This window comes from Leucopleurus acutus (genome assembly GCF_964270905.1).
Source record: "Leucopleurus acutus genome assembly, chromosome: 9".
Classification (NCBI taxonomy): domain Eukaryota; kingdom Metazoa; phylum Chordata; class Mammalia; order Artiodactyla; family Delphinidae; genus Leucopleurus; species Leucopleurus acutus.
Genome location: NC_139144.1, coordinates 18,057,023 through 18,345,380, shown reverse-complemented (window position 1 = coordinate 18,345,380; position 288,358 = coordinate 18,057,023). Strand labels below are relative to the sequence as shown.

General features: G+C 40.7%; 5 protein-coding genes across 9 annotated transcripts; 3 read left to right on the top strand and 2 right to left on the bottom strand.

Annotated features, from left to right (window-relative positions):
• Positions 1-99,002: 99,002 nt before the first annotated feature.
• PNPLA8 (patatin like domain 8, phospholipase A2) lies at positions 99,003-233,470 on the bottom strand. 5 transcript variants are annotated; one of them, XM_082846901.1, is made up of 11 exons: positions 161,422-161,562; positions 153,012-153,654; positions 152,500-152,666; positions 152,198-152,347; positions 140,841-140,992; positions 131,421-131,515; positions 128,401-128,572; positions 117,834-117,891; positions 115,560-115,754; positions 107,109-107,304; positions 99,003-101,217 (listed from the first exon to the last, which is right to left on the bottom strand). In XM_082846901.1, the coding sequence occupies exons 2-11, from the start codon at positions 153,562-153,564 to the stop codon at positions 100,943-100,945; spliced, it is 2,013 nt and encodes a 670-aa protein (XP_082703027.1). In that variant the 5' UTR covers positions 153,565-153,654; positions 161,422-161,562; the 3' UTR covers positions 99,003-100,942. The 5 variants fall into 5 exon arrangements, with proteins under 5 accessions (XP_082703027.1, XP_082703026.1, XP_082703024.1 ...); XM_082846900.1 differs by lacking the exon at positions 161,422-161,562 and adding an exon at positions 233,116-233,470 and having other exon boundaries at positions 152,500-153,654; XM_082846898.1 differs by having other exon boundaries at positions 152,500-153,654.
• Positions 184,147-185,527, top strand: GPR141 (G protein-coupled receptor 141). The gene is given in 4 exon segments (XM_082846567.1): positions 184,147-184,622; positions 184,626-184,664; positions 184,668-184,696; positions 184,916-185,527. Coding segments are annotated over 4 exon segments (882 nt in total). The 5' UTR covers positions 184,147-184,376; the 3' UTR covers positions 185,484-185,527.
• Positions 197,870-225,756, top strand: NME8 (NME/NM23 family member 8; the record flags this gene model as incomplete). The annotated part of the gene is made up of 15 exons (XM_082846247.1): positions 197,870-197,902; positions 197,981-198,038; positions 198,237-198,343; positions 200,955-201,026; positions 204,575-204,691; positions 210,970-211,036; positions 212,384-212,457; positions 213,917-214,009; positions 215,105-215,292; positions 218,802-218,974; positions 219,617-219,761; positions 220,442-220,549; positions 223,879-224,030; positions 224,575-224,719; positions 225,469-225,756. The coding sequence occupies 15 exons, from the start codon at positions 197,870-197,872 to the stop codon at positions 225,704-225,706; spliced, it is 1,770 nt and encodes a 589-aa protein (XP_082702373.1). The 3' UTR covers positions 225,707-225,756.
• A 2,871-nt stretch (positions 233,471-236,341) lies between the features above and the next one.
• Positions 236,342-245,025, bottom strand: SFRP4 (secreted frizzled related protein 4; the record flags this gene model as incomplete). Its single annotated transcript, XM_082847065.1, has 6 exons — positions 236,342-236,527; positions 238,472-238,535; positions 240,911-241,109; positions 243,031-243,096; positions 243,196-243,276; positions 244,581-245,025. 6 exons carry the CDS (start codon positions 245,023-245,025, stop codon positions 236,342-236,344), a joined length of 1,041 nt encoding a protein of 346 aa, XP_082703191.1.
• A 4,012-nt stretch (positions 245,026-249,037) lies between these two features.
• EPDR1 (ependymin related 1) lies at positions 249,038-283,594 on the top strand. Its single transcript, XM_082846907.1, has 3 exons — positions 249,038-249,550; positions 280,601-280,809; positions 281,949-283,594. The coding sequence occupies exons 1-3, from the start codon at positions 249,246-249,248 to the stop codon at positions 282,140-282,142; spliced, it is 708 nt and encodes a 235-aa protein (XP_082703033.1). The 5' UTR covers positions 249,038-249,245; the 3' UTR covers positions 282,143-283,594.
• The last annotated feature ends 4,764 nt before the right edge of the window (positions 283,595-288,358 follow it).

Genomic DNA, 288,358 nt, shown 5'->3' with positions numbered 1-288,358 from the left:
CAAAGAGTTTGCCCTAAACAACCCCCTCCAGCGGAATTCTGTATTCTACCCACAGGGTAGAAGGAAGGCAGTCTTGAATATTTCAAAGTCTGAGTACTTTTAAGTGGCAACTCCAAAGCTCACATAAGCGCTACCCATTGCTTTGCTGGCATAATGGTATGTGAAATACTCATTCTGGAATCTGAGCAGGAAGCAGCCACCCAATACTGCTGTCCACAGTAAGATGAGCTCCCACGAAGCCAAACAATAGTGGTGAAAGCTGACTTGCCCTTTCCCAGCCATCACACCTTCTTCTGTTCACTGTCTACAGAAGCTTCCACACCTGTCCATCTCTGTTCATGTCATCATTCTGCTCAAGGTGGCCAAGCTACGCAGAGGGCAAACATGTCAAGACAACGTCTCCCCATGGCTCTCACCCGTTACCAAGCGAAGGGTGATTTCCCTATTTCCCATCCACGATATATTGTCTCCACTCCTAGTTCCATAAACACAAACTGCCAAGTGTCTCCTGTTTTGAAAACATCGTATTAGTCTGTGTCTATCCCACAAAGACTATGAGTGAGACAGGAAGGCAGAAAAAGAGACAGACCAAAATGGGGAGACGTATTTCTTGGGCTCTGCACATAAGCAAATGGAAACTCCTTTTGTGACTGGCAGCTCTCAGGAGAGTGAATCACGTCGTGTACCAGCACCCTGATGACTTACAGCCCACTGGTTTCACGGCAATGACTGACCATTCTGTGAATTTCAGAGAATAATTCATTGTCCTTCAGACCACCTACAACTTGCACTCGTGTGATGTCATTCTAAGATACACCAACTCAGCATTTCCATGGATTCATCTTCTATACATGAAATCCACTGGGTCTTGCGATGTCTTTGACCCAAACTGAAATAGCTTCTGCTTAAAAGTGTTGTCTTTAAAATACATGAGGAGTGCCTTTTTTAATGTATGAACGCTATCGCTTATTAAAAAAGGGGAAATAAAACTGGAAAAAAAAATAGGATGTTTCAGAAAACTGGGCTGTGTGGCCAGTGCTTGCCGTGTTAGTTAATGTGCCTAACACATTGGTACTGCAAGTACCTACTTGGAAAAAATTGACTTGATAATGAATTGAGATGATAGCCCTTTTTTTAACTGGAGTTTAAACATAGGTGATTTTGATTCTCTTTCAATCCTTCCTTTTAGCAGTGGAACCAGTACAGAGAAAATAAAGGCCGCCAAAAAACAAAATCCATGCTAAAAAACTTTTAGGTACAAAAATAAAAAATAATAAAACCTTACAGAGCCTAAAACAGTAAAGCAAAATCTGTTGAACATAGAGTGATTAACCAAAGCATATGCCATCAGTGTGAACTGATTTACTGAATTCAATTTCCTATTTTAAGACACATAGGTAATCTCACGGTTCAATAAAGATTTGGAAGAAGAAGGAAAATACTAAAGTGGAAAGGACAGAATGAGTTCCAAGAGGCCAGGGCGCCGGCTCCAGCTGTCAACACTGAGCAAGTTACTTAATTTTGCTTCAGATGAATTGTCTTGTGTATAAAAATGGAAGTGACATTAACTGATCTTGAAAGTTTCTGGAAGCATGGTAGAGAAGTGAACTAGAAGCAGGAAAAAAGGGGCATTTTGTGATTTTCCAGCAGGTCTTAAGGAGAAAAAAAAAATCAGTAAATTAATTAAGGCCATGGTAATCAAATCAAATTCACTCAAAATAGCACTATTGTAAGTATTATTTGAATTTAAAATTTTTACCCATGACAGTCCCTCAAAGAAGGCTCTGAATAATGTACTTCAAAAGTCTAACTCGGATAGACTTGACCTCAAACAGTGCAGCCTCTGTTACAACAGTCTTCCTTAATGACATTCTGGGTTGATGCCGGGAAGACCCAAAGGCTGGGACCCTGGCACCCCCCCCTCTGGAGAATGCAAGAAAGATCCTACTCAGTCTTCCATAAGCAATGCTCAGATCCTGGGCAGAGCAATGAACGTGAGGAATTGACAAGAAGCCTCGATGTATACAGAAAACGAACTAAACTTCGGAAAGCCAAGCACTTTCCTTAAATTATTTCTATAACCACTGTGAATTAAAATGGAGAATGGCACTCGTTTGTAAGTCTCCCACATTTTAGGGTTTACAAGGTTTTTCAAATACTGGTTGAAATTTCCTTTCATCAAACTCAGAAGGTCACAACATTTGTCATGAGGAAAAATCCTAATTTATCATGCCAAGAAAATAAGGCCAAAAAGTACAGATACAAACGAAATGATAGGTAATGGCAAAATAAAATGAAAATTGAGAATGTGGTGAGTTGTGTGTGTGTGTGTGTGTGTGTGTGTGTGTGTGTGTGTGTGTTTGGCCGTGCCACGCAACCTGTGGGATTCTTAGTTCCCTGACCGGAGATCGAACCCATGTCTCCTGCAGTGGAAGCATGGCGTCTTCACCACTGGACCACCAGGGAAGTCCCATGAGTTGTGTTTTAAGTGTAAGAATGAATAATAGTAAGGGCTTAAGTACAAAATCAAATTCCTATTTTTAACTATTGCCTGTAACTCCCAAGCCAATGTTGCTAGCCCTGAACCCTCCCCTAACCACCATACTTAAACTTCCAACTGCCTGGTGGATATTTCAACCTATCTTTGAAATTATATGTCCCAAGTATACCTCAACGTCCTCTCCTCTCCAACAGTAAGTCCGCCTCCCTCCTAATCCCCTTGATGACATCATCATGCTTCGGTCACCCAAGTCAGAAACCTGCCAATCCCAAGTCCTAACGTGTTCTTGCTTCCAATGCCCAGACTATCACCAAATCCAGAATACTCTAGCTCTTTCAGATTTCACTCTCTCTATTCCTCACTGCTTCTACTCTAATTCTAGCCCTTCCATCTCTTCCCCAGATCATTACAAAACGGATCTTCCTTCCTTCAATCTGGCTCACCTGCAACTCTTTTTCTATACTTTCTCCAGGGTAACACACCTAAAACGCCGATGACTGCCAGTTTAAAACCCCTCAGGGGAAAAGGGAATCCTCTTACACTGCTGGTGCAGCCACTATGTAAAACAGTATGGGGTTCCTTAAAACACTAAAAATACAATTACCATATGATCCAGCATTCCCACTCCTTGCATATATCCAGAGAAAACCATACTTCGCAAAGACACATGCATCCCAATGTTCATTGCAGCACCATTTACAATAGCCAGGACATGGAAGCAACCTAAATGCCCATCAACAGATGAATGAATAAAGAAGATGTGGTACATATATACAAGGGAATACTACTCAGCCATATAAAAGAATGAAATAATGCCATTTGCAGCAACATGGATGGACCTAGAGGTTATCATACTAAGTGAACTCAGACAAGGAAAGACAAATATCATACGATATCACTTATTTGTGGAATCTAAAAAAAATGATACAAATGAATTTATTTACAAAACAGAAACAGACTCACGCACATAGAAAACAATCTCATGGTTACCAAAGGGGAAAGGTGGGTGGGGAGGGATAAATTGGGAGTTTGGAAATTATCAGATACACACTACTATATATAAAACGGGTAAACAACAAGGTCCTAGTGTATAGCACAGGGAACTATATTCAATATCCTATAATAAACTATAATGGAAAAGAATCTGAAAAAGAATATATCACTGCTGTACACCAGAAACTAATACAACATTGTAAATCAACCATACCTCGATTTTTAAAAAAACCCTCAGTGCTTACACACACACACACACACACACACACACACACCCCACACCCATACCTGTGGTTCAACAATCCTGAAAGCGTATTACTTCCACATGTGGGTTTCACACACCTATCCCACCGCCCCCGCCTGCAATGCCCTCCTCGACCCCACCCTCTCTTTACCAGGCTAACTCCTAGTCATCTTTCAAGGGCCATTTGAGGGGTCACCTTCTCTAGGAAGCCTGCTTTTACACACACAATCTTCCAGCCCCAGGCTGCATTTGACGCCTTTTCCATTTCCATTCCTTAGTGTACTCTCGATATATTTATATCATATTGGAGTTGGTCACATTTATTTATGCATTTATCTCTGCAACTTACAGATATTCCTTGAAGGGTAGGACTTATCACCTTTGCTTTTCGAGATGCTAGCAAAGTTTACTGAATCGAAATAAAAATGAACCAAACTATAGAGGAAAACGGATTGCAGCGTATGAGGGTATTTTGGAGGGTTATAAATGTTCGGAAATAGTAATTGTTTTTCTTACTTATGCAAATAATACATCATGGTTTACAAAGTGCTTTCACATAAGTTATATTGTTTGATTCTTAAAACAATTCTAGAAGGCAGGGTAAGGCAGAAATGAAGGCTGAGGGAGACCCTAAATGCATAAGAAATTTCTCTGGGAGAAGAAACATTACTAATTTTTTTAAGGGGTGTGTGTGTGTGTGTGTGTTCAAGTAGGTCTTCATAGATCTTCATTTCACAGCTCCAAACTTTAAATAAATTCCTGTTCAGTCAAAATAGCCAATTGATTTCCTTCACCACTACTAAAAAAAAAAAAAAAATCTCCTGCAAAACAAAAACTCTCAATTCTTTACCAAGAATTATCAATAACCTATTCCTTTACTCACTCTTTTCCAAGAAGCAGATCTCGGAAGACAGAACAGCTCATTTAGACTTCTAAAGACAAAGAGAAAACTGTTTCACTCTTACCTTCAGAAGATCCACTGGGCCTGGAATCTCCTGAAAGTTTCCCTGATTTTGGAAGCCGTCCTTTTCCCGGGATGCCAATTCCCTACAGCAGCTTTGGTCAAGGTCTTCAGCACACAGGTGTGGAATATCACGAAGATTTCTGAAAAGGAAAAAAAACAGAACAGTGTAAACTGTTTTGGGTTAGCTAATTCTATTAAGCTGAGATTTCGTTCAACTAGCCTACTGAAACTGACAAGGGGAACTTAATACGTATTCAAGTCCATGATGAATTTTAACCAAGCCTTACTGTAGTTACAGACATCAATGTCTAAGAAACTTTAGGCAATTTCATTGCAACAGGTAATGAAAAAAGGTAACACAATTCCAGTTACATTTTGGTACAGGATAGTAGTCTGAATGACCCCTAAATAGAAACAACTGCGCACACAAATCAAAGAGGGAAAAAAGGCACTTGATCTTATTTTACTCGAATACTTCATGGGAATACATGGTGCTTCACAATCACAGCAACAAACAGGCCGCAGCTGGGGAGAATCTAATACAGATTGAAAAGAACAAAAATGAAGAACGAAGTATTTGACGAAGGCTGACGATCTCAGTGAGGAGCGCAGCTATGCAATTACATTTCAGAGATGGCTTTGAAGGTGCTGAGAAAAGAAAGCATCTGAGAATGAAGGTTTCAGAACACATCGTCGTAAGAAAACAAGCAAAAGGTTAAGGTAGAAGAGCACAGAATGAAACTTGAACTAAACGGAAGCCAACTAATAGTGTTTGAATAGTGTGTTTATTTAATACCTCACTTTTATGAGAAAGAGTGAAAAAAAAAATCACAGAAAAAAATTGTTCAGAAGACCTCTTTTAAACCAGAACTTGGGGGCGGTATACAGGGAGAAACGAGGAAAGCAGGAAGTCTAGACCTGCCTTTCCCATTCATAGTCTGACCTCAGGCTTGCTCAGTGCTTCTCAACCTTGTGGGCACCTTTGCACCACCAGGAGAGCTTTTTAAAAAATATCAGTGGGGCTTCCCTGGCGGCGCAGTGGTTGAGAGTCCGCCTGCCAATGCAGGGGACACGGGTTCGTGCCCCGGTCCGGGAAGATCCCACATGCCGCGGAGCGGCTGGGCCCGTGAGCCACGGCCGCTGAGCCTGCGCGTCCGGAGCCTGTGCTCCGCAACGGGAGAGGCCACAACAGTGAGAGGCCCAAATCAGTGACTCGGCCCCATGCAGCCAAAGAAATCCCTGACCAATTACATCAGAAGATCAGGTAAGATGGAACCGAAGCACAGGCATTTTTTTCAAAGGAGAGAAAGTCAGAGACATTCTTTGATGACTCATTCAGAGCTAAGAGTGCTGTCTTCTCTACACAATTTGAACCTGATCACTCAATTTGCTTTTAAAACAAATACGGTTTAAATTAATAGTATCCAAAATTTTCAAACCCTAAAAAATTAAGCAGTTCCCCCTTTCGAATTATAGTTTTCTCCAGATATATGCCCAGGACTGGGATTGCTGGATCATATGGTAACTCTATTTTTAGTTTTTTGAGGAATCTCCATACTGTTTTCCATAGGGCTCCCTTTCCTCCACACCCTCTCCAGCATTTATTTGCAGACTTTTTAGTGATGGCCATGCTGACCAGTGCGAGGTGATACCTCACTGCAGTTTTGACTTGCATTTCTCTAATAATTAGCAACGTTGAGCGTTGTTTCATGTGCCTGTTAAGACATGGAAGCAACCTAAGTGTCCACTGATAGATGAGTGGATAAAGAAGATGTGGTACAGATAGATAAATACATAGATAGGTAGGTAGACACACAATGGAATATTACTCAGCCATTAAAAAATGAACTAATGCTATTTGCAACAACATGGATGGACCTAGAGATTATCATATTAAGTGAACTAAGCTGAAGACAAATACCATATATCGCTTCTATGTGGAATCTAAAAATAGCGTACAAATGAACTTACCTACAAAACAGAAATAGAAAACAAACTTATGGTTACCAGGGGGTAAGGGCGGGAAGGATAAATTGGGAGATTGGGATGGACATATACACACTACTATGTATAAAATAGATAAGTAATAAAGACCTACTGTATAGCACAGGGAATTCTACTCAATACTCTGTAATGACCTATATGGGAAAAGAATCCAAAAAAGAGTGGATCTATGTATGTGTATAACTGATTCACTTTGCTGTACACCTGAAACTAACACGACACCGTAAATCAACTATACTCCAATAAAACATTTTTTTTAAAAGATAAATACATAAATAAATGAATAGTTCCCCAATTTTCGGGAGGAGGGAACTAGGGCTCTGAGAGATATACTGACTTCCGCAAGGTCCAAGGGAAGCAGCAACACGAGGATGGAATCAAGTTTCCAGGGAGGATAAACGCAGACCCTGAGCTGGGGCCCCACCCTATTTCGGGCTGGGCTGGGTATGACAGGACCACATGGGGCCACACTGTTGACGAGGGCCTGATGCTATGACTTGCTAGGCACAGGAGAGCATAACCTCAGGGTTCCCACCCCTTACGGACTAATGAAGACAAAAATAATCCTAGGAGCTAAATTACTGAGCACTTTGTATGAACCCTACATGGTGCTAAGTGCTTTAATCCTCACAAGAACTCTCTGACCTAAGTACGATTATTATCCCCAATTTATAAATGAGGAAACTGAAGCTGAGAGTGCTTTGTCTTCTCTCCAAAATGGTGGAACTGGAATTGTAACAAAGCTGTTCTTTCCCCCAACCATGTACTGCCTCCAGGGAATGCAGTAAACAGGCAGCTGGAAGCAAGGCTACTGTGCCCTGTATCTGCCCTATCTTCTCTTTGTCACAAGGCATTCTCACACTAGAAAATGGAAACAGAAGCACCCTGGAGTCTTCTCAGTGCTTTCAGATTTTCTCCGATTAAATAACTAGTTTCTGTTGTTTGGGAAAGGATGAACATTGTACGGAATGATTTTTCTTCTCCCTACACACACACACACACACACACACACACTCTCTCTCTCTCTCTCTCTCTCTCTCTCTCTCTGTCTCTCCCAAATTAGTAGAAGCTGAATGGTGAGATTTAATGCCACTATTTTGGGGACTTCAGCTCAGACAACTGTCAGAAGAGTCACCACTGAAATCCGTCCTAAATGATTCAGCCCATCATGACATGTGAATTTAAAAGCTTAACTGAAATCTCTGGAACATCATTTACAATTCCTTAGGAAAAAAATGTGTGAAACATTCTTATACTCATCTTCAAAATCTCAGAGAAGTATCTTTGTTGCAGTCTGCTGGCCCAGTACATTTACATTATGTAAATGATTTCCTTGCTTTAAACAGCACTGTTATTGGCTATAATAAAATCTAATTTACGAATATTCCACATATTAAACATGTTTTATTTCAGAGGCTAATGCAAACGCATTACTGCTTCTGACACCTTAGGCAGATCCCAATTACACTGTGGCAAAATCATCTTCATAGCTCAGTTAAAAAATAACGTGAAAAGTTGGTTTTCACTATACACTTCTGGGAAGAAATAAAAGAGTGACAATAAAAATGAAAACACAATTTTGCGAATTGGAAGGGGCCTGGAAGGTATATCCAACCATCTATCTGCCTACGGCCTATTCCATTTTCAGGGAACTCTGTATGGAGTCGAATCTCTTCCTCTGTAGCTTTCACTCCTCGGTCCCAGTTCTGGCCCTTGGACAGATCCAGATTCACGTCCTAGTGTAAACTTCCCCAACCTCAGCTCATCACTGTTCAGAAAAGCAGGGATCACCTGCTGTTTTAGCAGAGGTGGCCACTGATAGGACCAGGGGTAAGGACCTGCCTCAAGGGCATCCACAGAGGCTGGTGGATGACAGATGAGGTCGCTTTGCGCCAAGGTCTCTACCCTAGAAAAGAGAAGATAATCAAATTAACTCGCTCTGGGATCTGGAGTGGATATTGGGAGTCAGAAGAGAACCTATTGAATACGCAAAGGTGAGCAGAAAGGCCAGTAGAGAGACGACAAGAGATAAGACTCATTCCCTGCAGTAGCCTCCAACCCTGATAACGTCCCACTTCCCATATCCAGACAGACATCAGTCCCTCCTCTTAAAGGTGCCCTGTTCTCAATACTTATGGACTAATACTGGGGTGCCTCATTTACCAGCCATTCTTATAGCTGCATATCAGGTTGACAATATCTCCATTATTTTTTTGTAGGTATTTTTGTTAGAACCAAGAGAAGCCTTTACTTGCACCCCATGAATATTTCACCTTTTCTTCTTACACTGGAGGGTTTTTTTGTTTGTTTGTTTTTATTTTTTTGGCCATGCCACATGGGATGTGGGAACTTAGTTCACCAACCAGGGATTGAACCCGCACCCCCTGCATTGGGAGTACAGAGTCTTACCCACTGGATCATCAGAGAAATACCCTATGTCACCTTTTTAGAATGGAGTTCATCATTACAACTTGCCAAAAACATCTGACGTCTCAATTCTGCCCTTCCAAAATACGTTACGGCTTTCACCTCCGTGTCATCCACAGATGAGACCAGCATGCCATTTAGAATGATGATCATGCTATGACACGATACGGAATTGGACACTATTTCACAGAGCCCACGGTGGTATAAAAAACAGTGAAGGGCTTCCCTGGTGGCGCAGTGGCTGAGAGTCCGCCTGCCGATGCAGGGGACACGGGTTCGTGCCCCGGTCCGCGAAGATCCCACATGCCGCGGAGCGGCTGGGCCCGTGAGCCATGGCCGCTGAGCCTGCGCGTCCGGAGCCTGTGCTCCGCAACGGAAGAGGCCACAGCAGTGAGAGGCCCGCGTACCGCAAAAAAAAAAAAAAAAAAACAGTGAAAACCAAACTGTTAATAAATTAAAATGAATTTATTTTAGTCTCGAGGTCACTCTTTAAAATTAATAATTACCAATTCTCCAAACTGACTGCAAATCATCCTGAAGATATAAATAGTTACATAAACTGACATGACCAAGCTGTTCATTTAGCTGGATAAAGGTTTTAACATGTACTTGGTAGAGACTGCAAAACCCAGAAGAATTAGGCTTTAGCATCATTGGGGAAAATTAGGCCACACTTGAGATAACTGGCAACTTGAACTTTGTGGTTATAGAGTAATTACCCGTGCAGCAGACCAAGAAGTTATATTTGAGAAACATACTGTGAAAACAGAGCCAAGCTTGCCTCATCCTTCCCTGAGGCAATCATGAAAATCAGCAGAAGCTGTCATTTTAGGTATCTGGTATACCCCTGTCAAAGTGAAATTGTTCTCCAAAGATCTCAACTGCTTTCTCTAACTTTGGTTTCAGTAAGTCACATGGGATTTCTCTTTACAGTAAAAAAAAAATCCCACACACATCTGGGCACCTAATTTACTACAAAGGAGGCAAGAACATACAATGGAGAAAAGACAGCCTCTTCAATAAGTGGTGCTGGGAAAACTGGACAACTACATGTAAAGGAATGAAATTAGAACACTCCCTAACACCACACACAAAAATAAACTTAAAATGGATTAAAGACTTAAATGCAAGGCCAGACACTATAAAACTCTTAGAGGAAAACATAGGCAGAACACTCTATGACATAAACCACAGAAAGATCTCTTTTGACCCACCTCCTAGAGTAATGGAAATAAAAACAAAAATAAACAAATGGGGGCTTCCCTGGTGGCGCACTGGTTGAGAGTCCGCCTGCCGATGCAGGGGATGCGGGTTTGTGCCCTGGTCCGAGAAGATCCCACATGCCGCGGAGCGGCTAGGCCTGTGAGCCATGGCCGCTGAGCCTGCGCGTCCGGAGCCTGTGCTCTGCAACGGGAGAGGCCACAGCAGTGAGAGGTCCACGTACAGCAAAAAAAAAAAAAAAAAGAGACATGTACCACAATGTTCACTGTAGCACTATTTACAATAGCCAGGACATGGAACCAACCTAAATGTCCATCAACAGATGAATGGATAAAGAAGATGCGGTATGTGTACACAATGGAATAGTACTCAGCCATAAAAAGAAACGAAATTGAGTTATCTGTAGTGAGGTGGATGGACCTAGAGTCTGTCATACAGAGTGAAGTCAAAAAGAGAAAAACAAATACTGTATGCTAACAGTATTCTAAAAATAAGAGAAATCTAAAAAATGAATCTAAAAAAAGAAAAAAATGGTACTGATGAACCCAGTTGCAGGGCAGGAATAAAGAGGTAGACATAGAGAATGGACTTGAGGACACAGGGTGGGAGGGGGAAGCTGGGGCGAAGTGAGAGTAGCATCAACATATATACACTACCGAATGTAAGACAGATAGCTAGTGGGAAGCAGCAGCATAGCACAGGGAGATCAGTTCAGTGCTTTGCGATGACCTAGAGGGCTGGGATAGGGAGGGTGGGAGGGAGGCTCAAGAGGGAGGGGACATGGGGACATGTGTATGCATACGGCTGATTCACTCTGTTGTACAACAGAAACTAACACAGTACTGTGAATCAATTATACTCCAATAAATAGATCTATTTTTTAAAAAAATCTCACATTAAAGGGCTTTTAAAGTTCTTGTGTCGGCTTTCCTTAGTTTTTTCCGTCTCCACCATGACTGTCAGGCTTTCAAGCTGTAGTTTCTCATGGTGGTCAGCATGCCTGCTTAGAGCAATCAAACCCATCCTCATGGCTCCAGCTGGATACTTCTGGTCCTCCCAGGGCCGACTCTGCATAAAGGAACACTAGAAAGCTTCATGGGGAGGGCCTGATGGACCCGTCTTAAAGAAAGCATGAGTGTATGTGTACATTTCATGTCATCTCTGTTGACCAGGCAGAGGCCCTCTTGGTGTGCTGCTTTTTTTTCTCAGATGTGTTGAATTGTTAAACTGTTCACTTGACAATCACTGTCAAGGTCCACCAGGGGCCAGGTACAGCCCTGGGAGCCACAAGAAACGCAAAGGTGACTTGAGACTAGACAGCTTCTGCTCAAGGACAGAGATGAGAGGCCATAATACCACCTTGGGTTGTATGGCACTCGGTGGTTTATTTTCCACAGAAGTAATCTCGCTTAATACAGAAAAATAAGTATGCTGCCTGACATTTTACAGATAAAAATAAACTAAGAGCAGGTGACTTCTCAGTGATTCACCGCAGCCAGTAAGCGGCAAAGCCAGGACTCCAGAAGCAAGCTGTGTGATTCTGAGTCGCGTTACTTCCACCAACTCACAGGTGCGATCATGGCTTACGCGGATAAAATGACTACATAAGCAACATATATTGCATGCTTATTCCACACTGGGTATGTCTGTAACTGGCTGGCAGATATTTGATCTTCATAATAACTTTACGAGGTGGGCAATCTTATGCTCCCCAGAGGGGAAAACTAGGCACAGAAAGTGGAGTCATGGCCCGAGTCTGCAGGGCCAGTCGGGGGCAGAGAGTGATAAACACCAGAACGGTGCCACCCAGAAGAAGTGTGGAGAAAGTCATTGGATCTGTTGCTAGGAAGGATGCTAAGAAAGTTCTGGAACGTTTTCTAGCATTTCCAGAACAGTGAGACTTTTCTTCTCTTGTAAATCCTGTGAGAAGACACTGGCATCAGAGATAAGAAAAAAGATGGCAAATCCAAGAAAAGAAGTGTGGCGCTCCCCCTCCTCCACCACGGCTATGGTCGTGCGAGGGATCTGCGGGCGCAGCCAGCTTCTAGCACGTGAATACCATCTGCTTCTTGAATACTCGCTATGTCTAGTTTCTGTTATTTCAGATTCTTTGGACAGATCACACCGCTTGAGCAAAGCAGGAAGAAGAGACCCTTGGCATCCGTGACCTTCTGTTTGTGCTTGGTGACTTTACAGTGACTGCCTGGGAGGCGCGTGATCTGACAGTTTGCTGGGACACCAGTTTGCATCACGCAAAGCTGCCGTGGCTCGGCACTCGCGCCTCAGTGGGAACCACCGTGCTCAGGTAGGAAAGGAGGGAGCCAGTGAGAAAGAAGCCAGTAAGAAAGAAGTGCTTCAGCCTTCTTTTGACATGTGAGTGACTTCTGACATGTGAGTGAGGGCCACATGTGGGCTAAGGGCCTCCCAGACAGTACTTCTCTTAAGCCTATAAATAATCCCATAAGGTGGCCGTTGTCATAGCAACTTCCTACATGGGCATATTGAGGCCCAGAGAAGACCAGTAATGCACCCCAAAGTCAGAGAGTTTGTCCATGTCAAATATGGGATTGCACCCGGACTGTGTGACTCTGTGCAGTGGCATGCCTCTTCTATTTCTGCTGAAGTTATTAAACAAGCAAACAAAAGCTTTGTGAGGAGGGGAAGACACTAGGTGAGAGAGTAAACTAGTTAATGTTGGAGAGGTAGTTCACTTTAGATGTGAGATTTATGCAAAAAAGAAACCACAGGGCACTTCTTCCTGTGCCCTGGAAGAATTTCCTGGGGGAAATTCTTCCACGGAAAAAGCCAGGAGCCTCTACAAACATTTCTATACTGTTGAATTTATTATTTTTTTTTAATTTATTTATTTATTTTTGGCTGCGTTGGGTCTTCGTTGCTGCGCGCGGGCTTTCTCTAGTTGCGGTGAGCGGGGGCTGCTCTTCATTGTGGTGCGTGGGCTTCTCATTGTGGTGGTTTCTGTCGTGGAGCACAGGCTCTAGGCGCGCGGGCTTCAATAGTTGTAGCACGTGGGCTCAGTAGTTGTGGCTCACAAGCTCTAAGCGCAGGCTCAGTAGTTGTGGAGCATGGGCTTAGGTGCTCTGCAGCATGTGGTATCTTCCCGGACCAGGGCTCAAACCCATGTCCCCTACATTGGCAGGTGTATTCTTAACCACTGTGCCACCAGGGAAGTCCCTTGGATTTATTTTTTTAATTTATTTTATTGAAGTATAGTTGATTTACAGTGTTGTGTTAGTTTCTGGTGTACAGAGAAGTAATTCAGTTATACATATATATTCTTTTGCATTATGGTTTATCACAGGATATTGAATATAGTTCCCTGTGCTATACAGTAGGACCTTGTTGTCTATCCATTCCATATATAATAGTTTGCATCTGCTAACACCAAACTCCCACTCTGTCCCTCCTCCACCTCCCCTCCCCCTTGGCAACCACAAGTCTGTTCTCTATGTCTGTGAATCTCTTTGTTTCATAGACAAGCTCATTTGCGTCATATTTTAGATTCCACATGTAAATGATATACTATGATATTTGTCTTGCTCTTTCTGACTTACTTCACTTAGTATGATCATCTCTAGGTTCATCCATGCTGCTGCAAATGGCATTATTTCATTCTTTTTCATGGTTGAGTAGTATTCCATTGTATGTATGTACCACATCTTTATCCATTTAGCTGTCGATGGACATTTAGGTCACTTCCACGTCTTAGATATTGTAAATACTGCTGCTGTGAACATAGGGGTGCATGTATCTTTTTGAATTACAGTTTTGTCCATTTCTGCCCAGGAGTGGGATTGCTGGATCATATGGCAACTCTACTTTTACTTTTTTGAGGAACCTCCAAACTGTTTTCTACAGTGGCTGCACCAATTTACATTCCCACCAACAATGTAGGAAGGTTCCCTTTTCTCCACACCCTCTCCAGCATTTATTGTTTGTGAACGTTTTAATGATGGCCATTCTGACTGATGTGAGGTGATATTTCATTGTAGTCTTGATCTGCATTTCTCTAATAATTAGTGATGTTGAGCACCTTTTCATGTGCCTATTGGCCATCTGTATGTCTTCTTTGGAGAAATGTCTATTTAGGTCTTCTGCCCATTTTTTGATTGAGTTGTTTGGTTTTTCCTTATTGAGTTGTATGAGCTGTTTGTCTATACTCTTTTTAAAAAAAGGGCTTCCCTGGTGGCACAGTGGTTGAGAGTCGGCCTGCCGATGCAGGGGACACGGGTTTGTGCCCTGGTCTGGGAGGATCCCACATGCCGCGGAACGGCTGGGCCCGTGAGCTATGGCCGCTGAGCCTGCACGTCCGGAGCCTGTGCTCCGCAATGGGAGCGGTCACAACAGTGAGAGGCCCACGTACTGCAAAAAAAAAAAAAAAAATTAAAAAAAAAATTTATTGAAGTATACTCTTCAAATTAGAGATGCCCAGAAGTCTCAGAAATCAGTCCCCATAGGGCCTGCTGTGTTCCTAGGAATTCAGAGGTGGAGGGAGGACCGTGTCAAAGGCAGGAATATACCTGGTACAGTGCTGGGGATGTGTGTGGCCGACAGGAATACTGTGAAGGGCAGGTCAAGTGCCTGGGGCGTCCAGAGGAAGAAAAATGTTCTCCTGGCTGGGATCAGGCAGTAAATACTGACAACCTCATTGAGAAGCTGGCAGTGAAAGAGAGGGAGGAACAGAATGGTACCTCTAGGGAGCAGCAGAGATGAGAAGTGGGTTTGGCCAGAGGAGATTTGAGGTCATTTATAGGCTGAGGAGAAATGTAATTAGGAGAAACTGAGAGAGAATGAAGCTGCAAGTGGCAAAAGCAGTGGACAGCGCCAAGGCCAAGGGCAGCGTGCAGGGACACGCACTGGGAGGCGGGGACTTGCTATCACACTGCAGCCACTTTACCTCCATCTAAGTGGTGGGTGCACTCATTTCATGTCTCCTCCCTTGTTGGAGAGAACACTCCTCAGGCTGAAGCACCTCGGGAAATGAATTTTCTAGAACCAATGAGACAAGCCCATATGCAGAAACCTGCTAATTTGCATACTGCCCCGCCCTCTTGCTAAACAATAGTTGGAGTCAGTCGAAATGAAAGGAAATGCCCACACGCCTCAACAGTAATACACATGTTTTGCAACCTTGCACTTGAATTTAATAGAACAAATCAAACAAATCTGCTTGGGTGACTGTGAGATGCAACTGAACTCGTTCCAACTTGACTTTATTTATTTTGCTTAACGCCAGTCATTTATGCAAATCGCTTAACAAACATGGAGTGAGTGCCCGCCTACGTGGGAACGCACCCCACTTCCAAGCTGGGACGCTAACGGTGTTTATTTTTGCCCCTCATTTTGACTGGATTTTATTTTATTTGGGGAGAACTTCTGCAGGTGCTTTTAATAGTATGTTTTTCTAATTAAAAATGTCTTTTCATTTTCCAAAATATGAAAAGTTTTAAAATATTAAAACCAAATGTTATCTTCCACCCCAGAAATAAAAAAGTGGCAATGTTTTGGTGTATGTCTTCCAAGTGTTTTATTTTTCCTAATGCATGTGTGTGTGCATACACATTTTTCAAATTAGAAGTGGAATCATACAGGATGCACTGATTTAGTAACCTGCTGTTCTAACTTAATAATACAAAATGAACATATTCTACAAAATCATTTAATGTCTGCATGATATTCTAGCATATAAAGAAATCATTTTCATTTAACCTATTTCCAAATATTGGCCATTACTGCTCTTCCATTTGGTTGACTTTTTTATATCATTTTCTAAAGAGATACTATTTTACCAGCACTGGCTGAAAAACAATCAGTAAAACTCTTACCGTTGATATGTGGAGCATTATTAAAAGTTCCATTTCCTTCATCAGGATTTGTGATCAACTGAACTGAGAGGGTTTCAGGTTGGGTGCGGGCTCAGAGAAGCAGCAGCCCACGTTCCCACCTGGCTCCCACTGTCCCCATCACAGCCCTGCTCTGGCCAGATTTTCGATACATCTGCAGTTTGGCAATGGGTGGTCTGCTCAATTACATATGATCAGAGGCACTGGCTGACTCTTAGGTTATTATTAAAAGCTTGACTTTTCCAATGAACATATCAGAGCAGGAAAGGCGGACACATCGGTCCCCAATCCCTGACTATGTGTGGAGACAGTCCTTTGTGGGATGGAAAGAAATTTTAGGGGAAACACTGTTAATCTGACATAAAAATGATAATGTTTCTTCTTGTCTTAACATGGTCAGATTAGGCCTCAAAAAGAGACATATTATATCTCAAGAGAAACAAAGGGCTAGGTTGTGAACTTATAACTATTTTCATTGGTGTTACTATTATTAAATATTAGACGAGAACAGCTGTAACAGCTCACGATTCTGAGTCTCATCTGTAGTAGTTCTCCACCTCCCTGGCACTTAGGAATCCACAGATGATGTGTTCACTACCGTGACTGTGGCTATGGTTTCACACATATGTTAAAACTGATCAGATTGTTCATTGTAAATATGTGCAGTTTATTGTAGGTGAACTGGACCTCAATAAAGCTGTTAAAAAATTAAGACCCCAGGTACCCCAAACTCACACCTGAGATGCTGATTTAACTGGTCTTGAGCAGTTCTCCTAATGTGAAGCCAAAAAATCATTGATCTAATATAAAACGAATCTTCCCAGAGCTAATAAGATGCTAAATTGATATAACTGACATGAAATGGCAAGAGAATTTTTTTTTTTTTTTTTTTGCAGTACACGGGCCTCTCACTGTTGTGGCCTCTCCCGTTGCAGAGCACAGGCTCCGGACGCGCAGGCTCAGCGGCCATGGCTCACAGGCCCAGCCGCTCCGCGGCATGTGGGATCTTCCCGGACCGGGGCATGAACCCGTGTCCCCTGCATCGGCAGGCGGACTCTCAACCACTGCGCCACCAGGGAAGCCCAAGAGAATACTTTTAAAGAAATGATTCTATCATCTTCAAGTACAAGACTATATATCTGCTTTTTTCAAAGTGCTACCCAGCTAAGAAATTTAGCCTTGCTTTATTAGACTTGTAATAATTAATTAATCAAATTTTAAAGAGCCTACTGCGTACTAGGAACTATTCTAGGCAGATCACAGATCATGTAGAACCGATACTGTTAAGAGGCCAACATTCTTTTAGGTGGATTTAAACTAGATTAAATCCACAAACTAGTTGAAACATTGATTCATCTAGGAAAAACTAAATACACAAGACGTCAAAATGAACCTGTTATGGCCCCAAAGGTCGATCACGGATTCTCTATGACAGCAGTTCAAATCCAGGAGGCTTTGCTCTATTTGCCAAGCCACTGAGCTGGGCACAGGCTTTTTAGCAAGAATGTGGGAAAAGCCGTCCCAGAAAATTGGAAGCTTCCTGCCAGAGGGCACCACCATCCCCTCCGGACAGCAGAGGCTCCATGCCAGGTTCCATCTATAGATCCCAATATAGCTTCACATCCATAATAAAAGAGCCAAGCCCTCTTATTATGGAAAATTCATATTCAGTATTCACTCACATATGTCTTTACCCTGTTATTAACGTGAAACTTTGAAGATAATTAGTGTTGGCTCTGAGCGCAGTTTGGAACTGCACCCAGCTGGAAAGGGGCCATGGAGCATAGGGTCTCACTCCTCACCAAGGCTGAGCACGCTCGGAAAGGGATTAGAAGAGAAAGGAATGGAACCAGTCCTCATTCAGAAAGAAACAATCTCCTTGAGCTAACCGGGCTGACTGTGGGTGGTGGTGAAGACAGAGCTGTGGTTGTCACAGGCATGGCCCTTCTCAGTTCCTGGTCACCCCCAGCCTCCATAAGACACAGCAAAATGAAATCAGATAAACGAAGCACCCTGGGTCGGGGAAGGAACGAGAGTCGTGGCACGTCCGGGGAGCTGCTTGTGATGAGGCAGGAACACCTGAGCAGCTGAAAAAGGTGGACGAGGGGCAGCAGACGGTCCCAAGAGAACACGACCCCTTTAGTCAGAGAACGAATGAATGAACGCCAGGCAGGAGTTCTAGAACAAGGCTGAGGAGTGTGCAGAGTACCGACAGAAATGTAAACTGGGAAAAGGTATGGGTGCCAGGCTGCTGACCACTATCACCACTTCAGCTGAAAAGAAGCAATACTGACGTTTTTTACTCAGCAGAAATGGATGAAATATTTTATATCCCTTACAGGAAAAAAAGCAAGAGCAGCTTGTAAATTACCATCAATAACCAGCTCGATCGCCTTTCACGGCTCCCTCCCTGCTAACAGCCTGCTACACTCATACTAAAAACTGGGGCTACGGGGCTTCCCTGGTGGCGCAGTGGTTGAGAGTCCGCCTGCCGATGTAGGGGACACGGGTTCGTGCCCCGGTCCGAGAAGATCCCACATGCCGCCGAGCGGCCGGGCCCGTGAGCCATGGCCGCTGAGCCTGCGCGTCCGGAGCCTGTGCTCCGCAGCGGGAGAGGCCACAACAGTGAGAGGCCCGCGTACCGCAAAAAACCAAAAAACAAACAAAAAAACCTGGGGCTCCTCTTGACACTTCCCCCCCCGAAGGTCCCCATCTGTCTGACACCCCCTGTTGGCCTCTGTGCTGAGTCTCTTTAGATCCATGCCTACATCACTCTTCAATTCCCTTTTCACCCCTGACATTTCTCAGGTCACCCCAGACTCCTCCAGGTACCATGCCAGAGGACCAGGTCACCCCATCTTCATCCCAGTGCCCAGCTCAGGGGTCCAGGAACCCAGTTTTATTTTGGGGGGGGACATGAAGGCTTAGTCACACCCCCTTCCAATGCTCTGTGTGTTTGAACATCACATTATGAGGGACCTGTGATGGACCCTCATTACAGTGAGAAATTGAACTTTAACAAAACTTCCCCAGGCAAAAACAAGTCTCACACCCCATAGAAACTGTGAACACAGGCCATGTTTACTTCAACTTCCTAGATAAATAATAGGCATCGACTTATGGAGGAAATCTGGATTCTAACACGATGCATATCAAAATTTCTAGTTTGCAGTACCAAACTTGAACCCCCCAAATTTATATTCTGCCTATTATATCCTTCTTTTTAAAAAGCTATACTTGATTGATTGATTTCCCACTCAATCAAGATAGGTACGTGTCCCACCTTTGGCTTATTTCTGCCACTATCCTTGGTTGGTTTTTAAATCACAAAATAGAGTCACAGATGTAGAAATCAAACTTACGGTTACCAGGGGGGAAAAGAAAGGAGGGAGGGATAAATTGGGAGATTAGGATTGACATATACACACTACTGTATATAAAATAGATAACTAATAAGCACCTACTGTATAGCACAGGGAACTCTACTCAATACTCTGTAATGGCCTATATGGGAAAAGAATCTAAAAAACAGTGGATATATGCATACGTATAACTGATTCACTTTGCTGTACACCTGAAACTAACATGACATTATAAATCAATTTTACTCCAATAAAAATTTTTTTAAAAAATCATTACAAAAAGCAGAACACTAAGCCATGAAAAAACAGGCAGACTCAAGAGAACCTGTTCAGCACATAGATTTCTGACTCACGAAACTCTCAAATCCAGATTCTTATGTTGCATGTTAGTCCCACTGCTGCAACTGAGTAGCCCTTGAATTTCAAGTTAGCAAATGTCATTAAAGTATAGATACAAAAACATCAGCCCATGTGTATAAACTAAATAGCCCAGAATCAAATTTTGATCTGTTTCCATGTAGTATGATTTTTATCATCACACATGTATTTCACCAAATTTCTTAAAAAGAGCAACCCCGTAATAGTGATTTCAGCGTAACTTAATACTCATCATACAGACCCTTAAAACATCACAAGCCATTTCACATGAAGCCTGGAGGATAATTTTGGAGAAGAGATGAAGGTGAAACATGAGAGTGCTCTTTAGTAATCTGATGGGTTTCCAGGAGTAGACAGGTTGGCAATCCTCACCGCCCACGAAACTCCCAGGGGCACTTGCAGAAATGTGTTGATGCTTGGGCCCCATTCCCAGTGACTTAATTGGTCTAGGCTGGGAACTGGGCTTTGATCAATTTTTGAAGCTCATTCTAATGTATATTACAGTCAAACCTTCCCTGGAGGTAGATGTTACCTCAATAGAAAACTAACAACTTTGTAACAAGCAGAGCTGTCCAAGGAAAGAACAGGTCACCTCATGGGGGACGAGTCTCCCTGTCATAGCAAGTGTGGATGAAGGGGTTACACATCTGAGCCCCTCTCAGGGACAGTGGAGAAAGGGGACCTAAGATCTCTGAAACTGATTTTTTTCTTCTGTACTAGTTCAACCTAGGGTCATTATTTAAGTGAGAGCAGGAAAGAAAAATGCCTCACTTGCAACACCATCTTTGGAACAAAAACAGTTTGTCTTAAAATCTTTCATATTGTCCACATAAGACTTGTTAATCTGTACAATAATATCAATTGTATTCTGTTTTAGTATTATTTTAAGGAAATTTCCTTCCACACTGAATTATTATATTCTAATTTTTGATACTTTTTTTCCAACTTTCTACTACTTCAGCCTATAAAAGATCTCTTTTTAATAGTTGGCATTTGTTTTGCTTCAATTCATAAAAAAGGATTCCTCATCCTAAATGTTCTGTGAAACATCACTGGTACAGAACTATCTGTGGCTTCTTTACAAATATCTTTCCTTTTTTTTTCCTTTTTCATTCTTAAGCATTAACATGAAAATTTCCTCTGACCCCTTCTGAGAGATGAACTTTGGTTCTTATTTTACTTGTTTATTTTTCAAAATTTTATTTTTGGCTGCGTTGGGTCTTCGTTGCTATACGCGGGCTTTCTCTAGTTGCAGTGCACAGGCTTCTCATTGCGGTGGCTTCTCTTGTTGTGGAGCACGGGCTCTAGGTGCGTGGGCTTCAGTAGTTGTGGCTCGTGGGCTCTAGAGCGCAGGCTCGGCAGTTGTGGCGCATGGGCTTAGCTGCCCCGCGGCATGTGGGATGTTCCCGAACCAGGATTGAACCCGTGTCCCCTGCGTTGGCAGGTGGATTCTTTGTTTTTCTTGGCTGCGTTGGGTCTTTTTTTGTTTTTTTTTTTATTATTTTTTAAAAAATTCTTTGTACATCTTTATTGGCGTATAATTGCTTTACAATGTTGTGTTAGTTTCTGCTTTATAACAAAGTGAATCAGTTATACATATACATATGTTCCCATATCTCTTCCCTCTTGCGTCTCCCTCCCTCCCACCCTCTCTATCCCACCCCTCCAGGCGGTCACAAAGCACCGAGCTGATCTCCCTGTGCTATGCGGCTGCTTCCCACTAGCTATCTACCTTACGTTTGGTGGTGTATATATGTCCACGCCTCTCTCTCGCTTTGTCCCAGCTTACCCTTCCCGCTCCCCATATCCTCAAGTCCATTCTCTAGTAGGTCTATGTCTTTACTCCTGTCTTACCCCTAGGTTCTTCATGACATTTTTTTTTAATTCCATATATATATGTTAGCATACGGTACTTGTCTTTCTCTTTCTGACTTACTTCACTCTATGACAGACTCTAGGTCTATCCACCTCATTACAAATAGCTCAATTTCGTTTCTTTTTATGGCTGAGTAATATTCCATTGTATATATGTGCCACATCTTCTTTATCCATTCATCCGATGATGCATTGGGTCTTCATTGCTGCTCATGGGCTTTCTCTAGTTGTGGTGAGTGGGAGCTATTCTTTGTTGCAGTGTGTGGGCTTCTCTTCTCATTGCGGTGGCTTCTCTTGTTGTGGAGCACGGGCTCCAGGTGTGTGGGCTTCAGTTGTTGCAGCACGCGGGCTCTAGGGCACACGGGCTTCAGTAGTTGTGGCACACAGGCTCAGCAGTTGTGGCTCGAGGGCTCTAGAGCACAGGCTCAGTAGTTGTGGCGCACGCGCTTAGTTGCTGCACGGCGCATGGGATATTCCCAGACGAGGGCTCGAACCCATGTACCCTGCACTGGCAGGCAGATTCTTAACCACTGCGCCACCAGGGAAGTCCTGGCAGGTGGACTCTTAACCACTGCGCCACCAGGGAAGTCCCAGTTCTTATTTTCAAAGATGATACCTTTGGAGTTTTCCCCCCTTAAATTTATTTATATATTTACTTTTTTTTTTTAGAGTGAAAGCAGATTTATGTAGGGAGATACACACTCCACAGACAGAGTGTGGGCCATCTCAGAAGGCGAGAGGCCCAGAAATATGGGGTGGTTAGTTTTTATAGGCTGGGTAATTTCTTTTTTTTAATTTTTAATTTAATTTTTATTTCATCCTGGAGTATAGTTGATTTACAATGTTGTATCAGTTTCAGGTGTACAGTCCCCCCTTAAATTTAGACAAGGGAACAGATGCAGAAGCAAACAGAATACAAAAAGGAAGTCCCTTCATGTCCCAATCCTTAGTTGGATTTTTTTTTCAGTTTTGCTCGTTATTGTTTCTTAAATCACTGGGATGACAATTATACATGCTCTTTTATAACTTACATTTTCAATGTCTTGAGATCCTTCCATGCCAGTACACAAGGGTCCCATTTTTAACAGCTACATAACACGATGTGCCTTAGTTTGTTTTCCATTTCACTGTTGATAGATATTTAATTTGAAGCCATTTTCACTATTAGAAACAAAACTGCAATGAAGAATCCTGTAAATATATTTATGTCTATATAAATTCCCCTCAAACTGGAATTTCTGGGTCAATAATTTATTTGCCTTTCAAATTTTGATTAAAAAGTATCCCAAAAGGCTGTGATTATAAGAATGTATAAGAAAACTGTTTCTCCACCTCTTTGCCAACACTAGATACCATCAACTTTAATTTTTCCAATCTCAGAGGCAAAACGCCAAAGTTTGGAGTATAAGCCAAAGTATAAATAGCAATTTTCTAGATTGGTATTATATTTTTCTTTTAGTTATGAAGCTAAAATATCACAGCAGATATCTAAAATCTACCCCAAAACCTGGAATTGTACTCAAGATTCTAAGATCCCAAAAGACCTTTGCAGACAACATCTTCCTCTTTATCAATCCTTACCATTACAACCTTCAAAAGACTATTCAAAATTCACCTCCTCCAGGAAGCCTCCCTTGATTACTTCCCTGGATCTTGCTTTTATTCTTCTACTCTGATCCCTCAACACTTATGTGTTTAGTTTGTGTTGATTCTTAAATCTCCCTTTGTATCTCCCAATAATACCAGTAAAGTAGAAACATAGGAGGCAATTAACCAACAGAAGTGAATGAAGATTTGTTAAATATTTAGTTATTCAGCCAATATCTATTTATGGGGTGCTGCATTGGACCTGGCCTGCCCCTCCCCACACTGTTCCTCTGGCTGCTTGCTCCATATACAGTCCCTGCCCCTGGGGCCATCTTGTCTCCCTACACCACCAGCTGTCTCCGTCTCCCTGGGAGGTGGGCAGGGAGGGATGGCTCTGGCTCAGCCTCTGTCACGAGCACCGTGACTGGTGCTACAGAAGCTCTGGCACCCTAGTGCACCCTAACTGGTAAGGGGCTACCAGCTGCCACCACTTCAGGATCCCCAGGAAGCACCATGCTGTGGGGTATAGGGTCTGGCTTCCCCACAGGCTGATCAGAGGGGCTGGGCCATACAACCTGGAAACAGGGACTTAAAACCCAATGGGGTGACCTTGGTCAATGAGAGACAGGACAGCAGAAGGAGCTGGAAGATCAATTCCTTGCCCTTCCTTCCCGTGACAGACTGCCGTGAGGTACAGTGGTTCCAAAGACCTGTCTGCAAGACAACGTAAGTCACAGAGCAGCCAGCTGTGCTTTCCTGAGAAGCTACAGACAGCGTGGTAACAGGTTATTGCGTTTGTGTTTTGCTTCCCCTATCCCCTCACTATTGCTTTTCTGGAATTGCAGCTCCTCCCAAAGCCCTCCCACCTAACTTTCACCTCACACTCTGTTTTCTAGAGAACTCAAGCTAAGCCAACCCTACTAGCTCCACAAACACTGCACTATACACTACACTAGCCTGGGAAGGGGTACAAAAGATAGAAAGAAGAAACCAAACCTGCTTGGGGAAGCAAGACATCTCCACAGGTAACAATAAGTGAGAAAGACGAAGTGAAGGAAGGGAATAACCAGAATGAATGAGATAAAGGGACAATTTGTGCAGAGGATTAGGAAATGGGAACTACTTGAATACTATGCAGTATTCTTTGTACAGTAAGTCCCCTAAATACGAACCTTCAAGTTGCGAACTTTCAAAGATGTGAACGCATTATAAACCTATTACAGTACAGTTCTATATAGCCGGTTGTGTTAGTTGGGTACCTAGGCTAACTTTGTTGGACTTACGAACACACTCTTGCAACAGAACTCATTCGTATGTAGGGAACTTACTGTATGGTGCATACAATAAATACAGAAAGTATTCACAGAGAAAAGCAAGAGCATCAGCTCTCACCTACAGCCAACTGCTCGGGAAGAGGGGGAAGGGGAAGGTGGGAGGGTGACCCCTGGAGAAGATCCCTAGTGAGCTAGGATGGTACAGCTGCAGCAGCGGGTATATGCTGGCGAGAAAGAGGAGAGAATGCTAAGAAGTGTCTCCCTGGAGCCAAGAGCTTGGTGGGGAGAAACAGGACCAGTGCCACATTCAGAGCAGAGGGCTGTGGAACACGGGGCACCGGGAGGGGTTCTGAGGGTGAAGGGCATTCCTCACTCTGCATATTCCCAGAGAAGCAATCAACTATCCACTCCCTTTGTCTGGAAGGTAAAGCATATGTAGAACCTATCCAGCTTCTCCCTACTCCCTCCTTCACACCTGAGTCATCAGCATGCAGAGTTTGGGAGAAGAAACTGTGTCTTTCTGGCCACTCTTTGGATCCACCACTGTCAACGAGAGTGCCTTTTCTGCTCTACCTCTAGTGGGACCGGGAGGGTGAGAATGTCTAAAGGGGTACAAGTACCAGGAAGCCCTTTGTGGCCGCATGTCTAACCATTTCTCCAATCAGCTTTCAGTGGAATAAAGCTAGCATCACTCTGTCTCCACCTATCTGGTTTCTGTGTTGTATTTCTCAACGGGTATAAACTCAGGCTGGGAGCAGAGGACAGGAATATTACGACCTCCTAAAACCTCAAAAGGAGACTCAGACCTGAGAAGCATGATGCACACAGAAACCTGACAAAAGAGGTAATAGATGCTTCTTAAATTAAGTGGTTGTCCTGCATCCTAATTTCTGCCCACAGAAAGGAGATAAGAGAGCTCTGTGCCTTCCAGCAGTTTCTCTTATACGGCTCTTCTTATCCTCGAGGGTTTTTTTTGCAGGGGACTGCTATATTTCTGCCATGGAGTTTCTTTTTCCTCTGAGAGACACCACAAACATTTCAGAAACGTTTCATTTGTTTTCTCCACCCCAGAAGAATGACTCTTCCAGGACAGAACGGGGCCAGCAGCGCACGAGAGCCCATCCTCTATACCAGTGTGACCCAGATATTCCTCCTCGTCTCACAAGGATGACTGCAGGAGATTTAAACACCGTATTTGCCTTAAACAAAACTGCAGATGCAATTCTAGGAGCAAGACAGAGACACAGAAAAGACATCACATTTCTTTGAGAGAGTACCATCGTGTCTATTTGAATCAGTCCTTTATAGATGTTTTGAGACATTCCAGTAAAACTGACATGGTTGACAACACTAGATGGAATTGCCTCTGGGAGGAAAGAAAGAAAAGATTAAACCTTAAGCATGTGGCAAAGCAACCTGCTTTATCAGATCTGTGCTTCGTTGTCTTGTCTCTGATCAGAGAGATATTTCTATGGCAGCAGGTCACAAGTTCTGGCCAGAGGGCAATCATATAGGGATTTTTTTTTCTTTCATTTTATATCTAACTGCCTACCCCTTTGGGAAAAAAGCGAGTAATAACCAAAAAAAAAAAAAAAAAAAAGAAGAAAAAGAAAGTCTTTCTTTACTGGACAGATTAATACCCCAAGGAAAAATCTTGGGTTTGTATAATACGCTTTTCAAGATTTGAATTTCATATCCATTTAGTTGAGGGCCTGGGATCTCCTCCCACAAAGCAGAGGGAAACCAGTTAAAGAGAAAGGAAACTTGAATGAAATTTCAGTCACCGCAGAGCAGTTCACACATCCTGTTAATTACTATCGCCTTTCATAATTAAGGGAGTTTCCTTGTGGACCTTACTAGCTCCACTATCAAACAGCACCTCATTTTATGAACTGTGAAAGAGGCTGCGGGTTATGACATCCCCTCCCATTTCAGTACCATGCTGTTAATTTCTCGGCTCAATTAACTGACAACATCACAAACACACATCCTCCAAAGACGATTCCTAGTTTGGGGCCATCCCTTTTCAGGTGTCATTATTTGTTGTCATTGGCCATTTATTCCCATTTCCCATCTTCCCTTAAAGAGTACCTGACTGCTCAGCCATAAAAAGAATGAAATGATGCCACTTGCAGCAACATGGATGGACCTAGAGATTATCATACTAAGTGAAGCAACTCAGAAAGAGAAAGACAAATACCATATGATATCACTTATATGTGGAATCTAAAATATGACACAAACGGACTTATGTACAAAACAGACTCACAGACATAGAGAACAGATGTGTGGTTGCCAAGGGTGGGGGCAGGGATGGACTGGGAGTTTGGGATTAGCAGATGCAAACTATTATACATAGAATGGATAAACAACAAGGTCCTACTGTAGAGCACAGGGAACTACATTCAATATCCTGTGACAAACCATAACAGAAAAGAATATGAAAAGGAATATACATGTATAACTGACTTTGCTGTACAGCAGAAATTAACACATTGTAAATCAGCTATACTTCAATAAAAAATAAAAAAAAAGAGTAACTGACTGAATGCCTCGTGAGTCTCTGCTTTGGCCCACAACATGTTTCCCACAATTTGATCAAATAACTCTGGGGGTATTTCTAGGGATACTTTAAGATAACACCCAACTGTAGCCTACTGTAAGCGCTAAGGAGAAAATAAATAATTTTCTGATAACTGGGGTACATATGCTAGCAATTCAACTGAGAGTTCACAGCACAGTCACCTATAACATTTTTTTCTTTTTACTCGGACATCCAGACATCAACCCCCAAACCTGTGGGCACCAGACAAGTGACTTCTCTTCTTCTTTTACAAGTTGCAGAGGCGACACATCTGCATGTTTCTGGTTAAACACCACCAGCTGAACAGTCACTCATTGCTCATCTTTCTGATATTATGGCAGCCTTGAGCCAAGAATGTGCACAGAAAGACGGGAGCAACCATCAATGTCTTACACTGAACTGTAACCACAGCCTTTTAGCACCGAAAGCTGCTGTCACTAATGCTGGGCCAGTGGGTTCATGTTGATATCAGGAGAGAAATAAAAGGATGACCCTCTGGAAGCCACATCCATAGAAGCTGTGACAGACAGAACAAGAAATAACCTCCAGGTGGCTGGGAGAGGTGCAGTCACCTACTGCCTTGAGAGGGGTGGTACCAAACATCTGCACTTCCTTGGTCTGCCCCAAAGTTCAAGGCCAGTGCAAGAGGACTTGCTGACATATTTCTGAACTAAAGCTTCGCTCACCAAACAAAAGATTTCTGTGCTTCCATTAAGCACACACCCCCAAAGCATATTTTGAGAAGAAAGACAGGCCCACTCAAAGAATAGATGCAGGGGCTTCCCTGGTGGCGTAGTGGTTGAGAGTCTGCCTGCCGAAGCAGGGGACATGGGTTCGTGCCCCGGTCCGGGAAGATCCCACATGCCGTGGAGTGGCTGGGCCTGTGAGCCATGGCCGTTGAACCTGTGCATCCGGAGCCTGTGCTCCGCAACGGGAGAGGCCACAACAGTGAGAGGCCCGCGTACAGCAAAAAAAAAAAAAAAACAAAAAACAATAGATGCAGAAGGGCCTCTGCATTGGGGGCACCAATGGCTGGTGTGATCATAGGAACAGAGGTCTACTGAAGAGTATGGTAATAAGTGGAACAAGGGATGACACTCCATCTTGACGTGTTCCACTCCTCAGCCTGAGCGATAAAACTTGAATTGGTCCAATACATTGGCTGGGAAGGGAGATTTTTATCTAGTACATATCTGGTACGTACATTCACCCTTGTGAAAACACTCACTAATACCTAAGTACTTAAAAAGTACACCACCGTCTGCATTTTCAAGTCACAGTCAAGGTCAATACTTAATTTCGTTGGTTAAAACATTTAATATAGAGATTGGTTCAAGATCTGGGAGTAGAAGGACGTGCACTCACTCCCTCTGGCGAGAGCACCGCCAGAGTGTTCACAACTACCTGCTGAACAATCGTCAGCAGGAAGACACTGGACTCACCAAAAAAGACACCCCACGTCCAAAGATAAAGGAGAAGCCACAAGGAGACGGTAGGAGGGGCAAGATCGCAATAAAATCAAATCCCATAACTGCTGGGTGGGTGACTCACAGACTGGAGAACACTTATACCACAGAAGTCCACCCACTGGAGTGAACGCTGTGAGCCCCACATCAGGCTTCCCAACCTGGGGGTCCATCAATGGGAGGAAGAATTCCCAGAGAATCAGACTTTGAAGGCTAGTGGGATTTGATTGCAGGACTTCGACAGGACTGGGGGAAACAGAGACTCCACTCTTGGAAGGCACACACAAAGTAGTGTGCGCACTGGGACCCAGGGGAAGGAGCAGTGACCCCAGGGGAGACTGAACCAGACCTACCTGCTAGTGTTGGAGGGTCTCCTGCAGAGGCAGGGGGTGGCTGTGTATCACTGTGGGGACAAGGACACTGGCAGCAGAAGTTCTGGGAAGTACTTCTTGGCGTGAGCCCTCCCAGAGTCCACCATTAGCCCCACCAAAGAGCCCGGGTAGGGTCCAGTGTTGGGTTGCCTCAGGCCAAACAACCAACAGGGAGAGAACCCAGGCCCACCCATCAGCAGAAAAGTGGATTAAGGTTTTACTGACCTCTGTCCACCAGAGCAACAGCCAGCTCTACCCACCACCAGTCACTCCCATCAGGAAACTTCCACAAGCCTCTTAGATAGCCTCATCCACCAGAGGGAAGACAGCAGAAGCAAGAAGAACTACAATCCTGCAGCCTGTGGAACAAAAACCACATTCACAGAAAGACAGACAAGATGAAAAGGAAGAGGGCTATGTACAAGAGGAAGGAACAAGATAAAACCCCAGAAAAACAACTAAATGAAGTGGAAATAGGCAACTTTCCAGGAAAAGAATTCAGAATGATAGTGAAGATGATCCAGGACCTCGTTAAAAGAATGGAGGCAAAGATCGAGAAGATGCAAGAAATGTTTAACAAAGACCTAGAAAAATTAAAGAACAAACACCTGGAAGAATTAAAAAACAAACAAACAGAGATGAACAATACAATACTGAAATGAAAAATACACTAGAAGGAATCAATAGCAGAATAACTGAGGCAGAAGAACGGATAAGTGACCTGGAAGACAGAATGGTGGAATTCACTGCCTCAGAACAGAATAAAGAAAAAAGAATGAAAAGAAATGAAGAGAGCCTAACAGACCTCTGGGACAATTAAACACAACAACATTCACATTATAGGGGTCCCAGAAGGAGAAGAGAGAGAGAAAGGACCCGAGAAAATATTTGAAGAGATTACAGTCGATAACTTCCCTAACAAGGGAAAGAAAATAGCTACCAGGAAGCGCAGAGAGTCCCAGGCAGGATAAACCCAAGGAGAAACACGCCAAGACACATAGTAATCAAACTGACAAAAATTAAAGGCAAAGAAAACTTATTGAAAGCAACAAGGGAAAAACGACAAATAACATACAAGGGAATCCCATAAGATTAGCAGCCAATCTTTCAGCAGAAACTCTGCAAGCCAGAAGGGAGTGGCAGGACATATTTAAAGTGATGAAAGGGAAAAACCTACAACCAAGATTACCCTACCCAGTAAAGATCTCATTCAGATTTGACGGAGAAATTAAAACCTTTACAGACAAGCAAAAGCTAAGAGAATTCAGCACCACCAAACCAGCTTTACAACAAATGCTAAAGGAACTTCTCTAAGTGGGAAACACAAGAGAAGAAAAAGACCTCCAAAAACAAACCCATAACAATTAAGAAAATGGTAACAGGAACATACATGTTGATAATTACCTTAAAGGTGAATGGATTAAATGCTCTGACCAAAAGACACAGGCTCGCTGAATGGACACAAAAACAAAACCCATACATATGCTGTTTACAAGAGACCCACTTAAGACCTAGGCACACATACAGACTGAAAGTGAGGGGATGGAAAAAGATATTCCATGCAAATGGAAACCAAAAGAAAGCTGGAGTAGCCATACTCATATCAGATAAAATAGACTTTAAAATAAAGAATGTTACAAGAGACAAGGAAGGACACTACATAATGATCAAGGGATCAATCCAAGAAGAAGATATAACAATTATAAATATATATGCACCTAACACAGGAGCACCTCAATACATAAGGCAACTGCTAACAGCTATAAAAGAGGAAGTCGACAGTAACACAGTAATAGTGGGGGACTTTAACACCTCACTTACACCAATGGACAGATCATCCAAAATAAAAATAAATAAGGAAACAGAAGCTTTAAACGACACAATAGACCAGATAGATTTAATTGTTATTTCTAGGACATTCTATCCAAAAACAACAGATTACACTTTCTTCTCAAGTGTGCACAGAACATTCTCCAGGATAGACCACATCTTGGGTCACAAATCAAGCCTCAGTGAACTTAAGAAAATTGAAATCATATCAAGCATCTTTTCTGACCACAACGCTATGAGATTAGAAATGAATTACAGGGAAAAATAAATTTAAAAAAACCCCACACACATGGAGGCTAAACAATACGCTACTAAATAACCAAGAAATCACTGAAGAAATCAAAGAGGAAATCAAAAAATACCTAGAGACAAATGACAATAAAAACACGATCATCCAAAACCTATGGGATGCAGCAAAAGAAGTTCTAAGAGGGAGGTTTATAGCTACACAAGCCTACCTCAAGAAACAAGAAAAATCTCAAATAAACAATCTAACCTTACACCTAAAGGAACAAACAAAACCCAAAGTTAGCAGAAGGAAAGAAATCATAAGGATCAGAGTAGAAATAAAAACAAAGAAAACAATAGCAAGATCAATAAAACTAAAACCTTGTTCTTTCAGAAGATAAACAAAATTGATAAACCATTAGCCAGACTCATCAAGAAAAAGGAGAGGACTCAAATCAATAAATTTAGAAAGGAAAGAGAAGAAGTTACAACAGACATCACAGAAATACAAAGCATCCTAAGAGACTACTACAAGCGGCTCTATGCCAATAAAATGGACAACCTGGAAGAAATGGACAAATTCTTAGAAAGGTATAACCTTCCAAGACTGAACCAGGAAGAAATAGAAAATATGAACAGACCAATCACAAGTAATGAAATTGAAACTGTGATTTAAAATCTTCCAACAAACAAAAGTCCAGGACAGGATGGCTTCACAGGTGAATTCTATCAAACATTTAGAGAAGCACTAACACCCATCCTTTTCAAACTCTTCCAAAATATAGCAGAGGCAGGAACACTCCCAAACTCCTTCTATGAGGCCACACCATCACCCTGATACCAAAACCAGACAATGAAACGACAAAAAAAGAAAATTACAGACCAAAGTCACTGATGAATACAGATGCAAAAATCCTCAACAAAATACTAGCAAACAGAATCCAACAACACATTAAAAGGATCATACACCATGATCAAGTGGGATTTATCCCAGGGATGGAAGGATTCTTCAATATACGCAAATCAATCAATGTGATACACCATATTAACAAATTGAAGGAGAAAAACCATATGATCATCTCAATAGATGCAGAAAAAGCTTTTGACAAAATTCATCACCCATTAATGATAAAAACTCTCCAGGAAGTGGGCATAGAGGGAACCTACCTCAACGTGATAAAGGTCATATATGGCAAACCCACAGCAAACATCATTCTCAATGGTGAAAAACTAAAAGCATTTCTTCTAAGATCAGGAACAAGAAAAGGATGTCCACTCTCACCACTATTATTCAACGTAGTTTTGGAAGTTCTAGCCACGGCAATCAGAGAAGAAAAAGAAATAAAAAGAATACAAATTGGAAAAGAAGAAGTAAAACCGTCACTATTTGCAGATGACATGATACTATTCACAGAGAATCCTAAAAATGCCACCAGAAAACTACTAGAGCTAATAAATGAATTTGGTAAAGTTGCAGGTTAAAAAATTAATGCACAGAAATCTCTTGCATTCCTATACACTAATGATGAAAAATCAGAAAGAAAAATTAGGAAACATTCCCATTTACCATTGCAACAAAAAGATTAAAACACCTAGGAATAAACCTACCTAGGGAGACAAAAGACCTGTATGCAGAAAACTATAAGAGACTGATGAAAGAAATTAAAGATGATACCAACAGATGGAGAGACATACCATGTTCTTGGAAGGAAGAATCAATATTGTGAAAATGACTATATATTACCCAAGGCAATCTACAGATTCAATGCAATCCCTATCAGACTACCAATGGCATTTTTTACAGAGCTAGAACAAAAAATCTTAAAATTTGTATGGAGACACAAAAGACCCTGAATAGCCAAAGCACACTTGAGGGAAAAAAACGGCACTGCAGGAATCAGACTCCCTGACTTCAGACTATACTACAAAGCTACAGTAATCAACACAATATAGTTGATTACAATATAGTTGATTACAATTTTGTGCCACAATACTGGCACAAAAGCAGAAACATAGACCAATGGAACAGGATAGAGAGCCCAGAGATAAACCCACACACCTATGGTCAACTAATCTATGAGAAAAGAGGCAAGGATATACAATGGAGAAAAGACAGTCTCTTCAATAAGTGGTGTTGGGAAAACTGGACAGCTACATGTAAAAGAATGACATTAGAACACTCCCTAACACCATACACAAAAATAAACTCCAAATGGATTAGAGACCTAAATGTAAGACCAGATAGTACAAAACTCTTACAGAAAAACATAGGAAGAACACTCTTTGACATAAATCACAGCAAGATCTTTTCTGATCCACCTCCTAGAGTAATGGAAATAAAAACAAACAAATGGGACCTAATGAAACTTCAAAGCTTTTGCACAGCAAAGGAAACCATAAACAAGACGAAAAGACAACCCTCAGAATGGGAGAAAATATTTGCAAATGAAGCAACTGACAAAGGATTAATCTCCAAAATATATAAACAGCTCATGCAGCTCAATATTAAAAAACAAACAACCCAATCCAAAAATGGGCAGAAGACCTAAACAGACATTTCTCCAAAGAAGACATACAGATGGCTAAGAAGCACATGAAAAGCTGCTCAACATCACTAATTATTAGAGAAATGCAAATTAAAGCTACAATGAGGTATCACCTCACACCAGTAAGAATGGGCATCATTAGAAAATCTACAAACAACAAATGCTGGAGAGGGTGTGGAGAAAAGGGAACCCTCTTGTACTGTTGGTTGGAATGTAAATTGATACAGCCACTATGTAGAACAGTATGGAGGTTCCTTAAAAAAGTAAACATAGAATTACCATATGATCCAGCAATCCCACTACTGGGCATATACCCAGAGAAAACCATAATTCAAAAAGACACATGCACCCCAATGTTCATTGCAGCACTATTTACAATAGCCAGGACATGGAAGCAATCTAAATACCCATCGACAGACGAATGGATAAAGAAGATGTGGTACATATATACAATGGAATATTACTCAGCCATAAAAAGGAACAAAATTGGGTCATTTGTTCAGATGTGGATGGATCTAGAGACTGTCATACAAAGTGAAGTAAGTCAGAGAAAGAAAAACAAATTTCATATATTAACGCATGTATGTGGAACCTAGATAAGTGGTACAGATGAACTGGTTTGCAGGGCAGAAGTTGAGACACAAATGTAGAGAACAAACGTATGGACACCAAGGGGGTAAAGCGGCAGGGGGGGTAGGGATGGTGGTGGGATGAATTGGGCGATTGGGATTGACATGTATACACTGATGTGTATAAAATTGATGACTAATAAGAACCTGCTGTATAGAAAAATAAATAAAATAAAATTCAAAAATTAAAAAAAAAAGATGTAATTGTGACTGATGATGTAATCAGATATCAGAAAGAGTTGAATCTCTCCTCAGAAGACTGGTTTGAGATGACATAGTGCTATAAGCACATGAAATAGCAAATATAAAAGATACGACGTGATGGTCGGTGCAGGAAATAGGTTGATGGACCTTCCTTTTGGTATATTTGACTTTTGTTTCGTTTAAATGACAGGATGTGTTGGGGTTTATTATAACTTTGCTGTTTAACTGTTCACTTTATATGTTATAGAATAAAGCTCACTTCTCTGGAAAAATAAAAAAATAGAAAAAATAAAATTAAAAAAACAGGGCTTCCCTGGTGGCGCCGTGGCTGAGAGTCCGCCTGCCGATGCAGGGGACATGGGTTCGTGCTCCGGTCCAGGAAGATCCCACATGCCGCGGAGCGGCTGGGCCCGTGAGCCACGGCCGCTGAGCCTGCGCGTCCGGAGCCTGTGCTCCGCAACGGGAGAGGCCACAACAGTGAGAGGACCGCGTACTGCAAAAAAAACAAAACAAAAAAAACAAATGTAACTAAAACCTATAAACTCCAGATCTTCCAAAGATGAACTGAGAAAGAATGCGGAAGCATTCTGTAAATGGAAAATCATTATTCTTGTTATTTTAGTTATAAAATCACTTGAAGAATAAAAAAAGCAGGACACAAAATTAACATACGCTATGACTCCAATTCTTTTTTTTTTTTTTTTTTTTTAATAAAAGACTTAGGAGTCATTCCCTCTGTACTGCAGATTGGGACCTGAAACTAATCAATTCACAACTCAAAGAAAATCAGTGGGGTAGTAACCACTGACAGAGTAAATCACTCTGCTCTTCGATCACCTTGCTTTCGGACCAGTCTGCACAGCTTATTATGAGAACTCCGTGGCTTTAGTTACTGTTAGCATCTTAGGAGTTCACAGAGCCTTCTGACCTGCCCTATGGAGATTAATGACATTGAATCAATCACATTCCATCCAACGGGAGGAAAAAGATCTGACGAAATGACAGCAGCCCCTCCACCGAAAACGGGAGGTAAGTTTAAGACAGGCTGTATCACACAGAGTGGACCAGCAGCAAGAACAGGTCTATGGGAAGCAGGGGTTCCAACCTCCTCTGCCGTAACAGGACCTTTTGTAGATAACGCCCCCTCCAGGGCCACTTCACGAGCTCATATGTCTGCAGGGTCAGAGACTGCTTCTCGCTTCTCTTTTCTGAGCTGCAACAGTACCAACACAGCCTTCATACACTCCCTTCCATCCTCACGTCAGTGCTTCAAATAAATTGTATCTCGACTGAATGTTCTAAGGTCAAAGTCCTATGTCACTATAGTTAACATACATTTATTTAGTGCTATATGCCAGGTGCTGCAATGAGCACTTTACACGCATTGTCTCATTTCAAAGACAGCTTTGAGAGGCAGTACCATCATTATCCCCAGTGGTGCAGCCACTACGGAGAACAGTATTAAAGAACTTCCGTTCTTCAAAAAATAAAAACAGAGCTACCATATGATCCAGCAATCCCACTCCTGGGCATATATCTGGAGAAAACTTTAATTCGAAAAGATACACACACCCCAATGTTCACTGCAGCACTATTTACAACAGCTAAGACATGGAAGCCACGTAAATGTCCACTGACAGAGGAATGGATAAAGAAGATGTGGTGTATATATACAATGGAATATTGCTCAGCCATAAAAGGATTGAAATAGTACCATTTGCAGCAACATGGATGGACCTAGAGATTATCATACTAAGTGAAGCCAGAGAGAGACAAATATCACATGATATCACTTATATGTGGAATCTAAAAAAGAAAAGAAAAAAGATACAAATGAAGTTATTTATAAAACAGAAATAGACCCACAGACATAGAAAACAAACTTATGGTTACCAAAAGGGCAAGAAAGGGGGGAGGGATAAATTAGGAGTTTGGGATTGACATATACACACTACTATACGTAAAATAGATAACCAACAAGGACCTACTGTATAGCACAGGAACTATACTCAATATTTTGTAATAACCTATAAGGGAAAAGCATATGAAAAAGAATAGATATATATTTATGTATAACTGAATCACTTGGCTATACACCTGAAACTAACACAACATTGTAAATCAACTATACTTCAAGTAAGAAGAAACCAAGGCTGAGGGAATCTAAGCTGAGCTGGGGTCTAGCCAGGTCTGTATGCCTCTGGCCCAAACTCTTTTGTGTACGTGAAATATTTCACATGTACTGAGAAGCAGAGTATATAATACACATTGCCCAGCTTGACACAAATATACTTAAATGATACAGGTAATCCTTGACATAAAAATACATTTTAAAGTATAATGGAGTTTCTCTATCCAAAAGAAAGGGGCAATAGGGAGATGAAGATGGAAGGGAATCTATAACCCCAAAAACAAAGTCCCGTAAGTGCCCTCAGTGCCATCACTGAGAAGGCGCTTCCTAAAAGTACACTGGACACATAACAACATTTTCTTATTCAAATATGACAGAGAGGTCAGGAAAGATCAACTGATTAAAACACGACTCTCAGAGGGGGCGTTATTCGGCCATGCTCTGTAGTGAAAGAGCTATCATTCAGCCCCTCTCCCTGAGCCCGGGGAGGTCCTCTCCATTCAGCTCCCTTGTGCCCCACTCCCAGGCTTCGCCTTCAGCATCCAAGACAGGATGCTGTTGGAGAGACTGGAGTACTGGGGACAGCATCCTTCCTCCTGCCCGGCAATCTGAATAGGGTGCAAAATAGAATGTAAGACAGTAGTTGGCTATGGACAGGAGTGCGGAGGATGGAGTTGGGAATAGGAATTCAACTAAATTGGTGATGCTCTGCTTCCTAAACTGGGCAGAGAGGATGGTGAGGCTCACTGTAACATCCCTTATCTTTTTATATGTATGAAATAATTATATATACGTAATACACAGGGCAGAGGTAGCGGAAGGGAGAAAAAAGTTTAGGGTGAGTCGGAAAGGGGAGTAAATAATAGCATAAAAAAGATGCAAGTTAAGAAGGAAGAGACTATGAGGGGAAAAAATCGGGGTGGAGTGGGTACAGAGGGAGGCTGAGGCAAGAACACAGCCCTCAGTGGGGATCTTTTTTTTTTTTTTTTTTTGCGGTATGCGGGCCTCTCACTGTTGTAGCCTCTCCCATTGCAGAGCACAGGCTCCGGACGCGCAGGCTCAGCGGCCATGGCTCACGGGCCCAGCCGCTCTGCGGCACGTGGGATCTTCCCGGACCGGGGCACGAACCCGTGTCCCCTGCATCGGCAGGCGGACTCTCAACCACTGCGCCACCAGGGAAGCACAGTGGGGATCTTTTAACAAAACTAGGAGAAAATCACCAGAGTGAGACAAGAGAAAAGGACATAAAGACATCAAAATGAGAAAATGATGAGCAAATAATGGGATCAAAATAAAAGGGAATTTCAAATGTGACTATATGCTTTGAGCTTGCTTTAAAAGGGAACTTCAGAAGTTCAAACATGAACATTCTGATTGATGAGGCGCCAAAATAAAATCAAAGGGTACCTCAGCCATTGCATGAGTCAATATTCCAGATAACACACTTGTCACTTTAAGCTCTGAACCTGATTTTTGGTGGAAGTCTTGCTAAGACATGCTGAGCTTCACGGTCTTCTTAACAGAATGTAACCTTTGCTTTCTCACTCAGCGTCACCAAAGACATCAGGAATACACTCAGGGGCTACTGCTGTCTACAGCTGGACACTTCTCTCACCAGGCAGGAGTGGGAAATACCAGAGAATAAATACACTTAGTTACAGGGAAGCCATATAACTGAGACATGTCGACATTGGAGTGTAGAAATCGCCCGTCTGGAAGTCAGTCTTCAAGTTTTCTCCTACTAAACGGAGTGACAAGTCTTACATCTAATTAACTGCTGTCACCACCTCTTCTCCACATGCTTTTCCCTCCTTTCCAAGCCACCAGACGTATCCCAAATGTGCCCCAGGGCAGTTGTTCTGATTACCAATCACATGCCTCTGAAAGCCCAGCAACCTTACATCCGTGCACTCGTGTAAAAGACAAGCATCACCATCCTTCACAGTCACAAATCTGAGGACCCCAATTTAGCCCAGTGTGGACTGACAGTGGTTAAGAGCATGTCATGTTTCCTACCAGGAACGGAGCATCAAACAGATTGTGGGAGAAGGGAATGAGCTAGAAATTGCCACTTCAGCCCTGCCTGGGCTTCTCTGCAAAGCAGCCAAGATGGCAGCCTTTCTGTCCACTGAGAAAGATGGCGTATTGGGAAAACTGCCTGTTCTGTGGCTTCCTGGAAGCCCCAGAGAGAATGGAGTCAGTCGCATACACAGCTGGCATCTCAGACTGACAATTACAGCGTGTCTACTAATCATCTGAATAAAGGAAGGGTAGCCTGTCAGGCAAGAAAACAAAGACGTGTGGAAGCAGAAGGGGACCCTTCACATAGGACGATGAAACACATCATTTTCAAACTTCTTAGCTTTTGTTGGTGGGGTTTACACTACGATTCCAGATTTTTAAAATTGAATGTACGATAGTACTATCTATAGCAAGTGTGCAATGGTTCTCAAAGGTGCCAAGGGTTTTCAATGGTTCTCAAAGCAAACAGTCATTCCAGTGAAACTGATCATGATTTATTCTAACACGAAAATATCAGGGGAAAGGGACATACCGGAAATCGATTCTCCTTTGAGACATATAATTGTTAAATCTCAAACTCATATATTATTTTTAAGCAGTAGGATGACTACAAATGTAGCATATGTACTACATTAGAGTTTTTGTTTTGTTTCACCCACAGCCTTCCTCAGTCAGTGTTCCACTTAATTCTGAGAGAATTAAGTTCTATAAAAAATGATTTGCATGATTATTTTCTCAGTCCTCTGGAGGATGGTACCTAGCTAGGGCATAGATGGTAAGATAATACATTACATTCAAAGAGTGCCTTAAGACCTCAGGGTTTGACAAAGTCCACAAACTCCCCCCCAGATTTCATGGAAATATTTTGTAAGCATGTGCACAGGAGCAGTTTTCTGGGGTGAGGGGTCATAGCTTTCACTAGGTTCTAAAAATGATCATGACCCAAAAGGGTAAGAACCAGTATCCTAGAATATTAGCAAGATTATAAGAAAAGGTATGGTAGAAAATAACTCAGCAACGTGAAACATTCAAAGATAAAGTTGTGGGGTTTTTTTTTTTTTTTTTTTTTTTGCGGTACACGGGCCTCTCACTGTTGTGGCCTCTCCCGTTGTGGAGCACAGGCTCCGGAAGCACAGGCTCTGCGGCCATGGCTCCCGGGCCCAGCTACTCCGCGGCATGTGGGATCTTCCCGGATCGGGGCACGAACCCGCGTCCTCTGCATCGGCAGGCGGACTCTCAACCACTGCGCCACCAGGGAAGCCCCCAAAGATAAAGTTTTATTTTCCAAATGTATATTTCATGTACCTTTCCAAATTCATTTCTGATTAGTTTTTCCCTATGCATATGGGGCTTGAGACCCCTGCACAACTCTAAAATCCTCTCCTACGACTCAGCAAAATGGGATTCTAACCCTGGACGAGGTGACATGGGCGTGTTTTTTTAAATCAGGGGGGTTTACTTGTGGCAGTTCGGGAGGCTTCTGGGTTCAAACTCATAGGGTGTTTATTATCCTCACAATTTATTAAGTGAGTCTGTCAAGATATGTAGACATATCACAGCCTCAAGTTATTGCCCCAGATTTTACAGTTCTTAGATATATTTAAAGCAAACACCCTTCCCCTAATAATCACATCAAAATTCGAGGTTATAAAATAAAACAGAGGTGCTTCCCTCGTGGTGCAGTGGTTGAGAGTCCGCCTGCCGATGCAGGGGACACGGGTTCATGCCCCGGTCCGGGAAGATCCCACATGCCGTGGAGCGGCTAGGCCCGTGAGCCATGGCCGCTGAGCCTGTGCGTCCGGAGCCTGTGCTCCGCAACGGGAGAGGCCACAACAGTGAGAGGCCCGCGTACCGCAAAAAAAAAAAAAAAGAAAAGAAAAGAAAATAGTAGCCACACAAAGATGCAGAACTGTCACATCAGCCTGCCCGGTTCCACTGACGCTACCGGCAAAGCATGTGTCGTTCTCACTATCAAGACAAGTTAAATAAACTGTTGATACTGTACTTGTCCAGGCCTATCATGGGCAGAAATGGGTGGAGAGCAGACCAGGCCTCAGGGAGCAATGCAATTCCCAAGGAATGCCTCAATTTCCCTGCAAAACCGAGCAGTGCAAAGCTCTGAGCTTTCCCAGTGCCACTCCTGCCCCTACTTTTCTTTAGGATCTAGATTAGGTGGCTTAACCTGTGGTCTTCTTTATTTACGATGAAAAATTTTAAGCTGTCTACTGCACAAGGATGGCACGACTGCATTAATTATGTTCAAGAGTGAAGTGAAATCTTCAAGGAGGTATGGTGGATGACTCCAATCATGGTGATGATTCTGTGTCTCTCTAGCAAAAAGAGGGGTGTTATTTCGGCCATGCTCTGTAGTGAAAGAGCTATCATCAGGACTAAACATGAAGCAGAATGTGTACATTTCTAGTTGTATGTTCCCTTTGTGATTTGAAGCTACATGACTATTTCCCATTTTATATTCTCTTATATCTGTGCACCCGTCTCCCCCGAGACTCAAGATGCCACCTGTGGACAAGGTAACATACTTTAGTCACGGTTACACCCTAGACAGAAGGTTTAAACAGAGTGAGCACTTGACACTTTTTCCTTTTCATTTTAATTGTATGAAATATTTAACCAAATGCCCTTACAGTTGATAAAGCTTTCAAGTGCATGGTGCCCATATGGGAAGGCCATTTTACTCTGACCCAATGAAATTGGCACTGTTTTTCTTTCTCTGAGCGGAAGCTTCATTCAGGGTAGGGCTGAAGCCCTCTACCTTCAAAACCAGAAAGCCCACAAAGCGGGCACAATACCAGCTACCTGTTGATCAAAGGAGGACCGGACTTTTTCCCCATCAGCAGATTAAGACCACCTGTCATCTCATCTAAACAAAAGGTACACAAGCTTATCTCATTAAGCAATCAAAGCAGGACATTATTGCCATAACCCAAAATAAATACTTTTGATTATTTGCTGTTTTAAAAACATCTGTAAAACAAGACTGGACTTCAAAACCCAGAAGTATGGATGGCGGGGGGTGCAAAGAATATGCAAAACACTGTGGAATGTTCAAATTATATACGGATCCTGCTTACACATGGCAGTTTAATATTCCTTAAACTACACTTTTATCGCCTCAGTTATCTAATCAAAACCTGTTTCCTAGGCATATGATCTGGAGAAAACCGTAATTCGAAAGGATGCATGCACCCCGATGTTCACTGCAGCACTATTTACAATTGCCAGGACATGGAAGCAACCTAAGATGTGGTACATATATACAGTGGAATATTAGCCATAAAAAGGAATGAAATGGGGTCATCTGAAGAGACGTGGATGGACCTAGAGACTGTCATACAGAGTGAAGTAAGTCAGAAAGAGAAAAACAAATATCGTATAATATTGCTTCTATGTGGAATCCAGAAAAATGATAGAGATGAACTCATTTGCAAAGCAAAAACACAGTCACAGATGTAGAGAACAAACTTATGGTTACCAAGTGAGGGAAGGGAGGGTGGGATGAACTGGGAGATTGGGACTGACATATACACACTACTCTGTATGAAATAGATTACTAATGAGAACCTACTGTATAGCACAGGGAACTCTACTCAGTGCTCTGTGGTGACCTAAATGGGAAGGAAATCCAAAAAAGAGGGGATATATGTACACATATAACTGATTCGCTTTGCTGTACATCAAGAAACTGACATAACATTGTAAAGCAACTATACTCCAATAAAAATTAATTTTAAGAAATCTGTTACTGCTCCCCATTGCCTACTACTATACCAACTTTGGACTAACGAAGTTTATCACAATTCGGTCCCCCCCCCGCCCCCACCTCCAATCTACTAATCCAATCTACTCTGTATTCCCGGCACGCAAGCTCTCGCCTACTCAGGTTAACCTTCCTCACTGCTTCCCAAACTTACCCTTCTCCTGGAATTCCCACTCTCCAGCCTCCTCACTCGAAATCCTAGGGCACTTCGAGGCCCAACTACATTTCGTTTTCTTCCAGGAAGCCTTCTCTAACCATTGCCACCTCCCGGGATTACTCCCTTCCCTGAAGACCTCCAGCATCTATAGCTCCGCCCCCATGACCTAGCACTTAATTAGTGAACAGTATAGGCACGTGTAATTGTCTCAGGGGAGCTGGTCCTCTCTCCTCAACTAGATGAGTTCCTAGAAGGCAAACAGTCCCTGTGCCTCCCACAAGGCAGCTCTAGTGGATAAATCATAGATTTATCTATTAAATGTGCCTCAGCCATATTTTTACTGACAAAGAAATATATTATATTGAGGTCCGTGCTTCTCAAACTTGAGTGTATATCAGAATCACCGGGAGTTTGTTGAGCACAGATGGAGTGGCCCCGGCCCCATAGTTTCTGAGTTAGTAAACCTGGGGTGGGACCTGAGAATTTGCATGTCTAACAAGTCCCCATGTGATGCTGATGGTGCGGGTCCTCCAACCACACTTTGAGCACTACTGGTACCGTTCACTCAATGGAGCAGAAGATTCTAAGAGGCAGGAAAGGAAATGCAGCATCAAATCATGGGAAAGGCACAGGATCGGAAGCCAGAAGAACTGGCTTCTTGGCTTGTTCTGTCACTAGCCACTTTCTGGCCTTGCCAAGTTCATGGTTTATACTCTCTCATCTGTAAAGCTGGGCTAATGCAGTTGTCATGAGGACCAAATGTGATCAAATGAGAACGATGAGGCTCAAATACACGTGAAGCACATTGTAAAGTAAGTTACTTTACAGATGCACGTGGCATATAACAGGAATTCAGTAGATATGTGTTGCCTTTAGTTACTCTTTGGCCCAAGATTTCAATTCTAAATGGAGTTTCTTGAGGTATATTTTGATTTTGTTCTTGAGTACAATTTCACAGGTTGGAGAGAAATTTTCATGAGAATTACTCATTATAAGGACCACGAATTTTACCTTTGAGAGAAATTTATTTATGATTTTCATGCCCTCTTCACTCAAAATACCTAAACTCCTCTATATTTTCTGTATAAATATATATGTATTCAAAAAAGAGATGAGAACAATGGGATCCTTTACTCAACAGCAAGAGATGGCCACTAGTGCAGAAAGTTTGCCAATTCTCTGCCCAGAACGAAAACATTAGCTAGCAATGAAAATGATTATTTTAAAAATAAACAAGCCTGAAAAATCCTATGAAACGTAGTTAATCTGATCTTGCTCTAGACTGATTGTTTTAACCGTTTTACTGCCATATCTCATTTTATTTGAGCAATTAATCATCGATCAAATTTTAAGATTCCCCTGTGGCCTCCCAACCGGCAAATTAGGAAAATGATATGCCTCCTTTACCCTTTTAAGACCCATGACCCTCTTCAGCACGTCTAATAAAAAGGGGTCATGGGTCATTAATGACAAATGGGCTTTGTGATGGGTGGCTATAACCAGAGAAAGGACAAGACAAAGCCAAAAGAAAGACATTCTAAAACTTCATAGAAATAGAAAGTACATAAAATCCCTAGGTATCCTGCTAACATTAGTAATTGCTCCATGCTACTACACATATAAAAAAAATTCTACTTTTTCTGCACAGAGGAAAAGTGGCTTTGAAAAAATTTGGATAATATCACTAGAATTGCAAAAATTAGTTGATTAAATAGCCTGCATCAGTTCTGCCTAAATATATTAATAAAAGTATATAAACACTTGTGCTTTTGATCTCTTTATTTTCTCCATGACACATGCCCTAATGTGTCCTAATAAAGAGGAAAAGCATCTGGACCAACCTGCTGTCCTAACAGGGTAGAGAGCCAGGGCTTTGCACCTGTGACCTCTTGGCTTGGGAAAAGGCTACACATTCTTGCCAACAAATCTTTCAAAGGCTGCAAATAAAAAGATGCTGAGGTCTTTGGACCAAAGAAGGACAGAGGAGGAGAGAGGGTAAGAGAAATGAAAAAGGAAACAGAATTAAGTAACAAGATCCTTACGCACTGTGAGAGGCTCACCAGACAGGGGTCCCCACCCTGCAGGCAAACGTGCCATACACCAGAAATAATCGCTTTTACAGAAATTGTCCTTGATATCAATGTAAATGATTTTATGTAGTCTTCCGTAAGCACGTTTTTAAAATATACATATTTATTTATTTAGGCTGTGCCAGGTCTTAGTTGCTGCACGCAGGATCTTTTCGGTTGCGGCATGCCTGCGGGATCTAGTTCTCCGACCAGGGATCGAACCCAGGTCCCCTGCACTGAGAGCGTTGAGCCTAACCCATTGGGCCATCGGGGAAGTCCCATTGGGCCATCGGGGAAGGCCATCGGGGAAGTCCCATTGAGCCTGTTTAAAATAGTATAGAACACCTTACCTTTCAGATTTTGAAATTTTTCATCCTCTTTATTTCTCATCCATCTCACTTCATTTACACCTGTTATTCAGTTCCTTTTTGGTTGGCGGAAGAGAAGAGTACAGAATGGCAGAATACGTGCTATCCTTTTTTTCCCTTTTACAATCACTCTTGACAAAGACCAAGAGTAAGAAGGAAAATTAGAATTTCGACATGCCATTCTGACCTAAAATTTTATTTTTCTCGCTCTCTCTTTTTTTTTGGAAAAGGGGTTCTCAGGATTATCAAGCAACTGAGTCCTCCAGACTAAAAAGGAAACTTGGTGGCTCCACGCCAGCTTTATTTTGTTCAGAGGGCCTAGTGAAACAGTCATCATGTTACAGGTGCTCAACTAACAACATTTAATTTTTTCAATTTTGAACTGCAAAACAAGACCAGGGAGTCGACGTGAAGGAGGCATCTCTTTCACTCAATATTTATTTTTCTTTTTTAAAAAAAATTAATTTAGTTAATTGATTTTTGGCTGCATTGGGTTTCGTTGCTGCACGGGGGCTTTCTCTAGTTACAGCAAGCGGGGGCTACTCTTCCTTGCGGTGCGTGGGCTTCTCATTGTGGTGGCTTCTCTTGTTGCAGAGCACGGGCTCTAGAGCGCAGGCTCAGTAGTTGTGGCACACGGGCTTAGTTGCTCCACGGCATGTGGGATCTTCTCGGACCAGGGCTCGGACCCATGTCCCCTGCATTGGCAGGCGGATTCTTAACCACTGCGCCACCAGGGAAGTCCTCATTATCTTTATTTTTAGGGGGCATTACTATCATTATTATCATTAAAACATTATTCTATAGCAAGGAGTGGCAAACTACTTCTCACAGGCCCAATCTGGCCCGTGGCTTGTTTTTCACAGGTCATTCTATAAAAATGGCGGATTCTTAACCACTGTGCCACCAGGGAAACCCTTATTTTTCAAATACACATTGCCCACACAGAAGACCTGAATTCATTTTTACTTCCCCTCATTACAGACCTTTTATGATTCTCTCAACATTGCAAACAATCCAAGAAGGTGCCCATCATGTTTCCTCACATAGAAACCTTCCTCCATGGCATACCCAGTTACTTTTTCATTTATTGTTTCAACCAATATTTACTAGGAACCTAATGTGTACTGGGTACTACGTGCTTGGGATACGAAATCTCTGGTCTTCTGAAGCTTACATTTCTTTGGGGGGGAAAGCAGATTAAATAAGCAAATTATGTAGTATTTAAAAGGTGGTAAGTACTATGGAAAATGAAAAAAACTACAGCAAGTTAAGGGGAATCAGAAGTAAGGGGTGGGAAGTTACAGTTTCAATAGGGTAACCAAGTTAGACTCATTCAAAGAGGATACTTGAGCAAAGATGTTATAGAGATGAGAGGATGGAGGATGGACATGTAAACCCAGGGAAAGATGGTTCTGGACCTAGGACACAGCCAGTGCAAAAGCCTAAAGCAGGAACAATACCTGGAGAATCTTGTGTTTACTCTGAGAGGACTGCGTTGCTATTGGAGATGACACAATCTGACTTTTATTTTAAGAGGATCCTATGTTGGCTATGTTGAGAATAAAATGTAGCAGGCAGGGATGGAAATATAGCAGGAGGAGGTTCTTGCAGTAATCCAAACAGTGGCTTGACCCCAGGTAGAACTGGCGGTGGTGGTGAGAAGTGGTTGGATTCTGGATATATTTAGAAGGTAGAACACACAGGATTTCCTGACAGATGAGATGGGGCGTATGGAAGAAAGAAAGGACTCAAGTGTACCTTCAAGGATTTGGTTTAAGCAACTAGAAGGATCACCGGAGATGAAGCAAGCCTGGGGTGGAGAGGAGCAGGACATCAGCTTGGGATGTAGTGGGTTTGAATCACTTATTTTTTTAATCTATCTAGTACCTAGGACACAAGTGAATACAATTACTCCATCATCCAAAACACTCATTTGTAAATCTCTGACAGCACGAAGCTCATCTGCCTTATTCTAGTGCCAAATAGTGGAAAACTAAAAAACTATCTGCTGGGCTTCCCTGGTGGCGCAGTGGTTGGGAGTCCGCCTGCCGATGCGGGGGACGCGGGTTCGTGCCCCGGTCCGGGAAGATCCCACGTGCCGCGGAGCGGCTGGGTCCGTGAGCCATGGCTGCTGAGCCTGCACGTCCAGAGTCTGTGCTCCACAACGGGAGAGGCCACAACAGTGAGAGGTCCGCATACCGCAAAAAAAAAAAAAAAAAAAAAAAAAAAAATCTGCGGAATGAGTGTAGTAGGCTGAATAATGGTCCCCCCGAAAGATGTTCCCAGCCTAATCCCTGCACCTGTGACTATGTGGCGTTATGTGGCAAGAGATTTTCTAGATGTGATTAAATTAATGTGATTTTGTAATACGGAGATTATCCTGGATTATCCAGGTGGACCCAATGTAATCACCAGGGTCCTTATAAGAAGAAGGCAGAAGGGTCAGAGTCAGAGAGAGAGAGAGATTGAAGATGCTACACCGCTAGCTTTGAAGATGCAGGAAAGGCCGTGGGCCAAGGAATGTAGGCAGCCTCTAGACATAGGAAAAGGCAAAAAAATGATTCTTTGCTTTGCAAAAAAATGGTTCTCCCCTAGAATCTCCAGAAGGAACACGGCCCTGCTACCACCCTGATTTTAGAACTTCTGATCTCCAGAACTGCAAGATAGTGTATCTGTGCTGTTTTAAGCCATCACGTTTGTGGTAATTTGTTACAGCAGCGATAGGAAACTAATACAATGAACAGATATCATTTTATTCATTATTGTTTCCCCAGCTCTTAGCAGTCCTAGAGGAGGGTAGGTACTCAGTGAATACCTGTGGGTTAATTTTAATTTGATGATGCTTTATGTACAGTCGCACCTCTATGCCTTGAACATGCTGGTCCTTCTGCCTAGAATGCCCTTTTGCCCCCTTTCAGTTGGGTAAACTTCTCATTTTCCAAGAGGTAGATCAAAACCCACCAGCTCTGGGAGGAAGTCACCAACCCCCTTGGCAGAGTTAGCCGGGACCACCTCTGTCCCCTAACAGCATTCCGTAGCTGCTGAAGCTCTATCGCCCAACGACGCAGCGCTGTAAGGATGCGCTGTCGGTCCATCTCTCCACTGCCCTGAGGACCCACAGGTCCAGCTCATGGGCCATTTAGGTGTCCTAATGGGGATAACCTGGGCCTGGCACATACAATGTTTGCTGAATAAATAAAGTACTAATATTAGCCATCGTTTTTCGCCTTCCCAAGCCACTCCGACTTATTATCTCATTTTATCTCAATAATAATCCTGAGAAGAGAGGGCAGCATTGCCTCTGTCAATGGAGAAAATGCATGACTCATCCAAAGTCACGTCATCCGCGGCAGACTGAACTCCAGGCAAAGCCTCCTGACTCTTCGCGCAGTGCTCTTTCCACCGGCTTGTGCTGCTTCCCCTGCCACGGGGTCTGACTGGACTACCAACGTAAGCACCCACTTTGTGACGTCCATATTGGGTTGGGGAAACTCAGACCTTGTGTGGCATGGTGGCCAAAGGCTGCAGCCACTCCTCAACAATTGGCTACTGTCTTGAGTTTTGATCCTGACTCATAAGCCCTGTCAAAAGAACAGTGTACAGGAGTAACATGAAATCCACAGGATTAAAAAAAATAAAGAAAGCCATCACCAAAATCTGGGCAAGGTAATACTGCCAAACGTTAGCCTTAAAAGATCTCTTCAGGGCTATCCTAAGCCATGCCAAGAGGTGGAGGTTAAGGTAACTTAGCTTTAGTGAGTCGAGCTGTTTCATATACCTGGCGCTTCTCGGACTAAACCGGCAATTTGGAAGTTGGTTGCTGGCTGCAAGTTTTGGCAGATGGTTAGAAAGGGAGGGAAGGAGACAGGCAAGGGGAGGAGCTGCTAAGAAAGGTATTTAGAATCTTAGTGGATGCCCCTGGTCTCAATTGCTACCTCTGTTTGGAACACTGTTTTGTGTGTGTTGCCTTTACAGAATGTTTACTGTCTCAAACATTATTGTTTGGTGGGGGGAGGGATAAATTAGGAGGCTGGGATTAACACATACACACTAGTATATACAAAATATATAACCACCAAGGACCTGCTGTATAGCACAGGGAACTCTACTCAGTATTTTTTAATAACCTGTAATGGAAAAGAATCTGAAAAAGGATAGATAGATATGTACATAGATACAGAGATAGATATGTATAACTGAATCACTGTGCTGTACATCTGAAACTAACACATCATTGTAAATCAACGATACTTCAATAAAATTTTTTTAATTAAAAAAATTTTTTTAATTAAAAAATTATTCTCTGTCTCATGTCTACTAAGTCAGCTTTTCTACAAATTTTAGAAAAGAATAAGAAACGTACTCTTACCATACAATCTGCCAAACACACTCCTTGATATTTACCCAAAGGAGTTGAAAGCTTATGTCCACACAAAAACCTACAGATAGCTGCTTTATGCTTAATTGCCAACACTTGGAAAGCAACCAAGATGTCCTTCGGTGGCGAATGGATAAATAAACTGAATGGATACATCCGGACAATGGAATATTATTCAGCGCTAAAAGGAAACGAGCTATCAAGTCATGAAGAGACACGGGGGCACCTTAAATGCCTATTACTAAGTGAAAGAAACCAATCTGAAAAGGCTACGTACTGTATGGTTCCACCTAGTAACATTCTGAAAAGGCCCAAATTATGGAGACAATAAAAGGATCAGTGGTTGCTGCAGGTGGAAAGGGTGGGATGGACAGGCAGAGCCCCAAGGGTGTTTAGGGCAGTGAAAATACTCAGTACGGAACCATAATGATGAATACATGTCATTAGACATTTGCCCAAACCCACAGAAAGTACACCACCAAGTGTGAGCCCTAACGTAAGTAATGGACTTGGGTGACTACGATGTGTCAAGGTAGGTCCATCCTTGGTAAAAAATATACCACGCTGATGACTGTTGTTGATAAAAGGACAGGCCAAGCATGTATGAGAGCCAGAGGTAAACTGGAAATCTCTGTACCTCCCTCTCAATTTTGCTGTAAACCTAAAACCGCTCTTAAAAAAGTCTTTAAAAAAAAAAAAAAGGAGGAGGAATGAAGAAAAGGCCAATGGCATTGATCCTCTAATACAAATTGCTTCCAATGCAACTAATGGCAATCATTGGCTATTTCCACCCAATTTTCAGACAACGTAAGAATCCATTAAGTTATTTCAAATGATATACTGCTTTTTGTTCAAAGAATTGATATAACAAGACCATCAATTTCCACCAAACAGTAAGCATACGATAAGATACATCTTTGCACCAGCACTAAGTGGCCAGCTAGAAAAATGGAGGATTCTCAAAGTTGTCAAGAACACAATGAAAGAACCCGCTGAAAATTTGTTGACACACTTCCAGTATTCAGTGTGCACCATGAAAGGAAAATAAAAGTGTTCTCTCAGACTGCAATAACAACATGAAGAAAAAAAGAAAAGGAAAACGGAATCTGTCCATTTAGGTCCAGAGATCAAATTATAAAAATTATGATAGTGAAATAGAATCACAATAAAAGGATTTTAACCCAATCTTTCCTGAGGTAGCCACGAGCAGGCCTACTCCTAACTTGGAAAAAGAGTACACATGGGGGGTCCCGTTTCCTCCTACCCTACCTCAGTCCTGCAGCATGCGGGGCCTTATACTCCTGTGTACAACATCCCAGCCTGAAGGTCCAAGCTTTGTCTTCCAATCCCACGCTCCCCGCCGCTCCGTGAACATGCACACAGCTACCTCCTAGCTACCCCTTGGGCCCATGGGTGTGCACACCTAACCAGTCTGTCCTCAGAGACCCCTCCAGGTCTTGCATATGGCTCTAGCTCTCCGGACAGGGAATCCTATGGTCCATGGTACCAGGAGAGAGGTCTAGAACCTTGGTACCCAAAGTGTGGATGGGGGACCAGCAGGGTTCTCATCATTTGGGAGCTTATTAGAAATTCAGAATCTCAGGTGCCACCCTAGACCTACTGAATCTGAAGGATTTGAATAAGATCCCCAGGTGATTCAGGTACACAGTCAAGTTTGAGAAGCAAAGTAGACATCCACTTGGCCTTTGGATCTCTCATCCTTCATGGGACAGCAGACTCAAAGAGCAGAAGAGCAGAGCCCACCAACCACGGGCCAAGGGTAGGACTCCTGGCTGCCTGAGACTAATGGCTGTAAAGCCTGCAGAGGATTTCCTTGGGATATGCACTAGTGGTCTATACATGCCATTTAGGCAGAAGAAATAGAACAGACTGCTCGGGAAGTGGCAGGATGGGTAAATTCCATGTTATTTATTATCTGGGGGAGGGGAGATGGGTAGTACTTGATCCTTGACCTGCTGTTCTAATCCATACTCAATTCAATCCACATTCGAATCCCTTTATTGAGCTGGCGTCGAAGCAACCTCCGTCAGTCACGTTTATTGACTGTCTAGTCAGTGTGTCTGAGGCGCTATAATTCTCTCCTAAATTAGACTATCCAGGGAACCAGACAGTCTATTTAGTTTTAATTATCTGAATCCTTTTTGTTCCAACCCAGAGACCCATTCCGGACTGGGAGAAATGCCCAAGGAATGAGAAGGAAGATGCGGGACTGGAGCCGCCTCTCACGGTGGTCAAGTCAGAGCACCGGCCGTGAGCACAGCAGTGCGCACGGCGGTGCTAAGGAGACAAAGTTGTAAAATAGTCCTCGTTACCAGCGTCCCTCCATCCTAGGTGAGCTACAGACCTAATGGCAGAGATGCGTTACTGGTCTCTCTTCTTCGTGTAGGTTCTCTGTTTTTTTTTCCAATCCAATGTTCATCTCATCAGCATTTCTCTACATTTCCTAATTCAGCATCCTTTAATAAGTTTAAGTCTCTCCCTGCTTTCTGTTCTTTTGGTGACTCAGTTCCAATTCCTTTAACCTTCTTCTAAGAGTCTAATTTTCCAATTGTTAAAATATAGGTGCCAGACTCTCGTTCTTTAAAAGAAAAAAAAATCTATTCCATAAAATTCAGTGTTAATCACTTGCCGACTCTGTACAAGGGGAACTGGCTTTTACCTAAGTACTAAGCCCTATCCTCAGTATTTTTAATTATCTCAATTAATCCCCACAACTACATTATAAGGTAGGTATTATAATCTCTACTTTACTAAAGGAGAAATTGAGGTTCCTAGGAGTTAAATAAGTTATATAAGTAGTAGAAAGCAGCGGAGATGGGCTTGAACCCATGTCTACCTACATTTAAAGTCCTTTTATCTCTATTCCACATCTCCCATGCCTAGAAAAGTGCATTTTAGAAACAAATCTATCCTTTAAATAACGTGACCATATAAGTGTCTCAGAGTTACTCCTGGGTCCATTAATTCTGATGAAGGAGGCATCAAAGAACAAACAGACAAGCAGTAATGATGAGGACACTTAGGAGGCTGACAAATTCTCTCCCCCAAAAGCAACTATAAAACTGGACAAAACTGTCAAACAAACCACAACCATTTCAGTGCTCTGGAAACTGACCCAAGGCAGCCAATAATTGGAGCATTTATTCCCGACAACTTACTGAACTCAGGGTCAGGAGAGTGAGTCTGAGGCAGTATGGTTGCCTGGATCTGCTTCCATCCCATGCCCCCCACTCTCCACACCGGCTCTGACACTGAGGTAGTTCATTTAACCAGGGCAGAAAAGACTGTGAAAACCAGCAGCTTCACTGAACCTTCCAGAGCAGGCTCGATTGGAGCATTCACAGTCAAAGTGGACATTCTTACTGGAAAGTGAAAGGCATACGAACAGTTTGGACAGCCTGAGGTTGAAGTCCTGTTTGGGGCAAAGAACTGGGGGACCAATCATGGATTTAACAGGGACTTCAGTAGGTGAAGCAGACATACGGGGGTTAGAAAAAGCCCTTCATATATACTACGAAGTATATATATTCCTAGTATATATATATACTAGGCTGGTGAAGGCTGTGCAAATGCAGAGCAGAAACCAGAGGGATCCAAGCCACCCACATACCCATGGCCACTGGCGCTTGCACACCCACATGGTAGACATAAGGGGATACAGCAGAACGTAAAAGTTAGGGTAAGACTTGAAAGTGGCATGAAGTTTGAATGAATTCCCCAGGCACAGATAAATCCATCAGCAGAGAGTGGAAGCCTTATTGGCTGGAAGTGTTTGAGCACAACTTCCAAGCAATCATTGCTGACTACTAAGCTACACAGACACAAGAGCAAACACTAGGGGCTTCCCTGGTGGCGCAGTGGTTGAGAGTCCGCCTGCTGATGCAGGGGACACGGGTTCGTGTCCCGGTCCAGGAAGATCCCACGTGCTGCGGAGCGGCTGCGCCCGTGAGCCATGGCCGCTGGGCCTGCGTGTCCGGAGCCTGTGCTCTGCAACGGGAGAGGCCACAGCGGTGAGAGGCCTGTGTACCACAAAAAAAAAAAAAAAAAAAAGAGCAAACACTAGGAAGCTGGGCTAAAAAAAAATGTTTTTAAATAGAGAGAAACTGAGTGGAGACATCAGCAGTTGCACATTGCAGGGGAGACATCCCACAAATTTAATACAAATAAGTTACTGAACAAATAAACAACAGCTACAAATTCCTCAAGGGGAAAAAAGGCAGAATCCCCCATGGCTACTACATATCTAAAATGTGAGTATTCAACACAAACATTGTAAGACATGCAAAGAAAAAGAAAGTATGATCCATATACGTGGGGGGAAATTATCAATAGAAAAATGTCCCTGCACTGTCCTAAAAGTTGGGATCAGCAGACAAAGACTTCAAAGCAGCTAGTAGAGATGTGTTCAAAAACTAAAGAAAACAATGTTTAAAATATAAAGGAAAACATGATGACAATTAATCAACTGATAGAGAACCTCAATAAAATAAAAGAAATTATAAAAAAAAGAACCAAAGGGGAATCTTGGAGTTGAAAAGTTCAGTATCTGTAATGAAAATTTCACTAGAGGCACTCACAGCAAATTGAGAAGATGGAAGAATCAATGAACATTAAAGCTAGTCAATAGAAATCATTCGATCTGAAGAACAGAAATAAAGATGACGAAAAATAAGTAGAGTCTCAGAGACATGTGGGACATCAAGCATACCAACATAAGTACAGTGGTAAGTCCCAAAAGGAGAGGAAAGGGGAAAAAATAGAAAAAAAATTTGAAGAAATAGTAGCCAAAAACTTTCTGACTTTGATGAAACATATTAATGTGCACAGCTAATAAGTTTAATGAACCGTAAATAGGATAAACACAAAGAGATCTATATCTAAGAACATCATGGTCAAACTTTTGAAAATCAAAGGCAAAGAAAAGATCTTGAAAGCAGCAGGAGGGAAAAATGACTCATCGCTTGCAGTGAAACAGCAACTTAAATAATTTATGACTTCTTATCAGAAACAACAGAGGCCTGAAGGCAGCAGAATGACATAATCAAAGCACTGAAAGAAAAAAAAATTGTCAACTGAGAATATCTCCCACAAAGTCGTTTTTCAAAAACAAAGCAAAAAAAAAATAGATATTTCTAGATAAACAAAGATTTTATGAAGCAATAATTATACCACTGAATGAAGGATTTATAACACATATTAATGTAATCTAAATGATGATAATAGCACAAAGGAGAGAGGAGGAAAAGGAGATATATTGAAGCAAAGTTATATGTTTTACTAGAAGTTATCTTTATTCTGAAATAGGGCATAATATGATGCATGTATCTTATGCATTATGGAAATAATTCAAGAAAAAAGTAAAAGCTTCAATGGAGGAATTAAAATGATACTTTAAAATTACTTAAAATAAAAGAATCAGTAAAGGAAAATCAGTGAAACAAATAGGAAATAAATAGAAAATAAAAAGGAAATAAATATCATACATAAACCCAAACAAATCAATAATATCGAAATTTAAGGAATGCAACTAAAGTGAAAAATGTATGGGCTGCAACTAAAGCAGAAAAAAAGTTGGAGGATTTATACTACCTAATTTCAAAAGTTACTATAAGCTACAAACATTAAAACAGGATGGCACTGGCATAAGGATAGATAGATCAATGGAACACAACTGAGAGTCCAGGAATAACTCCTTACGTTTATGGTTAATTCATTTTTAACAAAGTTGCCAAGATACTTCAATGAGAAAAGGATAGTCTTTCAACAAATGATGCTAGGACAACTGGATACCCATATGCAAAATAAAATAAAGAACTTAGACCCTCAACTTATACTATGTACAAGAATTAACACAAAATAGGTCATAAATGTAATGTCTAAAACAATAAAACTCTTAGAAGAAAACATAGGAATAAATCTTTGTGACCCTGGGTTAGTAAATGAATTCTTAGATATGACACCAAGAGTATAACCAACAAAAGAAAAAACAGATACATTGGACTTCATCAAAAATAAAAATTTTGTGCTTCAAAGGACACCATCAACGAAGTGAAAAGTCAATCCACAAAATGGGAGAAAATATTTGTAAATCACATACTGATAAGGGACTTGTATCCAGAATATATAAATTTTAAAACTCTTATAAATCAATAAGATAAATGACTCAACTGAAAAAATTGGCAAAACACTTAAATAGACATTTCACGAAAGAAGACATATCGATGGCTAACAAACACATGAGAAGATCCTCAATATTATTAGTCATTAGGGAAACGCAAGTAAGACTACAATGAGATACCTCTACATACCCTCTAGAATGGCCATAATAAATATGTATTGACAGGTAAGGATGTCAGGAAACTGAAACCCTCATACACTGCTGATGGGAAAGTAAAATGATACAGCCATTCTAGAAAAGAGCTTGGCAGTGTCATAAATAGTCAAACATAAATATACCATACAACACAGCAATTCCACTCCTAAGTACCTCAAAGAAATGAAAACACCGCTACAAAGACTTACATGCTAATGTTCACAGAAGCATTATTCATAATTGCCTCAAACTGGAAACAATCCAAATGTCCATCCACTGCTGAACATATAAACACAATGTGGTATCTCAATACAATGGAATTCCACTGATACATGCTACCGTATGAAGGAACCTCAAAACATTTATGCTAAATGAAAGAAGCCAGATGAAAAAGATTCCATATTGTATGATTCCATTAATATGAAAAGTCCAGAAAATGCAAATTTGTAGAGCAAGAGAGCAGATCAGTGGTTGCCTTGGAGTGAGAGAAGACTTTGCAAATGGCTTCAGGGAAATGTGGGGGGAAGTGATAAAAATATGCAAAGCTGGATGGTGGTGACAGTTGCTGTATTAGTTTCCTATGCTACATGACAAGTTACCACTAAGTTAGAGGCTTAGAACAACACATATTTATTATCTCACAGCTTCTCATAGGTCAGAAGTCTAGGCACAGCTAAGCTGAGTCTATCAAGGTGTGGGTCAGTCTGCTTTCTCATCTGGAGCTTAGGGTCCCCTTTCAAACTCACTCAGTTGTTACAGAACCCAGTTCCTTGTGGCTGAAGGACTGCAGTCACTCTTCCCCATAAGTAATTCACAATATGGATAGAAGCTCCTTCAAGGACAGTGGGAGAGGTTCCCCTTCAGAGGCTTACACCTGATTACATCAGGCCAGCCAAGATCATCTCTCTTTCCATTAACTCATAACTGACTGACTTGGGACCTTGACTACGTCCGCAGAATCCCTTTACCTTAGCCATATACTGTAACCTAATTATGGGAGTGCCATCCCATCATATTCTCAGGTCCCACCCACACTTTCAGGGAGGGTATTTTACAGGGGAAAGAATCTTCGAAGCCAGTTAGAAATCTGCTTACCATAGTTACACAAGTTATACATTTATTTTAAAATTCACTGAATTGTATACTTACTATGGGTAGATTTTATGATATGTGAATTATATCTCAATACAACTGTAAAAAAAAATTCCCATGAAAACAAAAAGTTGTCCATAGTGCCATAATTCCAATTTTTATTTGGGCCACTTTTTTTTTCATTAAATAAACTAAACCTTAGGATTATCTTGTCTAGGAAATGATTCAAGAGAAAAAAGATCTGCATTGATTTATCATGCCCTTTATAATTTGTTACACCAGTTGATTCATAGTAACCACTTCACAGGGACACTGCAGTCAACTTTTCCCCTAGTTGGGTTTTATTCCTCTGTCAGCTTTCTTAGTAATGAATGGAGGCTCACTCAATTCAAAGACTTCAGATTTCCAAAGAGAATAGGGTTACCTCACCACAAGAGTTTCCACTCTCTGATTTCTCCACCAGGGAGTGGTTCCATTTTGAGCTTCCCTCAAAGCAAAGGCAACAATGTTTGGTCACATGAAGGCTCCATTTTGCCAGCTGCAGACTTCCTAAAGTTTCATTCACCCAGAGGTCAGGAACTGTGAGTTCTGGAACTCTTCCTGGTGTCCCAGGAACGTCTTTGAAGTTTGGCCGCTCATGGTATTTTGTGTGCGCTGAACCTGCTGCCTAAAACCAAATGTTTCTTAACTTCAGTCTATTCCGAGAACCTTCAGTGTCTAAATAAGAGCTTGCTCTACAAAACACACAGCAAGCCAGTGTAATTCTACTTCAGGTGCTATCTAGAGCCCACGGAGCATTTCAAATTCCCCAAGGGATGCCCAACAATGTCACCTGGATGGTTATCTTGTAGGTGTGTTGTTCTTCAGTCCAAACTTAACTGTTACCATGGAAATAAAATACAAAAGGAGCTGTCCATCCTGGAAAACAAAAACTGCTGAGAACTCTCATTCAAGGGCTTTCTATTGAATGTGGAAGGAACTCTTCTACATAATTTGTTGTTTATAAAAATAAAAATCTTTCTTGGGAATGGGCCAGAGTTATCTGCCTATATAACACATGGACCACCAGTGTTTAAGCAAATTTTTAGAAGTAATAATTTACATATTTTTAAAAATTAGGGCAATTTGCCATCTGCAGTCCTATTGATGAAAATGACCACAACATCAGGTCATTTGGAGAATCTTAAAAGCTTTATTCCATTATTCGAAGGCACAGTCCCATGACTTGAATATGCTACAGATTAGACTTTCTACATTTACCTAAATAGCATCTTCAGGACATGAACTGATATCTTCTCTACACAAGGTTTCTAAGGGAAACGAAGGTTTCTCATGGAAGTTTGGGTCATAATCTATAACTCACAATATGCAGAAACTAAAATTCCATTCCTTGTTGTTTCTCAAAGCAGGATAACATAGTAGCTCTTAGGAGGTAAAACTATGGGACAGGGATCAGACTCCTTGGGTTAGAATCCCAGTTCCACAACTTAACAGCTGTGCTATTTTGATTCATTACTTAAACTCCCTATGCCTCAGTTTCTTCATCTATAAAACGGGTTTAATAACATAAATCAGGGGGTGGCCAAATCTGGCCCACTGTCTATTTTTCTAAAAAAAGTTTCATAGGAACATGAAAATGCCCACTCATTTACATATCATCTGTGACTGTCTGGGGAGAGACCTCCAAATTCTAAAATATTTATTACCTGGCCCTCTACAGAGAACATTTGCTGGTGTCTGACATAGAATGCTACTGTGAAGATTAAATGAGATCATTCATGTAAGGTGCTCCATATAGATGAGCAACCAATAAGTGTCAAGGATTACTGTTATTTATAAATGGTAAAAAGTTGTAAAATCATTGTGCTTTCGTTTCCTACAATTCAGGGAGGCATCTTTCTATATACCACCTCAGGAGCAGGCTGCCCGCGAAGCAATGGCTCGGGACGAACAGGCTCAGCCCCTTTCATTGACTGGGGCCGAGGTGCTGTGATGGCAGGATGTGAGCTGCAGCTGTCGGGCAGGGCAGGGAGCCTGTGGGCCACAGACAGCAGCTGCCGCGAGTCATCCGTTTCAAGTAACTGATACGCTGTCCTTCCTTGATGGAGGATCGCTTGGTCACAGGTGTGTGACACATGCATATTCATCACTGGCCCCACTCCCAACTGGAGAGGGGATTGGAGGAGTGGGAAGAGCTGAAATTATGCTTAGATGATGATCAGAGACAGCCCTTTCCATTTTCCCTGGCAGTAACTGCTTTCCCAAGATGCACTGTGCTTGTCCAGAGTTGGAAATAAGGAGCGTAGTCCTGCACATAATATTTTAAACTGTGAGTTTAGTGTAACAAAACAATTCAGAATAATAAAATGGATCTAAGGCTGATAATTTATCCTAGAACTGGCACTGCTAGCCCTGTATTAATACACTTACAAATAAACTTTGGTCGACGTCAAACGTTACAATGGTTCCCATAAATCTTTCAAACCACCTTCACTAAATTGTCTTTCAGGGCAAATATTGAAAAGACCTAAAGAGTTTATACCGAGAGAGTGATTTTCAGAAACAAACCACCGTCTGCCCTCTGCTCCTTCTAGAGCCTTGGACATTTCACTCCATCAATTTGTGCCTCACTGTCCTGCATGGAAAAGAGAAGCTGTAAGAAACTGCAGGACTAAAACCAGCCATGGTTCCAAATTACTTCCTGCTGGATGCTGGTGGGTTTTCATTAGTCTCTCCTAACTCCAGGAGGGAACCACAAATTGGCAAATGGTTTACATATTAAAATGGAATTACGGAATCACACAAATGCAGACATTTTAAAGTTCTTGGTGCTCATCCCAAGATCCTTCCTACCAAATCATCTCATTGATATGATTTAAAACAACCCGGCCCTTCCATGGATGAGGCAGCTCATTAAATGCTGTACACATGACACTAATAATTAGGGTCACTGCCGTGCGGGAACTCACCATCCAAGACAGACAAGGCTGGCGCTGGTGGAAATGAGGAACTCACACCAAGCCGCCAGATGTCATGAAGGACTAGCTAAAATGGCTTCAGAGTTTCCAATTCATTCCAACTAATATTCATGTTGATTAAAAGAGCTTGGCCATCCCGCTGCCTCAACTAGACAGAAGGGCTGCCTGAGTACAGTGAGCTACAGAGTTCTCCCCAGGACCATCCTTCACCCTGTCCCACTGAAGCAGGCTGGTGGCTCGGCCAAGCCTTTGCGTTCCTCAGCAGGAGGAAGTATCAGCCCCCATACTGTGTTTTTCAAGTCAAGAGACACCTCCCGCTTGGCAAGGCGCAGCCAGGGCACCTGCAGAGACTTCAACAAAATACGCCGGCGGAAGTTCCCAGGTGACGGCAATTTACGCGAGAAAGGCAGCCAAGTAGAAGTCCACTTGATTACAGCCAAAAAGAATAATCGAGGGCTTCCCTGGTGCCGCAGTGGTTGGGAGTCTGCCTGCCGATACAGGGGACGCGGGTTCGTGCCCCGGTCCGGGAGGATCCCACATGCCGCGGAGCGGCTGGGCCCGTGAGCCATGGCTGCTGAGCCTGCGCGTCCGGAGCCTGTGCTCCAAAAAAAAAAAAGAGTAATTGACTGATTAAACTACCAACTTCATACCTTTGTCCAGTTAATCAAATGAATACTCTGCCACCACCACTCCCAATATTTCTGTGCTTTAATTCAAAGTACAGAGCCTTTCTAACTGACTTATATACACATACTCCTTGGTACACGAAGTAGACATTGACAGATATAGATACAGACATATGAACATAGAGATGTGAAGGGGCTATATTTTCACCCTTTCTTTTTTGTAAGGGATAAACTTAGAAACAGGTGACCTTATTATTGCATTCTGAATTGGTTTCCTAGGGCTGCCGTCACAAAGCCACACACTGCGTGGCTTCAACCACAGACATTTATGGCCTCACAGTTCTGAAGGCTAGAAATTCAAGATCAAGGTGTCAGCAGGGTTGGTTCTTCCTGACAGCTGTGAGGGAGAGTCTGTTCCATGCTCTCTCCTGGTTTCTGCTGCTTTGCTCGCAATCTCTGGCACTCCTTGGCTTGTAAGGTCTCTGCCTTCATTTCTACAAAGCTTTCTTCAACCATGCCTGCCTCCAAGTTTCCTCTCCTTAGAAAGCCACTACTCAGGGCCCACTCTAATGACCTCATTTTAACCGCAAAGACCCCATCTCCAAATGAGGTCACATTCTGAGGTACCAAGGGTTAGGGCTTCAACATACGAATCTGATGGGGGACACCCTCTGACCACCTTCCCATTCCTAAAGCTCTGTGTCTACACCCAGGTCAATGATGACTAGTAGTTTTTCAGCTTTACTGAGGTATAATTTGACAATAAAACTGTAAGATATTTAAGTGTGTATCGTGGTGATTTGATACATGTATACATTGTGAAAGGATTCCTCCCATCTTGTTAATTAACACACCTATCACCTCACATATTTCCTTTTTTGTGTGTGAGAACATTTAAGTTCTACTCTCTTAGATACAATGCCGTATTGCCAACTACAGTCAGCATGTTATACGTTAGATCCTCAGACATCTTTTAGCTGAAAGGCTGTTCCCTTTCACCAACCTCTCCCTATTTCCCACACCCCCGGCCCCTGGCAACCACTGTTCTACTACGAGTTTGACTCCTTTTTATTAAATTAAAGATTCTACACGTAAGTCATATCATGCAGTATTTGTCTTTCTCTGTCTGGCTTATTTCACTTAGCATAATGCCCTGCAGGCTCATCCTGTCACAAACGGCAGGATTTCCCCCTTCCGCATGGCTGAATAATATTCCATTGTGTACATATACCACATCTTCTTCATCCATTCGTCTGTTGATGGACAGTTAGGTGGTTTCCATCTCTTGGCTATTATAAATAACTCTGCAATGAACATGGGAGTGCATATATCTCTTCGAGATCCCGTTTTCACTTCCTTTGGATAAATACCCAGAAGTGGGATTACTGGATCATATGGTGGTGCTAATTTTAATTTTTGAGGAACCTCCATATTGTTTTCCATACTGGCTATGCAGCTATTATTTTTAAATATCTATTTCTTGTCTGAGGTACAAAGGCACAGAGTAAATACAAACAATGATATACATACAAACGCGCTCAAAAGCCTCATTGTATGTGTCTCTCTTTATATCAAACCTCTAAGCACATGCACTTTGTGAGCTGGTTGAATTTAATATATTAAAATGGTTTCATGCTTTATCGATTTGTGGTATTGATAGTCATGGCTGACAAAAAAAATTACTGACTGTCCTCTTGAAAAATATGAATAGAATATGGCTTGGGTAAAACACGATTAGATTTCAAAGACTATTACGGACATTGAATACAACTGGAAAAAATGTATTTGCTGAATTTACACCTTTTTTACCATATGGACTCAATCTGACTTTCACATATATATTATCATTTGTTGAAGGTTAAGAATATAGTTTGTGTTTTGCAAACAGTCCCACCATGAAGCACCAAAAACGGTACCCATCTCACAAACTGAAGCACGAGACCACTTCATTTATTCAAAATCAAGTAGACAGGGTTGTTGCTAAGGATGTATGAAACATACATATCTCTGAAGCAAATCTGGCAAAGTATCATAGTGAACAAAATGGCTACTGTCTACCTAATAAGAACACAGACCTATGTTGTCTTTCAGCACTTTCCTTTTCATCATCATTGGTCCTAGTGACATACACTCATGAGGTAGGGTTGATGATGAGAAAATTTATGTGGTTTATCTTCATTTTCCAGCTCAAGGAAAAGAAGTACTTAAGCAACTTATCCAAAGCCACACAGTAAAGCAAAGTTTCCTAGTCTATACAGAGTAGCCCAGTACTTTTCAAAATTTAATTAATTACAAATTTCAAGAAAAATTTTCACTCCGGTATCTCTCAAACATGGACCCACTGCTTCAAACCCAATCACTCACTATAATCCACTAACTAGTTGGGAAGGGCCATGCTTGCTATAACTCAACTCACATCTTGGAATATAAAGAAAAGTACAGGTAGGAGTACTCAATAAACAACCAAAAAAGGGAGAAAGTTCCATTTTTAAAGCTGCAGACTGAGGTCTCCTGATGTGTTTCCCACACCAGCCTTTTTCTACTTTGCATGTCAGTCCTGTATGCCTCACTTCTGATTTCTTCCCATTCAGATGGTGGAAAGCAATCTCAGAAAGTGCTCCAACTCAATCAGTGTGCACCCACCCAGACACCTCCGGAGGGAAATGAGTGTCAGCTTCGGACTTGAAGGAAAGGAAAGCCTTGTGCAAACCTGGAATCAGCAGCTGCCGGCAAAGGTAGAAAATGACAGAGGAGCTCTTTGGCGTCACAAGGATGCCGTTTAGGGCTACACAGTGGCAATTTCAAAAATGGTACCCTTCTGGATGGAGTGATTTCACCTGCCCACTCAAGTGTCTAATTGAGAACCAGGAAGCAAATTATAATCAGAGAGAATCCAGGCATGAAATTATGAATGTTGGATTTTCCACAGTCTAGACTTTGTCTATGTCTTCAAACAGGGCTGGGGACAAAATTCCCCAATGTTGTCCAACCAAAGATCCACTTGATATTTTGCAATATTCATGGATTCAGTCATTCATTCTTTCATCAAACATGGGGACTCGTGCATATACACCACCATGCATGAGAAATGCAGCTGAGGTTTCTAGTGGAACAGTGCAAGGGCTGGGTTTCCACGCCTAAAAGCCTGAGGAAAGCTGACGGAAGTCTCTTATGAGCAAAGCCAAAAAATGCCTATCCTGCGTGACTATTTTGTTAGTGGCTTTCCTTTATTGGCCTCTCAATGTTATCTAGAGCCAATATAAAATATTTTCATACAACTGGGGCACTTCTCCTCACCTACCACGTGTCCACCTCTTTACTGATTTTTATTTAGCCATATTTGCTTGAGTTTCACTTGGTATCTATCATGCTCTTTATTCATCTACTTAGACATCCTTGAAAAATCATTCCTGAATTGAACTTTGATGCGTTATAGAAGCTCACTCATCATATCACCCTTGTGCAAAGTGAAGAATCCTGTATAACCTGAATAATCACCCTAAAATGTGCCTGGCAAGTTCCCGTTTTCATATATCTGATTTTCTCTACCCAGAGCCATCTGTATATAGAGGAACAAATAGCTGGTGAGAAGAGATGATCTCACTGAGAATTTAACTGTGTTATGCTGAAAGAACTTTACCTTTGACTCCTCGTAAATTCTTGTCAATGCCTTTCTTTTCAACATAAATAACGTACCATCATATTTTGTCTTTGCAGAGTGATTTATGAGTTATTTCTATTCTCTGATGTCAAGTAACTTCAATGACCTAATGTACCACAATAAAATCTTTAAAAAATATTTAGAAGTGGGGGGGGATAAATTAGGAGCTTGGGATTAAAATATAAGCACTACTATACATTAAACAGATAACCAACAAGGACCTACTACTGTTTAACACTGGGAACCACACTCGGTATCTTGTAATAACCTATAATGTAAAAGAATGTAAAAAAAAGAAAATGTATGTATCACTGCATCACTTTGCTATACACCTTAAACTAACACAACACTGTAAATCAACTATATTTCAAAAAACTTTTTTTGAATATTTAGTATAGGATGCTATGGAAACTAGTCTCCATTAGCTGAGCAACTGCCGCAAACATTTTTATTCTCCGCCCATTCTCTTCTTTCAGATTTTGTTATTACTTTTCCAGCACTCTGTTCTTTACTCTCTCCTCATTACTTAAAATGCCTCTCCCTCCTTCTGCCATGGGACACTTCACCAGGATGTCACAATTTTCATTACCCACCTGAGTCTTCCTTCCATTTGAATCCTTCACTCTCCCTGATCTCGACTCTCCCAACCCCAGTCCAAGCAAATAAATCTGACTCCCTCCCTCCCTACTGTTTACCGAGTCCCCTCAGAGCCCTAGGGCAGCAATGAACCCTTGATGTATTTTACCATCCACTATGATTTTGCACCACAGTAACTGTAACTAGAAACAGAGACGGAGCCATGGAGTTTTTAAACCCTATTCCAAGTATGAAAATGCAAGTTACCTTAAAATCTATGAGACACGGCAAGTATCTATCATGATTTATGTAAAACACAACATGTGATGTAAGTTATATAATCAAATCTGAAGTAAAATCACTTGTTTTTATTACAGTATTAATTATCTCTGAATTTTTACTTTACTATTTAGTTCGTATTATCGCCCTGTCAATGTTACTGCCCTTACAGTAGAACTATTCATCTGACTGTATTACATGTATATAAATAAGGCTTTTCACTACCATGCCACTAACCATCAGAACAAAAGACTATGTCATCAAGTCATTTTAATGGTCAAAGATATCAAAGCAAGATTTTTCTAATTGTAGTTTTTATGGAGTACCAGGAAGTGTTTCAAATTACCCCAATGAGTTTGGGATTGACATATACACACTGCTATATTTAAAATAGATAACCAACAAGGACCTACTGTATCGCACAGGGAACTCTGCTCAATACTCTGTAATAACCTATATGGGAAAAGAATTTGAAAAAGAATAGATACATGTATATGTATAACTGAATCACTCTGCTGTACACCTGAAACTCACACATTGTGAATCAACTGTAATCCAATAAAGGAGAAAATTTTTAAAAACCCGCAAATTACCCCAAATTATTGCATTTCAATAACCCTGACTTCCCAGTAGCTATCTCATTATTCTAGTTATACACACAGCCAACTTCTCCTTCGGAAATATTTTAAATCAGATGCTCCCAACCAAATTGAATGGGGAAACCATGTGCCGTGTTAAAAACTTCAGTAGGAAATATAACAGTGATGGCCTACCACGAGAAGCAGAAAGCTGAAATCACGCTGCATAAATACACTCATACAGGAAAAAGCACTGATTAGTCCATATTTAGGACAGACTGATCTTGTCATACACCAAAACAATCAATATCAAGACACTGTAATGACATTTTGCAAGGGACGTTGATTGGGCATTTCTGTGTTTATTTCACTGAAGACTAGAGGGGGAAGCAGCAAAACAGTCAGAAGAGTATTTGCAATGCAATTAGGGGGGGACCAGCACATCTGAGTGTATGCCAGACGCAGGGGCCTCCCCTAATTCACACAGTCCAGCGTCTTAATGGGGCGCACAGCATCGAACTGCACTTCCTACAGTTTGAAAACTTTTGTCAGTTAACTAGATGTTTACCGAGGGCCTCGCTTCGGCACTCAACATCCCGGGTACGCCATCCAGCTCTCTGGACGCACTTCCAACACCATCTGTCACTTAAGCTTCCCCGGATTCAAAAATTTCAATTCAAACTAATCTACTCGGCACTCAAACTGGAGCTATAATTCAAACTTCGACATGAAGCTTGAATTCCCTTTCAGTGTTCTTCAACTTTGACCCAGCTCCCCCCGCCCCGCCTTCACTGAAAAGGGCCAAGACAACAGCCCAGCAAGTGGGGCAGGCAAAACAGACCTCCTTTGTTCACTTTTGTCCTTTCAGCTCCCTATTGAGGTGAGGGACTGAAAAGCCGCACAAGGCTTTGGAAGGCAGCAGTGCACCAGCTCCAGCCATCCTTCCTCAAAGACCACAAAACTCCAGGACGAAACTCTTGGACAAAACACAGTCCATTTTTACCTTAAGGCATAATGAATGGAAGATTAGTACATTTCCCTTCCCTTTCCCTTGAGAGAGAATCTGTTAAGGGTGTTTAACAGGAGTTTATAATGCTCGTCCAAAACGAACGCTGTAAATCACACCATTCAAAAAGCCAAGGGCATTGGAAAGTGGCATGAAATTAGCTTTAAAGTTGAAATTCGGAGAAAAGATCACTCCGCGCTGAATGCATCTACTGAATTTTTTGAATGCTCTCAGCCCACTTGAGAAAGACAAATCAAATTCATTGCATATTACACAGTAGAAGACCTCCTACAGGATTCCCTCAAATGGCCTTGGGAATATATTTTCCTGGTGACAGAGGGTTTTGAACCAATACACCACGCACATCAGAAAACTGAAATATACATATGAATATGGATGTATATTCAAAATATTCTTTCCAGCTCTTCCTATCATTTAGTAAGAACAATTTTTTGGACTTTTCTGGCGGTCTGGGGGTTGAGACTCCACGCTTCCATTGAGGGGGGCTCGGGTTTGATCCCCGGTGAGGGAACTAGGATGCTGCATGCTGCGCGGCATGGCCAAAAAAATTTAAAAAAAAGAATTTTTGAAAGCATCATTTTCCTCTGACAGTAACTGTCATTTTCATTCTCATGTGAATTAAACAATGCCTTAGCATGGGACAATATGGAACAAAATCAGGGAACACCTAAGACAAGATAAGGTTTATTTGTCATTCCTGTTTTTAAACTGAATAAGCCACTTGGACAGTGTGTGCAGCAGATGAGCATTTGTAGATTCCCTTTATCACTGGCATTTCTTATATTCACTAGGTTTTCAGTCACTTGAAGGAAACCCTGTATCAGACTTTTAAAAATTACCTTTTTCTCGTTTGAAATTCCAAACTTGTAGGCCAGTAAAATAGGTCAATGAAGCTGACACCGTATCTTTTTTATTAGCTCAGCTAAGCAATTATAATTGGGTGGTGAGAGTTTATGCTGTCATCTTTGAAGATTCTGTGGCGGGGAACAATGTCCGATGCAGACTTGTAAATGACAACTTGGGCACATCCCTAAATAGTCAATGTACCATATTCCTATCTGTTCCCAGATATGAGGCAAATGTGCTCTTGGTCTGGGTTAAAATAACAATGTCAAATTTTCCGGTAAAATAAAAGCATACTAATATGTAATCTAACCTCCAAGCAAAATCACTTAGCACAAGAGAACTACAGACATACATACTGTAATTCCACTTTTTTTTTTTTTTTTTTTTTTTTTGCGGTACGCGGGCCTCTCACTGTTGCGGCCTCTCCCGCTGTGGAGCACAGGCTCCGGACGCGCAGGCTCAGTGGCCATGGCTCACGGGCCCAGCCGCTCCGCGGCATGTGGGATCTTCCCGGACCGGGGCACGAACCCGTGTCCCCTGCATTGGCAGGCGGACTTCTCAACCACTGCGCCACCAGGGAAGCCCTAATTCCACATTTTTAAAAATATCACATGAATGTGTGTCACCAAGGCTGGCTTCTCCCGGACTTTGCACAAAGTATGGGGTCAATTAACACTTGTTAGGAACCACACATTTCCTTATTAATAAAAATTAAACCAGTAAATTAGAAAATATTGTGAATGGCTTATTCATAATATACACAGTATATTAATTTATACCTTTTAAAAGTAACAGCTACAGTTCTTTACACCCACAAGGATGGCTATTATCGAGAAAAGAGAAAACAAGTGTTGGTGAAGATGTGGAGATACTGAACCCTTGTGCACTGCTGCCGCAAATGTAAAACAGCACAGCTGCCATGGAAAACAATGGTGGTTCTTCAAAAACTTAAAAGTGGAATTACTATACGATCCAGCAATCCTACTTCTGGGTATATACCTAAAAGAGTTGAAAGCAGTGATTCAAAAAAGGTATTTGTACACCCACATTCATAGCAGCAAAAAGTGGCAGGTGCCCAACTTGACAGATGAATGAATTATAAAAACATGGTGTGTCCATACAATGGAATATTCTACAGCTTTAAAAAGGAAAAAAATTCTGACACGTGGATGAGCCTTGAAGACCTTATGCTAAGTGACTTAAGCCAGTCCAAGGACAGATACTGCATGATTCCATTCGTATGAGGTATTCAGGGTAGTCAAATTCATAGAGACAGAAAATAGAAAGGTACTCAGCAGGGGTTGGGGGACGGGGGTGGGGGGGGAACAGGGAGTTACTGTTTTAATGGGCGCAGAGTTTCAGTTTGGGAAGCTGAGAAAAGTTCTGCAGATGGACAGGGGCGATGGCTGCATAACAATGTGAAGTACTTGATGCCACTAAACTCTACAGCTAAACATGATTACAACAGTAAAGTTTATGTTATATATATTTTGTCACAGCAAAAACAGTAACAGCCAAAAAAAAAAAAAATCACATTTTCTACAAATATATTGCACTTGCTTCCCCATTTAGAGACAACCTGATACTAAAGATGTCAGAGCTGCTATAAACCTGGAAGCAGAGCCATTCCCATGTCTTCCTCATGTAGCCCTCTCCTTCACATTTTAAGAGGGAAAATAAACATTCATCAGTTCCTTCTGGCACATTTTCTTATTCTTAGAAACTTCAGCCTCTGATGCCAATAAAGACTCTTTCAAACTAAAGGGGCTTTTCATTTGCCTGGGTGGACAAAGGGTTAAATAAAATAAGCCACTGGATTCTTGCCCCTAGCATCCCTGGAGGCTAGGAGTGTCCTACCTGCTCCTCGGTCCTTACCTGGCAGAAAAATTCTGGGTTCCTTCGGGAGGAGAAGCATGAAACAGAAAAGGGAAAATACATCTAACTGTATTTAGTAATTTCCAATCATTTGCAAATCACTTCCTTTTCAGCAACCATCTCAGCATTTGAAGGCTGACCTAAAGCAGTCTTTGGATGCAAACAGACAAAACTTCCTACAGAAGAATACTTTAGGAGCTCTGTATTCTAGCTACATTTGTTATGGGTTACCACACTTCTCAGATGGGAAACGTTCTTTGCAAATGGGGATGAGGCTGCAAAGGCTGCTGGCAGAGGCAGCAAATCTGTACTGCTATGGACTGAATTGTTTCCCCCCAAATTCATATGTTGAATCCCTAACCCTCCATGTGACTGCATTTGGAGATAGGGCTTTTAGGAGGTAATTAAGGTTAAATGAGGTCATAAGGGCAGGGTCCTAATCCAACAGCATCAGCGGCCTTCTAAGAAGAGGAAGAGAAGGGAACTCTCCAAAGATACAGGCTGAGGAAAGGGTATATGAGCACACAGGGAGAAGACGGCCATCAGCCAGCCAGGAAGAGAGCTCGCACCAGAACCCAGGCTGATACCCTGATCTCAGACTTCCAGACTCCAGAACTCTAAGAACATAAATGTCTCTTCTTTGAGCTACCCAGTCTATGGTATTTTGTTATGGCAGCCTGAGCTAACTAAGACAAAGACCTTCTGATTTCAAAGTGAGAACATCAGAGGGAAAAAAAGACTGGCATCTCGGTGGTTACCCTTAGGGGAGAGTAATGACTGGTGGAAGCCACAAGAGGGCTTTCTCTGACATTCACAATGTTCTGGTCCTGGATTTGGGCACAGTTACGTGGTGTATTCAGTCTGTGCAAATTCATCAAGCTGTACATTTATATGTGGAAAAAAAGAATCTGTGTGTGTAAGTGTGCAACCATAAATGATAAAACTGGAATTAATCTCCCCGAGGGCAGGAACTCTGCTTTGCTCACCACTGCAACCCCAGTGCTTAGAACAGCAGGCCATGCACTCAGTAAATATCTGTGAATAAATGAACGAATGAATAAAAGTATCTCTATACCAGAAAAGCTTCCTGAGGGGTTCCATTAAATAGGTCCTTTGTACATACACTACATAATATCTGCAGATTCTAATTATATTCAATCAATTAGGCAAGGAAAACTATCCTACATGAAAGAATTATTTGAAATGAGTCTTAAGGAAATTTCCTACAGCCCAAGTGTACACGTTCTCAGCACGCGCTCCCCCTTCTGAAGCACTCACAGCCAATGTGTTGTCACATCTGCCTCACCGGAAGTACCGTTTCCAAAGATGACTTGCTTTTCATTTACTGTGGCTACTCCAATAACAAAAATGATGTGTATTAAGGAGACTGGCCTACAGTCCAAGCACCTCATCACTACCCTGCATAAGACAGCTGGGTGACCTCTCTGAGCCCCAATGTATTCATTTTGAAACCCAAAGATTTAGGAACAATGTTTTCTGACAGCTCTAAAATTCCTGGATTATGTGAAATGTTTAGCACCTTTCCTGTAATGAAGTAGAAAGCAAGCTGAAAGAAGACCATGAGTCAGCAGGATTAAGAAAGGAAAATGAACTCATTTTTCCAACCGGTCAGTCAATTACAATCATTCCAAAAGCTATTCCAGGAAGAGCTGATTTCACTGTCATTCACACTCTTGTTTCTTTTAGTTAACATCTTTATAAATGCGCCCCAGTCATATACTTAGGATAGCTAATGCTTTCCTAAGATTTTATACTAGGGTCTTATTCAAATTCAACATCCAATTGGAGGAGTAAAGCTGCTGCCGTCAAAAGAATCTACAAAGGAGATTCAGGGCTGGGGACCTGCAACAGGAATGTTTGCCAAATGGAAATATTTGCCTTTTCTTAAAAAATAAAAAAGAAGACGTTCTCTCAAAAATTGTGATGTGCCAGGAACCTCTCAGCCTCTCTGGAATCGCAGGTGGCTCTAGTCACTAAGAAGAGCCCAGTGACTGTGGTTGGATTGTGGGTTAACAGCCAAGTACTTAAAAGCTAGCAGGGATAAAGGAACATGTAAAGGAACTGAAGGGCAATACAGGGCAATCAAAAGGCTATTCCACAATACAATTCGCTGAGTTACAACACTGCCTGCTACTGTGAGGTCTGCAGGGGCCACAATTAAATGGGCTCACAGTATGTCCCTGATTTCTGAGCACTGGGTGGTTTGAGGCTTCCTCTAAACTAATGATAAGCCTCCAAAAGGCCACATTTTCACAGCCTTGTTTGGCCAAAAAGCTAATCCTTGCTTCCTCACTTCCTAGCTATGTGGCCTTGGGAAAGTTACTCGACGTAAGTCTCCGTCTCCTAATTTTTAACATGGGGTTGCTATGGAAACTGATATGATAGATACATGTAACATGCACAGCGGCCCAGCACCTCTGACGCGCTCAGAAAATGTTGACTATCATTACCATTAAAGTAGAAAGTATCCAATTGCCTAAATCCACTTCAGTACTTCTGGAAGGTTTCATTTACTTCTGAGGTATTATTACAATATTTTAATAACAGGGCATGGTTAGCATAAAGCAGTGGCAGCCAACGCAGCCTAGCCTCCTTGTGTACGTTTGTATTCAGTGGCTACCTTGTTCCTTTCCGGATAGCCCCAGGGGGAGCTCCTGCCCCAGGAGAGTTGCTTCCTGCCCCATTACACTCTCCTCCGTCTCTGCTTGCTGAAGCCTCGGGCGGGGAAGGGCCCTGCCCCGGATACTCGCACCTCTGCGCCTTAACCAAGCGGGAAGGGGACGAAAAGAACGCTTCGCTCCTAGGACAGAGTGCTCCGCGCCGGATGTAGCCTCTGGCTGCAGCTGCTGGTGCGAAAACGACAGGAGAGAGGCGGAGTGGTAAAGACACGCCACCGCTCGGCGGCCCCCCTCCTCGCCGGCAGCTGCACAGGGACGGCCCCCTAGCGTGCGGGGAACAGAAGATGCTGCCGCGGGCCGGGAGCCGGGCGGGAGGGAGGCGACCCGGAGGGGAGGACAGTGGCCTGCTCACCAGCCCCTCCGGACCCAGGGAACCCTCCAGCGGTGCTTGCTGCCCAGAGTACACGGCTCTGGGAGAAAGAGCGCTCCCGGGCTCCCAAGACCACGGCACCCCGGTTCCCCCTCTGCGCACGGGCAGATGCGGGCAGGGAATGCCTGGACTGGCTAACCGCCGCGGACCCGCGCGCTGCGGCGCCCACCCACACGGCGTGCACGGGGCCGGAGGCAGCGCGCGGCGCAGATGGCGCTCGCCGGGAGATGGATGCGCCTGAGCCGGCAGTGACGGGCGGCTCAACACAACATCCCCGGGAGAAGCTGTTGCCAGATCCCACCGTTGGGAGCCTGGGAAGGGAAGGGGCTCTTCTGAGTCAGCCTCAAGCCGCGGCGTGCCAGTCCCAACAAGTCCCAGTCCCGCGAGGCCGGGCGGGGCGCCGGGACCCCGGGGACCCGCACCTGTAGGGCCGACAAAGACCCCGGAAAGCCCCCTACCTACTGCTTTCGGGGTCTCTTCCGTCCTCCATCCCTTGTTCCCCGAGTTCTCTCCAGGCCGGAGAGAGTGGAGGTCGGACCGCCCCTGAACTCCGGCGATCCGCGCAGGTGTGAGCGCATCCGAACAAAGCCCACGCCCAGATACGTCCTCGGGGACCGGAACATGCACACGCCGGAGCGCGCTGCCCAGGCACCTGCGCTACTCGCCCCGCCGGCCCTGCGGCTTGACAGCCCGCGCCCTCCGCCTCCCTGCCCGGGAAGCCGCAGTGCCGGGCCCCAGCAGCCTCTCCAGGCCCAGTTGGCCCCAAAGCCACCTCCAGGCAGGGCCTCCCGGAAAGCGGGGGGCACGGATGCACAAGTTGGCCAAGGGCTGGGGAGGTGAAGGGGGCCCGCCGACGCCGCTGTATCTCAGCCTGGCCCGCACAGGGCTGCGGTCCCCTCCTCCCGCCCGGAGCCGGAGGGGAAGGGAGTTGGCTGCCAGGTTGCCCCTGCGGCAGGGAGACCTGGAGGGGCGCTGCGAAGCCAGGGTGTTCCGGTGTCCCGGCGACAACACAGCCGCCCCCCGCGCCTTCCTCCGCTCGAGCCGTCGCCCCCGAGCTGGACCGAGTGTCACCGCCAGCCGCGCGTGCGGAGCTACTCACGTTCTTACGCCGCGCCCACCACTCGGCCCACGCGCAGCTGCCCGCGACCCCGAGCACCGGTGCAGTCCGTCCCCGACGCAGCTGTGGCCACCAGCAGCCCCGCGCCGTCCCCTGCGCCCGCGCGGCTCAGGCTCCGACTGCGGCGCGCGTCAGCCGTCGACCCGAGCGAAGCAGGGCTGGCCCTGCGCCCGCGCGCGCCCCCGCCGCAGCGCCCTCCCCGCGCGCGCCGCTCTCCCTCCGCCCGCCCCGCCCCTTCCCCTCCGCGCCGCCCCTGCTGCTGCTGCTGCTGCGGCGGCGGCGAATAGGCTCCGAGCGCCCGCGCCTCCGGGGTCTGGGCGGCCCCTCACCTGAGCGGCCGCGCCACCACCAACCACGTCATCCAGCCAGCGCGTGAGGGACGGAGGGCGGGAGCGTGCAGGGAACGAGGGTGGCTGGGGTCTGGAATTCGGCTACAAGAGATGTTCCAGAAAATGGGTGGTTTTGAAATGTCACTCTCGTGGTGCTGGTTTCTGTGTGATGTCTGTGGTCTCCCACCGCTACACCTTCTTTTAAAGCATTTAATTTCGTCGAGACTCACCAGTTGGGATGGTTGAAATTGACGTCTTTTTGTTTTGCTTTTAATTTTTTGGCAACTCTTCTTTCCAGGCAGCCTCCAGAAAGGGAAGCTTCAGCGGTCTATGCGCGGTGGGAGTTGGATCTCTGGTTCCAGAGAACAGGATTAGTTCAGATTTGATTATTTTCAGATTTGGGAGCGTTATGGAGAATTATTTGAAATGTAAAAAGAGAGTTAAGATTTTCTAAATGTGTAGTATTTTAGCAAACACACTGGGGCCGCAAGTTTCAGGCTCCGGAGTGAGGTCTGCGCTGTATCCTAGCTGATGTCCAAGATCGTTAGCCTGATAACTCATCCTCAGTCATCTACTCTGGTCTGCAGCCTGACCTTCCAGGGCTTCTTCCCAATCATCAGGCATCACCTGACTTGATCATTTGACCATTTACTGCAGGCTCCAACTCTCCCTCCCCTCTGCTGGAGCCTTGTTTCCTTCCTTTCTCTAGTTCAATTCAGGAAGACTTCTGTGGAACCCCGCATCCCCTCTCCTCATCCCCAGGCTCCAGGCCCTGTGTTAAGGCGGGGTTCAGGAATAAAAAAGGCACAGGGTCATCCTTCAAGGCGCTGACGACTGCTCTGCTCTGCTCCGACTTCAGTGTGAACTTGCCACTTCAACCCACAGCTCCATGCATGCCGGGGAGCAGCCTTCTTTTCTGGCTCTTGCAGACGCCATCATCCTCTCCTCCCACCAGTTCCTGAAACAGTATTGGGATCTCTGGCTACTGGGTCTTTGCACAAGTTGTTTCCTCAGTCCCATTACTCTTCTGATCCGGGTCCTCAGCCCACCTCCTGGGTACCTCTCACCTCTCAGTTAATTTTCCAAATCCCCCTCTAAATTATTTTTATTAAAAAAAAAAGAATGTGATCATGATACCCTTACTTAAAAGTCTGGTCTGGTCCTCTGTTGCCTATAAAATGAACTCCAGATCTTCTGGCACATTCCCTCACAATCTGCCGGTAACTTACCTGTCTGTCCTCCAGTGAAAAGAATTTTCATAACTCTATTGTCTCTGCATGTGAGATTTCTCCCATCTAGAATATTCCTCCATCTTTTGTTCATCTGGCAAACTCTTGTTCGTCCCTCGGGGCCTCGCTCAGCTGATACCTCCTCTGTGAAGTCTTTGCCGAGTCTCTGTTTTTTACTGTAAGAGTACTTGCCACATTTGAATGATGTTTCCATGCCTGACTCCACAAAATTTCACTTTTTTTGTTTGTTTGTTTTTTGCGGTACGCGGGCCTCTCACTGTTGTGGCCTCTCCCGTTGCGGAGCACAGGCTCCAGACGCGCAGGCTCAGCGGCCGTGGCTCACGGGCCCAGCCGCTCCGCGGCATGTGGGATCTTCCCGGACCGGGACACGAACCCGTGTCCCCTGCATCGGCAGGCGGACTCTCAACCACTGCGCCACCAGGGAAGCCCAAAATTTCACTTCTTAATGAGGATCATCTTATTTTTGTGTGACCTCATTTCCCACCAAAAGAAATGGAGCCACGGATAATCATAACTCCATTCTCACCGCCTCATCATTCCCACCTGTGTAAAGGGCTTCGGACCCCTCCAATCCCTCCTTACCTCAGTAACCGCTAAGAGTCCTGGGTTGTCCTGCGTGTTCTTCTGGCCGGTAATCGGGGGGATGGGGGTGGGTGTGGGGGGCAGTGCTCAAGGAATGCAGACATGAAGGAATCTCGGGCAAGGGACAACTTCCCCAGGGACAGTTTTCCTTATCTCTACAAGTGTAATAGCAGTACTTAATACTCAGGGTTATCGTTAGGGTCAGTTTAAAGCATTGCACAGTGTCTAGGACATAATAGGTACTCAGCAAATTCTAGTTTGAAAAGCAATTGCGTGATCAGATGTCTGTCAAGTGAATACATACTTGAATAAAAAGAACAAAGACAGAAGAGGAAAAAAGTTCTGGAGGAAACGGGAACCACAGTGACAGCACCACAGATTAAGTAATTTTGATACTGCAAAATACTTGTAACAATATAAAATGATTATATAGTTTTAACTTCCAGTTTATTCAACTGCATTGCAGCTCTGCAGGGAGAACCTAACAGCTGTTACATGAGGAGCTGAAAGGAAGGGAGCAAGAGGGGAAAGAGGAATGATCTGGAAAAGGATGAGAAGGATGCCTGAGTGGGCAACAGGACTCTCCACCTGATCTGCTTGGTGATGCAGGAGGCATTCTGCTTCGGCTGATACCCACAGAGATAACGCACAACACACCTCCTTACCTTAACTGCCACCCTTTATTCCATTCCTAAGCCTCACCCTGTCCTGCACCCCAAGCTTCACTCCATCCTCAAACCCAGGTGAGGGCTGAGAATAACGTAGACTGTCTTCCCCACCACTTGCTGATAACAGAAGTCTCCTTGTGCCCTGCACTACTTAAGCACTGTACATTTATTAACTTAACCGATTCCACGGCCATCGCATGCAGTGTGTACTATTATCCCCGTTTTAGAAAGAGAGATTAAAAGTAAATTGCCGAGGTCACACAGCTAGTGGCAGAGCTGGGATTCGAGGGTGGGCATTCTAGCTCCAGAGTCCAGAGTCTAAACGACTGCACTCTGTTTCCTTTCAATGAAAGTTACGCTAAAATTTGTTTCGATGGATGCATCAGAACGTTTGTACGTTAGAGCAGCTACATGGGCATGTCATGGAGCCCCCCAGTGGTACCTGCGGTGAATAAGCTTTGAGCCTTTCTCCTTCCCCCCTCTTTTGCTGTCCTGTTTCTCTTTTCTCGGAATTCTCCCTCCCCTTTATTCCTCTTCCACTTTTTTTCTCCCCTCACCTTATTTTCTATCCTAGTTTTCTTAATCCCCATCCATGCCTCGGTTCTCCCAGAGGTGGCAGTGCAATTGGCCCTGCCCAAAACCCAACAGTAAGTTCACCAAAACCTAGCGTGGACCCGACCCCAGTCCTGAGCTGTGAGTCCACCAGCAGGTTATTTCCCCTCTCAGTCTGTTTCCACACCTGAAATGAAGGAGTTGGGCTAGGTAAGAACAAAAAAAAATTAACTGTGTCATTTGATGATTCTGGTGGTAACCAAGCGCATTTCTTAGACTCCTATAGGCTGAACTCTAGGTTAAAAAAGAGTGGAACTCTAAAAAAGTGTTCTGTAGTAGTATAACAAGGTTGTTCGCCAAGAGTGGCTTATACCAATGTCATCATTGTCTTAATCTACTCTGGTTGGGCAGCACGCATAAGGTTTCTGACGGGGATGTGGTGAACCAAGTAATTTTAAAGCCCTTCTATTTGAAAGAGTATTATCATCGATTATGGTCAAAAAGCATAGATGTCATGGCGGGAAGCTTCTAAGATGGCTCCCAGTGACTGCTCCTCCTGGTGTGTATGTCCTACTATAATCCCCTCTCCTTCAGGGTAGATGGGACCTAGTGACTCACTTCTAACGAATAATATGGCAAAAGTAGCAGGATGTCACTTTTGCTGTTAGGTTACAAAAAGACCCTGGCTGCTTCTTCCTTGCCATCTTTTTCTTTCCCTTGTTTGCTCAGACGAAAGCCAGCTGCCATGTTGGGGGCTGCCCTACGAGAGGTCCACGTCCAGGGATCTGAGGGAGGCCATCAGTCCAACACCTCAGGAAGACCAGAATCCTGCTTCAGCCATCTGAGTGAGCGTGGGAGCAGCTCATCCCCCAGGAGAGCCTTGAGATGACCCCAGCCCAGGCTGAGCCATGACTGCAGCCTTGTGAGAGAGTGGCCCAGTTCGTTCATCTGCCCCTGGCTTCTCAACCCCCAGCAGTTGGGAGATAAGCAATGTTTCTAGCTTTAAGCTTCTAAATTCATCCCTGGTACAGTCAGTGAAGTGCATTTTAGAACTCTGACTTTGCATCTGACCACACACATCTATTTTGGGGATAGGAGAGGGTCAAATGAATTAAACGGTAGCACATAAGATGTGCACACGGTGCCGGGTAAAGAAGGAACTGTGGAAAACAGATGAGACATCAGTGAGTTCTCTGAGGCTAATCTCAGCAGCTCCGATTTCCACACCCCGGAATCACACTTTGCTTCTACAGCCAAGCCTGAGTTGGCCATCCACGGTGCCCACTCAGACCTGCTCCTTTCTGCTCTTAGACACGAGCCACAGTCTCAGCTGGACCACATCTCCTGTGCTTCAGAGTGGATGATTACCCACCACGAATAATAATAGGATGTGCCTTTATTTCATCCATCACCTGACCAGTGAGCAGTGCTAAGTTTCCACAGATGCGAACACACTGAGCGCTGTCATGGCTCTCCTCACCATCTGCCACACGTAACCACAGAACTCTGTGTGCCTGTCTGGTGCCGCTTGGGCATGTGTCAAACAGAACCCAGAAAGTTTCAACCCATTCCTTGCCCGGTGCTTAGCAACACAGCATCCCTGCACCTATGTCGAGAATGCAGTGCACAAGCAATGCGAGGAAAATGTGACCTCAGTGGTTGCCATATGTGGATTTCTTCCCTGGAAGCTTGTGAGTCACTAGGGCCTTCTGCTCGGCTCAACCCGCCCCCATTCTTGGGGCACCAAGTCGGGAGAAGGGAGGAACATTTTCAGGGATAATAAGCATGTTTCGTGGCCAACTCCTCCATCTGTTCCTCCGGCTTCTGTCTACAAGAATGTACACAGGTTCTGCCGAATGGATGTGAGACTAGCCAAGGGCAGTGTGCGATCAGCCATTGCAGATGGGGTCATCGGGGACTGGGAACTGTCACTCTGCAAACAGTGATGCTGAGAAGCACTCTTGATACGGACCCTTCATTTCTGGCCTAAGAGGGAACAGATGACAAGTGATGAATTCACTGTGGAGGAAAGAAAGGAAATGGCTTCAGATTCAATACTCTGGGGTCTCAATGAATGGTTGACTCAAAGCCTTTCTCATTTGGTGTTTCATGGGGGTTTTTTTAGAAGAATAAAGCTGTTAGGTTAATAAACACTGACACTGTACTTCCGTTAATATTTTCTTTTAAGCCTCAATTTAGATTTTACTGTTCCCTCTGGCCTAAGAGGGAACAGATGACAAGTGATGAATTCACTGTGGAGGAAAGAAAGGAAATGGCTTCAGATTCAATACTCTGGGGTCTCAATGAATGGTTGACTCAAAGCCTTTCTCGTTTGGTGTTTCATGGGGTTTTTTTTAGAAGAATAAAGCTGTTAGGTTAATAAACACTGACACTGTACTTCCGTTAATATTTTCTTTTAAGCCTCAATTTAGATTTTACTGTAAGGTCTTTCAGTGTTTTTAAATGTCAGATATCCATAGGACGTAAGCAAGTCCAGTACCATCCTGCCCTGGGCCTTGCACTTTAGGAAGTCCTGCTCTGGCCTCTGCAGGAGCAGATGTCACCCTGTCCTCTCCCCTGACCTCCTCTGGGTACCCAAGATCCCAGGATCCCCACAGAACCTGCAAAGGCCTCCTTCTCAGGCTCCTAAAAGAAAACTGCTCTGCTGGTATGCAAAACCGGAGGCCTGAAGAGTGTAGATCTTAAAAGTTCTCATCACAAGAAAAAAAATCTGTAATCTGTAATGTGTGGTGATGGATGTTAACGAGACTTATTATACTGATCATTTCACGATATATACAAACATCAAGTCATTATGTTGTACACCTGAAACTAACATAATGTGAGATGTCAATTATACCTCAATGGAAAAGAAAGTACCAATGGGAGGTGATGAATGTGTTAACTAATCTTGTAATCATTTTGCAATATATCAAATCATCTCATTGTACACCTTAAACTTACAGAAGGTTATATGCCAAATATATCTTAATAAAACTGGAAGACAACAACAAAAACAAACAGCTGGAGGTATGGTAAGTGGCTGATGCAGGACTGCGCACAGAACTTAGACATGTACTTTGGGGGGTTCACCTAAGTATGCTTGAGCCCTTAAGGTTCAGGGCTAAGCCAAGGGTGGGCCAAGGGCTGGGGTCTGGGGCTGTTCTCCCTACGCCACCGCATCCTGGCACAGAACTTCAAGAATTTTTAAAGTTCAAATGTGGATGTCAAGACTTTTATGAAAGGGCTTCCCTGGTGGCAGAGTGGTTGAGAGTCCGCCTGCCGATGCAGGGGACACGGGATCGTGGCCCAGTCCGGGAAGATCCCACATGCTGCGGAGCGGCTGGGCCCGTGAGCCATGGCCGCTGAGCCTGCGCGTCCGGAGCCTGTGCTCCGCAACAGGAGAGGCCACAACAGTGAGAGGCCCACGTACAGCCAAAAAAAAAAAAAAAAAGACTTTTATGAAGGTGTTTGTCAAGGTAGGAAGATAGCTTATAACTTTTCAATATTTGGACGTCCAATTGTATTCTTTCCCCACACTGCACACCCCTCGTGAATCTATTTCTTAATGTAATGGATATACTGATGTACTAAAACATTGTTAGAATAATAAGGTTACTTCTGGATTTAAGTAATTTTGGTTTAATGATCATTTATTTTGCACCAAATCTTAATTCTTTTTTTGAGGCAGGGGTTATTGTTACAATAAGATTTTCTTGAAATTGACTAATGTTGCTATAGTACAGAAAGCGCCTTCCTACTATTCTTCCCTAGCTTGAAAAACTCACTGGGATTTCATCCAAAGCCTACATTTAAAGGTAAATGTGTTTCTACCCTTCAATGTTTTGATTATTCAGTTTGCTTGATTGTCCAGGACTATTGTTCATCTTGTTGTCCTTGTTGTTTTATTTGTTCTAGTTATTTACCAAGAGTTACTTTGAGACAGGAAGAGGAGGCAAAAATCAAATCACTTCACTTCCTGCTTGATTCTACTTGCTAAAATAAGAGGACCTCTGTATTAATAGTTTAAGAACTTATGGTGTAACACATGAAAATATGCTAGAGTTTGAAATGATAATTAAGACTGAAAAATAAGGAAAATATTTATACGCTATATTTTAAGTGAAAATAGTGCAGCACGGAATGGTATGTGCACTATTATTGCAACTCTAAAATGCATACAAGAGAAGAATAATATGCAAATGAAAATAGTTCTAATAACTATTGATGAATGTTCATTGCAGCCCTGTTTACAATAGCCAAGACCTGGAAGTGACCTAAATTTCCACTAGCAGAGGAATGGATAAAGATGTGGTAGATATATATACAATGGAATACTACTCAGCCATAAAAAAAATGAAATAATGCCATCTGCAGCAACATAGATGAGCCTAGAGATTATCATACTCAGTGAAGTAAGTCAGAAAGAGAAAGACAAATACCATATGATATCATTTATATGTGGAATATAAAAAAAATTATACTAATGAACTTATAGACAAAACAGAAATAGACCCATAGACACAGAAAACAAACTTACTGTTACCAAAATGGGGAGGGAGGGATAAATTAGGAGGTTGGGATTAACATATAAACACTACTTCATATAAAATAGATAACCAACTAGGACCTACTGTATAGCACAGGCAACTATACTCAATATTTTGTAATAACCTATAAGGGAAAAGAATCTGAAAAAGAATAGATATGTGTATGTATAACTGAATCACTTCGCTGTATACCTGAAACTAACACAACATTGTAAATCAACTATCTCTCAATTAAAACAAAAGCTCTGTTAAGATGACAATTATGGAGGATTTAAAAATCACTTGTCTAAAGTTTGACTAGACTTATCTATTCAATAAAACATTTATTTAAAATCTGGGGCTATTTTCTCATTATTTTTTCCTTGGCATCCCTTCTCTACTGTCATGCCCTAGACCAGAGTGGTACCTGGTGGGCTTCTGGACACTGCTTGGCCTTGGCACTGAAACTTGGAGCTAAGGCAGCTAATGTTCTTACTCCAGAGCCCAGGGATAGTGTGTCCCATGAATACAGGACTTGGGGCAAAGGGGCCTCTGCATTCTGGTGATCTTCAAAACGTGGTCCAGAAATAGAATATGCATACTAGTCATTCAACCTTCCAGCAAGACAGGCACACGTCAATAAGGCAAAGACTGTACTTGCTTAAAGAACTCCCGGACTTTGGCCCTTTGGTGATTCTCTTTAGAAGTGCATGGTATTCTGAAATAGAAAAACCTGAAGGCAGAAGTAAAAAACAAAAATGCTGAACACTTCGATAGAATTCTGCTCATCACTGCATACTGCTATGTAAATGCATAAAAGGTCTATGCAATACAGAAGGTATTTCTGATTAAAAATTGATATGATTGACTCAATCTTTTAAAATGTCCAGAGAGATTTTTGTCAATGTCACTGATCCCATTTTGGATTAATTTAATAATGATAAATAAATCTTCACAACCGTATGATTTTTCCATTGTTCATCCAGTCTTACAGGTAAAAAACCTGAGCCTTGGAAAGGTTAAATAACTTCCTGAAAGATCATGTATTCAGATGCATTGGTTTTGTTCCAGAGTTTACTACAACAGTAGTAGTAAAGAAGTTAATTATATAAAATTAAACATATACATATGTATAACAGAAATTATATATTTTGTATATAACAGAAATCACATGGTTATATACATAAGAGAAATTTTATGTGTGTATGTATGTATACGTGTGTGTGTGTGTGTGTGTGTATATATATATATATATATATATATAAAACTGAAGTTATTAGAATATACACAGTATATATACAAACATACATGTACTGGCTCAGGAATAAAGTTCCAAAAGAGAGATGGGAAAATCATTGATAAAATTGTAAAGCAAGAGGGCAGACAGCAGAAGCAAGAAGAACTACAATCCTGCAGCCTGTGAAACAAAAACCACATTCACAGAAAGATAGACAAGATGAAAAGCCAGAGGGGTATGTACCATATGAAGGAACAAGATAAAGCCCCAGAAAAACAACTAAATGGAGTGGAGATATGCAACCTTCCAGAAAAAGAATTCAGAATAATGATAGTGAAGATGATCCAGGACCTTGGAAAAAGAATGGAGGCAAAGATCGAGAAGATGCAAGAAATGTTTAACAAAGACCTAGAAAAATTAAAGAATAAACAAACAGAGATGAACAGTACAATAACTGAAAAGAAAACTACACTAGAAGGAATCAATAGCAGAATAACTAAGGCAGAAGAATGGAGAAGTGACCTGGAAGACAGAATCATGGAATTCACTGCTGCGGAACAGAATAAAGAAAAAGAATGAAAAGAAATGCAGGCAGCCTAAGAGACCTCTGAGTCAAGAGTAAACGCAACAACATTCGCATTAAAAGGGTCCCAGAAGGAGAAGAGAGAGAGAAAGGACCCGAGAAAATATTTGAAGAGATTATAGTTGAAAACTTCCCTAACATGGGAAAGGAAATAGCCACCCAAGTCCAGGAAGCACAGAGAGTCCCATACAGGATAAATCCAAGGAGAAACACGCCGAGACACATAGTAATCAAACTGGCAATAGAAAAACTACTGAAAGCAGCAAGGGAAAAATGACAATATACAAGGGAACTCCCATAAGGTTAACAGCTGATTTCTCAGCAGAAACTCTACAAGCCAGAAGAGAGTGGCATGATATACTTAAAGTGATGAAAGGGAAGAAGCTACAACCAAGATTACTCTACCCGGCAAGGATCTCATTCAGATTCAATGGAGAAATCAAAAGCTTTACAGACAAGCAAAAGCTAAGAGAATTCAGCACCACCAAACGAGCTCTACCACAAATGCTAAAGGAACTTCTCTAAGTGGGAAACACAAGAGAAGAAAAGAACCTACAAAAACAAACCCATAACAATTTATAAAATGGTAATAGGAACATACATATCGATAATTACCTTAAACGTGAATGGATTAAATGCTCCAACCAAAAGACACAGGCTTGCTCAATGGATACAAAAACAAGACCCATCTATCTATATGCTGTCTACAAGAGACCCACTTCAGACCTAGGGACACATACAGACTGAAAGTGAGGGGATAGAAAAAGATATTCCATGCAAATGTAAATCAAAAGAAAGCTGGAGTAGCAATACTCATATCAGATAAAACAGACTTTAAAATAAAGAATGTTACAAGAGACATGAAAGGACACTACATAATGATCAAGGGATCAATCCAAGAAGAAGATATAACAATTATAAATATATATGCACCCAACATAGGAGCACCTGAATACATAAGGCAACTGCTAACAGCTATAAAAGAGGAAATCGACAATATAGTAATATAATAATAAAACAATAATAGTGGTGGACTTTAACACCTCACTTATACCAATGGACAGATCATCCAAAATGAAAATAAATAAGGAGACAGAAGCTTTAAATGACACAATAGACCAGATAGATTTAATGGCTATTTATAGGACATTCCATCCAAAAGCAGCAGATTACATATTCTTCTCAAGTGCTCGTGGAACATTCTCCAGGATAGATCACATCTTGGGTCATAAATCAAGCCACAGTAAATTTAAGAAAATTGAAATCATATCAAGCATCTTTTTCTGACCACAATGCGATGAGATTAGAAATGAATTACAGGGAAAAAATGTAAAGAACACAAACACATGGAGGCTAAACAATACGTTACTAAATAACCAAGAGATCACTGAAGAAATCAAAGAGGAACTCAAAAAATACCTAGAGACAAATGACAATGAAAACACGACGATCCAAAACCTACGGGATGCAGCAAAAGCACTTCTAAGAGGGAAGTTTATAGCAATACAAGCCTACCTCAAGAAACAAGAAAAATCTCAAATAAACAATCTAACTTTACATCTAAAGGAACTAGAGAAAGAAGAACAAACAAAACCCAAAGTTAGCAGAAGGAAAGAAATCATAAAGATCAGAGCAGAAATAAATGAAATAGAAACAAAGAAAACAACAGCAAAGATCAATAAAAGTAAAAGCTGGTTCTTTGAGAAGATAAACAAAATTGATAAACCTTTAGCCAGACTCATCAAGAAAAAGAGGGAGAGGAGTCACATCAATAAAATTAGAAATGAACAAGGAGAAGTTACAACAGACACCTCAGAAATACAAAGCATCCTAAGAGACTACTACAAGCAACTCCATGCCACTAAAATGGACAACCTGGAAGAAATGGACAAATTTTTAGAAAGGTATAACCTTCCAAGACTGAACCAGGAAGAAATAGAAAATATGAGCAGACCAATCACAAGTAATGAAACTGAAACTGTGATTAAAAATCTTCCAACAAACAAAAGTCCAGGACCAGATGGCTTCACGGTGATTTCTATCGAACATTTAGAGAAGAGCTAACACCCAACCTTCTCAAACTCTTCCAAAAAATTGCAGAGGAAGCAACACTCCCAAACTCATTCTATGAAGCCACCATCTCCCTGATACCAAAACCAGGCAAAGATACTATAAAAAAAGAAAATTACAGACTAACATCATTGATGAATATAGATGCAAAACTCCTCAACAAAATACTAGCAAACAGAATCCGACAACACATTAGAAGGATCATAAACCATGATCAAGTGGGATTTATCCCAGGGATGCAAGGAGTCTTCAGTATATATAAATCAATCAATGTGATACACCATATTAACAAATTGAAGAAGAAAAACCATATGATCATCTCAATAGATGCAGAAAAAGCTTTTGACAAAATTCAACACCCATTTATGATAAAAACTCTCCAGGAAGTGGGCACAGAGGCAACATACCTCAACATAATAAAGGCCATAAACAACAAACCCACAGCAAACATCATTCTCAATGGTGAAAAACTGAAAGCATTTCCTCCAAGGTCAGGAACAAGACAAGGATGTCCACTCTCACCACTCTTATTCAACATAGTTTCGGAAGTCCTAGCCGCGGCAATCATAGACGAAAAAGAAATAAAAGGAATACAAATCGGAAAAGAGGTAAAACTGTCACTGTTTGCAGATGACATGATACTATATATAGAGAATCCTAAAGATGCCACCAGAAAACTACTAGAGCTAATCAATGAATTTGGTAACGTTGCAGGATACAAAATTAATGCACAGAAATCTCTTGCATTCCTATGCACTAATGATGAAAAATCTGAAAAAGAAATTAAGGAAACACTTCCATTTACCATTGCAACAAAAAGAATAAAATACCTAGGAATAAACCTACCTAGGGAGACAAAAAACGTGTATGCAGGAAACTATAAGACACTGATGAAAGAAATTAAAGATGATATCAACAGATGGAGAGATATACCATGTTCTCGGACTGGAATAATCAATATTGTGATAATGATTATACTACCCAAAACAATCTACCGATTCAATACAATCCCTATCAAATTACCAATGGCATTTTTTACGGAACTAGAACAAAAATATCTTAAAATTTATATGGAGACACAAAAGACCCCCAATAGCCAAAGCAGTCTTGAGGGAAAATAACGGAGCTGGAGGAATCAGACACCCTGACTTCAGACTATACTACAAGGCTACAGTAATCAAGACAATACGGTAATGGCACAAAAACAGAAACATAGACCAATGGAACAAGATAGAAAGCCCAGAGATAAACCCACGCACGTATGGTCAACTAATCTATGACAAAGGAAGCAAGGATATACAACGGAGAAAAGACAGTCTCTTCAACAAGTGGTGCTGTGAAAACTGGACAGCTACATGTAAAAGAATGAAATTAGAACACTCCCTAACACCATACACAAAAATAAACTCAAAAATGGATTCGAGACCTAAATGTAAGATGGGACACTATAAAACTTTTAGAGGAAAATATAGGAAGAACAGTCTTTGACATAAATCACAGCAAGATCTTTTTTGATCCACCTCTTAGAGTAATGGAAATAAATACAAAAATAAACAAATGGGACCTAATGAAACTTCAATGCTTTTGCACAGCAAAGGAAACCATAAACAAGACAAAAAGAGAACCCTCAGAATGGGAGAAAATAATTGCAAACAAATCAATGGACAAAGGATTAATCTCCAAAATACATAAACAGCTCACGCAGCTCAATATTAAAAAACCAAACAACCCAATCCAAAAATGGGCAGAAGACCTAAACAGACATTTCTCCAGAGAAGACATACAGATGGCCAAGAAGCACATGAAAAGCTGCTCAACATCACTAATCATTAGAGAAATGCAAATCAAAACTACAATGAGGTATCACCTCATGCCGGTCAGAATGGCCATCATCAAAAAATCTAGAAACAATAAATACTGGAAAGGGTGTGGTTAAAAGGGAACACTCCTGCACTGTTCGTGGGAATGTAAATTGATACAGCCACTATGGAGAACAGTATGGAGGTTCCTTGCAAAACTAAAAATAGAATTACCATATGACCCAGCAATCCCACTACTGGGCATATATCCTGAGAAAACCATAATTCAAAAAGAGTCATGTACCACAATATTCATTGCAGCTCTATTCACAATAGCCAGGACATGGAAGCAACCTAAATGCCCATCGACAGACAAATGGATAAAGAAGATGTGGCACATATATACAATGGAATATTATTCAGCCACAAAAAGGAATGAAATTGGGTCATTTGTAGAGATGTGGATCGATTTAGAAACTGTCATACAGAGTGAAGTAAGTCAGAAAGAGAAAAACAAATATCGCCTATTAACGCATATATGTGGAACCTAGAAAAATGGTACAGATGAACCACTCTGCAGGGCAGAAACAGAGACAGAGGCAGAGAACAAACATACGGACACCAAGGGGGGAAAGTGGCGGGGGTTGGTGGGGGTGGTGTGATGAATTGGGCAATCCCAAGTGATTGGGATTGGCATGTATACACTGATGTGTATAAAACTGATGAGTAATAATGACCTGCTGTATAAAAAAAAAAATTAAAAATGCCAAAAAAAAATTGTAAAGCTTCCCAGAGTGACAGCTTTGTTGTTGTTTTTATAATTAATCAGTTAATTAATTTAGGCCCTTGACCAGGGATCTAACCCGTTGCCCCCTGCAGTGGCAGTACGGAATCATAACCACTGGACTGCCAGGGAAGTCCCCAGAGGGACTGCTTTAAAGGCCAAACAACTCTCTTTGGGATGCACAAGGTCTGGTACTTTGGTGTTTCACCACTCTGCCTCACTCTTCTATCATAATTTCTTAAATATGTCTGGCGCATATAGGCGTTTAACCAATATTCACTCAATGAATGAATGAAATGTCAGTATAGGGAACTCATAGGTCTCAGGAACCATGGTGTGTGTATATTAAGGGGAGGGGGACTGTATAATGGGAGGCACCATGAGGATAGTCTATTGAATAACAGTGAGTTTAAAGACACTCTAAGCATAAAGTGCAAAGAACATCTTTCCTCAGCTGCAGAGTAAGATTAAACCCCCAGATCCAGGACAACAAAAATCAATGTATTCTCTGGACACTGTTCTTCCCCTGCCTGCCAAAACTGCTGCCACGTAACCCGGACTAAACTTGAAGTACCTCCCTCTTCTCATCTCTTGATGGGCGTAGTCTCTGTGCGAAGAGTAGACTCTGCAGTCAGGGTTTGACGTGGTAAGGACAGTCAGGCCCAGGATACATTTCTTCACAGCTAACTGGTTTCATTTCCAATTGTATGACCTGTACAGTTAGTAGCTTCTGCAACATAAGGGAAATAACAATTTGCTGCGCATCTTAAACTATCTTTTTTTAGCATAAATAAAATATGTAAGGTCTACAGTTTCTAAGTTCATGCTTGTTTTATTTTTAAATCAATTTTAGAAACAAGGGCATTGAAAACTGTTGAAAATGATTTGGCAGCAAATAACACGGGATGCAATAATTCACGTGCAACAAGATCATTTGACTCCAAGGTCGATAACATTATTTTTACATAAACAAGAGTGGGCATTATACATATCCTCAATATATAACCCCAAAGTATAATACTGTTAGTAGTGTTTTTAGCAATGCATCATATGGTACAACAGAATAGAGTAATAAAAGATAATGCAGAAAAAAGAAGAAGAGGTCGTATCAAATGAATGCACGATCCTTTCAAGGACTGGAGGGGAGGAATGTTGCACAACGTAATTCTGTGACATTGAGAAACAGAACCCTGTGATTTTAAAGCTATATAACTCAATAAAAATTACTAACTTAATGTACTTTCCCTCGGAATCTTAATTTCCCAGAACACAAAGATAATTGCTATTATTCAGTATATACTGGTGTAATATACATTCGTAGTTAGTGTAATATACATTACAAACATGTAGCTATTGAGCACCTACACACTATATTCCAGGCACTTTAACCTACATTATTCTTAGGGCCCATAACAACTCTGCATTTTTCAGGTAGGGAAACTCTCAGGACAGTGAACTTGCCTAGGGCCTCACTTTGAGCCCATTCAAGTTTCGACAAAGACCTTCATCTTAACACAAAACCTATTACCTCCCTGGGGCTATGATCAGGGACTTGAAACTAGACCCAGAACTGGACAACACTGCACTGACCTTGTTCCATCTGCGCACTTCCAAAGTGTGTAGGATATCGCTCACTGTATTTATTTTTCTGACATCCAGATCTCCAGAGAATCGTTCAAGGACACATTCCTTTAATATACTGAAATCTCATTCAGAGTCAGGTTCACGATACAAATGGGCGTTTAACACATGTCATTTATGATGAAGTATTCCCACTTTAGAAAAATAAAAGCAAATCCCCCAGAAGTGCAAATCTTGTGCAACACTGGGAAAGAATACAAATTCCCACTATGACCAGAACCCGTTTATTGCAGCCAATACTCCCACCGCCAGTGATTCTTTGGAAAGTAGTGCAAAGAGTCCTGGGCTGGGAATTCACTGGCTCAAACCATCATATTAAACAGAGTGAAGTCAGACAAGCCTTTGGGTATTTCAGTGCTATACTTCATACATTCCTTGTGGGATAACAATGCTTGCCTTGCCAAGCCGCGAGACAGCTGTTATAATAAAATGAAGAAATACACTTGAAGGTGTTTTGGAAAGTATATAAATGCTGTAAGCAATTATAAATAAGTGCTGTATGCAAATGTATGACTATAGTTTATTGTTCACTGGAGGTACAAAGGTCCCCACCTACAGATTTATTAAAATAAGTTGTGTCTTTAAGGATCTAGGCAACAAGGCAGTTGTGGTTTTAGAATGAGCAGATACGACAGTAAGAGGTAGAAAAAAGCTCACATTTCAAACAGAAGAAACCTTTCTTCTGTGCCCAGAAGGGTTGTATTTGAGTCCCTGTCAAAATATAAGACATGCAAACAGTTTGAACAGTGTTTACCTCGGGCACTAGGTGAGAGAAAATGACAGGCTTTGTAACCTGTGCGATTTTTATTGTCTGGAAAGGGTCCCACTCACACTGAGGAAAATGATCCCAGCCATGATTCTACCCACCAGCACTGGGAACAAGCCTCATTTTCAGATTTTAAAAGTAAACTGTTTCAGAAAGTACCTTTTAAAGCATATTCATTTTCCCCATCTCCTCATAATGGTGTAAGGCAGATAGGTCATTTAATTAAGCCCAACTTAAAAACATTAAGGGCCTATAATCTATCTAGCAGGATGCTAGAAGCTGTGACATAGTCGTGAGAAGCATATGACAAGTTGAGTTGGGAATGCATAATATAATTAGATAAATAAAGCAAGCTACGTTATTGCAATTATTTGTTGACTGAGAATTTTCCTTTCTCTCTCCTGCTTTATAAAGAAGCACATATACTTCTATCTACATGTTTTAAGCTTGTAATCATGACTTTTGAAGATGTTTTCAAATGACTGCAGTGCACATAAGATATATATATATATTTTTTAAAGTAGCTCTCTGGTGAAAATTACTCTAAAGAAAGTTGGAGTTGAAATATTATTCTGTGAGCTGATGATTATACTTGTGATGAGATGGATGTAGCACTATTGTTCCACACACTATGGCAGACACCTGGGATACTATATCTGAAGATCAGGACATAGTCACTCACCTATGCTCAAAAAATGACAGTGGTATAAGCCTATATCACAAAATTCTATACCATCTAACCTTCATCATATGCTTTGAAGCATGTATTTCTTTGTTATACACTATACACATATGTAAATATATGTGCATGATATACTAAGCAAACAGTGTAAAGTTCCATCATTTCTACAGTTTCTGAATGTTAGCATTGGGTACTTATCACATAATTCAACAAAGGAAATGGAATTCAGCACAGGAATTCAACATGTTTAGATGTATATGGATTAATTGTATCCTGATACCAAACATGTTCATTCAAACTTAGTAAAATAACAGCACCTGTGATTTACAAGCTGTGGCTTTAATGATTAAGACAGAAAAAAAAATTGTGAATTTTAAATGGCTCTTAATTCAATTAGTATTATTTTTTTAAAAACATGTTTTTAAGACCAAATCTGAAAGACAGAGAGAGGTGCAAGTTACACTGGTTTTACTTAACTTTTTTAATTTGAGGGACTTCTAAGAATTCTTTAGATTATTCATACCACAAACACAAAAGCACAATGACTATGTTTTTGAAATGTGGAACATTTGTTTTTGAAAATGTGGTCCAACTGTACAAAACATAATGAAACATAAGATTTTCTTTTGCAAGATTCCTCGAGTGAATCCTAAGGATTTTTATGCCAAGTGTATTTTGGCATAAAACATTTGATGACTTTTTCTTTTTAATATTCTGTTCTATTTGGCCAAGGTATGGGTTATTTGTAATTGCACTCACAGTTCTTTTAAAATTATTTTGATATGTAATTTAATTAAAACGTACATTAAATACTATTTTAGAGCAAGGAGTGTTGGGAATACAATGTCATATAATTAATATAAGATGACATAGTTTTCCTTTCGTCTCAGGTAACTGGATGGACTTCTGGATTGCTGTTATCACTTTGTCTTCTACAAACACTGTCAGTAGTAGCACATGCTATAAAAGGAAGAGTGCTACCAAGTCATAATTGTTAACTTACCATTTTATTCTCCTATAAGATGGGTAGTACACTTATCTTGGTGTGATCCTTGAAAACTGTCTAAAAATACAAATCAGGCGTTTAAAAATACAAATCAGGCATCTAAATGTGATGTAGATGAGAAAAAAATATGTGAAAGGATATTAAGGTATTTGTTATTTTAGATCTATAATTTAAGAGAGACAGCTATCCACCCATGTTCACATTACGATCTATTATTTCCCATTGATAATGAATATTCGCTTCTCTTTGGGGAAGGATACAGAGTCTGAATTTAATAGCAGGCAAGAAAAATAAGACTTTTCTCACCATCATCATCAAAACAGTGCTAGTATAAAACAGGGATAATGATAGCACCTTGTTATGAAGATTAAATGGCAATAAATTAGCTACAACTATTACTGGAACTCTCAACCATTTTGGACCATGTAATCTGTTCATATTCAATCAGACTGAAATCTTTAAAATACAATTCAGAATATATATATTGTCTAGAGGCAAGGAATGAATCTGTGTTAAGTTAAACATTTTCATCAAGAACGTGAGTCAACATTACAATCAATACTTTAACAGACTAAACTAATAATACATATCTGTGGAATGTGATGAATTTCAATTGACTTGTATCAGTTGAATAAAGGTTTATAATGAACAAGGCAATCAGTGTGACTCTTGAGAGACACACATTTATCAAACCCTTGGCCTAGCACATGCAAACCGTTTAGTCCAGGGCCATCTGTACTCTACGAATCTTTTTTTGGATGGTGGATAGCTCTGCCAGGAACAGAACAAACTGTTTTTTAATGTGATCTCCTTCCTTCCTATTTCCTAGTCATGAAAGAATAACTGCCATAGATTTGGTCCAGAAAAGTAAGATTAAGTGAACAGTTCAGTTGTATTTAAACTTGGCCAAAAAAAAAGATAAAAAAGGGACAACTAATGCAAAAAGAATTCCTCTTGAGATGGAATCAAAATGGAATTTTACAAATGGTTTATGCACCCTAACTCTGGGCAAAGTATACCCTCAATTTCTCGTGGAAGAGACTCATCATTTATATTGTGTGGACAGCACCTCATGCTTCTGAAAGGGAGCAACGTTGGTATTTTGGGTGGGAGAGTTCATTACGAGAGGCTGCTCTGTGCCCTGTGCCATGCCTAGCATTTACTATCTCTGCCTCCTGGGGTACTAAATGCCAGTAGTTTCCCCAGACAATCTCCCCTCACTCCCCCAGATTTTCAAATCCTTCCAGGGAGAGGGATAATACACTTCTAGTAGAGAACCACTGTGGTAGACAAGGACATAAGAAGTATTCACACAATTTGATGTTGGAATTATACTTCTTCCCTGATTAAACCCAAGAGTTTACAGATTCAGTTTAGTAATAAACTGGATCTGAAATCTCTTTACAGCATTTCAGGAAAGGACAGTCTAGGGACGAGGTATAGAAAGAGTCGTGGTTTAGAAAATGGATTCATCTACCACGTCCTAGCTGTGATACCTTGGGCAACTTTTTCTTTCTAAGAAAGGGGTAATTATGCTATTCACCTCATAGGCTTACTGGGAGGATTAAATGTGCTATAATACATGTAACCTGCTTAGCTCGGTTCCTGGTACTTAGCAAACACTCAAATGTCATGGCTGTTACGCATAAAGGTAGTAAAGTGGAAGCTTATACATTTAATGGCTGTCATTCACAAGGAGCATGAAGCTGTCAGAATAACATACATTGGAATGAACAAAGGTAAATTACGGCCGCCTCAGAAACAATTAAAAAATAAGACAAGCGGCCAATTCCCACTACTAGAAAGGTCTTATTTCTTGTTCTGCTAACTGGTAAAAGAAAAAGAAGACAGCGTACACTTTCATAAATTCACAAAGCCTGAGATGAGCTTTCATGTTTATTGTTTTGTGCCATAGTTTAAATTCATCACTGACTCCTGTTTTAAATATATGCATTTCAGGAACTTCTACATTTGAGAGTTCACAATTGCTCAGCCTATGTCAAAATATTTTTTTTATGAGTTACTACTCAGCACAGGAATCTACAATGAAGAAATATGAAAATAAGGAAAGCAAGCGAATTCCTAAATTCTGAATCTAATGAATGTATTGAGCACCTACCATATTGATCTTATCTAAAATACTAATCTATAATTAATGTTTTTACTGATTGAGGGAATTCCCTGGTGGTCCAGTGATTAGGACGTGGGCTTTCACTGCTGCGGACCTGGGTTTGATCCCTGGCTGGGGAACTAAGATCCCACAAGTCGTGCTGCGCGGCCAAAAAAAAAAAAACCAAACATGTTTATATTTATTGAGACTAAATGCTAACCCAACTCAACATACTTAATCAGAAATAAATTTAAAACATTTTACGTACGAATAACGTAAGACAAAATGTTAAAATGTAATTCAGTAACTCACCAGTTACTGAGCACCTACAACAATAAAATATCATCTAATCCAGAATCCAGGACCTGATTTTTCTAAATCAATATTATTTCCGGAGATTTAAATACCTTTATGCCAAAATAACACAGTAATGTAAATGCAATATTTAATGTATATACATATTGTTGAATAATTAGATTTGAACACTTAAAATAGGTGTTCACTGCCCAAATATACAAAAACACAGAACTATCATATAGTCATGAATTACCAGTGAGACCATTATATGCTGCAATCATTTTTCACAACCTGTAGCACCCTGTCCATACTTCATAGATTAGGTCATTGCGACATTACTAACTGGATAATTCATAAGATGGAAAATCATGCTATCACCAGAGTTGCAATCACTGTACATATTGCTCCATACTAGGAACAATCAGAAAATGAAATTAAAAAAAAATTCCATTCACGATTGCATGAAAATTAATAAAAATACTTAGAAATAAATTTTACGAAAGGAGTGTACACTGTGTACACTGAAAACTACAGAACACTGCTTAGAAAAAAAATTTTTTTTAATCTAAATCGAGATAGTCCATGTTCATTGTATGCTTCAAAGGACAGACACAACTGAAATACTCAATATTGTTACTATGTCAGTTCTCTCAACTTTATACATTCAATGCATCCCTATCAGAATTCCAGCCAGCTGTGTGTGTGTGTGTGTGCGCGCGCGTGCATGCTGACAAGCTGATTCTAAAATTTATGTGGAAATGCAAAGGAACCAGAAAAGCCAAAATAAATTTGAAAAAGCACAAGCTGGAAGAATTATACTGTCTGATTTTAAAAGTTATTATATAGCTATAGTAACCAGGACAGTGTGGTACTGGTATAGGATTAATACATAGATCAATGGAACAGAAAAGAGAGTCCAGAAACCAACTCACGAATATAAAGATAACAAATTTCTGACAAAAGTACAAAGACAATTCAGTGGTGAGAGGATTTTTTTTTAACAAATGATGCTGGGACAACTGGTTATCCTTATGCAAAAAGAGACAGAGAGAGAGAAACTTGACCCTTATTCACACCATAAACAAAATTAACTCAAAAGAATAAACTGATAAACTGACCATCAAAATTAAAAACTCATATGTCTGCTTAAAAGACATTACAGAGAAAATGAAAAGACAATGCACAGACTGGGAGATATATATATAGCTGGCAAAAGACCAGCATCCAGAATATATAAAGAACTCTGGCAACTCGATAAAAAGACAAAGAAACCAATTTAAAAATGGGCAAAAGAGTTGAATGGATATTTCACTGCAGAAGATGTCCAAATAACTAATAAGCACCTAAGAAGACGCTCAACATCAATAGTTATTGGGGGACTTCAAATCAAAACCACAATGTAATACCATTACATATCCCCTAGGATGGCTATAATCAAAAAGACAAACAATGCCCAGGGCTGGAGAAGATGTATCGAAAACTGGAACTCTATGGAACTGCTGATGGGGATGTAAAATGGTATAGACACTTTGGAAAACTGGCTGTTTCTTCAAAGTTCAACACACACCTACCATACAACTGTTACAGTCACTCCACTTCCAGATATGTACTTGAGAGAAATGAAAACATACGTCCTCACGAAGGCCTGTACGTGAACCTCACTGCAGCATTATTCATCATAGGTAAATACTAAAAATTCAAACGATCATCAATTTGTGAAAAGATAAAATGTGGTCTATCCATACAGTGGACTACTACTCAGCAATAAAAAGGAGCCAACTACTGATACATGCTACAAGCTGGATGAATCTCAAAAACATGCTAAGTGAAAAAAGCCAGATGCTTTTTCACAGATTACATACTGTATGATCCCATTTTTAGAAATATCCAGAAATGGTGAATCTATACAGACAAGAAAGTGTATCCGTGGTTGGAGCAGGGAATGGCTACAAATGTGCATAAGAGAACTTTTGCAGATGATGCAATTACTCTAAAACTGGACTGCTGGATGGTTGCACAACTCTATAAATCTACTAAAAAGTACTGAATTGTACATTTACAATGGATGACTTTTTTGGTACATAAATTACACTTTGCTCAAGCTGTAAAAAAGAAAAAAAGGCACTTCCTGTGAAAGCAGAAACTGATGATCAAATATGGGTGATGCAGGGGGTGCAAGCGGTCCTGGAAGAAAGATGGCGCCAGTAAACGTCTGCACGATGAATAATGAACTTCTGAACCTGGCTAATTGGGAGAGACCAAAGGAAAAGTTTAAAATGTTTATGACTTTCCTCTTTACTTCATTATTATTTAACTTTCTATAACCTTGGTATTCTTAACTGAAAACTAGGAAGAATAATAGTACCTCTTTCACAGGGACATAAATAATATAATGAGATAATGAACATAGAGCTCTCAGTATAGTGGTTGGCCTGTAAGTGCTAGATATTAGCTATTAACAATCATAAAAATACTCACGTTTCCTCTACAGACGTGAAAGCACTTAAACACCTTTAAAGTGTTCCTCTACTTTCAGAGTTATGAGACTTCCCTTAAAGTAAAAATGGAACAATTTAATAACTTTACCAGTTAGTTGTAATAAAACTATTAACAGTGGATAAATTTTGGTTTTTCAATCATTTTTCAAAATATAGCCACTTGCAAGGCACATATGGCTCTATTTTTAAAAATCAAAAATTTAAAAATTAGATATAACCATTAGCATGAATGAAAACTAGTTGATTTGAAAGAATTTATCAAGAAGCATAAACTGTTTGCCAAAGACATCAGTTAAACCTTACAGAATGAGTGATACGAATGAACAAGGAAGACTAACTGTCCTAATTTCTTCTTTGACTGACAGACATTTCTTTTAACTCAGTTGATCACTGTTTACTTTGATAAATTATCACAGAATTATTGCGTTGGAAATAACCTAAATAGGCCATTTATCTGTCTTTAAAAGATTTTTCTCATAAAGAACTGATCCTACTTTGAAAACAGTCCAACGAAAAATCCATAACCTACTTGGTAGTGAGTCTTCATGTTTCAGAAGAATATTTATTTTTTTTAAAGAAGATGCTGGGGGTAGGAGTTTATTAATTAATTTATTTTTGCTGTGTTGGGTCTTCGTTTCTGTGCGAGGGCTTTCTCTAGTTGTGGCAAGCGGGGGCCACTCTTCACCGCGGTGCGCGGGCCTCTCACTATCGCGGTCTCTCTTGTTGCAGACGACAGGCTCCAGACGCGCAGGCTCAGCAGTTGTGGCTCACGGGCCCAGCTGCTCCGCGGCATGCGGGACCCTCCCAGAACAGGGCTCGAACCTGTGTCCCCTGCATTAGCAGGCAGACTCCCAACCACTGCGCCACCAGGGAAGCCCCCAGAAGAGTATTCTTTTACTTCTCTTCTTTCCTGAAAAGAAATCCACTCTGCTTTTGGACAAAGGAAAGCACTGGCTTCACTGTTAAGTGAAGGTTATCTCAGGTGAATTACACAGTTCTTCAGATAATCAGTTTCAAGTACAAATGGGGACAAGAATAATTGAAAATGGGTGCACCACCCAACTGGGTGTACCTTTGTTAGAGTGAAAAAAGCTACAGGGACAGGGACATGGGAACATAGTTACATGCCATGCTGTGTGGTTTAAGAAAAAAGCTATGGCCAGAGTACACTCGTACCTTGTGCTGTTCAAGAGGGAAATAATCAGCCAAGCAACTGTAAAACAGACGAACTGCATCAGGTTTGGACAAGAACGCAACTTACATACTTGTGATACTTCATTGTACTTGAAATTTGCTTTATTACAATGAATACCCAGAAATATTCTGATCTCCAATTATTTGAATTTTTCTTACATGTACAAGTTGTTCTAGTTGTATATGAATATGCAGTATTTGTGGTCTGAAAGGACTATTTTACACTATCTTTAGAAATCACTGATACTTTCATAGTTAGTTACACTGTGTCTAAAAACTGTAATTTGGATGTTACAAATTGATGTTTTTAGTCACATTACTAGCACTGATACCTGTGAAATATTTAAAACTGTAACTAGAATTATTTCTGGAGTATAGCAGGTTAGGTAATATTTTGAGCATGGAACTTTAGGGGTCCCAGCCCTTCAGTCATTAGCAATCTTACCCTAAGTGAAAAGGGGAGGCAGCTGTCAGCAACTGCTGGGGGGCACCCTATCCCCTCAGACTGCATGCTCACGTTTTGTGACTTCCTTCCTTCTCAGAAGATTCCTTTGACATCTACTTTCTCCTGGATAAAATGTGGTGTGGGAGAAGAAGAGGTACAGAGTGTAATTATAACCCAGGCCAGGCTCTCTCCACTCCCTAGGAGAAATCCCTAGCAGAAACCCCATCCAGCCAATATGCCTCTAGGGACAACTCTATCTGAGGTACTATTTTTCAAATTCTTTTTTTTTTTTTTTTTTGCCATGCCACACGGCATGCAGGATCTTAGTTCCCCGACCAGGGATCAAACCTGTGCCCCCTGCAGTGGAAGTGCAGTCTTAACCACTGGACCGCTGGGGAAGTCCCGAGGTGCTTTGTTTTTCTTTTAAATAAATTTTATTTATTTATTTTAATGTTGGCTGTGTTGTGTCTTTGTTGCTGCGCGTGGGCTTTCTCTAGCTGTGGCGAGTGGGGGCTGCTCTTCGTCGCCGTGCGCGGGCTTCTCATCGCGGTGGCTTCTCTTGTTGCGGAGCACAGGCTCTAGGCGCACAGGCTTCAGTAGCTGTGGTGCTCGGGCTCAGTAGTTGTGGCTCACGGGCTCTAGAGCGCAGGCTCAGTAGTTGTGGCTCATGGGCTTAGTTGCTCCGCAGCATGTGGAATCTTCCCGGACCAGGGCTCGAACCCATGTCCCCTGTGTTGGCAGGTGGATTCTTAACCACTGCGCCACCAGGGAAGTCCTGGTGCTATTTTTAATAAACAATAACATCAGCAGCAAGAACAGAACTGAAATATTACCACCACAGCATTTATTACAGAAATAAGAAACACCCCAAAAGGACTGAGCTACAAAATAATTTTTATTTTCTATGTTTAAAATAACTGATAAGTTGGATAATTTATTACATTTTCTTTTTAAAACAGACAATTCTTTGCTTCTTTGAAAAGAGCAGATATTTTACCTGTGTAGGACTGAAAATTCATTTTCACACTTCTTCCTATCTTTTGCTTGTACATTTGCAGAATTTACTTTTCAGTTGCCGTAAGAGGAAATAAAATTTTAGAGGCAGCTCTTCTCATTTTACAAACAAAATATCTGAAGGCCAGAGAGGCTGTCCACCCTCCTCCAGGTCACAAAGAGAAGGGCTCTGCATTGGAGCCCGAGCTGCACCCAGACACTCAGCTCCCCCAGCATCTGTGAACCATGCCTCACTGCCTCTTCGCATCAGTGTTGCAAAGACACAATATGACAATCCCCGTAAGGGGTTTAGCTCTAGTTTACATGTACAAAGCAAAGGACACTCACCTTTTTTCATTTCTCTTCACAAATCTAAACATGGTGAAAGATTTACATGGCAGATAGATAACACAACAAGGATGAATCTGATTAGCATAAACAATGATTCGGGTTGGTGTATATGTTGTTAACCTCTGTGAAGTCCAGATGGTTAAAGGAGTTAAGGTAAAACAAGCCTGACATTTTTTTAAAGCATACTGTTGACAGGTATATTCAAATGCTACAAAGAGAAGAAGGGCTACATTATGAACAATAAATAATTTAAAAATGACATTAACATAGATTATTTCAATAGTTTATTTTTGTTAATGATGGGGCATTTTCTCAGTAAATTCAAATAATTACTTTCATAACAGTGAATGCTAAGCTAGAGCTAGAAAAGTTAACATACAGCATTACCTTGAAATTTCAGGGGGAAAAAGTGGTTGGTTGGAACTTCACCTATCTTTCGGAACCAAACGATGTTGAAATAAACACATTTGGAATAGAAAACTGTATCTAGCTCTTTCATATTTCAAATGTATAAGTCCTCTGATAGAGAGAATCCCATTTTTTCTGTATCTGTTTAGATGATATGACAATAGTGGAAGGCAACATTTGGAATGCAGAATGTAGCTAGTGAAAACCTAAGTGATGTTTAAAGAGATGAATTATTTTAAGAAATTAGCTTTCCACATGAAAGAAAATCAATCATCGAATAAATTTAAGTTGATTATGGTGACTAAAGTAAAAATACCAAGTATAATATGACAGCTTTCAGTCCTTGTTTGGCACATATATTAATAAATTTTCAAACATCAAACCATACAACACCAATATGTACTAAAACCAACGGGCACAGTAAGATTCCTAACACGTGGTTAATTATTAACATCATAAAAACCTAATTCCCAGATGAATTCTGTAACCACGCACAACCTCTCTGTACTGTGCAAGCTGGTCCGAACACTGTCTTTTCAGGATTCCCCAGAATTCTAAGCATTTCAAAGGTAGTCATGCTGAACCCCACAATTCCTTATTGAACTCTGTGGATCTTCTGAACAGGCCTTCAGTTAGGAGGCTAAATGTGCACACACTCATCACAATTTTGAAAAGAACGGAAGGCCTTCATACATGTCAGTTTTTAGTTTTATCCAATCATTAATTTTCTGCAGAGTTGTTTTTTCTTGACTTAATATTTTTGCAAGTTTTTTCATTTTTTCTTCATTTCTTTCTATGTACTTCAACCCCTCCAACTGCAGCTGATCCAGCTTTTCATTTCGACTTTCATCTAGAGGTATGTTTTCACAAATAACAGGATTAAATCTAAAATAGGTGTCAGGAGGTAACAGACCATCAAGCATTACGTGGACTTCTGTTAAAACAAACAGAGGATAGGGTGAATTAAAAAATCGAGTTATTCTGCAATGATCTAATTTTACGTTATTTACAATTATCCAATTTTAGGCAAATTACAAAGCCTTGCTTACTTCCACACTCCAGCTAAATAACAGCAGGAGTAAAGAATCCATAATATATATATATATATTTTTTGGCGGTACATGGGCCTCTCACTGTTGTGGCCTCTCCTGTTGCGGAGCACAGGCTCTGGACGCGCAGGCTCAGTGGCCATGGCTCACGGGTCCAGCCGCTCCGCGGCATGTGGGATCTTCCTGAACCGGGGCAAGAGCCCGTGTCCCCTGCATCGGCAGGCGGACTCTCAACCACTGCACCACCAGGGAAGCCCAGAATCCATAATATTGAATATAACTATGAAATGAAATTCATCTCCCAAAATACGCCATATAATTCTGATAAATTAGGACCCCTGCTTCAGGACTCTCTTCTCTGTTTTCAGTCATACTGTTAGCCACTGCTGAAATGCCTTTCCAACCTTCCTTTTTTGTTTTTTAATTTCTTTTTTTATAAATAATTTTTATGGGAGTACATGTTTTTTAATTTCTTGAGATCATCTTTATTGAGGTATAATTTACATACAATAAGATTTGCCGATTTTAAGTGTCTAAATTGACGGGTTTCGACAAACATATACACTGTTACCACCCCAACAATCATGACATAGAACATTTTCTGTCATCCCAAAAGCTTCTTCATGCCTTTTTATGGTTGGTCCTCCCTTACCCTTTGCCTTTTCTAGAATTTCATATAAACAGAATCATAAATATATACAGCGCTTCTGGGTCTGGTTAGCTTCTTTTACCCAGCAAAATGCTTCTGAAATACATGTTGCAGCATGGATCAATAGTTCCTTCCTTTTTATTGCTAAGTGGTAATCCACTGTACGGATATAACACAATTTGTTCTCTCCGGTCTGGTTCTCTTCTGTTTTTAGCTATTAGAAATAATCCTAAATCATTTTGTAGATATATGGTTCCATTTCTTTTGGGTAAATACTCAGAGATGATATTTCTCATTCATATGGTAAAAGTTTATTTATCATATTAAGAACCACAACACTGTTTTCCAAATGGTTGCACCATTCTGCACGCCAACCACTAGGATATCTTAGTTCCCACTGTTCCACATCTTTGCCAAGACTTAGTACTGTCGGTCTCAATTTTAATCATTTTAGAGGATATGTACTAGGATCTTGTGGTTTTAATTTTCATTTCCCTAAGGACTAATAATGTTGAAAAGTCTTCCATGTACTTCTTAGTCAACTGTACATCTTCTTCAGTGAAGCGTCTGTTCAAATAGACGCTTGGCCATGTTTTTCCCCACTGAATTTTTGTTTTCATCTCTGTATATTCCTTATATTATACAATGTAAGCATTTTCTATATATATTGCATCTGATTATACATTTGGTTCTGAAGCTGGATCAAACATATTTTACTAATATTTTATTTCAGTCTATAGCTTGTCTTCATTTTATTAAAAGTGTCTTTTGAAGAACAAAATTATAACTTGATGAAGTCTAATTTATCTATTTTTCCTGTTATGTCCACATTTATTGTGTCCTATCAAAGACTCTTTACTTAACCCAAGGTTATTAAGATTTTCTCCAGGGTATTCTAGAGGATTTGCAGTGTTAACTCTTGTATTTAGGTCTGTGATCCATTTCCAGTTAGGTTCTGTGTATGATGTGAAGGGTCAAGGTTCAACTTTTAAAATACAGTTATCTAACTGTCGCAGTACTATTTGTTGAAAAGATTATCCTTTCCTCATTGAATTACCTTTGTCAAAAATCTTTTGAGCATACATGTCTGGATCAATTTCTGTACTATTAGGTATCACTGATCTTCTGTCTGTCCTTATGCAAATACCACCCTTGCTTACTGTAGTTTTATAGTCTTGAAATCAGGGGGTCTAAGTCCTCCAATTTTTTTTTTTTTTCAAAATTGTTTTGGTTATTCTAGGTCCTTCCCATATCCATATAGATTTTATAGTCATCTTGTTAATCCCTACTCCAGAAAAAGTCCGTTTTCATTTATATAGCAGTTGCATGAAGTCCATAGATCAATCTGTGGTCTGCCACCATAACAATACCGAGATTTTCAATTCATGAGCACGGTACTGATATATCGATTTATTTAGGCCTTCTTTAATTTCTCTCTGTAGTGTTTTGTAGTTTCTCCTGCTCAGGTCTTGTATATAATTTGTTAAATAGTTTCTTAAGTATTTAATATTTTGATGCTATTATAAATAATATCTGTGTATATATTTAATTTCAATTTCTAATTGTTCATTGCTAGTATGCAGAAATACAATTGATTTTTATTGACCTTATATTCTTCAACTTTGCTAAACTCACTTATTAGTTCTAGTAGATTTTTATAGATTCCTTAGAATTGTCAGCATAGACGACTAGGGTGTCTGTAAATATTTACTTTTCATTTCTAATCTATATGCCTTTTATTTCCTTTTATTGTCTTACTGCACAGAAAAGGACCTCCAGTACAACACTAGCTGGAAGCGAGGAGAAACATCTTACTCTGCTCATCATCTTAAGTAGAAAGGATTTGGTCTTTCACCACTAAACACGATGCCACCTCTAGCTTTTTCATAGAGGCCCTTTATCAGACTGAGGAAGTTCCCTCCTGTTCCTAATCTGCTGAAAGTTTTTCTCATGAAGAGTTGATGAACTTTACTAAATGCCCTTTCTGCATCTATTGAGATTATCATAAATTTTTCCTTTTTTTGGTCTGTTCATACAGTGAATTATACTGATTTTTTGGAATGTTAAGCCAAACCCATACTCCTGAGATGTACCCTATTGGATTATGCCGTATTCTCCTTCTTAAACACTGCTGAATTCAATTTATTAGTATATTTTAAGGACTTCTGCATACGTATTAATAGGGAATATTGATTGGTATTTTAATATTTTTAATAATGTTTTTGCCAGGTTTAGGTGTCAGGGTAATGCTGGCTTTAGGAAATGAGCTGGTAAGTATTTCTTCTTCTTCTCTTTTCTCCATGTTTTTGTACAGAATTGCTGTTAATCTTATCAACTGTATTTTTCATTTCACACATTACATTTTTCACTTCTACAGATTTGATTTGAGTCCTTTCTATATCATCCATTTCTCTCCTCATCATGTTCAAATCTTCCTCTATCTCACTGAACATGGAGTATACTTAGAATAGCTGTTGTAACATCCTCTGTCTGCCAATTCTCTCATATGTTTCATATCTAGGTCTGTTCTCACTGATCGGATTTTCTCCTGGTTAAATGTGTCTTTTCATGCTTCTCTGTATGCCTGGTAATTTTTTAATTGCATGCCAAACATTGTGAACCTTACATTTTTGTGTGCTGGAATTTGTTGCATTCCTTTAAATATTGCTGGCTTTTATTCCAACAGTGGATGCTGTTAACTGGAACTCAATTTGATCTTTTTGAGAATTGCTTTGAAGCTGGGTTAGGGTGGACCCAGAGCAGCCTTCAGTCTAGAACTAATCTGATGTCACTACTGAGACCATACCCTTCTGAGGACTCTACTGCACATCCCACACATTACAAGGTCTTTCTAATTTAGGTGATGGAAATCTGAGCTGCCTGGTCCCGTGTGAGCCCCAAGCATTGTTCTATTTAATCCTTTCTGGGGTAATCTGCCTTGGGTAGTTTCCTCACATGCTTGCACACAACACAGATCAGTACTCAAGGGGACTCCTCTGCACAGCTCTAGAGCACTCTCTCTATGAAGCTGCCTTCTCTGTAGTATTTTGCCCACAAATTCTAATTTCCTTGGCCTCTTTGAATCCCAAACTCTGTTTTCTGAGAGCCTGGGACTGTCCTGCTTGAGTTCCCCACTCCTCATACTATCACCTAGAAACAAGCTGGGCAATCATGTGATTACTTCATTTATTTTCCTTCTCTCAGGAATCAGTGATCTTGCCATCTGTCATCTAATGTCTGAAAACCATTGCTCTGTACAGTTTTCTAATGATTTAAGGTAGGAGGAAATATATGGCTCCTATTATTCCATCATGGCCAGAAGTTGAAGTCTGAATCCTCTTTTAAAATGTCCAGACCCTAACTATCTTTTAAGATCCATATCGAGTCTAATTTGCTTCTTGTAAATTGTCTACAGCAGTCTAGTTTAGTTTTCTCATAGGCTTAACCTTCTACATCTATTCACCATTTATTCGGCAACTGATAATATATTAGACTGAACCAAATGACACTGCTGTTTCTGTACATCGATAACCATCTAGTATCAGCAATTACATATGTTTCACTCTTAATTCTTCATTAACTAGAATGCAAGTGAATGAAAGCAGCATTTCATATTTCCTGAAAATTTCAAATGAGCCCATCACATGGTTTGCACAAGGTATACATGTAAGTATTATGAGACTGGGTGATCAAAGCTATTTTTTTCTAAGACTGCTTACAGTAAGAATATTTTATTGATTTGACAACAAAATTTCAGATAGTGAAAAATCCAGAATGTCACCTTTTCTTGGGTTATCATTTAATAGATAAACATCCTTAGTGGGGAGTTTAAGAGCCTCATGTAGGCTAATGACTCACTCAGTAACATGACAATATAAAAAGAATGAGATTCAGAAGCAAGGGGCTGTTAACTGGGAACAATAACTTTTAGAAATTTAATAACAGATTTCACATAGGACTGAAAAATAATATAGTAAAATAAGGAGATCTAGACCTCAAGGCCCAAACTAGAAAGTCAACAAGTACTGACTGCCTACTATGTGCCAGGCATTGCAGTCCACACAGTGAACAGCAGAAGTTCCTGCTTACATCCTGGTGGGCTACAGAGACCATAAGCAATTCAACAAGCAAACATGTAATATATTGGGTTGGCCAAAAAGTTTGTTCGGGTTTTTCGTACCACCTTACTGGAAAACCCGAATGAACTTTTTGGCTAAACCAATACATCCATAATGAGATAAATGCTCTAAGAAGGAAAAAAAAGAAAGAAAGAAGCAGGATAAGGGGTTACAGTGAGTGAGATAGTGACGGGTTTAGAAAGCGATCAGAAAAGGCTCTCTGGGGAAGTGATACCTCAACAGAGACCTGAATGAAGTGAGGGTGGGAATCAAGCATGTATCTGGGGGAAGGCCTTACAAAGAGAAGACAACAATTCCCTGAGGCAGGAGCCTTCCTAGCAAGTCTGAGAAACAGCAAGAGTTATAGTGTAGCTGGACACACTTTATACAGGAGACACGTCTTGAGAGAGGGGGAAGACGCATTCAAAGGCCAGGTCCTTCCAGGGCCTGGTGAATTTCAGTGAATGAGGCTTTTGGATTTTGTTCTGTGATGGGAAGCCTAGATGGTTTTGATCCCGGTAAAGATGTGATTTAATTTAGATTTTAAAAGGACCACTTGGGCCTTTATATGAAGACTAGATTACAGAGGCAGCCAGAGTGGAAGTAAGGACTTATTCCAGTTTGCCGCCACATTACTAAATAATCGAAATTCCATAAGTACTCTGATTCTCTCCCTGTTACCATGTGTTTATCTAAACCAACCTGACACCTTTCCTTTTCCCTGTTTCTTAAGAGTCTCCAACCAAGCCTTTGTGCTATTCCTGCTTCAGCTACTTCTCCAGCTGTAAGGAGGCCAAGGTAGCTCTAGCTCCCACACGGAGAAATCACTACTGCAGGGTTACTGGGAAGAAATGAGTGACGAGAAAGAGAAACGACAAACACCTGCTCCCATGTGCTTCCTAAGCCTACGACAGAGACATAACAACATACTCTTTGCAGTGAGCATCAGCATATTCTATCAGAAACCGAATTCTAGAAGTACGTTAAGGCAGCAAATAAACAGACTAACCTTCTGTGTCTGTAGCACTGTTGATAACGTTAGACAGCTTGGTTTTCAGGCTCGTGTGTGTCGCGGTGTTTCTCACGTCACTCTCATAACGTCCAGTGCCCAAGGATACTATGCACTCTAATGGGATGTCTGGCCAAAGACATTTACACTCATGTATTGCTAACGCTGAAGGGTTATTCAGGAGCAAACCTCCATCCTGCAAAACATAAGTCAAGCAAATACAGGACAGAACTCTTCAAAGTGAAATTCTCTTTTACAAATATGAAAACAAATTATATTTTCGACAGTTTGAAATTTACTCACCAGGAAAGCTGAACTATGTAATAAACTGAACAAATTATTTAAAAACAAGAGATTCCTTTCAAGTGAATTTATTTTATATACTACAGGCGCAAAAGAAGTCATGTGAAAACTCACTGGCCTCACTGGCTTTACTAAACTTTCCCTTCCTGTTACAAAATTCTCTGAACTTCTCCTTGGATTGCTCTGTATACTTTGCTCAAAACTACGGAAATGAACTGAATTAGTTTTTTAAGATTTTTATCCTTGTTTAGTGGTTAATATAGATTCTGTACAAAATCTAACAAAAGAATTGTGGTTCTACCAAACAAACAAGACCAGTTCTTTCACAAGTCTAATATAACCAAATTTATTAATTTAAGTTGAAATTTTATTAACAATACAATTTCAAAGTACCAAATTCATTTACTGCAGGTATAACCTAAACAAAGCAGGCAACTTTATAGTTCTAAGCACTTATCAATGCTTCAAAGTAAGCACTGATTTCGAAGACTCCACAGGGCAGGAAGGGTAAAATATGCTGATAGAGTGCTCTAAGAATGTAGCAGAATAAAAGTATGTAACCAAAGACAAATATCATATGATATTGCTTATATGTGGAATCTTAAAAAAAAAAGATACAAATGAACTTATTGACAAAACAGAAATAGACCCACAGACATAGAAAACAAACTTACAGTTACCAAAGAGGAAAGGGGAGGGGGGAAGAACAAATTAGGAGGTTGGAATTAACATATACACACCACTATATATAAAATAGATAAACAACAAGAACGTACTGTATAGCACAAGGAACTGTACTCAGTATTCTGTAATAACCTATATGGGAAAAGAATCTGAAAAAGAATAGATTTATATAAAAATGTATAACTGAATCACTTTGCTGTATACCTGAAACTAACAAGACATTGTAAATCAACTATACTTCAATTTAAAAAAATTTCAAAAAAAAAGTATATTAACTAGTCTCACATTCCTGGGATAAACCTCACTTGGTATTAGTATATCCATTCAATTTTGAAAAGCTATAAACTGTTAGAAATTATTCCTTCTAATAAGCCCAAATCTCCCTCCCTGTAACCTGTACCTACTAATTCTAGACTTGTATTTTGAAGCTACATGAAATTCAGTATCTTGTAATCCTACGGTCTGGCCATTCATGAATTACTTGCAGTTTTCAGAAGGAGTCACATTCTCTTGCCTTCAGGGCTCTGCACATGCTGTCAACTCAAAATTCTCCTTCCCCAGCCCCCTTCTTAGCTCAGCTCCCACTTATTCTTCAAAACATGGTCCAAGAGTCATTATTCCCGCAAGAACCTAACTGAAATAATCCTAACATACTTAGTAGAAAACAATCCATTTCTACTGGAAGATAAGACAATGCTGAATTCTGTACCAGTACATTAAAAAAGAATTTTGAAAAAACATGCTTTCTGCAAGAATGGGAAGAGAAATACAACCTTAAATTGTCATGCAGTAATGCAGTACATATTTTAAATGAAGACACCTTTATTATAGTAATTCAAAGAGGCCAAAAAAGATGTAGTGACTATAGTTTTGGGGACCACTATCCTTGTGTGTGCTGAGTTTGACAGCAGATGAACTGAGACTATATCTGCTGGAATGGATCACCCGCTTGCCTCAAAAAACAAGTAGGAACTAAATTCACATGTCATTTGAAACTCCACGTGCCTTGTTACTGTAATGGCATTTAATTCTCTGAGTTTCCTGGCCACCGACACAGTCCAATACTCCTTCCCCGCATCCTAAACCCTTCCACTGTGCTCTGTGGAATTGTTAGAACTCCCAACGTAGCCTCACCTACTTCTGAAAGTACTCTCTTCTTCTTCTTCTTTTTTTTTTTTTTTTTTTTGCGGTACACAGGCCTCTCTCACTTGCTGTGGCCACTCTCGCTGCAGAGCACAGGCTCCGGATGTGCAGGCTAGCGGCCACGGCCCACGGGCCCAGCCGCTCTGCGGCATGTGGGATCCTCCCGGACCAGGGCACAAACCCACGTCCCCTGCATCGGCAGGCGGACTCCCAACCACTGCGCCACCAGGGAAGCCCCTCTCTTCTTTGACTTAGCAGAAACACAGCTCTTCCCTGACATTATTTCTCAGGAGGTGTTGATTCTTTCTTATCTCAGTGGCTAGGAGGAAGGATGATGTCTTACTTGTTTTAGCATCCCTTCCAGACCATTATTAGTCCTAATCCACTTGGGAAATTCATGCTCTTTAAAGGCTCTGCTATTCAGCCAAGCCACCACTTCCTCATCACTGCTGTCACCTAGCAACCTCCCCAGTCAACTAATTAAGTCAGCACCTGGCTCACAGACTTTCTATCTATCCCATGTAGAAAGGGGTGGAAATTCTTTTTACTACCCCATGTGACTTCACATCTTTGTAACACCTTGAACTCTCAGTTCTCAACCTTATCTTCAAAAAATATTCTTTTATCTACTCTCCAAGATCACACATTAGCTCTTGTTATTAAAATAAACGGAATCATGCAGTATGTGGGTTTGGGGTCTGGGTTCTTTCACCTAGAATAATGCTTTGTGAGATCCATCCGTGTCATTGTATATGTCAGTAATTAATCCCTTTTTACTGCTGAGGAATATTTCATTATTCAGATGTATCACAGTTTGTTTATCCATTCAGCAGTTGAAGGGAACTATTTTTAAATTTAGCTATCTATATATCTGTTGAAAGTCATGAATTGGTTAGGCATTTGTATTATTCAACTGCAAAAATCTACTTGGACTCATTAAATGTGGATAGTAATAAGTTATTTCCTAAAGGCTTTCCCAAGTACAAATTTTAATTTAATCCTTTCAACTATTTCCTTTGTTCTCAATTAATATGAATGATACCCATCCCATATTTCATTTCTAATTTAGCAAAAAAGTTATTTCTTTATTGTATTATTTTTATCTTAAATTCTATACTTATACTCTGTGTAACTTCTAATCATCTGGGTATTTTCTATTATTTTATTTATTTTTAACATCTTCATTGGAGTGTAACTGCTTTACAATGGTGTGTTAGTTTCTGCTTTATAACAAAGTGAATCAGCTATACATATACATATACATATATCCCCATATCTCTTCCCTCTTGTGTCTCCCTCCCGCCCTCCCTATCCCACCCCTCTAGGTGGTCACAAAGCACCGAGCTGCTCTCCCTGTGCTATGCAGCTGCTTCCCACTAGCTATCTATTTTACATTCGGTAGTGTATATACATCCATGCCACTCTCTCACTTCGTCCCAGCTTACCCTTCCCCCTCCCCATGTCCTCAAGTCCATTCTCTACATCTGCATCATTATTCCTGTCCTGCCCCTAGGTTCTTCAGAACCCTTTTTTTTTAGATTCCATATATATATATATATATGTTAGCATAAGGTATTTGTTTTTCTCTCATCTAGGTATTTTACATGAAACACTTCTTCATTATTATAAAAGCTATAAAGAAGGATTAGAGAAGACAAAAAGGGGAGAAAAGAAGGGACAAACAAGGTTTACCAAGAATTGATAATAGTAAAATTAATCCCACATCAAAAGTTGCCAAGTTTTCAATAGTTTTAATAGCCATGCTTCAAATTAAATTCCTGTTCCTTAAACTTTACTTGCTTTCCATCAAAAAAAGTGCAGAAGTTAACATTTCTGGCACTCACTTTAGTCCAGTGGTGAGGCACACCATTCCTTAAGCTCTGTTTAGTTAGCCTACTCTCCTCAGACGCCTCTGCTGTCAGCAAGTCCTTAGGCTAACGTTATGTCTACGGGATCTCCTGAAGCCTTTCCATTCATTCCAGTATTCATACTCACAGTTAGTTACTGTGTACTTGGTGTTTGTCAGCCACTGCTCATGCTAGGTGCTGAGGTAAAAGAGACTTGAAAAATAAACTTATTAAATAAATTGATGCTTATCTTTTAGAACTACACACACGATTGTATTTTAACTGCAGTACATCATGCATGTACTTAATAGCCTAATATTTAGATACTTTTTATTGCTTTTAATGTATATTTAATCATTTCAAATCATAAATCAGAATTTATACCAGAAAATAACCACTGGGCAACACGAATGCCTCTTGATCATCTCATCTTATTTTTTAGGGTTTAATATTTTTATTTTATTTTTTAAGAAACTCTTTTTTTTTTGGCCACGCTGCGCAGCTTGCAGGATCTCAGTTCCCCAACCAGGGACTGAACCTGGACCATGGCGATGAAAGCACCAAATCTTAACCACTAAACCACTGGGGAACTCCCTATAGGGTTTTTAAAAAATTTGTTTTTTATTAAGTTAAAAAATATATAAAATTGGTCCTTTTAACCTTTTTTAAGGTTACAAGTCAGTGGCATTAATAACATTCAGAATGTTTTACAATTATCACCACTATTTATTTTCAAAACGTTTTTATCACCACAAACAGAATCTGCAACCATTAAGCAATGACTCCCCAACCTCCCCTCCCCATCCTATTTCTATCCTAATCAACTATTCACTCTTTATACATAAACTCAGAAGAAGACTTCTTTGTAGAGCCAATCCTGACAAAATAAATCACATCTTTTACACTACTTCTTAACCCTGTACGTATTTTTATTATTGAATTTATCATCTCATTCTGTAACTCTGTTTGTATTCTCCTGGTTTGAGCTATTTGAGGGTAAGATCCAGGAAACACAAACAATATGCTAGCAATTATTAAAAACCTTTATATTTTTTATGGTTAACATAGGGCCTGGCACTGAGTAAGCACTCACTACATTTTTGTCCAGTTATAATGAAAATTATTAGTTGTGGCCTGGCACAGGCATAATTTAGCACAGAAAATGCTAGGCAGGCTCTTTCTGCTAAAAACACTCTTTATCTGGAAAGTTTATATGAAATATCATAATTCATTTTATGTTAATGTATGCTGAGCTCTGAACGTAACCTTTTAAAATGTAAATAAAGTCTAAAAGAAATAATATATTAGAATCTGCCATCAAAACCTTCAGCGCAAGCTAATTTATCAGGATCTCTCTCCAAAGATAGTGAATAAATGATTTAATTTTGGAAGTTGAGATGGAAAAAGATAAGAGAGAAGGGATATGCATATGACCAAACTCATCAGATTGTATATATCAAATATGTGTAGTTTTTTTAAATCAATTTTACTTCAATAAAGCTGTTAAAAAGAGAGAAGGGATAATTTTGTGTAAAAAGTATTATTTGATAAATATGATGCTACTTGGATGGGGTAGAGAAATAATACATTGGAAACTACTCAAAAAGAATTCTTCCTACTTTATAATTTCCTAGGACATCTAATAAGCCTTGTAATACTGTAATAACACTCTTCTCTTTACAAAGACAAATGAAATCTACCCATCTACTGACTCATACCTCTTAATTACTTATAGCAGTGCTTTCAATAACTGTTCAAATAGAATATAAATGTATAATTTATACTTTACCTGATAAATGTATAATTTATACTTTACCTGAAAAAGGATACGAACTTTCATTAAAACGTATGTCAGACATGACAGTTAAAAAGGATTTTAAAAATGAGACTGGAAATACTGAATATAATTATTCTAAGAACTAAGGATAAGAGGATTGTAATAAGTAGCGTATTTTAGTTTTAAACTTCTTGGCAACTTTTGAAGGGTTGGAAAGGAACTTTGCTCGAATGTTTTGTTTAAGCAATTAAGATCATTCACACCTTAGAATACTCTAATCAACCTTTCATGGTGTCTTTAGAGAAGAAAAATATCCCTCTTCCTCAAGTATCCTGAAAAGGATACGCAGTAAGAAAAATATTTGCTTAAATAAGATTTGCTTAGACTCCAGCTTCCTTCTGAATATTCTTAAGTTAGATGTGCCAGTCTTTTTGGAATCAAGTCACTGATTTACATGAACGTATATTCTCTGTATATGTGGTGACATGCATTATTTTTTAATTTTTTACTTATTTTATTTTATTTATTTTTACTTTTGGCTGTACCACACATGTGGGATCTTAGTTCCCTGACCAGGGATCGAACCTGCACCTGCTGCAGTGGAAGCATGGAGTCTTAACCACTGGATCACCAGGGAAGTCCACACTTTTTAATTTTTTTAAATTGAAGTATAGTTCATTTACAATATCATGTTAGTTTCAGGTATACAGCACAGCCATTCAGTTTTTTATATATATATATTCTCCTTCAGATTCTCTTCCCTTATAGGTTATTACAAAATACTGAGTATGTTTCCGTGTGTAGTTATATGCTTTAAATAAAATTTATGTAAGAAGTTATTTTAATCTGTAGATCAGCCTAAGTTCAAAGATTATAGTCATCAAAATAAAAATTGCTATGCATGGAAAGGAATATCATTAGCTTATCTGAAATGGAAGAAGAACCACTGAATTACTCTGGTTTGTTATTTGTATTCTACAGGACTGAATTAAACCTTAGAACTACTTCCTCTTAGATAAAGAATAATGAGCAAATGAGATAACTTCTTTGGGAGTCTGGGAACATATGGTCCTGAAATGCAGTAACTTAATTGAGACTTTCACTAGTATTTGGCGTAACTGCAATTTTGTAGCATGACAACCATCTTAAAGTCGTAAGTTACAAACCTAAACTATTATATTCCCAAATACACTGTTATTTCTCCATTTATGACATGGTGAAAATACTATGGAATATGGAGACACTGTTGTTACAAACAGCAAGATACATATTAAAATAAAATTTTCATTTTGACCAATAAGTCCTGAAATCTATGTCAGAAAGAAACTCTACAGCTAGCACTTTCTGCCCTGAGGGGGTGGGAATAAAGCAGACAAAGGCAGGAAGGGGAAGTGCCTTACATAACTCTGCAATGACTGATCTGACCAAGTGGGAAATAGTCTGCATTGACTCCAAAGATGAAAGGAACCCATTTTCATCTCCTAACTACTAAGATTATGACATTACTTCTGGTAAGACAGAAAGAAAATGGGATAGCTGAAAATGGGATAACATTTAAAAATATATCTAAGCTGTTACATAAAACTATAGGAGAAAATAAAATTGATAACCACATTTTAGTTATTATAATATTGACACATGTAAATTAAAATTATATAGTTGATATGTAGTTTATATAGCAGATCTGTGAGCTTTTGAACATCTAAAAATCCTTGGCAAAATATGTTTTCTTCTCAACATATATGTGAATACCAAGTGCATACCAGTGAATAGAGAGGAGAGTTAAGGTTATTGACTCCATCAAAGGAGAATGCAGTGGGATACCATATAAAAAATTAAGCATATGTTAAAAACATATATTTTGGAAGTATCAGCTCAAAAGCTCTGTTGACTTTTATCATTTAGTATAAGTTATGAGTTCAGATTTCCAAAAATAGTGGAAAAACTTGACAAGGAAAAAATTTATGATAAATAAATGAGTCTATGTCAGAGAAAGTATACATCATTCAACATCATAGAAATAATGTTCAACTTAATAGATCATTTAGCCATAAATTTTAAAACAGTGTAATTATAGATAGCATCCTAACTCTGTCACTTAACAGCTGCAACCCTAGTCCAGTTACTTAGCTTTTCTTAAGACTCCAATTTCTCATCTGCAAAATGGAAATCACTCTATCTGCCTCATAAGCAGTGAGGATTGTATGAGGAGATGCACACAAAGGACTACATAGGTGTCTGGCACCTAGCTAACCTAATGAGAGTTTACTATTATTATTTTATTACATCATCTCCTTCCAACTACATCCACCAAAACTGTCAAACAGACGGCATTCTGCATTTTCAGTGACTGTGTTTCACTTTTAATTTTTATTACATTTGGAAAGCCAAGCATACATACTACTTCATTTTCCTATCATATTAAAATTATCATAACTGGCCATGAATCACATTACAGAAGATACAAATAAATCTTTCCTAAAATATGCTCTCAAGCCAGAAGGCTTGTTAAGTTAATTTAAGAAAAACAAACAAGAAGTACAACTATCTTGTACCGCACGCACATCTTTTGCCACATGGAGACACGAGGAAAGTCTCCTTGGTTGATCCCTCTGTAAGTTCAGGTGATATTTAATAAGCGCTGACTCTTTCTAATTATGTAAAGTTTTAGAAGATAAACCACATTAGTCAACTTACCTGATGAAGATCATTTCCCAACACATACTCTGCAAAGTAGCCGGGAGCAGCAGATGAGGCTCTAATGGCCTGCCACATTTTATACTGACAGCCTCCCAAATAGTGAGAGTTGACTCCAGGAAAATGTCCATAGTTTCTGAACACAAAGGCTTTTGGCGTTATCCCTCTGTTCACTATGGTACTTACTGCAGCTACCTAGTAAATTAAAAAGTGAACAATACGCACTGTAAGCAGCAATATTTGGGCACTGTAAAAATTAAATATTATTTAGTAGTATGAACAATCTACAACTCCACCCATCAAGATAAATGTATAACATAACTATAATATTAATCAAAGGGAAGCAGATCCTTTTAAATAGGTATTTCTTTACAGGAAAATAGATACAAGGGCTGAGACAATTTTGAGAAATGCATTATAAGAGAACAATAATAAAAGATATTTTTTGACTACATGATTTGAATAGTTATTGAAAAAGACATTGAAGAAAGCATAAATTTGCAGACCTTTATATAATAATTGACACTGCAGTAGTAGCAATGAATAAAAACTACTTAAAGATGAATAAATATACTATTTTCATACCATTTATAAATTAGTCATTGTTTCTGTGCTCTTTGAAAGCATTATGACTTTAGTAACTGAAACTCTGACACTAAACAAACTCTCAAGGCTTTCTGATTGTAGTTAATAAGCGGTAGCTGGAGAATTTTTTATTGAAAAAACCAATGTTTATCACCCAGGGTCTCAGATTTTCTCAGTGTCAGCTGAATTTATGTAAAATGTGATGTATCCTAATGATCTGCAATATAAACTTAAGAGGCTGAAAGGCAATGGTGAGGGCTAAATTGTTAGGTCTCCATGCCAAGCCGTCAGGGGCCTGCGTGCTTTGCTATTTTATAAACCAAAAGTCACATTCCAAGTTCCTGTGAGTGACCCAAGTGTGTCTCTAGGCCACTGTGGACAAGAGCTGGCCCTACACTAAAATCCAGAGGGTCTTTCCATTAATTGGTATACAGGCAGGCTCAATTAAGAAACGTGTCAATGGCTGCCTCATTTATCACGAGTGAATTATTTTTTGAGATTTCTGCAGTTCCCCCACACCCACTCTATTCTTTTTTTTTTAAGTTGGCAATTCTCACAATTTAAGAACAAATAAACAAGAAGCCCTGAAGATACAAGAGAATAAACAAGAGGTGTAGTGTGCATCTTAGGGTCCTCTCCAATGAGCTAGTGCATTTCATTATCATGGCCTCGCGTGGTCTGACGGAGCTACCCCTCCAGCCTCACTGCACACGCTGCCCTAGGATCCTTAGGCTCCAGCCTTCAAGAACTCTTTCAGGGCCTGCATTTCTCCATGGCTCCTTCTGTACACACGGTTCCCTTTGCCAGGAACACTCATCAGCCTTCACACTGAGACCGCAAAGCCCATTTCCTTAGAGCAGTCTCCCTCACGTCTCTGTAAATATATGCTTTCAGAGAACTGTTTTTGTGCTCCATAACACTTATTTTGGGAAAACTGTATCTCATTTGTGTGATCATTTGATTAATGCTTACTTTGCCCTACTGGACCGTAAACTCCATGTCTGCGTTCACTCACTAATGTATCCAAAGTCCCTAGCATTATGCTGGCACATGGGGTAACATAATTAATATCTAAAGAATGAATAAAAATATGTGTAAGCAAGAGTGAAAGAGCAATAGAGGGAGCTGTATTTGATTTTTTCTGGTTACAGCTTGTCATTCAAGAATAAACACAACCTGCATGGGATTTCTGCGTACATAAACCCTTATTCCTTAATCAAATAATGAATTTTATTAAAGAACACAAAACTCAAGCAATACTCAGATCACTGGGTTTCAAACAAAGTAAATAAAAGGAGACGCCGAACTGAGACCGATTCTAGTGACATTAACATTTAAAAAACTGGGATTCCATTTGTATATTAATTTAATATTTATCTAAGAGGCACATAAAGTTTCTTTAAAAAAATCTGGGAGGAAATGCTACAATTTTCCTTAAATACCTAGATTTGATTAACCCTATAATAAAATAATTCTTTACCTTTAGTCCCAGTCTTCCATGTTCTTAAACTTTCGTTATACTTTTACTTGATCTAGAAAAGGTCCAATGATCACATTCTGTACCTTCACAGAATGAGCCAATATATAAGGAATCAATATAATCTACTAAAAGAGCTTCCTTCATAATAAATCCGTTCACCTGATCTTCAATTCCAATTACGTGTTATATTTAGGAGACTCTAAACTTACCTTAGGGCACATGGGGTTTCTTGCTGTTTCAATCATTAGAGAAGATCCCATTCTATCCCTTTATTAAAGGAGAAAAATTAAAGTATATCAATTTTATTTCCCAACATCAGTGAACATACACTATGCAATTACTGTTGGCTCATGGCTTGTCAAAACCATGCAGGACATAAAAGTAGTATACGAATCTCCTCTAGGAAGCTTATAATCCAACTAATGCACCTAAAACAATACATAGTTATCCATTAACCTCTGATTCAAACTGCAAGTATGTACAATTCTGAGGGGGGCAATCAATACAGGCTGCAGTATCTGGAAAAGATGCACAGAGGTGTAGCTTAAGAAGGACACCAACGATGGCAAGAAAACACATTAAAAACCAGGACATATCCAGAGTAAAGGCACAGAGGCAGAACAACTTGATGTTTTCAGGGTCCTCCTGACAGGATAAAGGAGCTGTGTTGAGATAAGCCTGCAGAAGTATGGCAGACTAGTTGCAGAACAGTCTAAAAACCAGATCAGGACACTCAGACTTCAAACCTGCTTTAGCAATATAGAGCCTATGCCACCCCCAAAAAATGCTTTTTAAATCATCTGAGTTGACATTTGAATTACTGCAACATAATAGAAATTGTCCGTGGGTAGCAATTTTCACAACTCCATTATAAGGTAATTTTATTTCAGTGCAGACTTGTTCCAGACTTAAAAATTATGTATTCTCCCCCTGTACTGAATACAAAGACTATGTTTTTTGGCCAACCTGCCTCAGTAAGGAAAAACATTTTTCTAATGACATTTTTTCAAGTGACACTCATGTTTCACAAATAGAATATTACTGAATTTCACATATTTACAAATTAGGTAGTAATCTACCCATTATTATCTTTTATAAATACAATGTAAAATGCTTTCTAAAACAGACAGATCTTTGTCTTTCCCAACCTGATCTGTGTGTTTCCTTGGAATGAAGATCAACGCAATTTTATTCTCCTAAGGGTCTTTTCACTTTATCTTTTCATAGAAATCTTGCTGTAAAATTGGGACAGAGATACTAGGAGCATGCTGCTTTCACACTTAAAGCACAGTTCACATTTATTTTTTGTTTAAACCTTGATTTTATAAAAAGCTAAAATGCTTTAGTGAATTGTTATGAATATAAATGGGAAGAGAAAATCACAAACATTAATTGGTCACTTTAGAGAGATGTCAAAAAAAAAAAAATTCTCAACATTCCCAGATTCTACTGATGCTATAATTAAAAATAGCATCCCTACTCCCTCTTGTGAGAGCACCGGAATCACAAGTAACTGCTGAACAATCATCATCAGGAAGATGCTGGAACTCACCAAAAAAGATACCCCACATCCAAAGACAAAGGAGAAGCTACAATGAGACGGTAGGAGGGGCACAATCACAGTAAAATCAAATCCCATAACCGCTGGGTGGGTGACTCACAGACTGGAGAACACTTAGACCACAGAAGCCCACCCACTGGAGTGAAGGTTCTGAGCCCCACATCAGGTTTCCCAACCAGGGGGTCCGGCAATGGGAGGAGGAATTCCTAGACAATCAGACTTTGAAGGCTAGCAGGATTTGACTGCAGGACTTCGGCAGGACTGGGGGAAACAGAGACTCCACTCTTGGAAGGCACACACAAAGTAGTGTGCTCATCGGGAACCAGGGGAAGGAGCAGTGACCCCAGGGGAGACTGAACCAGACCTACCTGCTAGTGTTGGAGGGTCTCCTGCAGAGGCGGGGGCTGGCTGTGGCTGACCGTGGGGACAAGGACACTGGCAGCAGAAGTTCTGGGAAGTACTCCTTGGAGTGAGCCCTCCCAGAGTCTGCCATTAGCCCCACCAAAGAGCCCGGATAGGCTCCAGTGTTGGGTCGCCCCAGGCCAAACAACCAATAGGGAGGGAACCCAGCCCCACCCATCATGAGACAAGCGGATTACAGTTTTACTGAGCTCTGCCCACCACAGCAACAGCCAGCTCCACCCACCATCAGTCTCTCCCATCACAAAACATGCACAAGCCTCTTAGAAAGCCTCATCCACCAGAGGGCAGACAGCGGAAGCAAGAACTACAGTCCTGCAGCCTGTGGAACAAAAATCACATTCACAGAAAGACAGACAAGATGAAAAGCCAGAGGGCTATGCACCACATGAAGGAACAAGATAAAACCCCAGAAAAGCAACTAAATGAAGTGGAGATAGGCAACCTTCCAGAAAAAGAATTCAGAATAATGATAGTGAAGATGATCCAGGACCTCGGAAAAACAATGGAGGCAAAGATTGAGAAGATGCAAGAAATGTTTAACAAAGACCTAGAAGAATTAAAGAACAAACAAACAGAGATGAACAATACAATAACTGAAATGAAAAATACACTAGAGGGAATCAATAGCAGAATAACTAAGGCAGAAGAATGGAGAAGTGACCTGAAAGACAGAATCGTGGAATTTACTGCTGCAGAACAGAATAAAGAAAAAGAATGAAAAGAAATGAAGACAGCCTAAGAGACCTCTGGGACAACATTAAACGCAACAACATTCGCATTAAAAGGGTCCCAGAAGGAGAAGAGAGAGAGAAAGGACCAGAGAAAATATTTGAAGAGATTATAGTTGACAACTTCCCTAACATGGGAAAGGAAAGAGCCACCAAAGTCCAGGAAGCACAGAGAGTCCCATACAGGATAAGCCCAAGGAGAAACATGCTGAAACACACATAGTAATCAAATTGGCAAAAACTAAGGACAAAGAAAAATTACTAAAAGCAGCAAGGGAAAAACGACAAAGAACACACAAGAGAACTCCCATAAGGTTAACAGCTGATTTCTCAGCAGAAACTCTACAAGCCAGAAGGGAGTGGCACGATATATTTAAAGTGATGAAAGAGAAGAACCTACAACCAAGATTACTCTCTACCCGGCAAGGGTCTCATTCAGATTCAGTGCAGAAATCAAAAGCTTTACAGACAAGCAAAGGTTAAGAAAATTAAGCACCAACAAACCAGCTCTACAACAAATGCTAAAGGAACTTCTCTAAGTGGGAAACACAAGAGAAGAAAAGGACCTACAAAAACAAACTCAAAACAATTAAGAAAACAGTAATAGGAACATACATATCAATAATTACCTTAAACGTTAATGGATTAAATACTCCAACCAAAAGACACAGGCTTCCTCAATGGATACAAAAACAAGACCCATCTACATGCTGTCTACGAGAGACCCACTTCAGACCTAGGGACACATACAGACTTAAAGTGAGGGGATAGAAAAAGATATTCCATGCAAATGCAAATGAAAAGAAATTGGAGTAGCAATACTCATATCAGATAAAATAGACTTTAAAATAAAGAATGTTACAAGAGACAAGGAAGGACACTACATAATGATCAAGGGATCAATCCAAGAAGAAGATATAACAATTATAAATATATATGCAACCAACATAGGAGCACTTCAATACATAAGGCAACTGCTAATGGCTATAAAAGAGGAAATTGACAGCAACACAATAATAGTGGGGGACTTTAACACCTCAGTTACACCAATGGACAGATCATCCAAAATGAAAATAAATAAGGAAACAGAAGCTTTAAATGACACAACAGACCAGATAGATTTAATGGCTATTTATATGTCATTCCATCCCAAAACAGCAGATTACACTTTCTTCTCAAGTGCACATGGAACAATCTCCAGGACAGATCACATCTTGGGTCACAAATCAAGCCTCAGTAAATGTAAGAAAACTGAAATCATATCAAGTATCTTCTCTGACCACAACACTATGAGATTAGAAATCAATTACAGGGGAAAAATAGTTAAAAACACAAACACATGGAGGCTAAACAATACGTTACTAAATAACCAAGAGATTCACTGAAGAAAGCAAAGAGGAAATCAAAAAATACCTAGAGACAAATTACAACGAATACATGACAATCCAAAACCTATGGAATGCAGCAAAAGCACTTCTAAGAGGGAAGTTTAGAGCAATACAAGCCTACCTCAAGAAACAAGAAAAATCTCAAATAAACAATCTAAACTTACACCTAAAGGAACTAGAGAAAGAAGAACAAACAAAACCCAAAGTTAGCAGAAGGAAAGAAATCATAAAGAACAGAGCAGAAGTAAATGAAATAGAAACAAAACAATAGGAAAGGTCAATAAAACTAAAAGCTGGTTCTTTGAGAAGATAAACAAAATTGATAAACCATTAGCCAGACTCATCAAGAAAAAGAGGGAGAGGACTCAAATCAATAAAATGAAAAATGAAAAAGTGGAAGTTACAACAGACACCGCAGAAATACAAAGCATCCTAAGAGATTTCTACAAACAACTCTATGCCAATAAAATGGACAACCTGGAAGAAATGGACAAATTCTTAGAAAGGTATAACCTTCCAAGACTGAATCAGGAAAAAACAGAAAATATTAAGAGCAATGACAAGTAATGAAATTGAAACTGTGATTAAAAATATTCCAACAAACAAAAAGTCCAGGACCAGATGGCTTCACAGGTGAATTCTATCAAACATTTGGAGAAGAACTAACACCCATCCTTCTCAAACTATTCCAAAAAATTGCAGGGGAGGGAACACTGCCAAACTCATTCTACAGCCACCATCACCCTGATACCAAAACCAGACAAAGATACTACAAAAAAATGGAAATTACAGACCAGTATCACTGATGAATATAGATGCAAAAATCCTGAACAAAATACTAGCAAACAGAATCCAACAACACATTAAAAGGATCATACACCATGATCAATTGGGATTTATCCCAGGGATGCAAGGATTCTTCAATATACGCAAATCAATCAATGTGATACACCATATTAGCAAATTGAAGAATAAAAACCACATGATCATCTCAACAGATGCAGAAAAAGCTTCTGACAAAATTCAACACCCGTTTACAATAAAAACTCTCCAGAAAATAGGCATTAGGGAACCTACCTCAACATAATAAAGGCCATCAACAACAAACCCACAGCAAACATCATTCTCAATGGTGAAAAACTGAAAGCATTTCCTCTAAGATCACGAACAAGACAAGGATGTCCACTCTCGCCACTATTATTCAACATTGTTTTGGAAGTCCTAGCCACGGCAATCAGAGAAGAAAAAGAAACAAAAGGAATACAAATTGGAAAAGAAGTAACACTGTCACTGTTTGCAGATGACATGATACTATACATAGAGAATCCTAAAGATGCCACCAGAAAACTACTAGAGCTAATCAATGAATTTGGTAATGTTGCAGGATACAAAATTAATGCACAGAAATCTCCTGCATTCCTATACACTAATCACAAAAAGTCTGAAAGAGAAATTGAGGAAACACTCCCATTTACCATTGCAAAAAAAAGAATAAAATACCTAGGAATAAACCTACCTAGGGAGACAAAAGACCTGTATGCAGAAAACTATAAGACACTGATGAAACAAATTAAAGATGATACAAACAGATGGAGAGATATACCATGTTCTTGGATTGGAAGAATCAATATTGTAAAAATGACTATACTACCCAAAGCAATCTACAGATTCAATGCAATCCCTATCCAACTATCAATGGCATTTTTTTACAGAACTAGAACAAAAAATCTTAAAATGTGTATGGAGACACCAAAGACCATGAATACACAAAGCGGTCTTGAGGGAAAAAAACGGAGCTGAAGGAATGAGACTCCCTGACTTCAGACTATAATACAAACCTACAGTGATCAAGACAATATTGTACTGGCACAAAAACAGAAATGCAGATCACTGGAACGGGATAGAAAGCCCAGAGATAAACCCACGCACCTATGGTCAACTAATCTATGACAAAGGAGGCAAGGATATACAATGGAGAAAAGACAGTCTCTTTAGTAAGCGGTGCTAGGAAAACTGGACAGCTACATGTAAAAGAATGAAATTAGAACACTCCCTAACACCACACACAAAAATAAACTCAAAATGGATTAGAGACTTAAATGTAAGACTGGACACTATAAAACTCTTAGAGGAAAACACAGGCAGAACACACTCTGACATAAATCACAGCAGGATCTTTTATGATCCACCTCCTAGAGTAATGGAAATAAAAAGAAAAGTAAACAAACGGGACCTAATGAAACTTCAAAGCTTTTGCACAGCAAAGGAAACTGCAAACAAAATGAAAAGACAACCCTCAGAATGGGAGAAAATATTTGCGAACAAATCAACGGACAAAGGATTAATCTCCAAAATATATAAACAGCTCATGCAGCTCAATATTAAAGAAACAAACAACCCAATCCAAAAATGGGCAGAAGACCTAAATAGACATTTCACCAAAGAAGACATACAGATATCCAAGAAGCACATGAAAAGCTGCTCAACATCACTAATTATTAGAGAAATGCAAATCAAAACTACAATGAGATATCACCTCACATCAGTTAGAAATGGGCATCATTAGAAAATCTATAAAAAGAAAATGCTGGAGAGGGTCTGGAGAAAAGGGAACCCTCTTGCACTGTTTTGGGGAATGTAAATTGATACAGCCACTATGGAGAACAGTATGGAGGTTCCTTGCAAAACTAAAAATAGAATTACCATATGACCCAGGAATCCCATTAGTGGGCATAAACCCAGAGAAAACCATAATTCAAAAAGGCACACGCACCCGAATGTTCACTGCAGCACTATTTACAATAGCCAGGACACGGAAGCAACCTAAATGCCCATTGACAGGCGAATGGATAAAGAAGATGTGGTACATATATACAATGGAATATTACTCAGCCATAAAAAGGAATGAAGTCTGGTCATTTGTAGAGACATGGATAGACACAGAGACTGTCATACAGAATGAAGTAAGTCATAAAGAGTAAAACAAATATTGTATATTAACGCATATATGTGGAACCTAGAAAAATGGTACAGATGAACTGGTCTGCAGGGCAGAAATTGAGACACAGACGTAGAGAACAAATGTATGGACACCAAGGGGGGAAAGTGGCAGGGCGGGTGGTGGTGGTGGTGTGATCAATTGGGTGATTGGAATTGACATGTATACACTGATGTGTATAAAATGGATGACTAATAAGAACCTGCTGTCTAAAAAAAATAAATTAAATAAAATTCAAAGAAAAAAAGAATAAAGCTACTATAATCATCAAAAAAAACAGCATCCCTATAATAACACAAAATCATTACCACAGGAAAAAATATAAAAATGTTCTCAATAAACAAAGAAAAAAAATGACAATAAAGGCCAGGGAGTGGGCATGGTAAAGCGTAACAACAAGGCCCCCACTGAATCAAACTTGCTGATTTCCATATCCTTGTATACAGTCCCTTTCCACACAGACCCTGGGTTTGAGTGGCTTTGGTCAATGGGACATCAGCAAATATGCCACTAAACTGAGGCTTGGTTAAGTCCTCATGCACCGAGGCTGGCCCTGACTGGAACTCTGAGGCCACCATGATGGGATGAAGCCCAGGACAAGAGAGACCAGCTGTCCCAGCCATCTCAGCTGAGCTGCCTGCTGGCTGCCAGTAACCATGAGTGAGTTTATACAAGACCAGAAGAAATGTGCAGTCGAACCACAGAATCATGAGACTTAATCATGACCTAAAAAAAAAACCTTAATTAGGCCTTAGGACTAGAAAATAATATAAAGATTTACCTGATTTCAAGGTAGAAAAGACTTTCTAAATATTAAAGCAAAGTTCAAAATTAAAGAAAAATATCTGACAAATGAAGACTTCAAACTCCTCCACATTAAAAAAATGTTTTTAACTAAAAACGTTTTCAATATATCAACAAACGGTTAATACATTTCCAATATAGTGAGCAATGCCCTGGTAGGAAAATGAGCAAATATTATGCTCTTGAAATTCACACACAAAAAGGAAATAAATAAAAAAACAAAAAATGTTTAAACTCATCAATAACCAAAGTGATGCAAACTGTAAACACCAGTTTTAAAATCTCTCAAACTGAAAAAGTTCTAAAAATTAAAATGTTTGGTGTTCATAAGTATTTCATGAAATGGAAACACAAACTGATGTTGGTGGGTCAGCTGGGACAACTGTGTGGAAGAACAATTCAGGTATATATATCTATCTATCCATCTAAAAAATGATTTCTTAAAACATGTATACTTTCTGACCCAAAATTTCACTCAAGAAGTTTACCTTAAATATATAACCAGAGACTTAAGTAGAGACGTAAGATATCCACCTAAACTTTACTTTGAACAGGAAAAATATCTGAAATATCCTCTTTTCCCACTAGGGAATTTGTTAAATAAAAAACAGTACATCCATAAAATGGATAGCGAACCACCATTAAAACACGTCTCAAGGGACTTCCCTCGTGGTGCAGTGGTTACGACTCTGTGCTCCCAATGCAGGGGGCCCAGGTTTGATCCCTGGTCAGGGAACTAGATCCCACATGCATGCTGCAACTAAGAGTTTGCATGCCACAACTAAGGAGCCTACCTGCTGCAACTAAGGAGCCCACTTCTGTGAGTAAAGGAGCCAGAGAGCTGCAACTAAGGAGCCTGCTTGCTGCAACTAAGGAGCCCGCGTGCCACAACTAAGACCCGGTGCAACCAAAGAAATTAAAAAAAAAATTATCTCAAAAAATATTTAAGAACATAGGAAACCAATCACAATAAAATGCTAAGTGAAAATGCAAGATACAAAACTACACGTGCATTATCATCCCAATTTTGTGAAGGGGATGAATACAAACTCACATTCACAACCCCACATACACATATACTTATTTATCTCCAAGAAATTCCAGAAAAACGTACAACACCATGTTAATAGTGCTTTTGTTCTTGGTAGGATTATAAGCTATTTTCACTGTTTTCTTTATATATTCTCTATTTCCTACATAATGATTATTTTTAAAAGCCATCAACATTGACCTAATAATTACGTTTCTTATAAACTGACCTACTGATACATTCTGAAGTGTGGGCAGAAATGTAAATTTTCCTACCATAGCATTGTTCAGGATCACAAAAAACCAGGAATAACATAAATGTCCCAAATATAAGCGATTAAGAAAATACGGCACTGCAGAATGCAGTGCAGTCTTTTAAAAATTTGTCAAGAAATTTTCATAAAGTTGAAAAAGGGGAAAATGTAGAAAATTATAACTGCAATATAATTTCCACCATATGAAACATATATGAAAGTGTACATAGTCTAGGAAAAAAAATTAGAAGAAAACATACTGCAAAGTCTACAGTTCTAAACAAGATTGTGGGTGATTTTAAGTTTCTATTTTATGCTTATATTTTTAGAAAGTGAGTATAACAGCTTTGTAATATTTTGGAAGAAAATGTTTAAAAATTAGTAAATCTTTTAGAAGAATATTTGTTAATGACTTAAGAAAGACTAATACTACTACATCATTTTAAATAAGGCCCTCAAGCACCTGTGGATTTTGGTACTCTCGGAGGTCCTGGCACCAATCCCTCACGGATACCTAGGGCCAAATGTATGTTAAGGAAAAACAACAGGTGCAAACATGTCCTATATATAATATGGTCTCAATTTTTTAAAAGAAAACTGCAACTTTTACATGCAAATCTCAAACATGTGAACCCAAGAAAATAGTGAAAAGAATACAATTCACCAAAACAGTAGTTATCTTTAATTAGTGAGATCAATAATTTAGTATTCTTCTTTATATTTTTCTGCATTGTTCAAATATAAATCAAGACATTTTAAAAAAGATTAAGTATGTGGGCTGTGCTCAGAGCAGGGTGGTATGAAGAAATGGCTTGTTTATAACGCACCCGACAGGAATCTGGGTTCACTGTGACAAAGGGCACAAAACCTGTGGCCTTCCTATGAACAAATACCCAACACATGTCCCCATGCACCTCCACGTGGCTGCTGGGCAGGACCAGTGGGACAGGGCTCAGTACTGGAAGGAAAGCCACAGTATTCAGTGGGGGAGTTTGCCACCTAGAGCCTGTCTGGTCCATGTGTGTGTGACCCATGAGTGGTCTTATAGGCATAAAGGCTTTGAACCCCTCTCTTCAAGGAAAAAAGAAAAACAGATTCCAACTATATGCCATTCTGGAAAAGGCAAAACAATGGAGACAATAAAAAGATCAATGGTTGCCAGGAGTTTGGGGGGAGAGGGGAGATGAATACATATAGTACAGAAGTCTTTATGAGCAGTGAAAATACTTTGTATGACATTATAATGATTTTATGTCATCATACTTTTGTCCAAAGCCATAGAACGTGCAACACTATTCATTTTATAAAGTGAACCCTAAGATGAACTAGGGACTTTGGTGATTGTGATGTGTCAGTGCAGTTCAGCCTTGGTTAAAAAAAAAAGTCTTAGAATTAACACTCGGGGTAGACACTTTTGGCAAAAGTTTTGTTTTATTTTTATACATGTATACATATTATATGTGTGCTTGTTGGATTGTGATGTAAAATCTACTTTTTAGATTAAAAAAATTTGCAGGCTACTGTAGTTATACTGGCAAATAAAAGCACAAATTAATCTCAAAAAAATAAAAAAAGAGTAAGTACAACTTACTTAAGAATGTTTTCCCATGTTTGACTGTCATAAAATGCATGGCTCCAACTCATTTTGACTGTTCCAACAATGACATTCTGTGAAAACACATCTGATCCCAGTTTTCGATAAAGTTCCTCACATTCATCCAGGGGCATATGAAACAATCCCAACATGAATGCTAATATAGCACCTGAAAGAAAGAATCCTTAGTTTTTATCAGCCCTGCCATTATAGTACTTATAAAATCTCCTGAGTCACAGACTTGGTTAAAATTCTAGCTTTGATACTTTTTAACTGTGTCACCTGAGACAAACTACTGAACCTCCCAGAGCCCCAATTTTTTTCATCTATAAAATAAGGATAATAACAGTAACTAAAATTTACATGTTTTTATACCACTGGGATAACACACGTAAAACGCATTACCAGGCCTCAATGAGGATTCAATAAATACTAACCACTGATGATGATGATAATTTAAAAATATATTAAAATGTGTTGTTTTGCATTAAATTAAATAATATATAACTAAGAATTAATAAATTCCTTAGTTTTAGTCAGAGAATACAGTATATTTGACAACTTACCAATTCATTAAAATGATTACTCCTTCAGGTTGGTCCTGGGAACCAATGTAATAAATAAAGAAATTAGGTCTCTGGGATGTCTTTTTAAACAGCTGACTGCATACCCTAGCTGCACTTGATAGGACACACTGCCACCTAGTGTACCTAACTGGCATAGCCCTGAACTAAGGAGGAAAAGGGGAGAAAAACGCTTTAAGTGACAGGGAGAGGGTGGTAAGGGCGAAGACCTGTGGAGTATCACTGCTTACATTAAGATAATGAACAAAGTAAAAAGCAGGAAATCACTATTATAATGTATTTAAAATATTTTATGTATTTTATTATTCTTAGTCTTATTCTAGTAAAAGACAAGTCAGCTTGTTTTAAAATACATTGTATGGCATAACTATATGATAGAAATTGTTACTTATCAATTTGCAGAAAATGTTTAATTAACACAAGAAATAACTTGCCAAAAAAAAATTAAGTTGCTTTTAAGAAGAGCTACCATAAAGATGAACAGATATTAAGAAACTGAATTTTACTGAATGGTTAAGGACATTACCCTTAAACTAAATATATATTTTTAACTTTATAAAAACTAAATGTGTAGGGACTTCCCTGGTGGTCCAGTGGTTAAGAATCCACCTTCCAATGTAGGGGACGTGCGTTCGATCCCTGGTCAGGGAACAAAGATACCACATGTTAAGGGCCAACTAAGCCTGTGTGCTCTAGAGCCTGTGCGCCACAACTAGAGAGCCTGCACACTGCAGCTACTGAGCCTGCACGCCACAACTAGAGAGAAGCCCACATGCCACAATGAAGAGCCTGCAGGCCGCAACTAAGATCCCATGGGTTGCAACTAAGACCCAATGCAGCCAAAACAAACAAACACTAAATGTGCAAACAAAATTTCTACATTAGAATATACAAAATGGTTAAAAGAAAGGAAAATTATAAGCATTATATTATAAGTTAAGGTTAAGTAAGCTAGAAGACACAATGGAAAAGATATACTGTGATAAGTGCAGAAACGTACATATTACATAAACAAATACTGTATTCGGTAGATGAATCTCTGGTTTAAAATTCTCTTCATTGAGCACCCACCTACTAACAATGGTGCCAAAGCAAGAAGTTAGCTTGTAGATATGTTTCAAGGTTTAAATTGCTAGGACCATTCCAAAATTTAACAGAAATGGCCAGGGTAACAGCTTCAGGAAAAAATACCAAGAACACTTGCAATGTGAAGGTCTCTCTTAATTTCTGTAGTTATATCAATTGGGGATATACATATTATTTTCCTATCCTGAGAGTCACAAGGCATTTTTTAACATGCTAGAAGACCTCAGAAGTCCCTCTGTAAAGAAACCTGCTTTAACTTTCTTTAACCCAACCTTTTCCGAATCTGCTATCATCTTGAGGAATCACTGTTCAGTGGAACATCACAGGAATCACCGATTCCTTATACTTCTGCATTATCCCTACAACTGCTCACATTTAGTTTTCATAATGGAGCATCAATTAACGTGCCCTTTGGGAATATGTCATACTTGACACAGATAACGTAGAGAAATCATTTGATTTTGTTGCTGGTAGTCTTTAGGTCTAGTATTATAATTCCGAAGAATGAGAAAAAATAGAAAAGTCTATGAAGATAAACTAATGTGAAGTGAGAAATTATCAGGCCAAAAAGTAAAATGTACAGCAGGGATCTGCAATGCTAACAGTCCTTGAGTGTTACCTGGGAGGTAAGCAATAGCTATAGGTACCCTGAGAAGGCTTCATGTACACCCTGGAGGATGGGGGTGATGCATGGGTGAGAGAGTTGAGGTAAGAAACAGAAAAACAAAACAAACAGAAAGCAAAACAAAAATTTATCTGTTGGTGAGTCAGTGAAAACTAGAAAATTATTCAGAAGCTATCATATTCTAAGTTGCCAATTTCTTCTATACAAGCATGAAACTAGAATTTTAAATGTACATTAACTAGCAATATTAAAAGGCTTTTAAAAAACATAGATTCTCACATTTATCCGTTTGCTTTCAAACAAGCAGATAAAAAAGGATATAAGAAGCAATTTCCTCACAGAGGGATACCTTTCAAAAGAAAGTAAAATCTTATCCATCCTTAATGTTCTGTTTGTTCAAGCACAATTTGAGCACCTATCACTTTGCTACTTTCCTTCAGGTGACTATACCATAAGGAGATAATTCATAATTTATACTTGTCACTGTGGCTTATTCAAACCGTATTAGAAAAGCACGCTAAAATCTACTTCTGAATATTAACTTATTCCCAATAAACATTTTAAAAAGTTCATTAAGCAAATCAAAGGTCTATTCATCATCAAAACATGAAACTAACATCCATCATTTCAGGAAATGACCAGGATCTTAAACTTGAGTGCTTAATGTTATTTTTCTTAATGCACTGCTGGGATGCACACTTCCACACGATAATAACAATCACCTGTGCTTACACCACAAATGTAATCAAAGAGTTGATGAACTGGCTTCTGAGTAAGTTCAACTAATTTTCGTAGGGTCTGAAGAGCAACCACACCCCTGTAGGAAAAATAAAAGGCAAAAATGAGAATTCTTGTTTTAAGGAAAGTTAAACTATTGAATAAAACAATCTTTGGTTTCCTAGCTTATATGCTAACATGAAAACTAACAATATAAATTATCATCAGTTAAAACTGACAAAGGTTTCTGGATCACTTCTGAAAATCTATATCTAAATAATGGTATTAAAACCTGTGTCATGGTACCACATTTTGAATTTACACTAGTATCTCTTTAAATAAGACAACAAAGATATGGCAACGTAAAATATTTCATCAAACACTCCAACTGTGGAAATTTCTTCAAACTTCCACTCGCCAGTTTTGGGGTGCCACGTACTGGGTTTCTCCACTTAGCAATGTGGTTGGTTACCTGTGCTTCTATACATTTCATGTATTTTACTAGTCATACTTTTAAGCTTTCTTTTATTTATTCATTTTTAAAAACTTTCAACTACCTCAAAACAAGGCTTTGCACTAAGAATGTATGCATTTATGTGCTGACTTTGTTCATTTCTGGACTCTTGCCAAAGGCAGCAAGTAGCTTCATGACGGAATGTGAAAGATGAAACAGCCTAGGAGGTGCAGGAGGTGCTGGAAAATCCTTAATACTAGGGGATATACAGATGTAATGAAAAGTTCTAATCCCAATACAAGGTGTGGAGCAGAGAACACAGTATCAGGCACCACAAAATAAAATTTAGAGTCTCAAATTGTGCTTTGATACTACGAGCACAAAGTTACTAGAAAACATTGTCAAGACGTTTTCATAGAAGACGAAAGATACAGATTTTTTTTTTTAATTGCCAGAAGTAATGTGGATTTGAAGAGCGGTCAGAGAAGAAAAGATGGCTTATGAGGACAATACACTGTGAATTCAATGTATTTTTAATGTGAGACATGAAGAATTAAAGGTCATGCTAGATAAAACATATTTAACAGTGTGTCCTCCATTATCTTATGAAAAGGAAATAAAACATGCACATATATATATTCAAAGAGAAAAAAATATTTGAAGAAATAAATCAAAATAGTAAAAATAACCTTGGAATTGTGAGCTATGATTGTTTTGTTTGGTTTGTTTTTCTTTATATTTTTCTTTTTTTTTTTTTCCTCCCAAGTTTCACTTGTATAAGCCAGAAGGGAACTATTTTAAAATGTAGTATTTATAAATTAATTCAGGACAAATTTAAAAATAAGTATTATTGCTAGGTTGACTCTACATGCTTAACTCTCTACCAGGCTCTCGTAGACAAAAGAAATGTTAAGATATGGGTTCTTTTCTCACGAGCCTTCTTACCTTACTCCTTTCAGTACCAATTTCCCATTCTGGCTGCTTTCTCACAGTCCCCTAAACTGAGGTTTCCCAACAGCAACGCCACTGGCATTTTAGGCCAGGCAATCTTTTGTTGTAGGGACTGTCCTAGGCATTGGAGCATATTTAGCACAACTGGACTCTCCTCACTACATGTAAGTAGCAATCTCCCAACTGTCACAACTAAAAATGTCTCCAGACAGACAAATATTCTCTAGAGGGCAAAATCACCTCCAGTGGAGAATCACTGATCTAACCCCACCTTCATCCTAACCAGCCTCTAGATTTTCCCAAATATCTTCACTCTAATTTCCTCCCCATATGACTAATAAAACCCCTATTCTATGAAATCAAGTATTACTTATTGATCACAGATCCCTTTTCACTATATAGCTCCCTCACTCTAAACAGACATTTGAATGTTCTTCCATGTTCTTATTTCAGATCTCTTCTCAACTGTTATTTATTCAAAAACTCATAGCCATGATCACTCTTCAGAGAGTAACAGCACTGTTACTCTCTATCCCTTTACTTTGCTTTACACTTCTTCACAGCACCGATTACTACTCAATAATACATTTTTGTTTTTCTAGCTGTTGTCCTTAAGGGAAGAGCACAGATGGCAGGGAACTGAAACACAAGCTAGAAATTTTAGGGGGAAAGGTTCATGAAATGAAGCCAAAGCATCTGACCAACAAATAAGGAACTAGACGAACTAAGACCGAATAGGAAGCATGGATGGATTGCGATTAGTAAGAAGGGAGCCTAATGGTGAAATTATCTCCTTCTGAGCTTGGCATCTGTGAGAAGATGTAGGGAGTCAGGAAGCTACTCCCATAGGCTCCTTTTCTAACACTCACTTTATTACTAGTTGACTGATACATGTGGGTAAGATAAATACAATAAAAGAAAACGAATATTACAGAACTCTGCCAAGATTTTAAGAGAATCACGGTTGATAAACTGTCCTAAACTACCAAAAATGTCTGAAAAGACCAAACTAAAATATAAATACTAGGTCACATTAAAATCAGAGGAAGGGGATTTGCTCATGGCTCCTCATGGTTACAGATCCAGAAATGTAATTCTCTTCTGATCCAGAAGAAACCTATCTTAGCTGGAGAAATAACTGAGAGTCTGCTCGTTTTAGGACAACAGTATCCGTGTGACTGACAGGGTCTTGGTGCTCTGGCCGGGTATCAGGTCTGTGCCTCTGAGGTGGGAGAGCCGAGTTCAGGACACTGGTCTGCCGGAGACCTCATAGCTCCATGTAATATCAAACGGCGAAAGCTCTCCCAGAGAGCTCCATCTCAATGCTAAGACCCACCTCCATGTAACAACCAGCAAGCTACAGTGCTGGACACCCTATGCCAAACAACTACAAGACAGGAACACAACACCACCCATTAGCAGAGAGGCTGCCTAAAATCATAAAAAGGTCACAGACACCCCTAAACACACCACTGGACACAGTCCTGCCCAGGAGAAAGACAAGACCCAGACATATCCAGCAGAACACAGGCACCAGTCCCCTCCACCAGTAAGCCTACACAAGCCACTGAACCAACCTTAGCCACCTGTGGGCAGACACCAAAAACAACGGGAACTACGAACCTGCAGCCTGCGAAAAGGGGACCACAAACGCAGAAAGTTAAGCAAAATGAAAAGACACAGAAACACACAGCAGATGAAGGAGCAAGGCAAAAACCCACCAGACCTAGCAAATGAAGAGGAAATGAGCAGTCTACCTGAAAAAGAATTCAGAGTAATGATAGTAAAGATGATCCAAAATCTTGGAAATAGAATGGAGAAAATACAAGAAACGTTTAACAAGGACCTAGAAGAACTAAGGAGCAAACAAACAATGATGAACAACACAATAAATGAAATTAAAAGTTCTCTAGAAGGGATCAATAGCAGAATAACTGAGGCAGAAGAACGGATAAGTGACTTGTGGAAATAACTACTACAGACCAGAATAAAGAAAAAAGAATGAAAAGAATAGAGGACAATCTCAGAGACCTCTGGGATAACATTAAATGCACCAACATTCAAATTACAGGGGTCCCAGAAGAAGAAGAGAAAAAGAAAGGGACTGAGAAAATATCTGAAGAGAGTTGAAAACTTCCCTAATATGGGAAAGGAAATAGTCAATCAAGTCCAGGAAGCACAGAGAGTCCCATACAGGATAAATCCAAGGAGAAACATGCCAAGACACATATTAATCAAACTAATAAAAATTAAATACAAAGAAAAAATATTAAAAGCAGCAAGCAAAAACCACCAAATAACATACAAAGGAGTCCCGATAAGGTTAACAGCTGACTTTCAGCAGAAATTCTGCAAGCCAGAAGGGAGTGGCAGGACATATTTAAAGCGATTAAAGGGAAAAACCTACAACCAAGATTACTCTACCCAGCAAGGATCTCATTCAGATTTGATGGAGAAATTAAAACCTTTACAGACAAGCAAAAGCTAAGAGAATTCAGCACCACCAAATCAGCTTTACAACACACGCTAAAGAAACTTCTGTAGGCAGGAAACACAAGAGAAGGAAAAGACCTACAATAATAAACCCAAAACAATTAACAAAATGGTAACAGGAACATACATATCGATAATTACCTTAAATGTAAATGGATTAAATGCTCCAACCAAAAGACACAGGCTAGCTGAATGGATACAAAAGCAAGACCCATATATATGCTGTCTACAAGAGACCCACTTCAGACCTAGGGACAGATACACACTGAGAGTGAGGGATGGAAAAATATATTCCATGCAAATAGAAATCAAAAGAAAGCTGGAGCAGGAATTCTCCTATCAGACAAAATAGACTTTAAAATAAAGACTATAACAAGAGACAAAGAAGAACACCACATAATGATCAAGGGATCACACCAAGAAGAACATATAACAATGGTAAGTATTTATGCACCAAACATAGGAGCACCTCAATACAGCCATAAAAGGGGATATTGACAGTAACACAATCATGGTAGGGGACTTTAACAACCCACTTTCACCAATGGACAGATGGTCCAAAATGAAAATAAATAAGGAAACACAAGCTTTAAATGATACATTAAACAAGATGGACTTAATGGATACTTATAGGACATTCCATCCAAAACAACAGAATACACTTTCTTCTCAAGTGTTCACGGAACATTCTCCAGGAGAGATCATATCTTGGGTCACAAATCGAGCCGTGGTAAATTTAGGAAAACTGAAATCGTATCAAGTATCTTTTCCGACCACAACGCTATGAGACTAGATATCAACTACAGGAAAAAAATCGTAAAAAATACTAACACATGGAAGCTAAAAAATACACTACTAAATAACCAAGAGATCACTGAAGAAATCAAAGAGGAAATCAAAAAATACCTAGAAACAAACGACAATGAAAACACGACGACCCAAAACCTATGGGATGCAGCAAGAGCAGCTCTAAGAGGGAAGTTTATAGCAATACAATCCCACCTCAGGAAACAAGAATCATCTCAAATAAACAACCTAATCTTACACCTTAAACAATTAGAGAAAGAAGAACAAAAAAACCCCAAAGTTAGCAGAAGGAAAGAAATTATAAAGATCAGATCAGAAATAAATGAAAATGAAGGAAACAATACCAAAGATCAATAAAACTAAAAGCTAGTTCTTTTAGAAGATGAACAAAATTGATAAACCATTAGCAAGAGTCATCAAGAAACAAAGGGAGGAGACTCAAATCAATAGAATTAGAAATGAAAAAGGAGAGTAACAATGGACACTACAGAAATACAAAGGATCCTGAGAGATTACTACAAGCAACTATATGCCAATAAAACAGACAACCTGGAAGAAATGGACAAATTCTTAGAAAAGCATAACCTTCCAAGACTGAACCAGGAATAGTAAATATAAACAGGCCCTGAAATTGAGACTGTGATTAAAAATCTTCCAACAAACAAAAGACCAGGACCAGATGGCTTCACAGGCGAATTCTATCAAACATTTAGAGAAGAGCTAACACCTATCCTTCTCAAACTCTTCCAAAATATAGCAGAGGGAAGAACACTCCCAAACTCATTCAACGAGGCCACCATCACACTGATACCAAAAGCAGACAAAGAAGTCACAAAGAAAGAAAACTACAGGGCAATATCACTGATGAACATAGATGCAAAAATCCTCAACAAACAACTAGCAAACAGAATCCAACAGCACATTAAAAGGATCATACACCATGATCAAGTGGGGTTTATCCCAGAAATGCAAGGATTCTTCAATATACACAAATCAATCAATGTGATAAACTATATTAACAAACTGAAGGAGAAAAAACATATGGTCATCTCAATAGATGCAGAAAAAGCTTTTGACAAAACTCAACATCCATTTATGATAAAAACCCTCCAGAAAGTAGGCATAGAGGGAACTTACCTCAACATAATAAAGACCATATATGACAAACCCACAGCCAACACCGTTCTCAATGGAGAAAAACTGAAAGCATTTCCTCTAAGATCAGGAACAAGACAAGGTTGTCCACTCTCACCACTATTATTCAACATAGTTTTGGAAGTTTTAGACACAGCAATCAGGGAAGAAAAAGAAATAAAAGGAATACAAATTGGAAAAGAAGAAGTAAAGCTGTCACTGTTTGCAGATGACATGATACTATACATAGAGAATCCTAAAGATGCTACCAGAAAACTACTAGAGCTATTCAACAAATTGGGTAAAGTAGCAGGATACAAAATTAATGCACAGAAATCTCTTGCATTCCTACACACTAATGACGAAAAATCTGACAGAAATTAAGGAAACACTCCCATTTACCACTGCAACAAAAAGAATAAAATACCTAGGAATAAACCTACCTAAAGAGACAAAAGACCTGTACGCAGAAAACTATAAGACACTGATGAAAAAATTAAAGATAATACCAACAGATGGAGAGATATACCATGTCCTTGGATTGGAAGAATCAACATTGTGAAAATGACTCTACTACCCAAAGCAATGTACAGATTCAATGCAATCCCTATCAAACTACCACTGGCATTTTCCACAGAACTAGAACAAAAAATTTCACAGTTTGTATGGAAACAGAAAAGACCCCAAAGAGCCAAAGCAATATTGAGAAAGAAAAACGGAGCTGGAGGAATCAGGCTCCTGGACTTCAGACTATACTACAAAGCTACAGTAATCATGACAGTATGGTACTTGCACAAAAACAGAAATATAGATCAATGGAACAGGATAGAAAGTCCAGAGATAAACCCACCATAAAAATATGGTCACTTTACTTTTGATAAAGGAGACAAGAATACATAATGGAGAAAAGACAGCCTCTTCAATAAGTGGTGCTGGGAAAACTGGACAGCTACACGTAAAAGAATGAAATTAGAACACTCCCTAACACCATACACAAAAATAAACTCAAAATGGATTAACGACCTAAATGTAAGGCCAGACACTATCAAACTCTTAGAGGAAAACACAGGCAGAACACTCTATGACATAAATCACAGCAAGATCCTTTTTGACCCACCTCCTAGAGAAATGGAAATAAAAACAAAAATAAACAAATGGGACCTAATGAAACTTAAAAGCTTTTGCACAGAAAAGGAAACCATAAACAAGAGGAAAAGACAACCCTCAGTATGGGAGAAAATATTTGCAAATGAAGCAACTGACAAAGGATTAAAATTTACAAGCAGCTCATGCAGCTCAATATCAAAATAACAAAAAACCCAATCCAAAGATGGGCAGAAGAGCTAAATAGACATTTCTCCAAAGAAGATATACAGATTGCCAACAAACACATGAAAGGATGCTCAACATCACTAATCATTAGAGAACTGCAAATCCAACCTATAATGAGGTTGGATTTGCACCGCACACCAGTCAGAATGGCCATCATCAAAAACTCTACAAACAATAAATGCTGGAGAGGTTGTGGAGGAAAGGGAAACCTCTGGCACTGTTGGTGGGAATGTAAGTAGATACAGCCACTATGGAGAACAGTACTGAGGTTCCTTGACAAACTATAAATAGAACTACCATATGACCCAGCAATCCCACTACTGGGCATATACCCTGAGAAAACCATAATTCAAAGAGTCATATACCACAATGTTCATTACAGCACTATTTACAATAGCCAGGACATGGAAGCAACCTAAGGGCCCATCAACAGATGAATGGATAAAGAAGATGTGGCACATATGTATAATGGAATATTACTCAGCCATAAAGAGAAACGAAATTGAGTTATTTGTAGTGAGGTGGATGGACCTAGAGTCTGTCATACAGAATGAAATAAGTCAGAAAGAGAAAAACAAATACCATATACTGACACATATATATGGAATCTACAAAAAGAAAAAAAGGTTCTGAAGAACCTAGGGGCAGGACGGGAATAAAAACACAGCCGTAAATAATGGACTTGAGGACACAGGGAGGGGGAAGCGTAAGCTGGGATGAAGTGAGAGAGTGGCATGGACATATATACACTACCACATGTAAAACAGACAGCTAGTGGGAAGCAGCCGCATAGCACAGGGAGATCAGCTTGGTGCTTTGTGACCACCTAGACGGGTGGGATAGGGAGGGTGGCCGGGAGACACAAGAGGGTGGAGATATGGGGATGTATGTATATGTTTAGCTGATTCACTGTTATACAGCAGAAGCTAACACACCATTGTAAAGCAATTATACTCCAATAAAGGTGTTAAGAAAAAAAAAATCAAAGGAAATTCAGGTATATGTTCAAAATAAGTTCTTAGATTTATAAATTAGTAAATTAAGAAAAATGATTTCATGTTTTATTTCAAAAATTTGACTTTATAATGATATAAATACACTGAATCAGCTTAAAAAATTCCTACAACTGAACTAGATGTATATATTTTTTTGAAGTGTAATTGCCTATGACATTGTGTTAATTTCATGTGTACAACATACGGATTCAACATTTGTATGCATTGCAAAATGATCAGTCCAATAAGCCTATTAACCATCTATCACTATAAGTCATAAAATTTTTTTCCTGTCATGACGACATTCAAGATTTACTTTTTTAAGCAACTTTCAAATTTGCAATACAATATTACTGACTATAGTCCCTATGCTGTACATTACATCTGCATAACTTACTTATTTTATAACTGGAAACTTGTACCTTTTGACCCCCTTCCCCATTCCGCCCACCCTCCAATCCCCCTTCCAACTGAAAACCACCAATCTGCTCTCTGTATCTTTGAGTTTTGTCTTGTTTTGTTTGCTTTGTTTCTTAGATTCCACATATGAGTGAAATCATATGGTATTTGTCTTTCCCTGTCTGACTTACTTCACTTGGCACAGTAACCTCAAGTTCCACGCATGCTGTTGCAAATGGCAAGATTTCATTCTTTTTTATAACTGAGTATTATTCCTGTGTGTGTAGTACCTATATGTGTGTGTGTGTATACTTAGCCCTCACATATTCTTTATCCATCACATATTTATCCATGCATCCATCAGTGGACACACATTGTTTCTATATCTCGGTTATTGTAAATAATGCTGCAATACACTAGAGGTACATATATCTTTTCAAATAGTGTTTTGTTTTCTCTGGATAAATACCCAGAAGTGAAATGGTTGGATAATATGGTAGTTCTATTTTTAATATTTAGAATCTATAGTTTTAAAAAATCATTTTTTCTAACAGACTCACAAACATACAGAACAGTCTTGCAGTTGCCAAGGGGGAGGGGGCTGGGGGAGGATGGAGTGGGAGGTTGGGGTTGGCAGATGTAAGCTATTATATATAAAATGGATAGACAACAAGGTCCTACTGTATAGCACAGAGAACTATATTCAATATCTTTGATAAACCATAATGGAAAAGAATATATAAAAAAAGAATATGTGTATAACTGAATCACTTTGCTCTTCAACAGAAATTAACGCAACATTGCAAATCAAGTATACTTCGATAAAAAAAAATTTTTTTAAATCATTTTTCTAGCCTTACCTTGTTCCTCCACCATCAATTGTGAGAATCCGGATTCCTCTTCCTTTCACTGGATCCACGTAGCCAATTAAGGCCAAAATTTCTCTAACTGCAGCCTGAAGAGTTTCATCCTTAACTTGTCTCAATCGTAGTAAATATGGAATAATTTTTTCCTATATTGAGAGAAAAAATATTTTGTTGCTTTTGTCAAATCAAGAGTGAAGATGTAAGATTATTTTTAACCAACACATACAGATCATCACAGGATAATATCTTTATGATCTCAGAACAGGCAAAGATTTCTTAAATAGGACACGAAGTGCTAACCATAAAGGAAAATATTTATAAACTGGACTATATTAAAATTAAGAATATCTACTCATCGGGACTTCCCTGGCAATCCAGTGGTTAAGACTCCGCGCTTCCACTGCAGGGGGCATGGGTTCCATCACTAGTCAGGGAACCAAGATACCACATGCTGTGCAATGCGGCCAGGAAGAAAAAAAAAAAGGATATCTACTTGTCAAAAATGATTAGAAAGAGTGAAAAGGTAATCTACAGCCTGGGAGAATATATTTATCAGACATGTATATGTGTGTGTGTATATATATATATATATGTGTAATATATACATGTTACAATACATATAAAAAGACTTACATCCATAATACATAAAGAAATTCAACAAATCAGTAAGAAAAAGCTGGTCAACCCAATAGAAAAACGAGCAAGACCTGGAATAGGCACTTCATGAGGGCAGTATACAAAAGGCCAGTAAACACTGGAAAGTTGCTGAACTGCATAGTTACCAGAGAAATACAAATGAAAGCCACAATTTAACATCACTAAACATCTAACAAAATGGCTAAAATAAAAAAATAATGATATAAAACATTGGAGAGGAAATAACACAACCAAGAGGCTCATACAGTTCTGGTGAAAGTATCAACTGGTATAAGCACTTTGTAAAAACATTTGGCAGTATGCACTAAAGGTGAGAATAGGCATACTCTATAACCAGGACTACTACTCCTTGGTATATATCCCAAAGAAATGAAGACTTAGGTTTTCCAAAAGATACATTTGAGAAGCACTATTCCTAAATATTCCCAAACTGGAAACTATCCAAATGCCCATCAGTAGTAAAATGGATAAATACATTGCACTATATTCATACAATAGAACACATAACAATGAGAATGAATGTTCCTTAACTACACCCATCAATATAGAAGGTTCTCACAAACACATGTTGAGTGGGGGGAAAAAATAAGACATAAAAGAGCACATGTTGTATCGTTCCATTTATATAACACACAGGAAGAGGTACAACTAACGTACACTGCCAGAAAATTGGTCAATCTTTTTAAAGTTAATGACTGGAAGGGGGCATAAAGGGGTTTTTGGAGTGCTTTGGGTAACATTCTGTTTCCCAGTTGGGTGGTTGTTATACAGATGTGTTCAATTTTTGAAAATTCATGGAGCTGTATACTTATAGTATGTATATTTTCTTTTCTTTCAAATTTTTATTTATTTTATTTTGGCTGTGTTGGGTCTTCATTGCTGCACAAGGGTTTTTCTCTGGTTGCAGCGAGCAGGGGCTACTTTTCATTGCGGTGCGTGGGCTTCTCATTGCTATGGCTTCTCTTGTTGTGGAGCGCGGACTTTAGGCGTGCGGGCTTCAGTAGTTGTGGCACGTGGGGTCAGTAGTCGTGGCTCGCGGGATCTAGAGCGCAGGCTCAGTAGTTGTGGCACACGGGCTTAGTTGCTCCGCAGCATGTGGGATCTACCTGGACCAGGGCTCGAAACCATGTCCCCTGCATTGGCAGGCGATTCTTAACCACTGCGCCACCAGGGAAGCCCTACATTTTCTACATATAATGTTTTTTAAAAAATTTTAAAAGAAACATGAATCAGCTTGAAGGGACTCCTACTAGTCAAAGTTAAGACAAATTCAGCGTTTAGAAAAAAGGGAGGTGGGGAAAGATTACAGAAACACAATTTATGAAAAACTATGAGGGCACAATGATAATAAAAAGAAAAAAAGAAAAAAAATGCCAAAAATTCATCTCACCGTTGAGGCAGGTTTTAAAGCAACTCTTGAAGTTGGAGGCGTGGGAAGATGCAGAGTTTGCATCTCCCCACAACTAGCGCACCTGCCGGACACTGGTGGGGGAATCCAACACCCAAGGAGATGGGAAGAACCCCCAAGCGAACAAGGAGGATGTGGAGGGACTGAGGCGGGAAGAGAAGTGGAGGCCAGGCCAGGCACCCTCAGGGGTGCCTGAGAGGGGGGAGGGGTTCCCACGCCTGGAGGGACCCTCGGGGCCTTGGATCAGGGTGGAGCAAGCCCAGCGTTTCTCCTGCCCAAATGGCTGGGGAAGTCTGCCCTCAGAGGTCCTACGCCCTCAGTGGTCCCCTCCGGGCCGGGTTGGTCCTGGGGGCACAGGAGGGAGGCCGGGAAAGAACAGGAGAGGCAGGCAGGACGGGCCCTCCAGGACCAGAGGAGAGGGAAAGGAGCAGAGGGTGTTTGCCCCATCCACTCAAGCTCAGGAAGCCTGCTGGGCTCCCAGGTGGGTCCTTCGCCCTCTGAGACCACAGGCGGGAGGCACACCTAAGCCCCTTCTGTTCTGTTGAGCTTAAGCTCCCATGTCCCCCCACCCTGGGCCTTTTCCAGCCCTGTGGGTCTTAAACATAGGTCTCACACACCGCCCAAACCTCGCCCTTGCTTAGGCCCCGCCCTCCACAGCCAAGGCCTTTTCCACCTTTTCACCTCCTCTTTTCTTTCATCTATAGTTTTATTTTTATATTTTTTCTAACATAGCTGTTAGTTTCCTAGTCTCATATTATTGTTTACTTTGTTATTGTTCACCCCTTTTTTTTTTTTGCCACCCCGCACGGCTTGCGGGATCTTGGCTTATGAGCCGGGGGTCAGGGTGAAGCTCTTGTGGTGGGAGCTCTGAGTCCGAACCACTGCACTAAGAACCTCAGACCCCAGGGAATATTCATCGGCGTGAGGTCTCCAAGAGGTCCTCATCTCAGCACCAAGACACAGCTCTACCTTACAGCCTATAAACTCCAGTGCTGCAAGTCTCAGGCCAAACAACCAGTAAGACAGGAACACAATCCCACTTGTACAAAAAATGAAAAGAAAAAAAACGAGACGGCAAAAAACTATGTTACAGATGAAGAAGGTAAAAACCTACAAGACCAAATAAATGAAGAGGAAATAGGCAATCTACCTGAAAAAGAATTCAGATAATGATAGTAAAGATGATCCAGAATCTCAGAATGGAGGCACAGACTGAGAAAATACAAGAAATGTTTAAGAAAGATCTAGCAGAACTAAAGAACAAACAAACAGAGATGAACAGCACAATAATTGAAATGAAAAATACACTAGAAGAAATCAATAACGGAGGCAGAAAAATGAATAAGTGAGCTGGAAGACAAAATGGTGGAAATAACTGTCAAGGAGCAGAATAAAGAAAAAAGAATGAAAAGAACTGAAGACAATCTCAGAGACCTCTGGGACAACACTAAATGCACCAACATTCGAATTATAGGGGTCCCAGAAGAACAACAGAAAAAGAAAGGGTCTGACACAATATTTGAAGAGATTATACCGGAAAACTTCCCTAACATGGGAAAGGAAATAGTCCAGGAAGCACAGAGGGTCCCATACAGGATAAACTCTAGGAGAAACACACCAAGACACATATTAATCAAACTAACAAAAATCAAATTCAAAGGAAAAATATTAAAAGCATCAAAGGAAAAACAAAAAACAACATACAAAGGAATCCCCATAAGGTTATCAGCTGATTTTTCACCAGAAACTCTGCAGGCCAGAAGAGTGTCAGGATATATTTAAAGTGATGAAGAAGAAAAACCTATAACCAAGATTATTCTACCCAGCAAGGATCTCATTCAGATTCGACGGGGAAATCAAAAGCTTTTCAGACAAGCAAAAGCTAAGAGAATTCAGAAGTCCACCAAACCAGCTTTACGACAAATGCTAAAGAAACTTATCTAGTCAGGATACACAAGAGAAGAAAAAGACCCACAAAAACAAACCCAAAACAATTAAGAAAATGGTAATAGGAACATATATATCAATAATAACTTTGAATGTACACTGATTAAATTCCCCAACCAAAAGACACAGAGTGGCTAAATGGATAAAAAAAACAAGACCCATATATATACTGTCTTGTACAAGAGACCCACTTCAGACCTAGGGACACACACAGACTGAAAGTGAAGGGATGGAAAAAGACATTCCACATAAATGTAAATCAAAAGAAAGCTGGAGTAGCGATACTTGTACCAGGTAAAACAGACTTTAAAATAAAGACTGTTACAAGAAATAAGGAAGGACACTACATAATGATCAAGAGATCAATCCAAGAAGATATAACAATTATAAATGTTCATTCACCCAACAGGGGAGCACCTCAATACATAAGGTAAATGATAACAACCATGAAAGGGAAAACTGACAGCAACACAATAATAGTAGGGGACTTTAACATCCCACTAACACCAATGGACAGATCATCCAAACAGAAAATAAGGAAAGAGAGCTTTAAATGACACAATAGACCAGACAGATTTAATTGATATTTATAGAACATTCCACCCAGAAGTGGCAGAATACACTTTTTTCTCAAGTGCACACAGAACATTCTCCAGGATAGATTACATCTTAGGTCACAAATCAAGCCTTGGAAAATTTAAGAAAACTGAAATCATATCAAGCATCTTTTCTGACCACAATGCTATGAGACTGGAAATCAATTACAGGAAAAAAACCTGTAAAAAACACAAATACATGGAGGCTAAACACTGCGATACTAAATAACTAAGAGATCACTTAAGAAATCAAAGAAGACATAAAAAAATACATAGAAACAAATGATAATGAAAACACAACAACCCAAAACCTATGGGACGCAGCAAAACAGTTCTAAGAGGGAAGGTTATAGCAATGCAATCTCACCTTAAGAAACAAGAAAAATCTCAAATAAACAATCTAACCCTACACCTAAAGCAAGTAGAGAAAGAAGAACAAAGAAAACCCAAAGTCAGTAGAACGAAAGAAATCATAAAGATCAGAGCAGAAATAAATGAAATAGAAATGAAGAAAACAATAGCAAAGATCAATAAAATGAAGAGCTGGTTCTTTGAGAAGATAAACAAAATTGATAACCCCTTAGCCAGACTCATCAAGAAAAAGGGAGAGGATGCAAATGAATAGAATTAGACATGAAAAAGGAGAAATCACAACTGACACCACAGAAATACAAAGGATTATAAGAGACTACTACAAACAACTATATGCCAATAAAATGGACAACCACAAAGAAATGGATAAATTCTTGGAAAGGTACAATTTTCCAAGACTGAATCAGGAAGAATTAGAAAATATTAACAGACCTGTCACAAGTAATGAAACTGAAACTGTAATTAAAAATTTTCCAACAGGGACTTCCCTGGTAGCGCAGTGGTTAAGAATCCGCCTGCCAATGCAGGGGACACAGGCCTGGCCCGGGAAGATCCCGCATGCTGCGGAGCAACTAAGCCCATGCGCCACAAATACTGAAGCCTGCTCGCCTAGAGCCCATGAGCCACAACTACTAAAGCCCGTGCCTAGAGCCTGTGCTCCACAACAAGAGAAGCCACTGCAACGAGGAGCCTGCACATTGCAAGAAAGAGTAGCCCCCGCTCACTGCAACCAGAGAAAGCCCGAGCACAGCAACGAAGACCCAACACAGCCAAAAATAAATAAATAAATAGATTAATTAATTAAAAAAGAAATCTTCCAACAAACAAAAGTCCGGGACTACATGGCTTCACAGGTGAATTCTATAAAACATTTAGAGAAGAGCTAACACCCATACTTCTCAAACTCTTCCAAAACATTGCACAGGGAGGAATACTCGCAAATTCATCCTACAAAGCCACCAACACCCTAATACCAAAACCAGACAAAGATACTACACAAAAAAGAAAATTATAGCCCAATATCACTTATGAACATAGATGCAAAAATCCTCAACAAAATACTAGCAAACAGAATCCAACAACATATTAAAAGGATAACACCTCATGATCAAGTGGATTTATCCCAGGGATACAAGGGTTCTTCAATATACACAAATCAATCAACGTGATACACCATATTAACAAATTAAGGAATAAAAACCATATGATCATCTCAATAGATGCAGAAAAAGCTTTTGACAAAATTCAACATCCATTTATGATAAAAACTCCCCAGAAAATGGGCACAGAGGGAACCTACCTGAACATAATAAAGGCCATATATAGCAAACCCACAGCAAAATCACACTCAATGGTGAAAAACTGAAACCATTTCCACTAAGATCAGGAATGAGACAAGAGTGTCCTCTCTCACCACTCTTATTCAACATAGTTTTGGAAGCCCTAGCCATGGAAATCAGAGAAGACAAAGAAATAAAAGGAATACAAACTGGAAAAGAAGTAAAACTGTCACTGTTTGCAGATGACATGATACTATACCATAGAAAATCCTAAAGATGCCATCAGAAAACTACTAGAACTAAGCAATGAATTTGGTAAGGTTGCAGGATAATGCACAGAAATCTATGGCATTCCTATACACTAACAATGAAAAATCAGAAAGAGAAGTTAAGGAAACAATCCCATTTACCATTGCAACCAAAAGAATAAAATACCTAGGAATAAACCTACCTAAGGAGACAAAAGACTTGTACTCAGAAAAGTATAAAACACTGATGAAAGAAATTAAAGATGACATAAACAGATGGAGAACTATACCATGTTCTTGGATTGGAAGAATCAACATTGCGAAAATGACTATACTACCCAAAGCAATATACAGATTCAATGCAATCCCTATCAAACTTCCAACGGCATTCTTCACATAATTAGAACAAAAAATTTTACAATTCGTATGGAAACACAAAAGACCCCGATTAACCAATCTTGAGAAAGAAAAACAGAGCTGGAAGAATCAGGCTCCCTGACTTCAAACTATACTACAAAGCTACAGTAATCAAGAGAGTATGGTACTGGCACAAAAAGAGAAATATAGATCAATGGTACAGGATAGAAAGCACAGAGATAAACCCATGCACCTATGGTCACCTAATTTACGACAAAGGAGGCAAGAACATATGATGGAGAAAAGACAGCCTCTTCAATACGTGGTGCTGGGAAAACTGAACAGCTACATGTAAAAGAAGGAAATTAGAACACTCCCTAACACCATACACAAAAATAAACTCCAAACGGATTAAAGACGTAAGACCAGATGCTATAAAACCCTTAGAGGAGGGGCTTCCCTGGTGGCGCAGTGGTTGAGAATCTGCCTGCCGAGGCAGGGGATGCGGGTTCAAGCCCTGGTCTGGGAAGATCCCACATGCCGTGGAGCAACTGGGCCCATGAGCCACAACTACTGAGCCTGCGTGTCTGGAGCTTGTGCTCCACAACAAAAGAGGCCGCGATAGTGAGGCCCACGCACCGCGATGAAGAGTGGCCCCTGCTCGCCACAGCTGGAGAAAGCCCTCGCACAAAAACGAAGACCCTTACACAGCCAAAAATAAATAAATAAAATTTAAAAAACAAAACAAACAAACAAAAAAACCTTAGAGGAAAACACAGGAAGAACACTCTTTGACATAAACCACAGCAAGATCTTTTTTTGACTCACCTCCTAGAGTAATGGAAATAAAAACAAAAGTAAACAGATGGGACCTAATTAAACTTCAAAGCTTTTCCACAGCAAAGGAAACCATAAACAAGACAAAAAGAGAACCCTGAGAATGGAACAATATATTTGCAAATGAAACAACAGACAAGCGATTAATCTCCAAAATATACAAACAGCTCATGCAGCTCAATATCAAAAAAACAAACAATTAAATTAAAAAATGGGTGGAATGGGCTTCCCTGGTGGCGCAGTGGTTGAGAGTCCGCCTGCCGATGCAGGGGACACGGGTTCGTACCCCGGTCCGGGAGGATCCCACATGCTGCGGAGCGGCCGGGCCCGTGAGCCATGGCCGCTGAGCCTGCGCGTCCGGAGCCTGTGCTCCGCAACCAGAGAGGCCACAACAGTGGGAGGTCCACGTACTGAAAAAAAAAAAAAAAAAAAAAAAAAGGTGGAGGACCTAAATAGACATTTCACCAAAGAAGACATACAGGTGGCCAAGAGGCACATGAAAAGATGCTCGACATCACTAATTATTAGAGAAATGCAAATCAAAACTACAATGAGGTATCACGTCGCACCAGTCAGAATAGCCATTATCAAAAAATCTAGAAACAATAAATGCTGGAAAGGGTGTGGTGCAAAGGGAACTCTCCTGCACTGCTGGTGGGAATGTAAATTGATACAACCACTATGGAGAACAGTATGGAGGTTCCTTAAAAAACTAAAAACAGAACTATCATATAACCCAGCAATCCCACTACTGGGCACATACCCAGAGAAAACCATAATTCAGAAAGAGTCATGTACCACAATGTTCACTGCAGCTGTATTTACAATAGCCAGGACATGGAACCAATCTAAATGTCCATCGACAGATGAATGGATAAAGAAGATGTGGCACATATATACAATGGAATGTTACTCCATAGAAAGAAACGAAATTGAGGTATTTGTAGAGAGGTGGATGGACCTAGAGTTTGTTATACAGAGTGAAGTAAGTCAGAAAGAGAAAAATCAGGTATGTCAACACATATATATATATATATATGGAATCTTAAAAAAAAAAAAAGGTACTGATGAACCTAGTGGCAGGGCAAGAATAAAGACACAGACATAGAGAATGGACATGAGGACACGGGGAGGGGAGGGAGAAGCTGGGGTGAAGTGAGAGTAGCATCGACATATATACACTACCAAATGTAAAAGAGATAGCTAGTGGGAAGAGGCAGCATAGCACAAGAAGATCAGCTCAGTGCTCTGTGATGACCTAGAGGGGTGGGATAGGGAGGGTGGCAGTGAGGCTCAAGACGGAGGGGATATGGGGATATATGTATGCATATGGCCGATCCACTTTGTTGTACAACAGAAACTAACACAGTATTGTGAAGCAATTATATTCCAATAAAGATTTAAAAAAAAAAGCAACTCTTTACTTTGAAAACTGGTGACTAAGTAGAAAGAAATTAAGCATTTCTTTTGCTTTTCCTGCAACACTGATCTTTGAGAGTAATCAAATAGCTTTAGTTGGTGAAGTAAGCTCTAGTTTTACAGGAGAATGTCAATTATAATGCAGAAGGAATGAGAGAATTAGAAATTTATCATTCTGCAACCCTAATGAAATGACTAGTTCTAGAAACAATTAGGTTAATGGTTGATGGTTAATGGTTCTAGCCTAACTGTCCAATGCAAAGATCAGACTAATGAAAATATCTCCCTAATCCAGTGGTCAACCTTAGCATTACTAACTGCTGTTCAACCAATTATATGTGTTCTGACACAATGCAATATGAGGTGCATGTCATCTACAATGTGTCCTAACAAGAAAATGCTTAACTCAATCAGGTCTTTATATTTAAATTCCAATGTGCAGGAAATAAAAAGGAAAGAGGAATACATCAACTATACCAACGAGGAGGAAGCCAGGTAAATCCAGAAGGTGAGCCATTCTATAGGAAAACACATATCACATTTCTCCTTGGTACTGAAGGGTCCCTAGATTTGGGATCAGTTATATAAAATAAGACTTCTCAAAGTTCCTATTAGCAAAACCAGTCATAACAGACTAAACTGAAAACTACCCAGAAATCCAACAACACTACAATGAAGAAATAAGCTGTGATACATTCACACCATGGAAGACAAAAGCAACAAGAATAAATTATCTACAACTACCCACAACAATGTGAAAGGTTCCTACCAGCATGTTGAGTAAAAGAAGCCAATCATAAGAGTTTACATAATGTACAAAAACAGGTAAAACTGATTTGTGATTATTCTGGGGGAGATTGTGACTGAAAGGGGGCCCAAGGGAGGCTTCTGAAGTGCTGACAAATTCTGTTCTTCATCTGGGTGCTGGTTACGTGGATATATGTGAAAACTCACTGAACTCGACACTTAAAACTGCATGTGTATTACACTTCAATAAAACGTTTTTTAAAAGTTCTTTAAAGTATGCAATTCTGGGCTTCCCTGGTGGCGCAGTGGTTGAGAGTCCGCCTGTCGATGCAGGGGATGCGGGTTCGTGCCCCGGTCCGGGAGGATCCCACATGCCGCGGAGTGGCTGGGCCCGTAAGCCATGGCCGCTGAGCCTGCGCGTCCGGAGCCTGTGCTCCGCAATGGGAGAGGCCACAGCAGTGAGAGGCCCGCATACGGCAGAAAAAAAAAAAGTATGCAATTCCATCTTAGAGTTCTACTTTCAGTGTATCACCAACATGTTAAATAACCTAAAAGCACATCTATATTTGGAAATTTTATCTTTTAAGTAAGAGATTACATATATATGAAAGATAATCCCAAATTCTATGAACATGAAATTCTAAAGTTTAGCTATTATAATGTATGTATTATACAATATAAAACTACAGAGGATAAATAATTTAAAAACATAACTTTTCAGCAAGATGGTTATCAAAACGTTGAATAAATACGAACTAAGTTAACTTATAATTTTCTGGGTGGCAGGTTAAAAGTAAGCACTAACGGATCTCTAACGAAACGTTAACACTGTCTATTCATTATATGATATTTCCAAATTGTTCATTATGTATTACAAATAACCTTGTAAAGGTGTAAAGAGACTCAGCCGCATCATTCACATTTTATATTATTTCTCTGAAAATGGTCTATTTAAATGGGTCTAAATTATCTCCACTGTTTTATACTTGAAAACACTGAGGCAAAGAAAACCTAATTGTTTTAGTAATAGGATCACAAGTTCAATTATCGATAAGATCATGAAAATTTTTAGACTTTCAAGTACAGAAAGATCATGAAATAAAAATTAGCAATGGTTTTACTTATGAATTACGACTCCTGTCTCCAGAGTAGTTACACAGCATAAATACCTACACTGCATTTAAGAAAACCGTGGCAGCTAATAGGCAATTCAACTAATATACTGAGATTTATCCTCTATTTTCAAATGTTTAATCTTAAAGTATAGGTATGAGTACTAAGCATAACATATCACAGAATTAAAGGGAGCATCTAGCATAATGCATATCATAGGGCAATTACTAAATATATAACACATCACATGTATGATAAAACCACAAAAATATTTAAATATAAAAATGAAATGCGTTGCCTTCTCCATTTTAGAAGGTTTATTAGTATTTTTATTCCAAGATAAAACCAGATTACAGGTAATCAGAATTACCTTGACAGCCACTCCTTTTCCTTCAGGAAATTCCAGAAGATGGAACGTCAGTTCTTCAACTCTATTAATGCAGAGCCTTGGGTCAGTTGTTCTTCTTAACGCTTGAACTAACGCCCGGGTTCTGTTATCAATACTCACTCTGGCAATAATCTACAAAGACATGTTAAAATATGTATGATTTGAGTATGCAACTGCTCCAGTGATTCTAACAGATGATTAAAGTTTCTTAGGTCCCATTAGGAAACGAAACTTAGAAATCTGACAAAAATTAAAACTTAAAACCACACTGAATAACGACTTGCCTTTTCTCGCTGAAGAGATAACCGCCTTTTCTCCTCTGCATTTTTGTCTTTGCTGATGGCCTGCTCAGCTTTCATTGCCTCTTCCTGCTCTTCTAACTGACTCTTTGAATCATACTTTAGTTTGGGGACAAGTCCACCAATATAACCGCCTACCAAAGCTTGTACACCTTCAGTGGGACGAGAAAGAAAGTTAGCAATACTTTGTTTAGTAGAAATGGGAAGAACCTCAGGCGTCCCACTGGGACTTGCAGCATCGTCCTCAGAATATAAAGAAGCTTCTGAGCCCAGCTTCTTATCAGTCAGGACGCCAGGATCTGGAGAACTGGGTTTCTCGTCGTCTTCAGTCTTTTTAAGCTCAAGTTCTGATTTGTCCTGGAAATGTTTATTTTCCTTTTGTTCAGACATTTTTTCCTCACGCTTGAAGTATGAATTAATATGACTTGATAAAAGGTAGAATGACTCTCCAAATTTCGTGGTTAGAATATTCGTGTAATGAAAAAGGCTTTGCTTACCTGTATCTTCTTTCTCCATAACGTGACTTTCCTTTGCTGCAAAAGAATCCTTTTCTGCTAATTTGTTGCTGTATTTTTTCAGAAATGTGATGGTTTGTTTAATGTTTTTCTGTTTTAACCAGCCACTATCTGACAATTTTCTTAATATTCGAGAACTTGGCTTAAGTTGAGCTAAACGAGAGATCATTTCATTCTGCTTGCCAAAAACAGCCTTCGAAACAGCGTTCAAAGTATTTTTAATACGGGACATACGAAGGCTCGCTTTTGTAAGTCCCTTGGGAGCAGAAGTGCTAAGTTTCAAAATTCCAAAATGTAAACCATGGTTGCTTGGAGAGTAACAGTGCTTACTGCAAGAATGAGCTTCACTTTTGGTCCATTTACATCTTATTTTGCTTGTATGAAAACCTCTCTGCAGACTGCTGTGGCTTATCCTCCAGTAATGTTTAGGCGAGCACAAGAAAGGCAGTTGCTTGCTCCTCTGCTTCCCACAAAGACTTCTCGTATTACTAAGGAGGTAAATATAATATAGACCTACAGTCAAATTAACAGACATAACTTAAAAATCATTTATTTTCTATACGTTATGACTTTCACTTCATTCCTGAATGCTTCATTTAAGAAATGCCATAATTCATGGTCTTACCTGAAATGCAAGAAAAAAAAATTAGGATTCAAGGTAAATTACTACTTGAACTAAACTCAGCAACTTGTCTCAAAAGAAGACAGGATGATAATATTTTCATTATGGCAAAATAGATTTCACTTTAAGCAAACAGAAAATCAGTCATCTTTTATTACGGAAGTCAGTGAAAAAATAGTGAGTAGTAGGATGTTTCATGAAAACTAATTTAGAGAAGCTACCCAATAGATAAGGTTTCCTACAGCACAAAACTGAACATGCAATTGTGAAATAAAATTCATATTTATGGCAAGACAAGAAAACTTTAAACAGAAAAATTCTTCTCTGCCCTTTGGCCTCCCCTCTCCCCACGCTGTGCATGGTGCATCTGTATCACGACTTGACCAGAACTCCCCATCAGCAGGAATACCTGCTCAATCATAAACAGCAACATTCTCCTAGCATCATGAAGACAGAGCATTCCTTCTTGATCCACCACGATGGCACTTAAATCTGGATTACGTAAACTGTCAATATACATCATTTAACATACAGCCTTCTGTCTCAAAAAACTTCAACTGTGTCTTGACTTCTAACTGGCAGAACAGTTCTCAGAGCTTTCTGAGATGCTCTTCCCAGGTTATAATCCTCAAATTTGGCTCAAATAAAATTTTCCAATTCTTTCTTAGATCTACTGATTACTTTTTCGTTGACACAATTTAGATATTATGCTGCTTTTCTTCCTTCCTATGCTATTTAAAGTGTTGACAGTTTATGTGACACTAGACTGTAAGTTCTTCTAAGACAAGAGTCAAGTCTTACACTCCTACTCACTGCAAACCGTTTGTAGAATATTTAATCTGAGACTGAGTCCCCCTAAAACCCAGGTCCTATGCTGAGTTTATGATTAACCTCTCTATCCAAAATGTTATTTTCCTTTCCAACAGCTGTTCCACTCAAGACTGAGGCATATCAAAGAAAAGCGGGGCTGAAACTGAGCAGGACCCTCCCAGGCACAAAAGCCTTTGTGTCCCCAGGTTCTTGTTTGTAGGAAAAAGGCTTTCAGCCTCCTAGACCTTCCCTGAGTTCCAAAGGGCAGATTCAAACAGTTACTAATTAAGGGAATGAGGTGATGCAGAAAGAAACAACAGTGCAGAGATGGGGCAGGGTCCTGGTTCCTCCTGGGGGGATGTACAGAACAATCTGGTACATATCTGAGTTCTTCTACAGGAACTCAGGCCCCCACCCAGGTGGAGGATGGTAACTTCAGGCTGAGCACACGCACTAGGACCCCAGACTGGTTGGAACCAGAAGACTGATGGTTGAGATTCCTGGAACACCACCCTGTTACCTCAACCAATCAGAGGAGGGGCACACACCCTGCAGACCTCCCCACAAATTTTGCCTATAAAAGCTATTTCCCGAAACCCATCAGAGCTCAGGTCTTCTGAGCAGGAGTCACCCGTTCTCCTTGCATGACCCCTGCAATAAACCTTTCTCCCACTCCAAACGGGGACATTTCAGTTTGTCTGGCCTCACTGTATGTTGGGCACGCGTTCAACGACAACTCTACACCGGACATAGTGCTAGATGCTAAGACCACAAGCAAGATACCAAGAAACTTTCAGACTAGAGCTCGAGATAGCCTTGTAAGGAAGATTTTGCTGTCTAGTACAAAGTGCTTATTTAATCAAAGAAGTCAGACTAGAATAAGCTGTGTGCCACTTCTAACAGACAAGGGGCTCATAACCACAACATAAATGCTGTTTAAAACAGATTATTTTGTTCTTTCAGTTGGTAAAATATAAATGATTGATAATATCCGGTACTGATAATACCTGGGGAAATGGGACACAGAGGGCTACCTGACAGTATCTAATGAAATATCTGACAGTATCTAATGAAATTTTAAATGCTATCTATCAAAATTTTAAAGGCACATATTCTTTGATTAGCAATTCCACTATTAAGAATCTATCCTACAGAAATAACTGCATAGGAGTAAAGGTATATACACACATTCCCTGCCACACTGCTTGAAATAACAAAACACTGAAAAACAACTCTAAGTTTCTTCTAGCAAGGGATGGTTAAATAAATTATGGTACATACATACAATAAACTGAGTTACAATGTACTGTTACACAGCAGTTAAGGAGAATAGATGATCTGCCTATATATCCTTCATATCACAGTACAGTGCGAAAGGCAAGCTGCGATATCATATATACGATACACACGAGGATACAAAGACGTAAACACGAAGATATTATGTAATAGAAGAAAACAAAAACCTATATATGCAGTTTAAATCTGTGGCTACACACACAGATTCTGAAAGGGTAAGTACCTGTTTATTAATTCCTGTGAACTGAGAGGTGGAATCAAAAGAGAATGAGAAGGGCTTTTACTTTTGGACAGACTCAATTACTTACAAAGAGCAGGTATCACTTTTGTACTTAAAAAAAAAAAGCAAACACTTTAATGCACTTTAACAGATGGTGCTATGTGAATGGAAGACACAAGGTAAGAGTAGGTACCCAGGTAAGTCTGAAAAAAGAAGCTGAAAACTGAGCAAAAAAGGAATTCATTACATTGTAAAAGATAAGAGGGGAAGGAGAGAATTCTAGATAATGGGAAAAACAAACACAAGGAAACACAAAAAAAGCATTTAAGAAAATATACACAATATAAGCAAAAATTGCAAATTGTTGTTTTCATTCCAGGACCTGGAGAGAATGATGAGCGAGAGGTATACGGGGATACTGCAAAGACAGGGTGGACCAGGTTACGAAGGGTCTGATAATCTTGCCAAGGAGATTAAAGATCGAACTGTCAATGAAGTATGATAAGCAAAGGAATGACATTAGATCTGCTTCCAGCAGATCGCTGACAGATGGAGTAACGGAACAAGACAGAAACCAAGAACCCATCGTGACTCTTCAGAAGGTGACAGTCCAAACTAAAATCTGTCTAAATAGCAATGTAAGCATATTATTTTAAAACACCCAATTTTATAGAGGGAAGGAGAGAAAAGAAGCATACTATCTGCTTTCCTGGCTCTTCTGAACCCCTCAGGACTTGCAGTCAACGTAATAAGCCGAATTAATAAGCCTCACAATCCCCAAGACAGAAACAACATGATAATATACAACTAAAGTACTCGTGGATAAAAAGCCATACTCAAAACCAATAAGGGACTCCTACAACTCAACAACAAAAAAATCAAATAACTCAATTAAAAAGTGGGTAGAAGATTTGAACAGACATTTCTCCAAAGATGACATACAAACAGTGAACAAGCATATGTAAAGATGAATAACATCACTGATCATCAGAGAAACACAATCAAAGCCAAATGAGGCATCGCCCCACACTCATCAGGGTGGCTAGCATAAAAACAAAACAAAGCAAAGCAAAAACAAACAGAAAATGCCTGAGAAATAAATTCTGTTGTTTAAGCCCCAGAAAGAAAACAAATCACCAGAAAATACCAAGTGATGGCAAAGATGCGGAGAACTTGGAACTCCTGAGCACTGTTACTGGGAGGGTAAAACGGCGTGGCTGCTATGGAAAAGAGTATAGCAGTTCCTCAAAATATTAAAACCAGAACTACCATTTGATCCAGCAACCCTATTTCTAGATATATATTCAAAGGAATTGAAAGCAGGGCCTCAAAAAGATATTTGTACACCTCTGTTCATAGCAACACTATTCATAACAGCAGAGGTGGGAACAACCCAAATGTCCACGGACAGTTAAATAAACAAAATGTGGTCTATGCACACAATGGAATATTATGCAGCCTTAAAAAGGAAGGACATCCCGTCACATGCTACAACATGCATGAACCTTGAGGACATGAGCTTAAGTGAAATAAGGCAGACACAAAAGGACAAGTACTGTGTGATTCCACTTACATGAGGTACCTAGAGCAGTCAAATTCAGAGACAGAGAGTAGAATAATGGTTACAGGGGGCTGGAGGAAGGGGTCAGAGGGGAGCTGTTGTTTAATGGTAGGGTTTCAGTTCTGCAGACTGAAAAAGTACTGGAGATTTGTTTTTACAACATGAATGCACTGAATGCCACTGAACTATCACTTCAAAATGGTTAAGGTGGTAAATTTTATGATATATTTTTTACCACAATAAAGTTAACAAAACAAAACAAAACCAACAGTGGGAAATCCACAGTTGAAGAGGAATCACATGCCTGGATCTGCAGTCACATTACCTTTATGGTGCAGAAACCCTAAGCAAATGAAAACTAGTCAGAGCTAGTGAACTCCATGGGGCCTCTGCTGAGTCCACTGAAACTACCATGGAAGGACACTTCCAAAGCTCACGGCAAGAGACTCCCACACTCAGCAACCACCACTGAAGATTAACTCACAGTCAAAGAAGAATCACTTCAAGGTAGTACCAGCAAGTATACCTAACAGGAAAACGTGTAACCAAGATTAGAAATAATAGAAAAAAATTCAGTAGGTTTAAAACATTCAATGATAGAGGGGACAAAAATAAGGAAACAAAAAAAAGAGAACTGTACAAAGAGTGTACAGGAAGAGCAAATTTTAGAAATGAAAACTCCAGCTACATACTAGTTACTAGACACTCCTGTAATATAATGATAAAGAAAGGTTAAAAATAAAGGAATAGGGGAAAATATATACCAGGCTTATATTACCAAAAGAAAGCAAAAAGCCCTTTAAGGCAAAAGCATGAAATAAGATTAAAAAGGGATACTATTTCATAGTAAAAGGAATAATCCATTTACTTATTAAACCTCAGGTAGTCTCCTAGGTCTTGGAGAAAAAGACAACTTATTAATAAACAAATAACTAATATAATGTATAGCAACAGGTCGAGAAGTGCCATGAAGAAAAATAAAGCTGGAGGTTGGGGAGAAAGGGCACAGAAAGTGCTATTTTAGTTGATGTGTTCGGGAGAAGAATTGAGTTGACATGTTGCTGGAGACCTCAATGAAGCGGTACCTAAATTATTAAAAGTTTCTGGGTAAAAAGCATTCAAGGAAGAGGAAGAAGCAACCAAGGCTTTGGAGACAGGAATAAACTTTGTCTATTCAGGAATAGCAAGAATAAGGTAGTTAAAGGAAAGTAAGAAGTGGGAAAGATGGTAGACATGGGCCTAAGAGTCAAGCAGAGGACAGAGCTACATAGCTTAGAGGTAAGGGATCTGCAATGTTTCTTTCCGTTAAGAGATAATCCCCATGACCAATTATGAATACACCTATCGACTTGGCATTGAAATACAGCATATAAAGCAAATTTGGAAAAGGGAACAATTAAAGGAAAACAAGACGATCTCATGATCATACTACTTTAATACACCTGTCTAGAAACTACAGTTGTCAAGTAAATATTACTCAACAGAGAGAGCTGTCAACAAAATCAACAAGCTGAATTTAACTGCTCCCAAATCACAACACTAGTAAATGCAGACAAAGGTTTGGAGAGCAAATTCAGCTGGGGCGAAAGTTAGATTGCAAACAGATAAAGAAGGTAAACTGGGAAGTGCCATCTCAACTGAGAAAAGAGCAGGGAGGACCAGACTCCCTATTTACAGGGTAGCACAGATACAAGGGAGATACAAACAGAAGAGTGAGGCTTAGACCCCCCACTAGAGGACGGAAGGACGTTTTAACTAGAAGAAATAGGTTAAGAAATAGGTGGAGGCTCCACTGACGATGGAAAGAATGAATGTATGGAGGACTTCGCCGAGTTATTGCAATAATGCAGACACGAAGTGACAAGGGTTTGAATTAAGGTAAAGGTACTATAATGGAAACGAGGGTTACTTTGAGCCACACTTTGAAAGTGGGGTAAACAACAAAACACAGGACTTGGCGACAGGAAAGAATGGGGTAAGGAGAGGGAGGTGTCATGACAACTTAAGTGTTTTTAAACCGAGAAACAGCAAGAGTGCCATTTGTGAATACGAGATAACTGGGAAGGGGGCCAATTTAATAAAAATCTCTTGGACTTACAGGATGCAGTTAACAGTGGGATATTCAAATGAAGATGTACTATAGGAACACAGGCTGTGGAATCATGTTTGGAGTTATTACCACAGTGACAGCTAAAACCATAGGACTGAATTTACCGAAGAAGGGTGTACAGTAACACTTCTTGAGAATGTAGGGATCCCAGAACTTGATAAAAGCTCCTCTTCTTTGAAAAATGCTTATTTGCATATATACACTTTATTTTCCAAGACATTTCAGGATATTCATGGAACTACTAAAATACTCCTCGGGTTTCAAATTTTAACACTCTGGCGTAGAGAGAACGAGGGTAGAGCCTTGACTGCCATTCAAAGTTAGGAAGAGGTAGTCTTCCAAGAAAACAAAAAAAGCACAGGACAAAAGATATCCTGAAAAACTCAGGGCAATGGCACTTCTAAAAAGCAAGGATAATGAATAAAGTAAAATATAAGACATGGGAAAGAAAGGTTAGAACTAAGACATGATAGGAAGATGTTGGGCTAAGAGTTCTATGACCTTTACACAAATTAATGTTTCACAAGCAAGACAGTATGTACCCTTTGGCCCAAATCCTGTCATTACTGCTAAGCAAAAAAACAACTCAAGGTACACTGAAACAAGTAAATATACAAGCTAGTGAAAGTGATCTTTTCAGCCGACATCACTTGTTAAAAGGACAATACTTTCAAGGTTTTAATTTAGATCTGATACAGAAACAGAAAAATGAGCAACCCTGAGAAAAAGTTTAATAAAAATCCCGAAATAAGAGCACGTTCTTATGTTCAAAGTACAACTAATTTGCACAAGCCATTTAACACAATAACTGCAATGGGTTTGAAACACCTGCCTCATAAGCGGCATTAAACTCTCGGTTCACAGTGTAATATACTTTTTTTAAACTCCCGGATTTCAAAATTATTAATATTTCACTGTCTTAATAGCAGTTTCTCGATACACTAAAACCTACTTTTGTCATTTTTGAAAGCTCAAGAATTGGTACTGTAGATTGGGATGCAGTCCAACTGGGATGTTACTGGAACTAAAAACTTCACTTTAAATAGGATAATGTGATAGTTCCTCATGCCACATCCAAGTTTTTCCTAGGTGTCACCACTTTCATTGAAAGTTATTGTATTGGGCGTAGAAATCAGGTTCCTCCCGGCATGATGGCAGACACGACAGCGGGGGAAGCACTCCAACACATTGATCCACACAACTTCACCTTTCAAAAAGCACGGACCTCAATCCGCCTGAAGCAACAGCAGCCAAGGGCAGAATTCAACGTGGGTAGGGTTACAAAGAAACTGCTGATAATTAAAAACAAGGAGCAGCAGACAAACCAGGTGCGCCGACAATGGAGAATGATGTAGAATAGGGACATCGCTTTAACAGGTTCCCGCGAACTACTGGAGAACCTACTACCCAGGGGAAGCCAGGCCGACTCGGAACCTAGGCTGGGAGGCTTGCGGGGTGGGACAGGGAACGCGGGGCGGGACCAGAGAAACCAAAACAGTCTGCGCGTCTGGATCAGCAAAGCCCACGGGGTCCGAGGAGGCGGAGAGCGTCGTGCACCCATCAGGCCCGGGACCCGAGGGCTCCTTCCGGTGCCCGGCCGCCTCCGGAGCCCGGATCCGGGGACGTCCTCGGGGCCGGGCGTCTCCCCGCTCTCTCGCCCTGGAAGCACCTTCCGGGGAGAGATAAGACCTGGAATCCCAGACGAGTGCCCGGGCGACCCGGCTGCCCTCTCCCGTAGCCTACCGTCCCGCCGGCCCCCCACGGGCAACTTACCGGGATGCAGGCCGCAACTACTTAGGCGGCAGTGGCGACGCTCCTCTTCCGGGCACGGGCGTCCCCTCGTCCGGCCGGCTGCCATCAGCTGAGCGTCCAGCACAAACAGCAGCGCGACAGCCGGGACGCCACCCTCCCCCAACTCCGTCCTTCCCCGACGGAAGTGACGCAGGGCGGCGCCTGTGTACCCGCCCACCGGCGAGGAGCTCCTCAGCCTCGCTGGAACCTCGGCCCACCCATCAGTCGCCGCTCCGCCCCCTTCCCAGACATGCGCAGTAGAGCCCGGCTGAGGGCGGGCCGGAAACGTGCGTGCGTGCACGTGCCTGCGGACACCCGGAGAGGCGCTGCCTGGCGGCCGGCCGAGGGAGTTTGTTTTGCTCTGTTTGCGGGACTCCGTCCGACGGTCGGCTGAGCTAAACCTCCATCTCTGCGTCCCTGAAGATGCTGTCCACGCTCTGTCCGGTCCTCGAAGAGAGGACTGCGTCACCAGCCGCTTGGAGGGTGGTGAGCGGCCTGGACCGCGGTCCCTACCACTCTGCTGTCACCATTCCTGGGCTTGGCCACTTGGACTAAAAATCAGTGGAAACTGTTGAATCCCGACATTTTATGACTACCAAGTCTGCAAACGACCTACTACAGCTCATAAGGCAAATGCAGCCCACCGCCTGATTCTGTGCGCCTGTAAGCCAAGAATGGTTTTTACATTTTCAATGGTTAAAAAAATAAAAGTCTGTTTTGGGACACATGACAATGACATGAAATTCAAATTTCAGTGTTCTTAAAAAAAAGATTTTTTTACAGCATAGCCATGCCCATTCCTTTATTTATCAAGAAGCTTGCATGCTACACCAGCAAATTTGGATGGTTACAATAGCTTCCTTTAAATAAGTTGAGGTTAGAAACGGAAAAGTAGTCTTTACTAGATCTCAACCTCAAAGTGTTCCCAAGACTGTTAGTCCCTCTTTCCTCTAGGCTTGCCGGGTCTCACAGGAGTGTTGCTGCTTTAGCCCCCTGTAAGATGACTGTAAAGTGTTTAAGGAAGGAATTGTATGAGCTGCCACATAGTGGGTGTTAGACTGCCAGTTTTTTTTTTTTTTTCCTTTTTTTTAATCAAGGGGAGGAAGCCAGCTTGCTAGGTTCTTGGGGCATAAATGGCTGGACTGTGTACAGCATAATGCCTGATAAACCCCTGCAGTGCAAGACCTAGGCATGTTATTTAGCCATACGCTAGTTAGAAGGTGTATGCACAAACTAAACTTTAGAGGCATATGGAAGTAACTAGTTCCAGAGAGATTTTCCCCATTGTTAAAGAAAAAATTGTATTTGTTAAAACGATAAGGAAGACTTTACTCAAGACTTTTACAGTGGGGGAGAGAGATTGGGCTCAACTGCAAATACAACAAAGGCAGCTGGAGATGTGTAGCCCAGGAGCAGAGTGAGAGGGGCCAGTGTACGGAAAATTACTAAGAGGGGACACCAAGGGCACGGGTGATTCTTGCTAAACTATTTTCACAGGGTTCCTGCTAAAAACTGATTACTGTGATTAGACACTGAGGGTGATCAGATATCAAGGGAGGGAGATTCTCTCTAAACTGACGCAGCAGGATTCTTGCTAAAACTGGACTTGGCAGACCCAAGACAGGGCCCGGGCAGGAAGCCTTGACAGAAGAGGGCTCAGAAAAACCAAATTAAACTTCTACCAATGAGAAAGTCTTTGTCACCCTCCAACCATCCATCCCCTGCCCTTGTTTTCCTTTATTCCCTAAGTTAGTCAGACTTTATCAAATATCCAGATTTTCCTCCCTTGCCAGAAATTTGTTTAAAACTCTCAAGTTCTCCTTCTCCTTTGCTCTTCCCTCCCCGCCGTGTCCACCCATATACATTTAACCCCCAGACCTTTAACCGCCCTGAAGTCTGACGATCTTACTTGCAGAATCTCCCGCATCTTTCCTTTGCTCTACATCGTTTCCACTGCCTTAGTTTAAATCTTGTCTAAAATGGTTTTCCAGCCTGTAACTGACCTCTGACCCAGAGTTATTCTCTTCTGTGCAGCCAAGGCAATCTTTCTAAAGTGCAAATCCAATCATATGATGTCCCTGATTAAAAAGTTTATTCTGGGGCTTCCCTGGTGGCGCAGTGGTTGAGGGTCTGCCTGCCGATGCGGGGGACACGGGTTCGTGCCCCGGTCCGGGAGGATCCCACGTGCCGCGGAGCGGCTGGGCCCGTGAGCCATGGCCGCTGAGCCTGCGTGTCCGGAGCCTGTGCTCCGCAACGGGAGAGGCCACAGCAGTGAGAGGCCCACGTACCTTATCAGAGTATAGTTGACTTACAATGTTTTGTTAGTTTAGGTGTATAGCAAAGTGATTCAGTTATCCATATACATATACTTTTTCAGATTGTTTTCTCATATAGGTTATCACAGAATATTGAGTAGAATTCCCTGTTCATTCCATTTTTGAATATTCAAGTTACAAATGTAATATGGCTGTAATGGCAGAAGCTATTAATTAATTCAGATTAATCGGATTAAATAAATGAACAAACAAACGATCAAAAACACTTGAACACCTTGAGAAGAAGAGGAAAAGATCTGTCTAAAAGGAATGGGGGCGACTTCCCTGGTGGTCCAGTGGTTAAGACTTCGCCTTCCAATGCAGGAGGTGCAGGTTGCATCCCTGGTCCGGGAGCTAAGATCCCACATGGCTTGTGGCCAAAAACCAAAACATAAAAAACAGAAGCAATATTGTAAAAAATTCAATAAAGGCTTTAAAATGGTCCACATCAAAAAAAATCTTTAAAAATAAAGTAAAAGGAATGGGAAATTAGTTCTCTCTAGGAAAATTAATTACTTAGATATGTGAGTCACAGACTTTAGAGTAGGCAAAGCAAGACTGTATGCAGTTGAAATATTCAGAAACTATGATGCACCTTACGAATCCCCAAAGAGCAGGAAGCGAAATGATTCAAGGGAATCCCAAAGTGTGAGTCAGGAGAGAATCTTAGCTCATCAAGGAAGCACAGATGAAAAAGCTTCCCTCCTTTTTTTTTTTCCCCCAGCCAAACACGTACAATGCCAGGAATTAGGCAGCATGAGTGAAGGAAATGCCTTGCTAGCTGGTACGCCAACCACTATAACTCAAATGAATGGTTTTGAGTTAATCAGACTGTAGGGGAAAAAAATTCCTAAACAAAAGTAAAATAATCCCCCAAATGTGATGTGGGCAATGGGAAGAGATGGGGGACATGCTACGCCGATAACACCCCATAACACTAATCACCCGCTGGAAACCACCTAAGGATATTGGTGTTACCTTCCTCTACCTCCTTCAACATTACAGAAGTAATTTTAACTTCAAAATGTACTTGCTGTACAAATAGAAAGAGGAAGTAAAACCTGACTCCAATCTCCTTGAAAAATACTATTTCAAATATCTTCAAACTTATTAAACAATTTTGAAAGTTCCAAAAGGCACATTTTACACCATTTTCTATATTTTAAAAAATGGCTTCTTGACAAACAGGTGGGCTACAGGCACGTGAAAAGGTGCTCAACGTTGCTAATTAGAGAAATGCAAATCAAAACTACAATGAGGAATGACCTCACACCGATCAGAATGGCCATCCTTAAAACGTCTACAAATAACAAACGCTGGAGAGGGTGTGGAGAAAAGGAAACCCTCCTACACTGTTGGTGGGAATGTAAGTTGGTGCAGCCACTATGGAAACCAGTATGGAGGTTCCTCAAAAAACTAAAAATACAGTTGCCATATGATCCAGCAATCCCACTCCTGGGCATGTATCCAGACAAAACTATAATTCGAAAAGATACATGCACCCCAATGTTCATAGCAGCACTATCACGATAGCCAAGACATGGAAACAACGTGAATGTCCATCGACAGATGAATGGATAAAGAAGATGTGGTACATGTATACAATGGAATACTACTCAGGCATAAAAAGAATGAAATAATGCCATTTGCAAGCAACATGGATGCAAATAGAGATTATCATACTAAGTGAAATAAGTCAGAAAGAGAAAGATAAATACCATATGATAACACTTACATATGGGATCTAAAATATGGTAAAAATGAACCTATCTATGAAACAGAAACAGACTCACAGACATAGAGAACAGACTTGTGGTTGCCAAGGGGGAGGGGGGTGGAGGAGGGTAGGAGTGGGAGGTTGGGATTAGCTGTAAGCTATTAAATATAGAATGGATAAACAACAAGGTCCTACTATATAGCACAGAGAACTATATTCATTATCTTATGATAAACCATAATGGAAAAGAACATAAAAATTAATGTGTATATATATATATATATATATATATATATCTGAATCTCTTTGCTGTACAGCAGAAACTAACACAACATTGTAAATCAACTATAGGTCAGTTAAAAAAAAACAGCTTCTCTAAATAACAAAAGAAAAGACTAGCTGCACTATATAGGTGTGACTATATAGTCTATATAGGTCATTGTATTTATAGATTTACAAAAATCTACACCCAAATGTCTTGGCTTTGCTTTACGCCCAGTAGAGAATCGAGCTGTATATATCCCATATAATGGATCTTAAATCTAAAGAACTCAAGATACTCTGACTAGAGTGATTTTGTTAGCTTTATGATACTTATATAGGTATCCTAAAATCTCTTTTTAAGCATAATAATTTAAAAATAACATTTATTACTGATAAATAAATACAGTAAAGACTGAATCATTTCTCAAAGGCCAGCCAATCAACTAGAACTCCTTGGTACAGTTCTAATGTTTGATTCAAAAACAAAGTCTAGGGGATATTGGGATTCTTCATAAACTCAACCAATTCCCACTAATTCCAAAACAATTTGTACAACTAGATGTAAAGCTGGGTTGCCTCTACACATCTCTTCCAACTGATAGTACTGTGGTGCACAAGAGTGCCAAATTGTTTCAGAGTGGGCTTCCTGGGGATGCAAAATACAGTCTTCAAATATGTGTATTTAAGAAACCAGTTTTATAGCTTCAGGTATGATCAGACTTTTAGAAAATGAATTAACTCTAATCAGACTCATAAGAAGTTTTTTTGTCCCCCCAAGTAGCACATCTTAATTACATTTGTCCTATAACACCTACCGGGCAGCATATCCGCTCACTGATAAAACATGTTCACAGCATAGAAAGTCAGTAGAACCCTTTATTACATGTGTTCTCTCTCCCACCCCAGTTTTATTGAGATATAATTGAAATATTACCTTGTATAAGTTTAAGTTGTAAAACGTGTTGATTTGATACACTTACATATTGCAAAATGATTACCACCATAGTGTTAGCTAACATCTCCATCACCTAATTATCATTTCTTTTTAATGATGAGAAAGATACAGCCTCTTAGCAACTTTCAAATATAGAATACAGTGTTAACTATAATCACCATGTGGTATATTATATCCCCAGAACTTAATTCATCTGGAAGTTTGTACCATTTGACCAAATCTTCCCATCCCTCCCCACCCCCTTCCTGGTAACCATTACCGTTCTACTCTTTGTAAGAGATTTTGATTCATGAGAATGCCAATGTATTTTTTTTACAATTGGAGGTAGGTAGCTTTTTCTGGATATATGCTATCTAGAACATTCTCTTTCAAATTAAAAATCAAAGTACCCTAGGAAAAAGAAAAAAAAAAGAAATCAAAGTACCTGGCAAAGAGAGGCTGGCGTAGCAAAGTGATGGGGAGAGAGTGTGGTTACAGAAAACTTGCAAACAGTAAGAGTACGCTTTTCTACAAGAGGTCCCTCTGGGTACTTCTTTATTTTTACGTCATTTTATGTTATTTAACGCTTGTGAGTGAACTTAGTTACGGCTTCTATGTGTGCTATAATATCCTCCAGGTGGGGACATAGAGAGTGGCCAAAAGTAACTGGAAAACAGAACATGCTCAGCTGGCCTTGAGAAGAGGGAGTCTAGCAGCTTTAGGAACTTGACCTGGTTGCGTTTCATAGCTGTCGGCCCGGAGAGGCACCACTGTCAGGACAGAGGAGATGGACGAGGGGCGGGATATGCCAGAGCAGGACCCTCACCTTCTCCCCTCTTTCAATGGTGCGTGTTCCGCTTGCAGCAGGACAATGGGACCCCACTGGAAACTGACTAGTCTTCACCCCGCCCCCGCACCCAGGGGTACAAAGTAGCTCTCCCATCTCAGCGGGACGTCCTACCTTAACTTCCAACAGATAATGCCTCACCAAGGCGTGACGGGGCTTGGTGTTTCCAGCAGCACAGCTTGTTCATCCACAGCGAGAGTCCGGGCAATGGCTGTTTCTGGTGACTTCTATGCCTGCATGGTGTCGGATGTCTCAGCAGGGGTCCCCAGTCTGGCATATGGGGCAATAGGCCCTAGTGTTGGATCACTCAAATGTAATAAGCCTGGGACAGTACTTTAGTCCACCTGGCCAAAGTGGTTTTACCTATTAGTAATTTCATCTGCTGCTTTACGAGTCCATTCTTTCTTTTTACCAACCCTGCGGTTTGCAGGTTACAGGGGAGGTGGAACCTCCAATCAGTGTCATGGTCTTTTGCTCAGGCCTGCCTATCACGACCTTTGAAATGTGACCACTAATCACTGTCTATTCGATGAGGGCATCCACCCATGGTACTCAGCTCCTCTAACCCCACAATGGAGGTAGCCTGGCTGGCTTGGCGACACGGAAAAGCTTGTGTTAAGTCACACAAGGTATCCACACAAACTAGGGCACATTTAGAATCCTCATTTAAGAGGGGGGCCCGATATAATCCATTTGCCAATCCCTTACCAGGTGCGGTCTCCAGAGGATGCCCCCGAATTCCTTTGGCACTTGCCTTGGACATTGTTGAGAACACCCAGGACATCTTGTTACATCTTGCTACTGCTTTAACTGAGTCACTGTCTTCCAAGGACAACCCAGCATCCTTAGCGATATGGCATCCCACCAGGGCGCTCCGGTGGCCACTCTTTCTTTGCACTCAATCTGCTGTATTTACTGAAGGATCAGTCGCTAGGGGTCCTACCCAAGCTAGGGCATCCGTTTCCTGATTACCAAGGGGGTGTCAGTGCTTTACGAGCTGGGACATGGGAGACAGTGAGGACTCAGGCTCTTGCAGGCAACATCCTGACCCCACAAGGGCTTATTTATATCATCCACCCCTTGGCTCTCCATTGTCCAAGCCATAGGGTTAATCTCTTTAGAACAGCCCAATTGTCAGTTCAGAGGGTTAATGGCCAGGGCTCCTGGGTTATCACCAGCCAAGCTGCTCTGAGCTCAGCCCACAGACTTCTGCTGTTCCTGTTTCTATCGAGATGGTGTCAGTGTTGGGCTTAAGAGCTACTGCAGACCCTGTGGACCAATTGCCTCCTTTAGATCCATTTGTATAGCAGGCATCTGGGGAATCTTACTTTTTCCCTTTCTACACGCTGTAGGGACCACCGTAAGTATAGGGGCGGAGCATTTATAAGATGTTCTCTTCCAGCTCCGGGAAGGCAAGTGGAGTGTGCATTCCAAGGAAGGGGAGGGAGGGAGGAGTCTTCAGTTGCCTGGGTCCAGGGTCCAGCTCATGGGGCAACCACCAGTGGTCACGTCCTCTTTCTTTTCTTTTTTTTTTTTTAATTTTTATTGGAGTATAGTTTCCTTACAATGTTGTGTTAGTTTCTGCTGTACAGCAAAGTGAATCAGTTTTATGTATACATATATGCACTTTTTTTAGATTTCCTTCGCATTTAGGTCATCACAGATCATTGAGTAGGGTTCTCCGTGCTACTGAGGGCTCTCATTAGTTATCTATTTCATACATAGTCGTGTATATATGTCAATTCCAATCTCCCAATTCGTCCCACACCCCTCTTCCCCCCCTTGGTAACCGTAAGTTTATTCTCTACATCTGTGACTTGATTTCTGCTTTGCCAATAAGTTCATCTGTACCATTTTTCTAGATTCCACATATAAGCGATATTATACGATATTTGTTTTTCTCTTTCTGACTTACTTCACTCTATGACAATCTCTAGGTCCATCCACATCTCTGCAAATGGCACTATTTTGCTCCTTTTTTATGGTTGAGTAATATTCCATTGTATGTATGTACCACATCTTCTTTATCAATTCCTCTGTCGATGGACATTTAGGTTGCTTCCATGTCCTGGCTATTGTAAACAGTGCTGCAATGAACATTGGGGTGCATGCGTCCTTTCGAATTATGGTTTTCTCCAGATATATGCCTAGCAGTGGGATTGCTGGGTCATATGGTAACTCTATTTTTAGTTTTTTAAGGAACCTCCATACTGTTCTCCATAGTGGCTGCACCAATTTACATTCCCACCCACAGGTAGGAGGGTTCCCTTTCCTCCACACCCTCTCCAGCAGTACTTGTAGATTTTTTGATGATGGCCATTCTGACTGGTGTGAGGCGATACCTCATTGTAGTTTTGATTTGCATTTCTCTAACAAGTAGTCATGTTGAGCATCTTTTCATGTTTGTTGGACATCTGTATGTCTTTTTTTGAGAAATGTCTATTTAGATCTTCCCCCCATTTTTTGATTGGGTTATTTGTTTTTTTGATATTGAGCTGCATGAGCTGTTTGTATATTTTGGAGATTAATCCCTTGTCAGTTGCTTCATTTGCAAATATTTTCTCCCATTCTGAGAGCTGTCTTTTTGTTTTCTTTATGGTTTCCTTTGCTGTGCAAAAGCTTTTAAGTTTAATTAGATCCCATTTGATTATTTTTGTTTTTATTTTCATTACTCTAGGAGGTAGATCAAAAAAGATCTTGCTGTGATTTATGTCAAAGAGTGTTCTGCCTATCTTTTCTTCTAAGAGTTTTATAGTGTCCGGCCTAACATTTAGGTCTCTAATCCATTTTGAGTTTATTTTTGTGTATGGTGTTAGGGAGTGTTCTAATTTCATTCTTCTACATGTAGCTGTCCAGTTTTCCCAGCACCACTTACTGAAGAGGCTGTCTTTTCTGCATTTCTGTATATATTCTTGCCTCCTTTGTCACGGATTAGGTGACCATGGGCGCTTGGGTTTATCTCTGGAATTTCTATCCTGTCCCGTTGATCTATATTTCTGTTTGTGTGCCAGTACCATACTGTCTTGATGACTGTAGATCTTTTCTTCCAGCTCTTTACAAGGTCTTTATAAGATCTCCTCTTCCAGCTCCGGGAAGGCAAGTGGAGTGTTCATTCCAAGGACAGGGGAGGGAGGGAGGAGCCTTCTACTGCCTGGGTGCAGTTTGTGGGCCAACCAGTGGTCACATCCTCTTGATTACCTCCTCCAACAGTTTAGATTGTCTTGATATTGAGATCATGTTTCATTTCTTTATTTTAATGTTGGAAAAGGAAATGGAGAGAAGGAATACAAAAATCAACTAAGACATCCTTACCGCATGTATTTATCTTCTTGAAATAGCTTTAAAGCACAAACTAGATGATAAAATTATGAATCATCACTGGAATCAAGCAGGAAGTCTATGGGTTTCTAAGTTGCATGACTCACAGAACTTATCAGGCAAGACATTTTCATGAGCAGGCAGAAGAACACAACTTCATCCCATTTCAAAAACAGAACCCAGCCTACCTTCCCACAGCACTTTTTAAGAAATGTTTCTTCACTTTCCCTTGAAGGAGGAAGTACATTAGAGTTGCAATATCTGAGATGAGTTTGATTAATATGAAATAAAAAGGAGGTTGGAAGAAGGAATCTTTGTTTTCAAAAATGGAAAGTGAGGGGCTTCCCTGGTGGCGCAGTGGTTGAGAGTCCGTCTGCCGATGCAGGGGACGCGGGTTCGTGCCCCGGTCCGGGAGGATCCCACATGCTGCGGAGCGGCTGGGCCCGTGAGCCATGGCCACTGAGCCTGTGCGTCCGGAGCCTGTGCTCCGCAACGGGAGAGGCCACAGTAGTGAGAGGCCCGCGTACTGCTTTAAAAAAAAAAAAAGGAAAGTGAGAAAATGCCCAAGTTAAGAAGTATAACTCTGTGCTTCTCAACACAAAGGTTGAGATGACCCTGAGAGAAGGCTCGCAGGGTCCTGCACAGGAGGGTGTGTGCTGGGAATTTACATTGTGTCCTAGAGGAGGATGAATGAAGGATTGGCAGTGCTCTGAGTTATGTGCAAAAGCTTAGTTCCTTAACGTGAACTTTACTGCCATCATTTGATAACAGACAGACCATAAGGAGTTCATGCAGTAAACCGTACAGGGACCTTTTCCCAGCATTTAGAATCCTTTAATCATGTTTCTGAGAGGAGTGATGAAGACACCACTGATTGCCTCCTGAGGAGACCTCCCTGCTCCCTCCCGGTACACTGCACCACAATACTTTCAGTAGTGGGGGACAGGGAAGGGAGTCCTTTTTCCGGCCACCGGATATAAACCATGGGGGTGTTAAGATGGGTGGAGGGGTCAACAAACAACCCTTTCTGGCCGAAAAGGTGTAAAGATAGGTCTGCTGGAGAGCTTCCAGAAATGTTTTCTTTCCTGATAATGAGTGACTAAGGGGATACAGTTCTTTTTTCTTCCTCTCCACAAGCCTGTGTGAGGACCTGAAAACTGCAACAACAGCTGCCATCCTGTAGCCTTGAGAAGAAAGCCATGAGACTCACGGGGAAACCAGCAGAGTTCTGCCAGCTCTGGGTGCTTGAGAGAAACCCACCCTGGATCTCTTGTAACGTGAGAGAAGAAATTTCTCATCTTATTCAAGACACTTGTATTGGTATTGTTACTTCAAAGCAGAAATCACTTAGTTAGAAACACACAGTGAGGCTAATTTAGATGTGGTGTATCCCCACATCCCAGACTTTGATCTGCCTGTAAGCCCTGCCTCTAAGGTCAGAGCTCTCAGACCATAATCAGGACAGGAAATGGGGCAGGATGTTTTGCCAATATGTATGCAGTGGGCCTGGCCACCAAGTTAGTTATTTTCTACCTACCTGTCTGTTGCTTTGCTCCATAAAGCTGTGACTCTGCCTCAGTTTCTTCTCTAGAACTTCAGCTTCCTTCTAGGGATATGGCCCCAAAGTAAACTCCAGCCCTTTCATGTGCTCCCCTCACACCTGGAAGGATGAGGCCCACTCTCACCCTTCTTGGAAGTGGTCCTCTGAAGGACAGCATCAGGATAAATCAGGATGACCTGGCGGCTTGTTGAAAGTGTGGACGCCTGGCCCCATCCACAGGTTGTCAGGAAGTGCTGTGTTAATAAGCTGCCCAGTTAACTCTGATGTAGGTGAAAGCTGAAAACTCTGCCTTACCCTCTGACTGTCCTTTCACTGCGCCCATGTGAGAATAAGAACACCACCAGGTTCATTGCCTCTATCCTCCCGGATTTGGGTTACATCCAACCGCCTGGATTTCCTCCCGCCTCTTCGTCCTTCACACCAGGTTGAACCTGCCAGAGTCCGTCACTTCCTCTGGATGGGTCATTGGACTGCCCACCTGCCCTCAGGGGCAAGCCCCTTGGGTGGAGTCCATTTCCTCAGTCCCATCTTTCCTGGCTCCATCTTTCTCCCCAACGCCCATCATTAAGCCAAAATTAATTAATCATGACAACACTAAGTCCCCACTGAGCCAATGTCCGCATGACTGAAATCCACTAGTTAATCATCAGAAACTCAGATTTTTAAAAATTCCTGAAAAGAAAAATCCCAGCCATGAACTTAGAGAACGGCTGCAGCATCAGCTAGGTCAGCACTGCAGAGCTATCTTATGAAATCAAGATGCTTTGGATTTATCTGTCAGTTTTGCATTTCGTTCCTTTAAAAACAGCTTCTTAAGACAGGGAAAAAATTATATGCTGCCTATTTTATTTATTGATTTTTTTTTAAAGAAAAGCCAAAAACTTTATTCATTTTTGGCTGTGCCATGTGGCTTGTGGGATCTTAATTTCCCGACCAGGGATCGAACCCGGGCCGTCAGCAATGAAAGCCTGGAGTCCCAACCACTGGACCGCCAGGGAAATCCCAAGAAAAGCCAAAAACTTTAATTTTCAACATGAGCTACATGGTCATGAAGACTATGTAATGTGACCCGCTCCAACTCAGGGGCCCCAGAAACCCTCCCTCCCTCAAAGCCCAAGGGCTTCCTGCTCCCAGAAGGGGAATTGGGGAAAGGCGAGTGAGTGAAGAGTGGGCCTGAGACCCCAGGATTCAGATCTCCACTTTGCCCTCACAGAAGCTATCAGTCAAATGGGCACAGTCAATATGCTGCCTATTTTAAAAATAAAGGGATTCAAAGATTCTGTCTTGCCCAAAATGACATGGTGCCCACCTGAGTCCAAACTCCAGTGTCCCACAGGTCCCAGGAGTCCAATTCAAGTGCCGGGTCAGCCTTCCTGTGCCACCAGGTAACGCAATGACACAATGGTCTGTTAGCAATTTGGAGCAATCGGGAAGGCAATATTCTGAGAGTGTCACAGAGGCCCAACACTACTCCTGGAGAGTCAACCCTGTCCATCCTCAAGTGTAATGCATGCCATTCTCCTTGAAAGGGCTTTTCTGCTGTAGTAGCAGGAGAATGTAATCAGCTGTGCCCACCACCAAGTTCTATCAGCTTTTGTATTCTTTTTTTAAAATTTACTAATAATAGGGAAATGAATGTAATTTCTGAAAAGGAGGCTGGGCTGAGCGCCGAATTAAAACTGGTCTTCACACTCTGAACAAGGTGTCAGATTTTGATTGACAACATCCCTTAGGGCTTGGCCTTTCCTTGAAAAGAGAGTTTATTTTTAAGGGTCTTGTGAGATTTTGAGTAAAAGGTGATCGGTGAAATTGCTCTTCATCCTAACTGGAGCCCACAAAGAAAGCAAAGAGTTCTGTAATTACTGGTGTAACAAAGACAAAGTTATTATATTTTTCTGCTTAGCCGGAAGGAAATCTGAGGTTTCTTTGAAGGCTTGAGATGTGCTCCTCGGAACTGGAGACTCTGAAATCTCTGATGGCTAATGGTATTTATTTGAGTTCTCTGAATAGTCAAAGCATGAACTAGGTTACCAGAGGGCCCATTTTGACTTGAAAATTCAAAACCAGTATATCCCCATGGCCAGTCTCTCCTTTGTGGTCCAAGACCAGCATTTAAAAATTTTACCATGGAAATAAGCAAAAAGCTTCCATCATTAACAACCCTAGTTTTTTTTTTTTTTTTTTTTTTTGCGGTACGCAGGCCTCTCACTGTTGCGGCCTCTCCCGTTGCGGGGCACAGGCTCCGGACGTGCAGGCTAAGCGGCCATGGCTCACGGGCCCAGCCACTCCGCGGCATGTGGGATCTTCCCGGACCGGGGCACGAGCCCGCGTCCCCTGCATCGGCAGGCGGACTCTCAGCCACTGCGCCACCAGGGAAGCCCCAAAACCCTAGTTTAATCCTATGTTCCATCAACTACTGCCGCTTCCTCTGCCCATGCTGCCACAGTCGATGGGCACTTCTCAAACCTTAGCTTATTTGTCCTCTTGGCAAAATCGGAGCCTGTTGGCCTCGCCCTCCTTGAAATACCTTTATTCTTGGATGCCTCAACAACTCTTCGCCCTGGTTCTCTTCTGCCCCATCTCCCCCAGCTTCAAACACACCTGCTTATCCAACCAATGCTTGTTATTCTCCCAATAAGGCAGCCTACAGCTGGGAAAGAGAGGCGGCAAGATCGTGGCGACTCGGAATTATTTAATACATCGTGTTTTCCTTAGTAAATCTGTTCAGTAGAACTTTCGAGCTCTTGAAATGTGACTGAGGAAGTGAACTGTTTTAACTTAAGTTCATTGAAATGGCCACAATGTGGAGAATGGCTACCATATTGGACAGTGTAGTGCAGAGTCCTGCAACACCGAGGGTGGTCCATGGTGCATGGTCCATGGGACCAGCAGCTTGTGAAACACCTGGGTACCCGTGAGAAAGTCAGACTCTCAGGTCCTACCCCAGACCTAATGAATCAGAATCTGCATCTTAACCAGATCGCCAAGTGATTCATAAGCACAATAACATTTGAGAAACATTGCTTAGAATGTTTAATTTTAAAGCACTATAGTGATAGACACCTGTTTATATCCTAGTACATTTTGTGGATATTACTATACCCTGAAGAAGGTTCCTTTGGTGAATTTTTGCCAAGTCCTTCTTGACACATCAATCAGATCCTTTGTTAATCATATCTTGATTGAAGTCCCTCTGGATATCAAAATACTAAGATAATTCTTTTATTTCAGAAAGCAGTTGAGTTTAATCTATCGATCTGAACTACAGCTCATTCTTCCGTCTAGCGTGTAGCATGTGTTAGTAAAACCACTACTCCCTTTCCTTTGTTCTGAGGAAGTATTATCTTCCTTTCATAAAGGAGTAGAATACAGAAGAGAAAAAAAAATTAAACCACATTGTACGGTAACCTCCAAAGAGGTAAACAGCTTGACTGGGAAATCAGATCACTCCCTGAGGTACGTGAGAAGATTCATACAAAGATGTAAAGATCTGAAGCTAAAAAGAAGATCAGAGGAAAAGTTTATGTTGAACAAAATGTTTCCTCATTCTTGATTGAATGTCTCCATGCTCTGGGATGCTTCCAAGTGTTATGCGACTCAATCACCTAAAAAAGAGACAAGACTCTTTGGAATATGGTAAAGCTTCCAGATGTAGTGGCCTGGGAAATGGTCACTTCGGGCAACAGGGCAGGTCAAGAAAGGAGGGTGGGCCGGGAGTCACAGATGCAGGGCATCTGTGTGGCCTCTACTCAGGCTGCCTCTTTGGCCTCAGTTTCTTCTGTAAAATTTAGCACTTGGGTTTGTTAGACCCTCTTTTAGGTCAATTCCAGCTCTTACGTTCAACCCTAGTCCCTGAAAACTTATAAGAATGAAGTTAAAATGATTAAGTTGTTATCTCCAAAAGAAGGATTATTCCACAGCCACTTTCAGAAAATCATGTACATTTATACATTCATTCAACAAACATTGAATTCATTCAACAAGTATGCGCTGCACACTGATCTGGGCACTGGGAAGTGACAATGACAGTGCAGTTAGGGTCAGTGAAATCCATCTTAGGAAAGGGGTAAATAAATCGGTAACTGCTAATTCTCAAACCCTGTTTACATGCCCAAGCCACTGACTGAGACTCTGAAATGCCAGGCAGTGTTCTCTGTTTGATCTAAGGTCCAAAAACTAAGTACACAGCGTATCCTTATATATGTTAGAGGGGGTATATCTCAGCGGAACAGAAGGCAGGCGATAGACCGATAACGAACAATTAAGAAATTAAAGCACCTCATGGAAAATCACATGCAAAGACTTCAACCAGGGCAATGTGGTGGTCCCTGAGCAGTTGCCTAACCCTGTGGCAGTCAGAGAGGGCTTCTCAGCGGTGGTAACACCAACGCTGAGAACAGAATGACAAGAGGCAGCCTGACATGTGGAAGTGAGAAAAGCACTCCGGGCAGAGAGACCCACAGATGCAAAATACACAATGTATTTGGGTGGGCTCGAGCAGCAAAAAGAAACCAGAGAGACGGAGCATAGCATAGTGTGAGCTGAGGTCAACAGAGGGCTTCACAGACCAGCATGAATCCCTCTCTGCCTTTATTAGAGTTTTTTCCTTAATGTCTAATCTTAATCTCTCTTGTTTTACTTAAAATCGGTTATCCTTTTATCAGATGTAGGGAACACTGTGTCAGGACAACGTACACATTTATACATGTTTAAAGACCAATATCCAGGGCTCTCGACCATCCAAGGCTTTTGGGTGCCAACTCTGGTTTCATTATTTGAGACCATATCTATACTAGAAAATAAATGCCAGAAAATATTTAATTTAGAAAAAACAGGTTTCCTACAACACGCTTGTTTGATATGCTTCAGTTTGTGTGGCGTCTGAAGATGCTCAGAGATGCTGCCCTGGGTCACCTTCCTCAGGGGGAGAAGTGGGAGGGACAGAACGGCCTCCGGGGCCTCCATCTCCCATCTGGGAAATAAGGGGAGGGCTGGAAGGCGCTGTCCGGACTCCTCTCATTTCAAATCTCACTGTCTCCATGAAGGAAAGTTCCATTGTATCTGAGAGAGACCAAGGGAGCTAGACATAATCACAAAGGGAGAGAACTGAAGAGAGGAACTAGAATGCAGGTCCTAGAGTGAGGAGAGGTCCAAGGCACAGGTGCTGCCTTGAATATCTAGGTCAGCTGAGCCTTTGTGTGTTTTGGATCAGACAGGGCACCAAGCCTGGCATTTCAGTGTCTTGGCTAATGACTTAGGAGTGTAAACAGCTTTGAGAATTAGCAGTTGCAGATTTTATTACCACTTTCCTAAGGACATTTCACAGTAGCAATTTAACAACTCTAGAAAGACAAGCGACCCTCACCCCATTCTTTCAGGAGCAGAGACTGCCCACCAAATGGCCATCTCAAAGGGCACCTCCCATGAAGGGGGAAGATGGGGCAAGATGGTGACATCTCCAGCAGCATCTGCTTTGGACCTTCTCCTGCAGAGGACAGATGAACTTTTCCTTCTGAAAACCCACTTAGGCTTATCACCAATGCTAATGTCTTACTTTAATGGTTTGTCTGAGGGGCAAGCTATATTTAAAGAAGAATTTTAATTCTCTAGGATTTTAAAATATACTTCTATTTAAAGATTAAGGTCCATTCCAAAAATAAGATTCCAGATATCACGGAGAAGTAGATGGAAAATTAAGCTGTTGATTGTTAATGTGTCTGCAAGAGACAATCTCAAGTTTACCACGCATGCATCATGCAGTGGACATGAAGGCTTGGAATGGGGTATGTATTTTTCATCCTTATCTGCTTTCTAAATAGGCCTGTGACCTTGTGGTAATTTTCTAAACCTCTGAATTGTGGTGGTTTCCTCTGTTAAATTAGAGGGTCATAAAGAAGACATACAGATGGCCAAGTGGCACATGAAAAGTTGCTCAACATCACTTGTTATTAGAGAAATGCAAATCAAAACTACAATGGGGTATCACCTCACAGTGGTCAGAATGGCCATCATCAAAATGTCTACAAACAATAAATGCTGGAGAGGGTGTGGAGAAAAGGAACCCTCATGTACTGTTGGTGGGAAGGTAAATTGGTACAGCCACTGTGGAAAACAGTATGGAGGTTCCTCAAAACACTAAAAATAGAGCTACCATATGATTCAGCAATCCCACTCCTGGGCATATATCCAAAGAAAACCATAATTTGAAAAAATACATGCACCCCAATATTCACTGCAGCACTATTTACAATAGCCAAGACACGGAAGCAACCTCAACCTAAATGTCCATCAACAGATGAATGGATAAAGAAGATGTGGTACACATAACAATGGACTATTACTCAGCCATAAAAAAGAATGAAATAATACCATTTGCAGCAACATGGAAGGACCTAGAGATTATCATACTAAGTGAAGTAAGTCGTACAGGGAAAGACAAATATCATATGATATCACTTACATGCAGAATCTAAAAAAAGATACAAATGAACTTATTTACAAAACAGAAACAGACTCACAGACTTGGAAAACTAACTTATGGTTACCAAAGGGGAAATAATGGAGGGGAAGGATAAATTAGGAGTTTAGGATTAACATATACACACTATTATATACAAACTAATCAACAATGACCAACTGTATAGCACAAGGAACTCTACTCAGTATTCTGTATTAACCTATTTGGGAAAAGAATCTGAAAAAGAATAGTTATATGCATATGTGTAACTGACTCACTGTGCTGTATACCTGAAACTAACACAGCATTGTAAATCAACTATACTGCAATAAATCATATCTTCTCTAAGAAAAAAAAGGTTGTACTGTACTGAACTGGGTAATGTCTAAGCTCTCAAACTAAGGTTTTGTTATTTTCTTAAAAATCTTGGTACTCCTGAATGAAAAGAGCTGAATTCTGAGTGTAGTGAGAAAAAAAATTAAATACAAGCATTCTTCTAGATGTGTTTTAAACATAATATACACACATTTTAGTACTTTGAATTCCTTATGTTGTCAGTGTGAATGCTATCAATTTGTGTGCTGGCTATAGTTCTGAATTATAGCCGATTTTTATTTTTAGGCTCCACTGTTGGTCACATCTATCTTGTTTCCCAGTTAGTCCTTCGTCAGAGAAGCAACCTCTAAATATAGCATGGTTTCTATGGGAACATACTTTATCCCAAAGATTCCAGGAAACACATTTTATCTGAAAAATGAGACCTGCCAGACAATATGTCAAAATCCAGGCCTACAACCCAGATTTCGTATTTTTGAAATAATTTGATTTAAGGCGAGATGTTTAAAATGGGTTGAAAAATTGGTTCCATGAGAAATTTCCCAGCTGAGTTGAATTGGTACAAATTTGCTTTTGACAGTAAGACTTGGAAATCCCATCTTATATTGAGCGTTTTTCTTGAAATAATTAAGCATATGGCTCTATTAGGTTTAGATTCTGTTGTTTTATATCTCTGTGGCTACAAGCACTTTTGGATGATCATCTAGCAGATGGCGTAGGTGGAGATGATATTCATTCTTTCCGAAGCAAATGAAAATTTTATCAAGTTGTTACCTATATGTAGTCATAATGAGTTTGCTTTACAGTTGACAGAGTTTTGGTCCTTTTGAATTCCTGTAGCTGAACCGTAATATGATTTGGGGCTGAATTTGCCCACAACTGTTGAAGGCATGTTGGTCTCTTTCATCTTTAGGTGTACTAAACCCAACTTCCTTAAAATTATGCTTTGAGGTCTTAGCACAGCTCAAGGTGACTATGAAGTTAGAACAGGAAGTGAGAAGACTGATGTAAGAAAATTTACTTTTGAGAAAAAACGTGCCCTCTTGTGGAAGTTACATCACCAGACGGTCGAGCTTCAAAAGGAACCATATCTCCAAATGGCAGTTACTGAGGGAAGGGAGTCTTGGAAAGTGAAAGCCAGAGATATAAATATGTTGAGTTTACTGTTGAGAATATAAAAATCTCACAGAAAGTACTCCACTCCGTCATTCTTATACTGAATATGAAACATTTTGGATAAGAAAGAGCATTGGGAAAAAAATTCTAAGTTTTTCATGTTAATAAGAAAAGTTACTGCAAATAAGTCATTGATAGTGAAAATGAAAGTCTTAGAATACTTTGAATCTGTCTCACCACTAGCTGCAGCGCTACACATCCGTTTGTGGCCCAGACGGTTTATCTGGGTCCTCCATCTTGACTGTTTAACTTTGGAAGACCTCAGTCTAAAGCTTGAGCTCTTTGCCAGTTCATTATTCATCCCATGACCTTTCTTGACTGGAGACTTGATTCTAGCAAACCGTTCTTATTACCTGTTCTGATGTAGATCACCAGCAAATGATCAAAGTGCCTTGTGTCTTCCACCAGCAGCAGATCATAAGAGGAAAACAACAAGTAAGTAGTTTGGGTGTTCATTTAAATGTTTCTGCATAGGAAACAGATCTAGAAATTTCAGTACTTGCTTTTTTTTTTAATTTATTTTTATTGGAGTATAGTTGCTTTACAATGCTGTGTTAGTTTCTACTGTACAGCAAAGTGAATCAGCTATATGTATACATATATCCCCTCTTTTTTGGATTTCCTTCCCATTTAGGTCACCACAGAGCACTGAGTAGAGTTCCCTGTGCTATACAGTAGGTTCTCATTAGTTATCTATTTTATATATAGTATCAATAGTGTACATATGTCAATCCCAATCTCCTAATTCATTCCACCACCCCGCTTCCCCCCTTGGTATCCATACGTTTGATCTCTACGTCTGTGTCTCTTTTTCTGCTTTGCAAATAGGATCATCTATACCATTTTTCTAGATTCCATATATATGTGTTAATATATGATGTTTGGTTTTCTCTTTCTGACTTATTTCACTCTGTATGACAGTTTCCAGGTCCATCCACATCTCTACAAATGACCCAATTTCATTCCTTTTTATGGCTGAGTAATAGTCTCAGTACTTGGTTTTTTAAATTAATCTATTTATTTGTTTGTTGAGTTTTTTGGTTTTTTTTGCCGTACGTGGGCTTCTCACTGCTGTGGCCTCTCCCGTTGCGGAGCACAGGCTCCGGACGCGCAGGCTCAGCGGCCATGGCTCACGGGCCCAGCCGCTCCGTGGCATGTGGGATCTTCCCGGACCGGGGCACGAACCCGTGTCCCCTGCATTGGCAGGCGGACTCTCAACCACTGCGCCACCAGGGAAGCCCGTGTTTGTTGAGTTTTTGAATTTTATTTTTTTATACAGCAGGTTCTTATTAGTTACCCATTTTATACATATTAGTGTATATATGTCAATCCCTATCTCCCAGTTCATCCCACCCCCCCGTCCCCCCTTGGTATCCATACATTTGATCTCTACGTCTGTATCTCTTTTTCTGCTTTGCAAATAGGATCATCTATACCATTTTTCTAGATTCCATATATATGTGTTAATATACGATATTTGTTTTTCTCTTTCTGACTTATTTCACTCTGTATGACAGTTTCCAGGTCCATCCACATCTCTACAAATGACCCAATTTCATTCCGTTTTATGGCTGAGTAATAGTCTCAGCACTTGGTTTTCATGAGCAAAAGTTTCCAGGGGATGGTGGTCGTAACGGTAAGGTCCTGAGAGCAAGGAAAGTGATGATCCAACTCCTCCCTTCCCTATGAGTTTATCTCAATGCATTTAAATATTTATAGCATGATTCTGAGAGGTAACTAAAAAAGGATGGCATTGTATGTTTATGATATATCTTTGTGTACATTATATAGGTAGAAGTGGCATTGACGCTTTGATGACCTAGTTCCTGTCAGGGAATTTGTTGGGTCTTTAGACATGCAATTTAACTTACTTCTCATAACATCCTTACAAAATAGATCTCATTCCCATATTTGCGACTGAAGAGGCAACTTCAGTGTTAATTATTTGTCCCATTATTAGCCAGCTAATAACCTATTTCCAAACGTCACACTGCCTTGGCAGTTGTGTCCATTTAAACCAGTGGGACCTGATAAATTATTTAAGTTTTCCTTTCTTTAAGGTCATATCAAACTTAAATCTTGTCTGCTTGGACTTGAGGACTACCAAAATTTTAAAACTAAGTCAGTAGTATCTCATTTGTTGTTCATAAGTCACATAAAACTATTTTGTTTCATACAAAAAGTGTACAGGCATTATGCATTATATATATATATGTGTGTGTGTGTGTATACATATATACGTATATATATATATAGTTTGCTAAAATGCATATTTCAGCACATAAAGCTTAGATTGTTATGCAAATTATAATTCTAAGTTACAATAAAATCTTATTTGAGGGTAGTCAAAGAATGTGACAGGTCCAATATAATTTTTCATAAATGAAAATTTAGTTATTCTAAGAAGATTCCATAGCAGCAGAAGAAAAATTCTAAGATATTTAGACGTTCACTGTGGAATAACTTCTCCCTCAGATACAAACGCTCAGACTCTGCTTCTGGCCAGGTGGGCAGCAGATACGTGAGGAAAATGGACACAGATCCTTCCAGAGAGAAAAGTCTGACCTGTTGATGCCTGGGTCTAATACCATCTGATCAAAGGTCTGAAAAAGTTTGCTTTTAATTGTAGGATATTTATTAAATGCTTAATAATGCAACAACAATTTTATGTCACATAACTGTGTATCTGCCCTATGTAGACTAAGGAGAAAGCGGTAAATAATGTCTTTTTGCTTTTGTTGTTTCGCCTTAAGAATCATAACTTTATGTGGCTTTTTTTTTTTCAGTTATAGAGCTGTCTCAAATGCACTGGCTCATTTCATTTTCCAGTGACAAAGGCAGTGTGACCCTTTGCATTTCATAGCCAGAGCTCCGTGAGGCCAGGAGACTTATACACACCCTAAGAGCAACCAAATGGCCAAGTGACACTTAGATGCAGGAAAGCACATTGCCAAGCAGTCTGCCTCTCTGCTATATGATCACTGTCCCTTATGCATCCGTACCTGAAAAACTTAAGTGAAAACTAAACAGAACCCACCCCCGAACCCCAACTTTTTACCAAAATGTAACATACCAGTCCAGGAAAAGTTTCAGAGTTTGGAAGAAGAGTGCAGGTAATATGTATATTATATGCTGCTCTTTCCCCCAAAGCTGTTCACAGGAAAAAAATATATATATATATATTTTTTAATTTTAATTTTATTTTTTTTTTGCAGTACGCAGGCCTCTCACTGTCGTGGCCTCTCCCGTTGTGGAGCACAGGCTCCGGACGCGCAGGCTCAGCGGCCATGGCTCACGGGCCCAGCCGCTCCGCGGCATGTGGGATCCTCCCGGACCAGGGTACGAACCTGCATCCCCTGCATCGGCAGGCGGACTCTCAACCACTGCGCCACCAGGGAAGCCCAGGAAATATTTTAAAGTGTCTGATATACCTTCTTCCAATAATTACATGTGATTTACATGGTCTTCTCTGTGGTATCTCAAACTGGATTTTCTGACAATAGGATGGACGGCTTTTACAGATCTGAGATAAACGAGTGTTGGGTGTATATGGACCCTGCCTTTATTTAAAATTTATTTTGTTCATCATCAATTTTGATTTTTTAAAAATATCGCATTAGACTACTATTTATTTTGATGACCGAGTCTCTAGCCGTTCCTTAAACTTTATGCCAGAGGGTAATATGTCTTATGCTCATCCCCGCCCTGGTATGTGAGTTTAGACATATCTGTGAATAGAATGCCTGAGTGCAGTTACAAGTTTTATATACAGACAGTCTTATTTTTGTCATTTTGTTTCACTCTCTCTGTCTCTTCAATATCTTTGGGTAATTAAGACGAGTCTCTGACAATACTTATTGGGTACCCAGTTTTAGGCTTGTAAACAGTGGGCTGGGATGGCAAAACAAGACTATTCATGTGCAGTTGCTGTGCAGTTTCAATATATCCATTCTAATTTTGTAAAACTTTTGATTTAGGGGTTTATGGTCTTCTAAGCATTTTGTGGTGAAATATGGAGCCGATCAATACAACCGCCCTGTCAAACGCTTCCAACATAGACCTGGGCCGCTGCGACAGTCACTGCAGGATGATTCTCATAACACTCTACGGCGCGGTTCTGCTGGGAGGTGCTGCAGGAGCTATTACGATGTCTTGTATGACGCCAAGAAGGAACAGCCAATCAGTGATTGCCACCATCGTTCTCAACATCATAGTGCTACACTCCATCCTCCTGGTCAGCCTTCCCTTTCGCCTCAGCTAGTATATATCAGTCGTCTGGGAGTTTGGATTCTTCACCTGCTGATTGGTTAGCAGCATCATATATGGTCATATGTACTTCACCTTAGCTTTCTTTCTTTTTTATTTTTGCAGTACGCGGGCCTCTCACTGTTGTGGCCTCTCCCGCTGCGGAGCACAGGCTCTGGACGCGCAGGCTCAGCGGCCATGGCTCACGGGCCCAGCCGCTCTGCGGCATGTGGGATCTTCCCGGACCGGGACACGAACCCGTGTCCCCTGCATTGGCAGGCGGACTCTCAACCACTGCGCCACCAGGGAAGCCCCCACCTTTGCTTTCAATGTGGCCATCATCATACTCCGATTGCTCATGTATTTTAAGAAACTCCAAATGCAGCAGTTCCAAAAGTACCATGCGGTGGTTTTAAGCATGATTATTTGGATGGTGGGTGGTGTCATTTTTTTGCCAATATGTTTTTTACAATATGGCACCCATCCAAGTTACTCAGAACAACGATGCTTTGAGTTCTACAGAGACCTCAACCACAGGGAATGCATTATCTTGAACTACTCTACGATCATCATTACGATGACAATGGTTGCGACCCTCTTTCTGATACAGATGGGGGTTATCGTTCAACTGGTAAAGACTCTTTGGACCGACATGTGGGCCCTTCAAGGATGCAGAGCTCAAATCCAGAGCTTCTTCTTCCTCCTCGTAACAGTGGTCTGTTTTGTACCCCACCATGCCTTCTGGGTACATTTCATTCAACATTATTCAGAGATAGAAAATTCCGAGTTAGTTCTTTATAATGAAATTTTTGTTGCTTTAACTACTGCTTGTTGCCTGGATATGCTGTGTTTCGTAGGGGGTGTTATCCACTAAATACTCCTATGTTACTTGCTTTGTAATCAGTTTTTCGCTATTGTGATAAAATAGTTTTGATTTAGTGGGCGCTTCCATGACTTCGAAATGTTTCAAATTCTTGCTCTTAATCATCATCACAATTATTTTTCCATGAAAAGGTAATGAAGATTGATTGTTTCCCTCTTCTCAGAGAACTGTTATCAGTTCTTCATTAATGAAGAACATGTTTGATCACCTTAACTCTACACAAGTTGACCCCGACCATCCAGACTCAACCCCTACCTCTTTTTCTTGCGATGTTTACTTCCGCTAAGCACAGCCATTGCCTTTCCCCATGCACTCTCCAGGCTGTTCTCCTCTTTGCATTTACTCCCACTGAGCTTTGATTGTAGAATGTTCTTTCCCTCTATTGCTAAATTATTCTTCAAAGTCCAGAGAACCTGAAGATAAAGACTCTACAGAAGACTTAACTTATTCAACTTATTCTCAACTTCTTGAAAATTTCTGATAGCCAGGAAAGCTATGGCCGCTGGCTGTGGTATGTGTAGGAAAGGATTAGCTCAGATAGTCAAGAGACGTAGAGGAAATTCTTTCGGGACTGACGGGGTATTGATGTGGTTTGATTCTGATTAAGGTATAGTAGGTAGTCAGGAAGCCGAGGTTACGTCCCAGATCTACCTTCCCAGACATGGATCCGTGAAGCAGGAAAAGAAATAGGAAAAAGCGGAAGCCAGCTGAACTTAGTTTAAGCATGATGACAGACTGTATTAGAGCCATGCCTTTCAGACTGTGGGACTGTCCTCAAGCTGGTTCAAGGCATCCTATATGACCAAGTGGCTTTATACAATTAAAATCAACACTGGTATCAGTTAAAGTCAATAAAACAACCAAGAAAACCAACTCAGAACTCAGATTCTACTTAGCAAGTACAGACATTGATACGCCCTTATGCTTTGCTTTGCGTATAATTATGCTCCATAAAGAAGACTTCCCACTTCTTCCAACTCATTCTGGATTTTGGAGAAAACTGAAAAAATGCACCAATGATTACAAATGTACATGTATCTTGAAATTGGCTTTTGAGTTTCCATTTCCACATGATTTTCTACTGGGTCTATCAGGCAGAAAGTCAAATAGATTACTTGAAAAGGAGGAAAAATGGTACCCGCTGCACCAGGGAGAAATGATGAAGTATCTAAAGTTCACCATACTGTAAGGTCAACATCATAAACCTGTTATATGGCAACAATCTTCTTTTTTTCTTTTCTTTTCTTTTCTTTTTTGGCTGTGTTGGGTCTTCGTTGCTGCGAGTGAGCTTTCTCTAGTTGTGGCAAGCGGTGGCTACTCTTCGTTGCAGTGCGCGGGCTTCTCACTGTGGTGGCTTCTCTTGTTGCGGAGCTCGGGCTCTAGGTACGCGGGCTTCAGCAGTTGTGGCACACGGCTCAGTAGTTGTGGCTCACGGGCTCTAGAGTGCAGGCTCAGTAGTTGTGGTGCACGGGCTTCGTTGCTCTGTGGCATGTGGGATCTTCCCGGACCAGGGCTCGAACCCATGTCCCCTGCATCAGCAGGCAGATTCTTAACCAGTGCGCCACCAGGGAAGCCTGACAATCCTTTTTTTTTAATGCATTTGCTTTTGAGCAGTAGTCTTCAGAGTGTGAGTGGGAACAATAATAATTTAGTGGAATGCAGAAATAGTAGTAGAAATTTATTTCTATTTATTTTCTATTAAAATATAGTATGTTGTGCTGATATTCATAAAGGAACTATAGCAATGCATGGGTATAAACTATGAATATTACTTTATGGGGATGTATACAAATTTTTTTTAATGATAAGGATGTAAGATCAAAATAACCTGAAATCCACTGTTCCTGAAGACCATTCAAGCAATGACAATATTCTCTCTCAAAAGGTTTTTCTCTTAGGGATAAGACTACTCTTTGTTTAGTGAAGTATCTTGATGAAATGTAATGAAATGTAACTATCAAGATAATATAGAAAAACAACATATCAGGTATTACTATCAGATACCTGATGAATGTATTTGTACAGACCATCTATTATTGCCCTTGTCAAACTGCCTTATAATTATTTGTCTGTAAGTAATTATCTCTTATACTCCCCACACTTCAGACCATGAGATACCTGAGAGCAAGGAATGGGTCTTATCTGATTGTATATATTTAATCCTACCCTACAAATCAAACCACTCTTGAAGCTAGAAAAGGGTGGAATCAGATACTGGGGGCTGGATATTGTGAAATCTGGAATTGTGAATTCTGTCCTCAAGTAGTAATCATCTGTTCATGAGCCCTCTGCCTAGGGCGGAAGCTGCTCACACAACAGATAATAAACCAGTGACCTCAGAAATCTGGTCAGATGGAGGTGTGTGCAAGTGTCTCCCAATCTGGATGATGATAAACATTGATATTTCAGAGTGAAAATTATTGAGATGGAGAGTACTCTAGATTTCAGAGATTAACCAGATCAAGGATAGATCTTCTGATTAATTGATTTACTGATAATTTTCTTTTCCTCTCAACCAGTTATTTTGCCCCTTGATAGCAAATAAATCTTCAATAAAACTCTGTGCATAAAAAATTACTATTAAGTCTTCCATTTATAAGGAACTACAACAAAGATAAACTCTCTATTTTACTAATACTAAACCCAGAATCTTCAGTCTTAGAAAGGGGCTATCAGCTGGATCAACTCCTCTGAGCTGATCCAGTCAAGGTCCCATGAGGAAATGATGTTCCACACAAATCAGGATAACTCAATGATGAGAACTAGTTATAAAGAAGTGGATACAATGCAGGGAAACCAGAAACAATGGTATTCCACGGCTAGTAACCGTAGCGCTGCCACTATCCCTATGCCCAAAATGGTAAACAGGGAGAGTGGTGACCAAAAGCTGGAAATAGGAGTAACATGGAGTGAGCTGCTTTGAAAGAAGCTCTGACCTTAGGCTGACAAATCCATCATCTCAAGGCAAAGCTGCAGAAAATAAACCAGTGGAATAAATACCACCATCTTATTGTTCTCCATCCCTCCAATGTTTTAGTGATGTTCTCTGTTGGCTGAATTCACCAGAAGCCAGAAGGCAAGGGAGACTGTTGAGGAGGTTCATACAAGTCGGCTTCTCTGGGCGGACAGCAGGGTAGAGAATCATGGAGAAAAATGGTGACAAACCCCGGCTTTCAAAAATATTCCTTAATGAGGTCATTGCTCCTCAAACAGAAGCAAAAAGCAGAGATCAAACTTGGTAGTAAGATGTGATTTAAAAAAGAAAACAAAGATGATAAAATATAAGCTGGCACATTTCAAGGAATAAGCAACAGAAACATTTCAGAAATGAAGGTTCTATTGAAAAACCTCATAAAAGAGAATTGAACTGTTTAAAACATAGTAAAGAACCTGGAGATCAGGATCAGTAAAAGCAAACATAATTATATGAAAAAATTTTTAAAAATTGAGAAGAATTAGCATGACAATGATGGTTGAGGAACACAGCAAGGGAGTTTTAATACACACATTGGTATCTTCTTATTAGTTGTCATTTCATCTTTTTTTTACAAATACACTTTTGCTGGGTATAGAATTCTAGGTTGACAGTTCTTTTCTTCCATTATCTTCTCACTTAGAGCTTTGGTTTCAGGATAATTCTGTCCTCATAAAATGAGTTTGGAAATAGTCCTCCTCTATTTTCTGGAAGAGTCTGAGAAGGATTGGCATTAAGTCTTCTCTAAATGTTTGCTGGAATTCACTTTTGAAGTCATCTGATCCTGGATTCTTCTTTCTTACAATGTTTTTGATTACTGATTTCATTTCTTTACTTCTAGATCTGTTGAGATTGTCCCTTTCATCTTGAATCATTTTATGTAATTTGTATGTTGGTGGGAATTTATACATTTCTTCTAAGTTATCCAAGTTATTAGTGAACAATTGTTCATAGTATTCTCTTAAAATCCTTTTTTATTTCTGTAAGCTTGGTAGTAATTTCCCCACTTTCATATCTGATTTTGTGTATTTATGTTTTCTCTCTTATTTTCTTTGTCAGCCTAGCTAAAGGTAAGTCAATTTTTGTTATCTTTTCTAAGAATCAACTTTCAGTTTTGTCGATTCTCTCTGTTCTTTATTTTATTTATGTCCACTGTAAATTTCATTATTTCCTGCCCTCTACTAGCATTCATTATAATTTTACCTGGTTGGATATTGGATATTTCTGTATTTTTGTAAATATTCTTGAGCTTTCTTCTGGGTTGCAGTTTGATCCTTTAAGGTGTTGTTTTGAAGATCTGTTGGCAGGTCCAGAGCAGTATTCCATCTATTTATTTCACGCTATTCAGGCAAGATCTTCTTGAGTACTATACCTAACGTCTCATAAATTATTAAATTCTTCAATCTGTCTGGTGGGAACATGTACTATTTCCAACCCTACGTGAGCAATGGGCACAATTCCCACTAATCCTCTTATATTCTTCCTTCCCTAGACAGATCAGTATTCAGCTGAATACGCAGGAGGGGGTGGTTATATAAATGCTTGGAGTTCTCTCTCTGCTTTGCTCTCTCCTTTCCGTTACTCTGCTCTGAAAATTCTAGCTGCCTGGATTCTCAGCTCAGCCTCCTCAACCCAGGAATTCTGCCTGGTTCCACCTAGGTTCTCCCTCCCTGTGTGGCAAGCTAGAAACTGACAAGGCAGTAAACTGAAGCCGTCATAGGGTTCATCTCCTTTATTTCCCATTTCTCACTGATCACTGCCCTTCTTTACCTGATGCCCATCCAATGTCTTAAAAACCACTGTTACACGTATTTTTTCAGTTTCTCTTTATTGTTCCAGATAGTATGTTAAATCTGTCTCTATTATGCCATCTTGGCCAGAATCACAGGAATTTAATATATGACAACGTGTCATAGCTATGCATGACCTGCTTTCTTATTCTGTGGGCTGAGCAATTTGTCTCAGATGATATCATGGTCCTAAGATGACCTACATATAGATGCCGTAATAAAATTTTGTTTCCTTCTTTTATTGATCAATCACTGAATCATCCGTGTAAAAGGATATCAGCATTGATCATCGGAAAACATTTCAGTCATGTAATTCTTTTCCCTTGCCCATGCCCCCTCCTATCTCCCCTGCATTCCTTCTCCACCATCTCCATTCAATTCTTAAGAGATAGGAATTTTTGTGAAAAGCTACTTTTGCAAGATTTAGGTAGATTGGACTTCCATACAGTTTTGCTAATCAAAATATTTTAGAGTTATATCTTTGCATGACAAAAGATAACAGTTACTGAATGTTCACCATAAGCTGGAGACTGCTCTAAGCATTTTATATCTTGTAAGTCATTGAATCCACACAGCAGTCATTAAATAGGTTCTGTTATTAGCTCCAGTAAAGACTACAGAGAGGTTAAGAAACTTGCTTAAGGTCACAAAGACTACCATATCTAATACTGTTTTATGGGGATTTCATAGAAAAGTGTGTGTGTTGGGCAGAGGGAGGAGGACAAATTAGCTAGAAAAAGGCTTAATGTAATCAGCTTTATTTATTCACAAATTACTGACCACACAGAGCAAGGGTAATCCTGATTGTGCTATTATTCAAACCTAACACTATTGTGCACAAGGCCGATTGTTTCCTGGGGATTCACCAATTCCGTGGATCCCAACGCTGCTCCTGATTGACCTGTCAACAGAGGTGATGAGTCTTCTCTTTCCATCTTGCCATCCTAAAAGCTGAACTCATGATGTTCCCTCCAGGTCTGATCCTCCTTTCACATCCCTCATTCATGTGAAAAACATCATTCACTCACCCAAACTTGAAACTCGGGAGATCTCTATAATTTCTCCTACCTGCTCCCTACGAAGCATCCCTGAGTCCCATTCATAACTACACGAGTCTGTCTCTTTCACACTGCACTTCTGGTCTCTGCCTTCACTGAGGTCTTTAGCCCTCCTCTCCTGGGTTGCTCCAACAGTCCTCTGTCTATTACCTCCTGGCCCCCCTCCCAACCACATTTGCTTCAACTGCCAGGCTGATGTCGCAGTGGTTTTCCTACTATTGAAAACTTTTTATGTCAACCACGGATTGTAAATCCTCCCACTTTAACTTTGAGAAGCTTGACACTGTTTTCACATGGAGCCCACATGTACTATCTTGCTTATGGGACCTTCTGTGCTCCAGTCACAGTTGCCCTTTCCAGGCTCATCATGACCCCACGTGGATCCTTGATTTCAGGCAGAGCATAACATTCACAGTTCTACATGTCTGACTCTTTCATCTCTGTGACGCAGCACAGCCTGTTTTCTCCACCTTGAAGTCACGTTCCTCCCTCGTCCTCCCTTCATCCCAATGGCCTCACTTCTATGGTCCACGCTCAACTCTACCTTACCTTCTGCTCTCGCCTCCAGTCCTTTATGGAGAGCAGAGGGAGTAATTAATTATCTTATATTTCTTTTGCAAAGGCTCATGGACCAGATCCCATGATGCCCCTTCCTTGTTTCCAGACTGAGTTATGAACCTTCTCATTAACTAATTCCCCTATTATCCTATGCAGACCTCTATCATAGCAACTTTCCTCTGGCATGCTAAGACACGGTGCCAGAGACTGAGAGCAGAGAAGAAACTAAACGATATTTCTTTCTGTGTTATGTTTTCATTATTCTCAGAGACTTAATTTTGTATTTAGTGGGCAAAGAGAATATTATTATTCAGATGACATTTAAGTTGGTATCAAAATCTGGAATTTTTTATCTAAAGGAGATAGGGAAAATTAACAAAAATGTGCATATATTTCTCCTAGATAGACTAGTTTGTTTCTATCTCTAGCTCAAGTAATGAACTGAAAGTAAATCCCTAAACTATTTCTTTTCTTTATAGCCTAATTACCTGCACCAGATCGCTTGCATTTAAAAATAGGAGTTCTGTGTATCCTCACTAAGGACTTTATAAATGTGTCAAGAATATCTGCTATTTCCAAATGCACTAATTTGCCAACTAAGTTTTGAGTGTTTATGTGCAAGTGGTGAGGCCAGGTGCCAGAGAGAACCGCAAGAGGAAGAGAGTAAAGTGAAGATAATTCAGCAATTCAGCTACCCAGTTCCTCTCCTCTGGGTTTTCATGTATATTCAGAGATCCAGAGAACCTACAAGTAAAACAGTAAGGTGCTGATAAACCTATGACCCAAGAAAAAAACTGAATACTATAGATAGCACTGCACAAGGACCAAAAAAAAGGCAGGGCAGGGCAGGAAAGAGCACTTTGAATGAAACTTGAAAGATAATGTCAAATACATACAAGAAGCAAAACCAACTACTATTAGATCCTTCAGGAGTAACCCTCTCAGGGGGTCTTTGGCATTTCTAACTTCCACTCTCCTATAATCAAATATAAATATATTTTCTTTTAAATAACATTTTCAGAGTGCACTTGTCCTTGAAGTCCATACTAGGAAGACCCAAGTCAAAAGCTCATCAAGTTTCTGTTTCAAAGCCTCAACAGTCAAGCTTTTTGCAATTAGTAGGAATGATGTTTAAAAACTTGGGCTTCCCTGGTGGCGCAGTGGTTGAGAGTCCGCCTGCCGATGCAGGGGACACGGGTTTGAGCCCCGGTCCGGGAAGATCCCACATGCCACGGAAAGGCTGGACCCATGAGCCATGGCCGCTGAGCCTGCGCGTCCGGAGCCTGTGCTCCGCAACGGGAGAGGCCACAACAGTGAGAGGCCCGCGTGCCGCAAAAAAACCCCCAAACCCTCAATTTCACCTATTGCCTTGCATGTCTTGAACACTGGTAAATGTCTGTGATCATGTGAGAATAGATTGAAGCTTCTTTTTGTAGCAGTGATGCTTTCCCTTAAATAGTAAAATCACTATGTGAAGACTTTGAAACATGTGCATGAACAGTTGTGGCACCTACTAAACGCTTCCTGTACGTGCTGCACAATAACATCTTTTTGGGTTAATACGAGAAATTTCATTAAAAAAAATTTCCAAGTGCTGCACATGGGTTGGAGTACAGGAAGCAACTATAGGGTTAAGAGATGCAATTGACCTTTGTAGACAGGATCCTTATTCCCATAATGGACCAAGTAGATGAGCAGAATTACCTGCAAGAAGATTTCTGAACAGCACCTTACAATCAAGGATATATATCAAGGGTACGTATTGTCTCTACACTTCACCTTCTGGTGTTATAGGAGTGGTATATATTTTTGATAACTGCTATTTCACCAGGGTTAGGTTGTCAGTAAATTGACTCTTAGGTTCAACCCAATAGTTGGCACAGAGGAAGAGGTTCCTAAAGAGGAAAGTTCTGGCACCTGTGTTGCTGCCAACGTGAGCCCAAAGGAAAACTTTGGTTCCCCAGAGGTTTATCAGATGGCTTTCTGGGGGAAGCTATGAGAAGAACTGGGATAAAAAAAGCTAAAGCTTGTGAAATGGGCTCCAGAAATTATGTGACTGTTAGCCTAAAATCAAGAAATAGTTACATTAAAAAAAACAAACTGCGAATGGAGCAGTGCATGGTGGGAGGTGTGCTCCCAGGCTGCTCAGAATCAGGACAGACACGAGCAGGGAATGTTGGTAATCAGAATCGTATTTGTCTTTCTCCAGCAAATGAGAGAAATAAAAAGTTCATGAGAAAGATGCCACCTTAGAAGAACAGAGTGACCCATGTGAAACTTGCTTAAAACAGGGAATTAAACTGGAAGTTACACACGCGACTTGTACTCCAAGTATAGATATCACTAGTGAGTTCACCCCCATAAAAGTGGGTACAAAGTAATTCCCAGGCCAAGTCAGCCACTCACCCTGTCTATTACCCTCCGAGGAGCGGTGATGAGAAAACACTCATCCTGGGGCAACGGGGAAAGGAAGTTAGACCACTGGAAAGGCAGTAGCTAAGGAAGCCTCAGAAGCACCATCTCTAAAAATTATCTGCTGCAGGAAATTAAAGAAAACTTGAGGAAAGTTTGATTTCTAAGCAAAGTTAAGAATCATAAAGTTATATAGGGAAGGCAATAATCACAGGCGAGGCTGTGACGAAAATTCAGCAGGTTAATATCCAGTCAACATGGTTGACTGAGCTGGCGCAGAAAGATGCCCAGTTTAGGTCTAAATAAAATACTGAATAAAATAACTCAATTTTTAATTTCAACAACTTTTAATTTACCTGAAAACAAAAGGAAAGAAATACCTAGGACAGAGAAGCAAAAGAGGAAATTGAAGTCATAGGGGTGAGCTGACCGGAGCAGAAAGATTTCATTGGAGTGTTAGAATGGAAAACAAGCCTTAACGATGTGGCTGGGATTCTGATATCTACTTCCCTGTAGGTCCACATACTACGGGGTTGAGAGTCCATAATTCACAGTTAGCTCCAACTACTTGTATACTGCTGGAAATAAAGGTGGGCTGTCCCATTTCTGAAACGGAACTATAAACATTTGCCCTCCAACTGGTTTAGTGGCAGGAGTGAGGTGCTTGCCATCCATAGGAATTCTACTTGGGTAAAAAGTCACTGATGAGAAATTCAAGTCCGAGAATTGTGCTAGTCATAAATATGGATCTGGATTTTCAGCTAAGGGAAATAGGAAATCTAAGCTGAGAAATTAACATACATATTGTCTGGTGGTCTAAATATTGATGGGCCAGGGAAAGGCACATGGGACATCATTGTGTAGCTATGCTTCCACAGTCCTGTCACAGGGGCTCATACTAAAAGCAATCCCTGCTGGATGCAAACTATTATATATAGAATGGATAAACAACAAGGTCGTGCTGTACAGCACAGGGAACTATATTCAATATCCTGCGATAAACCATAATGGAAAAGAATATGAGGGACTTCTCTGGTGGCGCAATGGTTAAGAATCTGCCTGCCAATGCAGGGACATGGGTTCGAGCCCTGGTCCGGGAAGATCCCACATGCCGCGGAGCAACTAAGCCCGTGCGCCACGACTACTGAGCCTGAGCTCTAGAGCCCGCGAGCCACAACTACTGAGCCTGCGTGCCGCAACTACTGAAGCCCGCACCCTAGAGCCCATGTTCTGCAACAAGAGAAGTCACTGCAATGAGAGGCCTGCGCACCGCAACGAAGAGTAGTCCCCGCTCGCCACTAGAGAAAGCCCGCGCGGAGCAGAGAAGACCCAACACTGCCAAAAATAAATAAATAAAATAAATTAAAAACAGAAGAGAATATGAAAAAGAATACATACATACATATAACTGAATCACTTTGCTATACAGCAGAAATGAACAAAACATTGTAAATCAACTATACTTGAATAAAATTTTTAAAAAAGCAATCCTTGCTAAAAATTAACTCACAAGAAAAGGCACAAACACCAAAAAAACAAAAACAAAAAAATCACCATGAAGAACAGTCAGCTGACCCAATGCACTGGGTAGACTTGTATCCTAAGAGTAAGAGAAAACAAAGTAAGCTGAAAAACGTTAAGGTAAGCATAAATGATAGAATTCACACGGCATGAAAAGGAGAGTATGCTTTTTTAAAGTTACTTTAAAAATTTCCTGATATAAATTCTGCAAATGACATAATGAAGTAAAACACACACAGAGACGTGCACACACACCGAGGTTTTACAAGACGAAGAAAGATGGGCCAGAAGAACTGTCCCAGGTTGGAGAAGTGCAAGGAGAGGACAACTAAATGTCATGTCCCGGACCAGGAAACGTTCATTCTTAGGAAAACGGAAAAGATCTGTACGAGGTCTACAGTGTAGTTAACACTTTATCAACGTTAGCTTCCTGGTTTCAATAATTATACCATAATTATGAAAGATGCCAAGCTAAGGGGAGAGCGTATGGTAGCTCAGGGTACTACTTTTGCAATTTTCTTGTAAGTCTAACTTGATTTCTAAATGATTTTTTCCAAAAGAAGAGCAGAGGTAGGCGCAGGAGAATTTGGAGAGCCCGGCTGGCCGGGACCTTGGAGAGCCCTGCGCTCCAATCCGAGGCACACAGGTTCCTTCCTGTACGCGGTGAGCAGCCGTGGCAGAGACACGGCGGAATCTGCGCGAGCGAGCGCACGTTGGAGGCGGAGGGGAGAGGCTGGGGGCGCCCAGTCGGGAGGAGGCAGCAGGGAGGGTACGAACTTCGGCGCCAACTGCTCTGTAACCGCTGCCCAGGTCTGCGCGCTGGAGTCGCGGTCCTCGGGTCGGGGGGACAGGGCTCGCGGGCAGCCGGATGGGTGGAAGGAAACGTTGACGCCCTCCGCTTCCCCGCCCATCCTGGTATCCATCCTCTGCCTGGTCCTTCAGCGGGACCAGCCGAGGCAGAGGCGGCCTGGCAGCCCGGCGCCCCCTCTCCACTCCCACCCCCCGCCCCGGTCCTGCGGGGCGCCCCAGGCACTTGGACTTGGCTGAACTCACCCCGCTGAAACTCAGGCCTCGGTAAGGGAGGTGATTTACATCCCCCTTTAGTTCGTGTTCTTGAAACACCCCAATCTAGCAACCACAGGAGGAGCCCACACCCGTTGCTGGATGGAGTCTGCTTGTGGTCACTCCTTTGTTTCACACTAGTGTCCGCTGTCACACACGCAGTCAGATCCGCAGCTAAATGACCCTGACACCCGTGAATAGGGCGTTTGGGCCTCACTGATTTAACAACTGCGGAAAGTTTATGTCTTGGCCCAGAGCACACTAATGGCCTCGTTCTAAAAATTAAATCTCCTTGGCATGGACCCAAGAAAGATCCATGAGCGTGTTCATAGACAACTAACACGTGTGCACACAGAGAGGACACTCCATTGTACTGCAGGCAAACAAAACTAAGAAACTGTGACTCCTAACAGTTCTTTTTTTTTTAGAAGCTAATGCTTTATTGCCGGTTCAGTCCCAGGAAATCTACAGTGAAGGACAGTGGGTGCATTACCGAGCTGGCCATAGTTTTGCAAAACACGCAACTGGTTGCTCATCTTACGGGACACCTTTTTAAAAAAAAATGTTCATTTTTTTATGCAATTTTAAAAGGTTACTTCCTATTTACAGTTATTAAAAAATATTGGCTATATTCCCCGTATTATACAATACATCCTGGAGCCTGTCATGCACCCAATAGTTTGTACCTCCTATTCTGGTAACCACTAGTTTGTTCTCGATATTTGTGAGTCTGCTTCTTTTATGTCTTATTTTGCTTCAGAATTATTGGGAGAGAAAGATACTACGGCTGCTGCAAGCATTTACCACAGTGCCCAGCCTGAAGAGTTCTTCAGAGACCCTGGCTTCTCTCTCTCCAGAAGAGGGGAAAGTGCATAATCCAGTATTGCTGAAGGAAAACTTCTGCAGTGCGTAAGATGCTGCTTGAATGAATAAAGAACATTATTTAAATTTCCTTTGACGTGTTTTCTATTTTTCTTCCCCCTTTCATGTGATAGTGGATACATGGCAAGCAAACAGCGAGAAATCCAGTTACAGGTGGGCATGACACATCAACAAGTCTTTACTGGGTGCGTTGTCCCTTGAAGACCTTTGACAGCACCTTCCTTTTTGCAGGAGACCATCAATAATCAAAGCCTGTGGGAGGAGATGTTGCAGAACAAAGGCCTAACAGGTACTGGGGCTCCGCAGGTGTTCGCCATCCGGAGTTGGATCCAGGGCACCTCCAGGCACCCCAACATGGAGCACCACTCCCCACTTACCAGAATAAAAAGCTGCTCTGTTTTTACCCTGCCCCTGCCCCAAAGATTGCGATAAGCTGCTACTCTAGACTCTTTGAATCTGTTCTTTCACAAATATTATTATCTTCTAGTGATCGATGTTTACCAAGCCTGGTGTGGACCTTGCAAAGCAATGCAAACCTTATTCAGAAAATTGAAAACTGAGCTGAACGAAGATGAAATTCTGCATTTTGCTGTAGTAAGGCTTTCATTTCCATTAAACTATTATTTTCTTGTTACTTTATAGTCTCTTTAAGGATTGTCTTAATTCAAACAATCTGTCAACTCTTCAAAATGGACAGTGTTTAGTTAGCAGTTTTACTCTATATTTAATTCTACTGGATCTGAGAACGAATGTAATTTTTATCCCATTCCTATAATACTGAGGTTATTTACCATGGTTGTGAACGTTAGAAAAACATAAAAATGGTTATCTGTCTATTGCCTTACTTCTTTTCACTTGACCATATGGTGTGTGTTCAGAATAAGGGCTGTAAATGCCTTTTACTGGAAAGCACTGGGTAGGACTCTGGTCATTTACCCAGTTAATTGCAAAATGGTAGCGATTTTACCCTCCCTTATTTGCCTCCCACATGTGACAACGGATTAAAATATTACAGCCAAACTCATTAGGGTCTCATGAGTCCCCAATGTATTGATTATTCAGTTTATCCATGTCAAATTATCAACTGCTTAGAGCTTTGTTGTCTAATATAACCACTAGGCATAAATGGCTTTTGAGCACGCAAACTGTGGCTAGTGTAATTGTATTAAATTTATATAAAGAAACAGATACTCCATTCGGTTATTGTAAAACTTTTAAAATTATTTGGGACAACCTGGATATGTGAATCTACCTCTTTGACTGTAAACTTTATGAAATCTAATTAGAGATCAATTATTTATGATTAAAATCTGGCCCACAAATTGAGATGTACTCTAAGGGTAAAATACACACTAGGTTTTGAGGCCTTCATACGAAAAAAGAATGTGAAATATCCCATTAATTTTTTACATCGATGATATGTTAAAATGATCATTTGGGGATATACTGGATTAGGTAAAGTATATTATTAGATTATTTTCACCTGTTTTTTAGTTGTTAAATGTGGCTACTAGAGAATTTAAAAGTATATATGTGACTCACATTCTAGTTCTATTGGACAGAAACATGTCCAGACCAGTTCATTTCATCACTATGTCTATATCACTGGGAAGTGCTAGTAAACTCTTTCCAAAATATGCCCTATTCATAATGCTACCATCTGTTGAAATTAACAACAAAAAATTTTGAGCATTCTCTCTGAATGGTTCCTCTTTTGTGTGAGCATATCCAACTGTAGTATATTCACATAGATCGATACTATTTTTCTGCTATGATCAGCTCATCAACAGTGAAAAAAATTTTTTAAAGTCTCCAAACCTCTGCTGGGCGCAATGGAGGGGCGCCCTCTGCTGGATACTTTTTTTCCTGCAGTTTATCAGGGAAAGGGATCCTTTCTGAACTTGTAAACTTAAGTCCAAAATTGAAACCTATGAGGTTCATTACGTATTGAAATCACCCTAAGCTGAATGGTCAGTACCAAATTTTTTCTATTATGTGCCCCTTTTAAAAGACTTGAAGACTTGTCCTAACATTGTGCCTATACATATAAAAATTCAGTAAATGTTTTATATTATAGTTTTTAAGGAATATTACCAAATGCTTTAATTTTTAATACTTTATTATAATATAAAAATTGCAATGATGATGGCTAGACTACTTTTAAATGTAATCTTTGGCTACTGTCTTTTAATATTATAGATTAGTTCCTTTCAACAATAGAACCTACTTTTTTAAAAAGAAAGAGAGAGAGAAAGAAAAGAAAGAAAGAAAAAGAGAGAAAGAAAAGAGAATGATGTAGAATTCAATATGCCAAAAAAAGAGTACAACACAGCCCCTCTGGCTGGCTGACACAGGGCTGAGGGACCTTGGCTCGGCTCCGCCCTCACCATCCTTGGCCACGGTTGAGGCACCTCTAGAAATCCCAGTTTGAAAACAATCACCTTAGGTTCCAAAAAACGACTCTTATGTAGAAGACCCTACAACACAACGTATCCTGACAGCTGGCCCAAGGGATGTTATGTTAATACGCAGGAACATACTATTACTTAGTATATAGTTGTTGGTAATCAATTTAGGACAACTTGAAATTTGTGAGAAAACTTTAAAATCAAAGACTTTGAAATCTGACCACCAGTTTATTCAAGAAACATTTAGGAAGCTCCTTTTTATGCATGGCCCTCTGACTGATAAGGTGGGGGGTGACATGCGAGGGTGAGCATAAAACATCATCTCTCTGTGCATGCAGCTCTCCAAAGAGAGATGAGCTAGGTCCCTATAATGGTAGTACAATATTGAAAGGAACTATAGGTGCCCGGAGAGAAGGGTAGTGAAGTGCTATGTGGAGGGGAGATGATTTGCGGCAGGAGGGTCAAGGCAGAGTTCTTGGAGAACATTGGAGCTGGGTTGGAAAAGGAAGGGCAGGAGCAGGTAACAAGGGGGAAAGTGCAGGTGGTGTAACGCAGACCACAGGAGCTGAGTTTAGCTGCAGGCTGGGTAAAGATGAACAGTGAGAAGTAAGGTTGAAGCCAAATGATGCAGGGTCTGAACTGCCAGAATGTGTAATTTGATTCTAAAGACGGCTATAACATATTCATAAAATGCTGTAGTAAACATAGAAAAAAGTATCTCTGCATTTTTTGAATATAGTACATCAAATGACTTGAGTGTAGCGTCCTTTATCATTATATGAAATAATCTTTTTCAGGCGGAAGCTGACAGCATTGTGACTTTGCAGCCATTTAGAGATAAATGTGAACCTGTTTTTCTCTTTAGTGTTGTAAGTATATTTATCATCTCAAGTGTATTATCAGATTCCAATTTGCAGCTAAAGAGCAAGTAACATTGTACAACTACTGGAACTGTTTTCTGATGACAGTAACTGTAGACTTTTTTTTGCCTTAAATATGCTTGTCAATTAAAATATTTATAACTTGACCTGTAGGAGCTCATAACGGATTGAGAAGATTAGACTACCACACACTTAGTTGATCAGGGAAAAGAAAAATAAAATGGTATTTACCTTTCCTAGGGAAATATCAGAGACTTGTATGATGAATTATTACTTACAGGAGTGAAAAATTGGAAATGTCTTGGGTACCCAGTGGAAGAGAATTGGTTATAAATATTCATGTATACCAATACGAGGAAGTATTTGTATGATCACTATCTTGTATATCGCTTTTATCTCTGTATTTACAAATGCATAGAAAGAAGGTAGGCAGTGTATTCACCAAAAGTTAATAGTAGTTTTCTGTGTATGGGGAAAGGATGCATAATTTAAATTTTCTTCTTATACTTTTCAATATTTTCCAAATATTCCAAGATAAACACAACTTTAATAATCAGAAAAACCTTATAAGTGCTGTTTCCTAAAAGAAGACTATCTGGGTAAGTACTAACTTGTGTGATACAGAGCACACAGCTGAAGAATTGGGATAGTAAGGAAACACCTCCCAGAGAGGGTTTGGGCTGTTCTCTTGTTGTTGAAAAGGCATTTTTTGATATTATAAATAATTATTAAAAAAACACTTCTCAGATATAATTTTTGCTTTTGTTAAAACAATAATCTTACAGCTATTTCTGGGAGGTGAATGACTGGGTTAATTGAATTTAAAAAATTACACTGTAGATCTTGCTGTCAGTTGGCTAGGAACTGGCTAGGAAGGATTTGATGATTTATGTGAGGGGTCAGCCAGCTTATTTGTAACGGACCAGAGAGTAAGTGTCTCAGCTTTGCAGAAATACTATCTCTGTACTGGGACATAGTTTGCTGAGCCCTGGCCTAGGTGTCGTTTAGGTAACTGCACGAGGCAGAAGTGGACGCGGCGGGCTAATGGGACAACCGGAAGGCTTTAGTAGCAGCAGCAGTTGGGAGCCTGGGACTGAGGAGGAGAGGCTGGGCAGGTGGCCACCATGTAGCGTTTGTAGCTCTGGGGCGGCCATCACCTGCTGAGCGAGTCAGATCTGAGCAGCAGACCCCTGCCCACCCTGAAGACTCTGGCATGTGGCCCAAAATCCTCCTTTCAAACCCACGTGCTGCCATCACTCTGGGACTTCAACATCCTGGCCTCTCGATTCTTCACCTCCTAACTGTCAATGAAATTTCCACCGCACCTCCTCCAGTCACGCCTCAGACTTTGTTATCATCCGTTGCTCCCTGTTCAATGTTCTAATTTAAGAATCTCCATGGGAAATTTAGGCAATATTTTGTAATAACTGCAAATGGAAAGTAACCTTGAAACATTGTATAAAAATTAAAAATAAAAAAAAAAGAATCTCAATCTGTGACCACAAAACCACGTTTGCAGTGGGCAGCATTCTTAGCTGACAGCAAATTCATTCCAGCGTCTCAGCAGGAAGGGCTTTTTCAATGGATATTAGAAAGCTCTTGGCGGTTCCTTTTAGTGGGAAATAGTAAATAGAGTGTCAGGTTTCATTCAAACCTTTCTCAACTGGAGCCTTCTTATGGCCTTTGAATATGATTAAATCTTTCCAATGAAAAGAAATAATACCTCTTTTTGATACCACGTCCCTCTCCAGCTACCATTCGCCTCTATGCTTTACCTCACAGCTAAACTGCTCAGAAGAGTTTCTATATTTATTTCCACTCCATTTCTTCTCATCCCATTAATTCTTCAACCCATTCAATCTAACTTCTTTCTGATTATTCCACCAAATTGGCTGTTGCTAATGGATCCAGTGACCAGCCTGTTGCTAAATATAATGAATGCTTTCAGGTGCTCATCGTTTTGTACCTCTCAAATGCAGTAAATGTGGTGACCATGCCCTCCTTTTTGGAACACTTTCTTCTTTTGGCTTTTGTGACTTGGTTTTCCTTTTGCTTCCTAGATGCTACTCCCCCTCCCCTTTGCAGGTTCACCTTTGCAGGTTCACCTTTCTTCATGCAGCCATTACATATCAACTTTATCATGCTATATACTCTCCTTAGAAAACTTCTTCGACACACAGTTTCAATCATTGCCTCATATATCAATAACTCAAGTTCATGTCTTCAGCTGAATCCTATACTTTGAGCACCAGACTGGTGTATCCAACTGGGCCCTTGATCTCTCCTCTGGTGTCTCAAGGGCATCTCACAATGAACTGGTCCAACAGCAGACTCCTGGGCTTCCCCATCCCCATTGGAAACGTTATTTTCTAGAGTTGCCTCATTTGGTGAATAACATCTCAACTTACTCAGTTTCTCAAGTCAGAAACAGAAAAGTCATCGTGGTGACTTCTCCTTACCTCACACCCCATGCACACCAGACCTTGGTCCTGTTAATTTAACTACCCAAGTCTTTCTCACACTCGTCTGCTTCTTTCCCTTCTTTCCATCTCCAACAGCACCGCCGTAGACTGAGGAACCGTCTCTTCCATCTTTACCTCTAGAATAGCTTCCGATTTGTATACAAGCAGCTTCTCCTGCTGCACCTCTAACCCTTTCTCCATATGGTAGGTAAGATGATCTTCCACGGATCTTTAGCAGTTCTAATTGTGGTCCCTGCCTGTGTTTAAACATTCAAAAGGCTGCCCACCGCACTTAGGATAAAGGCAGCATCCTCCCATGACCCAGAAGGCTCTGCACGGTATGGCTCCCCCTAGCTGTTGGGCTTCGTCTCATACCAGGCATCCCCTCACTTTCTCCACTGGCCTTCTTATTTGCCATATTCCCTTCCAGCCGTAGGACGCTTGTGGCTCTATTCCTTTTGCCTAGAATGCCCTTTCTTCTCCTTTTTATTTCTTAACCTATCCTTCACATTTTAAATTCCTGATATTGACGAAGTACCTTTGCTAATGTTCTTGATCAGAACAAATTCTTATAGATGCTCCCAGCTCTCTGTACCTCTCTTGGTGGTACCTGTCATGGTTGTTATCTCAAATGTGTTTGCGGGGTTGGTTTTTTTTTTTTGGTAATTTAATTACATTAGGTACCAGGACTATTATTCCGTACCATCATGCCTGATACAATGCTAGTAAACTGGTGTTTAGTAAATATGTGTTGAAAGACAGACAAAGGGAAGTAGTATCAAAAATAATTAGGGGGAGTAGTGTTGGGAGGCCTGTACAGAACCATTAAAATTTAATGCAGCGATAGCCTGTCTTTGGTTGTAGGAGGGCAGATAAATTAGAGGTAGAACTCAAAGAGCTGGATTTACCAAATGGAAATACTTTTATATCACGAATACTTATTTTAAAATGACTAATTACAGTAGCTAAAAAGGGATTGGTGGGTCAGGGTGGGGTGAGTTAGTCCAGCTGAAGTGTTAATTCTTGACCCATTCTGAAAATGAGTTTCCTTCCCGCTTTTGCTTCCCCTTACAGAATGGCAAAATTGTGGCAAAAATCAAGGGTGCAAATGCACCACTTGTGAGTCAAAAAATTATTACCTTGATCAATGAGGAGAAGAAAATTGCAGCAGGTGAAATGGTTCGACCTCAGGTAATACTTTGGATTCCTGATAATTTTATTTTTAAAAATTAGTTTTAAAAAAAGATGCATTATGTCTTTTTTTGGTTTGTTTTCCTAAAGCATTTCCCCTAGTTTTATAGCTATCTAGGTGTCTAAATGGTGCAACCTTTCTTGGGAAGTATTTTGGCAATATGAATCAAGGGCCTTAAAAAACACATGTATCCTTTGACCGAGCAATTACACTCCGATAATTTTCCTTAAGAAAATAATGAAACAAATATAGAAAACGATGTTTATTTCAGTGTTGTCTATGTTATTAAAAATTTGGAATTAACCTAAATGCCTAGCAACAGTGAATAGATGACATAAATGCCTGTAATTTATGTCATAAATTATACAAATTCATACAGTGGAATATTATTTAGTATCTTCTAGCTCTGTTTATTGATATGGAAAGAGGGCCAAGATAGACTGACAAATGAAAAATAGAGTATTATTTAATAGGATGCTTAGAATAAGATCCTATGGGTGTGAAATGTATTACCTGTGTAATAATAAAATATTTTAAAATTCAGAAATGAACCATAAAGCATGTAGAGATATGAACATAATAGCATAAGAAAGTAAGCCATATAGGAAAGTGATCAGAAATATAGGCAGATAAATAGGAGTGGTTGGTGTTATTTAAACACACACACATGCACACAAAACAACAAACAACAAAAACAAGAAACAAAAAATAGAGACTAGCTGAGAAATACTGAAGAATAGAAATAATGAGAAGGTATAGGCTCGAACTTGTATTAAGTATTTACTATAAAAAGCGTCAGTTTAAATCAGGAAAGGATAAAAAACTCACAAAACAAACTTAGTAATATTGGGTTAACTATTTGTATAAGAGATTTGTATTATTTCCTCATATACATAAACAAATTTCAGATGAATTAAAGAGCTGAATGTGTTGAAACAAAGCATGAAATATTAGAAGAAAATATTGGAAAACATTTATCTTGTCATAGGTTGAGAAAGGCCTCGTAAGTATAGTATAAGGCAGAGCTATCAAAAAAGAAAAAATTGATAGATTTGATTATTTAAAAGTTTGAATAAAATCTAAAAGGAAAGCAGCAAACTTGGAGAGAAGCTTGCACTGTGTATCAACGTGCTAATATCCATAGTGTGTACAAAGTACTTTAAAAGTATTAAGGAAAAAAAAATGAACATTTTGACGGAAAACTGACAAATGACAAATATGGGGAATTTACATTTAAAATAGTGATTTTTCTCACCCAAGGACATTTTTCTGTACATTTTCAGGTTTTCTTGTTTTTCAGGGAATCTTCGCCCTTCCTTTCTCTCCGTCGCCCTTCCTCCCTCCCTCTTCCCACTCCCCCTACTTCTTTTTGAAAATTATAGTAACTAGAAATTATTGTGGACTTACTGTTTGCTAAGATTTTCAGAAAGATATCCTCATTTAATCTTTTACATCCCACTTTTATCGATATCATTGACAACTAACATTTTATTAGTTTAAGGTATACAACATAATGATTTGGTATATGTGTATACTGGGAAATGATTACTACACTTAGTTAACATTTCATGTCACATAGTTAATTTTTTCTGAAAAATTTTTTCATGATAAATTTTAAGATCTACTCTTTTAGCAACTTCCAAAATATACAATACACGTTATTACCTATAGTCACCATGCTGTATATTACACCCACAGAACTTATTTATCTTATAACTGGAAGTTGTATCTTTTGACCTCCTTCACCCAATTCCCCTACTCATCACCCTCCGTCTCTGGCAGCTACCATTCTGTTCTCTGTGCCTATGAGTTATTTTTTCCAGATTCCACATATAAGAGAGATTATGCAGTATTTATCTTTCTCCGACTTATTTCACGTAACATTAATGCCCTCAAGCTCCATCCATGTTGTCACAAGTGGCAAGATTTCCTCCTTTTTTATGGAGGAATAGTATTTCATCATGTATATATATATATCGTATATTTATCCATTCATCCATGAATGGACACTTAGATTGCTTCCATATCTTGGCTACTGTAAATAATGGTGCAATGATCATGGGAGGGCAGATAACTTTTTGAGAGAGCGATTTCATAGCTGGTCATAATAGTCTCTTAAGATCCTTTGTGTTTCTGTGGTATCAGTTATAATGTCTCCTCTTTCATTTCCAATTTTATTTATTGGAGTCTTCTCAGTTATAATGTCTCCTCTTTCATTTCCAATTTTATTTATTGGAGTCTTCTCAGTTATAATGTCTCCTCTTTCATTTCCAATTTTATTTATTGGAGTCTTCTCAGTTATAATGTCTCCTCTTTCATTTCCAATTTTATTTATTGGAGTCTTCTCTCTCTTTTTTTTTCCTCACAGTCTAGCTAAAGTTCTGTTTTGTTTATTTTTTCAAACACCAGCTCTTAGTTTCATTGATTTTTTTTCTATTGTCTTTTTAGTCTCTCTTTTATTTATTTCTGCTCTGATCTTTATTTCCTTCATCTGCTGACTTTGGCTTCATTTTTTTTGGTTTGTTTTTTCTAGTGTCTTAAAGTGTAAAGTGAGGTTGTTTATTTGCGATCCTTCTCTTTTCTTAATATAGGCTATGAACTTCACTCTTAGAACACCCTTGTTGCATCCCGTAAGTTTAGGTATGCTGTAATTCCATTTTCACCCATCTCTAGATTTTTTTTTATGTCTCTTTTGATTTCTAATTTGACCCACTGGTTGCTCAGTAGCATGTTATTTAATCTCCACATTGTGAATTTTCCAGTTGTCTTCTTTTAATTGATTTCTAGTTCCAGACCATTGTGGTTAGAAAAGATGCTTGATATGATTTCAGTCTACTTAAATGTTTTGTGGCCTAACATATGATCTGTCCTGGAGAACGTTCCATGTGTGCTTGAGAAGAATGTGTATTCTGCTGCTTTTGGATAGAATGTTTGGGATATATCTGTTTAATCCATCTAGTCTAACATGTCCAATGTTTCTTTACTGATTTTCTGTCTGGATGGTTTATCCATTGCTGGTTCTACTGAACCCAGGGACACCAGCCCTGCTGGGGGCCAGAGCCGGGCTATCAAGTGCTGTGTCCTCGGAGTAACAGCCACAAAAGCCAGGGTACCAGATGTGCACACAGGCTATCTTCACAAAGACACTAGTGACCTGGAGCGGGGCAGAGGGAGAGCATGAAGATGGCCCCTGCTGGCTTCCCTGGTCTCTGGAAAGGATTGCTGTCAGCCCTAGACCTGTGTTAAATTAGAAGCCTGACCCTCAGGCTATAGCTTATCAGATTTGCAAATAGGCCCCTGCATTGAGCCCTGGGGGGATAGCCACAGGGAGTCCAGCACAAGCCAAGCCTGTTAAGAGCTCAGTTTACTATAGTCTGGATGCAAGCCCCAGGGCTTTTACAGCCAGGCATTTGGGGGCCCCATCTCTCAGTTGGAAGTCTTAAAACTGAGGTCACTAGATGTTGGGTTCAAGCCCTTCAGTCCTCAGGGAGATGCTGGGAGTTGTGAGTTCCCTCTCAATTGTATGTTGCTGTGCCGGGGAGAGTTTATGGCGAGACTGTGACTCAGCCTCTCCTACCCGATTCGGTATGTGTTCTTTTCTCATTTGTCTGATATGTAGGAGTCGCTCAGTTGGGAACTGTTCCACAAGCAGCTGTAGGTTTGGTATGTCTGAGGGAGGAAGTGAGTTCAGGAGCCTTCTATGTTGTCATCTCGAATATGAACCTGGAGAAACCTTATGAAGTATTTATGAACGATAAGACAGGCTTAAAAACATTATGTCCTTTCCTTAGAAACAGGCAACGAGTAGGAGGTAAAAGCAGAATTTGAAGTCAGGCAGAACGACTTTTAAACACATTCTTCTAATTGCTACACTGTACCCAGCTTTCTCTACGTGTGCGCTGTACTGTGGCTTTATTGTTGCTCTTGCAGAATGACATCCTGTTTTAATGAATAATACTGGGTATGTAAGAAATTTATTAATATCTTATGTTTATTTTATATTACTCCATTTTGTTGGACACTTCTATTATTTAGTTTTCTTATCAATTGCCTTGTCTAGCGCAGTAATAGTAATAAAATACAAGCCACGATGTGAGCCACATACGTAATTTATAATATCCTACTAGTCAATTGAAAACAATAAAAAAAGAAACAGGTGAAATTAATTTTTAAAACATCTTTTCTTACATCCAGTATATTAAAGAAATTGCCATTCAAAGATGTACTCAATATAACTTATAAGCTTTTGCACAGCAAAGGAAACCATAAACAAAACGAAAAGATAACCTATGGACTGGGAGAAAATATTTGCAAATGATGTGACCAGCAAGGGCTTAATTTCCAAAATATACAAACAGCTCCTACAGTTTAATAACAAAAAACAAACAACCCAGTCAAAAAATGGGCAGAAGACCTAAATAGACATTTCTCCAAATAAGACACATAGAGGGCTAACAGGCACCTGAAAAGATGCTCAGCTTTTGGATTACTAGAGAAATGCAAATCAAAACTACGATAAGATACCACCTCACGCTGGACAGAATGGTGATCATTAAAAAAATCTACAAATAATAAATGCTGGAGAGGGTGTGGAGAAAAGGGAACCCTCCTACACTGTTGGTAGGAATGTAAATTGGTGCAGCCACTGGGGAAAACAGTATGGAGGTTCCTTAAAAAGAGCTACCATATGATCCAGCACTCCCACTCCTGGGCATATACCCAGACACAACTATAATTCAAAAAGATACGTGCACCCCTATGTTCACTGCAGCACTATTTACAATAGCCAAGACATGAAAACAACCTAAATGTCCATTGACAGATGAATGAATAAAGAAGATGTGGTACATATATACAGTGGAATACTACTCAGCCATTCAAAAGAATGAATTAATGCCATTTGCAGCAACTAGAGATTTTCATACTAAGTGAAGTAAGTCAGAAAGAGAAAGACTAATAAGCATATGGTATCACTTATATGTATAACCTAAAGTATGACACAAATAAACATATCTACGAAACAAAAACAGACTCACAGACACAGAGAACAGACTTGTGGTTGCCAAGGGGTTGGGGGGAGGGATGGATTGGGAGCTTGGGATTAGCAGATACAAACTATTATATATAGAATGGATACACAACAAGGTCCCACTGAATAGCACAGAGATCTATACTCAATATCCTATGATAAACCATAATGGAAAAGAATATGAAAAAATAATGTTTTATATATATATATATATGTATAACTGAGTCACTTTGATGTACAGCAGAAATTAAACACAACATTGTATATCAACTATACGTCAACAAAATGTTTAAAAATATATGTACTCAATGTAAAAAATAAGGTATTCCAGATTTATTTTTTCAAACTAAATCTTTGTAATGTGCTGTGTATTTTTCATTTATAGCGCATCTTAATTTGGACTAACCTCATTTCAGGTGCTCAAATACAGCATTATGTGGTTAGTAGCTGCCCTGTTTGTCAGGGCAGGTCCAATAAATACAAGGCAGGTCACTTTGAAGTTACAGCTGGCATAATTATCGTATTCCTGACTATAATAGGAGTGAATGCTTTCAGTGTAGTTATTTCCAAACATTTTTGGGTCTATATTCCATTGAGAATCTGAAATTCTGCAAATCTCTTGCCCCTGAAATGTATATATGTAAATATATAAACCTTTCAGGTCGTTTACAGAATCACAGAAGCACTTTCAGGACTTCTCCAGAAATTAAGAATCCCCCATCCTTCCTAGTGTTTTACTCTATAGTAGGAAATTGGCTATTGTTTTGAGAAAGGCTTTTTTTTTTTTTTCATAAGTTAAGGAAGTATCTTTCTGTTCCTCCCAACCACTGCGCCACCAGGGAAGCCCTCTGTTCCTAATTTACTAAAAGCAATGGTCAGGAATGGATCTTGAAGCGTACAAATGCCCGTTCAATCTTTACCATAATTATGTTTATTGCTTTCTTACTTGTTAATCTCTGCTTCTTTCTTATTTTATTCCTTGTGCTCTTAAGTTTTAAATATTTTGTTTTTAAGCATTTTCCATACAGCACATATATGCGTTATTTCTCATTGTCTCCCCACTCTGTTTATTCCTAATTTTATTTTAGTGGGAAGGTTGGGGAAAAGTAGTGTTAGATAAATGCAGGCACATTTCCACTTTACTTTCTATCCCTTGGATTATAAATATTGATTAAAAACAAAATTTCTAAAAACTCTTTCACTATCGTATTAAAATGTAACTGTTTTATTTCCATTCCTTTTCCACAGTATCATGAAATTGTGTTTGTAGACTCAGATTCAGAGGATGCTGGGGAAGCAAGCTATGGAAGTGTTGGTAAGTAAATCTACTTTAAAGTAATAGTGAGGGAAATTGTGTACATGGATACTCATTACAGCATCACTTGCAGCACAAAGCTGGTAGTGACACCAGTGTTAATTGATAAAGGACTGGTAGCATCAATGATGATTTGTGCGATACTGGATTCAGCTTAAAAAGCAATCTCGGGCTTCCCTGGTGGCACAGTGGTTGAGAGTCCGCCTGCCGATGCAGGGAACGCGGGTTCGTGCCCCGGTCCGGGAAGATCCCACATGCCGCAGAGCGGCTGGGCCCGTGAGCCATGGCCGCTGAGCCTGCGCGTCCGGAGCCTGTGCTCCGCAACGGGAGAGGTCACACAGTGAGAGGCCCGCGTACCGCAAAAAAAAAAAAAAAAAAAAAAAGAAGCAATCTCTTTTGCTCCCCTTGCCTTGCCTTTGGTCTCTGTGCCTTGCCTTCAGAGGTTACCCTCGATCAGGGGCTCCTGTGCCCTGTGAGTAATCTGGACAGCAGTTTCCTCTTATTTCATCCTTCATCATCTTCCAGAAACTTGTAAAAATAATTTCTTCCTTGATGACCCACACTCCTGGTTTACTTTAAGATGAACAACTTCCTGCCTTCATTGGATTGTCGGAGTGGGCGTGTTAGTGTGTGTTCATACCCTGGAGGGAACAGAGGCAAACCGCTTGCTCAGTGAGCTATTCTGCACTAAAAGCTCATCATCAGAATGTGTAGATAAATGTGGATAAATTCATAGATGGTAAAGCCATCGGTTTGTAATGTTTGCTTGCACTGAAACTGTTGTCACTAGTGATACTGAGCTGGATGGATCATGGGTGCGATTCTAATGCACGTGAATTGTATTAAAATAACTAGTGCCGGGAATTCCCTGGCGGGCCAGTGGTTAGTAGGACTCTGTGCTCTCACTGCTGAGGGCCCGGGCTCAATCCCTGGTTGGGGAACTAAGATCCCACAAGCTGTGTGATGCGGCAATAGAATAGAAAAAGTAGAGTAGAGTAGAGTAGAATAGAGTAGAATAGAATAGAATAGAATAGAATAGAATAGAATAGAATAGAATAAAATAGAATAAAATAGAATAAAATAAAATAAAATAAAATAGTGCCCACCTACTCTTTCTTTTCCGGCCTACTGACTACAAACTCTTGTGAATGTTTCTCCTGCATGCAAATATAGGAACTGTACTTTGATTCTAAGTAGAAACTCTTTGGTAGTTGCAATGCCATAATAACAAAGCTGTTGAGGGACAAAAATTCACTGGACATTAGTAGTTTACATTTCTAATTGCCAAATCCTTCATTCTCTAGAGTCTGTGCCAAGAAAATGAAATTCTTCTATTTTTTTTCCTAGACCAACTATACAGCATTGCCATTATCAAACCCAATGCTGTGACTGCTAGAAAAGTTGAAGAAATTAAAGAAAAAGTAAGTGATATTTCCCAAGAATAGTTTAAATTAATTGTAAAATTAATTTTTAAATTAACTGTAAAAAAACAATCCCTTAATTTTCAATTTGGAGACAAGCTTGTTATTTAGAGAAAAACAGAATATAATGAACTTCTGGTTCATTTGAATGAATGTTTTGTCTTCTTTGAATATCTTGTCTTACAAAGGCTAGACCTATTCAACATCCTTATTTAAATAACTCTGCTCTACCAGCATCCAATATAAATGATAAAAATTACAGTTCTTGCATTGGATTGTAACAGATTTCTTTGTGTTTAGTTGTTAGCAGTGCAGACTTGTATAAGCTCACATCAGCTTGCTTTATTCCCTGTGTGTTGTCACAAACATATGGTCCTTTTTAGATACATGATAACATGAGGAAGCATTTAAGGTTTTGCTTTTAGAGCCCAAAAAAAAATTTTTAGAGCAAAATTGCATTCTAAACCAAAGGTCAGCAGACTTTTCCTATAAAGAGCCAGACAGTAACTATTTTCAGGTTTGTGGGTCATGTGATCTCTGTCACAGCAGCTTAACTCTGCCATCATATCGAGAGAGCAGCATTAGACAGCAGATAAACAAATGGGCATGGCTGTGTTCCAGTAAACTTTGTTTCCAAAAACGGTGGCAGGCCAGGTTTTGACTGTGGGCTGTGGTTTGCTGACCCCTGAACAAAGATGTTGTGTTGAAACAACAAAATTGTATTGAAATTTGTAAGAATGTTGCATGTGCTACAGAGGAGGTCCCATGGGGAACCATGTCAGGATGGGCTGGGTATCTCTTGATGAACTTCCCATCATGCATTCTTTCTTCAGCCAAAGCAGCAACAATTAAACTACTATAAAGCAGATGGTCCATTTTATACATTGCTATACTTGGGTGACATACACACTGAATTTGTCATTAAATTTAAAAATTTTAAGACAAAGCATGGCTGCATCTTAAATTCTATCCTTCCCTGTAATTTGGATATTTTTGTTGCCATCAGAATAAGATATACTAGATGACGAGTTACAGACTTAACCAAGGAAAGCCTTAAAAGAAGAAACTGAAAACAATTTTGAAAATAGATGGTTAAGAAGTACCTGTAAATGTCTGTCTTTTGAATGATTCAGAAAACTATGATGTCTTTCTTGGAATTCAATTAGATTTTTTTTTCTTTTTTCATCTTGAGACAATTCACTTAAATAATAGAAATATTGTGGAATCTCTGGTTCAAGCCGTGAAAACCTAAATACTAGGGGGCATGAAAAGGACCTTCTTTGTTTACTTATTTTGGGGCCTCTTCCAACCTCGTGTCCCATGGATTGTGCTGAGGCACAACCATGAAATGCATTCAAATCTGGGGGGTTTATTAAGCCTAGGAAACAAATGTCCTTGACTTGTTTTACCTGTGTGGTCCCACGACACACGTGGACCTGACCATGCTCTCTAATTGAAGATTATCGATGCAGAATTTGTCATAGAAGCAGAGGATAAGAAAATGCTCACTGAAGAACAAGTGAGGTACTTCTACAGCCGAATAGCAGACCAGGTAAGAAAGTTAAAAAAGCCATTGTGTTGTCAAATACAGTGGATTCCCATAAGTTTAAGATCCTCATTATAGAAAAACGAATGAGTCTGACCAAGCAAGTAAGCTCTAGGTGTCCCTGTTGGTGTCCATATCCTGGTTAATCCAAAGATGGGGACTATGGAGAAATCTCCAGTAGAAATAGAGGCAGCCAGGCAAAAGTGGATGCACTGATTGTGTTTTGTTGGAGCGAAGATCTCTTTATGCTATGTCCTCTAAGACTCCCTGCATCAGCCCTCAGGAAATGAATATCCAGGCCTTTCCTGTAGGTCCTTATCCCAGGCTGAAGGCTGCCTGTGGTAAACTTCACAGGAAAGCTTTAATCCTTTCTCTACCTAAAGGTACATCCTTTCTGTCAAGCTATTTTTTAGATTCTCTTTTGCCTGGGGGCAGTGCTTTGTGTTAGAAAGTGCAATGGCTTGGGGGCGTCAGGAGACGTAGCTTCTAGAAATGCACTGTTCAACATGGTAGCCATTAGATACATGTGGCCATCTGAACTTAAATTCATTAAAATTAAATAAAGTTAAAAATTTGGAGTCTCAGTGGCGGTAGCCACATTTCAGTGCTCAGCAGCTGTGGTTACATATGCTGGAGAGCACAGAACATGCTGGTCGTCACAGAAAGTTCTACCGAACAGCACTTTATAAACTAGCCGCACCACTCAGACAATCTCTCTTGGCCCCGGGAAAGGGTTGGACCAGCTACATGAGCATCACCTGGGAACTTTTGAGAAAATCCAATTCCTGGGCACCCTACACCTACTGAATCATAGAGTCTGGGGCTGGACACCAGAAATTTGTGTTTTAGCAAGCCCTCCAGATGATCTGGAAGCATCCGGCAGTTTGAGAGTAGTTATCAGACTATCTTTAAGATCAGTCCCTGCCAGCTGTGAACTTCTGTCCTTCACAGATGTGTTTGTTAACAGGAGGACTGTGTGTAAATTTCTCTTGCCCAGTGATCATGAAGGGGAAGATGTCCTTGACTTGGGTAGGGGCCACCATGGTACTCTATCCATTTTGGGAGCCTAATAATATTATTTTATTTTATTTTATTTTGTAGCCTGGCTTTGAAGATTTTGTTTCTTTTATGACAAGTGGCCTAAGCTATATTCTAGTTGTATCGCAAGGAAAGGAAAAACGGCCTTCCTGGGATGAAAGTGAATCTAATTCTGAGGCGGAATCTAAAGAACCACGGGATGACCACGAGAAGACGGCCAGGTCCTCGGGGATGAAGCAGAAGAGGGAAAGGTAGTTCCAGACCAGGAAACGAATTGTTTACAATGTGTTAGTAGGTAATGGAGTGTAATGTCCAAATATCACAAATCTAAAGACAAACATCTTTAGGGACTTCCCTGGTGGGCCATCTGGTTAAGACTCCGTGCTTCCACTGCAGGGGTCACAGGTTTGATCCCTGGTCAGGGAACTAGGATTCCTGCATGCTGTACTGCATGGCCAAAAAGAAAAAAAAAAAAAAAAAAAAGGACAAACATCTTTATGTCGAAGCTACAACTATTCCTTCCAGTCTAAAATTTTATATATTCAACAAAGCTGGAGTTGCCCTCAGAGTTTATGTCAAGAGGATTACAAAGGGAAGAATTTCCCATTTGTCTCTCTAATGCTGGGCGCACCAGTCTGGCCTCCTGGGGTAGAACGGGACCAGGCCTAGTCCCTCCCAAGCCAGCCCCCTCTCCCGTCTCTCCACATGCCAGTTCTGCCTCTCCGTGTCCTACAGAGACACCAAAGTACTCTGCCCTTTTACTCAAGGCAGTGAGTGAGTGGTGAGAAACTGCTAACAACTAAACAGTTGTATATTTTTGTTAACGGTTTGTAAATATACGAAAGTGAACGTAAGTCATTTACAGACTGTTGGTTTTATGTGCTTGCCATTTGTGCCTTCTATTCCTCTGAAGATGCAGAAACTCCAGTGCTCACCCCATGAATTAACAGAGCCATGTCTGAAAGGGGGGTGAGCAGGACCAAGTTCAGAGTAGCTGAGTCCTGAGGCTTCGTGATGTGTGTCTCCCCCTTCTGGGTAGCCCACCTCCATTGCATGTTTAGGCTGAGCATCTCTGGAACTTTCCTTGCTGTCTTATTAATAAGTTATAGTGGCTTTTCTTGAGTAGGTCCATCTGCTGGTCCCTAGCGATGTCATAATTTTTAGGTAGCAGGGAGACCCTAATATCATTAATTTCCAGTTTGAAGTGGGATAGAACAACTCACAGGGTAAATCAACTGCTGACAAAGGGCTTTGTAAACAGTAGTAGTTACCCTGTGAGTTTTAAGGGAAAATGATACTTAGTGGTTAGAGAGCAGGTTTGGGTGGGAAGTGTTGGGCTCAAAAAGATACCAGATTTCATACCAGAATTTTGGAGCCATTTCTTTAAAAAATTATTCTGTGAAACACTATTAACACAGCTGGCATAAGAGGAGTCAGTGTTCCACTGGTGCTGTTATTCAGATAGGTGTCTACTGCATCCAACTTTTGGAAGCAGTTGTCTCCAGTTTTTCAATATGCATGTAATAAGATGAACAATTTAAGCACTTGGCGGGATTGGGGTGGAATGAGATGTGTTGATGTTATTTTGCAAAGTCTGCAGTATTTTCCTTTTAATGGACATCCTCTTTTCCTTTGGCCTGTGTTTATCCCGAGCATTGACCCAAGCAGGCAGCACGAAGTGGTAGGGAGCATGTTTTCCTGGGAATCAGTTTTCACAGCTCTTTTTCTGCAGACATGGCCTAACAGGTGCTGTAAACTTCCACCTGCCATTTTTTAAAGTAGAACCAGAACCTAAAGGATCAAGGACATAAACTCTCATGTAGAATAAAGAGTAGATATAAAGATGGAAGGAATATAGTCAGGTATATGGCTGTTATACTAAACACGAGAAGGTTAGCTATCCTGTCAAATATAGAGATTACCAGATTAAGGTCAAAAACAAACGAAATTAAAAACCATATAATAATAATTGATGCAGACAAAAATCATCAGTGGGTGCTAAATCCACTGTATGAATAATATATGCATTTTCAAATAGTGTCCTTTCAGATTTCTTATTATTTACAAAGTGGAAATTGTAGCTTTTCAATGGAGAAAACTGGGGGATACCACTCTGACCATGTTAATATCACCAATAATGGGAAAAACTGACAGTGTGTACCTCCTATTGTGATGTATACTGGTGTGGTATTCCCAAAGTATCATACCCAGAATGTAATAGGAAACTATGGGGCCATTCCATAGTTTGAAACCATCCAAAATGAGGAGTCTATCGTACAAAGCAACTGGCCTGGAGTCTTCAAAATATCAGTATCATAAAAGACAAGACAAAAGAGGGAGGAGATATGATGTATGTATACGTATAGCTGATTCACTTTGTTATCAAGCAGAAACTAACACACCATTGTAAAGCAATTACACTCCAATAAAGATGTTAAAAACAAAAAGAAATTAAAAAGAAAAGACAAGAAAGACTGAGCCATTGTTAGAGGTTGAAGAAGCCTAGGCACTTCAGGCAACTGCATGCAATGTATGATCCAGGATTAGGAAAAATTACTATCGATAGGAGAGTATTATAAAATGGCTGAAATTTGAATATGGACTGTTCATGAGATAATAGTCTTATATCAGTGTAAGCTTTCCTGAGGTATTTAGGAGGGTGAATGGTGAAAATATCTGCAGTCTATTCTTAAATGCTTAAGCCAAAACACACACACAGACACACACACTCTCATTGGGGGATGAGAGAGAAAGAGAAAGAACAAATGTGACAAAATGCTGACACTTGTTGAATCTAAAGTTCATTATCCTGATCTTGCAATTTTTCTGCCAATTTATATTTTTTCAAAATAAAAAGTTTTAAAAACTGTACTCATCTACATTCTACTTAGAAGAGACAAAGAAAAATTAAAAAAATAAAGGAATGGTAAAAAAATTAGCCAGGAAAAATAAAGTATTAGAATTGAACATTAAAAGTGTTAAACTTGATAAAGAAGGACATGATGTGTAAGAAAACATTTATGAAGAAGAGTAGTCAAAAAATGTATGTCCCAAACAACATAGATTACATAAAGATACAAGTACCAGAAAAACAAAGAGAACTGGATAAAAATAACTTTATGGTCAGAGATCTCAATACACAGCAGACAAAAAAGCAAGGGTATATAGGGATGGCAAATACATATTCCATAATTGTGTATAATAAATGATCTATAATATATGAAATATGAATATATAACCTCAAATCCCACAAATAAATTTGCTTTGTTTACAAAGAAAACCTTAACAAATTTTTAAAAATTAAGATCTCACCGCATGCATTTGCTGATTATAATCCAATAAAGTTGGAAATAAATAATAAAATGATCCAAATGTCTTATCTATTTGAAAACATGAAATGTATTCCTAAATAAGCCTTGATTCACAGACAAAATTAAAAGGAAAAATAGAAACTATCTGGAAAGCTTTACATAGAGGAAAGAAAAAATTTTTTTAACATATTTTATTTTGGTCTCCTTAAAATCCTCTCATGAAATCAAACATACATGATTTCATGTAACTGATTTTTGGATTGGTTCAATAAAGGTGGAACTAAATACATATTCTTTGATGTGATAGAGAGATATAACTTACCTTTATGTGAAATTCAATATTTATTTGTTTTACTAAACTCTAATTTATTTGTGAACATATTATCAATTTTAATTTTCTGGCATGATTATTAAACTTCAGTTTATAATTATATTTTGGACTTCAACAGTTTCCAAGAATACCTAGAAAGACAACAAATATCTCAGTTTTGTGATGTTGAAGAGAATATAAGTAATACTAAGTTTATTGATGTCTTCATCCCTGATTTTAAAAAAATTAAAGGCATAAAATTAGAAAAGATACTGGCATTACTTCGACCAGCCCTCTTTAACAAAAGGAAAGGTAAGGAATAAAGTATAAATTGTTTAACTACTTTGTCCATGGGATTTGAATAAGCTCTAGTATAATTATATTAAAAGATACGAGGGCTTCCCTGGTGGCGCGGTGGTTGAGAGTCCGCCTGCCGATGCAGGGGACACGGGTTCGTGCCCTGGTCCGGGAAGATCCCCACATGCCGCAGAGCGGCTGGGCACGTGAGCCATGGCCGCTGAGCCTGCGCGTCCGGAGCCTGTGCTCCGCAACGGGAGAGGCCACAGCAGCGAGAGGCCCGCGTACCGCAAAGAAAAAAAAAAAAGATATGTACTTAATTATTTTGTTTTCTGAGCCCTAGCACATCTGAGAATGTCATTATATTAACTTTATGTGTGAAATAAAACTTATCTGACTATACAATTTTTTTTTTTTTATAAATCCCCCATCCCCAAACCTATAGATTTTGGTCCACTGAAAAATTGGAAATGGCATCATAAATTTGATATGTTAAGAATATTATTCACCTTAAATTAAAATCTAATAAGCTATTTTTATAAACTTAAATTTCACATGAGAATGAAATGCATTCTATGTCCTCATGATAATACAGTCTGTATTGTGTGTATAACCAATAATCTAGCACTTTAAAACTTATGACGACTTTTTATTTAGAGGATGTTTTGAATATTATTCAAGATGAAGGCTTTAAAATACTGATGCAGAGACAAATAGTGTTATCAGAAAAAGAAGCAAAAACACTGTGCATGGAACAGGAAAATAAAGATTATTTTGGAAATCTTATAGAAAATATGACCAGGTAAACAGATTGCAGGTTGAGAAAGCACAGTCTGATTTACGTTTGAAGCATTTAAACCTCTTAACCCTGCTTTCTGTACAAGTTGCCAAATCCCTCAATGCTGTAAAGATGTGCTGAGTCTACTTCTTTGCCAATCTCCCTCCCATTTTGATTCCCTGCTCAACTGTGTGTCTTCTCTGGTCCTCCTGGAATGTTATTAGAGTAAAGCAAGGTTCTGGGTGAAGCCCCTGGAGTCCAGTTGAGTTGAATGCTGGAAGCCAGAGTGTGCAGCATCCTGAAGTCCAAGTAAGAGAGCTGTGACTGACTCTCAAGGACTTTGGTAATCCTAAAGATCACTAGTCCTAGGAGACGAATGGGATGCTAGAAATCTGTCAGGTTTCTAGAAGAGTAAATGAAACAGCAGCTGGGGCAGAAAGCCAGCAAGGGTATATAAATCAGCAGGAGCATGGGGACGATATAGGGACCACCCTATCAGAACCAAGTCCCTTCTCTTCCCTTCCTTTCTCCGCTTCCATTCTTTTATGAAGATGCTCTCGAGAGTACACCAACAGAAATTAATTTCATACTCTTGATAAAAAGGGTTATTTTACTTTTTTCATCTAACAAACACACTTGTATTATCTACCTATAAATAGCTACAAGCTATCCTTTCATTAACTTTGTTTCTTCTTTTCTAACAGCGGTCCATCTCTAGTCCTTGTTTTAGTAAGAGAAAATGGTTTAGGACACTGGAAACAGTTAATTGGACCAAGCTCTGTGGAAGAAGCCAAAGAATACCTTCCAGACAGGTATGATTCACGTCATGGATCTCAAACTTTTTTCATGGGAGCCATGGTGATTTTTTTGGGGATATGGGGGTATAGGAACCAGAGCTCTAGTCCAAGGTTCTCTTCTGAGGCTTTGCAAGAGAAGGTTGTGGGCTGCTTGGTTTGAGACTGGTAGGTGGTAGCTACCCAGCCAAAAGGCCATATCTTGGCAGACACATCTGCCCCATGCACTAGTTAGGAGAAGTTCTTTTGAGAAGCGTGTGATAGTTGCTTCAGATCCTTTAATTGATCACAACCATTTCAAGACAAAAAGGGAACCTTCTTGCACTTGTTGGTGGGAATGTAAATTGACACAACCACTATGGAGAACAGTATGGAGGTTCCTTAAAAAACTACAAATAGAACTACCATATGACCCAGCAATCCCACTACTGGGCATATACCCAGAGAAAACCATAATTCAAAAAGACACATGCACCCCAATGTTCATTGCAGCACTATTTACAATAGCCAGGACATGGAAGCAACCTAAGTGTCCATCGACAGATGAATGGATAAAGAAGATGTGGCACATATATACAATGGAATATTACTCAGCCATAAAAAGAAACGAAATTGAGCTATTTGTAGTGAGGTGGATGCACCTAGAGTCTGTCATACAGAGTGAAGTAAGTCAGAAAGAGAAAAACAAATACCGTATGCTAACACATATATATGGAATCTAAGGGAAAAAAATGGTTCTGAAGAACCTAGGGGCAGGACAGGAATAAAAGACGCAGACGTAGAGAATGGACTTGAGGACACGGGGTGGGGGAAGGGTAAGCTGGGATGAAGTGAGAGAGTGGCACTGACATATATACACTACTGAATGTAAAATAGATAGCTAGTGGGAAGCAGCCGCATAGCACAGGGAGATCAGCTCGGAGCTTTGTGACCACCTAGAGGGGTGGGATAGGGAGGGTGGGAGGGAGGGGATATGGGGATATATGTATACGTATAGCTGATTCACTTTGTTATACAGCAGAAACTAACCCAACAATGTAAAGCAATTATACTCCAATAAAGATGTTAAAAAAAAAAAAGTTTCAGGACGATGATTAACAATATGTAGCCTACAATTTGGTAGGAACATTTACTAAGTTAAAGTACTGATGAATCTTAGAACTTTGTAATCAGTTCAACCCTGGCATGTTAGCTGTCACCTAGGCAGCATTTTAAAAATATTTTTTGATCTTAGCTGTTGGGCTTGGTCTCAGCTAGAGGAGGGAGATAGTATCTCATGCATTTCCATTCCTGGCATGCAGCTGATGGAAACAAACTGAATTGTAATTCGCTTGAATTCTTTGTGCTGACTTCAGAGTAGGACTGAAGTCAGGGGAAGAAGAGCCCTCCTTTAAGTGAGCAGGAATAAAGATGCTTTATCAGGCACAGCAAACTTGCATACCCACTGCCACAATAAATAACAGGACTAATGAAACATCACGTATATAAAAGTTGCAATGTTTTCTTTTGGGTAGGAGATCATGAATTGCACTTGTCCTGAATGGATATATTTCACCCCTCCTTTTAGCCCTACTCACTTATGTCTTTGCTCCTGTGCCAGACAATTGCTGTAAAGGATAATATGTGTTGGACACTCTTTATGTGGAATGAGCAGGGTGCCACAGAACCTCTTAAATGAAATGTAGCAGAGAATGCGATACATGGCATCAGAGAGAGGAATTCCTATCAATACCTGGCCTATGCATGTAGGCACACTCTTCTAGAAATCGTGGTTCCACGTGTGGAGGCTACGTACCAGCATAGAGACATTTTCTCCAGGTGAAGGAACTCAGTAATTGCCCCTCTCCTCCCCACTATTATAGTGAGAGTTCCCATCCTAAGCCCTTACGACCCCTAATGTTGCCACAAGTTCACAATTACTCTTAACTATTATTTTTGATCGGTCCCCGTTTTCCAGGTTGCTTTAGAAATAACTCCTTCAGCAGAGCTCTGCCCTTTCCTGCCCTTGGGCGTCATAGTCTACACTCCCCATTGCTTAATCTGAAATACAGTCACTTGCATGCAAGAGAAACACAGCAACCCTCCTCTCCCATCCTTACACACACACACACACACACACACACACACACACACACACACACACACACTTTTTCCAATAACCACGTCTAACAGCCTAACAGAGGGGCTGCTTGTAGTTCTCTGCATTGAATGGAGTCAGTGCTGATGATGGGTTAGGCTGTTTTTATCATTCATTGTGCAAATCCCCCATCCGTGGCAATCACAGGCTCCAAGCGTCTTAGTCTGCTAATATCTTCAAACCAGAGGTGTGAGAACAGCCAAGGGCTGAGTGGGAGGGTCAAGTTGGATAACGAAAAAAGGAAATCTGAAATGGTCACTGAAACCAGAGAGGCAAGAAGAGGGTCTTTAAGTTGAGGACAGAAAGCCAAGTTTCCAGTGATGTCAGCCTATTAACAAGAATGGAGGTTATTCACTGTGGCTGGATTTTGTGGGTCGCTTGCTTAGGACTGTGTGTGAAGGGCAGAAAATGTAATGAGCGATAAGTATCTCCTCTACTGAAATATAAATAGATGGAGAGACAGAAAGAAGAAGGGGCAACTGAAAAACACTGAGGAACGATAACTGATTTTAGAGGTATGTATTCACCTATCATACAGAAACGGAACCAGAATAAACTGTCTACCCCAACATGGATTGCCCATTACCATCAATGTCACTCCTGCCTCTCTCCACAAAGCCATCCTGTACTCTCCTCTTTTATTGCTTTTGCTCACCTGGAGGGTTCCACTGCAGTGTCTCCTGGATTCAATATTTATAATTTGGTATCTTTGATATAGGGTCAAATGACGTCTCTAGTGCTTGATATTATTTAGTGATGAAAGAAGGGGAAGGAATATTTATTGACAGCTTAATATGTACCATATATTTCAAATACATCATCTGATTACATCCTCAAGACCTCCTTCCAAAACAGGGTTTATTATCATATTTATGTTTGAGACAACTGAAGCAGAGAGAAGGGAACTAATTGCCCAGTATCACACAGCTAACAAGTGATGCCACCAGGGTTCTATAGTCTGTGCTTTTTCACTGCGCCAGGGCGTTCATTCCATCTTTCACAGCTGTCAGTCTCCATTATGACGATTACTGAAATGTTCATGTCCTTTCTTCCTAACGACTGTTCCTCCCTGGAAGGAAGTAGCATGCCCCAAGCCACTCTGCAGTTACTTCCGCTTGCACGATGCAAACATGAATAGTTTTACATTGTGTTATGTTGTGTTATATTATATGTCATGTTATAAGTTTTTGACTTGACTTCTTTTTCAAAGTTTATGCGCACAATTTGCAATGGAGAGTTTGCCTATCAACCAGTTGTATGGAAGTGATTCACCAGAAGCTGCCGAAAGGGACATACAGTATTTCTTTCCTCCTGAACACACTGCAGCACTGATTAAACCTCATGTAACACAAGAGCAAAGAGGTAAATATATAAAAATAGAGCCGATGTATACATTTTTCTTCAGTTTTGTGAAATTTTGCAAACTGCAGTAAAGTTGAAAGAATAAAGCAATGAGCACCTTCATCGTCACGAGGGAGTGCTCCAAGTTTAGGCTGTTGGTGGAATTTTGACCAGATTGACTTCATTTAGTTCCCGTAGTGGTGCCCTGCCGGTTCAGGGAGAAGAGCTCAGAGAGGCTGGCCCTTTCAATCCACATGCAGCAGGAAGTTCCTTGGCATGTGCAGCACAGGGATGAAAACACGTGTTCACTTTTAGCCCAGGAGCAGATTTCCTCCCAGATGGATTCTGGAAAGATGGATCTGAGACTGAACATCCGCGTTAACATACTGAAGTTCTTCCGAACGTCCAACTGGTGCTTTTTCAGTTTAGTTTAGCATAGTTTTGGTTTTTTAAAACCACTGGATTCAAGTAACAGTGTGATCTTCCTTAGTTATTTCAATCCACTTGAATACGGAGCAAAAATAGAGGCAGTCTGCCAAGACTACCAAATATCTGTTTTCCCTAGAGGATATCCTGACGCTTATCAAAGAGGCTGGATTTGATATAACACAGATGAAGGAGACGCTCCTAACTGAAGAGGAAGCGGACAAAGTTTATTTTAAAATAAAAGGAAAAGCCTTTTATAAAGATGTATTGGAAGTTTTATCGGAGTAAGTTTCTGATATATAGGTCTTTACATTATAAAAGTGGTAACTGTTCATTGTAGAAACTTTGAAAAATACAAAAATTCATGAAAATATTGCATTTTTAATACAATTCATGAAAAGACACCCTGGTAGTATTTGGAGTTCTTTTTTTTTGTCTAATTCCTTTTTTCGTTCTCTGTTTTCCTCTCTCTCCTTCCTTCCTTTCTCTGTTTTTTTAGGTTTTCACATTAGATATAGAGGCTATCTGATTTGAAATCCCTGCTTTGGCAACATATTTAATCTTTGCCTTAGTTTCCTTATCCATAAAATGGGGATGATAATAGTACCTACCTCACAGGTACGAATGTGAGGGCTAAGTACTTCATATACTGAAAGTAATTTACATTGAAAGTAATTGGAATAGTGCCTGGCACGTATCCCTGCAATTAAACTACAACACTCTTCTAGCACAAAACGCTGTTGCAAGGGAATTCTCAGGCGGTCCAGTGGTTAGGACTCCCAGCTTCCAGTGCAGGGGGCACAGGTTCGATCCCTGGTTGGGGAACTAAGATCCTATAAAACGCACGGTGCAGCCAAAAAAAAAAAAAAAATTAATAAACAAAGAAGAAAAAGAAAGCACAAAATCACACTGACAAGGACAAAGAATAAGGATGAGCTCTCTGGATGGAGCTGTGGCATTCTGTCTTTAGCTGTGTGTGCAGTCTCTACAGTTGCCAATAGCCCAAGTCTTCTGAAACCATTGTTGTTTGCAGGGGTCCATCTTTGGTCATGATCCTGACCAAGTGGAATGCTATTTCAGACTGGAGACGATTGATGGGTCCCACAGACCCAGAGGAAGCAAGATTTCTGTCCCCAGACTCTATCCGAGCCCGGTTTGGAAGAAGTATGTTGAAAAATGCTGTCCATGGAGCTTCTGATATGCAGGAGGCAGTGGAGGCTATTAATAGAGTGTTTGAAGACTTTGTTGCTGAGAACCCTGAGAAAAACTAAAGTACAGTACCTCTTTAATTATTACTCTATCCTCTTTTCTTGTTACAGTGGCTGGGCCTAAGACAAGGCTGTTGTGGAAAGACCAGACCTTTTCCCATGTCCCTCTATTAAACCTCACCTGCCAGACACACTCTGCGGTTCCACAGCAGCCTGGGAGCCTCAAAGCCAAGCCTTGTAGATGCCAGGGACCTGGGAGACAGTGGGGCAAGAGAGACACCCGTGGGTTTGCAAGCCTTGGTCTTGAGCTGTCCGTGCCATCTGCCATGACTCAGGCTCATCAGTCTCTCTCCTTGATCTCCCTCCACTTCTTCACTCTGAATGGCCAAAGTCTCATTCAGCAGCCTCAACTCTATTCTCTAAGTATCTGGAAACTTGGAGTCTATTAACTACCGCTGGGTGCTCTATGATAAGGGAATAGAATAGAATATTAGCAAGTGTAGAGTAAAAGGCAATCATTTCTATTCCTTGACAAAGAGGTGCTTACTGGGGAGAAGTAGCAACATAATACGTATGTGGATTGAGTCTGCTCAGTTGTTGATGGAAAACTTAAAAACTCTTCTATCCTGGGCAATGTGGGAGACAGAGTGTAAGACAGATGATTTTTCCCATCAAACCTGCTTTCCTTCTTTACTTTCAAAGAGCAGGCTCACGAATGTACACCTATACGACGCTGGCTGCTGACATGAACATGACTCTACAGCTTCTTCACGTGTGGAGTGGAGTGCCCACCTGGATGAGTCAAATGGAGACTCAGCCTCCGGAGCATAATAAGGAAGCAAAGTGAAGGGGAGCGAGCCCTCCACACCCAGCAGGTTCCTCAGGGACAGACGAGCAAGCACGCTGTTTCCTGATATTACCATTTAGGCTATGATTTCTCCAGGTATAAGGAGACTGTATCAAAATATCAGATGCATGAAATAAATTCTGGTATAGTGCAGCTCGTTCCATTTGTCTGACTCAACTATAAACCAAGGCATGATGTCACAACCCTTGAACATTTATGTTGGGAAAATATGTATCGTATGTCCGCTTGAACTGTGGGTTCTTGGTTAATACACCATCATGAAGGCTGTTACCTTCAGGGAAATGCAAATATAATGGGGAGACAAAACTCACAGAAACAATACCTAATTATAACTATCATCAGACAGTACCTTATTAAGCATGTCAATGATGAATGACTGGGGGGTGGTGGTGAGTAGAACTACATTCTGTTTATAGCATCTATTAGAAATATGGTGTAGATCTAACGTCAACATATCCCTCCCTTTTGTGATGAGGGGAACATTATGAATAATACAGGGGATTTTGAATTAGTGTATATTTCAGGGCTGAATTGATGGGTGTATGTCTGATGGGTAGGAGCTGGAGAAGGTAAGGGATGAAATAGATCTTGAAAAATGGGTAGGATTTTCAAAATCAGACACAGACGTAGAGAACAAATGTATGGATACCAAGGGGGAAGGTGGGGGGAGGAATTGGGAGATTGGGATTGACACATATACACTATTGATACTATATATAAAACTAATGACAACATGCTGTATAGCATGGGGAACTCTACTTAATGCACTATGGTGACCTAAATGGAAAGGAAATCCAAAAAAAGAGGGGATATATGTATATGTATAGTTGATTCATTTTGCTGCACAGCAGGAACTAACATAACATTGTAAAGCGACCATACTCCAATAAAAATTAATTAAAAAAAATTCAATTTACTACAGCATCAAAAGAGTAAAATACTTAGGAGTAAACTTAATCCATGTACGAGTGCAAGACTTTTACACTGAAACTTATAAAACAATGATGAAACTAAAGAAGACACTAATAAGTAAAAAGATATCCTATGTTCATGGACTGGAAAACTTAATACTGTTAAGATGACAATGCTACCCAAATTAATATAGAGATTCAATGCAATCTCTATAAAAATCCCAACAGTATTTTTTGCAGAAATGGAAAAACCCATACTAAAATTCATTATCAAATTTCAAGGGACTCAGAATAGCTAAAATAATCTTGAAAAAGAACAAAGTTGGAGTACTCTCACTTCTTGATTTCAAAACGTATTACAAAGTGACACTGGTCAAAACAGTGTGGTAGTGGCATAAGGAAAGACACATAAACAAAGGGAATAGAACTGAGAACCTATAAATAAACTTTTACATCCATGGTCAGTTGGTGTTTGACAAAGGTGCCAAGGTCATTCAGTGAGAAGAGAACAGTCTCTTCAGTAAATAGTACTGGGAAAACTAGCTATCCTTTAAAATAATGAACTTGGACCACTGACCTTACACTATATACAAAAAAATAATTCAGAATGGATTAAAGACCTACATTTAAGAGCTAAAACTCTTACAAGAAAAAAACAGGGGAAAATCTGCAAGACCTTGGATTAGGCAATAGTTTCTTAAATATGACCCCAAAAGCACAGGCAACAAAGGAAAAAGATAAACTGGTCTTCATAAGAATTAAAACCTTCAGGGAAACAGGTTCCTTTCTTTTGGAGTGAGCTGACCTTGGCAGGGCACTATGGCCCCTAGGTACCCATGCCTGTGACCCTGCCTCTGCCTACACAGTCCAGACACAGGGGTGGGGATCTGGGCTCCCTGGGTGCTGAGAGTTGCATGGTGTGGGCAGCGCAGTTTGCAACCCGGTACCTGGCCGCGCGCATCCATGCCCTCTAGGCCTGTGTGGCCAGGTCCTACCCCTCCCCACCAAGGCAACTGCCTGGACAAGCAGGTCCTCACACTGTGCCTCTGATGGGGAGGCTGCAGAGGTCGTTCGAGCCAGAGCCCATATGGCCCTCCTGCCCATGTGGGATGCGGGGCCTCTCTCCAGACCTCTGCTTTTTCATCTGCTCTCTCTGCACTGGGCGCAAGAGGGACCTCTGATGTTTGACATCCTAAGCTGCCATCTCTGTTCTCGCCAGGTTGTTAGGCTGCAGTGGGTCCATCCAACTCCAAGGCTGACAAGACAGAAGTTAATCCTCTGGGATCCCTCTCAGGAAAGCTGGAGCGCCGGACACGTGAACGAACTCCTTCCCTCCCCTGGAGTTAGGGGTCTCTTTCTGGTTGTGTGGCACTCCTAAGGGTGCCTTAAGCCTGAGGTGGGAGGGTCTGCTTTCATGGCCACCTACAGTGCAGGGGCTTTTCACTTAGTTTCTGGATTTCTCACAAGGGAATCTGTCCATGAATATTTGCTGACCTGGTGAGTTTGGGGGGAAGGATGGTCTAGGGATTCCTACTCTGCCACCATCTTGCTGACATCACCTCTTGATCATTTGGTATTTATAAAATATTACTCACTCCCAAACTCTAGTATTCCAGCACGGTTTTGAAAAGCACACCTGTGAATACCCATCTGTATTGGTAACTTATACAAAATCTAATTGCATGTGAATTATCCATAAGTATAGTTCTCATTTTTTCCCTTTAGAATACATTTTTTTTCAAACTAGGGTAAATTAATTATTGGGTTTCTTTGGATTATGCAGAGAAATAAATAGAGTAAAAACCTTCACCTTCCTCACCCCTTCAAATTGAATACACTTATCTGATGCTTGACACGCCTGGTAGTATCGGGCATTCGTAATATGACTGTGTTAAGTGACACACTGTCATTGCCTCAGGAGTGGTCCAGGACTTCAAAAGCATGAAAGCCAAAAACTCTTAATAACCAGCAGATGGCATGATTCACTCAGTTGTCTATGTGTACGCAGCTGTACGAAGATTTTAAAAGCAAGACGTAGGGAAAAGCTATTTCTTTCAGATTGTAGAATTAGCTTTCAGTAGTCAGAAAACTAACAATCAATGTCCAAAGAGATATTCAATTAAACTTTAGTTTGTGCCAGCGTTGGTCTTGAGGCAGCATGAGGCAGGCATTTGGGGGAGCCGGGGTTGGTGGTATCTGGGAATATCTTCTTGCCCCAGAGGAAGAAAGGTTAGAAAAGACTAGAAAGGTATCAAGGCTCCAGCTCAGTGATGTGATCTTGAATCTTAGCTGGACTTTAGGCAGAACACACATATCCTTGCCCACTGTGGCTGAGGCAGTTGAGGACTGCAAAATTGGTGGGCGTGCCTTGAAGCACTGCGCTGAGATTTGTAACCATGATGAGAAGCGCATGATGGTGGGGATATGGGTCCAAATACACGGACTGGCTCAGAAGGTAGGCAATGGTGTGCCTGTGCGGGAAGGAAGCACCACTATCCCAACAGCCAGAAAGAGCTGGGGATGAGTCTGCTCTTCATGAACTGTACCATACACAACAGTCTCCATCCTTCAGCACTGGCTCAGTCATGCACCTTGACCCTGAAGCCAGAGCTTCTCTGATTGCCCTACTTGGCCCCTCTAGCCCCCTTCCAAGACAGGAGACCTGAAGCATTCTGGATTAGAGCCTAATACTTTCCAGGATCCCCTCCCTGGATCCTGTTCCCTGTAAGCAGATGCTCTGCAGAAAATGGACAGATTTCCTAAAATACGCTATGCTCTATTTTATGGCCCTCTTCCTGGAGTCTCTTGGCGCCCTTTCTTTTCACTGGAGTTAATCTGCTGCTATTGGGGACTTCCCTGGTGGTGCAGTGGTTAAGAATCTGCCTGCCAATGCAGGGGACACGGGTTCGATCCCTGGTCCGGGGATATCCCACATGCCACGGAGCAACTAAACCCGTGCACCACAACTACTGAGCCCGCAAGCTTCAACTACTGAAGCCTGCGCACTCTAGGGCCTGTGCTCCGCAACGAGAAGCCAGCGCAATGAGAAGCCCGCGCACCGCAACGAAGAGTAGCCTCCGCTCGCCGCAACTAGAGAAAGCCCGCGCGCAGCAACGAAGACCCAATGCAACCAAAAAAAATAAAAATCTGCTGCTACTGATGCTTGCCTGTACTGTCCGAACTTGCTCACCCCTTGGAAGCTACTTTGGATGACCTCCAAAGCCAGTTTTTTTAAATGCTTTTCAGAAAGGAAGAAAGTTTACTAAGCAATGGTTCACGTGATTTTCAGCTGCTGAAATATCTCAATGACAATAAATATCTGAAGCCATTAGATGACTAAAAATGTTAATAAATTTTAAACACCCATCTGTTTGATTCAACAACAGCGTCTTAGATATCCCTTGATACCATAATGGAACTTTATTCATAGTACCATTTTTTGCTTTTGCTTTTAGACCTCATCCTATTATTCATGTTATTACAACTTTCTGAGACTTGGGATCAGCACTCTCGTTCTGAGTCTTCCCTCTCATCTAAATTTAATTGCTAATCAAGTATGTTCTTTTTCCCTCTAAAATATATCACTAATGTGATCCAAACTTGCCATTACAAAGTGGTTCTCATCTAGATATTACAGCTACAGGTTTTAGAATTATCTAGTTATAAAACTACTCTCATATAAATATTGCTACTAGATATATTAGACTTATGCATATACTGCCTGAAATTGTAAAGGCAAAATTACACACCACAGAGTTTCTTTCAAAACTTGCCTTTCAAAAAAGGTTTTCTTACATTCTAGTAGAAAGAGACCTCTCTTAGGTATAATAGTAAATATTGTTAAGATCTGTAGGATAGGAAGGCAGAGCTGTCCCTGGAGACTAGGGACTCCCTGATGGCTGGCTTGGGTCCACGTTCCCCAGTAGCCTTGCCAAACCTTCCTTAGACGTTGAGGCAGTCTGGAGGGCTTCCTCCCCAGCTTTCCGTCCCTCTTCCCTCTCTGTCATGGTTCTCCCAGCCCTGTTCACCTCCTGCCTCACTCTCTCTCACAGGTGTTTCCTCTAATAGGGTCCACATTTCATTTAATTCCATTTTGGTGCCTGCTTCTCTGAGCACCCAGACTAACACACATGTAAGCAATAAAACAGTTTTCACGTCTGCGTGTCTACCTGGCTTAAATCCATACTATTGATACATTCAATCTCTCTCTCTCTCTCTCTTTCATAATGTTTGTAGTATCTTCTAATTATAAAAGCAACACATGTTCATTAGACAAAATACAACACAGCATTTATGGCTTGTATTCTTTTGTGCCTCATTTTTCTTCCTGATCCTGAGAACCCAATAACAGTGGAAAATTATTTGGGTCATAAAAATCTGTCCTCCCCTGGCATGCCTTGGGAGCCACATTCGAAAGTCCATCCTCACACGTTATTGACAAAATAAACTCGTCATTCATTCCCCAGCTGCCTGGAGTGTGGAGAATGTTGCCAGCAGAGGGCTCATAGATGAAGAGAGACATCTAGTTCCCAGCTAAAATTTATAAAAGTTACGAGAAGGAGAAGATAATTTTAGTAAGGAGCTGGAAAATCAGCACTTTGATACACCTATGGGCCAAGCATCCTGGAGGGTTACTGACAATAGGATCAAGAACTTTCCTTGCTGGGCATACTCCTTGGCCCAGCAATGCCACTTAAATGAACTTATCCCCCAGAACTAATTAAGGATGTACACAGATATTAGCTACCAAGCTGTTTATTCAGTTATTCAGTACATTCAGTTAAGAAACAACCTAAATCCCTAATTACATGAGGGTCTGTTGAGTAATGCTCACCACGGAATACCTCGTGGCCATTATAATAAATAAGCTGGCCTGGGCTTTATTGACATGAGAGCTACTTCATATAAAGGGCCGACTGACGGTTATGAAACAGTATGTATAATAGGCTTCTAATTTTTTTTTTTATCATTATATAAACGCATAGAGGGAGATGGTGGACTGCGAGAGGAGTGACCGTCAGGAAGAGGGGAATTTGGACACAGACACCCGGACGAGCGCCACGTGACCGCTGAGGCACAGATGGGCGTTACCCTGCCTGAAGCCGAGGAATGCCCGGCATTGCTAGCAACCAGCAGAAGCCAGGGGGAAAGTATTTGGTAACCAAACTGATGGAATTTGAAAGAACTGGGAGTTTTCTGAAGAAGGTGTCTTCATCAAGAGGACAGGGTGGTGGAATCGAAATACCGTGGGCTCGCCCCCCTCTCACGAGCCACTCGAATCGCAACTAACTGCCGAACAATCATTGATAGCAAAGATTGGAACCTACCAAAAATGATATGCTACATCCAAAGACACAAAGAAGAAACCCAACGAGATGGCAGGAGGGGCGCACTCGCGATATAATCAAATCCCATACCCCCAGGTGGGCGACCCACAAACTGGAGAACAATTATATCGCAGAAGCTCTCCCACAGGAGTGAGAGCTCTGAGCCCCATGCCAGGCTCCCCAGCCTGGGGGTCTGGCCTCGGGAGGAGGCGCCCCCAGAGCATTTGGCTTTGAAGGCCATTGGGGCTTGAGTGCAGGAGCCACGCAGGGCCGGGGGGAACAGAGACTCCTCCACTCGCGGAGGGCGCACACAAGGTTTCACGTGCACCGGGACCCAGGGCAAAGCAAAGCCTGGGCCAGACCTACCTGCGGGTCCTGGAGGGTCTCCGGGGGAGGCGGGGGTCGGCTGTGGCTCACTGTGGGAGCGAGGGCACTGGAGGCGCAGGTCCTGGGGGAATAGTCCTCCGCGTGAGCGCTCCTGGAGGCGGCCATTTTGGTTTGGGGTTTTTTTTTTTTTTTGGCCCTGCCGTGCTGCATGTGGGATCTTAGTTCCCTGACCAGGACCCGCACCCCCTGCGTTGGAAGAGCAGAGTCTGAATCACTGGACTACCAGGGAAGTCCCTGGAGGATACCATGGGGGCACCAAGAGCCGGCCCTGGCAGGTTCCAGGGCTAGGGCGCCTCAGGCCAAACAAGCAACAGGGCGGGAACGCAGCCCCACCCATCAGCGGACAGGCTGAGCCCACACCCACCTCTAGGCATGGCCCTGCCCACCAGAGGGCCAAGACCCACCGGTGGGCAGGCACCGCCCCACCCACCAGGAAGTCTGCGCAAGCCACTTAGACTAGCAGGCGGCAGACACCAGAAGCGAAGAAGCCACGATTCAGCAGCCTGCGGAATCGAGTCTGAAAACGCAGATCGGAACCTACCCTGGGACCAGCTGGTCCGTGAACCTTGGGCGACAAGAGGGGAGTGTACTTGCTGGGACACATAGGACGTCCCCGACAGAGGGCCACTTCTCCAAGGTCAAGAAACGTAACTAACCTTCCACATATATAAAAATATAAATAGAAATTTAGACAAAATGAGAGGAATATGTTCCAAAGGAACAAGATAAAACCCCAGAAGAACAACTAAGTGACGTGGAGATAGGCAATCTACCCGAGAAAGAGTTCAGAGTAACAATCGTAGAGATGATACAAGAGGGAAGAGATATGGGAACATATGTATATATATAACTGATTCATTTTGTTGTAAAGCAGAAACTAACACACCATTGTAAAGCAATTATACTCCAATAAAGATGTTAAAAAATAAAAAAAAAGATGATACAAGAACTCGGGAAAAGAATGGACGTACAGAGCGAGTATTTATATAAATGCAGAGGAAACACCTGGAAAATTATATACCAAAATACTAACAGTGATTATCTCTGCAGAGTGGTGAGTGGGATTAGGTAGGATTTTAATTCCATTATTTTTTTATTTTATGTATTTATTGAATGCTTTATAGAAAATACATATTTACTGTATCATTGAAAGACCAACAAAGTATTTTTAAAAATAAATGCCTCTAGTTGTCCTCAATTATGAAATTTGTTGATGAACATATTGCAAAATTGTTATTTTTTTCTGATTAAAGTAACCCAACTCTCGAATAATACCTATTTCGGAGATAGTACCACAGCCTTCCTCTCCATATATTTATATTTACCTCTCATATGTATCTAGGTGGAGAAAATATTTTAAGGGAGAAAAATAAATTCGTGGCTCTCACACAAAAGCCACTTCCACACTTGTTATATTACTCTCAGTGTGGGCTGCTGTTCATTTTCAACTTTTTTATAATAAATATCCAAACAGTGGCCTCGATCCTTTATCAATTAATCAAACTAATAAATGTGTCTAATTACATTTTTGTGTGATATGCAGTATATGATTTCAGTTAAATATTCAAAGGAAACAGTGTTTAAGTTTGTAAAGTCATCTCCAAACTCTTATTATGTCGTTTTGCACTTAAAAAAAAAGTTTTACAGAAGCGTTTTTTCTTCATTTCCACTGAGAGTTGTAACTCGCCTCCCCGCGCCCTCCTCCCCAGATTCCTACTATGCTAAGGAGGTAAGCTAGGGTACCAATGCCTTTTCATGGCCTTTCCTAGGTTTCTTTAATTTAGATGCTATGCCAAACACCTGTCTGGCTTTCCTTAAGGGCCAAAGCGGAGTATTTTATTGATACCCCTGTGTGGGTGGATCTATTGGATTCCTTCAATTCTGCTGCCCTGGGGTAGCGATGCAGGTGAAGTTACACTTTCAGGAGGAGATGGGTGCCCTTGCCAGCATCCTCATTAACGCTATTTCTCCATTTTCCCCTGGCTTACCCACACACCTCACTTCTGTGTCCTAATGGCTACAGAGATGAAATTAAAAAATCATGTGTGAATGCAACCTGTAACTTACCCCTTCTCTGAGAAGCAGGGACAATGGTACATCTAAAGGAGATTTTACTCTTAAGCTTTCAGATTGCTCCTCTACATTCTTGAATGCTGGATGAACAGGTGATTACAGTTGCGTTTTCCAAGTGCAGAGCTGGTGTGTGGCAAGGCTGCCATAGCAGGCTGGGGACCAGGCGCTTTGGACTCCGACCCTGCCACCTCAGACCCAAGGCACCCTTGGGAGCACCAGCAATCAGCAGAGAGACTGGGCATCAAGATACCTGGGACGTCCTGGGAAGAGATGAGCACCACACCCACGTGTGTGAGATGCTTGGGGTTGACTGATTGGTACCTAAATCATAAGAGGAGAAACAAACAGTTTCTGGTGCTACTTAAAGGGAACTGATAAACATTGTGCATATAAAATCAGAGCATCTCCACCATGGCATGGTAACTAGAAAACAAGGATCCAGACTTTGTCTGTCTGCCTTTCCCTTTTATTTATTTAACAATACTATTGTTTTCGTTTTTAGAGCTTCTAGCTAAAAACAGAGCAGAAAGGCTTCTTCGTAAAAACAAAAAACCAAACTCATTACAATTTTCCATATCCTACTTTTCTAGATTGTTCAAAAATCCCCTTTCATCACAAGAATTCTTCTGCAAACAGTAAACACATAAGATCTTTTAGACATTCATTCCTCTTGATTTCCTCCTTAGAAGCATTACATTTTCAATCACATTTTTAAAAATCGCTAACATCCTAACAACCAACTGAAATAAAACGTATCGTTAAAAAAAATTGGGTGTTTTGTTTGTAGTCTGGCATTTACTTTACAATGCACATATTAGGTCAAGTTGTAAGAACAAAAGCATCTTTCCCCACGTGGAGCTCCCGCAGAGTATGCACATGGTTTATTCTCCACTCAATAAGCTCTTTCGACCAGCTTTCATATACCTTCCATACCAAAAGGCATACCTACCACTATGGCTTGGAGTGACTTAAAAAGAAAAATTGAAGCATATCATTAAGAAAAATGCTGCAAGACGTGTCTATGAAAAGGACTGCAGTTGTTAAGGCAAGGGGTGTACGGCCTTCTACGGGCTGCGTGGGTAATGCCTGGCCTCACCCGGAGAGGAAGTCCCCATTTTGGAAAGCAGTTAGCTCACACTCGTTTTGGGTTTGTTCTCTTTGGAGCGCTCCTAGCTTTAATGTTCTTCTTGGGGCTGGCTGGTTTGGGGGCAGGCGGCTTCCCCTTGGGCTTCGGGGCGTTACTGCGGCTGGTGCGCCCCGCTGTGCGCTTCTTGTCCTGGATTGTCCTCTGCTGTTCCTGCAGCCTCTCTTCCCACTGCTGGGAGGCAACGTGTACACATGACTGTCAAGTACATCTCACCCCTTTATGCTCTTAAACTAATATCCAAAATAATGCAGACTTTCACTGTAATATATTCATCAAGACATCCAAGATTATAATAGCTACTCTACCCTACGATGGTGAGCATGTATCCTGTACCAGATGCTTTGGAAAGTGCTGAGTATATGGTGACATCTTGACAAGCAATCATTTCGTTGAAACAACAGCCCTTCTAGGTGGACACCATTGTCGTGACCCGGAAACAAGCACAGTGATATTATTTGCAGAAAGTCACACAGCCGACAAATGTCAGAGCTGGAATTCAAATTCACCAGCCTGACTCCAGAGCCCAAGGCCCTAGCTCATGCAACTTTTCCCATAGGCCCTCTCATGCAACTTTCCTATACAGCAAAGCCTTCTAAAAAACGTTTTACCAAGGCTAAAAGCAGAAATTTTTCCAGCTACACTAGAAAGTCAGGGTTTCTTATCACACTTATGGGTTCACCTAACTCTCTTACATCCAAAGGAAGGTAGAAGCTCCACGCACAACCAGTAATCCACTCAAGTGTTAGCTACCCAGAGCCAATGAGAAATGAGTCATTCTAGATAGTCAAGTCTCCTGGATAGAAAAGGCTTTACTCTTTAAATATGAAAATGTGTAAGAAAAAAAAATGAAAATGTGAGTCCACTTGAATAGACATTACTTTTCATTATAACACATAAGTCCCTACTTTGTTAGAGTATATTTCAATTAGCAAAATATTTGAACATGACCATAGGCCAGGCAGGGGAAATACAGTGAAATGAAAAACACCGTCCCCACCCTCCTAGGGCACAACTCTAGTCTGTTCTAAAATAATAAACTCATTACTGTATGTTGTTATTACATGATTATATTTTCATATTCTTAAGTTGGAGTATTTGCTGTCAACGTGAATGACCCAAACAGCTATGATTCTTGAAAGCTTTCTTTCCTCTCAACAATGTCAGGTTTTTATGGTAGCCTTGCTTTCTAGATCAAGTCATCTAATCTACTGCAGTTTGGGGAACCAGATAACCAATCTTGCTAGAATTTTCTGTCCAGTAAGACCAAGCGTGCTCCTGAGCAGCTCATGAATGTTTAGCTCAGATGCAAGAGCAGTGTTTGGGTCTGTTATTCAGAAATGCACTCAGTAGGAGAGGCTGTGTTGAAACTACCTTCTCCAAAAATCAGTATTAATATACACTCTCCCCTTCCCCAGGACTTTTTATTCCTGCAAAGTAAGAGAACACAGGCAGTAGCAGTATCTTTTGTGAATGTGGAAACACAAATTCTCCTGCATATATCTAAATATATTTTCAGGAGAAAGGATGCTTTAAAAATTCCATCCCAATGACCTGATTTATTTAGTTCTGGAATGATTTCACATGTCTGGGCAAAAAATTATTCTGACTCCTCTGAGTTGCCAATATTTCTATGATGTTACTACTAAAATTATGGGTCTGGCCACAAAAGTATTACTCTGTGTATATGATTTATTTTGACAAAAGTCTTAAAATTATTTTAAATACAGGGAAAGATTCTGCTTTATAGAGTGATAGGGTGATTTTTAAAACGAGGTATTCACACCCTTACATGTATATGTCTGTATTAATCCCACTGGATATTAATTCTGTTCAAGTATTTGACTGTTTGCTAAAACAACCAAAAAACGAATTTAATCTGGAAATAACCACTAGATCAGTATTGAATGCAACCAAATCACCTTTGAAGCTAAAGAGAAATTTATGGTAGGAACTCCAAGTGAGAAAAATTATTCTCTTCACTACCTATTCAAAAGACAAATACTGCTGCTATTGTCGGATCCTATGATAGCCTGGAGATGAAAGAATGCCCAAATTCTATAGAATTTCTTTACATGCATTCAAATCCATATTCCTAGTATTGCTAATTATACTTACTATGGATCTTTTACTAAGTTGATCTCTCCATTTTTCAACTAAACAATTTTCAAGAAGCATCATCCTGAAAAAAAGTAATTTATCTTAATAAGCAATACTTATTATGAAAGAAGTTCAAAAATACAAAAAATTGTAAAAAACAAAATTCTTCACTGTTAACCCCACAATTCCCCATTTATATTTTATTGATATTTCATTTCATTCTTCCTTGTACCTATATATATTTTTAGATCACACTGTATATTTCCTTTTAGCATTGTATGCATTTTCTGATATAATTGAATAATTCAAAAAATATAACTTTCATAACCATATAAATTATAACTATGGATAGCCATAATATATTTAACTATTTCTCCACTGTCGAACCTCCTCTTTTGCTTAGCTATTATTATTAGCATTGCATTGAATATCGCTAGTGTGCACTGGCTAGTTATATCCTTAAGATAGATTTCCGAATGTAGAAATCTGGGTCAGAGTATGTATTTTTTTCTTAAGGTTTTCAATGCACAGTGCTAAATTATTTTCAAAATGGCTGAACTTTCATTTAATTGACCAACACTAAGACTAGGTAAAAATGGAATCTTGTTTTTATTTCGGCTGCAGAATTAGGAGATAAATATTTTAATGTTTATTTACTACTTTTACTTCTGCAACTTTGTATAGATTTACAGATGTACATGTATTTCTATATTGTAGTCTTAATGTTTTAAATATGCATTTATATGAACTTTTTATAGAGTAAGATTACTATTCTTTTGTCATACCTGTTGCAAGTACTTTTTGTCTTTCTCTTTTTATTTTTGATTTTTATGTACACAATAGTGTCATCAAATATGTGCTTGACATTTTCCCTCGTAATTTCTTACATTACTTTTATGTTTACAAACCACTTTGCTTTTCAGATAGCATACATTTATTTACCGACCTTTATCCTTTTTGATTAGGTTTTTAAACTAGTTACCTCTTTAACCCATTTGAAATTTATTTTAGAGTACAAAGTGAAAATGCATACTATTTTTCCAAGTAAAGCTATTTGCAACATTTAGTAAATAATAGTTTCATTTCTATTGATTTGCCATATTTCCTTCATGATACAAGTTCTTGTATGAATTATAATCTGTTGCAAGACTTTTTCCTCTGCTTTATTTATCTACACATCTACTGTTGCTCCGCATGGTTTGAACTAGCTTTATACTAGTCTTCTTGTCACATAAGGCACATTTCCTCTCATCCCTCTTATTTTCAGAACCTCCTTTACATGCCCTTACCAGTTTATTCTTCCAAATGATCATTAGCATTATTTGTGAAGACATAAATCTCAATCATCCATAAAATTTTTACTAGGATTTTGATCAGAATTACACTGTCTATAAATTAATGGGAAAATGACACGAAGGCTTTATTTAACTCATGTATAATCCATTCACCTGTGCAGCGACCCGGCACATCCCCAGAACTGCTTCTAGTACTGGAGCGGATGCAAAAGCCATACAAGAGACCAGCCCAGAAATATTCATTCAACATTCATTCACTCAATGTCTTTAGAAAGACAAGATATAAGCAGCAAAACAGCTTTAAAACCAAGAACGCAAGGAATTTTGAAGAGGGTACTAAGTACTGATAGACTCCAGAACAAGAAAGCATTCAAGTGAAGTCAGTTTCAAAAGGTGTTTTTTTTGTTTTTGTTTTTTTCAGAAATAGAATCTTGAGCTGTATCCAGAAGAAACAGGTGAGCATTATTAATGGCAGAGAATCAGAGGGAAGACTTTTTCTATAAAGATTAGTAGTTCTGCTGGAGAAATAGATTGCAGCAAGTTATGGGACTCAATCTGGAACCTGCACTGAAGTGTTTGGTTTTTATATTTTAAGGACTTGTTATATTATAAGGATAAATAAAAAGATGCTAAGGAAAGATGTGTGGGGAGACACCTTCAGCTAGAGATACGCGTATAATAGATGTGTGTGAGTGTGCACGTGTGTGTACGTGTGTGTGTATGTAACACTCCAACCAACAAATGTTGTAAATTCAGTGTAAAGAAAATGTGTGGAAGTGTAGTCTCAAATGGCCATTTTCCTTTGATTTGTAAGTTATTAAAGAGACCTTAAGAAAATTCAGTATTTGCCACACTAAGATTGCTTTGAAAAGAATTGGTTTTACTCAAAGTAATATATTTGTCTATAAGTTTTTGAAATCAGGTAATGAATTCTGAAATTGATTTTTAAAGAGTCCACTCAAATATATTTCCATTTTTCCTTAATTCTATGAAGAATTAATCGATATTTAGGAGATACGATATCCTAACCAAGGCCTCTATTCAAAGTGATTTTTCAAAAAGCTAGAGCCGTTTTTTTTTCTTCCTTTTTAAACCACGATTAAGTGGAATTTTATGTTTTTCCTAGGCAGTGTGTAATTTTTTTCTGCCCGTCTGTGCCTACCGTGAGCGCCACTCATAACACATGATGAGAACATCTTGGTGGGGCAGGATGTGAGGACACTGGCAGGATGAATTCGTAATGAGTGGGACTTGTGTTCGAGGGATGGGTGATGAGGACTTGAAGATCTCTTTCACATCCACCACTGTAGTTACTTCATTACAGCCACTCCTCTGCACAGCTTTTATTTTGGCATGAATGACTGCAATTGAAAAATCGATATGTGTTATTGAAGCTTTGCAGAAAAATATGGAAGGTTTATTCCTGCCAACTCCTGAGTCTCTCTTAAAGAATCACTCCTGTAATTATGGTCATGTCCAAGCTGCCCGAATGCAGGCAAAAAAGCCCACACAATCATGTGCTAAATGTAAGGCCTCGCATATTGTCAACAATGTCTTAAAAGTTCTGAATCATGCTGCAAGACGGAAAAGTAAATTCACAAGCAGGCTTAGTCTGGGATCTGTCTTTGTGTCAGTGACTGCTCCACAATGGACCACAGATAGGGTTTGAATAGAGAATCCCATGGATCCTTCTCAGCCCTAAATTTCTATAATTCTACGATTAGGGGTTTTTTGGGGGCCAGAAACATATCAGGAAATTTAGTTACATAGAATGTCAATAAAATTTTATAGAAACAATACTTGCTTCTACTCTGTCACGTAATGATTTGAAGTGAGAATCATATATTCTCAGATTCAGAAGCCACCTGAAAGTTTGTATGGTTCAATCACCCATCTGCTGCTTGAACTCGCTCTGCTCCAGAGGAAGTGATTACAGTCATAACATTTTTGTACCGGAAGGAGTCTCTGAAGACTACTGTTCTCAATCCTTTAATTTCCCAAACTGCCCAAGCAGGGTCCATGGTGGGTAGAGGTAGAACTGTTATTACAGATGGCTGGTAATATCACTGTCTCTGATCCTGCTTTCAATTCTGACTCTTTTGGTCCCTTGCTATTACTGCCTGCAGTGGAGTTGTAATCAGCCGAGGGTGGCTCTGTCTCGGATTCCATCCTAGGAAGCTGGTTTATGAAGGAGCTAAAGAATGTAAATAGAAAATAGTTTCATTATCAAAGTGGTTTTGAAGCAATGATTCCCCAGAGAACAGCATGACAGTGAAACTCAGACTGGACAACTAAGTAACTAAGGCTGGATAGCGTCAGATGAGGGACTTTGTGGATCAGATTACGATGGTATCTACATAGAACAGGTTTAAAATAACAACAACAAAAAGCCACTAGAAAAGATAGTGTACTTTTTTTTTGGTTGAATTATGCACTTCGGCTATGTGTGATTCGAAAATCCGACAACCTAAATAAGAGGTTATTTTTTCAGACTTTTATAGTGCCATGGTCTTCCTGCTTTTATGTGGGTTGTATAATATAAAGGTTCTTATGATATAAAATTTCAGTTTGAAATATGGAAAGCTGAGTTAGCAAATAAAATGAACAGTTTCCCCCAGTTTCTGTTATTTCAGTAGAAATAATTTAAGAAATGCAAAAAAAAAAAAAACCCCAGAAAATAGCCCAAAAAGATATTTTAAAGGAACACATTTTTAATTAAATTTACTTTCAAATGATGATAGCAGAATTAAATTTGCTGAAAACATTCAAAGTAGCATGATTGACTTATTCTCTGAAGAAAGTGCTGTCTGAGTCTTTCTAATAAGAGAAGAGGGCATTTAAGCTATGCCGATACTTACAGCCACAGGGTCTTGTGATTAACATATTCCCACAATTTCTTTAAGGTGTTTAATATTTGTAGCTGTTTATAGGTAAAAAGATACATGTGCAGATCTTAATTCCTGGGTCTCTGGGCCTCAGGTCAAATCCGTGGATCGTCACCCATCCTTCCTGCAGCAGTGAAATCCTGAGAAAAGTGAGGTGCTCTCCCGACAGACAGCACTTCTCACCAGGACGTGTAGGATGAGGAATCACACTAATTCACACCACCGTTCTCACCTGGGTGCTTTACCCAGAAAAGCAAGACGTTTTTACAGTTGTTATTGTGCCACCTAGAGCCCACATGATTAACTAGAAAAATCCCTCTTCGTCACTTCATGACTAGCAGACCTGGCTTTGTCATGTGCCAAGTCCCCAACCCAATGGTTTCAGCAGATGATTTACCGTAACTGTAGTTTTTGCTCAGGTACGTCGCCAGGGTCGGCTTCACCTTTTTGCACTTGCACCGGTCTAAAGAAGACAAAAGAGAGACCAAAAATTGAAAAAAAAAGATTCAGAAATCACTCTGGGGGGAAGAAAGAGAGGGAGCCTTGAGGACAAAGAACTCACCAGGGCTTAGGCGTTTACAGTCAATGTCAAGAGGCCTTTCCTGTACCATCATGTCTGGAGTGATGTCTATCCACTTAACGTCTGAAACACACACAGGGCCACATGGGTGTGGTCAGTGATTTGGTATGTTCACCCAGCTGGAATAAGGAATCATCTGGAGACACTGACAACACAGCAGTGCACACACACACACACACACACACACACATCCTAAATGGTAAAAATTGTATGTGATTGTCAACTACTTCTTTCATATAGACTCTCTGGGCTTAGGAAAGAAGACTTTTGTCTGGGACTGCTTATCCAGAACAAATTGATGTGAAGGCACGTCCATTTAAACTGGCTGATACCTACAGTCAACCTGGATAAATTACATCCTTCCGCCCCAAACCTATTTTAAAATGTTGATTTTTCAAGTTGACAGTTTACACTAATCAGAATAACCCAAATATTTCCAAATCCCCACCTCACATTTTGCAGAAACAGTCCATAGGTACCCCAAACAAGCATAGCCCTGTATCATTTCTATAATTTAAGCAATGAATATGTTTTTTCTAAAACTCTGAATTAGAGAGGAGTTTCGATTTTTCCTCTTCATTTTACTTCTTCTCCTCCACGTTTTGGGCAATGCTCTGAGGTGTAACTTCAGAGACTACACTAAAGCAACACCATAGTTTCTTTAAAGGTGCAGCAACCTGGGTTAGGCATGAAAGGAGGCAAAAATATACTTAGGTTTTATTTCAAGAAGTGGATTTAAACCTGCTCCTTCTTCCTAGAAAAGCAGGAAAAAAGACCAAAGAGAAAAGAAGGAAGTGGTGGTTGAGCTCGAGTTGACTAAGATGCCACAGAGGTTGGCCCTGGGTCAAAGACTATGAAACAGATGTCACAGTTTTCCAGGGCAACTAAATTTACAAACTGCACTCCTGGTGGGGAGTGAGAACTAGTACTGTTTTTTCAGAAGAGCTTTCAAGAGCTAACATTAAATGAAGAATCCTGGTGGGAATATTTTAATAATTAAATGATAACACGTGAAGTACTTAAAGCTGGCTCAGATCCACCTTAAACCCTATACGCTTGTTTGCTACTGCTACTATCTTATTTTATTACTATAAAGGAAAATGTCCCCAATGGTCCCCTATCTAAGCAAAATTGCCCGCCCCTCCTTATGGGACATGGTGCTCCTTAGCTCCCAAAACTCCAGTAGAGAAAGCAGACTTTTCCCGAAATCAAGTCACAGCCCTTCCCACCTCCTCCAGCTCTCCTAAGTAGAATGGGGGGCTGCTCGACCACCCGTTGGCAGCTGTAGGTGTGGCCGTCGGGTTCTCACGTGGCAGCGACAGCCCAGGGTGCCTCGTCTCCCCCCTCGGTCCTTCCCCGGGCCTCACCCTCCGGGAGGTCAGTGACGATGGCCTCGGGCGAGATGCACACGCCCCGGTCGTAGACAGGCAGCTCGTCGCAGGCCAGGCTCTCGGGCCAGCTGTGGTTGTACATCTTCATGAGGGGCTCGCAGTCGTCACGCGCGCGCTGGCACACCGACTTGCACGGCTTGATGGGGTCGTGCAGGAACTCCAGGGTGCAGATGGGCGCGTACATGGCGCAGAGGAAGAAGCGCAGCACGGCGCTGCAGTTCACGTCCACCAGCTCCTCGTACTGCTCGATGGCCAGGATGGCGTTCTCCTGCGTGCTGTGGTGCAGGTGGTTGGGCATCCGCGTGATGTTCCAGGGCATGTGCCGGCACATGGGGATGCGCACCGCCTCGCACGGCGCGCCGCGCACGCCCAGCGCCAGGCGCAGCCACAGGCAGAGCGCGGTCAGGATGGAGAGGAGCATGGCACTGCTCTCCCGCGCCTCCACCCCGACAGGCAGAACGGGCCCTTCTCTCCCCGTCCCCCTAGGCTTTCTCTCTCCCTTCCCGAAGGAGGAAGTCCTTTAGGGCACAGGGGATGTGCTCGTCCCAAACTCCCGTGGGCAGCAACGCTGGGCCGCGGGGGTCGGCTGGGAGTATACGCCGTCCGACGCGCACAGCACGAGTAGCACCAGCCCTCAGCCTCCGGGGCGTGAACCCGCCCTGGTAGCTCCAGCCCCCGGCCCGGCAGCTCCGAGCGCAGCCAGTCCCGGCCATTGCGGGACCTATTTATCCCGCCACCTCCCCTGACGTGGGCTCGGGAACGCTCCCTTGGCAGCTGCAGGCGCGGCGCGGGCTCCCCCTCGGCCGCCCCACCCTCGGCCCTCTCTTGCAGAAGTGGTGACATCATCTCCTCCGGGCCGCAGCCCAGGGCTGGAATCCTGCATTCCCCCAAAGTCCGTCCTTTTTAGTCTGGCCAGTCCTTTTTCTCCAGACCAAGAAAAAGAGCCTCTGGCAGTCGTTTTGGACACCGGATCCAAGAAGGTGCAAGAGAGGATTTCAAGAGAGGGAGGGACCGCCTTTCCAGTCAAAGCTGAACTTTGCGCCCTCTGCCTTATGGGTTCCCCAACTGTAGAGTTGGAGGGAAATGGGAACTTCTGCTGCTCTTTAACTCGGAAACATACTTGCCTTCTCCAGTAGGGGGCATGAGAAGCGCTGAGCGGTGAGACTATTGTGCGGGACGGGGAGAGTGCGGCTGCAAAGGGAAGGACGCCCCCCTCCCAGCCGCGAGTTGTATGGAATTTGTTTTTGTTGTTACTATTGTGGCTAGTAGACGTTACTTTGGGCTCAAGTTTTTCCAGAATGGCCTCTGATCTGTACCTGCTCCAGGAACAGAACTGCCTGAAGGTGTAACAGCATCTTCCAGTTTGAGAACGTCTTCCATCCACCAACATCCCCTTTTCCTTCTCCTGACTCCCTATTCTTCTTTCCAACGTGAATGAAAGCAGAAAACATAGAAGACTTTGGATACCACAATTTGAAAAAGATTTTTTTCCCCTCCTTCATGCCAAGTGATTTCCAACCCAGCAGTCTAACATCTTGATTTTTGATTTGCTTGGAAACTGTTATTTAAATGAAGTAAGAAGCTGTGTACCATGGAGAACAATGATGTATGTTTTGTTTTCTCTTTTATTTTTATTAGAAAGAGGTAGTAGAATCCACTGCTGGCTCAGCTATCCACAGAAAAGGGAGGCTTTATTGTTCCAAGTGTACATCAATCTTCAGGCAGTAAGATTTCTGGTATATGATATTTTCTTAGGGCATTAGAATATGAAAACATGTTATCTGAATGTTAATCTTTAAAAACATGATTTAACTGGAAATCTGAACTTGAGGCAGACAGATTTTTTTGTCTCTAAAGCTTAGATCCACAAAGTTAGTTTAGTTTTGACCCTGATCAGGACTGAGGATTAAAATAGCCCAGGAAAGGAAAAGCACAACTGACATTTACTGAGCATGTACAATGGGCTCGGGGTAGTGCTAAGTGCTTTAAATGCATGATCTTATTTTTTTCCCCCAGGAACGTGAATCAAACACGGTAGGCTGAAAGGGTAAATGAGACAAATACATTTCAGGATTCACCCAAGGAGTCCAATTCTATTTTGTGGGAAGGCCGGGGTGACCAAATACAGGCAGGCCAATCTAGAGAGGTATTCCAGTTTTCTGTAGAACAGATCTCAAGCTTCAAAAATGCCAACTCAGGCTAGTGAAATATCAAGCGATGGGGATAGCCCAGAGGAGATCTCAGGCCATTTTCAGCAGTAAACTCCAGTAGGTATAAATGACTGGCTTAGTGAAAAAGATTTTCAGCCCAAGTTCCTACCAGGGAAGAAGATACAGTTTTGAGAGAGCTGGACTCCCTGTCCTTTTCCTGGAGTTAGTTGAGGAGGGCAAACCTGGGGAGGACTCAAACTTCTGCAGCCAGTTTGAACCTGCTGCATTAGTTTAGTTATGCAAGTACCAAATCGCGACATTTCAGGTGCTTCCCTCATGTTCGCAGATGGCATGTCCTTTACGAAAGGGAGAGGAGAAGTTAAGAACCCTTCTCCATAAATCTCTTTGCTTATCCCATTAAATGGTCTGTTGGTAGTCTGGCCTTAGCGTTTCTAGGAGAGGGTGGCAGTGTTGAGGGATTCATCCGGAGAGTCTGTCAACCAGTCTCCATCTTCTTGCCCGGCTTTAGCACTCAATCCATTACCTCATACTTGACATTGATTTGCCAAAAGCTCACGTAACTGGGGAAGTTCCCCTGGTCAGTGGCTTCTCTCTGGTAGCTCCTTTTCAGTCTCCTCCAGGGACTGTTTCTCTGCCCATCCTTTCAATGTCTGGAGTTCTCTAGGGCTCCATCCTCAGCCTTCTTCTCACTCTCTACACTCCCTGCTGCTCCAGGTTGGCTCAACCTCGGCACTGCTGACAGTGGGGCTGGATAATTCTTTACTGGGTGAGTGGTGGTGGTACTGGGGGCTGTCCTGCACATTGTGCAGTAGTATCTCTGGTCTCCTCCCACTAGATGCCAGGGGCAGCTTACCCCCTACCCCACTGTGATAATCAATAAGGTCTCTAGATATTGTCAACTGCCCCCTGGGGGACAAAGTTGCCCTGGGTGGAAAACCACTGTGCTACTCTCCTCTCTGGCTTCGGGGACCACCTAGATGTCAGTGCCTTCCAAATCCAGACCTCTAGGCCTGCTGGTCTCTGGAATTGTTTATCCAACTGTCCCCTGGGAACTTCCACCTGTATATCCCACAGTCATCTCAAAATCAGCCAACCCTAAACTGAATTTATCTTCTCTCACTCCAGGCTGAACTCCCAGGGGTCCAAACCAGAAACCTCTTCCTCCGAGTCTAAATCCTTCTCTCTTGTTCCCAGCTCTTCCACCCTCTGCACTTCTACAACCATGGCCTTAGCTCAGACAGCAGCTCTCGTCTGGATTGCAACAGTGTCTTCCTCCTTCTCCCTGCCCTCTGCCTTGCCCTGCCATCCTCCACACTGACCTGGGGGAGCTTCCTCAGGCATATCCCTGATGATGCTCTCCCTAGCTTTACATTTATGGATGGCTCCAACAGCCCCAGTATTAATAACTAAGCCTTAAAATGGTTTTCAAGGCCTTGAGTGATCTGGCTCCGGACTATCTTCTGCTTCATACTTGAACCCAAATATCACACTCATTTTCTCTCGTCGCCGCGCTGACTCTCATACAGGAACGCTCTCTCCCACTTTCACCTGCCTCATGCTTCTTCATCCCTGAAAGGCAGATCTAGTGAAAAGACTCTATAAACTTGGAAAGCAAGGCTTTGTTTTTGGTTTTTAAACAGTTGTTTTCTTTCTTCTTGATTCCATACTCTAGATCCTAACATTACACCAACATAAACCCAATTAACTTTCTTCTTGATGATCCTAAACTCCCAGACACATAAACCTCTAGGCTTGTGGTATTGTCAAGTGATGAGTGAGGGGAGCAGTCTCACCACAAATGTGGCCTCCAGGCAATGTCCTTGAGTCCTCAGCCCAAGAGCAAGGGCCTATTTTCTAGTCCGCCAGGCTCTATACGGGGAGTGGGGGGCTGCCAAACGGCCATGATAAATGACTCGTGTCATTTCTTCAGGAAGGAACCCTTTTTTCCATTTTTAATTTGGAGTTAGCAGGTGGCAATTTTGATAAAGGGACAGGGTACCTGCGGCACAGCAAGTGCTGAGGCCCTGCTTTCCCGACCTTGACCTCGAGCTCGTCCCCCAGAGTTGGTTACCCGTTGAATACTCAAGTTAGCAGAGAAACATTTCCCTTCTCATCGCTCCCCCCCCGCCCCCCTTTAAAACACGGATGCCCTTCAGGATGCTAGTGGTACCGCTGCCACTGCATTTCCTGTTGGCAGCAGAGAGCAAGTGAAAACAGAAGCTGCAGCGGGCAGCGGCCCGGGCACAAATAGCTCCCGCACGATTCACCGGAGCTTCCCCAGGGCCCAGGGCCCGGATCCCAGGCCTGATCCCCAGAGCCGTAGAGGCCGCCGCCGGGACCGGCAGCAACTTGGCCCAGACCGCACTCGGGCACAGTGCGAGAGAGCTCCGCGCTGCGCTTCTCTTGGGCTGCTCAGCGCCCCCTCGGGCTCGGGCTGGGCCTCGGGGGGCGGCGGGCGCGGCGGACGGCGATGCCGGGACGCGCTCTCCTCCGTGTGGCCCGCAGGGTCCTGGGCGCCTGGCTGCTGGGCGGCCTCTGGGTCTGGGCGCTGGGCGGCCTCTGCGGCCTGGGGGCGGCGGCGGCGGCTCCGGGGCCCGGGGCCGGGGACTCCCCGGGGTCTCAGCGCCCGTGCCAGGCGCCGCAGCAGTGGGAGGGGCGTCAGGTGCTGTACCGGCAGAGCACCGGGCGCTACAGCCGCGCCCTGCTCTCCTACGACGGGCTCAACCAACGCGTGCGGGTGCTGGACGAGAGGAAGGCGCTGATCCCCTGCAAGAGGTACGCGGGGCGCCAGGGCGCGGAGCGTGGGGTCGCGAGGCCCGGGGAGGGCGACGTCGCGGGGTTTCCAGCCGCTCGCGGCGCTTCCCTCCTCTCCAAGACAAACTTCGCCGAGAGGATCGCTTGGGGACAACACAGTCGGGGGCTGGGTGGCGGCTGGGCCCACCGGGGGCGGCCTGCTAGCGGGCACTCAGTGAGACCCCGCGGGGCGGTGGCCGGTGAAGAAATGACCTGCCGGGCGCTCCAGGCCCAGGTTCGCCCACGCTCAAAGGCTGCTGAGTCAGCCTCCAGCCTCCTGGTGCCCCCTTCAGCCTAGGGCGTGTCTTCTGCACTATCTCAGCTCTTCCAGGAGCCATCTGCGAGGACGACAGGCAGATTTTTTTTTTTTTCACATTTTAAAGGAATGTGACAACACTGCAAAAGGTGTGTGGAATCAGTTTAAAAAAAAATAAACTCATCACTGTGTCATAACCATTAAAATTTCGGTCTACTCCCTTACATTTTCTTTTAAGCAAGTTTTACATTCTGTAATCAAAAATCCTATGTCTATCTTTTTTATATAACACGATCTCTTATGTGTTCTTATTTACCATTTTATTAGTTGGCCCCTACCTATTTTTAATGGCTGCACAATATTCCACAGAGGGGTTATGCTACAATGTTTTTTAACCACTGGTCTGATCATTCACCTTTCTGAATCTCATGTGACAAAGGACACTCTCTTTCTGAGACCTCAGCTTGCTTCTGACCTCTTGAAGACCTGATTTCTATTTTGGGATCACCACCTGTCCATTGCCCCCCGTTCCTGTTTCTCTGTGTGTGTTCTTCCCAGGGTTATGCTGGCCTCTTCGTATGGCATTCGCATCATTAGGAGGTGCTATGTGAATGTCCATAGTTTAAGGCTCCAGTGGGCAGTAAGATATGGGGCAAATTCGATATCATTTTACCTAAAAGCATTTGCCCAAGTATTAGGCATCTTGAAGACAGTATGGAAGTGCCAGAACCCTTCAAAGGAGTATGTTCGAGAATGAAAACAGTGCATGATGACTGTAAACCATGAATGCTGAGGAGGCCTGGGGCAGCCGAGTCATCGTGGTGCACTGGGGGTATCTGTTCTCTTTCAAGAACATGACTGTTTTCTGTCAAGTGCCGAAGGTCTTTGTAATAATAATAGCAACAACCAACATTTGGGTACTTGTTACGTACCAGGCATGGTGCTCAAGACGTTCCACATACCATATGATTTAGTTTAAATCTCACAACAACTTGACAATGCAGGTTTTATGATCTCCAGTTTACAGACAGAGAATCTGGGGTTGAGGGAGATTAGACAGCTTTCTCAAGACCAAGAGCTGGGACTTGAGGAAACTGAGTGGATTCTGACATCTATGATGTAACAGGCTCTTGTCCGTTCATTCATTCTTTCAACGTGCATTTTTTCGTGTCAGGCATTTTGTATTCAGAGTGAGTCCTGGGCTTCAGGGAGGTCACGGTCTGGCGGTAGAGTCACGTCAGTAAGAATTCCCATACAGTGGGGTGAAGGATGAGCTGGGCACGAGAGCACCTCAGACAGGCACCTAACCCAGGCTTCCTGGAGGAGGTGGGACAGGAGTGAGTCCCAAAACCCCCGGACGAGCTGACCATTAGAGGGAACGAGGCATGGAGGGGAGACTGGTCCAGGGGGATGTGGGTGTATTCCAGGACATCCTGCCACAGGCAGGGCTGAGAATATTCCAAGAACTGCAGGCCAATCACTATTAAGACTGAAGCATGGAGTATGGCGGGAGGTTGGGGACCCAGGGAAGGATATTTAAGCAGTGGAATGCCGTGATTGGATTTTATAAAGAAAACTGGTTGTATGGTCGAGAATAAAGAAAAACAAGAGAAGAAGCCGAAACATGACCTAGGAGATGTCTGTAGAGAGAGCCAGGTGAAAGACGGGGAGTGGCAATGGTGATGGTGAGAAGTGGACGCATTAGGGAAGTCTTGAGGATATTGAAGAGGCTTATTGAAGGGGGTACAAATGATTAGACGCTATGCTGCAGGGTGGTGAGGGGGAGGGAACAGTCATTTTTGGCTTCTGAAGCTTACAGTACTGATGGCATGAGTAGATGGGGATGCTGTTCGCTGAGATGGGGTTTGGTTTTCTGCACTTGTGATAAAGGGTCAAGCGCTACTCTTTGTGTTCGTTGTTGTGAAGCCTTTTATGATAGTGGCGTATTGATGAGTAGTCATGTTGAAGGTGGGCTGAGATGGCCCAAAGCACACTGCTGACACAGAGGAGTTTGGCCAGGACAAGGATAGGGTTCATGGCTGCCCCCGCTCCCACGCCCCAAGGTCGTATTTTCGCAACGTGAGGGATTAGGCTCTAGAGTCAGATAAATCTGCCTCTGAATTCAGATTCCTAGTGTGGGTCTTTGGGTAAGTTACTAGATGGGAATACTACTAATGCCTAATGTATTGCTTTGTTGTGGGGATGAAATGAGTTCAAGTGTGAATAGCACATAGTGCACTGGTCTGACACATGGTACGAAAGGCGCTCAGCGTGCGGCCGCAGCTATCCCCATGGCCACCGCCATCATCGCCATCCTGGTGAATGTACCATGGCCCAGAGACTCCCTGCCAGCCCTGTGGGCTCAGACAGTCGATCTGGCAGCACACTCAAGGGCCCTTCCTTTGGGAGCAGACTAGGAGCAAACAAGCTCAGATGTTACACTGGATATTTCAGTGAGTGCTGCAGCTGGCATGGGGGCCAGCATTCTCAAATCTGACTAGCTCATTCTCTCCCTGTAGGCAGACCTATGTGGAGAGCCAAATTCTAATCAGGAAGTTGTGAGCAAAGAGTTGGAGCAAATTCATGGAGTCTAATGACTGCCTGCTCTAGGCTAGGCCGTGTGCTCAATGTTGAGCTTTCCATCATGCATAAGACAGGCCAGCCCAGCGTAATCAGGCTAAGATAAAGTGACGCATCATTTTCACCAGAGTGGTGCCTTGTCGCTGATTCTATGCTACCCCAATGCTGCTGGTTCAGACTCCCTCCGCTCTGCACGGGGCCTTGGAGGGTACTGCTCCGGTTGTCTTAGCAATCCTTCTTCTATGACTCCATGATCAATTAATATAGTCTTCAGATATGTGTATTATATCTTTAGTGGGGTCACAGCCAAACCTTGCTGGCCTAGAAACTTTTTTGTCCCCATGTGGTGATTTGTTTCTTTCTTTCTTTAACTCAAGTATAGTTGATTTACAATGTAGTGTTAGTTTCTTGTGTACAGCAAAGTGATTCCGTTATACATACATATATCCATGCTCTTTTTCATATTCTTTCCCGTTATGGTTTATTACAGGACACTGAATATAGTTCCCTCTGTCCATGTGGTGATTTCTCATTTCTTTGCCCTGATCCGTCAAGTGTTGATTTCACAGTTTAGCTTTTAGAAGGCCATTTTATTCCCCATCTTTCCAATTTCTTGGCAAGGTTCTGTCTCACAGTCCCATCTCTGGCCCTAAGTCAGATGTAGAAAAGAATGTTTAGTGCATAAATGCGTTTTTAAGCTCTTTAAATGTAGATTTGTTGGAACAAACTCAGAAACTTTTTCAGGTATTAGCAGTCTGGCCAAGAAACCAGATGTTATTTGAAGAAAATATGGATGGGTTGTCTCTTCATATTTATTTATAAGTTGAGAAGTAGTTTTAGAATTGGATCAACTTCTTAAGATTTTTATTTTGCATCCAGTTAGTTATGGAAAGTCCCACTGATAGTTACTGTGGAATGACTAGGATTTTCCAGGCTTTCTTCTCCCTGAGATGATGGAAAAGATTAAATAACCTTACAAGCTTCAGATAAGACAAGCCTTAGCAGAGAATGGGAAATATTAGTAATTGATACTATTTCATTTTCTGGTTCCAACTGTCTTTCCTATAAACTCACAAGTATTACATTTGGAAGACTGAAGGAAAAGCAAGATTACTTTGTATTTCAGTAACATAGTGAACTTTATGGGAGAAGCAATGTAGATGCTGAATGAATTTTGTTAGGTTACCAGTAACTTACTGCTCCCATTTACAAGATGGTGGATTGGGAGGTGGAATTAATGAAGCAGAGCGAGCAGAGAAGCATTAAGAGGACATGCATTGGTAAATTAGGAATATGTCTTAGAAGACTGTTCAACTACCAGTCCTACATGTTTGGGGATTTTTTCTTTTTTGGTAAAAGACTAAAAAAATATGTCTTAAATAGAGTGACAAGTGGGTTCTTATTCAAATACTGATTAGTTCATCTCTGTCTCAATTTTTCCAGACCATTCTGTTTCTTGGAGAACAGAATATAATTTCTCTATTCTTAGAGAAAACCACCTAGTGTAGTGGAGAGAGCATGGACATCCATTTAGACAGTCGTGGGATGCCAAACATGGCTTCTAATCCTGGCTTCACCTCCACAAGGTCCTTTGCTTCTCAGAACGTCAATGTTTTTCATCTTTTAATTTGATTTTAATGATATCTACAATGTTTTGTTTTGTTTTTTTTGCGGTACACGGGCCTCTCACTGTCGTGGCCTCTCCCGTTGCAGAGCACAGGCTCCGGACGCGCAGGCTCAGCGGCCATGGCTCACGGGCCCGGCCACTCCGCAGCATGTGGGATCTTCCCGGACCGGGGCACGAACCCGTGTCCCCTGCATCGGCAGGCGGACTCTCAACCACTGCGCCACCAGGGAAGCCCTACAACGTTTATACTAAATAATGTTTAGGACTTCTTCCTTAAAAGCTAGGTACAGATAAGATTAAATGATACCATGAGAGCACTCCTTGTACTTTTATTATATTAGGCTGATTCCTGTTTCTACCAAGATGCAATGAACTTGACATAAATTCTAAATGTTTTCTCAACTTGTCCCCTTGTGTAGACAATTCAGAGTTCTTTTTCTTCCTTCTTTTCACCTAAGCTTGTGTTCATGGGTAGAGAAGAGCACGGCTGTCTTTAAACGCTTTGGCTCCAAACTCAGAAGGCTGTCCTCTCCATGGAGCCTCCCTACACTAAGGGGTTGAATAGGACTGCTTACAGAAGTGCCCCTCCAAGGATCTGCTGTGGAAGATTAATTCCAAGGGGTGTTATCACACCAGGCAACTTCGACAATCATATGTGTTTGAGAATCAGGATTAGGTTTTTTTTCCTCCAAATATACAATTTTATTTTGAAACTATCTCCCACTTACAGAAAAGTTGCAATTCTGGTCCATACCCATTTTTTCCCCTGAATCATTTGAGAGTGAGTTGCCAACTTGATATCCCCACGACCCCCAATACTTCAGTGTATATTTCTTACAAACAGGGCCATTGACCTGCATAACTGCAACACAACCATACAAATCAGGAAATTAACATGCATTCATTTCTACCATCTGAAATTCAGGTCTCATTCAAATTTTTCCACTTGTGCTTTTTATGTTCTTACAGCAGAAGGACCCAGTTTATATTCAAGTATTGCATGTAAATGTTGTGTCTTTTTAGTCTCTTTCTGTCTGGAACAGTTCCTCATTCTTTCTTGCACTTCAATACAGGCCAGTTATTTGGTAGAATGTTCCTTGATTTGGGTTTGTCTGATGTTTCCTCATAATTAGATTCAAGTTATTCACTTACGGTAGGAACGGTAGGACTGTCACATCTGGATGTTTACTTTGATGACTTGATTACTGATGTCTGCATGGTTTCTTCAGTGCGAAGTGACACTTTTATACTTTGTAATTCATAAGTGTTTTATAGGGAGAGATTTTAGGACCATGTACATATCCCATTCTTCATTGAAGTTTCAAGTTATTCATTTGTTTTTATCAGCATGGACGCTAGGATTCTCATTGAATTGCATTTGCTCTCATTGTTTATTTGATGTTCAAATTGTCCCAGATTGGGCCAGTGGGAACCTCTTCAAGTTGGCTTCTATGTTCTTTTGACAGGTCTCCCTTATTCTTTGAGCACTTCCTTGCTTTCTGGCAAGATATTCCAAGATCATCTGTACTTTCCCTGCCAGAGTCTTGGAATAAGCCATTTCTCAAGAAGCTCTGGTTACTTTCACTGGAGAATAATATTTGGAAGCCTAGGTCCTGGTCTAGTTGTGCTCATGGCTCTTGGATGGCACTGCTTCCAGGCCCCTTCACTGGACAAAGCAAGATGATGTAGGTTTGAATGCATACATACATATGCACGTACACACACAGAGTCACTAACACATATATACAAACATTTGTATCTACATTTATTTCTGAGCTTCCAATTCTAATACATAGAGATATTTATACCGATATCTCTAATTCTGATCCACACCACATGGATCATTCTAGTGTACTCCTGTTCATTTTTCGTACCTCCCTTTTTAGGGTGTGAGAAAACTGGGTGCCTTTATTCAACTGCAGTAGGTAACCAGTCAGGCATTGCTATGGTACCCCCCTCCCTACATGGATGCCTTCCTCTTGGGCTCTGCACCCCAGGCCAGGCCATGCAGACACCTACCTTGCTTGGCCCTGTCTAATGGCTTTAGACTAAACTGTTTAATAAGGGGAAGGGAGGGTCAGGTTACATTTTTTTATATGTTTTTCTTTTGGATTTCTCGGGACAACATCATCGTAAATCCTCAGGGAGATGAATTAGTATGAAATGTTCAACCAATTTGTTTGATCCTGAGCCCTGCTTTGCATGGATTGGGCTCCCATTTGAAGAAATCCTGACTTTCAGAATTTCAGAAAAATGACTCCTTTGCCCTTACTCCCTCCTCTTGGTCTCTGATAACTGGAGCCAGTATTTTCTTTTATTGGCTCAGGAAGTCTGACTGCTTGTGGCCTTCTGATCCTCGAAAAATAAACCATGCTGATTTGCAATACTGAGTTTTTCTTCAAGAAAGAGATTTTATTGGAAGCGCATAAAGTTTTCTTTAAGAGTCTTAATTCTGTGGGTCTACTGACCCTGGATTTCAGAGGGTTGATGCTGGGATGTGGAAAAAGTGGGCAGTGAGGAAAAAGAAGTTCCTAGGAAGATAAGCCCAGGAGAGTAAAGGGACTGGTGGGATAGGAGACTAACTTATAAAAAGAAGCCAGAGGTGGTCACCATAAGGCTTTGAAAACATCTTTATTTCTCTCCATTAACCTTGAATTGTTTCTTCCTGATTCTGACCTCAAAGATGGTGGTCAGGGGCAAAGTGCCCAAAGATCTGAAAATATTCCACCAATTAGTGGTTTGTTTTTCCTGGAATAAATGTGATAGGCTTATATTTCCCCAATTCCAGTAAAAATCTTCTATTTTCCCCCTTTATAATTTATTTTATTTTACCCAGCTTTCAAGAAAAAAAAATCTTCTCTTGATCTTACTAACTGAAACCCCATTCTCCCCTTCTATTTAAAGCAAATCTCATGCTAACTCCAATTTCTGTCCTCCCATGCTCTCTTGGACCCCCCTCCAATCAAACATTGATCATCACAGCTCTACTGAAGCGGTTCTGGTCAAGGGCAGTACACTCCACATTAGTAATCAAGTGATCTTTTATCTGGTCTCATTTTACTGTCGGTCATTTCCTCCATCTAGAAGTATTTTCTTCATGTAGCTTTCAGGACACTGTGCTTTTCTAGTTCCTCTCCTTCCACCTCATTTTCTTACCTTCTCAGCCTCCATTGCTCTTTCTCCTCTTCTCTTGGATCATTAATAGTGGAATATTCCAGGGCGCAGGCTTCCCATCCCTTTGCTTTTCTGTCTCTACCCCTTTTTTGGTGATCACATCTAGATCATGGAGTCAAATGCCATCCTTACCTGAAGGACTCGCACATGTGCATGTCCAGCCTAGAGCTCTCTCCTGAACTCTGTGTTCATATATCCAGCTGCTTGGTTGAGTTCTTCTTTTGGATCTCTAATAACTACTCAAACTCAGCATGTCCAAAATTAATGCCTCCCCTGCAAACAAACAAACAAACAAAAGTTATTCCCCTTGCAGTTTTCTTTACCTCAGCTAATAACAACTCCAGTTGCTCAGGATCAACCCTTAGAGTCATCCTTGATTTCTTTGTCTCCCACTTGCCACAAGTAATCCAGAAGCAGACTCTATTGACTCTAATTTTGATATAGACCCAGACTTGTAGACCAGAATCTGACCACACCTTTGCTGTCATCCTGGTCCAAACCTTCATCATTCTTGCAATAGCCTCCTAACGGGTCCCTACTTCTGCCCTTGCTCCCTTTGGTCTGTTCTCAACATAGCAGCCCGAGTGATTCTGCTAAAAATTGTTGTATCATGTCTCATGTCTGCTCAAAAACCCTCCTGTGCCTTTCTGTGTCTCAGAGTAAATGTTTTTGCATGGACTTGACCACCCTGTGGGATCTGCTTCCCGACCCCCTCCACACCTTGTCTTTGACCTCTTCACTCCATCGTCCATCCATCATCACCTCATTGCCAGCTCACTCACTCCAGCCCGTGGCCTCAGCATTCTCACTCCTTTGGCACTTGTGTTGTTGATTCCTCTGCCTAGAAAGCCTTTTCCCTAAAAAGCTGTATGGCCCACCCCCAAATTAGACTGTCCCTTCTCTCCACATTTTCATACATCCCACCTCACTGCCTTTTATGTTCAAGATATTTACCTACTATTTAATATTTTTATTAATATTTTATTAGCATACTATTTAATTTAATTAAAAACTTTAAAGTCTGTTCCCTCATATCCAAAGTAAAGCTCCATAAGGTCCAGGATTTTTCTCTGGTTGTTGCTGTATTTCCAGCACCATAGAACAGGCCTGACTAAATTGTTTTGAATGAGGGAATGAGTAACAATGATACATAGTCATTGTAAACGGATATCTAAAATACAGATAAGCAGAGAGAGAAAAGTAAAAATTACCCATAACTGCCAAAGTGATAACGACTACTAGTAACATCTTCTAAATATCCTAAGAGATTTTTCGATGCGAAGTCTACATACCGTAGCCCATACTGTTTTATAATAGGCTGTTTTCCCTTTAATAATATTGTGCGAGCTCATCCATACTGACTCGTCTGCTTGTATCATCTTTGAACTCCCGGCTTCTCTTCATTCAGGTCTTAGCCCATCACCTTCTCAGAGGGGCCTTCTGTGACTGTCCAACAAAGCCCTCCCCACCAGCCACTCTCCATCACATCTCGTTCTGTTTCCCTTAGGACACTATCACTGAGTGACATTGCCTTGTGTCTCTCTTCCCTGGAGTGAGAGGAGAACTTGATCTGTCTGGTTTACTACCAAAAGCCCAGCACCTAGAAGTGCTTGGCACATAGTAAGTCTCAGTAAATGTGTGTTGAATGAATAAATACCATTTTTATGACTTTGGGATTTCTAGCATTATACATGTTCATGGTGGAAAATCTAGATAACAGAGAAGAGCAAAATAGAGTAAAGAGAGTCCTGTTGTCCAGGATTAACAACCCTTATATATGTGCTTCTGGATTTTTAATTTCTATTTCTGTATATACAATTCTAAAATTACAGTGGAAACATGCTTTGTGATTTTTTAAATTTAACAAAACATTGTACATATTTCTCATGCCACTAGGTAATCTTTAACAGAATCATTTTTAATGACTGCATGGTATTCTGGCTAATGGATGGAACAGAGTTTCTGTGAACAGTCCCTTATAGGGGACAGTTATGTTTCTTTTTCTCTTTATTTATTTGGTTGCACCGGGTCTTAGTTGTGGCAGGCAGGCTCCTTAGTTGTGGCAGGCGGGCTCCTTAGTTGTGGCTCACCAGCTCCTTAGCTGAGGCGTGAAAACTCTTAGTTGCGGCATGCATGCGGGATCTAATTCCCTGATCAGGGATCGAACCCGGGCCCTCTGCATTGGGGGTGTGGAATCTTAACCACTGTGCCACCAGAGAAGTCCCCAGTTATATTTCTTTCCCCTCTATTTTTCACTAGTATAAACAACTACATGTATGACCTTGTATTTGTGTGCAGTTATATGTGTACCACTTTAAAAATATTTTGGATAGATTCTTCGATAAGAAAATGACTGAAAAGGGATTGCACATTTATAAATTTTTGACAACTTTGCTCTTCAGGAAGGTTGTTCCAGCTGATATTTCAACTGGCAGAATATGAATGTTCATGTTTCCCACACTCACACCTATAAGGAGCCTAATTATTTTTAGTGATTTCAAATATGATAAACAAGAAACTGAAAGGCAAAATGACATACCTGCAGTGATGTCACACTCCCTTGTCATGAGTCTCACTCTAAAGTGAATGCCTCTAATTTGTCACACTTAAGTCTCCTACTGGCTGCTGGTTTAACAAAGATACACTATCATGTTCAGTAAATATTTTTCTGACCTATATTATAAAGAATTTATTCTAATCAGAATGAATCTTAAACTTCCCCAACCTAGTGACTTGTACTAATAGATTGCCTGACATTAAACCATCTTTGCATTTCTAAAATAAATTCCAATTTATTATTATGCATTATTCTTTAAATAGTCTGCTTGATTTGATTTGCTAGTATTTAATATTTGTTTTTAATCTATAGCCATAATTTAGCTTGATCTATAGTTTATATTTTTGTGTTTTCTATATTTTAATGTCAGGGTTTTCACAGCTTTGTAAAAGAATTGGCAAGCTTTCTGTATTTCTCTATGCTCTATAGTCTTGAGGTTGGAAAAAACTGAGTCATGAAACCATGTGGACCCAACTCCTTTTGAAGAAGTAACTCTTTGATCGCTTTTTAAGATCGAACATCTAAAATGCCACTAGGCTATTGTAAGGATTTTTTTTTCTGGTTATTGACCTGCTTACCTTTCTGCTTAAGTCTTAGTTCTGGTTGTTTATATTTTCCTAGAAAATCTTTTATTTCATCAAGATTCTATTTGTCATCATAACACATTTGTACATAATATTTCTCTCTTTTTTAAATGTCTTTATTGGAGTATAATTGCTTTACAATGGTGTGTTAGTTTCTGCTTTATAACAAAGTGAATCAGCTATACATATACACATATCCCCGTATCTCCTCCCTCTTGCGTCTCCCTCCCACCCTCCCTATCCCAACCCTCTAGGTGGTCACAAAGCACGGAGCTGCTCTCCCTGTGCTATGCGGCTGCTTCCCACTAGCTATCTATTTTACATTTGGTAGTGTATATATGTCCATGCCACTCTCTCACTTCGTAACAGCTCACCCTTCCCACTCCCCTTGTCCTCAAGTCCATTCATAATATTCTGTTAACTTAAAAATCTTCACCTTATCTATCAATATCCCCTTTTCTTCCCAATATTCTATATTTGTATTTTCTATCTTTTTCCTCAGAATTACATTTTAACAATAAACTAATGGATACGTGTGATGGTTTTATGGTTTATCATTCCTTTGTATTTTACATCTTATATCTTCTTTGTTAAGGACAATTTTTGAGAATTAAATTACAGTGCCTACCCATATTTTGAAAAGTTTTAAAGCAGGGTTATAGTGGAGCATACACTCCACTACAGGTAGGAGGGCATGCCATGACCAATGGATCACCCAGGCTCCTTTCATGCATGAGCTACTCTCAGCTCTTCTCTCATCAAACACTGCCTTCAGTGTTTCTCCTGCTCCTCAATCTCAGGTTTGGAGAATTTCCCCCAATATGGGCATTGGAAGTTTCCCCAGCACCAGTGGTTTTCTTCAGAAGCAGTGCATCTTGAACCAAGAGGCCATCTGAAGAATCAGACCCTAGCAGGGCGACTACGTTGCCCTCAGACCTTGCAAAGAAAGGCGAAACTCTTGGGATAGATGGCCCCCAAACAGAAGAAGCAGCTGCTCCTGGACAAAAAGGCTGCAGTGCCTTGGATGACCCCTGCCCCTTCACAGAAGGCTGCTCTTATTGTGGCTTAAAGTTAGGTCTACTGGGAAAGGTCCAGAGTGTGAGCTCTGCCAGTGAGTGAGGACCGTCTTCTGGGTTTCAGACTTCTCATTGTATCTTCACATGGTGGAAGGGGCCAGCTAGCTCTCTGGGGACTCTTTTATAAAGGCACTAATCCCATTCATGTAGGCTCCACCCTCAGGACCTAATCACCTCCCAAAAGTCTCACTCCTAATACTCATCTTGGGCTTTAGGTTTTCAACATGAACTTTGGGGGAGGTAAAAACATTCAGATCATAGAACACAGAGAATCTGCTGCTCTGGAGCATCTCAGAAGTTGCCAGGGAAAATGCTGGCAGATGGAAAGATGGTGGCACAGGGCCAAGGGGCATAACAGTTCCTAGGTCCGATGTAGCCTTGTCAGCTACAGGTGACGTATAACTTATGAGGACTATATCTGATGTCATGAACCACCAGACTAGTTAGTGTGGCATCCAGGAGCAGCCATGATGAATGCAAGGGCTCTGAGGTTGCTTGAAAATACTTTCAGGGAAGACTATGGTGAGCAGAACCATCTGCATTGACTCCAAAGCTACTAAAACATTGCCCCCAAGTCCCTTACTGAGATACCTCTTATATCCTCTGGAATTGTAAGGCCTACTGCCCAGAGTGTCTCACCGAGAAGCCGATGACCCAGGATTCCAGGCTGGGAATGGAAGACGTTCCTCTGAGGAAGATGCTTGGGCCACCATGGAGCTATCTGAGCTGGTTGAACTCAAGCGGAGACAGCACCTGCTTCAGAATCCCCAGGGCAACTCTTGGCAGAGGGGCCCTGGTGTAACTGGGGAGGCAGAGGCAGTAAAGTAGAGAAAGCCTGGGGAACAGAAGCTCTCACTTCAGGAGAAACAGGCAGCGGACCAGTGGAAATTCTACCAGCCTACACTTTTGGGAGCAAAGGACACTGGGGAGAGAATCCACCTCATATTTAATATCCATTGAGATGCCACGTCACATGCTGTGTTCTGGTGTGGCTTATGTGTTTCCTCTGGATGTGGGAGTCCTCTCTCTCATACGAGCCCTTTGTTGCAGACTCTGTATTTTGCACAGTGATTCTTCTTGTAGCCCAGCACCAGGTATTGTCTGGCTCACCCCTGGGACCCCAGAGGAGCCACCCTCCTGAGGACTCGGTCCTCCTTGGGATTCACTTTTAAGGTGCCAGAACAGTTTCTTTTGTAAAGGATGAGTATTTATTTAGGTCCCAGTCGGTATGTGGAAAATAATTTAAAGTGTTTGGATGGTTTCTCGTCTTTCCTTCTTTCGCCATGCTGAGTCAAGCCTTTAAAAGGTCAACTCCTTCACTTGTTAAAACACAGAGGAATTTTTAGTGTGTGTTTGTACAAACTGCTAAGTAGCTTTGCTACAAGGCCTCTGTTAAAAGAGAAACATAAATTATTTTACTCCTTTTATTATTCACTGCAATTTCTTTTATATTTATATTCACATTCACCTGACTCCTTGATTTTGATTCATGTTTCGGTCAGCTAGAGAATATACTCAATTCATTCTCTTCAGACAGGGTACTGCTGTGGTGGTGTAATTTCAGAAATTTTCAATGTCGGAGAAATTTCACTTATTTTTTTTACATAATGATAATTTGGGGGTGTATACAATTCATTGGGTAATAATAGTATTTTTGCTTAAATTTTTTATGCCATTTAGACCTCTGTAAGAGAAGTCTGATACCAAAGTAATTTTGGTTTAGTTTTAACAATTTTTTTTTCTGCCCAAATCTCTGTAGGTTGTTTTCATTATCCTTGAACATTTAAAAGAGAAAAAATTTTTTTCATGGAAGTATAGTTGATTTACAATGATTTCGGGTATACAGCAAAGTGGCTCAGTTATACATACTCAGTTATATATATATATAAATAAAATACACACATACATAAACATATATTCTTTTTCAGATTCTTTTCCATTATACGTTATTATAAAATATTCTATATAGTTCCCTGTGCTATACAATAGGTCTTTTCGTTTATCTATTTTATATATAGTAGTGTGAATATATTAATCTTTGAACTTTATTAACGTCTCCTGGTTAATGCCCAGCTCTAGGGAAATTTCTGGAGGCTTGATACTCTGTCTTCTCTCTTTGTTCCTTGTAGAATATCTCTCTACTTAACATGTACTGGTTCTCTTACACCTGCCCCCCACATTTCTTATCTTTTCATTAGCCTTTTCATCACTTTTTATGTGTTTTTACTTGAGTTCTGAAATAATACCTTTTCATTCACTGCGTCTGTTTTTTGGTTTTGGGGTTATTTTCCCCATATCCAGTCTGCTCCACGCTGCCTTCACTGCAGTTTCTATTTTGATAATCATGTTTTTCATTGGAAAGCTATTCTTGTAGCCACACATTATTCCTTTTGTTCTTAAATTCAGTATCATCCCAAATCACAGTGAAAGTGAAAAATAAGATTTATATTTTTGTTCTGTTAACTGTAAGCTGGAAAGGTCTGTGTGTGTTTATAGTTCAACATGGTGAGACCTGATATTTTTCTGCTGAAAAGCATAGTGCTGACTGTATGAACCTGACTATCCTTATACCCTCCCAACCTCCTTAATACCCCTGATACGAAGTTCTAGAAGTCACTGTGTACCATGGCAACATGGGTATCTCAGTACTAAAGAGGCTGCTTCTTTTAGTGGTGGTGAAAAAAAAGCCAGCTTGAACTATTGCCTCATGAGAAGGTTTTTTTATTATCTTCCATCAGATGAAAGACTATATGCCTACACTTTGCCAATATTCATCCCGATACATTTCTGAAACATAAAACTCTTCAATTTCTTGAGCACCCTTTTCTTCTTTTGAACTAGAATCCAAGCAGCGGAGGCCCATCACCTTACAGCCTCTTAAATGGCACACGTAATTATTCTTTGACTTTACTTTTCCTAGGGCTGCATTCTCAAGTAATTTAATTTTCCTTTTGTTATATGTGGTTGGCATCAGCCTGCACGATGAGTTGGTGTCTAACACAACAATTTTGAAATAGTGTTTTTCTTTTATGTCTCATGATTACTGTAGGGTGTAACTCGATCTTGGTATACACCAGAATGTCAAGTGGCCACAGCTCAATTCTTCCTGTGGAGAGTCAGAAAGCCAGCATGCATTACTAATCTATTATATTGCATATTAAACAAATCCAAAATTTGTCCAGTTTCTTCCATAAAAGCCAAAGTACTTTTGTAATCACAATATAATATTTGTCCACTCCCTTCTCTGTAATTTAGTATATCTTGGATGGCCAAGTACTCCTACATGGATGGTAAGAATCACTCCTTTCCCCTGTGAAAGGAGGCAAAGAATGTGGTATCAGTGAATTAGAATGAGTCTGGTTGGAGATCACATCTTGGGTTTGATTCTGGCACCATTATTTACTACTAAATTATGCTCTGAGCCTTATATTTTCTCATCTGTTTTTTAAAAAAAGAAAAAAGCTAATAACATGTCAGCCAGCTGAATTTGTCAGTCTGTAACTTCTGCCTTAGACTTTTTTTTTCCTGACTAACCCAATTCAGGACAGAAAAACAGTTGCTCCTTGGCTGTGAAGGCAGTAGCTATTTGGGTTCATTTATGCCCAGGCCAGTGTCTGGTATTTTGCATTCTAGGATTAACCAAATCCTTGGGCCCTGCTCATTCTGGAAGGGAAGGCTTTCACAGACTTGTTATAAGGAATCCAATAGGTCATACCTGTAAAGTATTGGTTTTTACTTATTTCATGTAAGGTGCTTTTGGCTGCAGAAAATTTCACTGTCAGAGGCTTAAATTATAAGGATTTTTTTGTTTACCTCAGAATTCTGGTGATACGTGTCTGTAGGTTTGACTCAACAGTTTCACCAGGGCCCCTGGTTGGTTCTTCTCCATGCATCCACTCTGCCATTCTTGGAATGTTGGCCCGCAGTTGCAAGAGGGCATGCTGACTTGTTGCCTCATGGCTTCAAGATGGCTGCCTCCGCTCCAAGCATTAAGTTCTCACCCAACTACGTTCAGAGACAGAAAATGAAGGAAGTGGAGTGCAACAGAGACTCTCCTCTTCTTTCTTTGTGAGAAAAGAAGTTTCCAGAGGATTCCCTCTCCCCATAGACTTCCCTTTAGGTCTCCAAGGCCAGAACCAGTAATACTCCTAGCTTGTAGGAAGGCTAAGAAAACGAGTACATGAGTATACTTTCTTAGCTTCTATAGTGAGAAGCAGGTCAGGGAGAATGGGTGAGAATGCCTGCTAGGTCTTACACAAAGGGGTCTATTATGCCCTCAGGAGTGTTCTCTCCTTCATCTCTCCATCTCATCTGAATGAATTAACCCTTCTTTGTTACATAGCAGACCACATCTTAATGTGTACAAGTTAAATGAGCAGTTTACTTGTTAAACATTAACTGATTATAGTAAACACAACTGTAATCAGACTTTCCTACAAAACTCTATATATCCTTTCATTTACATAACAATTTCACATCCATTATCTCAAATCATCTTCATAATAATGCTGTGAGATCAAAATTTTAATTTCTCTTTATATATGGGAAACATGGAGATTAAAATTATGATCATACAGCTCACCAGTGGTAGACAGGGAGCTTTAATTCCTTGACCAAAGCTACTTTACAGTGCTTTTCATGCTGTTTGTAAACCATATCCTGAGGTAGGAAAATTAGACAGAAAGGATATCTCCTGTTTTCTCACAGTAGGGTAAACTTCTGGTAACTTTTCTAATGGGAAGAAAATAATGAAGCTCTACATCCAGTTAAAACCTCCACTGTTCCTTTTTGGGAAACAGTAGTACCTCATAAAATATAAAATGGGAATTTCCCTTGATCCAACAATCCCAGGCTATAAATTTTAAATAGGGGTATAGAAACAGAAAGGCAAAAGGGCTTATCTCCAATTTGTATTTAGCATTGTTAATACTAACGAACTGTGGAAATAATCTAAGTGGTCATGAGTAGGGAACTACTGAAGCAAATTATGGTATATGTGTACAAGAGAACTATGCATCTGTTAAATTATTGTAAAGCAATGTCATTTATGAAAATTGATGCAATCACTGATTAAAAATTCCCAAATAGCAGACCGAACCCAATAGCACATTAAAAAAAAAGAATACATTATGATCAAATGAGGTTTATTCCAGGAATGTAAGGATGATTCAATTTTAGGGAATCTGTAAACATCTGTGAAAGGCAGATGATAAAATTCAATAAACATTCTTGATACAAAGCATTCAAAAGAACTGATTGATGCTTCCTTAATATGATGAAATCTGTAGCGTTCTTAATCTGCTTAATATTGAAACCATAGCCCCTTTCCCACTAAACTCAGGAAGAAGGCAAAGATGGCCATTTTCTCCACTTTATTTAATATTGTGTTGGATTTACTGGCCAATATAATCATAGAGATAAAATATTTAAAGACACGAGAATTAGAAAAGAAGAGATAAAAACTATCTCTACCAGTGATATGGGTGCAGTATACCTGGAAAACATAAAGGTCCTAAAAAATAAAACTAATTGAAACTGATTCAAACTAAGAGAGTTCAGTAAGGTATCTGTATATAAAATTAACCTGAAAAGTCAATAGCTTTAATATATACAAACAATAGTCTGCTAGAAAATAACAATGGAAGATCTCATTTAAAACAGCAACATCGGGCTTCCCTGGTGGCGCAGTGGTTGGGAGTCCACCTGCCGATGCAGGGGACACGGGTTCATGCCCTGGTCCAGGAAGATCCCACGTGCCGCAGAGCGGCTGGGCCCGTGAGCCATGGCCGCTGGGCCTGCACGTCCGGAGCCTGTGCTCCGCAACGGGAGAGGCCACAACAGTGAGAGGCCCACGTACCGCAAAAAAAATAAACTCAAAGGAAATCTGCAAAATCTGTACAGGAAAACTTTCAAACACTCCTGAAAGATACAAAAACACAAAATGAGATTTGAAAAAATGTAAAGACTTTTTTTTTTTGCAGGGGAATAGGATGACAACATCATACAGATATCCAAACTTCCCCCTCTGAATACCAAAAGGGTGGTTTTTGTTGGAGCTAAATAAGTTAATTCTAAATTTCATATGGAAAAATTTAAAAACCCAAATATCTAGGAAAATCCTGGAAAAGGAGGACACAATAGGAGGTCTGGCAAATTCTACGAGATTATGAAACAACACACTATTAGGTCTCTGTAATTAAAGCAGTGTGACACAGGTGCATGAATAGATAGACAACCCAATGGAATAAAGTAGAGTCCTGAAGCAGACTGATATAGATCTGCAGTTGGTATATGATAAGGGTGGCATCTCAGATAACTGGGAAAAAGATAGACTTTTAAATGGATGATGTTAGAACAACTGGGAAAAGATAAAATTGTACCCATACTTTACACCATACACAAGGATAAATTCCAAATGAGATAAAGATCTAAATGTTAACAAAATAAAACCATACAGAGATAATAGAAATCATGGGTGAATTTTTTTATAACCTGAAAATAGGGAAAGGTTTTCTAAATATGACACAATGCAAGAGCAATAAAAGGAATTTGACTTCAAAAATGTACAATCTTGGGCTTCCCTGGTGGCGCAGTGGTTGAGAGTCCGCCTGCTGAAGCAGGGGACACGGGTTCGTGCCCCGGTCTGGGAAGATCCCACATGCTGCGGAGTGGCTGGGACCGTAAGCCATGGCCGCTGAGCCTGCGTATCCGGAGCCTGTGCTCCGCAACGGGAGAGACCACAACAGTGAGAGGCCCGCGTACTGCAAAAAAAAAAAAAAAAAAAAAAAGTACTATCTTTTGCATTGTAGAAAAAAATGTAAATAATGTCAACAGACAAATGGCAGAGAAAAAATATCTGCAACTTATATCAGACACAAAAGGTTAAATCACTAGCTATTGAAAATTTAGAAAGTATATGGTAAGTAAACATATGGAAAGATGTTCAACCGACTATAATGAGTGAAGGCAAATTAAAACTACACTATTGAAGGAGCTGAAAGGAGCGGGAATGAAAAAGAAAGGAGCTGGAATGAAAAAGCCACTGAAGGAGACCTTCAAGATGGCCGAGGAGTAAGACATGGAGATCACCTTCCTCCCCACAAATACATCAGAAACACATCTACATGTGGAACAACTCCTGCAGAACACCTACTGAACGCTGGCAGAAGACCTCACACTTCCCAGAAGCATCAGGAGTAGCAGATTAAATCTCCACAGTCAACTTGATGTACCCTGCATCTGTGGAATGCCTGAATAGACAGCAAATCATCCCCAAATTGAGGCAGTGGACTTTGGGAACAACTGTAGACTTGGGCCGTGTGGCTCACAGGGTTTTGGTGCTCCAGCTGGGTGTCAGGCCTGTGCCTCTGAGGTGCAAGAGCCGAGTTCAGGACATTGGCCCACCCGAGACCTCGTGGCTCCACATAATATCAAGTGGCGAAAGCTCTCCCAGAGATCTCCATCTCAATACTAAGACCCAGCTCCATTCAATGACCAGCAAGCTACACTGCTAGACACCCTACGTCAAACAACTAGCAGACAAGAATGTGATGCCACCCATTAGCAGAGAGGCTGCCTAAAATCATAATAAGGTCACAGACACCCTAAAACACACCACCAGATGTGGTCCTGCCCACCAGAAAGACAAGATCCAGCCTCGTCCACCAGAACACAGGCACTAGTCTCCTCCACCAGGAAGCCTACACAACCCACTGCATCAACAGTAGCCACTGGGGGAAGACAATAAAAACAACAGGAACTACGAATCTGCAGCCTGCGAAAAGGAGAACTCAAACACAGTAAGTTAAGCAAAATGAGGAAACAGAGAAATATGCAGCAGGTGAAGGAGCAAGGTAAAAACCCACCAGACCAAACAAATGAAGAGGAAATAGGCAGCCTACCTGAAAAAGAATTCAGAGTAATGATAGTAAAAATGACACAAAATCTTGGAAATAGATGCAGAAAATACAAGAAACATTTAAGAAGGACCTAGAAGAACTAAAGAGCAAACAAACAATGATGAACAACACAATAAATGAAATTAAAAATTCTTTAGAAGGAATCAATAGCAGAATAACTGAGGCAGAAGAACGGATAAGTGACCTGGAAGATAAAATAGTGGAAATAACTACTGCAGAGCAGAATAAAAAAAAAAGAATGAAAAGAATTGAGAACAGTCTTAGAGACCTCTGGGACAACATTAAATGCACCAACATTGGAATTATAGGGATCCCAGAAGAAGAAGAGAAAAAGAAAGGGACTAAGAACATATTTGAAGAGATTATACTTGAAATCTTCCATAATATGGGAAAGGAAATAGTCAATCAATCCAGGAAACACAGAGAGTCCCATACAGGATAAATCCAAGGAGAAACATGCCAAGACACATATTAATCAAACTATCAAAAATTAAATACAAATAAAAAATATTAAAAGCAGCAAGGGAAAAACAACAAATAACATACAAGGGAATCCCCATAAGGTTAACAACTGATCTTTCAGCAGAAGCCCTGCAAGCCAGAAGGGAGTGACAAGACATATTTAAAGTGATGAAAGGGAAAAACCTACAACCAAGATTACTCTACCCATCAAGGATCTCATACAGATTCGATGGAGAAGTTAAAACCTTTACAGAAAAGCAAAAGTTAAGAGAATTCAGCACCACCAAACCAGCTCTACAACAAATGCTAAAGGAACTTCTCTAGGCAGGAAACACAAGAGAAGAAGACCTACAATAACAAACCCAAAACAATTAAGAAAATGGTAATAGGAACATACATATCGATAATTACGTTAAACATAAATGGATTAAATGCTCCAACCAAAAGACATAGTCTGGCTGAATGGATACAAAAACAAGACCCGTATATATGCTGTCTACAAGAGACCCACTTCAGACCTAGAGACACATACAGACTGAAAGTGAGGGGATGGAAAAAGATAATGCATGCAAATGGAAATCAAAAGAAAGCTGGAGTAGCAATTCTCATATCAGACAAAATAGACTTTAAAGTAAAAACTATTACAAGAGACAAAGGACACTACATAATGATCAAGGGATCAATCCAAGAAGAAGATATAACAGTTGTAAATGTTTATGCACCCAACATAGGAGCACCTCAATACATAAGGCAAAGCTAACAGCCATAAAAGGGGAAATCGACAGTAACACAATCATAGTAGAGGACTTTAACACCCCACTTTCACCAATGGATAGATCAGCCAAAATGAAAATAAATAAGGAAACACAAGCCTTAAATGATACATTAAACAAGATGGACTTAATTGATATTTATAGGACATTCCATCCAAAAACAACAGAATACACTTTCTTCTCAAGTGCTCATGGAACATTCTGCAGGAACATGGAACATCTCATGGAACATCCAAGATCATATCTTGGGTCACAAATCAAGCCTTGGTAAATTTAAGAAAATTGAAATCGTATCAAGTATCTTTTCCGACCACAACACTATGAGACTAGATATCAATTATAGGAAAAAATCTGTAAAAAATACAAACACATGGAGGCTAAACAATACACTATTTAATAACCAAGAGATCACTGAAGAAATCATAGAGGAAATCAAAAAATACCTAGAAACAAATGACAATGAAAACACGACAACCCAAACCTATGGGATGCAGCAAAAGCAGTTCTAAGAGGGAAGTTTAGAGCAATACAATCCTACCTCAAGAAACAAGAAATATCTCAAATAAACAACCTAACCTTACACCTAAAGCAATTAGAGAAAGAAGAATAAAAGAACCCCCCAAAGTTAGCAGAAGGAAAGAAATCATAAAGATCAGATCAGAAATAAATGAAAATGAAATGAAGTAAACAATAGCAAAGATCAATAAAACTAACAGCATTTTCTTTGAGAAGATAAACAAAATTGATAAACCATTAGCCAGACTCATCAAGAATAAAAGGGAGAAGACTCAAATCAATAGAATTGGAAATGAAAAACGAGAAGTAACAACTGACACTGCAGAAATACAAAGGATCAGGAGAGATTACTACAAGCAACTCTATGCCAATAAAATGGACAACCTGGAAGAAATGCACAATTTCTTAGAAAAGCACAACCTTCCGAGACTGAACAAGGAAGAAATAGAAAATATAAGCAGACCAATTACAAGCACCGAAATTGAGGCTGTGATTAAAAATCTTCCAACAAACAAAAGCCCAGGACCAGATGGCTTAACAGGCGAATTCTATTAAACATTTAGAGAAGAGATAACACCTATCCTTCTCAAACTCTTCCAAAATATAGCAGAGGGGGCAATCACCCTGATAAAACCAGACAACGACGTCACAAAGAAAGAAAACTACAGGCCAATATCACTGATGAACATAGATGCAAAAATCCTCAACAAAATACTAGCAAACAGAATCCAACAACACATTAAAAGGATCATACACCATGATCAAGTGGGGTTTATCCCAGGAGTGCAAAGATTCTTCAATATGCACAAATCAATCAATGTGATAAACCATATTAACAAATTAAAGGAGAAAAACCATATGATAATCTCAAAAGATGCAGAAAAAGCTTTTGACAAAATTCAACACCCATTTATGATAAAAACCCTCCAGGAAGTAGGCATAGAGGGAACATACCTCAACATAATAAAGGCCATATATGACAAACCCACAGGCAACATCATTCTCAACGGTGAAAAACTGAAACCATTTCCTCTAAGATCAGGAACAAGACAGGTTGTCCACTCTCACCACTATTATTCAACATAGTTTTGGAAGTTTTAGCCACAGCGATCAGAGAAGAAAAAGAAATAAAAGGAATCCAAATCGGAAAAGAAGAAGTAAAGCTGTCACTGTTTGCAGATGACATGATACTATACATAGAGAATCCTAAAGATGCTACCAGAGAACTACTAGAGCTAATCAATGAATTTGGTAAAGTAGCAGGATACAAAATTAATGCACAGAAATCTCTTGCATTCCTATACACTAGTGATGAAAAATCTGAAAGAGAAATTAAGGAAACACTCCTATTTACCACTGCAACAAAAAAGAATAAAATACCTAGGAATAAACCTACTAAGGAGACAAAAGACCTGTATGCAGAAAACTATAAACCACTGATGAAAGAAATTAAAGACGACACAAACAGATGGAGAGATATACCACGTTCTTGGATTGGAAGAATCAACATTGTGAAAATGACTATACTACCCAAAGCAATCTACAGATTCAATGCTATCCCTGTCAAACTACCAGTGGCATTTTTCACAGAACTAGAACAAGAAATTTCACAATTTGTAAGGAAACACAAAAGACCCCGACTAGCCAAAGCAATCTTGAGAAAGAAAAACGGAGCTGGAGGAATCAGGCTCCTGGACTTCAGACTATACTACAAAGCTACAGTAATCAGGACAGTATGGTGCTGGCACAAAAACAGAAATATACATCAATGGAACAGGATAGAAAGCCCAGAGATAAACCCGGACACATATGGTCACCTTATTTTTGATAAAGGAGTCAAGTATATACAATGGAGAAAATAGAGCATCTTCAAAAGTGGTGCTGGGAAAACTGGACAGCTACATGTAAAAGAAAGAAATTAGAACACTCCCTAACACCATACACAAAAATAAACTCAAAATGGATTAAAGACCTAAATGTAAGGCCAGACACTAGAAAACTCTTAGAGGAAAACATAGGCAGAACACTCTTTGACATAAATCACAGCAAGATCTTTTTTGACCCACCTCCTAGAGAAATGGAAATAAAAAGAAAAATAAACACATGGGACCTAATGAAACTTAAAAGTTTTTGCAGAGCAAAGGAAACCATAAACAAGATGAAAATATAACCCTCAGAATGGGAGAAAATATTTGCAAATGAAGCAACTGACAAAGGATTAATCTCCAAAATGTACAAGCAGCTCATGCAGCTCAATATCAAATAAACAAACAACCCAATCCAAAGATGGGCAGAAGACCTAAATTGACATTTCTCCAAAGAAGATATACAGATTGCCAACAAAGACATGAAAGGATGCTCAACATCACTAATCACTAGAGAAATGCAAATCAAAACTACAGTGAGGTATCACCTCACACCAGTCAGAATGGCTGTCCTCAAAAATTCTACAAACAATAAATGCTGGAGAGGGTGTGGAGAAAAGGAAACCCTCTTGCACTGTTGGTGGGAATGTAAATTGATACAGCCACTATGGAGAACAGTATGGAGGTTCCTTAAGAAAATAAAAATAGAACTACCATCCCACCCAGCAATCCCACTACTGGTCATATACCCTGAGAAAACCATAATTCAAAAAGAGTCATGTACCACAATATTCATTGCAGCTCTATTTACAATAGCCAGGACATGGAAGCAACCTAAGTGTCCATTGACAGATGAATGGATAAAGAAGATGTGGCACATATATACAATTGAATATTACTCAGCCATAAAAAGGAATGAAATTGAGTTATTCATAATGAGGTGGATGGACCTAGAGTCTGTCATACAGAGTGAAGTAAGTCAGAATGCGAAAAACAAATACCATATGCTAACACATATATATGGAATCTAAAAAAAAAATGGTTCTGAAGAACCTAGGGGCAGGACAGGAATAAAGATGCAGATGTAGAGAATGGACTTGAGGACATGGGGAGTGGGAAGGGTAAGCTGGGACGACGTGAGAGAGTGGCATGTACTTATATACACTATCAAATATAAAATAGATAGCTAGTGGGAAGCAGCCGCATAGCACAGGGAGATCAGCTCGGTGCTTTGTGACCACCTAGAGGGTTGGGATAGGGAGGGTGGGAGGGAGATGCAAGAGGGGGGATTTATGGGGATATATGTATACGTATAGCTGATACACTTTGTTATTAAGCAGAAACTAACACACCATTGTAAAGCAATTATACTCCAAGAAAGATGTAAAAAAAAACAGACAAAAAACCTGCACTATCCCTTGTGGAAGGGAAGTGGCTGGGAGGGGCTGGGGAAGGCTTCTGGTGTGCCATAACTGGATCTGGGTGGGGGCTTCCTAATTCTTCACTTTGTAAAATTTCTCAAGCTCTACACTTTAGATGTATGCAGTCCATTGTATGTTCATTACGCTTACCAAAAAAGGAAAAAGTTCTTTAAAAAAAAATCCTGACAGATAACATTTCTTACTTATCAGATGGGCACAAATCCAAGTTTGACAACATGATCTGTTGACAAGACTATAAAGGAAACAGGTGCTCTCATATATTACTGATAGAAGTGCAAAACTGCACAACTCTTTGAAAAGAAATCTGATAATATTAACAAAATACCCTTTGCCCTAGTAGTTTCATATCAGTAATTTATCCTAAATATATAACTCCAAAATAGCACAAGGTTATTCAGTGTTTTGTTTTGGGCAATATAATAAGAATGGAAACAAGCCAATGTTCATTAGCAGGAGACTGACTAAATAACCAATGGTACTTACACACAATAAACTATTATATGGCCATAGAAAAGAATAATGACGACCTCTGTGTATTAATAGAGACAGGAAAAAGCAAGGTGTAGAAAAGTGTATACAGAATTCTACCCTTTCTGGAAAGAAGAGAGAGAAATAAGAGTGCACACATGTGTTTGCTTAGTTTGGTCAAAAGAAATGAAGGAAAATAACATGGAAGCCAATGAAAGGTGCTATCCATTGGGAGAATAAGGGATGGGGCAGGGATTGGGATGGGAGTGAGACTTCTCTTTTTAAATTTTTTTTTTTATTTTTTGGCTGCGCCACATGGCATGTGGGATCTTAGCTCCACAAGCAGGGATCGAACCCGTGCCCCCTGCAGTGGAAGCGCAGAGCCCTAACCACTGGACAGCCAGGGAATTCCTAAACAAGTTTTTAAAAATTTTTTTTCTAATTTTGAGTGAGACTTCCCTGAATGTGTTTTTTTATATTGTTCTGAGTTCTGAAAGATGAAAAACTTTACATATTTAAATAATATAATTAAATCAAAGGGGAAGAGTGTGAAGTCCCCGAATTGAGAACAAACAAATGAACCTAATGATATATCAATCTGGAAACATAGCCACCCAGGGAACAGGGTTAGTCCAAGTGAATTTTTAATGCAGTATTGAGTTGTATTCTAAGGACAAAAAGAACTGCAATAAAATCTTCAACTTCACCGGGCAGTTGTATTTTTTGATAACACTTTTTTTTTTGATAACACTTTTAAAAGTATTATTTCAAAGCTATTGTAGGATAAAGCAAATAAGTAAATTTGCTAATGTTTTTGGGAAGCATGACTTTTATTTGAAGAGAAAATATATGTAAACATAAAAACAAAAATGATAGGGGAGAACCTATAATGTCAAATTTAGATTGGAAATATCAGTATGAATTCATGTTTTTGGTTTTTTTTTTCAACGTAAGAAGTTCTGACCACTGAAAGGTCCTTAAAACAATGATATCCCAATGACAATGAGCACATCTAGGGCCCAGATGTTGGTTTCTAAGTTGTTTCCCAGTAAGTTCCAGGTTTCCTTAGAGGAATGACTGATTTTAGATATGGTGCAAGGAAAGTCTAAGATGAGCCTGGGACACTTGTGTCACAGAAACCCAGGAATCACTCAAAAGACTAATGGAATCATGTTATAAGTCACAAATAGCAGGTGGAAGGAGTTCCCACTGACTGAACTTGGGATAATTTGAACATCAAATGGAATAATGACTTTAATTATTTGCCGTATGTTGAATAAATAAAAACCCGAGTGCAGAGTGATACTAGATAGACAGATGGATAGGTACCATTTGCTGTACAATTGGTAGCATCATATCAACCTCCAGTGAAATAATTGATTCAAGAAATTGTTTTACCTAAAATGATTAGGTGACAGTTATGGGGTAACAAGATATTCTCAGCATCACAAAGTATTACCCACCGATTACTTGGTAATTGCAAAAGGAAATGTCTTTATGATGGAGACATCTAGAGTAACCACGTGGCGTGGTGATGAAAGTTGGTAGCATTAATAGCGGAATGGGACATCACTTGTCTTCTGATGTGATGGGACATGAAGTACAGAGTCTTGTTTGTAAGAGATATTTAGGAAATAGATAAAGCAAATATGGCAAAATGTAACAATTGTTGAATCTAAATGGTAGATACGAAGGTGATCATTGTATTAGACCTTCAACTCTTCTGCATTTTTAAAATTTTCATAATAAATTAGGGAAAAATGATTCCATTGATATGTACTTTATGGAAATACTTGGGAGACTACCAAGGACAAATTGTTCAATTTAAAATGCAGGTTAGAAAATATATAAATCATTATTTATTTTTGTAAAATGTGTATAGTACACTAAAAATTAATACATTTGCACATCTATGTTCATAGCAGCACTATTTAAAATAGCCAAAAGGTGGAAACAACCCAAGTGTCCATCCTTGAATGAATGAATAAACAAAATGTGATATATACACTCAATGGAATATTAGTTAGCCTTACAAAGGAAATTCTGATACATGCTACACTATGGATGAACCTTGAGGACATTATGCTAAGTGAAATAGCCCAGTCACAAAAAGAGAAATACTGTGTGATGCCACTTATGCGAAGTACCTAGAGTAGTCAAGTTCATAAAGACAGAAAGTAGAATGGTGGTGGCCAGGAGCTGGGGGAGGGAGAAATGTGGAGCTGTTTAATGGGTACAGAGTTTCAGTTTTGCAAGGTGAAAAGAGTTGTGGAGGTTGGTTGCACAACAATGTGAACATACTCAACACTCCTGAACTGTACACTTAAAAATGGTTAAGATGGTAGATTTTATGTGATGTGTATTTTACCACAATTAAAATTAAAAAATCAGTAGACACGTATGCAGAGAGTTGTTATTTCTCTAAGTTAGTTTCAATTTTTAGGAAAATGGATTTTTCAGGAAACAATAGAAATTGTCCACACAGCCTGAGAATTTTGTCAGAAGACACAAAAATCCTTTGTCCCATGAGGTGAGAGGCCAAGTGGCCCGCCAGGCACCTCCTCTGCATTTGGGTTGCCATGAAAAGCTTGGCCTGCTGACCTCTTGACTGGGCGGGGAGAACCTGAGACCCAGCGGCAGGGCCCTTCCAGGAACAATGCTTTGCTTGGTGTCTGGCCAGTGAGGAGGCGAAGTTTGCAGGCTGTTGTTGACCCAGTGCTGGCCCGCCTGCCTCGTCCTTCACACCCATTCCAGCCCCTCACCTTGCCTGACTGCACCCTGGGGTGACTCCTGCCCTCACAGCTTCCTCCACTTCAGAGCCAGGCTTTGATCTCACCTCCCAGGATCCAGTTTCTGTTGAAGTCCATCACTGCTTCAGATCTACGGGTTATTACCCGCACAGCATCCCAAGCAGATGATTCATTTCAACCCTGGCTGATCTCTACATTTTGACCTTCTGGCTCTATCGGGCTCCCGGCCCTTTATCCTAGTTGTGATGGAGAACCTACATCTTGACTATGAAGACGTTCATATAAACATACAAGCCATGAAAATCTTCTTTTCCAAAACTTTCAGTGTAGCAGTACTAGCATTTATATCCACATGGGATTTTGAAAAAAATAACTTATACAGTTCTATTTTGTTTCCCATTAAATTAATATTTTCTGTTTTACTTAAGGCACTGTCAACATAACCTCAGTATCATACTGTGCCCTCTTTTTCTCAAATTAAATATTTTGAAAACTTAGGAAAGTACAGAGAACATCATAACAAACACCTGTGTTCAGACTCCCCAGGATTAACCAATGTTAACATTTTGTAGTGATTGTTTCAAGTCTAGAATTTTCATTTTACTTCTGTATATGGACAGAGCTGGCCTCGGGAAAACAGTGAAGTTAGCAGAGTTCCTTTCCTGCTGCCCCCTTCCCTGGCAGTTGACTGACCAGGCATCCACGGCCCTTGGTTCTTCAGTGGCCCGTGTGGTGCCTCTCCCAGAACAGCTGTGCTGGCGGCTGTTCCAGGGCTCTAGATGGAACAGTGGAGTCCTCAACTGTATTAGAAACGAGTCCTGGTTATGAGTCACACAAAAAGTTCCAAGCAGAAAGAGGAAAGTTATTAGAACAAAGGAAACTTACTATCATAACTCTGCAGGTGGATCTGTAGGCACCAGGCCTCAGAGAGGAAATGCATCCAGGAAATGAACAGCTGTTGGAATCCCAGCTTGCAGCTGCTTCTCTGTGCTTCACTTTTTATTCTTATCCAGTTCACCTGTTGGAAATTAGCCTCCCATGGCTCCTGTGTTTACATACGACATGACCAGCCACACGAAGAGACTGCCTAGCAGACCTTCAGTGGCAGTTCCACATGTCCGAGCAGGAGCATCTGATTGTCCCACCCTGGGTCAGATGTCCCCCTCTGAGGAGGGTGGCCAGGTCATGTACACAAACATGGCCGCCAGGCTCCCACTTTTGTGCTTCTGTGGATTCGGGGGCTGAGTTTCAAGAAGGAAACCCCCCTCTCCTGCACATGGGTGCAAAGCTTTCAGGGGACAATCACTGCACGCAACTGGAGTATCAGCCAAAGCTAGGCCTGACTCTCTAGCCTAAACACCTTGAACTTGGGAAAGCACAAGGAGATGGGGAGGATGAAGATAACCAGGCCTGACAGCACACGGTATAGGGGCTTTGTGGGCGGCCACTCTCCCTGAGAGGATCGTGGGGCAGGATCTGTGTATGGACCAAGAATCCCATATTATGGCTGGAGTATGCTCTATTGTTGATGCTAATGTTTCTATATTCCTTCCATGAATGTTTAGACTCTGATGCGCCAGGGACTTAACCGTGAGTGAGGAAGCAGTGACAGTCCAACTCCAAACTCCTCCAAAGGGCTTGTGCTTTGATGTGAGCCCTGCATGTATAGTCTAGGAGGTTGGCTCCATGTTTGAGCCGTAGCGCATAACATGAACACTTCCTTTTCTTTCTCCATTCACTCCCACTTCTCAAGGTCTGTGCTTGGGTTTTACCCTTGTAAGTCATTTCAAACATTTTCTAGAATAAGCAGGGTCGATATTTCTAAATACGTAAAATGAGGTTATGTTTATATTTTTATGCTAGCTCATAGAAAATGAAATATAATCCTAATAATGGTACTATTTTGACCATATGGACAGTTATCATTTATAATATTTTTTCTGAAGAAATCTCAAACCCTGACTTGGGATGGAGAACAGGCATCCTCGTTGGGGGCTGTGGAGTGGGGTGAGCCTTACATATCACAGATAGTCTGTTGGCTATTATTTGCTCACGAAAAGCTACTTCTCTGGGCTCTTCTGCCCTCAGGTGTTGCAAATTTCACTTTTGAATCAGGGCTGCAACCTTACTCCACTTGATCAATAGCAGTCCCCTGAGTTTTAGATTGACAGTTGAATGCATGGAAACTCACCGAGCTTCACCCAACACCAAGATGGCTTAGCTTTAGGAAAGACACAGGGCTGGTGACCACACAGCGTGCAAGGTGACGGCGGGCAGTCTGTGGGCTCGGGCACAGACTGGGAATACTTCCGACTTGCTCTGCACGTAGGGTGTGCACTGGGTATGAGGGACGAGGCTGAGAACACGCAGACAAATTCAGTTCAGCGAAGCCATTCGCTTGGGGTCCCCTCAGCTTTTGTCCTTGCCTGTCTCAGCCCATTCCCAGCACAGCTGCACCTCACCAAAGCCCATTCCTATGATGACAGTTGAGACAGTGGGGCACAGGCGTCTGGTGCGTCCTCAGCAGGCTCTTGGCATCCTGCATTCAGCATACCCCTGTGGTCCCTTGACTCAGTGCTACAAGGACTCAACAACTAAGGCAAGAGTCAAATCCTCCTGTGTCTCTGAGGCTAAAGGGTCACAAACCAGCTGCTAACCCAGGGCCTCACCTTCCTCATGTTTGTATCTCAAGCACAGGGTCTGTCATATAATAAGTACTTGATAAGGTAATAGGTAATTGATAGGTATGATAGGTAACAGTCTCATGAATATTCGGTTTTGATCCCTGAACTTTAATTATTTTATATTCAAGTTGTTCATGCACCTAGTGTTTATAAGTAAGTAAATGATTGCCTAGCAGCAAAACTATTTTTTTCTATTTTAAGAATAACTTGTATCAAAGGTCTTTGGCTTTTATGCTGATAAAAGACACGGTGATTGTAACATAAAGTCCTGAACTGTTCTCTTTCAATCTGTCTTCCAGATTATTTGAATATATTTTGCTCTATAAGGATGGAGTGATGTTTCAGATTGAACAAGCCACCAAGCAGTGCTCCAAGATCACCCTGACAGACCCCTGGGACCCTCTAGACATCCCTCAGAACTCCACCTTTGAGGACCAGTACTCCATTGGGGGACCCCAGGAGCAGATCACCGTCCAGGAGTGGTCGGACAGAAAGTCAGCCAGATCGTGTAAGGGTTCAACAAAGTATTCACGTATTGCATCTCAGGAAGCAGGATGGGAAATAATGTTTAAGTCCATTAAGGAAGGTAGTTGTTAAGGAAATTTAGAAGCTTAATCAAATTGTTTAACTCCATTTGCAGTCCCCAGATGTACTCTGCTAGTTGTGTAGTGCTGGGATCTAAGCAAGGCATTTGAACAAACACCTCAGCCTTCTAAGGCCCCCTGTAACTTTCTGCCACTTGGACTATTATGGGCTTAGCCTTGGCTCTGATGTTTCATGATGCCCTGGAGGTCTGTGACATGGAAGGTGTTTGTCTAAGTCACACATTAGATTTGGGTGCCTCCTTTTCCTTTCCCCCAAACACTAACTAAAGTTGCAGCGACCAGACCTACTGCCATTGTTATATCTGCTTTTATACATAGATGTGAAGCTCTTCTCTGCAATGCTGCCAACACACCTCCCCCAAGACTGTTTCAAAAACACAGGCCTTTGTGCTGTGGAAAACAGTATGATGGTTCCCTCCAAAGTGAAGCACAGAATTACCGGATGACCCAGCAATATAGGGCATATACCCTAAAGAAGTGAAAGCAAGGACTCAAACAGATATTTGGACATCCATGTTCATAGCAGCATTATTCATCAAGGCCAGAGGTGCAAACAACCCAAGTGTCCATCAGCAGACAAATGGGTACACAAAGCTGGTATATACATACAGTGGAAAATCACTGAAGCTTAAAAAGGAAGGAAATTATGACACATGGTACAACATGGATGAACCTTGAGGACATTATGCTAAGTGAAAGAAGCCAGTCACTAAGGGATAAATACTGTATAATTTCACTTATATGAGGTACCTAGAATAGTCAAAATCATAGAGACAGAAAGTAGAATGGTGGTTTCCAGGGACTGGGGGGAGGGAGGAATGGGGAGTTAGTGTTTAATGGACAGTTTCAACTGGGGGATATGGGAAGTTTCTGGAGATGGATGGTGGTGACGCTTTCATAACAATGTGAATGTACTTAGTGCCACCAAACTGTACTTAAAAATGGTTAAAATGGTCTATTTTATGTATATTTTGCATAATTAAAAATACACACATTTTGCCTGTCTTGTACATTAAAAACTCAACTTGCCTTCCTCCTATAGATGAAACCTGGATTGGCATTTATACACTCAAGGATTGTTATCCTGTCCAGGAAACCTTCACCAAAAATTACAGTGTGCTATTGTCCACACGGTTTTTCGACATACAGCTGGGCATTAAAGACCCGTCGGTGTTTACCCCGCCAAGCACATGCCAGACAGCCCAGCCGGAGACGATGAGCGAGGACTGCTCCTGATAAGCGTGTGAACACGGAAGGGACAGCATCAGACATCAGATGCCAGCCGCCCCAGCTCGAACCAGATTTGAGACTTGAGAGATGAGACTCTCATTAGAGATAAATATCATACTTCTAGGAAGATAAACTTCAATGTGTGTTTTGTTTTGTTTTGTATGTGTGGTTGTGACTACTTGGGCTAGGTTTACAAAAAGGAATGGAATGGAGAGTATGTGATAATATATGAAGAGATGGCTAACACGGGGACCTCAGATGTTTCCGAAGCCTGTCTGGGAGCTGCGCTTTCTGTGTGCAGGTGTATGGGAAGTGCGGTGGCATACACGGGGCGAGGGGAGGGTCAGCAGGGGTGAATGTGTTGTTATTGACCTTACTGGGAATTGCTAGATGGCTGGCACGTGGTGATAAAAAGAGCAGAACGACTTTGGTCAGTTTTGGTATTAATGCCCCAGCTCTTTACAGACAATGACCCGCTTGTTGCCTGCGCCAGGGTAGTGGCTGAGCCCACTGCTGCATGCCTCCAGCACCTCCTTTCCCCCCACCCTGTGCTCCCTTGGCTGCTGGCAGTGTGATGCCTTAAAATCCCTTCCGGCCTTAAGAGCTTTATGGCATGACCCAATGGATGTAAACATTTGGGGAGGAAATGAAAGGCTGTAACACAAAGTAATGATTCCTCTAAAGATATATTTTAAACAGGAGGGTTTGGAAAATCTTAATGTCTATTTCTGGGTAAGCATGAGCCATATATGCTTCCTTTTTTTCTATGGAAGAGTATTGATATATGCGCTGAATCATCACATACTTGTCAAGAGACCTGTAGAGACAGGTAGCATTCTAACAATAGCACTGAACTGGGAGTCAGGGGACTATTGTTTCTGAAATCCAGGACAAGAATTGCCTTGTACTGGAACTCCTTTGATTCACTAGACATATTATGCTTCCCCTCACCTCTGCATCCCTGGGGCAGCGTTTCACAGCCTCTTTGTCTATCTGACTTCTGCTCAGCCTTCCCAGGTCAGCTCATGCATGGCCTTTGGAGGCTGCTCCCAAGCCTGGACTGGGTACACCTCGCAGCTTGAACATGCTAGTCTGACAATGCTTACTAGGCTGTGTCTAAATTTCCTGCTTCCTGGATGCTCTCACTCACTAGCCTGGCTATGAGCGCCGTGAGTACGGGTACCGTGTTCTGTTTACTTTTATATGCCCAGCACCAAGTGCCTGGCACGTGGTCAGTGCCCTAAACATATGTAGAGTGGAGAATGCTAGCCTCTCTGGTCCTTACTTCCTCATCTGTTAAATGGGATTGGGTTTGCTGATCTCTAGGGAGATATCTAGTAATAAAATTTATCATTCTAGATTCCTTCTACTATTGTGTTTTATCTGGCCATCTATCCATCATCTGTTACCAGGAGAAATGTGCGATGCTTATATTACGCTGAAAACAATCTGTATTACTCACAGTTTATCTATATTGTTTCAATAAACAAATTTAATTGCATTTCTTAGTGTTTTTTGATATATTTGTTTTTGTAATAAATATGGGTTATCTTGGCTATAAGGGAGTTAAAATGCTTCTCTAATGAATAAAGTGCTTCCTGTGATCTACACCAAATTCATTTTCCTTTCTCAAAAGCCTGCTCTTCCTCTTAAAGTCCAGTTGCCTGGGTCAGAAGCCTCAGAGTCATTCTTGACCTATATTTTCTCCTTCAGTCCTCATAGGCAGTCAGTGTCCCGAGTCCCATCAGAGTAAAGCTACTGCCTCTTGTCCATCCCCTCAGCAGCCACCACCGAGGTCCAGGCTCTTAGCACTGCTGGCCTTTGCAAGATCTCTATACACTCTGTCCTTGTCCTTGTTCTAGAAGCCAACCTCTGTTTGTTCGTTTGTTCATTCATTCATTCATAAGCCAGTCCTGAATCCCTGTTGTCTCCAGTGCCCATGCGGGTTCCTAGAGTCACAGAGTAGGGTGCAGCCCAGTCAAGGTCGGAATCTGGAATGACACCTGGGGAAACTTTCACAGCTGCCTTCGAGGCGGTCCAGCCTGGTCAAGCCTTTGTGACAGCATTTCCCCCACTTTCTCTCTCTCCACCCAAAAGATAGCCCCGCTCCATTCCAAACTGCACACCCCTCTTAGTTAGCCTCGGATCTTCGCATCTGCCCACCCCAGTCCACAGCCCCACTCAAAGCAGAAAGGAAGGGAACTCATTCTATCCAGGAAACGAGAAGTGGGTGCCTTTCGTTTTTCAGTTTGCCCGTTTTGGTCGTTAAACCCCTTCGCAGTTAAGCCAAGTCTTCCTTCCGGAAGGATTTTATGTCTGGTGGGACCTCAATACACACCTGATGGTTGCCCTGCCCCTGTGGTTCTCCACTGCCTACAGGTAAAACTGAGGCTCTCTAGCCTGGTGTCCAAGGCCCTTTTGATCAGGCCCTGACTCCCTCTCCAGCCTCGGTCCTTGGCACTGTTCTCTCTTTCCCAATGGCCACAAGAGCCTGAGAAGTGAAGCTTGGGTTACCTCTGACTATAGGGGGTTTTCTCAGTCACCAATCTTGTGTAAAACTCGCTAGTGGCCATCATAGTAAAAACTAAGAGTGCTCTTGAATAGGGCAGGAACTGGTCCGTATTAGTGAAGAGGAGCATCTGATGCCTCACTTATCTGCGGACGGGGATGCCATTCCTGACGTGGGCCTGCACCAGGCTTGGGTCCCACTTTGCGGACCCCCTGGCTCATGTGTTGCTGATCCTTTATGCTATGTCGGAGCAACTTCCTTGCACCCCTCCCAAGGCAAACTGCCAGGATCCATGCGAGCCCCGTGGTCTTCTCTACCTTCCGCCTTCAACTCTAAAGGCCCAGCCCTGGGAGAGAGCCATCCCTCCCTCTCCCACTGGCCCATGTGGAGTGAAACGGGCCTGGCCTTTCTGGCCCCAATTGTTCTAATTATCAGGGTGACGTTCTTACAAGAAGCTTTGCTAATTGAGATAATGCTGCATTTCCTAAGATTAGGACACAGTATTCAAAATATGAAAGCATTTAAATATTTTTAAAAGGCCAGAAAGTTTGGATCTCTGAGGAAATTTCCTGTGAAGTACTAAATTTCCCACCAAGCTAAATTCCACACCATTTGAAAACTCAATACTCACCCCTTGCTGGATTTTCTTTACTAACTCCACCCTCTCAATTTTCCCTCTGTTTTAAACTGGTGTATTCACCTGTGCCACACGGTGGTGTTCTTCAGTTTTTCCAAGCATGTGGATTGTGTTTTCCTCCATCTACTGAAGGCACCTCAGCTGCAGGAACAGCGTCCTTGCTGTTCTGTTGACTTCAGTTGGAGGAGAGAATGGCCTCCTCAGCTGAAGTCTTGTGAGTAATTTATGAGATTTAAAGGCCTTGTGGGTGGCCATCTTTTTAAAATGATAAACTTAACTTCATATATGGATATTCTAGCATCAATAATCTTTTAAGAACTCTGCTAGGATAATTACAACTGAAATGTACTTTTGTTTTAAAGCAGAATTATTATTTCAGCAACGTGCAGAAAAAACATTGAGCTATAATTTATTGTATATTTTATTCAGGGAGAATGACACTTTTGTATCCCTACTTTAAAATTCATATTGTTTTCATTAGGGCAAATATTAACACATAGTTACCATATCTATTTCCTAATTAAGGTGGAAAGGGTAATGTAGCGTCAGCAATCAGGAAGTGGGATGTAGTTATCCTATAATTTAGGAATAATTTGCAGTGGATACAACATTCATGGTATTTGGGTAATCTGAGTATACATGTGTGTGTTCTGTGCTGCAGCTGCACCTATAACATTCCCAGTGGTACAGTGTATATTTATTTTAAGGTACATTTGTTCGAATTGGATGACTAAGTGCTCTCTTCCTTCATCAGTGTACTTTTTGATGACAAAATAAGTACTCTTCTTATTAAAATACGTCTGCTATTATTGCAATTTCACTTGAACTCTATAATATCAATAAAGAAAACTATCAAAAAACACAATAAATTAAAGGTTATCTTGTGAAATCGTTTCTCACCCTAAGGTACATTTTTAACTAACCTCTCAGCCTAGTTGATTAGTTCTCTCAGCCTGGAGAAAGGTTGGGAAAACACTGGTGTTAGTTTCCCAACCAGGAGGTACCAACCTAAACTTTTGAAAAATTCCCAGTTAACTAAATACACAAACTTGTTTGATAAACAGTATAGTCTCGGGCTAGAGTGGGTGGTTATATGAAATAGATATTTAGGGTCTCTTGGTTTTGTTTCACTCCTCGTGGCAGAAGTGGTACCTTTGTTGTAGAGTCATGGTACAGCTGTCCTATCTTATGGAATAAGAACATCTTAGCAAAGCCAAGTTTTCCATTAAATTCTATTGGATTGGCCCACCCCAAATGAACTTTTTGGCCAACCCAGTACTATAAAATTCAGAATTCTCTTCCAGGAAAAACAAAGTTGTATAAAAGCTAAATTGAAAACTTTTTTTTTCTTTTTTAAATTTTCTTGTATTTATTTTTTTAACATCTTTATTAGAGTATTACTGCTTTACAATGGTGTGTTAGTTTCTTCTGTATAACAAAGTGCATCAGCTATACATATACATATATCCCTGTATCCCCTCTCTCTTGCGTCTCCCTCCCACCCTCCCTATCCCACCCCTCTAGGTGGTCACAAAGCACCAAGCTGCTCTCCCTGTGCTATGTGGTTGCTTCCCACTAGCTATCTATTTTACCTTTGGTAGTGTATATATGTCCATGCCACTCTCTCACTTCAGCCCAGCTTACCCTTCCCCCTCCCCGTGTCCTCAAATCCATTCTCTACGTCTGCGTCTTTATTCTTGTCCTGCCCCTAGGTTCATCAGAACCATTTTTATTTTTAGATTCCATATATATGTGTTAGCATATGCTATTTGTTTTTCTCTTTCTGACTTACTTCACTCTGTATGACAGACTCTAGGTCCATCCACCTCACTACGAATAACTCAATTTCCTTTCTTTTTATGGCTGAGTAATATTTCATTGTATATATGTGCCACATCTTCTTTATCCATTCATCTGTCAATGGACACTTAGGTTGCTTCCATGTCCTGGCTATTGTAAATAGAGCTGCAATGAACATTGTGGTACATGACTCTTTTGAATTATGGTTTTCTCAGGGTATATGACCAGTAGTGGGATTGCTGGGTTGGATAGTAGTTCTATTTCTAGGAACCTCCATACTGTTCTCCATAGTGGCTGTATCAATTTACATTCCCACCAACAGTGCAAGAGGGTTCCCTTTTCTCCACACCCTCTCCAGTATTTACTGTTTGTAGACTTTTTGATGATGGCCATTCTGACTGGTGTGAGATGATATCTCATTGTAGTTTTGATTTGCATTTCTCTAATGATTATTGACATTGAGCATTCTTTCATATGTTTGTTGGCAGTCTGTATATCTGCTTTGGAGAAATGTCTATAGGTCTTCTGCCCATTTTTGGATTGGGTTGTTTGTTTATTTGATATTGAGCTGCATGAGCTGTTTGTAAAATTTGGAAATTAATCCTTTGTCAGTTGCTTCATTTGCAAATATTTTCTCCCATTCTGAGGGGTGTCTTTTCGTCTTTTTTATGGTTTCCTTTGCTGTGAAAAAGCTTTTAAGTTTCATTAGGTCCCATGTGTTTATTTTTCTTTTTATTTCCATTTCTCTAGGATGTGGGTCAAAAAGGATCTTGCCGTGATTTATGTCATGAAGTGTTCTGCCTATGTTTTCCTCTAAGAGTTTTCTAGTGTCTGGCCTTACATTTAGGTCTTTAATCCATTTTGAGTTTATTTTTGTATATGGTGTTAGGGAGTGTTCTAATTTCATTCTTTTACATGTAGCTGTCCAGTTTTTCCAGCACCACTTATTGGAGAGGCAGTCTTTTCTCCATTGTATATTCTTGCTTCCTTTATCAAAAATAAGGTGACCATATGTGCATGGGTTTATCTCTGGGCTTTCTATCCTGTTCCATTGATGTATATTTCTGTTTTTGTGCCAGTACCATACTGTCTTGATTACTGTAGCTTTGTAGTAAAGTCTGAAGTCCAGGAGCCTGATTCCTCCAGCTCCGTTTTTCTTTCTCAAGATTGCTTTGGCTACTCAGGGTCTTTTGTGTTTCCATACAAATCGTAAAATTTCTTGTTCTAGTTCTGTGAAAACTGCCACTGGTAGTTTGATAGGGATTGCATTGAATCT

Coding starts and splice junctions, on each gene's coding strand:
- PNPLA8 (XM_082846900.1), bottom strand. CDS start 153,564: ATGTCTGTTAATTTGACTGTAGGTCTATATTATATTTACCTCCTTAGT. Junction 152,348..152,499: donor TATCTCTTCAGCGAGAAAAG/GCAAGTCGTTAT, acceptor ATGTCTTTGTAG/ATTATTGCCAGAGTGAGTAT. Junction 107,305..115,559: donor TGGGAAATGATCTTCATCAG/GTAAGTTGACTA, acceptor TATGTTTTGCAG/GATGGAGGTTTGCTCCTGAA.
- EPDR1 (XM_082846907.1), top strand. CDS start 249,246: ATGCCGGGACGCGCTCTCCTCCGTGTGGCCCGCAGGGTCCTGGGCGCC. Junction 249,551..280,600: donor GCGCTGATCCCCTGCAAGAG/GTACGCGGGGCG, acceptor TCTGTCTTCCAG/ATTATTTGAATATATTTTGC. Junction 280,810..281,948: donor CAGAAAGTCAGCCAGATCGT/GTAAGGGTTCAA, acceptor TTCCTCCTATAG/ATGAAACCTGGATTGGCATT.